The sequence below is a fragment of the Silene latifolia genome, chromosome X (assembly GCF_048544455.1).
Source record: "Silene latifolia isolate original U9 population chromosome X, ASM4854445v1, whole genome shotgun sequence".
Taxonomy (NCBI): Eukaryota; Viridiplantae; Streptophyta; class Magnoliopsida; order Caryophyllales; family Caryophyllaceae; genus Silene; species Silene latifolia.
In genome coordinates, this window is record NC_133537.1 from 328,090,988 (window position 1) to 328,379,345 (window position 288,358).

The window sequence follows — 288,358 nt, forward strand, 5'->3', positions numbered from 1 at the left end:
TGCGGTCACCCACTGGCGGCGAGGATTACCTGTTGCGATGGGTAATCTGGCAGAGCTACACACTTCGGTGTGTAGTCGGTCGATTCTTGTGTGAGATCGATGATCGGTTGGTTGTATTGTTGTTGTCTTATATTGATTGAGTAATCGACCCCGTGTTGTTGTTTTGTAAAACTGCGGTGATCCATTCGGGGATGGTGAGCGATTGTGACAGTAATGCAGATGTTTAGCTATGGGACGAGTTTATGGGGAGTCATCACGTCAATTCTAGCTTCCGTTATTATGAGTTTAGATGTCTTGGATTTCATTTGTATTGAGACCTTGTACGTTTATTTTGAGTTGGTCTGAGATAATGTAATCTTTAACTTTTATACTTTAATAAATGTTGTTTGGAATTTGTAACTTTGATATACTAACCTCGGGAAACCGAGATGGTAACAGCCTTTCATGCTAGGGTAGTCCTTGGTAAGGTACCTTGGTATGAGGGGGTGTTACAAAGTGGTATCAGAGCCGAAGATTCTGGCACCTAAAACTAATGAACCCAATGAACTTAGGGAGTCTAAATAAAATGAACCCGGGGAGAGTTGTTTGGAGCTACCGCAAAGACTTGGGAGACGTCCCGAAGTCGCACTATGACCCTCACAATCTCAAGCCGGTCACCAGGGGGAAATTGTTGTGAGTCTTTTCGATGCGTGTGTGTGATATGTGGAACTTGAATGGTTGAATCATGTGAAAGGAAGTGAGATGTGTGGAAACATGTGTAAGACATGGTGAAACTTGTTGAAACGGATTTGGTATGAAATATGTTGGCATGTTAAGTGTTTATTATGTGGCTTTCAAAAGAGTAGTGGTACATGAGTGCATAATCATGATAATGTTAATGTTTGGTTGTTGGTAGTAGCATGTGATTAAGGTCATGCGCCTATGCATATGAATGTCGTGTTTAATTTTCATGTGGGTATGATAAAAGTTCACCTCTGTACTGGTTTTTAGAAGTATTGGGTCGTTATTATTTGTTTTATGCATGTTTAAGTTGTTTTGTTAAGGAATTTTGATTTGTATACAAACCAATTTTTGGAAGGGTTGTCTTAAAACTGTCATAAGTCGAGTTCTAGAAATGATATTGCTGTGATTCCAAGTTGAGGTGATAGCTTGTCCTCTTACGATTCTAACGATAGGTTACACGCCCTGAATGACCAAGTAACGAGTGAGATATGACTGTTTTACGAAAACTGGACGGTGCTGAGAACTGCGCCGATACTCGACCGAGTAGTCCCTACTCGCCCGAGTATCTTTTATACTCGACCGAGTATTCCATATTCGGCCGAGTAATCTCTCTGTGATAATACTATTTAGCGTCTAGAGTCGTGAACTCGGCCGAGTAGTCTAATACTCGACCGAGTAAGGTCTAGTCGGCCGAGTATTCCCAATACTCGACCGAGTAAGCCTTCTGCGACAATTGAGTTTGCTTCTGGAGTCGAAAACTCGACCGAGTAATATAGTTACTCGACCGAGTACCTTTTACTCGACCTAGTATGTTATGTACTCGACCGAGTACCTCATTGGGCGGCCACTTTGAGTCGGTGGCTATGTTCTTACTTTTGTTTTGAGTCGGTGGCTATGTTCTTACTTTTGTTTTGAGCCGGTGGCTATGTTTTTACATTATTTTGAGTCGTAATGTATATACACATGTATGTTTTGAGTCTTAACGCCTTCTTTGATATGTGAGACGGTCTTGATACGTAAGTTACCGGAAGTTATGACATGGAGAATGATGGCTTATGAGGGACATGTGTTGGGTAAGGAAGACCTGTGTTAATGTGGTTGTGAAGGATAATGGAAAAAGAAAAGGGAAGAATGATGAGCTAATCGAGGTAAAGAGCATGTTTTGTGAGATATGATGAGTGATAAAGTCGTGGGTTGAGTAATATAAAAGTAAGTGCATATGGGCAAGGGTGATGTAAGTGTAAAGAAACGTGAGAATGAAAGATTGAGATAAGGGATACGAATAGTGGCATATTTGGATGTGTAAGGATTTATGGAGGAAGACAGCTAGGATAGAGTTGCTTAAGGATATATGTAATGGAAGATTGTTGTAAGAAGATAGGAAAGAGAGGTATATAGTGAATTTAAAGGAAGTTATATCGCGATGTGGATTTGTAGATAGTGGCTAAGTTTGGGAAGTTGGAATATCAGGGGGTGAGCCTAGTGTGTAATTCTTTGGACAAACGGTATGAAGTGAATTTTGGTTTCTAGAAATGCGAAAGGGAGATACGACTAATTGAAGAGTAACTGTTAGTGCGTGGACTTGATGGTGACAAGGGTGAGTGTGAAGCAAGATGAGAGATGATAAATGATAAGAAGAATGATAAGATATTGATATGAATTAATGGAATTAGAGTTGTGGAGTTATGGAAAATAAACAAATGACTAAAGAGTTAGGTAGAAAGAGAAAGGAGATGACTTACTATTTGGCATTATTGAGTAAAAGGAGGGAAAGAGGGATGGAAGTAAGTTGAGAGAACGTTGACCGGAGTTAAGGAGCATGAAGGCAGGAAATTATGAAATGTACGATATCCCCACTAGAGGGTGTGAGTTAATGGTTATATAGGAGAGCAGGACGACGTGTTAGCCGTGAGTTTCGAGGTATTAAGGGAATAAGAAGCTTGTGGAGTGTTGCAAGATCTGAGATTTTGGTGGAGAGTTAGGTAGCGATATGATAAAGGATAAACTTGGGAATGATGTTGAGGTATGTTTTGTTGATGGATTGGATGTTCGTATTTGGGATGATAACCAAAGAGAAGAAACAGATTGTTATATTAAGAAGTGATAGTAAGAGAGTAGTCACATGAAGGATGTTGGTGTCATAGTAGTATCACTAGTGGTTGAGGATGATGTTACTTTGGGGAAGTTAGTTGTTCTAATGAGGTTGATTTTGTGGAGGTGGTTAGTATGTTTGGTTGTGAGGAAGTATAAGATGTGGATATACGAGGTGTTATTTGGAAGTTTGGTGCGATGTTATGGCTACATTTGGGGTGGGGTGATAATTGTGTGTAAGAGAAGATATGTTAGGAAGGGCACCTGAGTTAAGTCCGGATAAGAGATATTCATTGTCAAGTGGTAACTTACGTGATCAGGATTGACTAGTTGGATGTGATTACAGGTCTATGATATGTGTAAATGTTTGTGTGAGGTTCTGACCTCACAAGAAGTGGTATGGTGTGATAATTATAAAGTTGTTATATGAATGTTTTGTAATTTATGTTGGGTACGGTATACTAATGGAATGAGGTTAAAAAGGTAATAATTTGATTGATCTGGCATGGATAGTTAAAATTGTATGTGTATTGATGATACATGTTTATTCCATGAAATGGTAAGGATGATGTTCATGAGATTCTTGTCAGTTTATTCCGTATAATATGTTGTGTTATAATCTAGTAAAACGGTTTTGAATGAGTTTTCTTGTTCGAAATGTCATACTGAGTCAGTGTTTATGGGAATTATATGTGATTGTGATGTTTATCGATGTGGTTGTTGTGCCTCGAGTGGTGATCCGGGCATGGTACTTCATGTTGTGATGCGGGCATTTTCGCACTACGGTGCGCATTTGTTGGTGGCGGTGTTGCGATGCCGTCACCGGTTGTGGTGGAGTAGGCGGGATGATTATGATTCGAGTTTCGACAGTACATACCAGTTATACATAGATTGTTGTTTTGTTTGATGTTGCTCCCTGCGAGTTTCATTTTGTGCAGATAGACAGTTGTCTTGTTTATTGATGTTTCTTTACCAGGTTAAGTTTGGGAATAAGGGTAGAGTATGATATGCAATAGAGTTGTATATGTTTTCGTTGTTGTCATGGTATAGTGATATTCTGTTGATGGGACACGTTTGTGAAAGGTTGTTACAGTAATTTTTATCTTGTTCTAGATGAGGCATTGGTAGACAGGGTAATGGCAAGTGATTCGTAGAACATGTGTGGTAATGATCTGATATATGCAGGTGGTTCATAATCCTTTGTTGAGACAGTGAGTGTAGGGTGTTGGGTAATTAGCGTCGTGTTAAGTTATGTATAAGTCTTGCGGTAATGAAAGAAAGGAACTTGAGGATGTAGTATGAGTGTACGTAACAAGTGTGGATCGTGAGTTATGCTTTCGGCGATAAGAGTTTTATATAGCTTATATAGAGAGGTATGTCGTGTTGCGGTAATGTTGAAGAGTTAGAGTGTTTATTATGATCAGGATTGTGTGGTATTGGTTAGATGGAGTGCAGAATGAGTTGAGGTATGAGAACTGTTTAAGTAAGAGAGCCTTGGATATAGGAATAGTAAGTGTTTAGATTATAGGCGGGTATCTTTCACATGTGGTGGTGATGAAGATAATGAGAGGTATAGCTAAGGATCTAGTATTAGTGAGTTACGGGGACGTAACATATGTCTTAAGAGGAGTAGGATGCGGCAAAGAGCGTTTGAGGGTTGTGCATGTCGTAATATTATTGGACGTAGAGTGTGGTGTAGCATAAGGAATAGATGGGTACATATAGTGTTTGATAGTGTTAAAAGGCCATGGATGTGCTTGTAGTAGTTCGATGTTTAGGAGTGTGAGAATTTTTCGATAGTGTTGATAAAAGTGGATGATGATATTTATGAGTTCGAGAGTTTTGGCAAATTTGGATGATGATGTTGATGAGTGTGAGTAAACTTCGAGGACGAAGTTCCTTTTAAGAGTGGTAGAATGTAACATTCCGTTTTGATGGTTGATCTTCTTTTGTGGATTGTCTTGGTATTGAGTGCTATTGAGTGTTATGGAAGTGAGACAAGATTGGAAACATTATTTTGTGGTTATTCGATAATGTTATGGAGTCAATATCGAGAGGATATGTTATCTAGTAAGCGTGGTTAGTGGAGCTGGTGTTAGGTGTCAATGTTTTATAGGTTGGGTTGGAACTTCGGGGACGAAGTTCTTTTTAAGGGGGGAAGATTGTAACACTACGGATTTTTATAAGCTAAGTACTCGACCGAGTAGAGCCTACTCGGTCGAGTAGTGTCAGGAGTGTAGTTTGTTTGGGTTCTGCTGAGGAATACTCGGCCAAGTATGGTGAATACTCGACCGAGTAGAGGATACTCGGCCGAGTATACACCTTACTCGACCGAGTATCCGGCCTGACGGGTATTATTTCCGCGATTTTGGTTATAATGATTAGAGGTTATATATCATCGTTCGTCAGTTTTTAAAATCATTTCTCCCCAAAAACATAAACTACGTTCATTATCCTCTAATCATCTTCATCAATTCCAAGTCAAAGGTTGTCGATTGTGGGTTCTAGCATCTCATTCCGTGTCAATCACCGTAGTAAGTGTCTTATACTTGTTCATCTATTGTCATTCTTATAAGTTAACAAACCCTAATTTGGTTAATTTGGGGATTTAGGGTTTTGTTCATCATATGTCGTTGATTGTTGATTATCGCTGTTGTAGGTGATGATGTGTTACTAGTTGTGCATTTGTATGATTGATTGCAGCGTAGCGGATTGCGAAAAGGTAGGGTTTCTCCTACTCAGTACTGTTAATTGATTGAGATTGCATATGTTTTATAATTGTTGTTATCTGCTGATCATCGGAGGTTGGGTGTTGTGGTGACGGTATTGGTGTGGTTGTCGTTGTGACGATTGTGGTGTTGTGGCAGTTTGTGATCTGTGTCTGTGATTGTGGTGGAGTCACTTGCGGGAGTGGCTTCACACCCTAGTTCGCCCTCCGTGGAACCCGTCACGGGAGGGGATGTGCACATTAAGGGACAGGGATTGTTGGTCGCTCGTTGATGAGCTGGACTAGGTGGGGATGGGCTGCGGTCACCCATCGGCGGCGAGGATTACTGTTGCGATGGGTAATGCAGCGAGCTACACACTTCGGTGTGTAGTCGATTCTTGTGTGAGATCGATGATCGGTTTGGTTGTATTGTTGTTGTCTTATATTGATTGAGTAGTCGACCCGTGTTGTTGTTTTGTAAAACCTGCGGTGATCCATTCGGGGATGGTGAGCAGATTGTGACAGGTAATGCAGATGTTTAACTATGGGACAGTCATGGGGAGTCATCACGTTAATTCTAGCTTCCGTTATTATGAGTTTAGATATCTTGGATTTCATTTGTATTGAGACCTTGTACGTTTATTTTGAGTTGGTCTGAGATAATGTAATCTTTAACTTTTATACTTTAATAAATGTTGTTTGGAATTTGTAACTTTGATATACTAACCTCGGGAAACCGAGATGGTAACAGCCTTTCATGCTAGGGTAGTCCTTGGTAAGGTACCTTGGTATGAGGGGGTGTTACATAGACTCTCATACTAATGCAATCAAGCCAGGTTTGACAGACAACAACATACTTGCTAGATTAATTTATTGTCTTGAACATTTGCATTATGATCAAGTGACTAAAAAATTTACTTTCAAAGATCAAGGTAATGTTATTCACATAGATGAGAAATGGTTTTTCATAACCAAACCTTCTCAAAGATTTTATGTAGGTAAAAATGAAAAAAGACCACATAGAACATGTCAATCAAAGAGATTCATTACCAAAGTTATGTTTATGTGTGCTGTTGCAAGATCCAAATATGGGCCTAATCAGGAAATTATTTGTGATGGGAAATTGGGTTGTTGGCCATTTGTAATGGAGGTACCAGCTCTGAGGAAATAAAAAAACAGATGTGCAGGAACATTAGAAACCAAGTGTATTGAGTCAATCACAAAGCAAGTTACTAAGGATATGTTAATCAATCAAGTGATTCCAGCAATTAAAGCTCAATGGCCTTCTACTTGCAGCAAGCACATTCTCATATAGCAGGATAATGCAAGACCACACATTACCAACAAAGATGCAGATTTTAGAAGGGCAGGAACAGAAGATGGGTGGAATATTGAGTTCACTCATCAACCACCAAATTCCCCAGATTTAAATGTACTGGACTTGGTTTTTTTTAGAGCTATTCAGTCACCCCAACAAAAGAAAAAGTCTAAAGTAATGAAAGATCTTGTTGACAATACCATGAAAGCATTTGAAGAGTTGGAAGTCCACAAACTAAACTATGTGTTCATCACATTGCAAGCATGTATGTTAGAAATTATGAAGCTTAAAGGTGGGAATGACTATCCTCTGCCTCATATGCACAAGTCTAAACTAGCAGCTGCTGGTTTACTACCCGACTATTTGAATGCTGACATAGAAATGGTGAAGGATTGTGTAAGAAATGTACAGAATGTTGGGGATGCAAGTTCTATAAGTGAGTTAGTAGAATCACTAGGTAGTCTAGGTAACAGTTCAGAAAGAGGGGAAGTAAGTTGCAGTAATGACCCAACAGGTGACATTGAGCCTGTTGGTAGCCTTACTGAGGGTTATGGTCTTACTAATGCAAACGGTCTTACTAATGCAATGCAGGTTGAAGATGATGCAGACCATGTATGAAGTACAGTAGAATCAGATGAACGTGACACATTTTGCAGCAAGAATGAAGCAGTCAATTTCACAAGTGAAAACAGCAGTCCATCAAAATCAAGTAAAAGAGCATCAGAGAAAACAGCAGACAAGACTGTATTTTGAACTTTGCACAATGTTTTTTATGTCATTTGGAACTTCCAGATCAATGAAATGTTAATGGCATTAGTGCATTTATAGTACGACTTCAACATCAATTTCGATTATTGCTCAGGCAACACAATCCATGCATAGCCTCATCACAATCACTTGTGGTGGCGTAATGCATGGATTATCTTGGCAAAGTAGTGCCCTCAAAATTGTCATTGGGCACTACAAGTGAAAATTAGGAGGAAAAAACAAAAATTACTCGCAATAATCATCACTAGTCCATATAAAAACAACAAAAAATTAAAGAACATTCAGGGAAACAGAAATAGACCTTCCTAGCATTCCCATAATCCAGATCTTCCATTATCTGGTCCTGCATGCACGTTTCAGGAACCCACTCATCAAGTTCCCCAAACGAATCAGGTACAAAATCTTGTGAATCGGGGGGACACAGGAAGAATCTTGGGGAAACCAACAGAATCTTCAGGGAAACCAACAGAATCAAGCGCAGAACAAAATATTGGAAATAATTTTGAAAGCTCAGTCAAAAACCAAAGTTGATTTTCAGGACTTTCACGCATCGCAATCATCTTCTTCAATCGCCTCTCAGAATCAAACCTTAAAAACTCCGCCATTTCTTCCCTTGCTTTTTCATCATCGTCTTCTCCCAAGATCTCCGCCTTCACATGATTTCTCTTCTCCCCATCATAATCTTCACCAACACCATGAAAGTCAACATTAGAGTTGTTGAACAAACATAGACCTTCTTCAATTTTTGAGTAGTAACAACTCAGATCTGGAGTTATATTAGCAAGGACATCAATTTTATCGCGATTCAGAAAATAAGACATCGACATGAAGCTATTTTGATTCGATGAGAAGAACAGAAAGGGGAGATCAGAAAAGAAAGGGGAGATCAGAAAAGAAAGGGGAGATCAGAAAGGGAGGAGAGAATGGGGAGATCAGAAAGAGAGGAGAGAATTTGTGAAAATGGCGGAAGAGAGATTGTGAAAATGACGGAAGAGAGAGAGGGTGAGATAGGATTAGGGTTTCTGGTGGGGTGGTTTAAAAAGGCGCGAGAGATTAGTGGGTTGGGTTAGTGGGGTAATTAGTTGGGCTGGGTTAATTGGATCTGTTAATTTTGTGGATTTGGGTTTAGTTGGTGTTGAATTGTTGGGTTAATATGGGGCATAGTGTGTAAATATAAAAACATAACGAGGGTATTGTGGTAATTTTACAACAAAAAAACTTTCCAATTATGGAAATAGGGAAGAAAACCTGAATATTCCGTTTTAGGAAAAAGGGAAAAAAAGAGTGGATAGGAGGGAGTATATTACTAAAAATTATTAAAATTTGATATTCATAATGTATTTAGTAAGACAATTTAAACAAGATCTCACATGACCATCACTTACGTTATATATTAGAAATTGTATTGAAGTTTCTCCTCGCTTATGAATAGTGACCAAAAAGCAACAAATAGAATTCATTGGAACGGACTAGGGTTTGATAGTGATTCTTACATTACAGTTTTTCTGATATTTTATGTTTATTGTAATATGGGACTATGAGATAAGGATGTATCCCTTAGCACGAGGTCCCGCTTCGCCTGTGCACACTTCGTCGCTCGAAATACGACAACACAATGAAAAACACTAAGAACATACAAAAGAAAGTGTAGATACCCACTATCTGCGGAATCCAAATAAACACCCGATGATTATCGGATTATAACATGTTTCGGAAATCGCTGCTTTAATCGACAGTTTGTATGACAGTGGGTCAGAAAACTCGTTTAACGATTTTGAAATGAAAAACACTTTAAATTTTTTTACAAATACCTAGAATGTCTTATGCACCACAACGGGGTCGCAATGACACTAATTAGATTTATAACCGACTCAAAATTCAAATCCCTACTTAGCGCAAAATCGAACCCGAGCCAAGCACAAAGTACCCACCCTAAATAACACCCAAACACAAGCTTACACGGCTAAGCAAATACAATCAACCACAAAACACATCCTAACAAAACTTAGGATAAAGCAAAGAGCAAAATTCAAATTGGCGAAAAGAACAGGACACCCCCTTGTGTCGCGAATAGGCTCACGCCTCTTTGAACTTCCCAAGTGGCCACGTCACCAAAAACCGCCTCAAGCAACCAACACCACTCATTACTCTATAAATACCCCCATTCCACCACAATTTACAACTATGCGTATAACAACCCAAACCGCCACCGTCGTAACACAATCCCAATTTGATGGGATATGCACTCTTTTGCCTATTATTTGTCCTCACTTAGCCCAAAAACACAAGGCCTTGTTACTAAGTGGTGGATGAAATCTTTTATAAACATATCACAAGCTCCATATTTTCCCGATGTGGGACAAATTTTCTCTCAATCTCTTCGAGTGTTACAAATTCCCCCACTTAAAAGACACAACGTCCTCGTTGTGTCTCAAAGTTGACCGCAACCTAGCCCCAGAATCCTCCCCCGCTAGGTGGGTGACCGTGGTACTCCTGACCACAGGCTCACCACACGGTCAAAGGGTGCTCTGATACCATTTATAATAACCCGGTCCGCCACCGTCGTAACACAACCCAATAAGATGAGATGTATACCTTTGGGCCCATTACTTGTCCTCATTTAAGCCCAAAAGTACAAGGCCTTTTATTACTAAGTGGTGGGTGAAAACCTTTATAAACATATCACAAGCTCCATATTTTCCCGATTTGGGACAAATTTCCTCTCAATCTCTTGGGGTGTTACAAACTGCCCCACTTAAAGAACACAACATCCTCACTGTGCCTCGAAGTTGACCGCAGCCAAGCCCCAAATCCCTCCCCCCGCTAGGTGGGTGACTCGGGTACTCCTGACCACATCAGGCCCACCTCACGGTCGCAGGGTTGCTCTGATGTCAATTGTAACACCCCTGATTTTCAGCTAAATAAAAACTAACTTTTACATATAAAACTTGCCGAAATATAGAGATATTATAATTAATAAACAACGTCTCTTATTACAAATGTTTTAAAAGTAAAATAATATAAATCGGAACTAAAAACTTTTACGAAGTCTTTAAATAAAATTTTCACTTGAAATAAAAATCTTTTTCAACAGTAGCGGAAGTCACCTGAAAATAAAACCAGAAGACAGAAAGGAACTACCCTCATGACGAGTAACCCAGAAGGGAGAAAACACGTCAGCCGGGGAGCTGAGTAACAGATAATACCTCAATATAAGTTGTAGACACCTCGTTTCTGCACCTCCCGCCAACCACGCAGTGATGATTGGGCCGCATGTTTAATTACGCGGAGCGATTTATGACATTTTGTAAGTCCGTCAACACGTGGTAGCTCAAACAGTCGAGTTAACCTCATGGTCGTCATCTACGCGCCGATACGGTCGTTTTGACAGTGATTAGAGTTAATTTGGAATCCGAGTCAAAAACCGCTTCCATTTTTTAAACCGTCTTAAACCCGAGTCGGAATATTCTGGAATTTTCCGGAGTAATATTCCTAAATTTTATCTTTTATCACGAAAATATCTACCTTGCGGAATAAGGAAGCCTACATCTTCCTTAATTCTTAAAATCAACCGCGAAAATCTTTCTTACTAAGGAGGAAACTGCCCAAGAGAGAACGCAAAAAGTACTGCGCCTCTTGGAAGGGTCGCAGTTCCTGGTGCGCCTCTTCCTGGGCTGCTTTTTGTCCAGTTTTCGGATTTCTTCCCTAATCCTACTTTTACCATAATTCCTCCACGTGATTATAAATAGAGGCCTCCGCTTCACATATTTCTCACGCGAGTGTCCGCCCTTCTTTTCTCCCTTTGCATTCTAAGACCGCGCTCTTGCTTTTCGACGCCTACGTGCTTGATCTACTCAACCACGTAAGCCCGGATTATTTTGAGTACCAATCACGTTTGCATGACCGACCAATTTGACCACTATACCTTAATCAACTCAATCAATTTGTTCTAAATCCTCTTAAGAGGACACTGTCATATTATATCAAGTCGAGCAATCACTAATTCGACAACTTAGTTAATCTCGCTTCGTCAAACATGTAAGTCTGAGGGTGTAAAATCCCAATTTTATTTATTGTATTTTATTTTGTATTATTAATGTACGGATTTATATCACAAGTATGCTCAAAACCGTTTTCAAAACCTTTTCTTCAAACCTATTTTTCAAAACAGCAGCGAGAGACGTGCTAGAAGAAACACATCAACAGATTCGCCTTCAAGAAGAATTGCAATATTTGCTGCGCCTCTTCCAGAGGTTGCTTTTCTGCTGCTGCCTTTCCTCTTATTCCTCGAGCACCTGCTTTCGTTGTTTTCTTTCGTTTTCTCTTCTTTCTTTCAAAGTTCTTATTTTAAATTTATAATTTGTTTTTGATAATGCTTTTCAATAATTTACGACTTAAATCCCTTATAACTAATATTTACGTGTTTTCGTCATTAAGTCAAACCCGGATTTTAAGAGGCTCGATTTGTTCATATCAAGTCCCATGAATTCGTCTTTGACATATGTTTTTCATTCTGTTTTCAATCTTTATTTTCCAATTTTTGTTCTTTCGTCCTAAATCGTAACCTCTAGTTTTATATAATCCGGTTCCGACATCGTAAATAACAGACTTGTAATCCTTCGCTTTAATTCGTTTATATTTCGTCTATGACGGTTCTTAATGCATGTAATACAATTAAATCACTTCAACTCGAGATATATATCAATAATCAACATTAATCAACCAATGAACAAAAAAGATTCAACGATTCTGACTTTCACAGTCAGAACCCAACTCAAGAACAGACACACAGTCTGATGCACCTCTTTTAAGGGACGCAACAGATGTTGCGCCTGTTCTGAGGTAGTTTCTTCCCCTGAACTTATCTCGTTCAGACGCAACTTTAGCTTTAGGGTTTTAATCAACTATTATCTTGTATTACTACTAATAATAATTCGACATATTTGCATATTTTAAGTTTCAACTTTTTTTCTATTTCTTTTCAAATCCTTTTGTTTCCGAGCGTACTTGTGACGTAAATTCAAGTTATCCATTGTAATTCAATTGTAATTTATTTCTTTTTGTAATTTATTTATTTATTTCATATTGATGAGTAAGATGTAGGTAAGGTCAAGTTTCTTATCACCAACAATAATTTTAACCCAATTTAGTGTGTAAATCGGGTCGAACCACGAGGATGGAGGGGTTTCTACTTAGCTTAATTAGGAGTCTAGTCTAGTCAAATAAGAAAGGAAGGGAGTTGATTTGAACTACTAAATGTATCTAAAGCAAACAATTGAGAGGAAATGTATATACGATTGATTAAAGGCTAGGGCTTTCAGGTTCATCTAAATGGTTTAAGGGCAAACATGATTATTTTAAGAGTCTATGATGAGAGTTTATCCTAGGATGAAAAATCAATGTCTTGATTATCCTAAAGGTGATTACTAACTTTCATTAAGTATCACGCATCTCTTAAACCACTACTACAGATACAACCTATAACAACGGGTAAAAACCGTTGTAAAATAAAAAAGCGGACGTTGTTAATGCGGCCGTTGTAGAAGGTATTTACAACGGTTTGCTTATTTAGTGAAACCGTTGTCTAAAGTATTCACCACGGTTAAAAGCCGTTGTTGTTGGGTGTTCTCCGTTGTGGAAAGTGTTTCAAAATTTTGGAGGGAATAATATAACAACGGTTGTCGTATGTATAACCGTTGTTGTAACTTTCCCTCCAAAATTATGAAGTCTTTTGACAACGGGTTTATGTTACATACCCGTTGTTGAAATTGTTAGTAACAACGGTTCTTTGTTTAATACCCGTTGTTGTAATTTTACCTCCAAAATTGTGAATACTTTTAACAACGGTTCTTTGATTAAAACCTGTTGTTGAATATTATGCGCGGGTATTTGTAAATGTCATTCACAACGGTGTTAGTTTTATTAACCGTTGTGAAAGGTATTCACAACGGTTTTTTTTAGTAACCGTTTTTATTACGTACACCTAATGTTCTGAAAAATTAAATTTGTTTCATGCCATTCAAAAACTCGCATATATCAAACACCATATACCAAAGACCAAAGATAAATCATAGATGGGTTCATCGAGAACTCAATAGATTCAATTCAACCACATACAACAATGACATCATATATATATATATACATAATTACAAGGAGTTGAATTTACATGAACTAATTAATCATTCCCTAACTTCAACAAAAAAATTACTAATAAGTGATCTAAAGCGTGAGTATAGTATCATGCATTTCTATCTATATATATTCTAAGACGTAGTTGCCCCACATGTCTCTTACCTCGTCTATATCTATACTTGAGTATTGCTCAATCTGTTGTGGATTAGTTGATTACATCTGCGGAAAAAACAAAGAGAATACATTATGGTATATATAGCAGCAAGCAAGACAACATTAGCAACATCATGGTATATATAGCAGCAATTGCAAGACAACATTATTAGCTCTAATTTAAAAAAAAGTAATAAACACATGTTTAAATTATTACTAACCCTTTCTGGAATAACGAGATATCTTCGCCTAATAATCTCCAACATGAACCGACAAGCGTAGTATCCACATTGTATGCTATCTGGCTGGCGAGGGGCCTATTATTACATAAAAAAACAGACGAGAGAAGGCTCACATCAGAATCTTGAACTTTAGGTATTGTATTAGTATTAAACACAGATTTTGCACTTAATGTTATTGTATTTGAGCACGTACCCCTGTTATCGTAAAAAAATCAGGGCCAACATCAGAATCGTTCGTGGGTTGATCCTCCTCGTTTGCTCTTTTCTTCTTAAAGGCCCTTTTTTTAAAAAATAAAAAAGGAGGCAGAAACTAATTTTTTTAGGGGCAAAAATATGAACGAGCTTTTTTCTATAAATAAAAATTGAAAATGTTATTATAAATAAATCAGTATTATAAACTTACATTTTAATCAAGTGCTTAAAAGTCTCGCTTGGTTGATGATGTAAAGAGTCCAACCAGAAAACTTTTTTCTTTGTCGGCATGATGGCTGCTAGCACCCAATGAGTCCTACATCAAGAGACATCATCATTATTAACAAGTACATATATTAGTTATGAAAATGCAATTGTAGGGGAAACGTAATATTAATTTGTTTATTACCCTTTTTCATTATAAATGCCAAAAATCACTTCTTGGTTGTTGTCGCCAATTTTTGAGCAATATAATCTACCCGTTGTTCGAACGTGAAATCCGGAATAAATAAAGATAAAACAAAGGGGCACATGAATCCGTATTGATCAGATGGAATATTCTTCTCGGGGATCACTCTGGTTTTGCAATATCCTACATTATTACGGTATTAATTCCGGTATTTAAAACACTATCTACCTAGTAGTCAGAATATTAGACTATGAAATTATTTATTAAGAAACTTACTTCATCCAAACAAATATGTGTTGGACATCAATCTGGTCTAGTCCAGCCCCATACGGCTAGCGAGATCCCATGATATGGATGCATGGCGCTCGGCCCTAGAATATCCTCCTCGAGCGGAATAATTATCGGTTGCTCGGAGGCTATGCGATGGCCAGACCTCCTCATACGGTCTCATCATCGTCCCGTTCTTACTTTTTGCATGTAATCCTTCCCTTTATATTTTGTGGAGTTTATACTCCTAACTTTCACGGCCGGGAAATAATGAGTCTTTGATGTGGTGCTACTACCAGTGACCTACACATGTAGTATAGATAATTAAAATAATAAAAAATCCAAAGGTAACATATCCTAGTTGGAGTAATAAAAATAAAAGCGTACTTAATTAAATACCTCGTCAACCTGCTCTTTCAATGATGAGGTAGTAGTAGCGAGTAAGACCGGGGACTTAGGCTTATCGGTCTTTTTGTCCCCTACACAAAATTACCATGCTTTTTATAAATACAGACAAAATATAAATAAAGGGGCGAGGTTAATTTTTAAAAAAATGGAGAAGTTAATTAAATACATACCTCATCAAGTTGTTGTGAAGTCGAGGTTGTTGGCATGTCTGTGGACTTAGGCTTATCCGCCAAAGCCGCCTTTTTTGTTCCCTACAAAAAAAATAACATATAAATTTAACATATAAAAACATTCAACAATTAAAAATGTAACACATATATATATATATAAAGGTATTTCTTCTAACCCCAATGCTTTCAGCAAAGGAGGCGGCGGAGATATCTTCGCCAAGTAGATGTGAGTATCAGGCCATTGGATGAAACTTCCAAGCGCATCTCCCAGAATGGTAATGTCGTCCTGAACGGGACAGCGGTGGAAATTTTTCATAGCCTGGATTGATGTAGTTATCTCTACTATTCTATGATTCGGCAAAAGTTTTTCGCCATGAACTACGATTTCGCTGCTGCAGTTTGTTTTCTACGAGACCCGGCCAACACGCACGGGTGGCTTTTCGATTCTATTAGGGTCGAGAAGAATAATCTGGCCTATTGTTTACGGCTTTGAAGAATATACACATACATATACATTATTATATATATCTTTGCAAAAACGCTTCAAACATTCAAAAGATTTTGCAAAAACGCTTTACATCTCAGGCCGATTTTTGCACAAACTTGACATTCATATAAATTTAACTAATTAAACACTTCATGCATACCTTATCGAAAAACAGGGAACCGACTTGAAGGGGATGTATCTTGTTTTCCATCACCGTCTTCTCATCAAGTTGCATCTCCTTTTCGGACCCATTATTTACCTAATAAAATTAACCAATTCAATGGCACCATGTCGAAGTTGGCGGTGAACACACCCCCGATCTTACCCAAAAAAAAAAAAAAAAAAAACAAAAGAAAAATAAGGAAGTATATTAGGTACCTGATCGGCTTTAGTTGTTACAACTTCAGAAGCATTATTAGGTACCTGATCTTTCTGAATCTCGTTGACCGATACTTCCTTCTCATGTATTGCCAAGGTAGTAGCGGCCTCTTCACCAATCTGTTGTACCTTATTATTACCCCCTTTAGAAATGACATCCTCCATCATCTTCACTTCTTCTTCGGAAAGCTTACCTCCAAAGATTCAGCTTTAGTAGTACGGATGCCATTAATCAAGTCGCTTGCCAAGAATGTAATGTGTCGGCAATTTTTATCCCAACAATAACATGTGAATTGAACTTAAATGAAAATAATAGAATAAATGTTACCATGTCGGCGTTCTCGGACTTAGTCTTCCTTTTCTTCTTTATCTGGGCAGTTTTCCCATAATATTTCGTTACTCAACTCGTAACGGGACGCCCCTCAAACGACCTGGATGTTCGGTCGGCCGATCGCTCTAGCAAGAACGTCATTACGACCATTGGGAGTGAATTTCCTTCTTCTACCTCTTTCACTACTTTATCCTATAATATATTAAATAAACTTCAAATTATATTTGTGACTAAAATAATAAAGTTAGTAATGAACTCGTCGAAATAAAATAATGCTTACTCTGTTGGCCAACACTTCCTGATCATATTTGTCGGCGACAGCCAAGGATCCTTTAGGCGTGTGCCCTTCTTTATAAGTTACATGCCGATCCACCTCTTTCACTCCCTTTGCCACCTACACATTAACATGGTAACATTTATACACGTAAATGTGTATCAATGCAAGTCCAAGTGTGATTAAAAAAATAAAGTCTAACAGGGCAATAATGCATGGTACTTACGAGGTCCTCTTCTATCTTTTCAGAACCGCCTCGAGAACCATAGAATTTCCCCTTCTTGCATGAAATGTTAGCACGATTTCTTCTCCTAACGGCCTTCAAATAATTATATAAAAGCGCAAGTAGATGAGATAATAAAAAGATTATATAAAGGACTCATTAATTAAAAAAATGATAGGTAAATCGTTAAAAGGAGAGGATATTTAACTGAAACTTCTCGTAGTTCTCATCTTTTGAAAAGATCCCATTCTTCCCGCTTGATGGTGGGACACTTGTTTTCCGGTGGGCTCTTACGCATCTCCCCGTTGCCTTGTCCACATACAACCAATCCCTAGCAACGCCACACTTCCACCGCCCTGTGGACATCACCGCCTTATGCATTAAATACTCATCATGACTTTCATCGGGTATAATAAAGCCTTCCTTTATACGAGCCAAGTATAACTCCGCCAATTTTGGATTCAAACTTTTAACATCCTCTAAATAGATAGGCACAAACTGTCTTGTGCAAGCACCAATCCAACTGGAGAAAAGACCCGCATTTGGACCAAAGAGGGAAACCCTTCTCACTCCATGTTATTTCGAACTACTGTTTAGCGGCTATAGCTGCAAGGACTTTCTTGCACTTCGTAGCACCCTTCTCACCAGGCTTATTATCACCAGGCTCATTATTCTTTTGACTTCTTTTACGTTTTTCACCCATGATAATCCTAAAAACCAAATATGAATGATATAGTTGGATATGAACAACTTAACAACGTACATGCAGAGTATTATCTAAAACCCTAAACCCTAATAGGAATGAAAACTTAAAACAACAGATTGAGCTTCTAAAATCCTAAACCCCGATAAGAGGAGTAAAGTAGATGATGCGGGATGATAAAGATAACAAAGAAGACGAAAAACAAACAAATGCATGAAAAAAGAAACAAGATGATCGTCTTAAAACCCTAATGACGAAACACAAAATTAAAGTGAACATACCTGTTGATGATGATGATAAAGAGAACGAGCGGGATGATAAGGGAAGGCAACGGAATCGGGTTTTGAAAGCGGGCGACGAGAATGTAAAAAGCGAGGAAGAGAGAAGGATTAACACAGGATACCAACGGTTGGAGTAATAATGTTGTGTGTGTTAGTTTGTATATGGCATCTTTGGATGGGTTTCTATATTAGTTTTTTATTAAGACTATTAACAACGGGTGCTCAAAGAAGAACCGTTGTTATATGTTAATAACAACGGGTCAATAAAAGTCAACCGTTGTCAAAAGTTTATTACAACGGGTAACATATACCCGTTGTAATATATTTTCACCAAATTTGCGCCAAAATGAAATACGTCAAAAAAATAATTGACAACGGGTAGAGGTACTACACCCGTTGTTGAAAGTATTAACAACGGGTAATTTAAATATAACCGTTGTTATTGTTGAACCTCTTTTTTTTTAAAAAATTATCAGTAATTCCTTTACGGTCCAAACTGTAACAATACATTATTCAGCAATTTCAACACCAGCATCCACATCTAATAATAAGATCAAGAAAATAAGACAACTTACACCAAAGATGCATGCATATCTCGTATGTGTCCCGATGAACTATCTCGGGATCGGGGCGTTTCTTGGATGTCATAGTTTCTTCGTTAACCCAAATACCTTCACCATGGTCATCACGCATATAGATGCTTTCGGTGTCCTCATGATCAGTGTCAACATCGTCGAAATAAGATACAGTGGTAGACTGATCCATTCCCTCAAAAACGACTTCACGATCATCATCATCATTATCGGATGGACTACTCCTTCTTTTCCTTATAGACAGTTCAACAGACCACTTCTTATCCATAGGATCGGTGACATAGAACACTTGTTTAGCTTGGGATGCCATTATGAAAGGATCATCCTTATTATTGCCAACCTTACCCAGATTGACCAACGTAAATCCCATCTTATCCTTTCGGACACAATGGATGTTGTTATCAACCCGGTTACATCGAAACAAAGGCAGTGTGAAATCAATGTAATCTAGTACCAATATTTCTTGAATAACACCATAATAAAGGCATTTTCCCCAAATAGGCTTTTTATCTTTTGAAGTAGCAAAGTGCATTGCCTCAAATTCAGAACTCACACCACTATTTTGCATTGTGCTCACCTCATCTTGCTCGAGGTGTAAAAAGTATATCCATTAATGGCAAAGCTGTTGTAAAAGGTGACCCTGGCATTTGGACCTAAACCAAGACGTAGTAACCTAGGAGAGATGTCATCACCAGTTTGATCGAAGTCTGCTTTGTAAGACAATATTCCTAAACCACTCGGAAACGTCTTCGTATGCTCGTTCGCAATCCACTTCTCGGTCTTGTTTTGGTGATCGTATTTGAGCTCATCTTTGTGTTGTTGAATATAAGGTTGCACCTCATCTTCGTTGTTTAGCACATACATGTGTGCTAAATGCAACATTTCACGTGTCACAATTTTTTCAACCCGGCCCTAATACCTTTTCCGGTCATCCAGTCACTATGACGATTCTTAGGAACGCCAATCAACTCCTCGGGGGAGAGATGAGCGTAACAATATGAAAGAGCTTCGTCTAAAATAGCGCGTTCAGCAATACAACCTTCCGGACGATACCGATTAGATGTATAGTCCTTGTAGACTTTCATCAATCTTTCGAAAGGATCCTGGTATCTCAAGTACACGGGCCCAAGGTACAAAATCTCCCTAACCAAGTGAATGGTCGGATGAATCATGATAGTGAAGAAAGAGGGTGGAAAATACATTTCCAACTGACAAAGAGAGGTTACAACGAGGTCCTGCAATGAATCCGCGTCATCGGGATCGATGACTTTTCGCATATATGGTGGAAGAAGAGACGAGAATCTAGTTATAGCATATCTTACCTTTTCGGGTAAAATGGAACGAATAGCCACAGGTAGTAATTGTTGCATCAAAGTGTGACAATCATGTGACTTTAACCCGTGAGTTTTAGGTCTTGCATCGACACTAGGCTTTTGATGTTCGACGAATAACCATGTGGCACTTTAATTCCATTCAAGCATGCACAGAACTCTTTTCTCTCATTCCGTGAAAGGGTAAAAGCTATTGGCGGTAAAAATGTACGATTACCTCTCTTTCGTGGTGCCAACTCTAGCCTAATACCCATCATTTTCATATCTTCCCTAGCTGCGGCGTTATCCTTTGTTTTACCAGGAACATTCGGAAGGGTATTGATAATATTATCACAGATATTTTTCTCAATGTGCATGAAATCGAGGCAATGCGACCTCCAGTCGGCCAATATGGAAGTTTATCAAAAAATATGGATCTTTTCTTATACCCACGAGTAGACAATTTAGAGCCGCTCTTCTTCCCATAATCTATCTCAATATGCTTTACTTTTTGATAAACTTCATGCCCACTCAAAATTCTAGGAGGTTGACGAAGTTCTTGTCTTCCATTGAATGCTTTCAGCATCTTGCGATAACAATGGTCATGAGACAAGAACCTCCTATTTCCCATATACACATACTTACGAGAAGACTTCAAGTATTCGGACTCGATATCCTCCCCACACAATGGACAAGCCTCTTTCCCATGAACTGTGTGCCCAGAAAGGTCGCCATAAGCCGGATAGTCGGTTATTGTACACAATAACATCGCTCTCAAATTGAAAGTTTCGTTCTTATATGCATCAAATACTTCTATCCCACTATCCCACAACAATCGCAAATCATCTAGAAGAGGTTCCAAATATACATCTATATCATTTCCAGGTTGTTTAGGGCCGGAAATTAACAACGACAACATCAAATACTTTCTTTTCATGCACACATATGGAGGTAAGTTATAAATAGCCAACACTACTGGCCAAGTACTATGTTGGCTACTCATGTTTCCGTGTGGGTTCATTCCATCGGTGGACAGCGCTAGACGTAAGTTTCTAGGTTCATTGCCGAACTCGGGATACTTAGCGTCGAACGATTTCCATTGCTTACCATCTGCTTAGGGTGTCTTAGCTTTCCATCATTTATTCTTCTGTTTCATGCCAAGTTAACATTTTTGCATCATCGGGATTCGCATAAATCCTTATGACTCTTGGTATCAATGGAAAATACCACAACACCTTAGCCGGGATCCCTTCCTTATCCTTATAACGCCACTCCAAACATTTAGGGCAATTGGTTAAGTTTTGATATAATTTCCGATACAATATGCAATCATTTGGACATGCATGTATTTTCTCATATTTCATACCCACTCCTCTTATTAGTTTTTTCGCCTCATATGTCTTAACGGGTAGAACATTACCATCTGGAAGCAACTCCTTTATCAAGGCTAAAAACTAGTGAAACACGTGTCACTCACCCCATTTGCCCCCTTGATATTATACAACTTCACCACAGCCGACATTTTTGTGAACTTACAACCAGGATAAAGAGGTGCTTGAGGACTCACACAACTTCTCATACATGTTGTTAAGGTCATCCCAATTACTAGTGTCATCACCTACATCTTCAAAAGCAATGGACTCATCATCATTCTCTTCATTATCTATAGACCCAACATTCAACTTCTCTACTTCCAACTCTTCCAACTAAAAAAACTCGGCAAACTCAGGATCATCAGTTAGCCTTTCGTGTACATCAACATCATCTTCTTCAGAGTTATTCTCTTCCTCTAATGATTCCCCATGAAAAATCCAAAGTGTATAGGATCGACTAAATCTCCACTTTTCTAGGTGTATTTTAACGTCCAGAAAAGCCATATAGCTAATATTACCACATCTTTCACAAGGACATGCAATACTAGAAGAACCATTCAAATTGTTCGAAACGAATTCATAAAATTCAGCTAAACCATCCTTGTAGGTGCGGTCACTCATATTTGCATCAATCATCCAAGTTCGAGTCATTATTCTACATTCGTAATAATAGGCAACTAATTCAGAAAATACAATAATAGGCAAACAAATAAACGAAATTCAGGAAAGCAATTAAGCTAAATTATCAACAAATTAGATAATAACCCAAAAAATCCTATATCTAGTTATAATAAGCGTTGCTAAGAAACATATATATACCGGATTGATAAACACGCGCGATGAGGGAGAGAAGACGTGACAACGGTGACGGAGATGAAGACGAGAGACGATCGGGAGGAATGGAGGATGATATAGTAGCGATATTAGCTTGTGTTTGTGTTTGTAGCGTATAGCGAGAATAAAGCAATATGTTGTTCTTAAGATTTTCATAATATTAATAACAACGGTTATTGAGATTACAACCGTTGTTAAAAAGTATTAAAAACGGGTTCTAATATAACCGTTGTGATTACTTTTCACTGATTTGGCGCCAAACCATTAACAACGGTTAAAATTTAACCGTTGTTATTAGTTTTTTCATTAACAACGGTTGTTTAAGTATGACCCGTTGTTAAAACAAATAACAACGGCTAACAACACATAACCGTTGTAATTAAGTTTGGTAAAATTCGCGGAATAAATTCTACAACGTGTTTTGATGATTTTCGTGAATAAGCGTTGTTAAAGGGCCGTTGTGGTTGCCTGTATTTGTAGTAGTGAACACACAACAAGACCACCACAAACTTTCATTCAATGGAGGAATTAAGCAACAATGAAAAAAAGGCATAAGCTTTCACTCACACAATTCATCAAACACCTTGTGTGCATGATTAAGAAAGATAAACAATTCACCAAAGACTCAAGTAATCATACAATCATGCCCATTAGTTCCATTTAGACTCCCCCTAAACCCTAGAAGGATTACTACTCACTTATGTTCAAGTTGTAAAAACAAACAAATGAAAAAGAACAAACAATCAAAAGAGATGACATGGTAAGGATTCCAATAATGATAAAAGACAAATTAAAATGTAAACAATTGATTAAGCAAGTAAATAAAAGAAGAGATGTACCAACAAAGAGTAAAGATGATTGTTTTGATTGAATTAATGAAGAGAATCCTTCAATATCTCCCAATACAATCCAAATACCAAATGTAAACAATTGATAATAACTACTTGTTCCGGGTGTAATTCCGGAGCAGGATTATGACCACTTGAGCTTGTTGAATGATGTCGTTGCTTGACTCTTCCTTTCGCTCTTTCCTGTTTAAGATGAACAAACTGAGGGCTCGGCTTGGGGCCGAACGTACTCACTCCGACGCTCAAGTCAGTAAACTTAAAGAGATAAGTTGTATGTTAACTTGGCCAAGAATATTGTAGAGAGATAAGGGAGTTTATACCAGATTATTAGTGAGTTTTAGGATAGTTTTCGGATCCTTTTCTCAATGAGAGAAGTGGAGTATTTATAGACTTTCACCTTTTGTCACGTAGTGGCCAAGTGGCAGAGCAGGTGGAAAGACTGTTCTACCCTCGGCCGAGGGACCCATGGCAGGCCTGGTTGACTCCATGCCGAGGGGACTGGATGTGAGTATGCGGATATGCTTCTCGGCCGACTAGTTGCCTAGCCGAGACCCAAGTGACAGGCCGACAGGCTTCGTCGGTTAGGTTGTCTAATACGTTGACTTGCTGTCTTTTGGCTTTGACCTTGCTCGATATGTTGACTCGGTCAGCGGGTGCAGAATATGCCCCATCAATTTGCCCCCAGCGTAGTCTATGCCGTGGTATGGACCTTCGATGAGTGTTGAGCGTATTCTGCGCAAGTTGAACTTCTTCCGCGGCTTCTTCTTCCTCGGCTTGGTTCTGTTCAGGCCGTACCATATCCCCCCTCTACATGGTTGTGTAATGGACATTTGATGTGGAAAAGAAAATGGCGCTGGCCGAGACCAAGGTTAAGAGTGCCGTGTGCTTTTGATTGTCCCCGGCCGGTGCTGCCAAGCTTGGTTGATCAGCTAGCCGGTGGCAAGTAGATACCAAGGAGCGTGTCGAAGAAGATTGGTAACTGTATGTCGATTGACATTCCGTGGCTGCATGCTCGACACGTGGCCTGGTGCTGATTGGTGGACGCTTCATAGGCTTTGCTCTGATTGGTCCACTGAATGGGCTTTGCTCTATAAATAGAGCAGTTAGCCCCTCATTTTGGCCATCAAACTTCATTTTCTCAAAAAATTTCCTCTCTCTAGTCTTTTTCGAAGAAACTTCTCTCTAGTTTTCGAAGCGTTACTCGGCGTAACACTTTCTTCCAAGGTAAACAAACAAATTTTTCCCCAACTTTTACTTGTTAATTAATTGTCGTCACCATGTCTGCTGCTGATGCTCTTCCCAGTACATCTACTCCGGGGGGCGAACCGTCGCATCCTGATGAACAGGAGCCACTGGTTGTCACCCCGATAGGGTTCGGTGGGCGCTTGTCGCCTTCTCCTGAAATTGATGAGAAATTTTTGGAGGGTATTGATGATGATGATGATGAGGAAAGGACCCATTCTGACGTAGAGAGGCCGCATTTCTTGTGGCACGGCGATGCCTGCTCGATCAATCCTGATCGTGTTTGAACGAATAAGTTCGCTAGTTGTTCCGGTCCTGATCTTTATGAAGACCATTACTCCTTCGGCAGGGGGTATAGAATTGTTATCCCTGAGGGTGATCAGGTGGTCTGTTGCCCTCCCGAAGGCTGTGTCAGCGTGTACATCAGACATCTGGAGTATGGGCTCCGATTTCCTCTTAATGAACACGTCGTGGCCATAATTAAAGCCATGAATGTCGCCGTGGTACAACTGTATCCGTTGGCCATTAGGACGATTATTGGCTTTGTATGGCTTTGTCTTTTTTAAAGGGGAGGCCCCAATGGTGAACCTTTTCCGCCGGCTTCACCATCTTCGGCAGACTACCCTAGGTGGCTTGGGGTGGTACAGCGTGCAGACCGAGCCGGGTTATGTCACCGTTTCCAAGCTGACATCTTGCAAGGACTGGAAGGGGCGGTGGGTATATGTTGAGGTTCCGGAGGACTATCCACTGCCCCGGTTCTTCCAGCGCCGCGTCAATTTGCGGTGTGAGAGTCAGGGGGAGCATGATAGATATGTCTCCCGGAATAAGCTTAAGATGGACGCCAAGAAGGTCTATCTTCAGGAGAACGAAGAGCGGGCAATGAGGCTGTTTGAGGTTGAGAAGGATGGCACGCCGAAGGGATGGATGCCCCCGACGCAGATCGTTCTTCAAGACGAGCTGCTTTGCCACGTCGGCCTCATACCGGCCCTCAGCCAGGGTGAGTGGGGTCGGTATGAGGCCCACCTTTGCTTTTTATGCTTCTGTATTTGAGCCTTGGTTTATTTCTTTTGCTTAACTCCTGCTTTGTTTCTTTTGCAGATCGATTTGGCCGGGATCTGTCTGTCTCCGTCCTCAAGAGGTTGGGACTTGACGAGGACGGGAGAGTTGTTGAGCTGCATCCTAAGGCCGCGCCACGTGATCGCAGACCGGCCACTCACGAACTTATGGAGCAGGCGATGAAGGCAATGGATGTGGCGGCGGCTCAAGCGCAGATTGATGGTAACTTGCCGCGCCGGAGACCAAAGACAACGTCTACGGCGGTAACGGCGTCAACTCCAGCTCAATCTTCAATCCCCGTAGTCCAAAAGGAGCAGGTGGTCGTCGATGTTGAAGAGGAGGTCACCATTGTGGAGGGTCCTCCTCCTTCAAATAAAAGAAAAGAGGCAACGCCTGCTGCTGCTGTTACCGAGGCGGGGAAAGAAAAGGGGTCAGCCGGCCCTCTGCCCAAGAAGGCTAGGACCGGTACGGATCTAACCCACGGCTCGGATTTAGCAGGTTCCTTAGGCATTCCTGATGATAGGCTTTCTGATATGTCGATGAATGTTGACATGGATGCTTTGTCTGGATTTTTTGTAGATCAGCCGTCGCCAGCTGTTGTTCTCACCGAACGACAATTGGAGAAGCAGCCTGTGCAGACGGGCGATAAAAATGTCACCGCCGACTCCTCATCCCAGAAGGTTTCCCCCGCTCAGCTTGTGGCGGAAGGCACAAGGTTGTCCAAGAGGCTGGTGAAGTGGACTGAACTAGCCGACGCTCATATTATCGAGCAGGAGAAGGTCATGGCTCAAGCAGCCCCTGCGCTTGAACGGCTTAGGCTTGAGCTTGCCGCTGCTAAGAAGGAGGCCGAGAGGTCGAAGAAAGACTTCCAGGCCGCCATGAAGGACTTCCTTGTTGAGCGAAAGCTTAAGGAGGAAGCTGATAAGGCGGTCCTAGCCGAGAGAGCCAAGGTTGAGGCTGCGTTGGCTGACGCCGCTAAGCTGCGGGAGGAGAGAGAGAAGCTTCAGGGCGGTTAATACCATGGTTGAGCAGAGGGAAAGGTGGAAGTCCCTGCATCTGTCCGAGGCGAAGGAGCATAAGAACACAAAGGCTATCCTTACTCAGAGGGAGAAGGACATTGAGACGCTAAAAACCGTCATCATCCCTGACATGTGTGCTCGGTACCGGGACCAAGCTGAAGATGCTACCAGGGATGCGATTAAAGAGCTCCTTCCTGAAGGTAACTTCCCGTGGCAAGATTTTGACCGGCTTCTTGATGAGAAAGCGGCTGCTGCGGAGGCCAAGGTTGCGGATAAGGCGAAGGCGGCAAAGGCCGCACATGAGGCTGCGGATAAGGCGGCCCGGGATGCTAAGGTGAAGGAGGCCAGAGAGGAAGCTGAGAGGGCCAAGGCAAGTGAAGCTGCCAAGCCTTCTTCTGGGCCGCCCACCGTTGGTGATTTCGCTCTGCTGCCGGTGGCGAGCAAAGAACAAGCATAGGGAGACGGGCGGTCGTCACAGATTCACCCTGTCCCGGACGGCCTTCACTGCTCGGGGGCCAACTATTGAGCCTTTCCTCCCTGCCATCCTTTTGGCGCTTCAAGTCTTATGTTTGTAACCTTTTGTTGTACCTTTTGTTTTTGTTAAACTATGGTAGGTTGTGTTTAGGCTATCCCTATGGGGACGGCCGTCGACTTTTTCTTGTCTTACTTGTAAACATTTTTAATAAAGTCTCATTTATTTGCCCTCGGCTTGGCCGGGGCTTTGATCTCAATCCTCCATTCAGTTGTCTTCTTACGTTTTTAACATATTGAGCGCTTTTTCGTTTTTACCTTCGGCCTTGCCTAGGCAGTTAGATTGCGTATCTCAACCGTACTTAAACGTTTTTAAACATGTTGGCATGTCGGTCGCTTCCTCCTCCACTCCCGGTCTTAGCCGAGGCGGTCGGATTTGCGCTTCCCAATCGCCGTTGTAAACATGTTTTTAAACATGTTGGCATGTCGATCGCTTCCTCCTCCACTCCCGGTCTTAGCCGAGGCGGTCGATTGCGCTTCCCAACCGCCGTTGTGAACATGTTAGCGTATCGGTCGTTGTTCCCCGTTACTCCCGGCTTTGGCCGAGGCAATCGAGGTTACGGCTCGACAGCGTCGATATCTGTAGACATATTGATCGCTTCCTCCGCCACTCCCGGATTGGCGAGGGCGATTTGCGTTTCTCAATCGTATTTATACGTTTCTAAGCATGTTGGTCGCTTTCGCGAGTATCAACTGCATTGGTAGTGACTGCCCGGTTGGCGTCTACTAAGCATGTTGGTCGCTTTCGCGAGTATCAACTGCCATTGTAGTGACTGTCCGACTTTGGCCGTGGCGTCTACTCGTGACTGCCCGGCTTTGGCCGCGGCGTCTACCTTGGTACGACTACGGAGGGGACGAGCATTTTGATGGAAAACTTGGATCATTCTTCATAAGATATAATCACGCGTTGGGGTGCCCACAACGGTCTCGGACACCTCCGCCGCTATACAAAATACTTCCTAAGGTTGTCTGTGTTCCAATGACTCATTAGAGGAACACCCTCCATGTCTGTCAGCCGGTATGTCCCCGACCTCATTTCTTCAACCACCTTGTAGGGTCCTTCTGAGTTGGCCGTCATCTTACCATGGATGTTTCCTTTGTTTGTTGCGGCCGACTTTCTTCGACCAGGTCTAGGGAGGCTCTCAGGCCTTCCTCATTTTCGACTGGGTCAAAAGTTTGCGTTCTGAATGTCGGCACCGCTGCTTCAATTCGCGGGACGGCCTCGAGACCCATAGACTAGGTGGAATGGACTGCACCGTTGCTTCTTTCTCCGTGGTTCGAAGGGACCACAGGACGCCGGGTAGTTCATCAGCCCATCTTCCCTTTAGATCTTCAACCTTCTTTTTCAGCCCGTTCAGTATTGTTTTATTGGCTGCTTCCGCCTGCCCGTTGCTTTGAGGGTGGCAGACGGAGGAGTATGCAAATTTGATACCGAGCTCCTCCAACCAATTCATCACCATGTCGCTCCAAAACTCTCGGTCGTGGTCAAATACAATGACTTGGGGTAGCCCAAAACGAGTTATGACGTTCTCCCAAATCACTTTTCTTACGGCCGCCGTGGTCTTGGCAGGTACCGCGACAGCCTCGACCCATTTGGTGAAGTAGTCAACGGCGACAATTAGGTACTTCCTTCCTCCGGAGGCCGTCGGAAATGGTCCCAATAAATCCATCCCCCACTGTGCAAATGGTAGGGGACTAAGTACTGGTTGCAGTTCTCGGGAAGGTGCATGTATTACCGGAGCATGCATCTGACAATTCTTGCACTTCTTGGTCTTTGTTCTGGAATCTTTCAGCATGGTCGGCCAGAAGTAGCCGGCTCGGAGAGCTTTGTGGGCTAACGTTCTCGCCCCCATGTGATGTCCACAGATGCCTTCGTGAATCTCTGTCAGTATTAGCTCCGCATCGGCTGGGCCGACACATTTCAAGAGTGGTCTTATTACGGACCTTCTATACAATTCTCCTTCGAACACCAAGTACCTTGCGGCGATCCTTCTTAACTTCGAGAGAGACCTGCGGTCCTCCGTAACTCTTTTGTCGCTTGTATTTCATTATCGGAGTCATCCACGTCGTCTCGGCCTCGATGTCGCCCACCATGCCGACGGTCTCAGTGATGCTTTTAGCATTTTCGATATCCACCAAAGCACGGTTCGACTAACATTCTTGATGCTTGAGCGGCAAGTTTTGAGAGAGCGTCGGCTCGGTTGTTCTCGGACACTGGGATGCACTTTGTATTTGGAAAGATTTCAATTTTGAGGTGTCAGCCTTTACCCTTTCCAGGTACCTCACCATCCCATCGTCTCGAGTCTCATACTCTCCTCTGATTTGGTTAGTGACTAAGAGTGAATCTGTTTTCACCACAACATGCTCCGCCCCGGCAGCTCTAGCTAACTCGACTCCAGTTATCACCGCCTCATATTCGGATTCGTTGTTTGAGGCCGAGAAGGTAAACTTCAAGGCGTACTCAAACTCGTCCCCGTTAGGGCGATGATAAGGATGCCGGCTCCGAGCCGTTCGCCGTGGAGGACCGTCTTTTGTATACACCTCCCACACGCCGGGATGTGATTCTTCTTGATATGTGCACTCAGCCAGGAAGTCTGCAAGCACTTGCCCCTTTATCGAAGGCCTCGGCTTGTACTGAATGCCAAAGCCGGAGAGCTCCACCGCCCATTTGATAAGTCGGCCGGATTTTTCAAATTTTTCTAAGGCTTTCTCCAATGGCTAGTCGGTTAAGACCGTCACGGGATGTGCGTCGAAGTAGGGTTTTAACTTCCTTGCGGCAACGACGACGACGAAGGCCGCTTTTTCAATCAGTGGGTAATTTCTTTCGGCGGCCAGCAGTGTATGGCTGATAAAGTAAATTGGGCATTGCTGCTTGTTTTCTTCCCTGACGATTACGGCACTGACCGTGGCCGAGGTAACTGCTAAGTATAGATATAGCGTTTCCCCCAGCGTCGGCCTGGACAGGGTTGGGAGTGTTAGAAGGTGGGCTTTCAGTTGCTTGAAAGCCGTGCTCTATTCCTCCCCCCAGCTAAAGTCTTTGTTCCCTTTCATCACTTTAAAGAAAGGAGTGCTCTTGTCGGCTGACCGAGAGATGAAGCGGGCAAGAGCCGCCATCCTCCCGGTCAGCATCATAACCTCTTTTCGACTTCTCGGCTCCGGCAGGTCTAGTATTGCTTGGACTTTCTCTGGATTGGCATCAATTCCCCTGGCGCTGACAAGCACGCCGAGGAACTTGCCGGCCCGGACACCGAAGTTGCATTTCTTTGGGTTAAGCTTCATTCTATATTTTCTTAGTGAACAAAATGTCTCGCTCAAGTCGGCCAAGTGCTCGCTGTCAGACTTGCTTTTTACAATAGCATCGTCGACGTAAGCCTCGATGTTTCGCCATTTTTGATCTTGAAACACTTTGTCCACCAGCCTAGTGTAAGTTGCGCCAGCGTTCTTCAAACCGAACGACATCATTTTATACATGTATGTGCCGTGTATGGTGATGAATGCGCACTTAGGCATGTCTTCCTCGGCCATGAATACCGATGGTACCCGAGAAGGCGTCTAGCGAGGCTCAAAGCATAGTGTAGCCTGCTGTGGCGTCAATTAAACTATCTATTCGAGGCAAGGGATATCAATCTTTAGGGCACGCTTTATTAAGATTGGTAAAATCAACACACATCCTCCATGCCCTTGATGACTTCCTCACCATTACAACATTTGCTAGCCACTCAGGGTAAGTACAAGGCATGATAAAGCCCGCCTCTAATAATTTGTCTACTTCGGCTTTGATGGCCTCATCCTTCTCGGCCGAGGAGTTCCTCATCTTCTGCTTGACAGGGCGAGCGGTGGAGAGTACGTTCACTTGTGAACGATCACCTCCCGCTCACGCCCGGCATCTCATTGGCCGAGTATGCGAAGGCATCTTTGTTCTTCCTCGGCAGGTCTAGGAGATCAGCTCTGAATTTTTGCTCCAGGTCGGCACCGATAGTTACGGTGCGCTCTGGGTCAATTTCCACTTCCTCGGTCTCGGCTCCTTCGACCATGCCGACGTTAGTATCCATCCGTTCGCCCTCCTGCTGCAGGGATGGGCTCTTTCCTTTCTCTGATTTCTTCGCCACTTTGAGGGATTGCATGTTGCACCCCCTGGCAGATACTTGGATATTGACAATTTCGTCTCTTTCGTCCTTTGAGACGAGCTTTTGTGCTTCCCCCCGGTCCGAGACATACATCAATGTCAGGGCCCGGATGGACATCACTGCATCGGTCTCGCTCAAAGTGACCTGGCCTATGAGGACATTGTAGGCAGACGAACCATCAATAACCACGAACTCAGATAAAACATTTTTGGCTGCATCCGCTTGGCCGAACATCACCGGCAATCTGATTGACCCCAGGGGTACCAGGCTGACCCCAGAGAAGCTGTATAGCGGGTTGGTGCAGGGGCTCAGGTCTTCAATCTTCAGACCGAGAGTGAGAAAGCACTCCCTGAACATGATGTTCATGTAGGCGCCTGTGTCAATCAGGCACCTTTTGACCAAGTGGTTGGCTATGTCTAGGTGGACTACGAGCGGGTCGCTGTGCGGGGCAACGACTCCTTTATAGTCCTTCTTTCCGATGGTTATACCGGGGACGGTGGAAGCGGGGATCGCTGTTTTGGGCACAAAGTTGATGGCTTGGTATAGCTCATTTAGGTGCCGTTTGTGCCCATTAGCTGACCCACCGTTCTCGTTTCCTCCGATGACAACCTGGATCACTCCCATCCGCTGGAATACTGATTTTCTATTCGCGCCGTCAGAGCTTGTTTCTGGGCCTCCAGTTACATACTTGCTGAGGGCCCCCTTTCGGATTAGCTCCTCGATGGCGTTCCTCAGATGCCGACAGTTGTCGGTCTTATGGCCGGTTTGGCCGTGGTAGTCGCAAAACTGGCTAGTGTCGCCCCGGCGCCCGCCGAGTGCTGTTTCTATTAAATCTTTCAGGCCGTGACCTATTCATGTCACGGCGTCCTTCATCTACGTTGTCCCGGCGGCTCTTCCTCTCTGGGTGCCCAGCTTCACTGTGGCCTACCCAGGTCTTGTGATAGTCCTTCACCTTTACGGCTCGATCGGCCATCTTTCTGGCGGAGTCTAGGTTGAGGTCTTCGCACTTGATGAGCTCGTTTTTGAACTCGCCTTTCGGGAGGCCTTTCATCAGTGCGAAGGCCGCTAGTTCGGTGTTCAGCTCACGAATCTGCTGAACCTTAGCGCCGAACCTCTTCACATAGCTTCGGAGGGACTCGTCCTCCGCCTGTCGGATAGTTAGGAGATCCGAGGTTTCCACGGCCCTTCTCTTGTTGCAGGCGTATTGGGCTATGAAGTTATCTCTCAGGTCGGCATAGCAGTATACCGAGCCATTAGGTAGCCCCTTGTACAATTCATCAAACACCTTTCATTCAATGGAGGAATTAAGCAACAATGAAAAAAAGAGATGACATGGTAAGGATTCCAATAATGATAAAAGACAAATTAAAATGTAAACAATTGATTAAGCAAGTAAATAAAAGAAGAGATGTACCAACAAAGAGTAAAGATGATTGTTTTGATTGAATTAAAGAAGAGAATCCTTCAATATCTCCCAATACAATCCAAATACCAAATGTAAACAATTGATAATAACTACTTGTTCCGGGTGTAATTCCGGAGCAGGATTATGACCACTTGAGCTTGTTGAATGATGTCGTTGCTTGACTCTTCCTTTCGCTCTTTCCTGTTTAAGATGAACAAACTGAAGGGCTCGGCTTGGGGCCGAACGTACTCACTCCGACGCTCAAGTCAGTAAACTTAAAGAGATAAGTTGTATGTTAACTTGGCCAAGAATATTGTAGAGAGATAAGGGAGTTTATACCAGATTATTAGTGAGTTTTAGGATAGTTTTCGGATCCTTTTCTCAATGAGAGAAGTGGAGTATTTATAGACTTTCACCTTTTGTCACGTAGTGGCCAAGTGGCGAGCAGGTGGAAAGATCGTTTCTACCCTCGGCCGAGGGACCCATGGCAGGCCGGCAGGCCTGGCTGACTCCATGCCGAGGGGACTGGATGTGAGTACGCGGATATGCTTCTCGGCCGGCTAGTTGCCTAGCCGAGACCCAAGTGACAGGCCGACAGGCTTCGTCGGTTAGGTTGTCTAATACGTTGACTTGCTGTCTTTTGGCTTTGACCTTGCTCGATATGTTGACTCGGTCAGCGGGTGCAGAATATGCCCCATCACTACTACTAAGCTAATTTTACTAAATTATTAATATTAATTATTGAAAGATTAGTACTTTGATTAAGGAAAGATTGCATAAATTAGGGAAAGTTTTCAGATATAAGGTTGTGTGTCGAAAATGAATAAGGGAGGGGTATTTATAGTTTACAATAATTTAGGTCAAAAATTACAAAGAAGTTCAAAATGCGGGGAAGGGAGTCTGAGCCGGTCAACCGGCCGCCGGTGGAGGACCGGCGCATAACCCGCTGGAACTTTTTGGTGTCAATTTAAATCGTCAAGTGTGGTGAGCCGGTGGATCGGCTGCCGGCTCTGGACCGGCTCTGAGGGAGGACTTCCAGCCAGTTGACCGGCTGCCGGCTAGCCGGCTTGGAGTCTTCCTTCACCTCTTCATCTTCAATACACGTATACTGGGACTCTCAGCCGGTGGACTGGCTGCCGACCGACCGGCCGGGAGTCCTGTTTCTCTTCTCTTCACTCTTCTTCCCTATGCATGCCTTGTAAGGTCTTTAGCTAGCTTCCTTAACCCTCTTCCCGATGCAAAACCTGCAAGGAGGGACATAAAGCTCATAGTACGGGACTAAAGCTACAAAATACGGGCTAAAAGTGTCAAAAACCGCGTATGATAGGGAAATATGCATAGAGAAGAAGGATGAAATTTACACAAAATGGGCACTCATCACATATTATGCATGATTTATTTACTTGGCAATCACATGTAATTAATCCAACTTCCAACTTCGACCCAATTAAGTGCTAAATTGTTTGTTCATCGACATAGTCTAAATCTCACATGTTAGGATTAATCTGTGTTTGTTGCATTGCATGCATATAATTGACAACATATCGAATATAAATAACTTCCCTGATCATTAGTAGAGGCCGCTATCGAGGCGGACAAGATTAGGTGTTCAAATAAATAGCTTCATAATACGTACCCTCACCCCATACTCAAGATCTCTGTGAATACACGTGTTCATTAGCATCATGAGAGTCATTATAGACATACAATGCTAAGGGTAGCGAAATTCTTAGTGTTCATGTCACTACTTTGTGTCTCGACATGACGCATTGAACGCTTCCAATTTTCCATAAAAATTGGTGGCGACTCCATAAATGAAGGCTTGTCAAACCTTTCATCGGTTTCAATGTCTTACAAATCGGTAACGGCCCATGACGTGCCTCGGACTCGCGTCGGAGTTCTGTGGGAGAAGTGTTGTCGCCTAGAAACCAACGCGCGGGTGGTTGTGTCCACAGTTTGGCGACTCCGTTAGGGATGATACACTTAGACTAAGTCTAGTGTTACCTAGGTGATAGGCTATCACACACCTATACAAAAATAAATACCCTGGACACAAATTAATGTAGTATGTAGGAGTCGAATCCACAAAGAGACAGTAATTGTAAATTAGTTGTTATGGAGTGAATTTTATCTTGAGTCGATGAGGCTGATTGATTGATTTGATTTAAAAACAATTATCAAGAAAGTTTAGGAAAGTCGGGTTACACATGCAAATATATGTAAATGCTTTATGTCAAACTCGGATTAGATAGTAATGATAATTGTTTAGGCTTAAAGACATCCAACTATCAATATTAATGTCAACCATAGACCGGGTCCTAGAGAAACTCTCGTTTATGACTAGGTAGTCCTACTACACATGCTTAGTCTAATTCATTTTCGTGCCTCTCGACTTATAAAACGAATTAACAAATTTAATCAAAGATTGTGATCAAGAATCAAAGATTAACAATAAAGTACAAGCATGTTATATAAACTATTATGTGATCACTAAGCATCCTAATTTATCATGTTACAAATACTTTTTATGCATGACTTCCTTTATCCCGTAAACAAGATATACTACTCTTGCATTATGTAAATTAAGCTAATGCTGAACAAAATGATAAACATAATAAGAAAAGTGCCTTACCAGACAACATTGAAATGCCGGAAGAAAGTCAACTTGGTGGGTGACAAATAATACAGTCTTTTCAGATAGAACTTCTATGACATATTCCTACCACCATTGTTAATATTAAACATTTAGAAATGTACTTTCACTTGGCAATGTAGAACTGAAGTTTTGAATAGTTACTTTGAATAGGTTAGTTGCGGTATGTGCATTTACAACACTGAAAGGATCATCCAGAAGATATATATCAGCATCTCTGTACAGTGCTCTGGCTAGTTGAATTCGTTGCTTCTGGCCTCTACTCAAATTTACCCCTCTTTCTCCTATTTCAGTCAAGTCCCCGAAAGGAAGAAGCTCAAAGTCCTTCACCAATGAACATATATGAAGCGTTTCTTGGTACCTAACTTCATCCATGGTACAGCCAAAAAGTATATTGTCACGTATTGTCCCCGACTGGATCCAAGATGTCTGAGAAACATAAGCTATTCTCCCATTAACCTCAACCTGTAAAAGAAAACAGAAAGAAAGATGAACAACATGTTTGCCGATATCTGTCTTAAACAAAATCAATCCAACCGAATTCAATACACAATAGTTCAATAAACTGGGTTGATATTGTAACTTACAGTTCCCTCTTTGTATGGCACTTCTCCAAGTATTGCTGCTAATAATGTTGACTTGACTGAGCTAACTTCTCCACATATTACTACCTTGGCACCTGGCTGAAATTTTAGAGATATATTTCTCAGTGTCGGCTTTGTTTGATTTATTTCCCAGGAAAGATTCACAGAATTAAATCGAATGGCATGGTCGACGCTATTAATATCGTTTTTATTTCCGTGCTCTACTTCTGATGCCTCAAGAAACCTGGAAATTCTAGTAGCAAAAGCAAGTGTTGCTTGAATTACTGCAATAAGGACATCTGAAATAGCGACTAAAGGTTCTTGCAATAGCCGCAGTGTTGCAAGAAAAGTGAATACATAACTGGCATTTATAGTGGGACTCCGAGGAAATAGCAAGCTGCAAATGTAGTACCAGAAATCGGTATTGGAGCCGTCCAAAAGAGGAAAATTCGGCAAACTGATCCCAAATGCACTCTTATCTTGTATGTTCTTGCTGGAAATTCTATTTTGCAGAACTAGAGTACAACTTGAATACGACTTGAATACGATGGGTTATCACATTATTTTTTAAATATTAGAACTCTTAATTTTCCTCTAAATATTTATCTTTTTATTTACACACATAATTTATTCAACAAAAGTAATGAAATTGCTTTAAAAGTTCCTCTAAGTCTATAGATGGGGCGTGCTTTTTCACCTACGGATTTTACTCTTCCACATACGTCTTTTACCGTATTACCCTTGTTATTTTCTTATCACCTACCCAATTGATTTTTTTCTCCCTTCATCTCCCTTCACCACCAAGTCATTAACACCAACCCACCGCTCCGTTCACCACCTTTTTTCACCAACTCCGGCCAATATTGACGCCGACAAATCTCATACTGGCCGACTTTCCCCGCCGTCCGACCTCCCCCTTGCCCTACACTTCCCTCCCTCTTATCACTCCCCTCGGCACTCCAACATTTCAATAAAAAAAATCAATGATTCATTATTTGAGGCATTTGAATAGCGTACATATTGCGTACAACATTGGCAATGAAGAGTCAAGACTCATTATCAAAAGTGTAGCAGTAGCCGAGCGCTGACAATCAAGACTTAGGGCTTGCTTGGATTGAGGATAAAAGGAGGAAATGAATAGGGAAGTGATATGTAAAGTGCGTTTTTCATGTTTGGTATGAGAGTAATTATTCACCTCCTGAATCTATTACCCTCATGAAGGGGTAATACATTACACACCTTCCCCCCTTGGTAATGATTAAGAGAGTAAAACATATACTCAGTCATCATTACTCATATGCCAAACGTATTTTCAAGGAACTCATTACCCAAATAAATAACTTCCCCAGTAGTTATCACCTAGTTCAAATTTACGCCTTGATTATTCTATGGATTCCAGCAAGCCATGAATGTATCCTTAGATAATGGCTAACAATGATTGCTAATAATTTAACAAAATATATTTTAATTGCTATATAAGAAAATTACTTCACTAATTGGACAATTATAATTCATTATTCAAGTTATTAGAACAATTAGATTCAATCTATTTTAGGGAAAAATGCATGTATAGTAATTAATTTGTGAAAAGGTATGATATGAAAAGTTAACGAAAAATTGTATGTGAAAGTGTATAGTCCGTATGTGAAAAAGTAATTCCGATATAGATAGAGATATATAAGATTTGTATTTGTATTCACCTCACGCTAGTACAATACAATGGAAGTATGGAACGCATTTTGTACTAGACATGCCAACCGGGTAAATTAGGTCGGGTCATTTCGACTTAGTTCAATTTCTAGTGTTATAAATAGTTCGGGATGGGTCAATTATTAAAGAGTTATTGTTACTGATAATAATCAGTGTACAACAATAAATATTTAAGTCGGGTTTTATTGGTTGGGCCAATTCTGTTCATGACTAGATCTGGCAAGTGTGACTCGACCCGAGTGACTCGAGCAAACCCGACCCGACATAACCCAAATTACAACACAAAGTCGATCCCACCCGGCCCGAGGAGGACCCGTAACCCGACATGACTTGATGATCAGTGACCCGACAACGAATCGACCCGATGATCAGTGACCCGACACTGAACCGACTCGACCCGTAACCTGACATTACCGACGATCAGTGATGAACCAAACCCGACCAACCCGACCCAATACTGACCATATTAAATTGATGAATTGATAATTATTAAGCTTAATATTGAACAAAATGAAGTTATTTGATATTCAGATTGATATGTTTTACTTAATAATGAAATAACTAGTTTTGTGGCCCGTGAATTTCACGGGATATTTTGTTTTTAGTGTGATGTTTTTAGTGTTTTTAGTAATTGAGACTTTATAAAATATCAAATCACATAGTAAGATTACCTAATGAATAATTCATGATAGATCCTGTACTAAAAATACGGGCATTGACATGTTAACATAAAGATCAAAGTCGATAAATTAAAGAGTACTATTTTTTCAAAGGTAAAATGATGAAAAAAAATCAACAAATACAAAAATAAAAAATACAGTTGAAAAAAAAAACTAAAAAAGTATTACTCATTCACGTTGATGTCGTCAATCTTACCCTTAGTTTTTAATATATAAATCTTTAAGCAATCTTAATATTTTACTTCTCCATATTGTCTTCTTTCTCCAATGAATAGTCCCTATAAAAAAGTAACTCAGTAATTAGTGCGAATTAACCAACAAAACAGTGGAGTTTGTTTTATACAATATTATCGTTATTAACTTAAACTTCCTCTTAAATAGAGAAAGAAAGAGGGAATATGAATGAAGTCTTGGAGATATAAGTATGTTAACCTTTGAATAGGTCAACACCACAAATCTTGGTAGACTCTAAATGAGAACAAAACAAATACATACGATGAAGTTGAAAATTGTGATCAAAACTTCATACCAATGGAACTTGCACTAAAAAAGAAATAAATTAGTTAATAAGCTAAAACTATAATACATTTACCTTAATTGGAATACAATCATAGGAAGATTAGTGACACATTTAGTTCTATGAACAATAGGGATGAAAAAATTTTGGTTTATAAGATTTGCCTTCCAACAAAAATATATAAACAATTGAAGATGTGTTTATGACTTTTGAGCATCATTTTTTTCATTATTATCAAATTTAATATAAGTATAAATATGAATCAAGGTTCATGACTTTTGAGTTTTGAGCATCATTTTTTTCATTATTATGAAACTTAATATAAACATAAATAAGGAGTAAGGAGAAATGGAATGCATAAGGTTTGCTTGATTACTAATAATTATAATTTTTATTTATTTTTTTTACAAAATCTACTTTATACAAGAGTGATTTAAGATATTATCGTATGTAATTAAATATGACATATAGAATATGTTAGATAGTTTGGCTTGCCTTTTAATTAGATTTATAGATTTATATATTATAGATTTTTATTTAGATTATAGAGTTATAAATTTTTCTCAGTATTATGAAGTCTAATATAGACATAAATATGGTGTAAGGAGAAATAGAATGTGAAAGATTTGCTTTATTATTATTATTATTGTTATTATTATTATTATTATTATTATTATTATTATTATTATTATTATTATTATTATTATTATTATTATTATTATTATTATTATTATTATTATTATTGTTATTATTATTATTATTATTATTGTTATTATTATTATTATTATTATTATTATTATTATTATTATTATTATTATTATTATTATTATTATTATTATTATTATTATTATTATTATTATTATTATTATTATTATTATTATTATTATTATTATTATTATTATTATTATTATTATTTTACACAATCTACTTTGCATGAGAATGGTTTAGAAATTATCTTCCGAAATTAAAATATGACATGCAGAATAATAATGGTAGATAGTATCGTTTGCTTTTTAATTATCTTATGGAATTAAAGTTAAATAAATATGTAGATTAATAACCAAATTTATGAGAGGAAAATAAAGAGTTTATGTTAGTTTTTTAGTGATTGCAACTACTATTTTTTTAAATTTTTTTTGGTACTTATAACATGTGACAATTTTGGAGATAATTAACTTTTTAATACATAGTTTTGCCTTTTTATAATATTATATAAAAATAAATAATTAAGTAATTAAATCGATGAATTAATATTAACCTCTATAAAAATGCCATGTGAATTAAAATTAAATATTTTAAGTAGCCTTTTAATTATATTGTATAGATAGATTTTACCTCAGTTTCGTGCCTCTTGTATTTCTTCCCTCTTTAGATTACCACGTGATGCTTTGTCTTATCTGCATTCACATACATTTCACGATGCCTTTGAAATTCATATAAAAAATATATTGACCAAAAGGTAAAACATCAACATGGCAAAAACTTCACAAATGAATCACTATTGTCACATGTAAATCATTGAAATTAAACCAAATGGAAAACATGAATTTAAATATAAATCAAAGGATTTATAAAACTAATAACATAAAAAATTAAAATATACTTTATTGGACATAACAACAAAAATACTCTATAACAATACTCAATATACTCTCTATAATCAAATAAATAAATTAAACCATAAAATATAATCCACAACTTAGAAACTCATGGGCAAATGAGCAATAGATTTTAAATAAATATTGTGAATAGAAACTATCATAGGTATTATAGGTTTTATAGCCATCACACAACCATAGACTCCCATATTTTAATTTTATTTTTAATTTATTTTGTTGTATTATTAAATTACATAATTGATTGCCGAGCAACTCAAGAGGTGAATTAAATAGGGGAAAATGTTAATGAAAATTATTGGTATTAAGTAGTATAAAGAAATCTAATCAATTTATTAACATATTATTTTACAAAAATTAATTAGATAAGAAGAAATTTTAATTAATTTGGTGGGTGTTAAGTATTATGAAGAATTTTAATCAATTTATTATAATGTTTAATTAAAAAAAATGAATTAAATTGGAAAAAGTGTTAATAAAAATGGTGGGTGCATGTTAAGTAATATGAAAAGTTTTAATTTATTAACATGTTTTATTACCATAATTTCAATTAAAATCTCAATTTTAATTATAAATTATGACATTTATTAACATGTTTTTATTACAAAAAGTCAATTAAAATGTACGTCAATATTGATTATAAGTTATGAAATTTTGATGTAAATTTGTAAGAATTACATAAATTAAATTAATCTATAGAAAAATGATTAAATCTATAAAATAAGACAATTACGTGGCAATGAGTTTTGATGCTCACATTTATGTGGCATTTACGTGGCATTTTGGGATCCTATGTGGCTTTGTCTACGTGGCGTTTATTATTCATTTTATAGTAGCCTTTTAATTATATTTTATAGATTAAACCAAATAATGGTTAAAAACTAAATTTAATGGTTGAAAATTGAAGTAATGAAGTAACCGAACACGATAATGACCCGACCCAAACCAAACCCGACCTACCCTGATACATCATTTGACCGAAATGACCTGACCCAATAATGACCCGACTTAAGCCCTACCCGACCAACCCGACACATCATTTGGCCCGAAATAACCTGGCCCGATATTGATATGACCGATATGACCCACCCCAAACCCCGACCCGACTGACCCGATTGCCACCTAATCATGACTTTGGGTGTCTGATTATTCGGGTCGGTCGGTTCTGGCAGGTCTACTAGTATATTATATGTAGATTGATTGAGCCAAACCTGATAGTTATCTCATGGGGACGAGTCGTTGGTCGATATTTGCGATTTAACAACATTCGGATATTCTTTGCAAAGACGTATGCATTTATCTTTTTTAATTTATTTTATTCATTTCAATCTACTGCTGCTATACTGTTCTGTTTATGTGAAACTAGTTTTTTGTGAGCCTCATTTTTTTTTTACCCAAGTCACTGTCATTATGTTTGTTATGGATGTTGATCAGGTAGAAAATTTGATAAATTTTTGTCCGACTAATGAGGAGATGATCCTTATCAAGCTGTTATTATCTAACATTTGGATCCCTATTAGCCTGTTACATTTGAAGGTATCATAGCATTAAACTGCCTTTTAAACTACAACTTTTTTAGCACGTTAAATGGAATCGTCCTAGCATCTCAATCTCGACACAACACGACTTTGACGCTTGACAATAAAAAAAAGTGTGATTCGAAATTGTTATGACACTGCCCGTCCAAACAACTAAACCTTTTCCACCTTCTACCCCTCAATTCGAGCTCTTCTTTGCCATGAGTTCCATAAGTTATCTTTTTAATGATATATCTAGGATCATTCTGTACTGCATTCTTCTTCATTGATTTGATGCAGTTGATGTTTTTGTTTTCTTGGCAGCTCTTGGAGATTCAGCTCACTCTTACCTCTTTTATGGTTCACACTTAAGAGCCATTGAGCAGCCTCAGCCTATCTCCGCTGCAAATTCAACCGGTAATTTTTTTTCCCCCAATGTTTATTTAGATAAGGGTTTTTCTACAAGGTAACCTCGTGTTTTTCTGAATTCTACAAGATAACACTAGTTTCACATAAACATAACAATATAGCAGCAGTAGATTAAAATGAATAAAATAAAGTAAAAAAGATAAATGCATACGTGTTGCAGCAATATCCGAATGTTGTTCGTCGCAAATATCGACCAACGGCTCGTCCCCGCAGATAACTATCAGGTTTGGTGCAATTGTCCCTCCTAAGATGGAAAAACAACAAAGAATACATTACACTACTGAATACAAAAACAAGATCAAAAACACAAAAACAAAATTTTACATATTCAAGTTGTTAGAGTAGAAGTGCCAAGATAAATTACGAAATTACTAAGCGTATAACTTATAAATCACTGAATTACCCAAACTCAGTCTCCTCACGTAAGGAACTCAAGAATAAAAAAGAAGCAAGCACTGAAGGATACTTACGATTAAGATTCTCGGTTTCTTCATCATTCGCCTTACGCTTACGAGTGTTCAAAGAGTCAGTTGGGGTAGCTTTGTTTGTTTCGGCTGTTTGGGAGAACATCAGCAAATTGAAATCATAAGAAAACTTATTGAAATGTAAGATATTTCAAGAAAGACAAAACATACACATGATTCTCGGTGTAATATTCTTGGAGAACAATAAGCAGCAAGCACTGAAGGATACCTACGATTCTCGGTTTCTTCATCATCCGCCTTACGCTTACGAGTGTTCAAAGAGTCAGTTGAGGTAGCTTTGTCTGTTCCGGTTGTTTGAGAGAACATTAGAAAATTGAAATCATAAGAAAACTTATTGAAATGTAAGATATTTCAAGAAAGAAAAAACATACACATGATTCTAGGTGTAATATTCTTGGAGAAATGGTGGAGATATTGCTTTTGTTTTTGTTTTAGCTTAAACAATATTAACTGTTTTTGTTTCGGTTTAATTAGTTGTAACTGTATATAAGAGTCTGTTTGTTTTTGTTTCGGTTTAATTAGTTGCAACTGTATGTAAGGGGGCCTGATTTTATTTTTCTCTTATATATATAGGAAAAGGCGGGAAGGTAAACACAATGAGTAGAGGGAAGAGAATCATAAGTATTGAAAAAAAAATACGGATTTTAATTACAGCCAAATATGTAGTGAATTATAAGGGGAACAAAGAGTTGAATTAAAGCATAGTGAATAAAAACATACTCCATTTTTGGGTGTCTCAAAATAATTGTCGTCTCAGAATTTGTGTTCGATTTTCAATAAGTCTTTTTTTTTTTATTTATTTTTTTTTGCAAGAAGGGTATTACTCATATATTCCAAAAATTAGGAGTGTTCCGGGTGTAATTTCGGAGCAGTGTTTTGTGACCACGTAAGCTTTGTTGAACGATGTCTTTGCTTGTCTCTTCCTTTCGCTCTCTCCTGTAAAGATGAACAAACTGAGGGCTCGGCTTGGTACCGAGCGTACTCACTCCGACGCTCAAGTCAGTGAACTTAAAGGGATTAAGTTGTGTGTTACTTGAGAAAGTATATAGTAGAGAGATAAGGGAGTTTATACCAATTTTTGAGATGTTTAGGTTATATTTTTGGATCCCCTTTTCTCAATGAGAGAAGTGGAGTATTTATAAACTTTCACCTTTTGTCACGTAGTGGCCAAGTGGCAGAGCAGGTGGAAAGACTGTTCTACCCTCGGCCGAGGGACCCATGGCAGACCGGCTGGCCTGGTTGACTCCATGCCGAGGGGACTGGATATGAGTACGCAGATATGCCTCCCGGCTGGCTAGTTGCCTAGACCGAGACCCAAGTGACAGGCCGACAGGCTACGTCGGTTAGGCTGTCTAATACGTTGACTTGCTGTCTTTTAGCTTTGACCTTCCTCGATATGTTGACTCGGTCAGCGGGTGCAGAATATGCCTCATCAATTTGCCCCCAGCGTAGTCTATGCCGTGGTATGGACCTTCGATGAGTGTTGAGCGTATTCTGCGCAAGTTGGACTCCTTCTCCGGCTTCTTCTTCCTCGGCTTGGTTCTGTTCAGGCCGTACCATATCCCCCCTCCACATGGATGTGTAATGGACATCAAATGTGGAAAAGAAAAAGGCGCTGGCCGTGACCAAGGTTGAGGGCCGTGTGCTTTTGATTGACCGGACGGGTCTTTGTCTTTGCTTTGTTGGTCGGTGGCCGTTGTAAGTAGATACCAGGAAGCGTGTCAAAGAAGAGTGGTTACTGTGTGTCGATTGACATTCCGTGGCTGCATGCTTGACATGTGGCTTGGCATTGACTGGTGGACGTTTCATGGGCTTTGCCCTGATTGGTCCGCTTCATGGGCTTTGCTCTATAAATAGAGCAGTGTGCCCCGTAATTTTCCGCACAACTTCCATTTTCTCAAAAAATTTCTTCTCTCTAGTTTTTTAAAGAGTTTCTTTATCTCTCTAATCTTCAAAGCGTTACTCGGCGTAACACTTTCTTCCATGTCTTCTGCTGATGCTGGACCCAGTACCTCTGCGCCGGGGGGCGAACCGTCGCATCCTTATGAAGAGGAGCCACTGGTTGTCACCCCGATAGGGCTTGGGGGTCCTAAGTCATCTTCTCCTGAGGTTGATCCAAAATTTTTGGAGGGTTTTGAGGATGATGATGATGATGAGGCGACCCCTTATGTCGTAGAGAGGCCGCATCTCTTGGATCACGGCGACGCCTGTTCGATCAGTCCTGATCGTGCTTGGACGAATAAGTTCGCTAGTTGTTCCGGTCCTGATCTTTTTGAAGATCATTACTCCTTCGGCAGGGGGTATAAAATTGTTATCCCTGAGGAAGGTCAGGCGGTCTGTTGCCCTCCTGAGGGCTGTATCGGCGTGTACATCAGACACCTGGAGTATGGGCTCCGGTTTCCTCTGAATTCATACGTTGCGGCCATCATTAAAGCCATGAACGTCGCCGTGGCACAACTGCATCCGTTGGCCATCAAGACGATTATCGGCTTCGTGTGGCTTTGTATTTTTAAGGGGGAGGCCCCAACGGTTAACCTGTTCCGCCGGCTTCATCATCTTCGGCCGTCTACCCTCGGTGGCACGGGGTGGTACAGCGTTTGACGGAGCCGGGTTATGTTACCGTTTCCAGCCGACATCTTGCAAGGACTGGAAGGGGCGGTGGGTATACGTCGAGGTTCCGGAGGATTATCCACTGCCCCGGTCCTTCCAAAGCCGCGTCAATTTGCGGTGCGAGAGTAAGGGGGAGCATGACAAATATGTCTCCCGGAGTAAGCTTAAGATGGACGCCAGCAGGGTCTATCTTAACGAGGACGAAACGCGGGCAATGAAGTTGTTTGAGGCTGAGAAGGATGGTACGCCGAAGGGATAGATGCCCCCGATGCAGATCATTCTTCAGGATGAGCTGCTCTGCCACGTCGGCCTCATACCGGCCCTCAGCCAGGGTGAGTGGGGTCGGTATGAGGCCCATCTTTGCTTTTTATGTTTCTGTATTTGAACTTGGCTGATTTCTTTTGCTTAACTCCTGCTTCATTTCTTTTGTAGACCGATTTGGCCCGGAACTGCCTGTCTCCGTTCTCCAGAGGTTGGGACTTGACGAGAACGGGAGAGTTGTTGAGCTGCATCCTAAGGCCCAGCCACGTGATCGCAGACCGGCTCCTAACGAACTCATGGAGCAGCAGTTGAAGGCACTGGATGTGACGGCGGCTCAGGCGCAGATTGCCGGTAACGTGCCGCGCCGCAAACCAAAGACAACGTCTACGGCGGCGACGACGTCAACTCCGGCTCAGTCTTCAATCCCCGTGGTCCAAAAGGAGCAGGTGGTCATCGATGTTGAAGAGGAGGTCACTGTTGCGGAGGCTCCTCCTTCTTCGAATAAGAAAAAAGAGGCCGAGTCTGCCTTTGACACCCTTAAATCTAGCCTTAATTAATTACGTAAATTCTACAAAAAAACTGGTAGGATATGTTTGTAATTGGTTCAACTAGCCAAAAACCTGTAATTTCAAAAAATTTTCTAAACCAATCACAACATTTCCAACATTCCCAGAAGCGGGTGCCAAAACCTGCAATGCTAATGAACTACTTTACATGCCATAGCTAAATAAGAAAATAGAATGATACAAACCAAAAATAGAAAAGGGAGACATATGTCCCTTCAAATAATATACAAAACCAAAAGATAAAAGGTTTACTATAAGAATAGCCAAAAACTAGGTCCAAGGTTCCTTATGCTCACTAGCTCAAATCGTGACCCCAACAAAGCATCAACAACCTGTCAATCGCATTTTATACAAACACGAAAGCCACAATTCAGTGGGGAGTAACTTTGAGTCCTTCCAGCCACGAATCGTCAAAATTAATGTAACATGTAATGTAACATGTAAACAATATGATAAACAATGTAATTATCATGTAATCTAACCTATGACCCCTAAACTGACCAAACTAAACTATCATGTGAATCATATAACAAATAGTAATCCAAACTCTATCAACCATAGTCGGCTTGCATCTCACCTTCTATGATTCATAGAATCATCAAACAAGAAAGGGCAATATATCAAAGACAGGCATAAGTTCTTAGTCCCGTCAATAGTCACTTTGTAACTCGAGTCTATACCACGAGGTAGGGAAGGTAATCGAACCGGTATCTTGGCTCAGCGGTTAATATTAATAAAACATGGCCAAGACACAACACAACCCTAGCCTAAAATCTGCGCAGACCTAGACATGCGGATACACACCACCGCACCCAAGACCCACAATTTTTCTAAAACAAAGTGAGTACCCTAAGGAGTCCACCAAAGGGTTGGCTAGTACTTAAGCTGACCACTTACTATCAAAATAAGTAACTGAGGTCATGCCCCAACTTGGATATAAATCCACTAGTCAGGAACACAAAGGCTATCAAGCAGTGAACATATACTCGTCAAAGACTATAAAGACCTATCTATGATGAAGGCCGAAATACTCACCTAGGACCTAGTCCCAGCTAGTCCCAGCTTGAATACTTTAGCCCACACCACACAAGACTCACCACACAAGTCAAGTAAGACATCCACTTAACCATAAGAGGGCAAAAAGACCAACTTACCAACTTAAATGCTAACATTCTATCATGTGAAAGGCTATATAAATGTCTATTCAGCAGATAATCCAACAGTATCCTCAATAAGTATTCAATACTAATTACCAATTCTAACAATATTAACCATATTAAAGGCTTCAGGGAATCTAGGGCCGTTTCTACAATATAAGAAGCTACTTAAATTCAACTAACTACACATGTGGAATAAAGATATAATAAATGGCCTAAAACAAGAAAAAGGCCGATTATCCAATTCATTTAAAATTTCATCCAACCGAATTTTTACCCGCAACCCCAGCCCTGCGACAGGTACGGGTCAAATTGCGGCTGACCAATCACTCAATTGACTGACATCGAATCAGTCAAAGGGATTAAGGCTCAGTTTTCGGCACAATCATCAAATCATTACAATTATTGCTATAAAATTCATTCTGAGCCTATTAATTACAATTTCAATTTATAAACTATCCTAACATTATTTATCACTGTGACAAAAGCTAAATTAGGTGCATATTCCACTTATTATCCTTTAATATATTAGTTGACACTCTCATTTACAAAAGATTCCACCATTTTTAACTTTTGTTTCATTCTTCATTTTGTGATAAACACCATAATCCAATACAACAAAGTTAAACCCCTAAACACTACTCGGAATATTTTAATCAACTGAACTAACTAATTATGAACAGAAATCATAATTAGAACGGGACAATACTCATGTCTTTATCGACTAAACTAGCTAATAGAAGGCGAGAATAAAACGAACAATGCATGGAAAACCGCGAAACAAGCAACGGGCCGACCCGGGCCAGCCATGGGCAGACCGTGGGCTGCCGGCTCTGCTGCCGGGCCATTGCCGCCACCATTACTCCTCTTTTTTTCCATTTTTATTCATTATAAGACCGTCTGAAACATAATTAATCGTTCCCAATACTAACTTGTTAACTAAAACTAACAAAAATACATGGATTAAACATGCATGCATCAAATTTAATCATGTGAAAATTATTACTCAAACAAAAATCACAAAACATACAAAAACAACAAAGCATGTGACGATCTTTCGTCGAGTAACTCGAAATATGTTACCTTAAGCTAGAAAATGAGCAATTAGCACCTTAAACCCAAACCCTAACAACAACTAGCCGCTATCCTCGACAATATACGAGTCCCCAAACTCGTCTTCCAAATCTTCACCTAATTAAACAATAAAAACACCATAATAAGTACATAAATACCGAAAATACCGAAAATTCGTCTTAAAACAACTTCAAGAAAACTGAAATTAAAATATACAAGGTTGTAGATCGCGACGAGAGGATTCCGAAAATATAAATTATGCGAGAATCCGAGTAGAAACGAAGAAATTATGTCGATTTTGGCTTGAAATGTATATGAAATGGTGTTTTGCATGTTTTTGGAAGGTAGAAGAAGAAGATAGAGGAAAAATCAGAAAAAAAAAAAAGAAAGGAAGGGGGTGTGGTCCGCGGGAAAGGGAGAAAGGAAAGGAGGGAGTCGGGTTGAGTCGGGATTTTTAAGTCGGTTTTTGACTCGTTTCGATAATAATTAAAACCGTAAGTCAAATGCAAATTCCGACAAGACCAAAGTTTTTAAACACGAGATTACAAGAAAATTGAATATTTATACTACCCATTTCCAAATTCGTTTACCCAATGTTCAAAAGAATTGTTATTTTCCCCCCGATACGCCCTTATTTTGAAATAAAAAGTTTTACACGGTTTAAACTATTTTTAAACATCTCGAAACTATCAAAATAAATACTTTTCTTCAAAATATAATAAAATTATATTTCTTTGAATTATTTTTACTTTAAATACTTAAATATCAACTTTTATTTGATTAATAAATTATTTCCGAAATATATTAACGATCCAAATTACGGGCGTTACAATCACCCTCCTTTTAAAAAATTTCGTCCTCGAAACTTAGAAGGAGAAATTATAGTTATTAGAAAATATAGGTATCTTTTCAATGAAACGGTGATACTCTTGTTGATCAGACAAGAACATCCATATTCATATCAAGATATAAAAATATTTCTACACCAATAAATGAGAAAACCCATTATTGGGACGTCTCCAACAACGAGATTTAACATTCACTAATGTTAAAACCATTGAAAATCATAAAAGCATTTTCAAACTTTTAGTTTAAAACTCTATAATAAGAATAATATCTTTACTAATTATGATTAAATAAGGCTTAGTAACTCGGGAAAAGAGTAAGAAAAGGAATACCTTACGAGAATAATTCAGGATATTTAGCTAACATAGAAGCTTCAGTCTCCCAAGTCTCTTCTTCGACATTTCCGCAACGCCAAAGAATTCGGACTAGAGGTACAACTTTGCTCCTAAGTTGCTTGTTGGCTTTTTCAAGAATCCGAATTGGCCTTTCTTCAACCACCAAGTTAGGCTCCAGTTCAAGAATTTCTTCTTGGATTATATGGCTAGGGTCACTAATGTACTTCCTCAATTGAGAAACATGGAAGACATTGTGAACCTTGCTCAGATTTGGGGGCAATTCTAAACGGTAAGCAGCTGGACCAATCTTTTCAATCATCTGAAAAGGTCCAATATATTTAGGGCTCGCTTCCTTTAACGCCAAACCGTTTCACCCCTTTCATAGGTGACACTTTAAGGAATACTTGATCATCAACCTCAAAGGAAAGTGGTCGACGACGGACATCAGCATATGATTTTTGACGGTCCTGAGCGGCTTTCATCCGCTCCCGAATGATCTTAACTTGTTCAATGGACTCGGTCACCAAATCAGGTCCTAACATTGGAACATTTTGGGTTTGATCCCAACATACAGAAGTACGGCATTTTCTACCATACAGAGCTTCATATGGTGCCATTTTAATGGAGGCTTGATAGCTGTTGTTGTAAGAGAATTCAACCAAAGGTAAACATTTCTCCCAAGAAGTTTGGAAATCTAAGGCACGGGCACGAAGAAGATCCTCTAAAGTTTGAATTGTTCTCTCGGTTTGACCATCAGTGGCGGCGTGAAAAGCAAAGTGCTCATCAACGGTTTACTACCCAAGGCCTCTGTAATGCGGTCAGAAACGAGAACAAAATCGAGGATCTCGATCTGAAACTATATCTTTAGGAACCCCATGATAGCGTACTACTTCATTCACATAGGCACCAGCTAGAACTTCTAAACCCCAGGTCTCTCTAATGGGAATAAACCGAGCACACTTAGTCAATCGGTCCACAACCACCCAAACAGCATTCTTCCCAGTGGAAGTCCTGGGTAAAGCCATTACAAAATCCATGGATATAGACTCCCATTTCCAAAGGGGAACATCCAAGGGTTGAAGCAAACCCCCGGGCTTTTGATGCTCTATTTTTACTTTCTGACAGGTGAGGCATTTACTGACATACTCCACAACTTCAATTTTCATCCTAGGCCACCAGAATTGCAATCTCAAATCTTTGTACATTTTGGTACCTCCCGGATGAATGGAGTAAGGAGAGAGGTGTGCTTCATCAAGAATTCTTTTTCTCAAATCAGCTGCACTCGGAACATAGATTCTACCATGATAACGAAGATACCCATCATTATCAATCTTACAATCCTTAGCTTGCCCAAGTTGAATTTTAGCTCGAATGGATATGAAAGTAGGATCATTAGGAAGGCAAGTACGGATCTCACGGTGGAAGTCAGGTTCAGCTGACATGGCATCAAGATGATGAGAGCCCCTTTTTACAAGGCTTACTCCTAGTTTTTGAAGTTCTAAAGCAAGTTCAGGAGGTAAGTCCCGAAAAGAATTCAAAGAATGACAGGATTTTCTGCTAAGAGCATCAGCCACCACATTAGCTTTTCCTTCATGATAAATTAGATTGGCATCATAGTCATTCACCAATTCTAACCATCTTCTTTGTCTCATGTTCAGCTCTTTTTGGGTAAAGAGATATTTCAGGCTCTTGTGGTCGGTGTAGATGTTGCAATGGACTCCAATGAGGTAGTGTCTCCAAATCTTCAAAGCATGTACTACCGCAGCTAATTCAAGATCATAAGTCGGGTAGTTAACTTCATGAACTCTAAGCTGTCGAGAGGCATAAGCAATGACTTTCCCTTTTTGCATCAAGACACAACCTATACCATGCTTAGAAGCATCACAGTATACATCAAAGTCCACTCCTTCTTCAGGTAAGGTCAACACCGGAGCGGTAGTCAACCTCTTTTTCAACTCCTGGAAGGCATTTTCACACTCTTCAGACCACACAAACTTAGACTCTTTCCTCAGCAACTGAGTCATCGGCCTAGCAATCTTTGAGAAATCCTTCACAAATCGCCGATAGTAACCCGCCAAGCCAAGGAAACTACGGATTTCAGAAACATTGGTTGGACTTTTCCAATCAACAACGGCTTCAATTTTGGCAGGATCTACCATAACACCCTCTTTTGAAATGACATGCCCAAGGAAGGTCACTTTAGGTAACCAGAATTCACATTTAGAGAATTTAGCATACCATTTTTCACGGCGCAAAATCTCTAAAATAACACGAAGGTGTTGGACATGTTCTTCTTCAGATTTAGAATAGATCAAGATGTCATCAATGAACACCACAACGCATTTGTCAAGGTGTTCTCTGAAAGTACGGTTCATCTGATCCATGAATACTGCTGGAGCATTGGTCAATCCGAATGGCATCACCGTAAACTCGAAATGACCATATCTCATACTGAAAGCGGTTTTAGGAATATCAGCTTCTCGGACTGGAATTTGATGATAGCCCGAACGAAGATCAATTTTAGAAAAAGTAGAAGCACCTCGGAGTTGGTCGAAAAGATCATCAATTCTAGGAAGAGGATATTTATTCTTGATAGTAACTCGGTTAAGTTCACGATAATCTATGCATAATCGCATAGATCCATCCTTCTTTCTTACAAAGAGAACAGGAGCACCCCAAGGTGAAAAGCTAGGTTGAATAAAACCTTTGGCAATCAAATCATCCAGCTGAGTCTTCAGCTCTTTCATTTCAGACGGTGCCAGCCTATAAGGAGCTTTAGCAATAGGGTATTTGTACCGGGAATAAGATCAATAGCAAATTCAACTTCCCTTTCGGGAGGAATTCCGGTAGCTCATCGGGAAAAACATCGGAAATTCACATACTACAGGAATGTTCTCTTTAAGAGGTAGAGAGGAAGAATCAGAAATAGTCACCATACACAAAAAGGCTTGATGACCCTTTTTCATTGCATTGACAAACTTCATAGCAGAAATTAGTTTAGTACCGGTTTGTCTTTTAACCATTTGATAAGACACACGGTGACCTGAAGGGCTTGTAAGAATTATTTTCTGATCTCGACATTCAAATCGAGCATGATAAGTATGTAACCAATCCATGCCCAAAATGACATCAAATTCTTCAAGTGGAAATTGGAAAAGATTTCTTTGGAAATATAGATCCCATAATAGAAATAGGAACTTTAGGATAGATTTTAGAACAGGAAAAGACATCCCCAGAGGGTAAAGATATAGATGTACTTTCTTCTTGTGATGATTCAAGTGATAATTTATTGGAGAGTTTTATTGAAATAAAAGATAAAGAGGCACCCGTATCAAATAGTACCAAACAAGGAAGATCAAAAATAGAAAATGTACCAGTAATGATATCGGGGTGTGCCTCAGCTTCTGCTCGGCTCATGACAAAGATACGACCCTTCGGCCTCACTGGCCTCACTGGCCTCACTGGGGCGATAGGAGCAGTAGGAGCCGTCACCTTCCTCTCCGGGCAAACATTGGCCTTGTGGCCCGGTTTATTACAAGAAAAGCATATAATAGGATCAACGAAGCATTTACCGGTGTCTTTGGTTTCTTGCGATTATAGCACGATCGGTCTCTAGTACCTTTATTATCATTAAAAGCTGAAGATTGACCACCCCGGTTAGCTTGAACATTAGAAACAAATCTTCTCTTGTTTGGGTCAGAGGGAGATGAGATGAACCTAGGTGAAGGAGTAAAGGGCCTAGAAGATGGATATAAAGGCCTCTTGCCAAGATTAGAACTAGTTGCACGAGCTTCATTTTCAATGTCTTTTAGGGAATTTTCAGCCCACAAAGCATCGTTGTAGATTGAAACAAAGCTAGTGGAATCCCGACGGACCATGCTTTTGATCTTAGGGGAGAGCTTTTCAAGATAAAAGAAAGCTTTTTCATTGTCATCCTTCACCAATCTAGTTGCATAATGAGCCAACTCGTTGAATTTATCGGTGAAGGCCTGAACTGGAAGGCTTCCTTGCTTCAACTCCATGAATCCCTTCAACTTTTGTTGTTTCAGCTCTTGAGGATAGAAACGGGCCTCCACTAACTCCTTGAAACGTACCCAATCAAATCCTGGTTCAGCTGAAACGGTAGGCCCAGTCATGGACCACCATCGGTCTGCTTCTCGTACTAGGAAATGAGAGGCTAGCTTCACCTTATGTTCCTCCTTAACATCATACTGTGGGGTAATATCCGTATACTACCCTATAAAATTAGGACTATAACGCAAATTTTACATATGATTATTGTCATAAAACGAAAAACATGATAGAACGATAAAGATCAAGGAATAACCTTCGGTCCTAGTGCAATATGGCAATGAGAGATCAAAGTAGACCTCCTCCTAAATGATGCACCCAAGATTGTCCGAGAAATGCCCTTGTGCTAGAATGAATCCTCTAATTGCCTTGCAATATTGAGAGGATTGGTTTTGTGAGTTTTGTTGGATGAGAGATCCGGATTGTTGAGAGGCACTCTTCTCAAAAACCCTAAATTTTTGTCTCAAATGAATTAGGTTTCAAGTGAGGAGAGGCTCTCCCTTTTGTCTCCTTTGGTTCGGCCGTGAGCTATGAGTGGGGAGAGTGGGCTTTCCACTTTCTCTAATTTTTAACTCATGGTACGACCCGAAATGCGCTAAATGTATATGACACGGTTTCATTATAAACTGTCATCGGTTATCGGATATTAAAGCATCAACTAATAACACGGATTAGTTGAATTATAAATACGTGTCCGACAAAGACAATATTGTATAATTAATTTATCCAATATACATTAATCAAATATAAATCGCTTATATTTAATTTTACGAATTAACCGCTTAATTCGCCTTAGCCATTTTTATTTAATCCGTATTAAATAAAATATCTCAACATCACATTTTGACTAATTATTAGTCAAGTAACTCAGACTAACTGGTTAGTCAAATTTGGCATCTACATGACTGTATTTTCATACCGTCACATCTCTCAAACGTATCCTATAGGTGTGACTTTTAGGGACCAGTTGATCACCGCCATCTGTATGACAATAACGTCAAACTTATCTAGCAAGCCAACCGTTATTGATAAACGTGGACCAACTGATTATGATACAAAAGTATACCCTTTGATCCTTTTAGAGATTTATAAGTCGTTGCACTATCTGTTAAGGACACCAACCCCAACAAGCTCCCACTTGTCCGTACAAGTGTATGTGCAATGACGTTATCCGCACTAACTGGAGGACACAGCTCCAACAAACTCCCACTTGTCCGTACAAGTGTATGTGCGATAACCGATTCTCATATTCATTTAAAATTTCTCCCACTCAATGTAAAACAATTTGCAGATCTGGATCCACAAAGGTCGTATTTTACAATCGATCTGTATCTAGAGTGGTTTCCCCGACTAGAGAGTAACTTAACTGATAAAACGAATCCGTATCCGAGCATGGCCATGCATTTCGATTCTGACTCCTCGAGTGGCCCCGAGAAATATCGAGTACCTGATAAAGGCTGAATATTTCCTTCAACTCGAACTCCTTCCGATCTAAGCACAACATGAAATGACCCAGAAACAATCTACTTGGCCCCCTGTTACGGATGACCGTGAGAAAGAAACCAAAGTCACCCAAAATCTGCCTTAGTCTCAAGAGACAGTCGATAGTCAAAAGAATCGACTCTTAGGATCACCATGGAAGTCCTATCCACGACCAGGCACCGAATGTTATAAAACATTTAGGACTCCACGTCGATGTCACAATTGTGTCCTACGAAATATCCGTATAAATCGCCTCTGTGATTGGTCAGTCAACCGGTTGACTTATGGCTCGTTGAACCCACCATCAACCAACGTCACAAAATAATTGCCAGAGTTATCAGCTCATGTGGGCAATTAAGGACTGAAAAATATAATGTTCGTTCAGTTCACTTTGTGGTGTTCAAAATTTGTCGTACAAATCCACATGAAAAACAAAATATATATATAAAATATCAAAACGATGATGTCGTATAGAGTACAAGAGAGAATGAATCTGATCCATAAAAGAGTACTACAACTTAGGAGCACGTTTAATTCCCATGGAATTAACATGCCCTTCATGCTTATCTTGTCGTAATGCTTTAGTGAGAGGATCTGCTATGTTATCATCTGTAGCAATCTTTTCTATCACTACTTCCTTTTGCTCCACGTAATCTCGGATTAGATGAGCTTTCCGTTGTACATGTCTAGATTTGTTGCTAGACTTTGGCTCCTTAGCTTGGAAGATGGCACCACTATTGTCGCAATAGATGGTGATCGGGTCATTCGAACTAGGCACTACGGAGAGCCCATGTAAGAATTGACGCATCCATATCGCTTCCTTTGTAGCTTCAGACGCGGCATAGTACTCGGACTCGGTCGTAGAATCTCTTTGTAACAGTTTGTTTGGAACTCTTCCGGTGATGCAGCGCCATTAAGAGTAAAACGAATCCAGGCCCGAGATTTCGAGTCATCTCGATCCGTTTGGAAGCGGCATCTGCAGAATCAGGTTGCGCATAGCTTTTGTTCGCCTCCATAAGTCAATGCCCAATCTTTAGTCCTCCGTAGGTACTTAAGAATGTTCTTGACAGCCAGCCAATGTGATTCACCGGATTTGTTGGAATCGACTTGTCATACTCAATGCATATGCCACGTCCGGACGTGTGCATATCATGGCATACATGATTGATCCTATAGCCGAAGCATAAGGAATCCGTGCCATGCGCTCTTTCTCTTCCGGTGTCTCTGGTGCCTGAGACTTGCTCAAATGCACCCCTGGAGCCATAGGAAGGAACCCCTTCTTGGAGTTAGTCATGCTTAATCTCTCTAGGACTTTGTCTATGTAAGACTCTGATCGAGAGATAACATCCGTCGTGATCTATCTCGATAGATACGGATGCCTAGAATTCTTTGTGCCTCTCCCAGATCTTTCATCTGGAAATGGTTTTTCAACCATACTTTCACCGAAGTTAAGAGAGGTATGTCATTTCCAATCAGGAGTATGTCATTGACATACAATATTAGGAAGACAATCTTGCTCCCACTCGACTTGATATAAAGACATGGTTCCTCGACCGATCGAGTAAATCCATTTTCTTTAATCACTTGGTCGAATCGATGATTCCAACTCCGAGATGCTTGCTTAAGTCCATAAATGGAACGCTTAAGTTTGCACACTTTCTTAGGATGTAAAGGATCGATGAGACCTTCGGGTTGTACCATGTACAACTCTTCCTCCAAAAATCCGTTTAAGAAGGCGGTTTTCACATCCATTTGCCAAATTTCATAGTCGTGAAAAGCGGCAATCGCTAAGATAATCCGAATGGAACGCAGCATGACTACGGGTGCAAAAATTTCATCGTAGTGCAAGCCTGGCACTTGGGTGAAACCTTTAGCAACTAGTCGTGCTTTATAGATATCTTGTTGACCTTCCACATAATGCTTTATCTTGTAAAGCCATTTGCATTGAAGGGGACGAACCTTAGCAGGTAAGTCAACAAGATCCCATACGTTGTTCTCATACATAGAGTCCATCTCGGATTGCATGGCCTCAAGCCATAGCTTTGAGTCAGAACTAGTCATGGCACCTTTATAGGTTGCGGGTTCACTACTCGTTAAGAGTAGAACGTCATCTATGTCATGTTCCTCGACCATACCAATGTATCATGCGGAGGAATAGAGACTCTTCCCGACCTCCTAGGTTCCTCGGGAATATTCACCGCAGCCGGGATTGAAGGAACAGGTTCCTCCAATGGTTGCTCGGTGTTTGGTTTTGGAATCTCCGACAGGTCGAAGGTTCTATCACTCTTTGCATTCTCGAGAAATTCCTTCTCTAAGAATGTGTCGACCGCCGCAACAAATACACGTTGTTCGGTTGGCGAATAGAAGTAATGACCAAGTGTTCCTTTAGGATAACCTATAAAGTATGTCTTGACCGATCGCGGGCCGAGCTTATCTTCAGGTCTCCACTTGACATAAGCCTCGCAGCCCCAAACCCGTATAAAGGACAAGTTAGGGACCGTTCCCTTCCATAGTTCATATGGAGTCTTGTCAATGACTTTAGACGGACTTTCGGTTAAATATTAGAGCGGTGACATAAGAGCATAACCCCATAACGAGTCGAGGCAACACGGTGTGACTCATCATGGATCGAACCATATCAAGTAGTGTTCGATTTCTCCGTTCGGACACACCGTTCAACCGAGGTGTTCAGGTGGAGTTAAGCGTAGGGCAATCCCACAGTCCTTTAGGTGTTGATCAAACTCGTGAGAAAGATACTCGCCACCACGATCCGAACGCAGTGTTTTAATCTTCCTACCTAATAGGTTCGCACCCTATTTCGGTATTCCTTGAATTTCTCAAAGGATTCACTTTTGTGCTTCATTAAGTAGACATATCCATATCTACTTAAATCGTCCGTGAAAGTGATGAAATACCTATAGCCTTCTCGTGCGGTGATTGACATAGGTCCACATACATCCGTGTGTATGAGTCCTAATAGGTCAGCAGCGCGCATTCCAACACCTTTGAAGGAAATTCGAGTCATCTTACCGATGAGACATGATTCACACGTGCCAAATGATTGAAAATCAAAGGCCGAGATAGCTCCATGTTTAATGAGCTGTTTTACGCGTTTCTCATTAATGTGTCCCATACGGCAGTGCCATAGATACGTCTGATCTTTGTCACCAACCTTTAACTTTTTATTCATTACGTGTAATATTTCGGTTGTCTGATCAAAAACATAAATTCCATTCATGGAGACTGCCTTGCCATAAATCATATCGTGTAATGAGAAAATGCAAGTATTATTCTCTATTACAAATGAAAAACCAAGTTTGTCAAGTGCAGAAACAGAAATAATGTTTTTGGAAAGACTGGGTACATAATAGAAATCATATAATGATAACTCAAATCCGCTAGGAAGCTGGATCACATATGTTCCCTTCGAGACGGCAGCCACTCTTGCTCCATTCCCGACACGCAGGTCAACCTCACCCTTTACGAGAGGCTCGAGATTTCGGAGGCCCTGCACATGATTACACAGATGAGAACCACAACCAGTATCAAGTACCCAAGTTCCGTAACTTGCGTGGTTAATCTCAATCATATGAATAAAAGTAGAAGAAGAAGACATACCAACAGGTTTAACGCGACCTGCTTTTATGTCCTCATAATAAACAGGACATGTACGCCTCCAATGCCCAGTCTTGTGGCAATGATGGCATTCCATGTTTTCGGTTTTGCTCTTTGTCGCGCCTGATGAGGTGCTCGACTCACCGGGTCCACTCTTACCTGAACCCGACTTCTTGAAGTTCGCCTTACCTACTGCTAGGTTTGCCTGAGCTTTGCCCTTACCCTTTCCCTTGTTTGTCACAACGAGAACATCCTGTTTCATGCTCCCACTGAACTTCATGTCCTTCTCGGTCTGTACGAGGAGGGAGTGCAGTTCATGTGGGGTTTTCTTCAAATCATTCATATAGTAATTCGCTCTAAATTGCGAAAAACCATCGTGGAGTGAATGAAGCATGCGGTCGATAACAATGTTCTCGCTGATGTTACAATTAAAGGTCTCCGACTTTTCGACATTCTCAATCATCCGAGAATGTGTGGGCTAACTGGTTGGCCCTTTCGGAGTCTCGCATCAAAGAAGCGAGTGGTATGCTCATAGGTCACGATTCTCGGTGCTTTCGAGAATTCCTTGGTGAGCGTGGTGAAAATCTTGTTTGCACCATGGGCTATGAAGCGTTTCTGCAAATTGGGTTCCATTGCAAAAATGAGTACGTTTTTAATCGCACCCGCTTCCATACAGTAATCATTAAACTTGGTGATTTCGTGACTCAAGCCGTGGGACTGGGTTTGCGGGATGGGCTCAAGAGATATTTGAGCTTCCGTCGGCCGGCGGCGGCATTCCGTAATGCCGCCTCCCGGTCCGCGAAGTTTGATCCATCATTCTTGATCGAGTAGACTGATTCATCCGATTCATGAAGATCCGAAGCCAGGACTCACGGTCCAATGTGGCACTTGGCATTGGGTTATCGTAGAACTGACCATTTGATATTAGCAGTTTAAAAGTTCGTGATCTACACTGAAAAAGAAAGGAAAACAAAAACGAAATAAGCAACTCATCGTGGTGATTTAAGTCTATTTAAAATTCATTTTAACGTGTAGACTCAATGCACTTGCATAATTGATCTCCCTCAAGAATGATACAAGTGATCCCAAGACTCAATTTCTGTAAATTGATAAGCCAACTGTTTAGCTAATTCTTCCGGAAGAACTCTTGGTTGATAGATTTCCGTAAATCCTATCTATAGTCCACCATAGTCACAGGATCGTACGAGTGACCATAGTGTTGAGATAAAATAGGTCAATCGGTTTCAACTTACCCGACGTAGAAGGGGTCATATTATGCCTACCGACGAAGAAGGGACTCATTGGAGTTTGACCTATAAAGACCGTTCTCAATTTTTGTTTATACATACGAGGAAGATCCCATCAACTGAATTATAATTCATATTAAGTGAACGAATAACTAGCGTCTGCGTGAATGAATTAATTTGGGTGATGGCTTAAAATCGTGTGACATGAGAATGTCAAAGAAAACTAACTCGTGACCTCTATATGTGTCAGTTTTCATGCAATAATTTAGGTGGTTTGGTTTTTAGGCGGAAAATGATGCATACTATCGTTACGATAAAATAAAAATTGAATGCAATACGTAAATAAAAATTCCTAGTGTGGCCTATCCTAGTAAAATAAAACATAAAACAACTTTGGAATCCACCGTTGGACCCGACAAGCTTGTCTTGATGTTCCATCTTGATCCATGTAGCGGGAGTGAGCATCCGATCTTCATCTTTGGTCTTCTCAAAAATTACAATTTAAAATTACAAATATAAACCTATTTACATTCTAATTAAAACTGTAATTACAAGTGAAAAATCCAAAACGGAGATACGAGATCTCAAAATACAACCAAGACCGTGTTCCATCATTACGGTAACACGTTCTACTAAGGCCACACTAAGTTACAAACGTTTGCAAAATAAATAAATACGTAATAAAAAGCATTCAAAAACATTCATAATTAACGATAAATAAAATGCATCAACTAAAAACAAATTCATTCGTGACATAATTCCGTAATTATGTTAAATTTTTATCCAAACCACCAAAGATAATTAAAATTACATGACAAAACCGTTTTAGTCAAGTTAATTTTAATCCGAGATAATCCGTTACAATAAATCGTTTTAAAGTAACTTAATTTTACGTGGGTGAACCGTTTCACTATCAAGCGAGAGCATAAAAACCGTTTTATGCATTAAAAAGGGCCGAAAGAAAAAAACAAAAAAATTTTTTTTTTTCTTCTGTACTGCTGTACGTGAACAGTTCCAGTACCCAAAATTTTTTTTTTTTTTTTTTTTAAATGCTGTATAAAACCGAGAGCATCAAAAATCCAAAAAAAATTTTATACGGCTCAAAATCGTGAGCAGCTAAAGATCAAAACAAAACGGTTTGATAAAACACAATTGCAATTTATTCTAATCCGGATTAAAACAAAATTACAATTGACATGTTCTTCACATATTGTTGTAATTATCGCTTAAAACAACAATTCGCAAAGAACAAAACGAAAACAAACAATAGATCGAATGATCTAACAAAATGTGTGGCACGCAAAACGAAAACAAGAAAAACAGGCCGTGAACAAGAGGCCACACGGTTTTCAAGAAAATTTTCGAGACAAAAAATTGTGCCACACTAAATTTTATGCAATCATTTTGATAGATCTTTAACATATTGCGATGAATATCGATTACAAAACAATATGCAAAGATCAAAATGAAAACAAAACAAAACCAACCATCACCGTGTATACAAGACACGGATCCCAAGGCACAAAAACAACAAAAAAACACAGCAAAAAAAAATTGCCGAGCCCAAAAAAAAAAATTGTGCCGTGAGAAAAAAATGCAGCCGTGACAAATTTTTAACCAAAAATTATCGATTCAAAAATCGTTTGATGAAAAACACATATAAAAATTTACGTGGCCTCGCTCTGATACCACTTGTGGGGTAATATCCGTATACTACCCTATAAAATTAGGACTATAACGCAAATTTTACATATGATTATTGTCATAAAACGAAAAACATGATAGAACGATAAAGATCAAGGAATAACCTTCGGTCCTAGTGCAATATGGCAATGAGAGATCAAAGTAGACCTCCTCCTAAATGATGCACCCAAGATTGTCCGAGAAATGCCCTTGTGCTAGAATGAATCCTCTAATTGCCTTGCAATATTGAGAGGATTGGTTTTGTGAGTTTTGTTGGATGAGAGATCCGGATTGTTGAGAGGCACTCTTCTCAAAAACCCTAAATTTTTGTCTCAAATGAATTAGGTTTCAAGTGAGGAGATGCTCTCCCTTTTGTCTCCTTTGGTTCGGCCGTGAGCTATGAGTGGGGAGAGTGGGCTTTCCACTTTCTCTAATTTTTAACTCATGGTACGACCCGAAATGCGCTAAATGTATATGACACGGTTTCATTATAAACTGTCATCGGTTATCGGATATTAAAGCATCAACTAATAACACGGATTAGTTGAATTATAAATACGTGTCCGACAAAGACAATATTGTATAATTAATTTATCCAATATACATTAATCAAATATAAATCGCTTATATTTAATTTTACGAATTAACCGCTTAATTCGCCTTAGCCATTTTTATTTAATCCGTATTAAATAAAATATCTCAACATCACATTTTGACTAATTATTAGTCAAGTAACTCAGACTAACTGGTTAGTCAAATTTGGCATCTACATGACTGTATTTTCATACCGTCACATCTCTCAAACGTATCCTATAGGTGTGACTTTTAGGGACCGTTGATCACCGCCATCAGAATGACAATAACGTCAAACTTATCTAGAAAGCCAACCGTTATTGATAAACGTGGACCAACTGATTATGATACAAAAGTATACCCTTTGATCCTTTTAGAGATTTATAAGTCCTTGCACTATCTGTTAAGGACACCAACCCCAACACATACAACGTGAAGCTTTTCTCCAACTCCCGAAACCACCCTGTAAGAGCAGCTGGATCAATCTCTCCACCATAAGTGGGAGTGTTGATTCGGGTCAACTGATTAGCCACCCAGGTATAGGTGCTGGAGTACCCTCACGAGGCGGAGGAGGAAGAGGAGCTTCTTTGATTCTGTTGATTTTGTTGGTTTTGGAGAATTTGAGTAAGAACTAGTAAGATAGCATCATCAATGTCTCTTCTTGCGGAGCCATCTTAAAAAGAAGAAAATTAATTAGTACCTAACAATTAGCAATCACAAACAGACTACCACATAAAATCCTAATTCTACCCATCCTACCCTTCTCTCAAGTTTATTATTTAAAGGTCAAGTGATTTTTAAGTGGGGTGCACAAACGTGCATCGGGAGCAATAGGCTCTGATACCAACTTTGACACCCTTAAATCTAGCCTTAATTAATTACGTAAATTTCTAGAAAAAGCGGTAGGATATGTTTGTAATTGGTTCAACTAGCCAAAAACCCGTCATTTCAAAAACTTTTCTAAACCAATCACAACATTTCCAACATTCCCAGAAGCGGGTGCCAAAACCTGCAATGCTAATGAACTACTTTACATGCCATAGCTAAATAAGAAAATAGAATGATACAAACCAAAAATAGAAAAGGGAGACATATGTCCCTTCAAATAATATACAAAACCAAAAGATAAAAGGTTTACTATAAGAATAGCCAAAAACTAGGTCCAAGGTTCCTTATGCTCACTAGCTGCCCGTGACCCCAACAAAGCATCAACAACCCGTCAATCGCATTTTATACAAACACGAAAGCCACAATTCAGTGGGGAGTAACTTCGAGTCCTCCCAGCCACGAATCGTCAAAATTAATGTAACATGTAATGTAACATGTAAACAATATGATAAACAATGTAATTATCATGTAATCTAACCTATGACCCCTAAACTGACCAAACTAAACTATCATGTGAATCATATAACAAATAGTAATCCAAACTTTATCAACCATAGTCGGCTTGCATCTCACCTTCTATGATTCATAGAATCATCAAACAAGAAAGGGCAATATATCAAAGACAGGCATAAGTTCTTAGTCCCGTCAATAGTCACTTTGTAACTCGAGTCTATACCACGAGGTAGGGAAGGTAATCGAACCGGTATCTTGGCTCAGCGGTTAATATTAATAAAACATGGCCAAGACACAACACAACCCTAGCCTAAAATCTGCGCAGACCTAGACATGCGGATACACACCACCGCACCCAAGACCCACAATTTTTCTAAAACAAAGTGAGTACCCTAAGGAGTCCACCAAAGGGTTGGCTAGTACTTAAGCTGACCACTTACTATCAAAATAAAATCGAGGTCATGCCCCAACTTGGATATAAATCCACTAGTCGGGAACACAAAGGCTATCAAGCAGTGAACATATACTCGTCAAAGACTATAAAGACCTATCTATGATGAAGGCCGAAATACTCACCTAGGACCTAGTCCCAGCTAGTCCCAGCTTGAATACTTTAGCCCACACCACACAAGTCAAGTAAGACATCCACTTAACCATAAGAGGGCAAAAAGACCAACTTACCAACTTAAATGCTAACATTCTATCATGTGAAAGGCTATATAAATGTCTATTCAGCAGATAATCCAACAGTATCCTCAATAAGTATTCAATACTAATTACCAATTCTAACAATATTAACCATATTAAAGGCTTCAGGGAATCTAGGGCCGTTTCTACAATATAAGAAGCTACTTAAATTCAACTAACTACACATGTGGAATAAAGATATAATAAATGGCCTAAAACAAGAAAAAGGCCGATTATCCAATTCATTTAAAATTTCATCCAACCGAATTTTTACCCGCAACCCCAGCCCTGCGACAGGTACGGGTCAAATTGCGGTTGACCAATCACTCAATTGACTGACATCGAATCAGTCAAAGGGATTAAGGCTCAGTTTTTGGCACAATCATCAAATCATTACAATTATTGCTATAAAATTCATTCTGAGCCTATTAATTACAATTTCAATTTATAAACTATCCTAACATTATTTATCACTGTGACAAAAGCTAAATTAGGTGCATATTCCACTTATTATCCTTTAATATATTAGTTGACACTCTCATTTACAAAAGATTCCACCATTTTTAACTTTTGTTTCATTCTTCATTTTGTGATAAACACCATAATCCAATACAACAAAGTTAAACCCCTAAACACTACTCGGAATATTTTAATTAATCGAACTAACTAATTATGAAGTAAATCATAATTAGAACGGGACAATACTCATGTCTTTATCGACTAAACTAGCTAATAGAAGGCGAGAATAAAACGAACAATGCATGGAAAACCGCGAAACAAGCAACGGGCCGACCCGGCCAGCCGTGGCTTTGCCGTGGGCTGCTGCCGGGCTGCTGCAGGTCCCATTGCCGCCACCATTACTCCTCTTTTTTCCATTTTTATTCATTATAAGACCGTCTGAAACATAATTAATCGTTCCCAATACTAACTTGTTAACTAAAACTAACAAAAATACATGGATTAAACATGCATGCATCAAATTTAATCATGTGAAAATTATTACTCAAACAAAAATCACAAAACATACAAAAACAACAAAGCATGTGACGATCTTTCGTCGAGTAACTCGAAATATGTTACCTTAAGCTAGAAAATGAGCAATTAGCACCTTAAACCCAAACCCTAACAACAACTAGCCGCTATCCTCGACAATATACGAGTCCCCAAACTCGTCTTTCAAATCTTCACCTAATTAAACAATAAAAACACCATAATAAGTACATAAATACCGAAAATACCGAAAATTCGTCTTAAAACAACTTCAAGAAAACTGAAATTAAAACATACAAGGTTGTAGATCGCGACGAGAGGATTCCGAAAATATAAATTATGCGAGAATCCGAGTAGAAACGAAGAAATTATGTCGATTTTGGCTTGAAATGTATATGAAATGGTGTTTTGCATGTTTTTGGAAGGTAGAAGAAGAAGATAGAGGAAAAATCAGAAAAAAAAAGAAAGGAAGGGGGGTGTGGTCCGCGGGAAAGGGAGAAAGGAAAGGAGGGAGTCGGGTTGAGTCGGGATTTTTCGAGTCGGTTTTGACTCGTTTCGATAATAATTAAAACCGTAAGTCAAATGCAAATTCCGACAAGACCAAAGTTTTTAAATACGAGATTACAAGAAAATTGAATATTTATACTACCCATTTCCAAATTCGTTTACCCAATGTTCAAAAGAATTGTTATTTTCCCCCCGATACGCCCTTATTTCGAAATAAAAAGTTTTACACGGTTTAAACTATTTTTAAACATCTCGAAACTATCAAAATAAATACTTTTCTTCAAAATATAATAAAATTATATTTCTTTGAATTATTTTTACTTTAAATACTTAAATATCAACTTTTATTTGATTAATAAACTATTTTAGAAATATATTAACGATTCAAATTACGGGGCGTTACACGCTGCCGCTTATTCTTTATTCGTGGCCCGAGAAAAGAAAAGGGGCGGTCGGCCCTCTGCCTAAGAAGGCCGGGACCGTACGGATCTAACCCGGGGCTCGGATTTAGCGGGCTCTTTAGGCATTTCGATGACGGGCTCTCGGTATGTCAATGAATGTTGACATGGATGCTTTGTCGAATTTTTGTAGTTCAACCGCCGCGGTGCGGTCCCACTAAACGGCAATTGGAGAAGAGGCCTATGCGGACGGGCAATCAAAATGTCACCGTCGACTCCTCATCTCGAAGGTTTCCGCCGCTCGACTTGTGGCGGAAGGCACAAGGTTGTGCAAGAAGTGGCGAAGTGGAATGAACTAGCCGGCGCTCATATTATTGAGCAAGAAACGGTCATGGCTCGAGCTGCCCCTGTGCTTGAACGGCTTAGGCTTGAGCTTGCTGCTTCCAAGCAAGAGGCCGAGAAGGCGAAGAAGGACTTCGACGCCACCATGGAGAACTTCCTCACTCAGCGAAAGCTTAAGGAGGAAGCTGAGAAGCGGGTCCTAGCCGAGAGAGCCAAGGTTGAGGCTGCGTTGGCTGACGCCGCTAAGCTGCGGGAGGAGATAGAGAAGCTTCAGGGCGGTTACGATGCTATGGTTGAGCAGAGGGAAAAATGGAAGTCCCTGCATCTGACCGAGGCGAAGGAGCACAGGAACACAAAGGCCATCTTTGCTCAGAGGGAGAAGGACATTGAGACGCTCCAAACTGTCATCATTTCTGACATGTGTGCCCAGTACCGGGACCAGGCTGAAGAGGCCACCAGGGATGCAATTAAAAAGCTCGTTCCTGAAGGCTCCTTCCCGTGGCAAGATTTTGACCAAGCCACGGATGAGAAGGCCGATCTTTGCGGAGAAGGCGGTTGCGGAGAAGGCGGAGGCAGCGAAGGCTGCTCAGGAAGCTGAGGCCAAGGCGGCCCATGCTGCAAAGGTGAAGGAGGCCAAGGAGGAAGTTGAGAGAGCAAAGGCAGGTGAAGCTGCCAAGTCGGCTTCTGGGTCGCCCACTGATGGTGATGCTGCTACTGCTGCCGGTGGCGAGCAGAAACAGGCATAGGGAGACGGGCGGTCGTCACGGATTCACCGGCCCTTCGGACGCCTTCACTGTTCGGGGCCAACTATTGAGCCTTTCCTCCCTGCCATCCTTTTGGCGCTTCAAGTTTTATGTCTGTAACCTTTTGTTGTACTTTTTGTTTTTGTTAAACTTTGGTAGGTTGTGTTTAGGCTATCTCTATGGGGATGGCCGTCGTCTTTGTTTCGCCTTCACCTGTAAACATTTTTTCAATAAAGTTGTTTATTTTGCCTCCATCCAGTTGTCTTCTTACGTTTCAACATATTGAGTGCTTTTTCGTTTTTACTTCCGGCTTGGCCGACGCAGTTAGAAGGCGCATCTCAATTGTACTTAAACGTTTAAACATGTTGGCATGTCGGTCGCTTCCTCCACCACCCCCGGTCTTAGCCGAGGCAGTCAGATTTACGCTTCCCAACCGCCGTTATGAACATGTTAGCGTATCGGTCGTTGTGTCCCCGTCGCCCCCGGCTTTGGCCGAGGTAAAATGAGGTTACGGCTCGATAGCGTTCGTATCTGTAGACATATTGATTGCTTCCTCTGCCGGGCCTTCGGTTGGCCGAGGCGGCTAGATTTACGTCTCAACTGTACTTATACGTTCCTATTAGCATATCGGTCGTTGTGTCCCCGTCACTCCCGGTTTTGGCCGAGGCAACCGAGGTTACGGCTCGACAGGGTTCGTATCTGTAGACATATTGATCGCTTCCTCTGCCGGGCCTTCGGTTGGCCGAGGCGGCTAGATTTGCGTCTCAACTGTACTTATACGTTCCTAAGCATGTTGGTCGCTTTCGCGAGTATCAACTGCATTTGGCGTGACTGCCCGGCTTTGGCCGTGGCGTCTGCTTTGGCATGACTATGGAGGGGACAAGTATTTTGATGGAAAACTTGGATTATTCTTCATAAGGTATAATCATGCGTTGGGGTTCCCACAACGGTCTCGGACACCTCCCCGCTATACAAAATATTTCCTTAAGTTGTCCGTGTTCCAGTGGCTCGTTAAAGGAACACCCTCCATGTCTATCAGCCGGTATGTCCCCGGCCTCATTTCTTCAACCACCTTGTAGAGTCCTTCCCAGTTGGCCGTCATTTTACCATGGACGTTTCCTTTGTTTGTGGCGGCCGACTTTCTTAGGACTAGATCTCCTACTCTTAAGTCCCTTTTGTGGACTCTGCGGTTGTATGCTCTTCTCATCCGGTTTTGATATACTTCCAAGTTGAGCCGTGCCGTGTCTCGACTTTCTTCGACCAGGTCTAGGGAGACTCTCAGGCCTTCCTCATTTTCGACTGGGTAAAAAGTTTGCGTTCTGAATGTCGACACCGCTGCTTCAATTGGCAGGACGGCCTCAGACCCATAAACTAGGTGGAAGGGACTGTACCCCGTTGCTTCTTTCTCCGTGGTTCGAAGTGACCACAGGACACCGGGTAGTTCATCAGCCCACCTTCCCTTTAGATCTTCAACCTTCTTTTTTAGCCCGTTCAGGATTGTTTTATTAGCTGCTTCCGCCTGCCCGTTGCTCTGAGGGTGGCAGACGGAGGAGTATGCAAATTTGATTCCGAGCTCCTCCAACCAATTCATCACCATGTCGCTCCAAAACTCTCGGCCGTGGTCAAACACCATGACTTGGGGTAGCCCAAAACGAGTTATGACGTTCTCCCAAATCACTTTTCTTACGGTCGCCGTGGTCTTGGCAGGTACCGCGACAGCCTCGACCCATTTGGAGAAGTAATCAACGGCGACAATTAGGTACTTTCTTCCTCCGGAGGCCGTCGGAAATGGCCCTAGTAAATCCATCCCCCACTGTGCAAATGGAAGGGGACTAAGCATCGGTTGCAGGTCTCGGGAAGGAGCATGTATCACCGGAGCATGCATCTGACAATTCTTGCACTTCTTGGTCTTTGCTCTGGAATCCTCAAGCATGGTGGGCCAGAAGTAGCCGGCTCGGAGAGCTTTGTGGGCTAGCTTTCTTGCCCCCATGTGATGTCCACAAATGCCTTCGTGAATCTCTGTCAGTATTAGCTCCGCGTCGGCTGGGCCGACACATTTCAAGAGTGGCCTTATTACAGACCTTCTGTATAACTCTCCTTCGAACACTGAGTACATTGCGGCGATCCTTATTATCTTCTGCGAGAGACTGCGGTCCTCCGGCAACTCATTTGTAAGTTTGAATTTCATTATCGGAGTCATCCACGTCGTCTCGGCTTCGATGTCGCCCACCATACCGACGGTCTCAGTGATGCTTTTAGCATTCCTGATATCCACCAGCACGGTTCGACTGACATTCTTGATGCTTGAACTGGCAAGTTTAGAGAAAGCGTCGGCTCGATTGTTCTCAAACCTGGGGACACATTGTATTTGGAAAGATTTCAATTTTGCAGTGTCGGCTTTTACCCTTTCCAGGTATCTCACCATCCCGTCGTCTCGAGCCTCATACTCTCCTCTGATTTGATCAGTGACTAAGAGTGAATCTGTCTTCAACACAACATGCTCCGCCCCGGCAGCTCTAGCTAACTCGACTCCAGTTATCACCGCCTCGTATTCGGATTCGTTATTTGAGGCCGAGAAGGTAAACTTCAAGGCGTACTCAAACTCGTCCCCGTTAGGGCTGATGATAAGGATGCCGGCTCTGCTATTTGTTTGCCGTGGAGGACCCGTCGGTGTATACTTCCCACACACCGGGATGTGATTCTTCTTGGTATGTGCACTCGGCTAGGAAGTCTGCAAGTGCTTGCCCCTTTATCGAAGGCCTTGGTTTGTACTGAATGCCGAAGCCGGATAGCTCCACTGCCCATTTGATAAGTCTGCCTGATTTTTCGAATTTTTCTAAGGCTTTCTCCAATGGCTGGTCGGTTAAGACCGTCACGGGATGTGCGTCGAAGTAAGGTTTTAACTTCCTTAGGCAACGACGGCGCCGAAGGCCGCTTTTTCGATCGAGTGGGTAGTTTCTTTCGGCGCCGTAGTGTATGGTGATAAAGTAGATTGGGTGTTCTGCTTGTTTTCTTCTCTCGACGATTATGGCACCGACCGTGGCTGAGGTAATCGCTAAGTATAGATATAGCGTCTCCCCAGTCGGCACGGACAGGGTCGAGAGAGTTATTAGGTGGGATTTCGGTTGTTTGAAAGCCGCACTGTTCCTCCCCCAACAAAAGTCTTTATTCCCTTTTAGCACCGTAAAGAACGGAGTGCTCTTTACCGACCGAGAGATGAAGCGGGCAAGAGCCGCCATCCTCCGGTCAAGATATCATAACCTCTTTTCGATTCCTCGGCTCCAGCAGTCTAATATTGCTTGGACTTTCTCTGGATTGGCATCAATTCCCCAGGCACTGACAAGCACGCCGAGGAACTTGCCGGCCCGGACACCAAAGTTGCATTTCATTGGGTTAAGCTTCATCTTATACTTCCTTAGTGAACAAAATGTCTCGCTCAAGTCGGCCAAGTGCTCGCTGTCAGACTTGCTTTTTACAATAGCATCGTCGACGTAAGCCTCGATGTTTCGCCCTTTTTGATCTTGAAACACTTTGTCCACTAGCCTAGTGTAAGTTGCGCCAGCGTTTTTCATACCGAATGGCATCATTTTATACATGTATGTGTCGTGTATGGTGATGAATGCACACTTAGGCATGTCTTCCTCGGCCATGAACACCTGATGGTATCCTGAGAAGGCGTCGAGCAGGCTCAGCATAGTGTAGCCTGCCGTTGCGTCAATTAAACTATCTATTCAAGGCAAGGGATAACAATCTTTAGGGCATGCTTTATTAAGATTGGTAAAATCAACACACATCCTCCACGCCCCTGATGACTTCTTTACCATTACAACATTTGCTAGCCACTCAGGGTAGGTACAAGACATGATAAAGCCCTCCTCTAATAGTTTATCTACCTCGGCCTTGATGGCCTCGTCTTTCTCGGCCGAGGAGTTCCTCATCTTCTGCTTGACAGGGCGAGCGGTGGAGAGTACGTTCAGCTTGTGAACGATCACCTCCCGGCTCACGCCCGGCATCTCACGCTTGAGTATGCGAAGACATCTTTGTTCTTCCTCGGCAGTCTAGGAGATCGGCTCTGAATTTTGGCTCCAGGCCGACACCGATAGTTACGGTGCGCCCTGGGTCAATTTCCACTTCCTCGGTCTCGGCTCCTTCGACCATGCCGACGTTGGTGTGCATCGGATCACCCTCCTGCTGTAAGGATGGGCTCTTCCCCTTCTCTGATTTCTTCGCCACTTTGAGGGATTGCATGTTGCACCCTCTAGAAGATACTTGGACATTGACAATTTCGTCTCTCTCATCCTTTGAGACGAGCTTTTGCGCTTCCCCCCGGTCCGAGACATACATCAATGTCAGGGCCCGGATGGACATCACTGCATCGGCCTCGCTCAAACTGACCCGGCCTATGAGGACATTGTAGGCGGACGAACCATCAATAACCACGAACTCAGACCAAACATTTTTGGCCGCATCTGTTTGGCCGAACATCACCGGCAGTCTGATTGACCCCAGGGGTACCAGGCCGGCCCCGGAGAAGCTGTACAGTGGGTTGGTGCAGGGGATGAGGTCTTCTATCTTCAGACCGAGATTGAGAAAGCACTCCCTGAACATGATGTTCGTGTAGGCGCATGTGTCAATCAGACACCTCTTCACCAGGTGGTTGGCTATGTCTAGGTGGACTACGAGCGGGTCGCTGTGCGGGGCGATGACTCCTTCGTAGTCCTTCTTTCCGATGGTTATATCGGGGACGGTGGAAGCGGGGGTCGCTGTTTTGGGCACAAAGTTGATGGCTTGGTATAGCTCATTTAGGTGCCGTTTGTGCCCATTAGCTGACCCACCGTTCTCGTTTCCTCCGATGACAACCTGGATCACTCCCATCCGCTGGAATACTGATTTTCTATTCGCGCCGTCAGAGCTTGTTTCTGGGCCTCCAGTTACATACTTGCTGAGGGCCCCCTTTCGGATTAGCTCCTCGATGGCGTTCCTCAGATGCCGACAGTTGTCGGTCTTATGGCCGGTTTGGCCGTGGTAGTCGCAAAACTGGCTAAGGTCGCCGTCCTCCCTCGCCTTGGGGGGCCTTGCCCATTTCTGCCCTTCGTTCTTGCTTAGGGCAAAGACTTCGGCCGGTGATTTAACCAGGGGGTGAGACCGCTGTACCGCTTCGGGGTGTATGGTCCCGAACTCCCCCCGGCGCCCGCCGAGTTCTGTTTCCTATTAAATCTCTCAGGCCGTGACCTATTCATGTCACGGCGTCCTTCGTCTACGTTGTCCCGGCGGCTCCTCCTTTCTGGGTGCCCAGCTTCACTGTGGCCTACCCAGGTCTTGTGATAGTCCTCCACCTTTATGGCTCGGTCGGCCATCTTTCTAGCGGAGTCGAGGTTGAGGTCCTCGCACTTGATGAGCTCGTTTTTCAACTCGCCTTTAGGGAGACCTTTCATCAGCGCGAAGGCCGCCAGTTCGGTGTTCAGCTCGCGGATTTGCTGAACTTTAGCGTCGAATCTCTTGACGTAGCTCCGGAGGGACTCGTCCTCCCCCTGTCGGATAGTTAGGAGATCTGATGTCTCCACGGCCCTTCGCTTGTTGCAAGCGTATTAGGCTATGAAATTGTCCCTTAGGTCGGCATAACAGTACACCGAGCCATTAGGTAGCCCCTTGTACCAACTCTGAGACATGCCATGGAGGGTAGTTGGGAAGACTCGGCACCATACCTCATCTGGCTGCTCCCATACCGACATGTACGACTCGAAAGCCTCGGCATGGTCGGTTGGGTCGCTATCCCCTTTGTATGATAGGGGCGGCAGCTTCAGTTTGGTTGGCACCGGGACTTCGAGGACATAGGCGTTGAGGGGTTGTCTGACCATGTGCCGAATGACACGTGGCGATCGGCTCCTCGCATTCCTAGTCCGGCTTCTCTCCCCGTGGCGGGAAGGGCTTCTTGTTGTCCGACTTTGGAGAGTCGGACTTCTTTCTTCATTTCTTCAGGGGTGGCCTCATTGTTGCCGCGACGACGCTGTCCTCCCGCGAGTGGGGGAAGGGCTTTGGTCTGCCACTAGCACCACGGGCACCGTCAGCGTCCTTGCATGCCCAGCTCCTTGTATTGCTCCGGTCAAGTTGTTCCGATTTACTTTGTGGGCCCTGGTCACCAGTGGAGGCGCTGCCGCCCCTGTCGCCGTGACAGGGGTAACCGGCGTACCACCCATCAGGTCCAGGAATAGCTTCAGTTTGGCTGCATCGACCACATGTCCCATGACAGTGACCTGGCTGGCGGGCAGCGGTGTTTCTGGCTCTCTTGGCATCCCGTACTTCACCGGCTCAATCACTCGGCCGGTGGGGGACTGCCCGATCTCAGAATTAGGGAATGTGTCATCCTGGTAGAATTCGGTTTCTACACTCACAACTTCTGGCTGTTTTGACATCTTAGCTCTTTGAATGGTTTTTTTTTTGTAAGGGAGGTGACTAGCTTTTAGTATGGTTCCCACAGACGGCGCCAATTGTTCCGGGTGTAATTTCGGAGCAGTGTTTTGTGACCACGTAAGCTTTGTTGAACGATGTCTTTGCTTGTCTCTTCCTTTCGCTCTCTCCTGTAAAGATGAACAAACTGAGGGCTCGGCTTGGTACCGAGCGTACTCACTCCGACGCTCAAGTCAGTGAACTTAAAGGGATTAAGTTATGTGTTACTTGAGAAAGTATATAGTAGAGAGATAAGGGAGTTTATACCAATTTGTGAGATGTTTAGGTTATATTTTTGGATCCCCTTTTCTCAATGAGAGAAGTGGAGTATTTATAGACTTTCACCTTTTGTCACGTAGTGGCCAAGTGGCAGAGCAGGTGGAAAGACTGTTCTACCCTCGGCCGAGGGACCCATGGCAGGCCGGCTGGCCTGGTTGACTCCATGCCGAGGGGACTGGATGTGAGTACGCAGATATGCCTCCCGGCTGGCTAGTTGCCTAGACCGAGACCCAAGTGACAGGCCGTCGGTTAGGCTGTCTAATACGTTGACTTGCTGTCTTTTAGCTTTGACCTTCCTCGATATGTTGACTCGGTCAGCGGGTGCAGAATATGCCCCATCAAGGAGTACAAGAGTTTTCTTACAAAGATATATCCCCTATACCATATACAAAACTCCTCCACTATCTATACAAGAGGAATATAAGTCTAAGAAATGAATATTGTATCTATGTCAAGTAATACATTTTCAGGACCTCTACACACTAGGAGTGCAGTGACAGTGAATTTTAGTTCACTAAAAACAGCCTGGACAGATCTTTCCTGATCCCTAAATGCTCGAGCATTCCTCTCAGCCCAAACAGCATAAACCAGACTACCAATACCGCAGCTAATCAAAGGTTGCTTACTTCCCTGACCCCTGCTATGCAAAGTAAGCAAGGAGTAGAGTGAAGTGATGGAGGAAGGTATTTGTATCCACTGTTGCAGAAGAGTAAGTAATCCTGCAGCATAAGGACAAGAAAAGAACAAGTGATCTGCACACTCAGCTGCAGCTTTGCACAAGTAGCATCTATTCACAATGGTAATCCCTCGAGTAATTAAGAGATCTTGGGTAGCTAGCTTCCTTTGAATAGCTAGCATGAGGATGATTTTATGCCTTGGAAGGATAGTAGTTCTATGAATAGCTTTATAGACAGCAAGGACAGGATGAGAACATCTCAGGCTATCATAAGCTTTCTTCACAGAGAACTTATTCCTGATAATGCAGTTGGAGAGCATAGCCTGAACTGCCTGAACATTGCCTAGCTACTTAATGCAGGCATCTCTAAGGAGAAGAACTCCTCTGAGACTTTCAGAGAAACAGTCCCTAATAGCAAGGTCCCAGATAGAGCATTGTGTTAAGAAATACTTTGTAACCCAGGAAGTCCAGATTGCTCCAGTCCCTCTATCCAAATGCCAAAGCCATTTCAGCATGGCAGCTTTGTTCCAGATGCAAACATCCTTAACCTGGAAACCCCCTTCCTCCCAGGGTGCACAAATACTCTGCCAGGCTTTAAAGATGTGCTTCTTCTTGCTGTCAAATCTTCCCCAGAAAATATCTCTGCTAAGCTTGGAAATAAGAAGACAAATCTGCTGTGGTAGTAAAAAGCCAGTGCACCAGAAGTTGTTAAGACCAAAAAATATGGAGTTCAGGACTTGAATTCTTCCAGCATAAGAAAGATGCTGAATAGAGTAGGTCCCCTTTAGAGTCTGAAGCTTTAGAATCAAAGCATTATACATGTCCATAGTAAGCCTGGAATCATTTATTGGATAGCCCAGATATCTGAAGGGAAAGGATCCCTCTTTAATCCCAACTCTTTCCAGAATAAGATCCTTAACTGTAGGATTCACACCCCCAAAATAAATGTCAGTTTTCTCCAAGTTAGCTGTCAAGCCTGACCAATGGGAGAAGGTGCTCAAAATGGCAGTAGCTTTTTGAACTGAAGGCAAATCCCCTCTAGTAAATATCATGAGATCATCAGCAAAAACCAGATGAGTGAGCTTGAGTTTTGAACATCTAGGATGATAGGAAACATCAGAAGAAAGGCACATTGTTCTAAGCTGTCTAGATAAGATCTCCATGCTTAAAACAAACAAATAAGGGGATAAAGGATCCCCTTGCCTCACACCACTTTGCCCTTTGAAGAAACCATGGTGTGTACCATTGACTTTAAGAGTAAACCAAGAGCCAGTGACACAAGCCATGACCCATTTGATGAAAGTGGGAGGGAAATTAAGACCAGCTAGCATGTTCCTGATGAAGGACCATTGTAAAGTGTCAAAAGCCTTACTAATGTCATTCAATAAGTCTTTTAGGAATGTCTTTGATCGCAATTTGATTATCCACACCCAATATATGTCAAAATCAAAGGTAAACAACAAATTAGTTGTATGGAGAGAGTATATACTAGGTAGAGGAACATCAAAATTATAGTAAGATTATAAGAGCATATAAGGAGTGAATTGAAACATAAATAATTGAAGCACAAAGATTAAAAATTAGCAGAAACGTCACATCTACAATAATAAATCAAAATACATAAGAATATACATGAGTTAATAAAAAAAAAACATACATGTTACTGTTGACGCCGATTTTGTGGAAAAACACAAGCTAGTATAATGAAATTGAGGGGCTGATGATGTTGGATAATTATATTGAGGGGTTGATGATCTTTTCTAAGGAAAATGAAGTGGTAGATGTGAGAGAGGGTTGATGACATTTTTTGAGGAAGATAAAGGTTGTAGATGTGAGAGGGGTTTGATGGAGGCGGATGGGTTTAGAGTTTTTAATCGATGGATGTGGAGAAGAGCAATCGATGGAAAGGGAGAAGCTAGAGGAATTTAATGAATTGATGGAGATTTGGGCTCAATCAATCTACATATAATATACTAGTAGACCTGCCAAAACCGACCGACCCGAATAATCAGACACCCAAAGTCATGATTAGGTGGCAATCGGGTCAGTCGGGTCGGGGTTTGGGCGGGTCATATCGGTCATATCAATATCGGGAGAGGTTATTTCGGGCCAAATGATGTGTCGGGTTGGTCGGGTAGGGTTTAAGTCGGGTCATTATTGGGTCAGGTCATTTCGGTCAAATGATGTATTAGGATGGGTCGGGTTTGGCTTGGGTCGGGTCATTATCGTGTTCGGTTACTTCATTACTTCAATTTTCGACCATTAAATTTAGTTTTTAACCATTATTTGGTTTAATCTATAAAATATAATTAAAGGCCACCCTAAAATGACTAATAAACGCCACGTAGACAAAGCCACGTAGGATCCAAAAATGCCATGTAAATGCCACATAAATGTGAGCATCAAAACTCATTGCCATGTAATTGTCTTATTTTATAGATTTAATGATTTTTCCATAGATTGATTTAAGTTATGTAATTCTTACAAATTTACATCAAAATTTCATAACTTATAATCAATATTGACATTTTAGTTGAACTTTTGTAATAAAAACATGTTAATAAATGTCATAATTTATAATTAAAATTGAGATTTTAATTGAAATTTTGGTAATAAAACATGTTAATAAATTAAAACTTTTCATATTACTTAACATGCATCCACCATTTTTATTAACACTTTTTTCCAATTTAATTCATTTTTTTTAATTAAACATTATAATAAATTGATTAAAATTCTTCATAATACTTAACACCCACCAAATTAATTAAAATTTCTTCCTATCTAATTAGTTTTTGTAAAATAATGTTAATAAATTGATTAGATTTCTTTATACTACTTAATACCCATAATTTTCATTAACATTTTCCCCTATTTAATTCACCTCTAGAGTTGCTCGGCAATCAATTATGTAATTTAATAATACCACAAAATAAATTAAAAATAAAATTAAAATATGGGAGTCTATGGTTGTGTGATGGCTATAAAACCTATAATACCTATGATAGTTTCTATTCACAATATTTATTTAAAATCAATAGCTCATTTGCCCATGAGTTTCTAAATTGTGGATTATATTTTATGGTTTAATTTATTTATTTGATTATATAGAGTATATTGAGTATTGTTATTGAGTATTTTTGTTGTTATGTCCAATAAAGTATATTTTAATTTTTTATGTTATTGGTTTTATAAATCCTTTGATTTATATTTAAATTCGTGTTTTTCATTTGGTTTAATTTCAATGATTTACATGTGACAATATTGATTCATTTGTGAAGTTTTTGCCATGTTGATGTTTTATCTTTTGGTCAATATATTTTTTATATGAATTTCAAAGGCATCGTGAAATGTATGTGAATGCAGATAAGACAAAGCATCACGTGGTAATCTGAAGAGGGAAGAAATACAAAAGGCACGAAACTGAGGTAAAATCTATCTATACAATATAATTAAACAACAATTCTCCCTTGTGACGGTCACAATTTGCGACGGGCAAATGTGACTACTTTTTGATAAAATGTAACCACTCAAGTACTGTTCAGAAAATGTTACCTATAAAAAAATGGTCACATTTTCTCATAAAATGGTCACATTTGGCCCGTCGCAAATGTGAATAGTGTTTGTGACGGAATAGTACCCGTCACAAGGGAGAATTTGCGATAATTAAAAGGCTACTTAAAACATTTAATTTTAATTCACATGGCATTTTTATAGAGGTTAATACTAATTAATCTATATTAATTACTTAATTATTTATTTTTATACAATATTATAAAAAGGCAAAACTATGTATTAAAAAGTTAATTATCTCCAAAATTGTCACATGCTTATAAGTACCAAAAAAAATATAAAAAAATAGTAGTTGCAATCTCTAAAAAACTAATATAAACTCTTTATTTTCCTCTCATAAATTTGGTTATTAATCTACCTATTTATTTAACTTTAATTCCATAAGATAATTAAAAATCAAGCGATACTATCTACCATTATTATTCTGCATGTCATATTTTAATTTCGGAAGATAATTTCTAAACAATTCTCATGCAAAGTAGATTGTGTAAAATAAAAATAATAATAATAATAATAATAATAATAATAATAATAATAATAATAATAATAATAATAATAATAATAATAATAATAATAATAATAATAATAATAATAATAATAATAATAATAATAATAATAATAATAATAATAATAATAATAATAATAATAATAATAATAATAATAATAATAATAATAATAATAATAATAATAATAATAATAATAATAATAATAATAATAATAATAATAATAATAATAATAATAATAATAATAATAATAATAATAATAATAATAATAATAATAATAATAATAATAATAATAATAATAATAAAGCAAATCTTTCACATTCCATTTCTCCTTACATCATATTTATGTCTATATTAGATTTCATAATACTGAGAAAAATCTATAATTCTATAATCTAAATAAATATCTATAATCTATAAATCTATAAATCTAATTAAAAGGCAAGCCAAACTATCTACCATAATATAGATGTCATGTTTAATTACATACGATAATATCTTAAATCACTCTTGTATAAAGTATATTTTGTAAAAAAATAAATAAAAATTATAATTATTAATAATCAAGCAAACCTTATGCATTCTTTATTTATGTTTATATTAAATTTCATAATAATGAAAAAAATGATGCTCAAAACTCAAAAGTCATGAACCTTGATTCATATTTATACTTATATTAAATTTGATAATAATGAAAAAATGATGCTCAAAAGTCATAAACACATCTTCAATTATTTATATATTTTTGTTGGAAGGCAAAATTTATAAACCAAAATTTTCTCATCCCTATTGTTCATAGAACTAAATGTGTCACTAATCTTCCTATGATTCTATTCCAATTAAGGTAAATGTATTAAGGTTTTAGCTTATTAACTAATTTATTTCTTTTTTGGTGCAAGTTCCATTGGTATGAAGTTTTGATCACATTTTTCAACTTCATCGTATGTATTTGTTTTGTTCTCATTTAGAGTCTACCAAGATTTGTGGTGTTGACCTATTCAAAGGTTAACATACTTATATCTCCAAGATTTCATTCATATTCCCTCTTTCTTTCTCTATTTAAGAGGAAGTTTAAGTTAATAACGATAATATTATATAAAACAAACTCCACTGTTTTGTTGGTTAATTCGCACTAATTACTGAGTTACTTTTTTATAGGGACTATTCATTGGAGAAAGAAGACAATATGGAGAAATAAAATATTAGGATTCCTTAAAGAACTATATATTAAAAACTAAGTGTAAGATTGACTACATCAACGTGAATGAGTAATACTTTTTTAGTTTTTTTTTCAACTGTATTTTTTATTTTGGTATTTGTTGATTTTTTATTTTTTCATCATTTTACCTTTGAAAAAATAGCACTCTTTAATTTATCGACTTTGATCTTTATGTTAACATGTCAATGCCCGTATTTTTAGTACACGGTCTATCATGAATTATTCATGAGGTAATCTTACTATGTGATTTGATCTTTTATAAAGTCTCAATTACTAGAAACACTAAAAACATCACACTAAAAACAAAATATCCCGTGAAATTCACGGACCACAAAACTAGTTATTTCATTATTAAGTAAAACATATCAATCTGAATATAAAATAACTTCATTTTGTTCAATATTAAGCTTAATAATTATCAATTCATCAATTTAATATGGTCAGTATCGGGTCGGGTTGGTCGGGTTTGGTTCATCACTGATCGTCGGTAATGTCAGGTTACGGGTCGGGTCGGTTCAGTGTCGGGTCACTGATCATCGAGTCGATTCGTTGTCGGGTCACTGATCATCGAGTCATGTCAGGTTACGGGTCCTCCTCGGGCCAGGTGGGATCGACTTTGTGTTGTAATTTGGGTTCTGTCGGGTCGGGTTTGCTCGAGTCACTCGGGTCGAGTCACACTTGCCAGATCTAGTCATGAACACGAATTGGCCCAACCAATAAAACCCGACTTAAATATTTATTGTTGTACACTGATTATTATCAGTAACAATAACTCTTTAATAATTGACTCATCCCGAACTATTTATAACACTAGAAATTGAACTATGTCGAAATGACCCGACCTACACTCGGTTGGCATGTCTAGTACAAAATGCGTTCCATACTTCCATTGTATTGTACTAGCGTGAGGTGAATACAAATACAATTCTTATATATCTCTATCTATATTGGAATTACTTTTTCACATACGGACTATACACTTTCACATACAATTTTTCATTAACTTTTCATATCATACCTTTTCACAAATTAATTACTATACATGCATTTTCCCCTAAAATAGATTGAATCTAATTGTTCTAAAAACTTGAATAATGAATTATAATTGTCCAATTAGTGAAGTAATTTTCTTATATAGCAATTAAAATATATTTTGTTAAATCATTAGCAATCATTGTTAGCCATTATCTAATTAGGGATACACTAATGGCTTGCTGAAATCCATAGAATAATCAAGGCGTAAATTTTAACTAGGTGATAACTACTGAGAAAGTTAATTACTTGGGTAATGAGTTCTTTGAAAATACGTTTTGCATATGAGTAATGATGACTGGGTATATGTTTTGCTCTCTTAATCATTACCAATGGGGGAGGGTGTGTAATTACTCTCATACCAAACATGGAAAACGCACTTTACATTTCACTTCCCTATTCATTCCCTCCTTTTACCCTCAATCCAAGCAAGCCCTAAGTCTTGATTGTCAGCGCTCGGCTACTGCTACACTTTTGATGATGAGTCTTGACTCCTCATTGCCAATGTTGTGCGCAATATGTACGCTAATCAAATGCCTCAAATAATGAATCATTGATTTTTTTTATTGAAATGTTGGAGTACCGAGGGGAGTGATAAAGAGGGAGGGAAGTGCAGGGCAAGGGGAAGGTCGGACGGCGGGCAAAGTCGGACAGTATGAGATTTGTCAGCGTCAATATTGGCCGGAGTTGGTGAAAAAAGGTGGTGAACGGAGCGGTGGGTTGGTGTTAATGACTTGGTGGTGAAGGGAGATGAACGGAGAAAAAAAATCAATTGGGTAGGTGATAAGAAAATTACAAGGGTAATACGGTAAAACACGTATGTGGAATAGTGAAAAAGCACGCCCCATCTATAGACTTAGAGGAACTTTTAAAGCAATTTCATTACTTTTGTTGAATAAATTATGTGTGTAAATAAAAAGATAAATATTAAGAGGAAAATTAAGAGTTCTAATATTTAAAAAATAATGTGATAAACCATCGTATTCAAGTTGTACTCTAGTTCTACAAAATAGAATTTCCAGCAAGAACATACAAGATAAGAGTGCATTTGGGATCAGTTTGCCAAATTTTCCTCTTTTGGACGGCTTCAATACCGATTTCTGGTGCTACATTTGCAACTTGCTATTTCCTCGGAGACCCACTATAAATGCCAGTAATGTATTCACTTTTCTTGCAACACTGCGGCTGTTGCAAGAACCTATAGTCGCTATTTCAGATGTCCTTAATGTAGTAATTCAAGCAACAGTTGCTTTTGCTACTAGAATTTCTAGGTTTCTTGAGGCATCAGAAGTAGAGCACGAAAATAAAAACGATATTAGTAGCGTCGACCATACCATTCGATTGAATTCTGTGAATCTTTCCTGGGAAATAAATCAAACAAAGCCGACACTCAGAAATATATCTCTAAAAGTTCAGCCAGGTGCCAAGGTAGCAATATGTGGAGAAGTTAGCTCAGGCAAGTCAACATTATTATCAGCAATCCTTGGAGAAGTGCCATATAAAGAGAGGGAACTGTAAGTTACAATGTCAAAAATATAGTTTTTGTAACTATTTGTGTATTGAATTCAGTTCGATTGATCTTTTTTTTCCGAAATTTAAAACTAGTCTTGTCCCGGGCACCAATACGAGTTTTACTAGAATTCAGTAATTAAATATTTGTTAATTAATATTGTATTTGTAATTCCTATTTTGGGTTAAAGTAGGAGGTTACCTTTAGGCTATAAATATGGTAGTTTTCTCAATATCTTTTAATCCAATCATAACCTAAATCTGTTAATTAATATTGTATTTTTAATTTAATATATAAGCTACGAGTGCAACACCCCCATACTCCAAGTGCCTTACCAGGACCACTCAGGTATAAAGATGTTACCATCTCGGTTCCCCGAGGCAATGATAATCATAAGACAATAACGAAACAACATTTAATTAGTAATAGTTTAGTGAATAAAATACAATCCAAACCAAATACCCAAAATACGGGTTACATGTTCTCCAAAACAACTGTCTAATCAACTAAATGGAAATGTCTGACAAACTACTCAAGCTACAGCGGAAGACTCTATCATCAGAAGGTGACACATCCCAGCTAGCCCATGTATCTCGACTCATACCTGCTCACCATCCCCGAATGGATCACCACAGTTTTTAAAACAATAAACGGAGTCAGTACTAATCACACAATTTATATAACTCAACAATACAACAACCAACACAGCTAAATCGTCACAGATATACTTCGAACTCCAACACCAACTCCACAATACTGACTACACACTAAAGTGTGTAGCCCTGCCAGAGTACCCATCGCAACAAGTTACTCCTCGCCGCCAGTGGGGGACCGCAGCCGTTCCCACCTAAGCCCCGCTCATCTCCATCGAGCGATAAACCCAAATCCATTAATGTGCACATCCCTTCTGTGGCGGGTTCCACAGAAGGCGAATAATTGGCGTGAAGCCACTCCCGCAAGTGACTCCACTCAGCCAGGGACGCACCCCGAAGAACACAAACATATACAATCAATCACAACTACTAAACAGCAATCAAACCACAACCGTCACAATACTCGTATGATAACAATCAACAATCACAAATTACCACCAACAAATTATGGGACTAATACTGAGTAGGGAAACCCTACCTGGAATGCAATACAGTCAGACGATCTCAACAGTTGTTATAAAAAAGCCTCTTCTACGAATCCTCCTCCTAACATAACATCACATATATCACTAACCACACAAAACTAACACAAATCCCCAATTCCCAAAATTAGGGTTTAATGAAACTTAATTAAATATAACAAATTCGGTACGTAGATCTTACCCTCGACGCAAGGATCACAAAGATGTAAAGAAAGATGAGATCCGACCTTCCAAGCTCCGGGATTTGTCAATAATGCGATGCATGCGAAGTATGTAGGTTGAAATCTCTTTTTCAAAGTAATTAGGTTTGTAAAACGTATTATGAAAGTGACGGAAGTGTTTATATATTAATTCGCATTATTAACAAAACCCGACAAATCATCACCCGTAAACCGGGCTACTCGATCGAGTAACTGACGTACTCGATCGAGTGTCGCCTACTCGATTGAGTACCAAGGCTACTCGATCGAGTACCCAACAGGTCAGAAACTATTTTAAAACACAAAACACACTTACTCGACAGAGTAAGACCCACTCGATAAAGTACCCAGAGACTCATAAAACCGTAGTATTACAGTCTTCCCTCCTTAAAAAGAACATCGTCCCCGAAGTTCAAACCACAACAAAACAAAGACACACTACCACACTCCCGACACAACAACCAAAACAAAACTCAACATATCAACATGTTACTAACCAAACTCAACCCGACTCAACAACAACAAACGTACCGACACCTACCGACACAACACCAAAAAGGGTATAAAAACTCTTATAAACTCTTTGCGATCATCTCCTACCCCCCCTAAAAGAAACAAGGTTACGTCCCCGTAACTATACATACCTGATCAAAAAGGAAAGGGTAACGCTCTCTCATGGCCTCCCCAGCCTCCCATGTAGCTTCCTCAGTCTCGTGATTAGACCAAAGGATTTTGAGCAAAACTGTCTCACTACTCCTAGTCTTCCTAACCTTCCGGTCAAGAATCTGCTTAGGTACCTCAAGATAGGACAAGGACTCATCTAACTCTATGCTCTCTGCATCTAACACATGTGACGGATCACTCACATACTTGCGCAACTGGGACACATGAAACACATTATGCACTCTCTCCAACGCAGCTGGTAAAGCCAAACGATAAGCAACCTCTCCAACCCGTTCTAAGATCTCATAAGGCCCTATGAACTTCTGACTCAGCTTGCCTTTCTTCCCAAATCTCATGACCCCACGCATAGGAGACACTTTCAGAAGAACCCTGTCCCCAACCTGAAACTCTATATCCCGGCGATGTAGATCTGCATAACTCTTTTGCCTATCTTGAGCCGCTCTCATCTTTTCCCTGATCATCTTAATCTGCTCAACCATCTCATGTACCATCTCTGGTCCTAGAACCACTGCTTCAGCACTATCGTCCCAACAAATCGGACTCCTACATCTCCTCTCATATAAGGCCTCAAACGGTGCCATACCAATACTAGTCTGATAGTTGTTGTTGTAAGAAAACTCTATCAAATCTAACCTCTGTTCCCAGCTACCACCAAAGTCCATCACACAAGCTCGTAACATATCCTCAAGAGTCTTGATTGTTCTCTTAGTCTGACCGTCTGTCGCAGGATGAAATGTTGTACTCATCTTCAACGTTGTTCCCAAAGATTCCTGCAACTCTTTCCAAAACTTTGAGATAAATCTCGCATCTCTGTCAGATACTATGTCCTTAGGGACTCCATGCAACTTTAGCACATTCTTCCGATAAGCCATAGCTAATTGTGCCTTAGTCCATGTTTCTTTCATTGGCACAAAATGAGCTGACTTGGTCAGTCGATCCACTATTACCCATATCATGTTGTTACCCTGTTGACTCTTCGGCAAACCCACGATAAAATCCATAGAAATGGATTCCCACTTCCACTCAGGTACCTCTAAAGACTGAATCTTACCTTGTGGTCGTCGTTGTTCCCCTTTTACTCTCTGGCATGTCAAACAACATGCCACAAACTCAGCTGTTTCTTTCTTCATCCCAGGCCACCAAAACATGTTCTTTAGATCCTTGTATAGCTTGTCACCACCTGGATGTACCGAATACGGTGTACAATGTGCCTCTGTCATGATTGTCTTTTTCAGCTCCTCATCATTAGGGACACACCACCTCTCATCAAACCTCAGACTACCATCTGTATGAATAGAGAATCTGGACATTGTCCCTTTCCCTACTCCAGCTCTTCACTCTACCATCTTAGGATCCAACACCTGTTTACCTCGAATATCATCATAAAGATCAGGCTGTACCGTCAAATCTCCCATGGCATCCCCTCTCTGCATCATATGTATCCCAAACTTCCCCACCTCATCTCTCAACCTCATCAAAGATAAAGCTGTACACAAAGAATGTACACTCTTCCTACTCAAAGCATCTGCAATAACATTGGCTTTCCCTTCATGGTAGATAATATCCATGTCATAATCGCCAATCAGCTTCATCCACCTCCTCTGTCTCATGTTCAACTCCTTTTGAGTGAAGATGTACTTGAGACTCTTGTGATCCGAAAATACCTTAAAGGTCGCCCCATAAAGGTAATGTCTCCAAATCTTGAGAGCAAATACCACTGCACCCAACTCTAGATCGTGTGTAGGATAATTCTCCTCATAAGGCTTCAATTGCCTAGAAGCATAGACAATCACTTTACCGTTCTGCATCAACACACATCCCAACCCATTCTTTGAGGCATCTGTATAAACCTCAAAGTTCTCAATCCCTTCAGGCAATGCTAAGATATGAGCTGTGGTCAAACGCTCCTTTAATGTTTGGAACGTCGTCTCACAACTCTCATCCCAACGAAACCTGTTCTCTTTCCTCATCAAAGTTGTCATAGGTCTAGCAATCTTGGAGAAATCCTTCACGAACCGTCTGTAATATCCATCTAAACCCAAGAAACTCCTGATCTCAGCAACATTCTTTGGTGCTTCCCACTTTGTCACTGCCTCAATCTTTGTCGGATCCACAGCTACCCCATCCTTAGAGATCACATGCCCCAGAAAAGCAAATCTCTCTAACCAGAACTCACACTTGGACAGCTTAGCATATAACTCATGCTCCCTCAAGGTCTACAACACAATCCTCAGATGTTCCTCATGCTCCTCCTTAGTCTTGGAATAGACTAAGATGTCATCGATAAACACCACCACAAACTTGTCCAAAAACTGTCGGAAGATTCTGTTCATCAAATCCATAAACACAGCCGGTGCATTAGATAACCCAAAAGGCATCACCACATACTCATAATGGCCACACCTTGACGTGAAAGCTGTCTTTGGTATGTCCACCTCTCTAATCTTCACCTGATGGTACCCCGACCACAAATCAATCTTGGAAAAGACTGATGCACCACTCAACTGATCAAACAGGTCATCTATCCTTGGCAAAGGATACTTGTTCTTCACCGTCACCTGGTTCAGCTCCCTGTAATCTATGCACAACCTCAAGCTCCCATCTTTCTTCTTCACAAAAAGAACTGGTGCTCCCCACGGTGATACACTAGGTCTAATGTATCCCTTCTCTATCAGATCATCCAACTGTTTCCTGAGCTCCTCCATCTCTTTAGGACCCATCTGGTACGGTGCCTTAGAGATTGGCCCCGTCCCCGGTTTCAACTCAACCGTAAAATCTATCTCCCTCTTCGGTGGTAACCCCGAAATCTCCTCTGGAAAGACATCTGCAAACTCACCCACCACTGGTATCTGATCAACTGTCGGACTCTCTATCCGGTCATCTCTCACATGACACAAGATCAAAGGGCATCCCTTCCTTAGATAGGACTTCAAGGTTACAGCTGCAATCAATTTAACTTTGGGTTTGACCACAAACCCACGATAAGACACACTAACGCCCTTAGGACCTCTCAAAGACACTTTCTTTTGATGACAGTCTATCTTAGCTTTGTACTTTCCCAACCAATCCATCCCGACTATTATCTAAAAACCGTCTAAAGGAAACTCTAGCGAGTCTACAGGTAGGTCAACATGCCCAACTATCATAGATACATCCCTATACAACCTCCCACATGATACAGACTCACCCGAAGCTATAAAAACTTTCTCACTTACAGACTCATATGCCCTCAAACCCAACCGTTTAACATGACTCGGAGATACAAACGACTGAGACGCCCCCGAATCAAACAAAACAAAGGTATGAATACCGTTAACAAGAAAGGTACCAGTGATAACATGTGCATCGTCCTCAACTGCTTTCTTGTCCATCATAAATAGCTTTCCACTGGTCTTCTGTCCACCTCCCGGACAAGATTATTGAAAGTGGTCGGCTTAGCACCCGACCCCTGATTGTTATTGTTGTTCATAGCTGGTTTCTGATAATAATTACCGCCATTGCGGTTACCTCCACCCTGGTTGCTCTGACCTCCTCGGTTAGACCATGACCCAACCGGTCTATTGCTCGCATAACTCTGTGCCAGTCCCTGAGAATAGCTCCCCTGAGCCGGTCTCTGAAAAGCCCATGGTACACTCGTGCACTCATGTCTCTTGTGGCCTACACCGCCACAGCCAAAGCAGGTCATCCCCCAACTACCATTACCGCTCCCACGGCCACGCCCAAAGGAAGCCCCAACACTGAACCCCGAACGTAGGAAGAAAATGCTCTACCGACCGTGGTCGCCTTTCTTGTAATTAGACCGGCCACCACCTTCACTCTCGGCCTTTCTTTTCTCACTATCTCTCTCAGGGCCATCTCCACCAACCTCTCGGCTCTCTCGGCCCTCTCATAAGCTTCCTTAACATCGTAAGGACTCCCACGGGTAACTTGTCCATAATCCCGGGTGTCAACCCCTCTCAAATCTCGGCTAGCTAGGTTCTCCTCACTCAAACCCATGTCCTCGGTATATCTAGACTTCTCATTAAACCGCTCGTAGTACTCGGCTACCGACATGTCGATGTCATCCTAAGCCCATCAAACTCCTCCCTCGCCTTACTCCTCACATGCTCGGGTACAAACTCTCTCCTCATAGCCCTCCGGAACTCTTCCCAAGGTATAGCAGGTAGACCCTGCTTCGTATACATCTCCCTAGCACTCACCTTCACCTTATCCCACCACTCACCAGCCGCTTCCCTCAAGTAGAACGTAGCTTGTTCTACTTTCATCTCATCAAGACAATGTACCAGATCCAGAATGTTCTCCATCTCGCGATGCCAATTGTCAAGAAGGTTTGGCTCCCCGGTCCTCTTATACTCTTTTGGGTTAAACCTCGCTATATAAAGACTAATCTTAGAGTGATCAACCTCCTTATCCTTCCCCACTCTCTTTAGGGCCTCCGTAAGAGCATCTTGATGCTCCAACATCTTAACTACATCGTCGATGTTCATGCTCTCAGCTCTCGCATACAAAGCGGTTTTCTTTGGCGGCATCTTGAAACTATGTAAGAAAGGTAGATATAAACACACGTACTATAACCCAAAACACAAAAACAAACTTCCCAGAACCCACTCGATCGAGTGCCTAAACCTACTCGATCGAGTAGAGGCTACTCGATCGAGTGCCCAACATACTCGATCGAGTACCCCGCCTTCAGACCCAAAACAGATCTTCTGATCTCTAACATACTCGACCGAGTGTCACAGCCACTCGATCGAGTGACCCCCTACTCGATCGAGTGCCCCTATGTACTCGATCGAGTACCCAAAAACATGCTTCTGGTCATAAAAACGTCAAAATACCCACTCGATCGAGTCAGACCCACTCGATCGAGTACCTCCCCTACTCAATCGAGTGCCTCCAACTCGATCGAGTCATGCTGACTCGTACATACTACCCGCATGTTATCTCTCATAACCCAACATACTATGCAACTTCATAATCTCAACATTATAATCTAACTAAGCATGCAATTCTACACAATTCCTCATTCAATCAACAAAATAAACTATTTCATGTTATCAAATGCCACATAATAAACAACCATCATGCTTCTTTATTCAAACCAACATATGTACACACCCACCAAATTTTTTAATCACAATTTCAATCTTCTACTCCCAACATCCAACAATTCACAACATACGTCGTGACGTTCACATAAGCTGACAAACACCACATATGACCCTGACACATACCCCCCATGTGACCGGTTCAAAATTGTAGGGCGAGTTCGCGACTTTAGGACGTCTCCCAAGCCTTTGCATTAGCTCCTACAACCTTTACCCCGGGTTCATTTTAATTGACTCCCTACGTTCATTGGATTCATTAGTTACAGGTTTCAGGATTGTCGCTCTGATACCATTTTGTAACACCCTCATACTCCAAGTGCCTTACCAGGACCACTCAGGTATAAAGATGTTACCATCTCGGTTCCCCGAGGCAATGATAATCATAAGACAATAACGAAACAACATTTAATTAGTAATAGTTTAGTGAATAAAATACAATCCAAACCAAATACCCAAAATACGGGTTACATGTTCTCCAAAACAACTGTCTAATCAACTAAATGGAAATGTCTGACAAACTACTCAAGCTACAGCGGAAGACTCTATCTTCAGAAGGTGACACGTCCCAGCTAGCCCATGTATCTCGACTCATACCTGCTCAATAACTGCTCACCATCCCCGAATGGATCACCACAGTTTTTAAAACAATAAACGGGGTTAGTACTAATCACACAATTTATATAACTCAACAATACAACAACCAACACAGCTAAATCGTCACAGATGTACTTCGAACTCCAACACCAACTCCACAATACTGACTACACACTAAAGTGTGTAGCCCTGCCAGAGTACCCATCGCAACAGATTACTCCTCACCGCCAGTGGGGGACCGTAGCCGTTCCCACCTAAGCCCCGCTCATCTCCATCGAGCGATAAACCCAAATCCATTAATGTGCACATCTCTTCTGTGGCGGGTTCCACAGAAGGCGAATAATGGGCGTGAAGCCACTCCCGCAAGTGACTCCACTCAGCCAGGGACGCACCCCGAAGAACACAGACATATACAATCAATCACAACTACTAAACAACAATCAAACCACAGCCGTCACAATACTCGTATGATAAAAATCAACAATCACAAATTACCACCAACACATTATGGGACTAATACTGAGTAGGGAAATCCTACCTGGAATGCAATACAGTCAGACGATCTCAACAGTTGTTATAAAAAAGCCTCTTCTACGAATCCTCCTCCTAACATAACATCACATATATCACTAACCACACAAAACTAACACAAATCCCCAAAATTAGGGTTTAACGAAACTTAATTAAATATAAAAAATTCGGTACGTAGATCTTACCCTCGACGCAAGGATCACAAAGATGTAAAGAAAGATGAGATCCGACTTTCCAAGCTCCGGGATTTGTCAATAATGCGATGAATGCGAAGTACGTAGGTTGAAATCTCTTTTTCAAAGTAATTAGGTTTGTAAAACGTATTATGAAAGTGACGGAAGTGTTTATATATTAATTCGCATTATTAACAAAACCCGACAAATCATCACCCGTAAACCGGGCTACTCGATCGAGTGTCGCCTACTCGATCGAGTACTAAGCCTACTCGATCGAGTGTCGCCTACTCGATCGAGTACCAAGGCTACTCGATCGAGTACCCAACAGGTCAGAAACTATTTTAAAACGCAAAACACACTTACTCGACAGAGTAAGGCCCACTCGATAGAGTACCTAGAGACTCATAAAACCGTAGTATTACAACGAGCTTGCTAAATCATGGAAAGCTTAGCATCGAAGAAGCGAAAAAGATGTATTAGGACATTTCATTGTGAACGTTGCAAGTGTGAAGGACGACGTCATATGCTTCCGGATGAAATGTGGCTTGAGATATTAACAAGGTTGCCCATTAAGTCTCTTCTTATAAGTCGAACCGTGTATTCGTCTTGGAACATAATAGGCACCAATATATGTAATAACATCAGCTACTTACCACAGTGTAGATTGTTCCTTGGGTTCGCCGATTATTATATTTGTCTCAGATCGTACAAAGTAATTGAAATTCCTTTGGCAAAAACGCCAGACGAATGTTTAGTGAGTAGTGGCTACGACAAAAGGTTATTTAGCTAATTTAAGCTTTGACTTTGGTGAATTGTTCAAGAATGCACCATGGAAACGAAGTTTGCGACAAGGAAAATTACAATTCTGCACTGTAAGTAGAGGGCTAATTCTGTTTGGATCAAATGATGGAGATCTTCATGTTCAGAATCCTGTCACTAGGGAAGCTTTTGTTGTACCTAAATCCCCAATGCTAAAGAAATATTGGACAGAAGAAGGATATTTCTCTTATTATTCGTGGATTTGAGAAACATGGATACAGTGGCTTCTTGATCATTAGATTTTGTCCTTCACGATTGTGGGTGGAGTACTACTCTTCTAAAACTGGTAGTTGGCATCGGTTCAAAACAAACCTAGAAAGTGATCTCCGTGATTCTGTTTGGTACATGGAAAACTATATTGCCCTATTTATCAATGGTAGAATAATGATATTCTTCTTAAATGGCAAGGACCGTGGAATAGTCATAAAACTTGGAATGCACAATAGTCCACATGCGGCTTGTAATCTTGATTTGCCAGCAATCGCCGAACAAGATGTTAATAGAAGATTAGGGGGATGTGGAGGGTGTCTTTATCTTTCTTATTTGAGTGCAGCAGGTTGTATTTCGGTTTGGAAGCATAAGAACGACAATCAAGTTGATGATGAGTGGGTTTTGTTCCATAGATTCAACATCACTCGAAGGTTTAAGGCTATTATTGTCGATGATCCTGCTTCAAATTTAGGGTTCAATGAGAATGCACTCATTCTCTACTTTATAACCAATACTAAAATCGTTTCTTATGATGTAGTTGATGACACCTTAGATGTAATTTACCCGGTGATATTTGCCAATCCCCAAACAGTACCTTCACGACATTTCGCACCTTCCGCATCTTTTACTCCTTTCTTTGGATCGCTATTCTCACCAAATATAAAACTCTTTTAGCTCACTGAATTTAACCATCAACTTGTTTTGTGTCCCTTGAATTCATGCTGTATTTTTTTTTATTTCCCTCTTGTTTTGATGTTAATAATCGTATAATTGGCACAAATCTAGTAATCACCAAATAATTATTTTAGGGTTGTGCTTTTTCATGTACATGATTTACTCAATCATGTACATATTTTCCGAAATTGCCCTTCTCACTTTTTTCTTCCTCTATCATTGATATAGTGATATTATACGAGTAATTGTGTAAGTTCTTACGCAATTTATGCATCACTTACCTATTCCTCAATACTAATTAGAGTTTTTTTTTTCCGACAACAGTAAACTGAGATAGATTAAGAAAAAGCTACATAAAGTGCATTATGGTACAAATAAAGAGGGAAGAGAGCCCCCAAAACTACTAGATACTTGAAAAACAGAAGAAACAATAAACGCAATTGATTATAAAATACGATATTTCTTAAAAGGACGGTGGTAATGAGCATCGAACACAAAAGACTGAATCCCCTTTCTCTTTATCCCCGTAATCGTGGTGTTAGAACGAGTGTACCTGCAATGAAAAAGTGAAACACGAACAGGATCGAAAGAACGTTTATTCGAACAAGTAGTGAGTCTAGCCATTCTAGCTTTCCCCTGAGAAGGACAAGCTGCTCTCGAATTATGTGAATGTTCCCTATGCTCCTTAACTGCGGTGAAGTTAAACTGGACAAAAGAGACCTTGCTAACACAGAAAGAAGCTGAAGTGAGATAAGTCTTCTTATCAACCTGGAAGGCGGCCTCCTCGTGTACCAACTTAATCTCCTCTTGAACAAAGCTCTCCGGTGTAAGAGAGGATGTGGGAACTTCTGCTGTCCCTGAAATTTCTTCATAGGGAGTTTCCGTCTGGATAGTTTTTGAGGTGAGGGTACGGACCCTCATGAAAGACATGGACCTTGGGTGATAGAAACCCAAATTTTTGCCATATAATAATTTCTCATAATCTTGAGATGAAAGTGTAAGTGTATTATGAGATCGTTTCTTGGTGAAAATGAAATGAGAAGACGTTGAGTTAATTGAGGAGGATGAAAGGTAGTCAGCTTCATCATTCAAGGTCTCGCTGGGAACACTGCTACTCTCGGAATCCATAGGCACATCAAGGGAGCGAACCGGAGCACAATCCATATTCATCACCAATCCGGATTCGGGATCTTGGAGAGAAGAAACACACTTTTTCTCTATTTGAACCTCAGTGTCATCCATCGTGTCAACTACAACTCGCTTGCCATTGTGATTAATTGCGAGAGCCTGCACAACTTCTTCCAGCTCACGAATAATGTCTTTGTTATGAGCTTCTACCACTCATGCTTCCTTCAATGTAGCACTTGCCTCTGAAAGCCGATTCAAATGTCTAAGAGCCACAGCTTTACGGAAAATGGCCTTAACATTATTTGGAAAAAAGCTTAAAACCGTATTACAGAAGAGTGGTGCTCCACTTGAATTTTATTGGAATAAGCAGCTAAATTCAAACACAAAGAAATAGCTAAGGATAGGATATAATTTAAATTGAGGTCAAAATTATCCTTAAGGGCCACACCCAACTGACGGCAGGCCTGATCATAGCAATCACCTGCCAAAGCAAACTGATGTTCTCAAAAGAGGCTATTTCCAAATTCTTTGAGGGCATGGATTTTTGAAAAAGGGGAACCATCTAACTGTGTAAGAATACTTTGTAAATCAGCATCAACACCTACCAACTTTTCACTACCAAAAACAAAAGCGAAGTACTCAAGAAATTCGACGCCAGAAACTGAAGACATGATTGGAGAAGACTAAGACTTTTAGAAAAGAAGAAACATAAAGAGATAGGAAAACAGAAGTAGAGGAGAGACTACTACAACCGACCCATCCACCATAATACCAACTCGAACAAGCAACCTCCGCTTAACAATCGAGCAAAGAACTTAAGCAGTGAAAAAGACACCACCGCAGGAGAAACTGAGCTGACAACTTCCGACCAAATTTCATACTAAAAGGCCTAACATAAAAAGGATTGCAAATCGACATTAAAGATCAGAGATATAGCACAATCAAACGACATTAAACGACATTAAACTCTTTCAAAAATAATATGCAATTCAATGCCCAATAACAAAAAGTATAGCAAAAAGTATAACCAGTATTAAACACCTAAGTGAAATCTAAGCCGACGCGACAACTTCGTTGATGAGTGTCACATAGATCATAAACCAAAGTAGTCAAAGTTTAGGTCGGCAGTCGAAATTCTTCACATCATGAATTCGTCTGCCCACGGGAAAGAAGGTTGGTCAGATTCATCAGAGCTCGAGGAGTTGGGACTATCTCCATAGTGGTCAATATGCTCGAAATCCAAATCCTCATCGCATGGGTCATAAACCTCAGGATAATCTGCAAATCCAAAATATTTCAACGTTAGTTTGCTGATTTGTATTGCATCTTACACTGACATAGCAATTGGTACATGAGTCATTATTGACTAAGCATTGACAGGAAAAATGAAATAAAAATAAATCCTAAAAACACCCTTTTTACTATGATCACTCAAAAGTCAAAACCCTTTTGCATACCCCTTGTTTCTCCAAACAACATTAGTCATGGTTTCTAAACCAAAATTCATCAATTTCATCTACCATCATTTCATCTACCATCCCTTTTGATCAATAACCTGAAACGACCATCTCTTTTGACCAATAACCTGGAATTTTCATCCTCAATTGCAGTTTAGCAGGTATTCAAAAACACATAAATCTCAACTTTGACAATATATGAAATGTGTTCAAATGCTTGTTTCATCAGTTGGTTTCTATTTCATCACTTATTTACTTGCTTTTCATTTCATTTGATAGAGATGTCCAGTTATATTAATCATCAAGGTCTATTTGAATAAAAAGGATGGAAAATAAATAAGTCCAAGTAGTGAAAAAACTGAGGTTGCAAAATAATAAGCAAACAGGAGCAAATTAAAATGAGGTTGGTATAGTGTCAGGGGTTTTAGCAAAGGAATTAGCAAAGAGGGAGGGGGGTTAAATAAATCCATGTCAGCATGAGAAGTTAGCCACATCAACAACTTAACGTCTAAATTTGACAGATTGCAAAGTAAAGGTTATACACATTAGTTTATATAGACTATGGGGTTACATTTGTGATTAAATTAAAAATAGGGTTATCTTGTAGAATTCGGAAAAACACGAGGTTACCTTGTCGAAAAACCCTTATTTAAATAAACATTGGGGGAAAAAAATTACCGGTGGAATTTGCAGCGGAGATAGGCTGAGGCTGCTCAGTGGCTGCCAAGAAAACAAAAACATCAACTGCATCAAATCAATGAAGAAGAATGCAGTACAAAATGATCCTAGATATATCATTAAAAAGATAACTTATGGAACTCATGGCAAAGAAGAGCTCGAATTGAGGGGTAGAAGGTGAAAAAGGTTTAGTTGTTTGGACGGGCAACGTCATAACAATTTCGTGTCAAACCTTTTTTTAATTGTCAAGCGTTAAAGTCGTGTTGTGTCAAGATTGAGATGCTAGGACGATTCCATTTAGCGTGCTAAAAAAGCTGTAGTTTAAAAGGCAGTTTAATGCTATGACACCTTCAAATTACTCGGTAAATTATCCACAAACATTTATAGTGATGCACTCAATCGTCATTATATATTAATAAAGGGGGGGGGGGGGAATAAATCCATGTCAGCATGAGAAGTTAGCCACATCAACAACTTAACGTCTAAATTTGACAGATTGCAAAGTAAAGGTTATACACATTAGTTTATATAGACTATGGGGTTACCATTTGGGATTAAATTAAAAATAGGATTATCTTGTAGAATTCAGAAAAACACGAGGTTACCTTGTAGAAAAACCCTTATCTAAATAAACATTGGGGAAAAAAAATTACCGGTGGAATTTGCAGCGGAGATAGGCTGAGGCTACTCAGTGGCTCTTAAGTGTGAACCATAAAAGAGGTAAGAGTGAGCTGAATCTCCAAGAGCTGCCAAGAAAACAAAAACATCAACTGCATCAAATTAATGAAGAAGAATGAATATCCTAGATATATCATTAAAAAGATAATTTATGAAACTCATGGCAAAGAAGAGCTCGAATTCAGGGGTAGACGGTGAAAAAGGTTTAGTTGTTTGGAAGGGCAGCGTCATAACAATTTTGAGTCAAACCTTTTTTTAATTGTCAAGCGTCAAAGTCGTGTTGTGTCGAGATTGAGATGCTAGGACGATTCCATTTAACGTGCTAAAAAAGTTGTAGTTTAAAAGGCAGTTTAATGCTATGACACCTTCAAATTACTCGGTAAATTATCCACGAACATTTATAGTGATGCACTCAATCGTCATTATATATTAATAAAAGGGGGGGGGGGAAGGTGTTAAATAAATCCATGTCAGCATGTGAAGTTAGCCACATCAACAACTTAACGTCTAAATTTGACATATTGCAAAGTAAAGGTTATACACATTAGTTTATATAGAGTATGGGGTTACCATTTGGGATTAAATTAAAAATAGGGTTATCTTGTAGAATTCGGAAAAATACGAGGTTACCTTGTAGAAAAACCCTTATTTAAATAAACATTGGGGGAAAAAAATACCGGTGGAATTTGCAGCGGAGATAGGCTGAGGCTGCTCAGTGGCTGCCAAGAAAACAAAAACATCAACTGCATCAAATCAATGAAGAAGAATGCAGTACAAAATGATCCTAGATATATCATTAAAAAGATAACTTATGGAACTCATGGCAAAGAAGAGCTCGAATTGAGGGGTAGAAGGTGAAAAAGGTTTAGTTGTTTGGACGGGCAGCGTCATAACAATTTCATGTCAAACCGTTTTTTAATTGTCAAGCGTCAATGTCGTGTTGTGTCGAGATTGAGATGCTAGGACGATTCCATTTAACGTGCTAAAAAAGTTGTAGTTTAAAAGGCAGTTTAATGCTATGACACTTTCAAATTACTCGGTAAATTATCCACGAACATTTATAGTGATGCACTCAATCGTCATTATATATTAATAAAAGAGGGGGGAGGGGGGTGTTAAATAAATCTATGTCAACATGAGAAGTTAGCCGCATCAACAACTTAACGTCTACATTTGACAGATTGCAAAGTAAAGGTTATATACATTAGTTTATATAGATTATGGGGTTATCATTTGGGATTAAATTAAAAATAGGGTTATCTTGTAGAATTCGGAAAAACATGAGGTTACCTTGTAGAAAAACTCTTATTTAAATAAACACTGGGGGAAAAAAATGTTTGTGGTGGAAGGTGAGAAAAAAGATTGTACATCAGATGTACTACATCACATTTAATGACTTTTTGAGTTTTTCTGTATTTTTTTCGAGTACTATAAAGTTTATAAATTACATTTTAGTGATATGATGTCAAAAATCAATTTTTTTGACTTATATGTAATTTTTTTGAGTTACATGTAATTTTTTGAGATTAAAGTTTAAGTAAATAAACTCAAAAACTTTATAATAAAACTAAAAAAATTTAGATTAAGACTCAAAAAATTTAGATTAAAACTCAAAAACTTTATCTTAATGCCCAAAAATTATACCATCTGATCTTACTGGGTGGAAAGTTGTCCAAAGTACCTGACGGATATCATTGTTCACGTTACTACTTGTTTCTATTTTTATGTTTTTGTTTTATTTTTTTTTTGTTAATGTTTTGTAATTTAGGGGTATAATTGTCATTTATGTATATAAAAGAGAAAAATCTGTTCATAAATGAGCACCACCCAATATGTAAACTTGCTGACAAAACTATGGTAAATGCTTTCGATGTAATAATGGTCCAATAGTGAGTATATGAAATTCACCCAAATTGATCATGCAACAACCATCCCTACCACTACACTACAAACACAGCCGGACAACCTTCGACTACCCAACAAGATCGAACCACTCACCAAGGCTAGACCAGTATGACTGGACCACCCATCACGACTGCCCCTCTTGCCTACCTCCGCAACCAGCCGCCGCACGACGATAATTTCATCAAACCCTAATTAAATTAGTCTAAATTAATTAGTCTAAATTTTTACTTGATCCACATGAGAACTAGTATCCATAATTGATTAGTTTGACGAATTTGTTTAATTTTGTGAGCAAAAGACTAATAGATTTTTTTTTTTGTTTTTTTTTTTTCAAAAGTGATAAGTTATGAAAACTAATGACAAAAAGTTCATTAAAAAAGTACTCCCTTTGTCCCGGTCATTTGTTGTCATTTTCCATTTTGGAGTATTTTAGTCAATTGTTGTTCTTTTTATTTTAATATTGCATTTGATGAACAATTTGGTCATTTATACTCAATTTCATTCACATGTCATTTAGTAATTAACTCTCTCCTCTTTCCTTGATCTTTGTACCAAAACCAAATGACAACAAATAATCGGAACTGGGGCTGTTCACTCAGTGATCCGGACCAAAGACCAGACCGGACCAGACCATTTGGTCCGGACCAGACCAGACCGAATTTTGTTTGGTCCGGTCCACCTATTTACTCTACTTTGGTCTTCGGTCCGGTCCTGGACCAACCCTAATAGACCGCGGACCGGACCATGGACCGAAGTTATGTAATAAAAGAATTTTTAAATTTGTAATATTATTGATTTTATTTTCTACTTTGTTTACACGTATTATAAGATGTGTATTTATGTAGTTAAATCTCGTATCTCGAGTTCTAGTTTTATATGCTAAAACATGTCAATGACAATAATATTTGGTCCACTTTGGTCCATTTGGTCCGGTCCGGTCCGGTTCACGTGTTTTTATGGTCCAGACCGGACCGGACCAATATTAATATGGTCCGGTCCTCGGTCCACCTCTTAACCCTTATTTGGTTTTCGGTCCAGAGAGTTTGGTCCGGTCCACATGTTTTTATGGTCCAGACCGGACCAATATTAATATGGTCCGATCCTCAGTCCACCTCTTAACCCTTATTTGGTTTTCGGTTCAGAGAGTTTGGTCCTGTCCAATCCCGGACCAATGAACACCCCTAATCGGAACGGAGGAGTAATAATATATCATGGAAAAGCGACTACGTACTCCCTCTGTCCTGGTGATTTGTTGTCCTTTTCAATATTTGGATGTCTCAGTCAATTGTTGTCATTTCTATTTTAAAGAATTAACTTGATGAGTAATTTGATCATTCACATTCAATCTGTTCCACTTGTCATCTAGTAATTCACCTCCTCATCTTTCATTGGTCTTTATGCCAAAACCAAAGGAGAACAATTGAGCGGTCGGAGAAGTAATTTTTAGAGTAAATTATCAATTACACCCACGCCAAATACACATTTTTACATTTACTCCCACGTCAATTTTTTTTTTTTTAAATTACAGCCAAATTAATAGCTCCGGTTATAATTTGCACCCAAGGCCATTTTCAGGTGAAAAAATTAATAAAATGACGATTTTGCCCCTGCATTTATTTTCTTCTTCATGCTTCTCTTTCATCTTCTCAATAACCATCATTTCATTACTCCCTCTACATCACCATGGTGAAACCTCCAATTAACAACTGACATGTCTCGCACACCACCTGCACTTAACCAAGCAAGCTCGGAATGAAACCCGAGTTTAATTCGGTCCAGAACAACCATCAACACTAGCAGCACCAAGCACGACCTTTCACCATTTTCTGCCACCACAAGCCCAATTCACCATTGCAACCAGAGCCCGCTTCGAACACCGTCTGACCACCACAAGAGCAGCCTCAACCGAGCTACAAATTAAACAAACAAAACCCTTTAAACTTCCCCGTCCCCTTATCAATCCCAAGTGGTCTCCTCAATCTCCCCAAATTTCATAAAGTACCCGTTAACTTCTTCGGGTCCAATTTCGCCAACACATTGCTCACATAAATCTTCCTTTGTGTATACTTCCTCTATTTCGAATTGATGAGGGATAAATTAAATTGGGGATTTGGGGACTTTCTCTATTTCGAATTGATATAAATTAAATTGGGGATTTGTGGAAGATGAGGGAGAAATTAAATTGGGGAAGATGAGGGTGAAATATTGGTGCTAGCAATTCAAAAGCCGAGTCAAGTTTGAAGATCGTAAAGGAGGAAGCCATGGATGATGTTTTAAGAAAAAAACAAACTGATAAGTAAGAAGAAGGAAGGGAGGGCAAAAATGTCCTAAAATCAATTTTCTACCCAGAAAATTTGAATTTTGACGGAAAAGTGGCCGGATTCCGATATTGGGTGCAATTTGTAAAAGGCGATTTATTAACTTGGGGGTAATTTAATAAAAAAATTTGACGTGTGAGTAAATGTAAAAATGTGTATTTGACGTGGGTGTAATTGATAATTTACTCTAATTTTTACTCGAATCAATATTTTTAGTCAATCGTATATACTTCCATCAAATGTCAGAATCCAACCCCTCTTTCCACAATTTCACACTAACAATCATCATTAAATCAATATCCAAACCTTAGAAAATGTTATCCATGGCTTCCTCTTCTTCATTCTTGTTCAACACTCTCACCAATACTCCAAAACACTCAACCTTTCTTCTATTTCCCACAACCAAACCCAATTTCCCCCAAAACCCATTTCAATTCTCAAAAAACCCATCATTTGCCCACAAAAATCTCAACTTTTCATCCCCAAAAAGATATTCTTTCATACCAAAATCAACAGATTCAGACTCAGAAGCAGAAACATCAGATGAAATCTCTTCTGCAACAACAACAACAACTACAACAGAAGATGAATGGCTTAGCAAATTACCTGATAAAAAGAAGCCTTTATATGCTCACAGTTTGCCTTGTATTGAAGCATGGTTAAAAAATTTAGGTTTTTATCAGAGTAGAGATGATAGAGCTGTTTGGTTTGTTGAAAAACCTGATTGGCATGCTCAACTTTCCCTTGATGTTACTGATCTTTATATCAGGTTTATATTATTGCTTTATTTGTTATTGTTTTAATTTATTATCGAGTAGGCGTGAGTCATTGAGGTACTGTTGTTATTATTATTAAGGGTAAGGCTGCGTACATCTGACCGTGTTCTGAATTTTGAAATTGTGTATACATTGTCTCAATTGCTATTAAATATGGCTGCTTAGGTTTGATGGTTTGATGTCAATTTCGCGTATTTGGGCGGCTTTATTGAATTTGGATGTAGAATAGGAAGATATTTCTGCTGAAATTATGTTGGCAGCACTTGCATGTGAATTTTGGGTTTGTTAATGCACAAATTTATATAGGAATTTTTGGTTGGTGTGTTTACTTGGTGGTATTCGTTTATTCGAAACTTGCAAGTAAAAGGGATGTCAGGATCAGTGTGTTAGTGGTACATTGCATTTGGATGGACAGTTGGGGAGAATTAGGTTAGCTACCCAAGGGACTTTGTTGAAAATCTGAAATGATCTGTTGTATAAAGACGAAAAATTGGAGACGAGATGAAGTTCTATGGAAGAGCTTTTGGATTGCTTTTAGTTTGGCTGTAGACAAATTGGCTTAAGGGCTGGTTGCTTGTTACATTGAGCAGGATGGACTTAATGTAAATCTGTTGTAGTCAAGAGGGTCGTGTTGTCGAGCATCTCACTCGTTTTGACTCTACTTTACAGTGTTTAGTATGCGAGGTGAAGATGTAGAAGTCCATGCCTTTTATATGTTGTTGTACTTAGAATCTTATGTGCACTTGAGTATGTTTAGTCTCTATTACTTTGGAAGTGACGTTATATTTGATCAATGCATGCAGATATTTAAAGAATGGACCTGGAAATCTGGAGAAGGATATGGAGAGGAGATTCAGTTATGCACTGAGTAGAGAAGACATTGAGAATGCTGTGCTTGGAGGACCATAAGAATATAAGGTATTTTGTCGATACATTGCTATACGCATTTCCATAGACTAGGCTGGTTCGTTTTGGTAGTTCTTGTTAATACTTCTATACGTGTGCACATTACTTGAATTTATCACATTCTTGCCTGGAAATGGCATTTTGGCATATGATATTATGACTTGCTGTTAAAGTTTATTTTGAATGATTGATTGATATTTGATATTGATGAAGGATAAGTTTTGAATTCCATGAACTATCCGCTTGCATCAATAACTTGCAAGTGATGCTGAATTGCTAAAGCGTGATAAATTGTGTAACTTTGTTGCACGAGTATGAGATCAGAATTAAAGAATATGCTTTCAAACAAATAAAATACCTTTCATTGAATGTAATAAATTGAATATGTTCATCTCAGTCCTCTTAGATATAGAGTAATTTAGACAGTAAAATTTCCCATCACGGAGCTTAAGCTACACACTATTATCTGAAGGGGATCGTCCTCTTTAGACTTGTAGTCTGTTTGGACTTTCCTTATTGTAGCTCTGCAGAATTGATGTGAGACCAATATTCCTTAACAAGTTGGCCAAATAGAGAACCTTCCTGTTTCATTAGCTTCATTGGCTCATCAAACTCCACCACTTTCCCTGCACCAAAATGGGAATGCAATATTGAACACGGTATATTTAACTAAGACAACTGATAGACTTTTACTGTAGTGTAAAAATGACAAGACATGCAGAAAATATTTCGTAACTCACCATCACTCATGGCAAGAACCTTTGTGCTATCCATGACAGTTGGAATTCTGTGGGCAACAGTGATCACAGTGCAGTCACAAAATTCTGTCCGAATCGTTTTCTGAAGGATCATGTCGGTTGCATTATCAACAGATGCAGTAGCTTCATCAAGCACCAGTACTCTGCTTTTTCGCAGCAAAGCGCGGCCTAGACAGAATAGTTGTCTTTGTCCCATGCTCCAATTAGATCCATCCTCCGAAACTAACATGAAGTTATTTTCAATATGGGCTCATTTGGGTTATGTTCTTTGTGTTATCTCTAATAAATTGGAGTTTATCATTTGCGACACCATGGTTATTGAACAAAAGTATAAAAATAGAATGAATGCAGGGAGTATTATTTTAAATTGGTACCTATCGTAAAAACTGAGTAAAATCTGGTCAAACTTGACGTTATTTGGAAAAATGGGGACAATATAAATGGGTGGAGAGAGTACAAGTCAAAATTAGAGGATTTACCTGTAGAATCTAACCCCTGAAATCTCTCTTGCACTGATTCTTTCAGCTGACATTTGCCAAGAACCTTCCAAGGGCAAAATATAAACATCAGATTTTCCCGGATTGCTTTATTTTACGAGTTTTTTTTAAATTCTAATGATTATTACTGGATAAACTGAAACTCACCTCCCAGATTTCTTCATCAGTGTGCTTACATAATGGATCCAAGTTAAATCTAACACTGCCATTGAAGAGAGTAGGATCTTGAGGGATGATACCAAGCCGTGACCTTAGGTCATGCAGGCCTATTTGGGATATATCGATCCCATCGACAAGTATCTTTCCCTGAGTGGGTTCCACTAAACGAAACAAGGCCCCTATCAAGGTAGTCTTTCCGCTACCGGTTCTACCAACAATTCCTATTCTGTCTCCACCTTCAAACGTGCAACTGATTCCTCGAAGAACCAGTGGCGCACCTTCCCTATATCTCATCTGTACCATACATCAGAAATCTTAGTATCTAACCTTCTACATCAATAAAAGTTGTGATTCAGGACGTTCAGTTGCTCGAAGTCATACCTGCAGATCACATATCTCGACTCTGCCAATAATTGGCCAGTTCTTTGGAGGCCTGCGATCTTCAACGACTTCAGGAGCTTCACTAGGCAAGTGCATGTACTGATTTAGCCTCTCAACAGAAACTATATTATTAGCGAAAATACATTGGCATTGGATTCCATAAACCATGGTGTTGTTTAATGAAAGACCATATGTGAAGGCCATCCCTACAAATCCTGCATAATTTATAGCATTAGAATTTTGGCTCGAGGAGAATTTGCAGACCAAGAAGCTAGTGCGCGTGGGATTTACCAGCGCGAATAGTCGAGGGTGGCAGCAAAACCATGCACAAGGCAACTGATGAGAGTACAATAGCATTTAGGGTCTCCACCCTCTGAATAAGCCATTCACTAGCTGCAAAATTGTGCAAGAAGGGGCTTGAATTTCGGTCTACGAGATTTAGATTTTTGGCAAAAAACCGATCTTCCTCCCCGAAAGCTCTTATTGTCATGGCCCCAGATATAGATTCCGCCAAATGGTTCGCAACTTGGGACTTTGTTGTACCCTGGATTCTCATAAGTTCCTTTGCAGTTGCTAGGTAGTATCTCTGTTCACAAGGTTACCAGATTGATTACTTAATAGAAGACATCAAAAGGAAACTTTTGACGAAAATAGTCTGTATAATAGTCAGTCACCTGCACCCATATTATCATGTAAATGACCGGTATATAGACAAACAAAACTTGCGGAGTAATGGTAGCCAATAGTCCTAGATTTGCAGATGCAATGATAGTAGGCGAAATGACACTTAGAATGTTATAACAGACATCAAGATCGACAATGTTCATGTCAGAAGTGACCTGCAGAGTTCAGGGATCATTATGATAGTTCAGAAATCAGACATCTGTTTACTGTAAATAAGAGTTGTGGAACTTATGGTAACTTATACTCACCCGACTTAGAATCCTTCCAAGAGGTGTGGAGTCATAGAAAGACATCGGAGCTCGAAAAAGAGAATTCAGTAGCTCAGAAAATAAAGATTCTGATGATTTCATCCCTATTATAACTATAGCAAGAGTTCTGAAGAGGACAAATACTACTGAGCAGATTCCTATACTGAGGTATACCACAATCAGTTTCGGTGGACTGATATGAGGATTATCTACATTTGAGGCCATCCAGTAGTTCTGTGCTATTTGACCCATGACAAAAATTAGTTGAAAGATGACAACGCATATTAGGTACAAATAACTCTTGTTATTTTTCAGGTACGTCCTGTATGACTTAAAACCAGTGTCCCCTACGTTCCTTTCTTCTTTTTTGATCAACTGGTCTCCGTTAGATGCTTCAGGAGCATGAGTCTTGGCCTTTTCATCAGGACAGGTTTCTCTTTCAAATGTGCCAACCTCAGCTAGCCTTTCAGTACCTGCAGTCTTTTTGTGTGCGTTTACAAGGTCTGAAAATTCTGATGTCGAAGCTAATAACTCTTTATAATGTCCTGCTTGCAGGATTCCGCCGTCTGACATTAGCTACACGCAAAAATAATTGATCTTGATCATTTATTTACTGGTACTGACTGAATCTAAAAAGTGTATGGTTGGGAAATATAAACAAGAAAAGTCCCTTACCAGACAACATTGAAATGCAGGAAGAAAGTCAACTTGGTGGGTGACAAGTATCACAGTCTTTTCAGATAGAGCTTCTATGACATATTCCTGCCACAATGTTAATATCAAACATTAGAAATGTACTTTCACTTGGCAATGTAGAACTGAAGTTTTGAATAGTTACTTTGAATAGGTTAGTTGCGGTATGTGCATCTACAGCGCTGAACGGATCATCCAGAAGATATATATCAGCATCTCTGTACAATGCTCGAGCTAGTTGAATTCGTTGCTTCTGGCCTCCACTCAAATTTACCCCTCTTTCTCCTATTTCAGTCAAGTCGCCGAAAGGAAGAAGCTCAAGGTCCTTCACCAATGAACACCTATGAAGCGTTTCTTGGTACCTAACTTCATCCATGGCACAGCCAAAAAGTATATTGTCACGTATTGTCCCCGACTGGATCCAAGCTGTCTGAGAAACATAAGCTATTCTCCCATTGACCTCCACCTGTAAAAGAAAACAGAGAGAAAGATGCACAAATCGTTTTCAGATGTATGCAGTAAATAAGATCAATACACAAATAGTTACAAAAGCTATTTTTGACATTGTAACTTACAGTTCCCTCTTTATATGGCACTTCTCCAAGGATTGCTGCTAATAATGTTGACTTGCCTGAGCTAACTTCTCCACATATTGCTACCTTGGCACCTGGCTGAACTTCTAGAGATATATTTCTCAGTGTCGGCTTTGTTTGATTAATTTCCCAGGAAAGATTCACAGAATTCAATCGAATGGCATGGTCGACGCTACTAATATCGTTTTTATTTCCGTGCTCTACTTCTGATGCCTCAAGAAACCTGGAAATTCTAGTAAAAGCAACTGTTGCTTGAATTACTGCATTAAGGACATCTGAAATAGCGACTATAGGTTCTTGCAACAGGCGCAGTGTTGCAAGAAAAGTGAATACATTACTGGCATATAGTGGGACTCCGAGGAAATAGCAAGCTGCAAATGTAGCACCAGAAATCGGTATTGGAGCTGTCCAAAAGAGGAAAATTTGGCAAACTAATCCCAAATGCACTCTTAGTAACCATTTATACTCCTTACTCCTCAAACCTTCAATCGTGTTCTTGAAGTGAGTCTCCCACGCATAAAACTTGAGTACTTTCATGTTTACCAGAGCTTCAGAACAAGCTTTCAGGCGCTCATCTTGCGCAACCATCTGCGTAGTCTGGAAGTTGTGCTGTAATTTTGACAGGGGAATGTTACAAAGCACTGTTAAAATAAGCACTACTAGCGATGCAATGGTTGCAAGTCCCACCAAATTTATCAGAATTGCTAATGCAATGCAAATCTGGAGGGCGGTGGTCCAAATCTGGTGAAACCAGAAAGGTAATTCACCAATTCTGTGAGCGTCAACTGTGACATTACTCATTATCTCACCACCGGAATGGGTTTTCCTAGCATCACTTGATAGTCTTAGCTGCTTCTTGTAAATCAAGGCTGTAAGTAAAGCCTTCACTTTAACGCCTATTACTCTGGTGCGGAAGTACCACTGTCTTCGTGACAAAGATTCCATGATCTTCAGAAAGAAGAGCAATATAGCCAAAACATAACCTTCGTACCTGAAAGCTTCTTTGCCCATGGAAACTTTAATGAAGGAATTAATTAGTAGAGGTCCAACAGATAGAGTGAGGATACTAATTAAGGCAAAGATCCCGGAAATCAAAATCTCTTTCTGATGGCACGCAATGATTGTCCAAAGAAGTGCAGATTGTAATGATGTTTCTTGATCTTTCTCTTTGATGAGTTGGTCAATAAATTGTATGTAACAGGATTCTGCTCCATCAAATTTATGTAATTTTGGCATGTCCTCGTCCGAAAGCGTCTTCTCCTTACCCAATGCTATCAAAGGGTTCAACCACCAGAAGGATATCTTACTGAACAAACCGGCTTTGGAATATGGAATAAATTGGACATCAGAATCATCTTTGATGATGCTGTCATCCTCACCATTTAGAGCCGTGTAAAGGGTACTACTTCCATTAGCAATCTCGTAACTTGCTTCTTCTTTGTACTCCTTGTAAGTACTCAGCAGGAGGAAACCTGCTCCTAGGAAAGACAGAATATCTAGAGTAACCTTAAGTGTTGCTCTTCTATGGTTAACTATGGAAGCGAGCGCGAAAAAGGATAAAGTTCCAGTAGACAGGAAAGTGAAGATAGACAGAATTCTTAAGGAAATTTGTGAGAGATGTGTTTTTCCAAGGCTTGATGTTAATACCATCAACAACCATACGAGTCCTTGAAACAGAAGCAGAACCCACCAATGAACTGGCGAAAAAGAATGGTCGATTTTCAACTTCTCCTCGAAAACACAAATTCCTAAGCCTATGTAAACTAATCCCAAAATACCATTATACACTGCTGAACATATTTGCAGAGCAGATATGCATGCATTAACTTTCTTAGAGAAAGTTCTGCAAATCATGCAACATAAAACCAATGCCAGAAGCAATACATCAAATGCTAATGTTACAAAATGGTTGACACATGAATCGGGATGACTGACCGATGAAAACCCGTTAGTACAGGCCTCATTTGAGCATTCCGAGTTCCCACAGAACAAACTCCACAGATCATCCATCACCATTTCACCAGTATTCAGCTCAGCGCCCACCTGCAAATCCTGCATGAACATATACATAAATTCAAAAGTAAAAGCAACGACATTGTCTATCCTACAACTATCATCTAAATTCGTAATATTATTACGAGGATAACCTTACTGGTGAATCTTGTGTGATTTGTGGAGCCAAATGCTATAGAGGGGTACTGAATGAAAGTGAAAAGTATAAAAGAAGCTTCTGAATCTTATACTACTGGTCAAAGAATATAATTATTGATCACAAATCACATTAATAGTAATTTATACTTCCTGGCACATAAAAGTCTTAAGAAATTTGAAGCAAGAATTTAATAATAGCAGCATTTTCAGAGTGTGAATCTGAGAAAAATACTACTGTACCCAGCTTTCCCACTACCCTGAAATGGTCAAACCTCGCCTTTTAGGTGCTTCGTAAAATATACTCCCTCCGCGACTCTGTTCCACAATAATCTTCATATTTTTCATAATTCTCCTCACATATTCCGAAAAGTAAGACGAATACCGTGGATAGATGTAGTAAATATTCACAAAAAAAATCAGTCAATATGATCACCCAGTATTTAAATTATTTGAGTATTAAAGAATTTGAATAGAATGTTAAATGATTGTGATAGCTGTTGTGATAGTGACACTGACTTCTGATGATAATGAAGATCCCTAGAAAATCAACCCATGTTGCTTGTGCTCCTAATTTTTAAATTTGATGATGGTTTCCTCTCATAATCTATGTTACTCAGACTCGTTTAGAAGTATCCGACACGGGTGCGTGTCCAAGTGTCGGACTCGGCTATTTTTTTTTGAACAATATGCATATTTTGGTCTAATAAATTGAGGTGTCCAAGTGTCATACCCATGTTCGAGGGTCGAGTCTTGGACACGGGTACGCGAGGAAATTAGAAGAGTCAGACTAACATAGCTTATAATACTGAGCTCCAAAACTTATGTTACTGAAAGAATTAAGATAGCTATTGCCTATTACATTAACACACTCAATCCATATTATCAGTCTGTAAGGTTAAATGCACCCATGTGAGTTAGAAACTGTGACATTAATGTCAATTATATATCATATGAGCTGCCTTTTGCATCACAAAATTTATTATTATTAGTTCATTTATCAATCACAAAATTTCCCATAGGCCATCACAGTTCTTTAGCTACAGTATTATTTGAGCCGGGATCGCGATTGTGGTCTTGAAACTGGTAGCTTGTTTGGACGTTCCTCAATTTAGCTCTGCAGAATTGATATGAGACCAATATTCATTAACAAGTTTGCCAAATAGCGAACCTTCCTTGTTCATTAGCTTCATTGGCTCATCAAACTCCACCACTTTCCCTGCACCAAAATTGGAATGCAATATTGAACACAGTATATTTAACTAAGACAACTGATAGACTTTTACTGTAGTGTAAAAATGACAAGACATGCAGAAAATATTTTGTAACTCACCATCACTCATGGCAAGAACCTTTGTGCTATCCATGACAGTAGGTATCCTGTGGGCAACAGTGATCACAGTGCTGTCACAAAATTCTGTCCGAATTGTTTTCTGAAGGATCATGTCAGTTGTATTATCAACAGATGCTGTAGCTTCATCAAGCACCAGCACTCTGCTTCTCCTCAGCAAAGCGCGGCCTAGACAGAATAGTTGTCTTTGTCCCATACTCCAATTTGATCCATCCTCCAAAACTGTCATGATTTTTTTTTTTAATATGAGCTCACTTTGGTTGGTTCTGTTATATCTCTAATAAACTGGAGTGTTATCATTTGCAGCACTATCTCCTTCCTATCGCAATTAGTTTTTCCAAATATAACATAGACAAATGTAAAATTTGTTATGTTTGATTTGTCACAATTATCTGCATATTATCATTTTTAAAAATAATGTACCAGAAAAATATTACTCCCTCCATTTCGAGACGTTTGTTCTACATAAGTGAGCTGAATTTTGGACAAATATAAGGAAATCGAATGAATGAAGGGGTATAATTTTAAAGTGGTACCTATTGTATAATGCGAGTAAAATTTGGTCAAACGTGACATTATTTGGAAAAACGGGGACAATATAAACGGGTGGAGAGGGTATAAGTCAAAATTCAAGGATTTACCTGTAGATTCTAACCCCTGAAGTTTCTCTTGGACTGATTCTTTTAGCTGACATTTGCCAAGAACCTTTCAAGGGGAAAATATAAACATCAGTTCTTCCCGAATTGCTTTGGTATATGAAGGAATGTTTATATTCTAATGATTATTACTGGATAATCTGAAACTCACCTCCCAGATTTCTTCATCAGTGTGCTGACATAATGGATCCAAGTTAAATCTAACAGTTCCATTGAAGAGAGTAGGATCCTGAGGGATGGTACCAATTCGCGACCTTAGGTCATGCAGGCCTATTTGGGATATATTGATACCATCAACAATTATTTTTCCCTGAGTGGGTTCCACTAAACGAAACAAGGCCCCTATCAAGGTAGTCTTTCCGCTACCTGTTCTACCAACAATGCCTATTCTGTCTCCACCTTCAAATGTGCAACTGATTCCTCGAAGAACCAGTGGTGCACCTTCTCTATATCTCATCTGTACCATACATCAGAAATCTTAGTAGCCAACCTTCTAAATCAATCAAAATAGTAATTCAAGTCGTTCAGGTGCTCAAATTCATACCTGCAGATCACATATCTCGACTTTGCCGATAATTGGCCAGTTCTTTGGAGGCCTGCTATCTTCAATGACTTCAGGAGCTTCACTAGGCAAATGCATGTACTGATTTAGCCTTTCGACAGAAACTATATTGTTAGCCAAATTGCATTGGTATTGGATTGCAACAACCATGGTGTTGTTCAAGGAAAGACCATATGTTAAGGCCATCCCAACAAATCCTGTATGATTGCTATTATTAGAATTATGGCTGGAGGAAAATTTGCTGACCAAGAAACTAGTGTGTGGGGGATTTACCAGAGCGAAGAGTTGAGGGAGGCAGCAAAATCATGGATAGGGCAACAGATGAGAGTACAATAGCATTTAAGGTCTCCACCCTCTGAATAAGCCATTCATTAGCTGCAAAATTGTGCAAGAAAGGGCTTGAATTTCTGTCCACAAGATTTAGATTCTTTGCAAAGAAACGATCTTCCTCCTTAAAAGCTCTAATTGTCATGGCTCCAGATATAGATTCTGCCAAATGATTTGCAACTTGAGACTTTGTTGTACCTTGGATTCTCATAAGTTCCTTTGCAGTTGCTAGGTAGTATCTCTGTTCACAAGGTTACCAAACTGATTACTTTTTTCATGAAAATAATCTGTAAAATAGTGTGTGCAATGGTCAGTTACCTGAAGCCGTATTATCATGCAAATGACCGGTATATAGACAAACAAAACTTGCGGAGTAATGGAAGCCAGTAGTCCTAGAGTTGCATATGCAGTCATAGTAGGCGAAAGGACATTTAGAATGCTGTAACCGACATCAAGATCGACAATGTTCATATCAGAAGAGACCTGCAGAGTTCAGGGAATACCATTATTAGAAATCAGACATCCGATTATTGTAAATGAGAGTGGTGAAACTTTTGATAGCTTATACTCACCCGACTTAGAATCCTTCCAAGAGGTGTGGAGTCATAGAAAGACATCGGAGCTCGAAGAAGAGAGTTCAGTATCTCAGAAAATAGAGTTTTTGATGATTTCGTCCCTATTATAACCATAGCAAGAGATCTCAAGAGGATAAATATTATAGAGCAGATTCCTATACCGAGGTAAACCACAATCAGTTTTGGTGGACGGATGTGAAGATTATCAACATTTGAGGCCACCCAGTAGTTCTGTGCTATTTGACCCATGACAAAAATTACTTGAAAGATGACAACCCATATAAAATACAGATAACTATTGTCATTTTTCAGGTACGTCCTGTATGACTTAAAACCAGTGTCCCCTACGTTCCTTTCTTCTTGTTTGATCAACTGGTTTCCGTTGGATGATTCAGGAGCATAAGTGTTAGGCTTTTCATCAGGATAGGTTTGTCTTTCAAATGTTCCAACCTCAGCTAGCCTTTCAGTACCTGCAGTCTTTTTGTGTGCGTTTACAAGGTCTGAAAATTCTGATCTTGAAGCTAGTAACTCCGTATAATGTCCTGCTTGCAGGATACCGCCGTCTGACATAAGCTACACGCAAAAATAATTGATCTTGATTATTTATTTAGGGTATTGACTGAATCTGAAAAGTTCCTTAAATGATGGCCTTACCAGACAGCATTCAAATGCAGGAAGAAAGTCAACTTGGTGAGTGACAAGTAATACAGTCTTTTCAGATAGAGCTTCCATGACATATTCCTGCCACCATCATCATTTAAATTAAACATTCAGGAATGTAATTTCACTTGAACAATTAAGAACTGAAAAACCAATACTTACTTTGAAGAGGTTAGTGGCTGTGTGTGCATCTACAGCACTGAATGGATCATCCAGAAGATAGATGTCAGCATCTCGGTACAGTGCTCGAGCTAGTTGAATTCGCTGCTTCTGGCCTCCACTCAGATTAACCCCTCTCTCCCCTATTTCAGTCAAGTCGCCATAAGGAAGAAACTCGAGGTCCTTCACCAATGAACATCTACGAAGCGTTTCTTGGTACCTAAGCTCATCCATAGCACAACCAAAAAGTATATTATCACGTATTGTCCCCGACTGGATCCAAGCTGTCTGAGAAACATAAGCTATTTCCCCATTAACCTCTACCTGTAACATAAAAGAGCTAGAAAGATGAACAAGTGTTTTGCAGAAAATCTGCAGTAAATAAAATCAATCAAACTGAACTCAATACACAATTCAAGATCTTGGTTGATATTGTAACTTACTGTTCCCTCTTTGTATGGCACTTCCCCAAGGATTGCTGCTAATAATGTTGACTTGCCTGCCCTAAACCCTAACTTCTCCGCATATTGCTATCTTTGCACCTGGTTGAACTTCTAGAGATATGTTTCTGAGTGTTGGCTTTGATTGATTCATTTCCCAGGAAAGATTCACCGATTCCAATCGAATAGCAGGGTTTATGCTACTAATATTCCTTCTACATCTAAGATCAAGCTCTGACTCTTCCAGAAACCCGACAATTCTAGTAAAAGCAACCGTTGCTTGAATCACTACATTAATGAGATCTGCTATGGCTACTATAGGTTCCTGTAACAGGCGCAATGTCACAAGAAAAGTGAAAACGTTACTGGCATTTAGAGGAACCCCAAGGAAATAACAAGCCGCAAATGTAGCACCAGAAATTGGTATTGGAGATGCCCAAAATAAAAAACCGTAACAGACTGATCCCAAACGCACTCTAAGTAACCACTTATACTCCTTTTTCCTCAATCCTTCTATTGTGTTCTTGAAGTGAGTCTCCCAGGCATAAAACTTTAGTACCTTCATATTCACTAGAGCTTCAGAATAAGTTTTCAGGCGCTCATCCTGTGCAACCATCAACTTAGTCTGGAATTTGTGCTGTAATTTTCCCAGAGGAATGTTACAAAGCACAGTTAAAATAAGGACTACTAGCGATGCAATTGTTGCAAGTCCCACAAAATGGATCAAAATTGTTATTGCAATGCAAATCTGGAGGGCGGTGGTCCAAATCTGGTGAAACCAGAAAGGAAATTCGCCAATTCTGTGAGCATCAACTGTGACATAACTCAGTATCTCACCTCCTGAATGGGTTTTCCTAGCATCACTTGATAGTCTTAGTTGCTTCTTGTAAATCAAGGCTGTAAGTAAAGACCTCACTTTAACGCCTATTACCCTGCTGCGGAAGTACCACTGTCTTCGTGACAAAGATTCCAAGATCTTCAGAAAGAAGAGTGAAATAGCCAAAGCATAACCTTCGTACCTGAAAGTTTCTTTGCCTCCGGAAACCTTAATGAAAGAATTAAGTAGTAGAGGTCCAACTGATAGAGCGAGGATACTAATTAGGGCAAAGAATCCCGAAATCAGAATCTCTCTTTGATTGCAAGCAATGATTGTCCAAAGAAGTGAAGATTGTAATGATGTTTCTTGATATTTCTCTTGAATGAGCTGGTCCATGTATTGCCTGTAACAGGAACCTGCTCCATCAGATTCGTGTAATTTGGGCATGTCCTCATCCGAAAGAGTCTTCTGCTTACCTAATTTCATCAACGGGTTCAACCACCAGAAGGATATCTTACTGAACAAACCAGCTTTGGAAAATGGAGTAATTTGGACTTCAGAATCAATTTTTATGATGCTGTCGTCCTCACCATTAAGAGCAGTGTAAAGGGTACTTCCACTGTCAGTCTCGCGACTTTCTTCTGTTTTGTACCTCATATAAGTACTCATCAAGAACAAAGTTGCTCCTAGAAAAGAAAGAATATCTAAAGCCGCCTTTTTTGTCACTGTTTGATGGTTAACTATGAAAACAAGCGCGATAAAGGATAGAATTCCAGTAGACAGGAAAGTGAAGATGGCCAAAATTCTCAAGGAGCTTATTGAGAATTGATTTGTTTTAAAGCTCGATGTTAAAACCACCAGCAACAACCATGTGATTCCGTGAAGGAGAAGTATAACCCACCAATGAATTGGCGAAAAAGAATGGCCAATCCTCAAAATTTTTTCGAAAACCCAAATTCCTAAACCTATATAAACCAATCCCAAAATACCATTATACAGAGCCGTACATATTTGCAAAGAGGACATGCATGCATTAACTTTCTTAGAGAAAGTTCTGCAAATCAGGCAGTTCAAAACCAATGGCAGAAGCAATACATCAAATGCAGCAGTTACAATATGGTTAACGCATGAATCGGGATGACTGACCGATAAAAACCCGGTACTACAGGCCTCATCTGAATTCAGAGTTCCCGCAGAACAGACTCCACAGACCGTCCATCATCAGTATTCAGCTCTCACTACTCTTCTACAAATCCTGCATCAAGATATACGTAAATTCATACATTAGAAACGACATTGTGATTGTTTCATACCGTAATAATCATCTGAACATGCAAGAGCATCAAGAGGAAAAACCTTTGTGGTGATCGGTGAATCTTTTTGTGATGTTTGGATGAATAAGAAAACTCAAAGATAAGTGTGCATTCACATACTGAAGTCTAAGAAATCTAAAATAACAATTTAATACTCCCTCCTTTCCGATCATTTACTTACCTTTAATTAAGGTACCTCTGCATCAAAAATAAAAAATAAAAAGTAAACAAATGAATGAGACGACGGGAGTAAAAAACAGTATAGCGACAATATTTTGCCTAATATATAGGCATCTTATTTTTGTCTTATCTATGGTATTTGACCCGTCTTAAGTTTTAAGATGATACTTCCGTCTTAATAAATTCTTTAAAATTTTGATGATGTTTCCTCCCATAATCCTTATACTACTGATACTGGCTCTAAAACACATGTTTCTCGGAGAAGTAAGACAGCATCCATGTGAGTTGGAAACCGTGACATTAATTCTACATTACAAAATCGATTAAATTCATGTTACAGTACAATAAACAATTGAACAAAGCTCTGAAATTAAGCAAGTAAAGTTCAATAAACATATTTCGAGATACTCGTATGAAAGCTCCTAAGGAAGACAGAATATATTTTGCAAAGAGGATTGACCGATAAGAACTCGGGATTACAGGCCTCATTTGAGCATTCAGAGCATTCTGCAAATCCTGCATGAACAAATCTAAAAGAACTACTCCATATTTAATACCAGGCATCATTTAGAGTGTCCAAAACTTTAAAGAAGTCAGCAAACTATCCTGAATTCCTGATATAAAAAACAAAGCTTCCCCACAACCCAAAACGGTCTCGTATTAAGACCGTCTTTATCAATGACCTGCCTCGACCTAGGTCACCAATTAAACCTTAACCATGGTAGTATTACACTCCAATAGTGACCGGTCACCAAACTCTTTAATAAAGATGAGCAAAGATGGTCTTATTTCTTTACAATTGTATACACATAAGTAAAGAAGTTAAATACTTCATATTCCCTCCGCCCGTTCATTTGTTTACCTATTCTATTTGTAAGCGTCTCAGTCAATTTGTATTTTACTCATACAGTACACTTTTTGAGAGTGTCAGTCATTCTCCGCAGTCGCCACTTATCCTTCTTCTCCAACTCCCCCTCCCCCGATGCCGCCACACACTCCATTTCCCTTCACCGGCGACGCCACAACCTCCCCTTCCCGTCACTGGCAGTTTGTCCCCTACAATTTCGCCGAACAACCGTTACAATTTCCGCCGCGCCACCGCTATGCCGTCCCCTACCTAAGCCGCCTGTTCACCACCACAGCACCGACAACAACCAATCTCCCTCTAACAATAGTTCAACAGAACTAACCCAGATTCAACTTTTTTTTTGTTTTAAAAGAAAAAAGGATATTCTCTCGTGTACCCCTTAACTTTTTCATATTCTATAATATACCCCTCTTTTCATGCAAAAAAAAAACTTTAATCGTCAATAACTCTTGGCTACAAGTTCAGAATATGATAAACTTTTTTGCCAAATTAACCGTCTTTAAGAGGTCTTCCGTTTGAAAAAAAATTCACTGATGTCTCAACTCGTAGTCGGAAATTATGGTCAAAGTTTATTCGTTAAAAAATGTTTGACCAACCATAACTACCGGCTAAGAGTTCAAAAAGCGGTGAATTTTTTTTATTAAATTGAAGGCTTTGACGAGATAATTGGTTAGGAAAAAAAATTACCGTTTTCTAAACTCGTAATAGAGAATTATTGTCGGTCAAATTTTTTTTGCGAAAAACGAGGGGTACACCATAGAAAACGAAAAAGTTCAGGGGTACACGAGAGAATATCCCAAGAGAAAAACATCAATTTGATTCACAAGTATGCAATTAACAAACTAAATATATGATTTTAACATTCAAATTATTGTTTACAGTGACAAAATTTGATAATTTGAGAGATTTTAACATTCAAATTATATATGATTTTACGTAATTTTATACCGTACAAAATTTACTGAAATGAGTAAAATGTGTACTACGAAAATAAATTTCATTTTGGAATGACTTTGATGGACAATTTGATCATCCGCCCTTAATTTGGTTCAATTGTCATTCGATTATTGGCCCCATCCTCGACTCCTCCTCCTTGATATTTGTGTCAAAACCAAAAGTAAACAAATGTCGGAACGGAGAAATGAATAAATATCCAATTTATTAAAATAACTAGTATAGAGCTCGTGCTAAAACACGGTATTTTAGAATATCATGTGTAGAAAACTTAACAATTAGAGCTAATAATAATAATATATAAATAAACTTTGAATTTTATTTGTAATCATCTACAATTGTTATTGTGCAAAAATATTAAGAATTAAAATAGAACGAATTTTACATTTTTACTCGGAATAAGTATGATTAAAAAAAAGATTGTTAGTTAAATTACAAAAACTTATGCTTATTTTTACGCATTTGAAGCATATAACTATTTTTGTAACTTTTGTTACAATATGCGGAGTAACAATTTAAACGGAGTAAAAAATTTAAAGAATAAAAAAGTGAAAAACACACACTGATTTTAATAATATGAGTAAAATCTGCATATGTTTTAAATATAAAATTTACGACATTTAAAATACATATATTTGACTAATGAGATAATAATGAATGAATGAAATTTGGCCCAACTATAGAAGTTGCGGTGTTTGATAAGATACTTTGACACATAAATAGCATATATTAGGTCCAATACATATCTAGATAAAGTTAGACCCAATTTCTAGTTAAAAGCATTTAGGCGGGAAAATTTTCAGTTTTCTTATTCTTTTAGTTTAAGGGGGATTAGGAGTACTGCAAAATTTAAATAGAAAGTCAAATGATACTAGTAGGGCAGAGTACAGATCGGGTATCCGATCTAAAATGCTAGTTCGGATCGGATATCTATATTAGAAATCCTGAAGTTAGATATCCAATATCCAAACCAAATGTTTCGGATATCCAATGTTCGGGTATCCAAAATAATCAGGTCGGATGCGGATATCCATACTTTTGAATTTACTTTAAAATTAAGTTTAAAATACGATTATATTCATAGTCTTACATGATGATTTTCTTTAGTATTCTTACTCCAATGTTCTTGACATAAAATTGAAGTATCGCTTAGATATTTCTCTAATATTTTAAACATTAATTAAGTTATTGTATCAAATAAAATTTTATTTTCTCGAAATTATAATAGAAACTATAGTTTCGGATCGGATCGGATATCCAAATGTTTTAATTCTACTATTCATATCTGATAAGTGCATATTTTATACATTTTAACCCTTTATATTAGTTTTATTTTACATATCATTGTGGACAGCGGGGGGCCCACGGGGGCGCTTGGGAGAGAAGAGAAACAAGCGTTTGCATTTTTGTTGGAGTCGCCACCAATTTTTATGGGAAATTGGAACCGTTCGAATACCTCGCGTCATGTCAAGACACAAAGTAAAGACATGAACACTAAGCAATCGTTACCCTTAGCATTCTATGTCTAGAATGACTCTCGTGGATGCCAATGAACACGGATGTTCACAGAGATCTGGAGTAAGGGGTGAGGGTACGTATTAGGAAGCTCTTTTGATCGAACACCTAATCCCGCCCGCCTCGATAGCGGCCTCTACTAATGATTAGGGAAGTTATTCGTACTTGATATATCGTCGATTATATGCATGCAATGCAACATCCAAGTTTTAATCCTAGCATGTGAGAATTAGACTAAGTCGGTTGACACATAACTTAGCATACAATTGGGTCGAAGTAGGATTTAATGCTCAATTACATGTGAAAACATTCAAGCAATAAGAGAAATACAATAATCATAAACTACAATAATGAAAATTACAATAATTACATCGGATTAGGCGATTTATGTCGAAAATACCTTTAAAACGGATAATTTGAAAAAAGAACTAAAAAAGAAGGAACAAATAAACGAACAAATCAGTAAGCGATAATACGATTAATAGTTAGTTAATATGTAAGCTAATGAACTAAGTCAAGGCAAAAACGGAGTTCAGGGACAGAATTCAACCCGGAACAGGCGCAGCTGAGCTGCGTCCTTTGAAATAGGCTAGGGATGGCAATGGGTAGGGTCTGGGTAGGGTCTGCCTAGACCCGAACCCGACCCGAGATTTTCCCTTTGGATCCGTACCCGACCCAGACCCGCAAGGGTCTAAAATTTGAGGACCCGTACCCGGACCCTATGGGTAAGGGTAGGGTCTGGGTCTACCCGTGGGTCCGAGTTTCAGCCACTTTAGTAACAATATTAATAGCTATGGGGTCTATAATATTAAAAAAAAATTCATAGTACTTTAACATTATGAGTTTATTAATCTGCCGTTAATGGTGGTTGTCGGTCGCCGGCTATTAGAGAGGTGGTTGCCAGTCGCGTATCAGTGTTGTGGTGTTGGTTTTCTTGTGTCGGTGGTGGAATGGTGGTATTGTCAGTGGTTGGGTTTTATCACTTTATGGGATAAGGGAAGAGAAAGATACTTTAGTTGGGTTTCTACTGATCAAAGATGAATTCGAAAAGTTGTAATTTTGATTTTTTTCTTTAATAAAGGGTCTAAGGGTCGGGTATGGGTCTCATAACTTAGACCCGGACCCGAAATATTTTCTTAAGACCCATACCCGACCCATACCCATTGGGTCTGAAAAATAAGACCCATACCCGACCCATTAGGTCCGACCCTCAGTCCGGATCGGGTCCCCGACCCACCGCCATCCCTAAAATAGGCGCAATGTGTTCCGCATCTCATTCTCGACCGATGCAGGTGAAGCCGGAATTGCATGTTGTTAATACTCGTTGGTAAATTTAAAGATGGATTACAATTATTTACTCGGATGGAAGTGATTTAATAGGTTATTTACATGCGATTAAGGTCATAAAAACAATAAACATGGATGAGACGGAATTAAGATGGATTAATTACATGGATGAACGATTAATTAGTGACATGGGTGAATGAAATAAATTAAACATGATGAATTAATAACGAACATGTGAATAAACAGATGAAAATATGATAATAGACAGATGAAAACATGTCAAAAGTCGAATTCCAGAAACTCAATATGAACAAATCGAATTTCTATAACCCGGATTGAATTTAATGATGAAAACCCGCAAATATGAGATTATAAGGGATTCAAGTCGAAATTAACGATGAATTAAACATGTGAATGAATGTCAAATAATATACATGGAATTATTAGACTATTGTATCGAAAAATTAATGAAAACAATCGAAACAAATAACAGACGAACGAATTACAGAGGACGAAGGAAGAAGAAAAGAAGCAGGAAATGCGGCAGCCTCACGAAGAGGCGCAGCAGGAACTGCGCTCCTTCGAAGAGGCGCAGCAGTTGCTGCGTCTTTTCTCGACGTTTGTCTACTGGAAATCCGTAAAAAGAGGTTTTAAAGCACGGTTTTAGAAATCGGTTTTAAGAGGTATTTTCGACATAAACCTTACAATTGTGATATAAAAAGTAAAATACAATAAATAAAAGGAGGATTTACACCCTCAGACTTACATGTTGACGAAACGAGAAGGACTAAGATATCGATTAGTGATGCTCGACGCGAATGTAAAGAAAGTGCCCTCGTAAGAGGAAAACGATTAGATTAAGATTGATTAAGTTGATTGATGTGGAGTTGGTCAAATTGGTCGGTCATGCAAACGAGGCTGGTACTCAGAAGGATCCGAGCTTACGTGGTCGAAAGATCAAGCACGTAGGCGCCAAAAAGTAAGAACAAAAGTCTAGAATGCAAAGGGAGAAGAGAAGAGCGGACACTCGCGTGAGAAATATGAGGAGCGAAGGCTCCTATTTATACTAATCACGTGAAGGAAAAGGGTTTCGGAGAGTCTTTGGAAGTGAATCTCGGAAAAAATATAAAAAAGATACGAAAACACGCAGAAAAGGGCCTGGGAAGAGGCGCAGCAGCCACTGCGTCTCTTGGAAGAGGCGCAGCACCTGCTGCGTCTGTTCCCAAGTGGTTTCCTCCTGCGGAAGAAAGATTTTCGTGTTTAAGTTATGGAAGGACGGAATAATATGGTTTTCCTTAATATTTTATATGGATATTAAGGGAAATTGTTTGCCAAAAGATAAAGATTGTGAAATATTTATTAAAATAAGGAATAGAAATATCCGGAACATTCCAGAACATTCTGACTCGGGATTTAATAGTTATCAGAAATGAAGACGGTTTTGGGTCCGGACTTCAAATGTACTCTAATTACTGTCAAAACGACCGTATCGGCACGTAGATGACAACTAAGAGGTAGACATTAGTGTTTGAGCAATCACTTGACGATAAACTTACGAACTGTCACAAATCGTTCCGCGTATCAAACATGCGGCCCAATCATCACCGGGTGGTTTGCGGGAGGTGCAAAAATGAGGTGTCTACAATCATTTAGCACTTATCAAAGTGTTTTTAAGCTAATATTGTGTTTCTAGTGCAATTGTGTGTTCAAGTGTGTTTTGTAGGAAAATGAGCTAAATGAGTTAAAGTATTATAAAATGTGCCAACACTAGAAGCAAGGCTAAGTATGAGAGCAAGATTGGATTAAGTGTTGGAAGTGCATGGATTTTGCATGAAGAAAGTGTTGGATCAAAAATGAAAATTCAAGCAAAGTCAATATGCAAGTCAAGCCCAAATTCAAAGTCCAAATTATGGTGGAAAATATTGGATGCTAAGAAGCTTTGGATGCTAATATCACATTTAACCATGTGATTAAAGAGACATTAAGAATTTGCATGTGATTCCTTTTGGCAATTACTCAAGAATTGAAGGAAAATTAAGAGTGTTCTTAGGATGCCATTTTGGGATTCTTCTACAAAAATTTACTCCCTTATTTCCTATATAAGGGGTGATAATCTCACACACTACACACCATCTTTCTACACATATTTTTCCATCTAAATTCTCTCTAAATTTTAGTAGTTAATTTAGGTTAGCTTAGTTTAGTTTAGTTTGTTTACATTTCATTTTAGCAATTACATTACAATTCCATTTCAAGTTTAATTCCAAGTTATATTTCAAGTTTGTTCTAGTTTCATTGTTCTTCGATTTCTATTTCCATTTTCATTCAAGGTAATTCTTATTCTATTTTCATTATGTTATTTATCATTTCATTTAGCATTAGTTTAGTTTACATTTCCACTATGTTAGAGTAGTTTATTTTGTCTAGGGAATGAAGGGAGTCATGTATAAAAAGTATTTGTAAAATATTAAATTAGGTTGATATAATCTTGTCTAAATTGTTTCTATCACATGTTTGCACCTTAATGTTTAATCTTTGTTTAAAGGCCTTATTCATCGATTAAGTTTGTTCATTCGTTCTATAAGTCGAGAGGCACGGAATTGAATTAGACTAAGCATGTGTAGTAGGATGACCTAGTCATGGACGAGAGTTTCTCTAGGACCCGGTCTATGGTTGACACTAATGCCGTAAGGTGGGTGTCTCTAAGCCTAAACAATTAACATTTATCAACTCCTATGTTTAATTTGAGCATTTACATAATTTGCATGAGTGACCCGACCTCCCTAGATTATTTCTTTGTCATTATTGTTTTCTTCCATAATCCAACCAACCAATCAATAAACCTTAATCTACCAAGATAAAATTCACTCCATAACAACTAATTAACAACTTCCGTCTCTTTGTGGTTTGATCCCTACGTACTACATTAATTTGTGTCTAAGGTATAAATATTATTTTTGCATAGGTGTGCGATAGCCTATCAATATCCAAACCAAAACCAATGATTTCGGATCATATATCCAAACCAAACTTAACTTTCCGATCGGATATCCAAAAATTCGAATCAGATTTGGATCGGATATCAGATCAGTTTGGATAATCGGTTTTTTTTGCTCAGCCTTATGATAGTGGTAAGCCTGGGCTATATTACTTCTGATTGAGCTGCAAGCTTCGGACACAACACAATGTCGAAGAATCTGATGCGGTTATTTTCCATGAAATTTTCAAATTTTTTGGTTATAAAATGAAGTGTAGTGTCGTGTTAGACATATCAAGTGCTGACACGAAATTAAAGTAAATTATCATAATAACATAGGTTATGATCGTGACTAAAAGAGAATTATCGGAATAACATAGGCTATGATCGACTATCTTACAATGGAGATCTCGAGGAAGTCAACATAGGTTGCTTGTACTTAGACCTGTCAAAACCTGCCTTACTGGTGGGTAAAAAATAAATCAAAAATATTATATAATAATGTATTTATATACTATATTTGGAATAATAAATCAAAAAAATAATTATTTTAAAATTTTAAATCAAAAAGTTAATCAAGAAAATAATTTACATAACTTCATACCTCTATCATTTAATAATAAAAAATTACTAAAATAATTAATTTTTATAAATGCTTTAATATAGGTACGATAAATAATAAATATATTGTATTAAATGATTTAATTTTTTATAAAATGCTTTTCCGGCTTAAGATATGTGAAATCATACCCAACAAAAACTTTTTTTTGACCTGACCTAACCAGCCCGAGACTCGTATAATCGGACACGTGCGGCCGTGCCATATGACCCGATGCACTCGACTCGTTGGACAGGCCTACTTCTTGGCTTAACTCAATCCATATTAACACCCTGTACGGTCAAATGTCCACGTGTGTCAGAATTTGTGCACATTACAAAATCAGTTACTGTCATTTTTCAAAGAATCAACATATAATAAGGTACTCCCTCTGTCCTGGTCATTTGATTACCTATTTAATTTTGGACAGTCTCAGTCAATCGTTTACCTTTCTATATTAGGAATGCCTTTGATGGGCAGTTTGATCATCAACACTCAATTTGATCCACTTGACCGGGATGGAGGGAGTACATCTTTTGATGACGAGCAACAATTCAATCCCGGTTTGTGGGCGATAGCCAGTAGGTATGAGATTTAAGATTAATGTAATGTGTAAGGAGAGATCCTAATTATTAAGGTTAAGAACCGTTGATTGAACCTTAACCATCGATATCAGTTTTTGGTTGAGATGCTCTTTTTACATGGCATTAGAGCCGGCTGACCCGAGTTTAAAACAAAATTGTATACTGGGAATAAATTAAGACAAAATGCTTGCAGCTGAGTTTTCCTGAGATTTTCCGAGTATAAACGATTAAGAGAAAATACCCGAGTTTTGAGTGCAATTAGCCAATATGCATATCATTATTCCATTTATCAATCTTATCATCCATCTCCCATGTATTTTTACACAAAATATTTATGAAAATTTCCCATCACTGTTCTTAAGCTACTCTATTATCCGAGGGAGGTCGCGATTGTCGTCTTAAAACTTGTAAATCATTGGTATTTTGTTCAATGCAGCTCTGCAGAGTTGATGTGAGACCAATATTCATTAACAAGTTTGCCAAAGAGCGAACCTTCCTTGCTCATTAGCTTCATTGGCTCATCAAACTCCACAACTTTTCCTGCAGCAAAATCGGCATTCATTATTGAACATATTATTTTTACTGTAGTGTAAAATTGATAAGACATACAGAAAATATTTAGTAACTCACCATCACTCATGGCAAGAACCTCTGTGCTATCCATGACAGTCGGAATTCTGTGGGCAACAGTGATGACAGTGCAGTCGCAAAATTCTGTCCGGATTGTTTTCTGAAGGATCATGTCTGTTGTATTATCAATAGATGCAGTAGCTTCATCAAGCACTAGTATTCTGCTTCTTCTGAGCAAAGCGCGGCCTAGACAGAATAATTGTCTTTGTCCCATGCTCCAATTTGATCCGTCCTCCAAAACTGACATCAAGGTTTTCGTATTAGCTCCCAAATTTATTGTTCAAATTAACTTTGCTTAACCATTCTAAACTTTTTACACAACATAGCATTAGTCCGAAAATGATTTGAGATCGGCCGACATGAATCATCATCTGAAACCGTCTAGGGTATCCAGTAGGAAAAATGCTGACAATATAAATGGGGTAGAGAGAGTTCAAGTCAATGTTGGATGATTTACCTGTAGAATCTAACCCCTGAGATTTCTCTCGGACCGATTCTTTTAGCTGACATTTTCCAAGAACCTCCCATATTTCATCATCAGTGTGCTGACATAATGGATCCAAGTTAAACCTAACAGTGCCGTTGAAGAGAGTAGGATCTTGAGGTATGATACCAAATCGTGACCTTAGGTCATGAAGACCTATTCGGGATATATCAATCCCATCGACAATTATCTTTCCCCGTGTAGGTTCCACTAAGCGAAACAAGGCCCCAATTAAGGTAGTCTTCCCGCTACCAGTCCTACCAACAATGCCTATTCTGTCTCCACCTTCAAATGTGCAACTGATTCCTCGAAGAACCAGTGGCGCACCTTCCCTATATCTTATCTGTAACATACATCAGAAGTCTTAGTATCAAACTTTCTACATTAATCAAAATAGTGATTCAAAATCGTACCTGCAGATCACAAATCTCCACTTTGCCGATAGTGGGCCAGTTTTTTGGAGGTCTGCTATCTTCAATGACTTCAGGAGCTTCACTTGGCAAATGCATGTACTGATTTAGCCTCTCAACTGAAACTATATTATTAGCCAAAATGCTTTGGTATTGGATTGCAAAAACCACAGCGCTGTTTAATGAAAGACCATATGATAAACCCATCCCAATAAATCCTGCAAAACAAGAAAAGCTTACAAGGTAGCAGAAGGGCTACATAATTTGGAGGCCAAGAAGCTAGTGTGCGGGGATTTACCAGAGCGAAGAGTCGAGGGAGGCAGCAAACTCATGCATAGGGCAACAGATGAGACTACAATAGCATTTAGTGTCTCCACTCTCTGAATAAGCCATTCATTAGCTGCAAAATTGTGCAAGAAAGGGACTGAATTTCTGTCCACGAGATTTAGATTCTTCGCAAAGAAACGATCTTCCTCCTTGAAAGCTCTAATTGTCATGGCCCCAGATATAGATTCTGCCAAATGATTTGCAACTTGAGACTTTGTTGTACCTTGGATTCTCATTAGTTCTTTTGCAGTTGCTAGGTAATATCTCTGTTCACAAGTTTTACAGATTACTAATTGATAAAAATGAAACTTCCAGTGAGAAAAGTCGCAGTATTTAGTCAGTCAATTACCTGCAGCCATATTATCATGAATATGACTGGCATATAGATAAAGAAAACTTGCGGAGTAATATAAGCCAATAGTCCTAGAATCGCAAATGCGTCCATAGTAGGCGCAAGGATACACAAAATGTTGTAACTGATATCAAGATCGGCAATGTTCATATCCGAAGTGACCTGCAAAATTTGAAGACTGACATTATGAATTTATGATAGTAGTTCACAATTAGATCTGTGAAATTGTGATAAGTTATACTCACCCGACTTAGTATCCTCCCAAGAGGCGTGGAGTCATAGAAAGACATGGGAGCTCGAAATAGAGAGACCAGTAGCTCAGAAAATAAAGATTTTGATGATTTCATCCCTAACATGAATAATGCAAGAGATCTCAAGGGTATAAATATTATAGAGCAGATTCCTATACCGAGGTAAACCACAATCAATTTTGGTGGACTAATAGAAGGATTATCAACATTTGCGGCCATCCAGTAGTTCTGCGCTATTTGACCCACAACAAAAATTAGTTGAAAGATGACGGCAGATAGAAAGTACAGATAGCTCTTGTCAGTTTTCAGGTACATCAGGTAAGACTTAAAACCAGTGTTGCCCATGTCTCTTTCTTCTTGTTTGATCAGCTGGTCTCCCTTAGATGCTTCAGATTGTTTCTCGACATAAGTCATATTCTTTTCATCAGGATAAGTTTCTCGTCCAAATGTGCCAAGCTCAGCTAGCCTTTCAGTACCTGCAGTCTTTTTGTGCGCGTTCACAAGGTCTGAAAATTCTGAAGTTGAATCTAGTAACTCTGTATAATTTCCTGCTTGCAGGATTTCTCCACCCGACATTACCTAGACGCAAAAAAATTGATCTGTATTATTTTTTGAAGGGATTTGTCTGGATTTTAAAATTGTCTCCGGGTTATATAAAAGACTCACCAGACAACATTGAAATGCAGGAAGAAAGTCAACTTGGTGAGTCACAAGTAATACAGTCTTTTCAGATAAAGCTTCCATGACATATTCCTGCAACCATTGTTAAATTATATTAACAGGAATGTACTTTCACTTGTCAGTGAAGAACAGAAGTGTCGAGTAGTTACTTTGAATAGATTAGTTGCAGTGTGTGCATCTACTGCGCTGAACGGATCATCCAGAAGATAAATATCAGCATCTCGGTACAGTGCTCGAGCTAGTTGAATTCGCTGCTTCTGGCCTCCACTCAGATTAACCCCTCTTTCTCCTATTTCAGTCAAGTCGCCATAAGGAAGAAGCTCGAGGTCCTTCACCAATGAACATCTCTGAAGCGTTTCTTGGTACCTAAGCTCATCCATGTCATAACCAAAAAGAATATTGTCACGTATAGTCCCCGACTGGATCCAAGCTGTCTGAGAAACATAAGCTATTGTCCCATTAACCTCAACCTGTGAAACAAAACATAAAGAAAGATGAACAAATGATTTTTTTTGAAATTCTGCAGTAAATAAGACTCTGGTTGATTCTGTAACTTACAATTCCTTCTTTATATGGCACTTCCCCAAGGATTGCGGCTAATAGAGTTGACTTGCCTGAGCTAACTTCTCCACATATTGCTATCTTTGCACCTGGTTGAACCTCTAGAGAGATATTTCTCAGTGTTGGCTTTGATTGATTCATTTCCCAGGATAGATTTACCGAGTTCATTCGAATGGCACGGGTTACGCTAGTAATGCAGCTTTTGTTTCTGTGATCAACCTCTGACTCCTCAAGAAACCTGGCAATTCTAGTAAAAGCAATTGTTGCTTGGATAACTGCATTAATAAGATCTGAAATGGCTACTATAGGCTCTTGCAACAGGCGCAATGTCACAAGAAAAGTGAAAACATTACTGGCATTAAGCGGAACTCCAAGTAAATAACAAGTCGCAAATGTAGCACTAGAAATCGGTATAGGAGAGGCCCAAAACAAAAAAATGTAGCAAACTAATCCCAAATACACTCTTAGTAACCACTTATACTCCTTGCTCCGCAATCCTTCTATCGTTTTTTTGAAGTGAGTCTCCCATGCATAAAACTTGAGTACCTTCATGTTCACCAGAGCCTCAGAAAAAGCTTTAAGGCGCTCATTTTGTGCATTCATCAGCTTAGTCTGGAACCTGTGCTGTAATTTTGCCAGAGGAATGTTACAAAGCACGGTTAAAATAAGGACTACTAATGATGCAATTGTAGCAAGTCCCACAAAATGGATCAGAATTGTCAATGCAATGCAAATCTGGAGGGTGGTAGTCCAAAGTTGGTGAAACCAGAAAGGGAATTCACCAATTCTGTGAGCATCGACAGTGACGTAACTCATTATCTCGCCTCCTGAATGGGTTTTCCTAGCATCACTCGATAATCTTAGCTGCTTTTTATAAATTAATGCTGTAAGTAAAGACCTTACTTTAACACCTATTACTCTGCTACGGAAGTACCACTGTCTTCGTGACAGAGATTCCAAGATCTTCAGAAAGAAGAGAGAAATAGCCAAAACATAACCTTCGTATCTGAAAGCTTCTTTTCCCGCTGAAACCTCAATGAAGGAATTAAGTAGTAGAGGTCCAGCGGATAGAGCGAGGATACTAATTAGGGCAAAGAACCCTGAAATTAAAGTCTCTCTTCGATTGCATGCAATTATTGTCCATAGAAGTGAAGATTTTAATGATCTTTCTCCATCTTTCTGTTTGATAAATTGGTCCATAAATTGCACGTAACAAGATTCTGCTCCATCAGATTCGTGTAATTTGGGCATGTCTTCGTCTGAAAGGGTCTTCTTCTTACCCAATATCATCAAAGGGTTCAACCACCAGAAGGATATCTTACTCAACCAACCAGCTTTGGAAAATGGAGTAATTTGGACATCAGAATCGAGTTTTATGATGCTGTCATCCTCACCATTAAGAGCAGTGTAAAGGGTACTACTTCCACTCTCAGTCTCGCGACTTTCTTCTGTTTTGTACCTCATGTAAGTACTCATCAAGAACAAAGTTGCTCCTAGTAAAGAAAGAATATCTAAAGCCGCCTTTTTTGTCACTGTTCGACTGTTAACGATGGAAGGCAGCGCGAAAAAGGATAGAATTCCAGTAGACAGGAAAGTAAAGGTAGACAGAATTAAAGAAATTTTTGAGATTTTTCTAAGGCTTGATGTTAAAACCAGCAACAACCATATGAGTCCTTGAAACAGAAGTAGAACCCACCAATGAATTGGCGAAACAGAATGGTCGGTCCTCAACTTCTCCTCGAAAACCCAAATTCCTAAACCTATGTAAACCAATCCCAGTATACCATTACACACAGCTGAACATATTTGCAAAGCAGACATGCATGTAGTAACTTTCTTTCCGCAAATCATGCAACATAAAACCAATGCCAGAAGCATTACATCAAATGCTACTGTAACAATATGGTTGACACATGAATCAGGATGACTGACCGATAAAAACCCGGAAGTACAGGCTTCATTCGAGCATTCTGAATTCCCACAGAACAAACTCCACAGATCATCCATTAACAATTCACTCGTATTCAGCTCAGCGCCCTCCTGCAAATCCTGCATGACATATACGTAAATTCACAGGTTAAAAAAACATCATTTATCCTACATACAACTATCATATAATTTGTTAAGAACATTTCGAGGAAAACCTTACTGGTGTATATTGCGCGATTTGTGGAGCGAAATGCTATCAAAGTATCAAGGAGTTGGTGAATGAAGGTGAAAAGTGTAAGAAAAGCTTCTGCATTTTATACTACTGGTCATAGAATATACGGAGTAATTATTGATCACAAATCACATTAATAGTAATTTATTCGTCGCGTCACATTGAAGTCTTAGGAAATCTGAAACAACAGTTTAATAACAACAGCATTTTCAGTGTGTGAATATGTGAAAAAAGCTACTCTCTGCTAAACTTTTTTACAGCTTAGCATACTATCCTGATACCGTATAGAGCTGGCATGCAAAAGCAAAACCCACCCGATACAATCCGAAAATTAGGTGAACCGACCCGATAACCGATAACATCCTTATTTTTTCCAACCCGAACTCGATATGAACCGATTCGACCCGAACCGTTACCCGATATTGAGTCAACCCGATAGGTGATCCGATAACGAATTATTAACTTAATAAAGGTGTAAATAAGACAAAATTGGCATTCGTCATTATTTTCACTTAAAACTTCAATTAATACACTCACACGTTAAAATTATCCATCTAAACCTTAATACATATGAGAAAATATATGCCGATAACCTAAGCCGATACTGACCCGCTAACAACCCGACACGGCTTGTCACCCGCCGATGACCCGACCCGAAGATGACCCAACATGACCAGTAATCGACCTGAACCGTCACTGACCCGACACAACCCGAACCTGAAATGACTCGATCCGCTTTGACCCGACCCGTAACCGACCGGAGTGACCCGATTGCCACCTCTAAATTACCGTATAACATTGAAACGGGACATATATCATTTCACTTGAACATATAAAACAAATCTTTTACTTTTTCTTATTTACTCTGGTTTTATCTTATTTAAATTACTTAGACCTGTCCTGAGCCTAAGAGTCTAAGACGGAGAATATGATGATCCTAGAAAGTCAACCCTAGTTTCCTCCCAAAACACGTGTTTCTGGAAGAAATTAGACAGCTATTACATTCAATCCATATACTCGTAGTCGGTAAGATTAAATGCACTGAAGTTGAAACTTGGAAATTGTGACATCAATGTTAATTCTACATTACAAAATCTATGACATTCATGTTACATTATTAAAAAAACTGAGCAAATCTCTTGAGAATTAAGCAAGTGCAGTTCAATGCGCATAATTCGAGTCACTCACGTCTCTCTTCAATATCTGTCAAAACACACGAGTAAACATCATAAAATGTTTACTTAAAACTCCGTATTAGTTTAAGACGCATCTCGAAAAACAAAAACGTCATATATTAAAAATGGAGGGAGTAGGTAACTCCGTACTAAAAATGGATTCTTTATTTTTGGTGTCGAAAGAGCCACAAGGTAAATACGGAGTATGAGCTAAAACAAAATCTTATGATTATCACCTGTAAGAGTGAAATTTGCAGTAAAACCAAAATTGTACGGTGTAAATAAATTTTGATAAAATGCATCATTCTCAATATATCATCATCTCCCATGTATTTTTAAACAAACTATTTAAGAATATACATCTTTCATGGAATAATATCGACAGTGAAATTTCCCATCACGGTTCTTAAGCTAGTCTATTATCTGAGGAAGGTCGCGATTGTCGTCTTGAAACTTGTAGATCAATTGGATTTTGTTCAATGCAGCTCTGCAGAATTGATGTGAGACCAATATTCATTAACAAGTTGGCCAAATAGAGAACCTTCCTTGTTCATTAGCTTCATTGGCTCATCATACTCCGCCAGTTTCCCTGCAGTAAAATCGCCATGCATACATTATGTTTAACTAAGACAGCTGATAAGACTTTTACTGTAGTGTAAATTGACAAGACATACGGAAAACATTCAGTAACTCACCATCACTCATGACAAGAACCTTTGTGCTATCCATGACAGTCGGAATTCTGTGGGCAACAGTGATCACAGTGCAGTCACAAAATTCTGTCCTAATCGTTTTCTGAAGGATCATGTCTGTTGTATTATCAATAGATGCAGTGGCTTCATCAAGGACTAGTACTCTGCTTCTTCTGAGCAAAGCGCGGCCTAGACAGAATAATTGTCTTTGTCCCATGCTCCAATTTGATCCGTCCTCCAAAACTGACATGAATTTTTCATATTAGCTCTCACTTTTGTTGTGTTCTTTGTGTTAGTTCTAATAAACTGGAGGGTTATCATTTGCTGAGGTCTTTGTGTTAGCTCTCTCGGCCGGAACATAAATGATTTGAACATACTACCTCCATCCCAAATTTATTGTTCACATTAACTTTGTTATTTCTAAACTTTTTATACAATAGAGCCTTAGTCCCAAAATGATTTGAACTTTTGTAGTCGACTGACATAGAATCATCATCTGACATCGTCTAGGGCATCCAATAGGAAAAATGGTGACAATATAAATGGGGTAGATAGAGTTCAAGTCAAAATTGGAGGATTTACCTGTAGAATCCAACCCTCGAGATTTCTCTTGAACCGATTCTTTCAGCTGACATTTTCCAAGAACCTTCCAAGCACAGAATATAAACATCAGTTCTTGCCTTCATTGTTTCATTATATGAACGCATGTTAAATTCTAATGATTGTTACTCCGCTTGATGAACTGAAACTTACCTCCCATATTTCTTCATCTGTGTGCTGGCATAACGGATCCAAGTTAAACCTAACAGTGCCATTGAAAAGGGTTGGATCCTGAGGAATGATTCCAAAACGTGACCGTAGGTCATGAAGACCTATCCGGCATATATCAATCCCATCGACAATTATCTTTCCCTGAGTAGGTTCAACTAAACGAAACAAGGCCCCAATTAAGGTAGTCTTTCCGCTACCCGTTCTACCTACAACGCCTATTCTGTCTCCGCCTTCAAATGTGCAACTGATTCCTCGAAGAACCAGGGGTGCATCTTCCCTATATCTTATCTGCACCATATATCAGAAGTTTAGTATCCAACCTTCTACATCAGTCAAAATAGTGATTTAAGCTATTCAACTTCTCGAACTCATACCTGTAGATCACATATCTCGACTTTGCCGACAGTTGGCCAGTTCTTTGGAGGCCTGCTATCTTCAATGACTTCAGGAGCTTCACTAGGCAAATGCATGTACTGATTTAGCCTCTCAACGGAAACTATATTATTAGCCAAAATACACTGGTATTGGATTGCAAAAACCATGGTATTGTTTAATGATAGTCCATATGTTAAGGCCATCCCAACAAATCCTGCATAATTGCATGTATTAGAATTATTACTGCTGGAAAATTTGCAGACCAAGGAAGCAATGACAGGAGGATTTACCGGAGCTAATAGTAGAGGGAGGCAGCAAAACCATGCACAGAGCTACTGAGGACAGTACAATTGCATTGAGGGTCTCCACTCTCTGAATTAGCCATTCACTAGCTGCAAAATTGTGCAAGAAAGGGCTTGCATTTTTGTCTATGAGATTTAAATTCTTGGCAAAGAAACGATCTTCCTCCTCAAAAGCTCTAATTGTCATGGCCCCAGATATAGATTCTGCCAAATGGTTGGCGATTTGAGATTTTGTTGTTCCCTGGATTCTCATTAATTCCTTTGCAGTTGCTAGGTAATATTTCTGTTCACAAGGTTTATCAGACATCAAAAAGGAAACTTCTAATGAAAAAAAGGTATGTATAATTGTCATTTACCTGTAGCCATATTATCATGTAAATAACCGGTATATAGACAAACAAAATTTGTGGAGTAATGGAAGCCAATAGTCCTAGATTTGCATATGCGACCATAGTAGGCGAGAGGATACACAGAATGTTGTAACAGATATCAAGATCGACAATGTTCAAATCCGAAGTGACCTGTAAATTTCAGGAAATTATCATTATGATAGTTAAGAATTCTTACCAACTTGTATTGTAAATGCGAGCCGTGGATTTGAAATAACGTATACTCACCCGACTTAGTATCCTTCCAAGAGGTGTGGAGTCATAGAAAGACATCGGAGCTCGAAAAAGAGAGTTCAGTAGCTCGGAAAATAAAGATTTTGATGATTTTATCCCTAATAGGTACACTGAAAGAGATCTGAAGGGTACAAATAATGTAGAGCAGATTCCTATGCTGAGGTAAACCAGAATCAATTTTGGTCGACTGACATAAGGATTATCGACGTTTGAGGCCATCCAGTAATTCTGTACTATCTGACCCATTACGAAAATCGCTTGAAGAATGACAGCACATAGTAGGTACAGGTAGCTCTTGTCCGTTTTCAGGTACATCAGGTATGACTTAAAACCAGTGTCGCCAACATTCCTTTCTTCTTGTTTGATCAACTGGTCGCCATTAGATGCTTCAGATTGTTTTATGGCACAAGTCTTAGTCTTCTCATCAGGATAGGTTTCTCTTTCAAATGTGCCAACCTCAGCTAGCCTTTCAGTACCTGCAGTCTTTTTGTGTGCGTTTACAAGGTCCGAAAATTCCATTCTTGAAGCTAGTAACTCCGTATAATGTCCTGCTTGCAGGATTTCCCCATTTGACATTAGCTACACACAAAGAGAAATGATCTTTTATCTTATTTTCGTGAAAATTGTCCGAATCTGAGAGTTTCTTTAGTTAGAAAATTTCAAGAAAAAACTTATGAATCTGAAAGTTCCTTTACCAGACAACGTTCAAATGCAGGAAGAAAGTCAACTTGGTGCGTGACCAGTAATACAGTCTTTTCAGATAGAGCATCCATGACATATTCCTGTCACCATTGTTAAATTAAACATTCAGGAATGTACTTTAATTTGGCAATGAAGAACTGAAGTTTTGAGTAGTTACTTTGAATAGATTAGTTGCTGTGTGCGCATCTACAGCGCTGAACGGATCATCCAGAAGATATATATCAGCGTCTCTGTACAGTGCTCGAGCTAGTTGAATTCGCTGCTTCTGGCCTCCACTGAGATTAACCCCTCTCTCCCCTATTTCAGTCAAGTCGCCATAAGGAAGAAGCTCGAGGTCCTTTACCAATGAACATCTCTGAAGCGTATCTTGGTACCTAAGCTCATCCAGTGCACAACCAAAAAGTATATTGTCACGTATTGTCCCCGACTGGATCCAAGCTGTCTGAGAAACATAAGCTATTCTCCCATTAACCTCAACCTGTAAAAGAAAATAGAAAGAGAGATGAACAAGACTTTTGCAGAAAATCTGCAATATATATAGTGCAAAAGAGTTCAAGAACTTGGGTTGATATTGTAACTTACAATTCCTTCTTTATATGGCACTTCTCCAAGGATTGCGGCTAATAGAGTTGACTTGCCTGAGCTAACTTCTCCACATATTGCTATCTTTGCACCTGGTTGAACTTCCAGAGATATGTTTCTCAGTGTTGGGTTTGATTGATTCATTTCCCAGGAAAGATTCAGAGAGTTCAATCGAACGGCATGGTCAACGCTACTAATATTGCTTTTCTTTCCGTCCTCTACTTCTGACGCCTCAAGAAACCTGGCAATTCTAGTGAAAGCAACTGTTGCTTGAATTAGTACATTAAGGACATCTGAAATAGCGACTATAGGTTCTTGCAACAGGCGCAATGTTGCAAGAAAAGTGAATACATTACTGGCATTTAGAGGAACTCCAAGGAAATAACAAGCTGCAAATGTAGCACCAGCAATCGGTACAGGAGCTGTCCAAAACAGAAAACTATAGAACACTGATCCCAAATGCACTCTTAGTAACCACTTATACTCCTTTTTCCTCAAATCCTCTATCACGTTTTTGAAGTGAGTCTCCCAGGCATAAAACTTGAGTACCTTCATGTTCACAAGAGCTTCTGAACAAGCTTTCAGTCGCTCATCTTGTGCAACCATCAGCTTAGTCTGGAACTTGTGTTGTAATTTTGCCAGAGGAATGTTACAAAGAGCTGTTAAAATAAGGACTACTAGCGATGCAATTGTTGCAAGTCCCACCAAATTTATCAGAATTGCTGTTGCAATGCAAATTTGGAGGGCTGTAGTCCAAATCTGATGAAACCAGAAAGGGAATTCACCGATTCTGTGAGCATCGACAGTGACATAACTCATTATCTCACCTCCTGAATGGGAGTTCCTTGCATCACTTGATAGTCTTAGTTGCTTCTTGTAAATTAAGGCTGTAAGTAAAGACCTTACCTTAACACCTACTATTCTGCTGCGGAAGTACCACTGTCTTCGTGACAAAGATTCCAAGATCTTCAGAACGAAGAGTGAAACAGCCAAAACATAACCTTCATACCTGAAAGATTCTTTACCCACGGAAACCTTAATAAAGGAATTTAGTAGTAGAGGTCCAGCGGATAGAGTGACGATACTAATTAGTGCAAAGATCCCTGAGATCAGAATCTCTCTTTTATTGCAAGCAATGATTGTCCAGAGAAATGAAGATTCTAATGATGTTTCTTGATCTTTCCGTTTGATAAATTGGTCGATAAAATTCAGGTAACAAGATTCTGCTCCATCAGATTCATGTAATTTTGGCATGTCCGCATCTGAAAGGTTCTTTTTTTTACCCAACATCATCAAATGGTTCAACCACCAGAAGGATATTTTACTGAACAAACCAGCTTTGGAATATTGAGTAAATTCAGAATCATCTTTGATGATGTTGTCATCCTCACCATTTAGAGCTGTGTAAAGGGTACTTCCGTTATCAATCTCGTAACTTGTTTGATCTTTGTAGCCCTTGTAAGTACTCAACAAGAGCAAACCTGCTCCTAGGAAAGACAGAATATCTAGAGTAACCTTAAGTGTCGCTGTTCGATTGTTTACTATGGAAGCAACCGCGAAAAAGGATAGAATTCCAGTAGACAGGAAAGGGAAGACACACAAAATTCTGAAGGAGCTTATTGAGAAATGAAATTTTCCAAAGCTAGATGGTAAAACCACCAATAACCATGTGAGGCCTTGAAAGAGTAGTACAACCCACCAATGAATTGGTGAAAAAGAATGGTCATTCCTTAACTTCTCTTCCAAAATCCAAATTCCGAAGCCTAAGTAAACCAATCCCAGAGTACCATTATACACAGCTGAACATATTTGTAAAGCGGACACGTGTGTGTTAACTTTCTTAGAGAAAGTTTTGCAAATCATGCAGCATAAAACCAATGCCAGAAGCAATGCATCAAATAACACTGTCACAATATGGTTTACACATAAATCGGGATGACTGACCGTTAAGAACCCGGGAGGACAGGCCTCATTTGAGCAGTCAGGATTCCCACAGAACAGACTCCACAGATCATCCATCACCAGTTCACCAGTATTCAGTTTTGCACCCTCCCGCAAATCCTGCACAAACATATACATTAATTCTATATACAGAAATAGCATTGTTCCTGCCATAGTTATCATCTGAACATGTAAGAAGATCAAGAGGAAAAAAACCTTTCTGGTGAAACTTGTGTGATCTGTGGAGCCAAATGCTATCAAAGAGGTGCTGAATGAAATGCGAAAAAATCAAAGAGGAGTTTGTTCAATTTATACTACTGGTCATAGAAAATAATAATTGTTCATTCTGCACTACTGGTCATGGAATATACTACTTGTGAGAGTCGGTCTTTAACTAAGTTATTCATAACCATTTTTTCGTACACCTTTATGCGTTTACTTGGTTCATGTTTTCATAATGAGCGTACTCATTTTGTCGTAAATTGTGACCCAGTACACCATTTTTTATTATATTCACCTATCTTATACCGTACTTTTAGTACCATTTTTACTTTAAATTGTAAAATGATCTCATTATAATTATTGTGAAACCGTCTCAGGAGACCTATTCTTTAATTATTGCAGCATTTTCAGAGTGCGAATCTAAGAAGAAGAAAAAAGCTGTCTCCAATTCCTGATATAAAAGAACTAATCTTTCCCACAACCTGACATGGTCAACCTCACAAACTAGGTAGTGTTTCTTAAAATATACCTGGACTTCTTCTTCTGTTCCGAAATAATCTTCTTACTTCGCAAAATTCTCGTGACATATTCTGAAAAGTACGAAGATTATGATGACAGAGCGAGTAATAAATATTCATTAAAATATGCTGGCAATCAGAATTAAGAGCATCAAGGAATTTAAACAGAATGTCACATGATAGTGATAGCTGTTGTGACAGTAACTGCTCATAGTTAACAGATCGTGAGAAAGTCTACACATGTGATGCTGTTTTCTCCCCATGTTCTTCATAATTGAGAATGTTAAGCTCAAAAACACAGAAGGATCTATATTCTAATTACATCTTCCCAGGTGAAGGCGGAGGATGCTTATCGTATTGTTAATTACTGCACTGTCGTGAACGCCTTTGTTCACTGAGACTCTGAGGAGTAAATATATGACTAATATTCTTTAACAGGTTCACAGCAGACCTTCTGTGTTCATCAGATTCATGGTTATTATACTTCAGCAATTTTCCTGCAAGAATGATCTGATTCAATCTTTCGCATTCTGCTCATTCGATCAATCCAGGGAACCTAGAGGGTAGCCCAGGAATGCGCAAATTACCCAAAAGGTTCCCAGAAAATGCTCAAGAATAACTTCAAGAAAATAGTATTGCAGGAACAAATTTTGTTGAAATGCATAGAGCTGAAGTTTTCTCGATATTTTCCGAGGTTGAACGAAAAGAAAATATTCGCATTTTGATTCCTTTGAGGCAAACTGCATCAGCATCATTATCTCATTTATCAATCATATCATCATTTTCCATTAAACACCGTTTCAAGTTAAACAAATAGGCGAGAATAAAACCGCCAAAATCTATCTAAAACCATCCCTGTTAACACAATTATCATCAGGGTCTTGATTTTCGCAGTACACATTTTACTCATTGCAGTACACTGTTGACAATTATACCCCTCTCATTTCCCCTTTCTAATTTCTCTCTAATGTATTCTCTCTCAATTCAAACACCTATTCTCCTCTAATTTCACATCCTCGCTATATATTTTCGGCTACTGCTAACGAGGTCGGAGGATGGGTTCCTCGCCGACTAGGTCGCCGATGGTGAGAAGCACCCGTTAATTTCCTTCTCGCCATTCTCTGGGTGATTTGGTGGGTCACCAAATATTCCTTCTGGGCAATCAGCCAACCATGTTATACTATTGCCAAATAGTGAGTAGTTTTAGTATTGGTTAACACATTGTTTAAATCTCTAAGAAATTAAGAATTTGTTATGCAGACAAGAATTAATTTATGTTGGCTTTCGACAAAGTTTGAGGTATTTGTTCAGTTAACCAGTTATTCACTTTCGTGTTCAATTAATCTGATATAAGTTCATGTTCCGTCAAACTAGTCACCGACGACCCTCTGTCGCCCTACTCACCGGCGACGCACGCCATGTGGTGGCATCCCGGTTACCCAATACTCCCGCCATCTCACACCAATTAACCCTTGACTAATTTTAACATAAACCCTAATTAAAAAATACAAAATTATAGCAAAGAATCAATTTAATTAGTAATATTGGATTAAATGAATTAAATACTTGCTCTATTCGATTAATCATAATTAAATAATTTTTGAGGTAGGTAAAGAGTTAACAATTGAGAGAGGCATAGAGAGAATTAAGTTTGATATTTTTTAGTTAAGGGTAGACAAATGGAAAGTCCGGTACAAAAAGTACTACAATGAGTAAAAAATGTACTGCGAAAATAAATTACGTTATCATCATCATTAACACACAAATTCCAAAAAAATGCATAAACAATTCATTGAGACAGTTAAAAAAAAACGTACAATTTGAATTGATACCAACGAGTGTAAATTTAGTTGTAGTAAATGAATTTTGCAATGAAACGATCATCTGGCTTATCTGATCACAGATGACAGATCCCATAGGCCATAATCCATATATTCGCATCACAATCCCAAATTTTGCAGCTAACAAGAATTGAACCAAACATCTCAGTCTCAATTCTCAACTCCTCTCCCAGAAAACATCAATGGCGGAATCCAAAACCTTCCAACTAACTATACCGTCATTCACTAATACGTAGAACACGAATATGCTATCTATTTCTTAAGGAACAGCTAACCTGAACATATACTGTCAGGTATTTCCATTTGATCTCAGACATCAAAGCTTTAGTCCCAAAATGAACTAATATGGAAGTGAAATTACCCATTACAGATCTAAGTAGAGATACTGAAGCTTGTTGCACACTGGAGAATGGCGATTTTCTTCAATGCAATTCTGCAGAATTGATATGAGACCAGTACTCATTTACAAGTTGGCCAAATAGAGAACCTTTCTTCTTCATTAGCTTCATTGGCTCATCATACTCCACCAGTTTTCCTGCAACAAAATTAGCAGTTCAAGATTTTTCGTTCTCAATCGAAACTCTCAATAATGTGGGAACAGACAGGCTGTATTATACTCCCTTTGTCACACATGCATCTTTTAATTTGAATTATTTAGGTCAAAATTGTCCAATAACTCACCATCACTTATGGCCAGGACCTTTGTGCAGTCCATGACAGTCGGAATCCTGTGGGCAACAGTGATCACAGTGCAGTCATAAAATTCTCTGCGAATGGTTTTCTGGAGGATCAAGTCGGTTGAATTATCGATAGATGCAGTAGCTTCATCAAGCACTAGAATTCTGCTTCTCCTGAGCAAAGCGCGACCTAGACAGAATAGTTGTCTTTGACCCATGCTCCAATTCGATCCATCTTCCATAACTGACATGAATTTATTAGTATTATCTCTCACTCTGTCTTGGTTCTAGTAGACTAGAGAGTTATTACATGGCAACACTAGTTGCTTTCTCACACCAGGATATAGAACGACAACAACATTACTCTAGTGCCTCTAATCAGGGCTCCTGCAAATAGCAGGATAGGAGGTAGATGTATGCAGCCTTATTCTCGTGTTAACAACAGGGAAAGAGATTATCAAAAGGAAAACAACTGGAAAGAGAGGTTGTTTGCCAGTTTCTTGATGACCTTTAAGAAAAATTGCATTGAGAAATATATTAAATGAACCATTTCAGAATAAGATGAGCATCCATGTTAGGGAGCGATTTTGTTTTATTCTATCATAATATTGAACCAAAGAGAAGCCAGTGTTGGCTACACTGGGAATGGAAACACAAGAAACTTAGTATGTACAAGCAAAAATTGAAGAACTTTTTACCTGAAGAATCTAACCCTTGAGTTTTTTCTTGAACTGATTCTTTCAGCTGACATTTGCAAAGAACCTTCTCAAGGGTAAAAGAAAAACATTAGTTCTTACCTGCAGTCCTTCATAAGATGAGGGATTGCTAAGGATTATTACAAGAGAAGCGGGAACTTACCTCCCATATTTCTTCATCAGTGTGTTGGCATAACGGATCCAAGTTAAATCTTACAGTGCCATTGAAGAGAGTAGGATCTTGAGGGATGATGCCAAAACGGGACCGTAGGTCATGGAGGCCAATTAAGGATATATCAATTCCATCAACTATTATCTTTCCCTGAGCGGGTTCCACTAACCGAAACAAAGCACCTATTAAAGTAGTTTTCCCGCTACCAGTCCTACCTACAATACCTATTCTGTCTCCACCTTCAAACGTGCAACTGATTCCTCGAAGAACCAGTGGGGTATCTTTCCTGTATCTTACCTGTACCATATATCAAATGTCTTAAGTATCCAACCTCTCTACATCAATCGTAATAGTGGTTAAACTGCTCAAACTTTTACCTGCAAATCACATATCTCTACTTTGCCGATAGTTGGCCAGTTTTGCGGGGGCCTGCTATCTTCAATGACGACTGGAGCTTCACTGGGTAAATGGATGTACTGATTGAGCCTCTCAACAGAAACTATATTATTGATAAATACGCATTGGTATTGGATTGCCTTGATCATGATGCTGTTTAATGAAAGACCATATGATAAGGTCATTCCAACAAATCCTGCAGCATTGGTAGGATTAAGTAACTGAATTATGTTTGGAGGAAGATCTGCAGTGTCCGAAATCAGAGAGGGGAGGCTTACCGGAGGTAATACTTCCGGGTGGCAGCAGTACCATGCACAAGGCAACTGATGCGAGAATGATGGCATTGAGGATCTCAATCCTTTGAATTAACCATTCTTTAGCTGCAAAATTGAGCAAGAAAGGGCTCGAATTCCTGTCTACAAGATCGAAATTTTTGGCAACAAAACGCTCTTGATCCTCAAAAGCTCTTATTGTCATGACCCCAGCTAATGTTTCAGCCAAATGGTTCACAACTAGAGACTTTGTTGTACCCTGGATTCTCACAAGTTCCCTTGCAGTTGCAAGATAGTATTTCTGTGCATAAGTTTGACAGGCGGATTAGACATCAAAATGGAAACCTTTTAAAGAAAATATGAGTCAATAGAATGCCTCCATTCATTTAAAGGTAAGAACTAGGAAGTAATTCTGACCTGCATCCTTATCATCATGTAAATGACAGGTATATAGACGGCCAAAACTTGCGGAGTAATGACAGCCAACAGTGCTAGGTTTGTATATACCAACACAGTAGGCGCAAGGGTACCTACAAGGCTGTTCGCAACATCAAGATCAACAATGTTCAAATCAGAAGTGATCTGCAGAGTTCAGTAAAACAGCATGTTAGTTCAGACTAACTTGTATTTGTAAATGGGAGTTGTTGAACTTGTGATAACTTCCACTCACCCGACTTACTATCCGTCCAAGAGGAGTGGAGTCATAGAAAGACATTGGTGCTCTAAAAAGAGAGTTCAATAGCTGAAAAAATATAGATTTTGATGAATTCATCCCTAATGTAACCAGGGCAATAGATCTGAGGGGTGCAAATAATGCAGAGCAGATTCCGATACTCAGGTAAACAATTATCAGTTTTGGTGAGCCTATGTAAGGGTTGTCAACATTTGAGGCCATCCAGTAGTTCTGTGCTATCTGACCAATGGCAAAAATCAGTTGAGTGATGAAAGCCAGTACAAAGTACGGATAGCCAGTTTTCAGGTACAGCATGTAAGACTTAAAGCCAATGTTTCCCACATTTCTTTCTTCTTGTTTGATCAACTGATTGCCATTAGGTGCTTCATATTTTATCTCAACAAACGTTGTGGTCTTTCCGTCAGGACAGGCTTCTCTTCCAGATGTGCCAACCTCAGCTAGCCTTTCGGTGCCTGCAGTCTTTTTATGCGCGCTCACAAGGTCTGAAAATTTTGCAGATGAAGCTAGTAACTCCGTATAATGCCCTGCTCGCAGGATTTGCCCGTCTGACATTAGCTACATATGAGAAGAATGTATAGTTCTTAGTTATTGGTGCAATCTGACTAATTCAGAAAGTTTCTCAGGTTTCATTTTTTTTTTTTTTGCAATTAACTTTGTAATTAGATCTATCAAAATTCAAAACTAACCCAACGTAAATAACCATATCGGTTACCCCGATTATACCTGCAACAGAACAACCAAAGGACAAAAACCTACTCGTTCGGCCTGGTTAACCTTCTACCCGAAAATGGCAAGACCCAAACTGACCTCACCTATACCCAAACCAAATTGCATGATATTACCATAAAAGAGTCGACCCAAAAGACCCCTTTGTTATAATGATAAACTCACCAGACACCGCTGAAATGCAGGAAGAAAATCGACTTGGTGTGTGACTAGCAGTACAGTCTTTGCAGATAGAGCTTCCATGACATATTCCTGTCACCATGTTAAAACCGAGACTTATCTTTGGCTTAAACATTATATATTCACATAGCAATTAGGACGTGAACATTGAAGAATAGCTTGGCAAAAGAGTTACTTTAAAAAGGCTAGTTGCAGTGTGCGCATCTACAGCACTGAAAGGATCATCCAGGAGATATATGTCAGCATCTCTGTACAGTGCACGAGCAAGTTGAATTCGCTGCTTCTGGCCTCCGCTCAGATTAACCCCTCTCTCTCCTATTTCAGTCATGTCACCGTAAGGAAGAGGCTCGAGGTCCTTCACCAACGAACATCTCTGAAGTGTATCTTGGTACCTCCACTCATTCATGGCAGAACCAAAAAGAATATTGTCACGTATTGTGCCTGACTGAATCCAAGCTGTCTGAGAAACATAAGCTACTCCTCCAAAAACTTCAACCTGTAAAAGAGTTAAAGTAATATAAACAATCTTTGAGAAAATCTGCGGAACAATTCAAGAAGTTCAAAGAGTCCATAGTTTAATACAACAGTAACATAATCTAAGTGCCTCAAGGGGTCGTGCAAGTGGCGTGATAAGAAGGGTTCAGACATACGCAGCGTGACCCTCGTTAGTAGACAGTTTCAGGATGACCCACAGGCCACAGGCTATAACGAAAATTGTGACTGTTGATATAAAACCTACAGTACTCTCTTTATATGAAATATCTCAAGTTATTTGGTTGACAGTAGATATAAAACTTACAGTTCCCTCTTTATATGGCACTTCTCCCAGGATTGCTGCTAGTAGTGTCGATTTGCCTGAGCTAACTTCTCCGCATATGGCTATCTTTGCCCCTGGTTGGACTTCCAATGAGATGTTTCTCAGTGTAGGCTTTGATTGATTCATTTCCCAGGAAAGATTTGCGGAGTTCATCAGAATGGCATGGTTCATGCTACTGATATTGCCTTTTTTTCTGATATCTTCAACCTGAAGCTCTGACGCCTCAAGAAACCTAACAATTCTACTAAAAGCAACTGTTGCTTGGATCACTACATTAATGAGGTCTGAAATGGCGGTAACTGGACTTTGCAAAAGACGCAATGTCGCTACAAAAGTAAAAACATTACTAGCATTTAGAGGAACTCCAAGAAAATAACAGGCTCCAAATGTAGCACCAGAAATCAGTATAGGAGACGTCCAATACAGAAAACTGGAACATAGTGTTCCCAGATGCACTCTTAATAACCATTTATACTCCACATTCCTCGATCTTTCTATAATGTTCTTGAAGTGAGTCTCCCAGGCATATAACTTCAAAACCTTCATGCTCACTAGAGCTTCAGAACAAGCTTTCAGGCGCCCATCTTGCGCAACCATCAGCTTAGTCAGGAACTTGTGCCGTAATTTTGTGATGGGAATGTTACAAAGCACACTTAATATAAGAACTACTAATGACGCAACAGTAGCAAGTCCAACCAAATGGATCAGAATTGCTATTGCGATGCAAATTTGGAGGGTTGTAGTCCAAATCTGGTGAAACCAGTAGGGAAATTCACCAATTCTGTAAGCATCTACTGTGACATAATTCATTATCTCACCTCCTGAATGATGTATCCTGGCCTCACTCGATAGTCTTAGTTGTTTCTTATAAATTAAGGAAGAAATCAAGGATCTAACTTTAAGGCCTATTATTCTGCTATGGAAGTACCATTGTCTTCGCGACACAGATTCCGCAATTCTTAAGAAGAAGAGTGAAATGGCCAAAAGATAACCTTCATACCTGAAAGCTTCATTGCCTTCAGAGACCTTAATGAAGGAACTAAGTAGTAGAGGTCCGGCAGACAAAGTGAGGGTACTAATTAGAGCAAAGAATCCCGTGACTAGAATCCCTCTCTGATTGCAAGCAATGATGGTCCAGAAAAGTGAAGATTGTAATGACATTTCTTGCACATTCTGCTTGATATGCTGGTCCATAAATTGCAAGTAACAGGATTCTGCTCCGTCAGAGTGATGTAATTTGGGCATGTCCTCATCCGTAAGAGTCTTCTTCGTACCCAATTTCATCAAAGGGTTCAACCACCAGAAGGACATCTTACTGAACAAATCAGTTTTGGAAAATTGGATAAATTGGACATCAGAATCAAGTTTGCTGATGTTGTCATCCTCACCTCTAAGAGATGCGTAAAGGGTACTTCCAGAGTCAGTCTCGCGACTTTCCTCATTTTTATACCCATTGTAAGTACTAAACAAGAGAAAACTCGCTCCTATGAAAGACAGAATATCTAATGCTACCTTAAGTGCGACTGTTTGATGTTTAACTATGGAAGCAAGTGCGAAAATGGACAGAATCCCAGCAAACAGGAAGGTAATGATGGACAAGAGTCTTAAGGAGTTTTTTGAGAGAAGATTTCCTCGAAGGCTTGATCTTAACCCCACCAACAACAACGTGAATCCATGAACGAGAAGTACTACGCACCAGTTGACGGGTAAAAACGAATGGTCAATCCTCAACTTCTCTTCAAAAAACCAAATTCCTAAGCCTATGTAAACCAATCCCAAACAACCATTAAATACAGCCGAACATACTTGCAAGGTTGACAGGCATGTATAAACTTTCTTACAGCGAGTTCTGCAAATCATGCTATATATAACCAATGCCAGCAGCAATAAATCAAAAAACACTGTCACAATATGGTTGACACATGAATTCGGATTACTGACCATCCAGAACACAGGGGTACAGGTCTCAGTACTGTCATTTGAACATTCAGAGTTCCCACAAAACAGACTCCACAAATTCTCCATCATTAGCATTCAGCTCAGCAGTCAGCACCCTTCTGCAAATCCTGCATGAACAGTAACAAAAAAATATCACAAGTTAAAACCATATCGATTCCATGCCATAGCAGCAGCATATCTACTAATGTAATAACTTGAACTAAAAGGAAAAAAATGAGGAATATTAAGACGAAAACCTTTGATCAGAGAGGTGAATCTTGTGTGACCACTGAAGGCAAATGCTACCAGAGTTGTCCTTATAATGAAAGGAACAGTTGAGGAGAAGATTATGAAATAAAGTTAGCAAATTCCTGGTCACACATTCGCAGATCACATATGTATGACGGTACGAGTAATGAATTACGAAATACTAGTTATCATGCACGCATATGCCATATAAATCTACAATACTGTATTACTGTATTATATAAAATTTAAAGTTAAAAGTTCTAATACTTTTATCAAAAAATTCAAAGTGGAAATTTGAGTGGGTACTAACTGCATATACTGTATTCAAAGCAGAAAACAATACCTTGTAATTTTTTTAATAATTAGTACATAATATGCCATGTCTTTTACAAAGTAACTTTCGACGCATTTGGCACTTTATATTTTGTTTCAATAGCCATGTAAAAGGCAGAAAATATTTCAATTAAGAATTAAACCGATAAAAAATATCGAAAAAAGATCTGACCATATATACAAGATACTCTCTCTCCTATTCACACATTTCTTCCCTTTTCTATGTTGCCCAAGAAATAAGAAAATGAATTTGGACCACAAAAAACACACAACCCCACATGCAATTGAATTTGGACCGTACAAAACACACAACCCCACATGCAAAAAAGGAAAGAGGGAAGAAAATCCGACTTACCCAAAAAGGAAAGGGGGAAGAAATGAGTAAATAGGAGGGAGTAATAGGGAGGCATTAATATAGGAGTAACCAATATTTTCGAAACGAATTACAAAATGACCCACTTTTGTTGCAAGTCCAACTCCATCTCCATGTAAACTCCAGATGAGCCAACTTACATTTCATTACATTAAAACCTTTTACATAGACTTGCATTGCAAAAATTATTTCATAGATGATTAGATTTACGAATTATAGTTCGTCGACTTTAGTTTTGGAATAGGATTAGTTAAATGCTAAACAAATATTAGTGTACTATACACAGGCGTTTTGACGCTACCGAACACGGTATATATGTTACCAGGTTCCTGGCCAGCTTAGCTTTGTTCAGTGAGACTCTGCAGAATGAAAATGTGACCAATATTCCTGAACAAGTTGACCAAATAGTGAACCTTCCTTCTTCATTAGCTTCATTGGTTCATCATACTCCACAAGTTTTCCTGCAACAATGATCAAATAGCATGAAACCCAACCTGATATAAGTCGAAAAATTGACCTGTCAAAATTTGATACCAATTTGGCTAACCCGATTTCCACCTCACTCACCTTTTATCTAAACCACTCTATGACAGGATTGACAGCTCTAAAGCCACCTGAGAAATCACAGTAGGTATCCATCACAGACCCACAGTGACAGAGTTGGAAGGACTTACCATCGCTAATGGCAAGGACCTTTGTGCAGTCCATCACAGTTGGTATCCGGTGAGCCACAGTGATGACAGTACAATCTGCAAATTCTGTTCGTATAGTTTTCTGCAGGATCATGTCAGTTGCGTTATCAATTGATGCAGTTGCTTCATCGAGCACCAACACCCTGCTTCTTCGCAGCAAAGCACGTCCTAAACAGAATAGTTGCCGCTGTCCCATGCTCCAATTTGATCCATCCTCCACCACTGGTGTAAAACATTACTTAATACAGTTAATTCTACTGTATAACCTTTCTAGAAACCGAAGAAAACACATCACGACGAACTTGTCCTCAGGAGATAGCAGCCTTACCTTGTGCTCAAAAACACACAGAAGTTTGTTCTCAGATGACCCAAAAGGCAAAAAGTTTACGAAGCACACAAAGTTTAAGGGAGTTATTTTACGTTATTCCTATTAAAAAGTAAAAATATAATGATTTTTTGGCTCCTTTGGAAATGAAAAAACTCAGAAATAAGTCATAACACATGCAAATTCAAAAGCCGGCCTCGTGCAAATGAATCCGTATTTATTCTACAGAAAGAAAATGTTTACCTTTAGACTCTAGCCCCTGCTCTTTTTCTTGAACAGCCTCTTTGAGCTGGCATTTGCCGAGAACCTATGCAAAAGAGTAAAAAAAGAAACAATATGAAATGGCATGTCTTGAGAATATATGAACAAATGATACCCTACTTAAATGAGAAACAAATACCTCCCAGATTTCGTCATCGTTGTGCTGACATAATGGATCTAAGTTAAACCTTACAGTGCCATTGAAGAGAGTAGGATCTTGAGGAATAATCCCAAAACGCGATCGCAGATCATGAAGCCCTATTGAACATATATCAATGCCATCAACTAAAATCTTCCCTCCAACAGGTTCCACCAAGCGAAATAAAGCGCCTATCAAGGTACTCTTTCCACTGCCAGTCCTCCCAACGATGCCAATTTTGTCCCCGCCCTCAAACGTGCAGCTGATTCCTCGAAGAACCAGTGGTGTATCTGGTCTATACCTTATCTGTTATTCAACAAATTTCTCAGTTAAACCACAATAACAACATTACTGCCTTGTCTCAATGGCTCCCATTTGTGGCAGGGTAAAGAGGGTTGAATGTACGCAGCGTTACCCATGTGTTGAAAACACAGGGAGGTTGCAGCTTGACAACCCAAGTTTAAGTTTCACCATAAAACGCATCAACATTCTGATACTTCACGATACAAGAAACGTAGAGGGTACAATGAGTTGTCATTTTGCTTTATTCTATCATATTCCAGAGCCGAACAATAGCAAGTAAAACTTCTTAGTAAAACCATCTAAGATAAAATTTGTCTACTATGCAATTTATACCTGTAGATTACATATGTCCACTTTCCCAACTGATGGCCAGCTCAATGGAGGTCGGCTATTTTCAATGACCTCTGGAGCTTCACTGGGTACATGCATGTAGTGATCAAGCCTCTCCACGGAAATGATATAGTTGGCTAGCGTACATTGATGTTGGATTGAGTAAACCATAATCACATTCAGTGAAAGACCATATGATAATGCCATTCCAATAAACCCTGCATCACCGATTCTATCAGACCTCTAGTATACGGTTTGACATTCACATAAGAAATAGCTTTAGCTTCGTTATTAAATACTGTAAAGTTGCAGTGATTGTTTGGTTCACCATAAAATTTATAATGGAAGTTTTTTTTATAGAAGAGTAACAAAATAACAATGATATGTTGGAAGTTCTGCTCGTAAACTTGCTCAATCAATACCAACATAATGAAGACCTTTAAGTAGGCATTACATGAAATACCTATAATTCAGCAAGAGAAATTAGCACTACATAAAAAAATAAAATAAACACTTAATCATGATTGTTAATTCCAACACAATTGCATAGGTAGTGGAGTTTTCCATGATTTCACGAGTTATAACCGAAGTCATTTGATTGATAAGCAACTTCCTCCATTTTTTAAGTAACTCGAACTCCTAAGAATATCACACAGTGTGTGAAATCAAACAAAACACTATTTAGTAACTCCAATGAATCGGAATTCATGTGTATATAGGTGTGTAACCAAAGGACCTCTTACTAACTTAATCCCTTTGGGAAACTGTGGCCTGAGAAGGATAGTCTCTTACCAGAGCTAAAAGTTCCTGTGGGAAGCAAAACCATGCATAATGCTGCTGTTGACAGAACACAAGCACTGAGGGTCTCAAGCCTCTGAATAAACCATTCATTAGCTGAAAAATTGTGGAAGAAAGGGCTAGCATTCATATCAATAAGTCTGAGAGTCTTCGCAAAAAAACGGTCTTCCTCCTTGAAAGCCCTGATTGTCATGGCTCCAGCTACAGATTCAGCTAAATGGTTCGCAACCAAAGACTTGGTGGTACCATTAAGTCTCATCAGCTCTTTTGCAGTTGCAAAGTAGTATCTCTGAAAACATGGTTAATGTAGACTGATCAGCTCCACAGAAATACGAGTAATAATAATACAGAAAGTTTTGAAAGCCTCTCTTCACCAGCCATTTTTATGACTACTGACTATTTTGACAGCAAGTCCTGGAAGAGTCTGTCTTACTGTAAGAATAACCTAAATAGTCGATGATTTTTTTATACTCCGTAGTCCATCACTCAATATATTGTACAAGTAATTAGAGTGGTCTTAAGGTGAAACAGTTTCATACAAGAATTTGTGATAGTTTGAATATGATACGGAATACTTCTCAGCTGTAAGAATGATTTCAATACGTAAAGTGTAAACTCTTCCCATAAGCCATAACATAAAATGGTGTGTTAAAGTTACAAGTTCAGAAGATTGTTCAGAACTTCAGATTGTTTACCTGCAATCTTATTGCCATGTAAATCACGGGTATGCAGACAAACAGGACCTGCCAAGTGAGGACAGCCAACACTCCTAAATTGGAATACGCATTTGACGTAGAACCAAGGACAAAGAAAAAACTGAAGGGGACATCAAGGTCTACAATGCTCAAATCTGCCGAAACCTTCACAGATGTAAAAATAACATGGTACTTATTCATGAACTTCGACCAAATTAGCAAACTCAATTAAGTTGTGATACTTAGTACTCCCCATGTTTCACATAAATCTTTCTGGTTAACTTTCCACGGTCAACAAGACGACATTGTGACCATATCTTTAGCATCTATATACGCAGAATTACTTTGTTTTTGTTGAAAACATAATTTTGTGAAATATTTTTTGATAATAAACATAAATATTTTAGTATGTGCCATACTTACTAATATTTTTAAGGTTAAAGTTATGAAGCTTTGACTTAAAAAATCAAAACAAAAAGATAAAGTGAAACAGAGGAAATAACTAACACAAGTTACAAACTTACAACTATATAGCCAAAGCACTTTTGAAGCCGATGCTTTTTTAGATATCTCGCATAATGATACAAAAATAATTTTTGATGTAAAGCATATAGACAACTACATACTTACCCGACTTAGTATCCTTCCAAGAGGGGTAGAGTCGTAGAAAGACATTGGAGCCCGAAAGAGAGAGTTCAGTAGCTGGGAAAATAAATATCTTGAGGATAACATCCCAAACTTAACAAGAACAACACATCTTATGAGCAAAAAGATTGTCGAGCTGAGTCCAATGACGAGGTAAACCAATATCATTTTTTCTGTGCTGACATTAGGATTATCAACGCTAGAGGCCATCCAAGTGTTTTGTAATATTTGGCCTGCTAGAAATGTCGAGTGAGTGAGAGCAACAACAGCAAAATACAGATAACTTTTACCCTGACTAAAGTACAGCAGATAAGGCTTCAATCCAGTATCTCCCACTTCCCTTTCTTCTTGTTTAATCAACTGACCACCTTCAGCTGCATTGAATTGTTTCTCAACATTGGTTAAATTAATCTCTTTAGCTGAATGGTTTTGTCTTCCTGTTTCATTAAGCTCGGCCATGTTTTTTGTACCGGCTGTCTCTTTATGCGCATTTACAAGGTCCATAAATTCTGGACTTGAAGCTAATAACTCATCATAAGGCCCTGCTCGAAGGATTTCCCCATCTGACATCAACTGTGAACAAGAGGTCAATTCTTTCATATATAATCATAGGTGCAATTTCGAAATCACAAGTTATAAGTGCTTGAAAGTTTCATCAACTTCAAACTACGACACTAATAATATCAGCTGTTTAGACTGCAAACTACGACACTTAAAAGATTCATACATAATGCATTTCTATCAGAAATTAGAAAAAAATAAATAAATAAAATCAGTCAGTAATGTAAACTAACCAAACAACAATGAAATCCAGGAAGAAAATCAACTTGGTGTGTCACAAGCAAGACAGTCTTGCTAGAAAGAGCTTCCATAACGTATTCCTGCAACAGTTTCAACTCCACGTGTTACTCTTGCTACAGAAAAAAAAAAAACAGAGTTATTCATGGATTCAAAATGATGGTTACATTGAAAAGGCTAGTTGCAGTTTTTGCGTCAACGGCACTGAATGGATCATCCAAAAGATATATGTCAGCATCTTGGTATAATGCCCGAGCAAGTTGAATTCGCTGCTTCTGGCCACCACTTAGATTAACTCCCCTCTCCCCTATTTGAGTCATGTCACCATGGGGAAAAAGCTCAAGGTCCTTAACCAATGAACATCTTTGTAGAGTATCTTGGTACCTCTGCTCATCCATAGCAGATCCGAAAAGAACATTCTCACGTATTGTGCCCGTTTGAATCCAGGCTATTTGTGAGACATAAGCAATGCTTCCATACACTTCAACCTACACCATAAATTAGCTTCAGGAAAGAGGAGATATATACTAAAGCTAGACATAATCAAATGCGTTTATGAGAGCTGAAATTGCCCCTTTGAACTTCAAGAAAAACCCTCCGTACTTTTGAAGATATAAATACATGATAAGTTTTGAACATAGATTGGCCGCTTCCAAATCGCCATGATGAAAAATGTGTAGAGCGCTTGCTACTTCATAAGAAAAAGTGCAGCTTGTTTATTGAGTCATTTTGCTTTAATCCATCATAATGTAATAAACCCAAAAAAAATGAGCCTTTGGTGTTGTTGGAAATGGAAACAATTTCATGCAAGCCACATCGCTAAATTTCAGCGACAAAGTTATTGTATCAAGACTATTACTTACTAGGTATACGTCTACCATACGAAACGAAAAAGCAATTCAAAAGTGAAGGGCTGAGAAAAAGGCTTACAGTTCCTTCAATATATGGCACTTCTCCAAGAATTGCTGCAAGTAATGTTGATTTTCCGGAGCCAACTTCTCCGCATATGGCGACTTTTTCACCTTGTTGAACATTTAGATTCATTTTCCTTAGAGTAGGCTTTGGTGAATTATTTTCCCATGAGAGATTTGCTGATTTCATCAAAATGTCATGAGTTCTGCTGCTGATATTGCTCTTTTTCCTGACATTTTCAAATTGGAGCTCTTGAGCATCGAGAAAATTAACAATCCGTGCAAATGCAACTTTTGCTTGAATCACTACACCAATAACATCAGGGATGACTCTAATAGGCTCTTGAACCAACCGCAAAGTCGCGACAAAAGTGAACACATTACTGGCATGTAAAGGAACTTTTAGGACATAACAAGCTCCGAAAGTGGCAGCTGAAACTAATACAGGAGAAGTCCAAAACAGAAAACCATTGTAAGCTTTTCTCAATTGCACTGCTGATAGCCATTTATACTCTACATTCCGAAGTTCCTCAATCACATTCTTAAAGTGACTCTCCCATGCATACAACTTTAGCACCTTCATGTTAATAAGGGCCTCCGAAAAAGCCTTCAGTCTCTCATCTTGTGAAGCCATCAACTTTGTCTGGAATTTATGCTGTAATTTGGCAAGAGGGGCATTGCAAATTACAGTAAGAACAATTACTACCAAAGCTGCAATTGTGGCAAATCCAACAGCATGGATTAAAATAGCTAGCGCGATGCAAAGCTGGAGGCTTGTTGTCCAAGTCTGATGAAACCAGTAAGGAAATTCACCAATTCTATAAGCATCAACAGTAACATAATTCATTATCTCGCCACCTGAGTGTGCCAACCTGGCAACATTTGATAATCTCAATTGTTTCCTATATATTGCTGCAGTAAGAAAGGACCGCACTTTAAGTCCGACTAATCTGGTTCTGAAGTACCAGTGCCTCTGTGACAAAGACTCCACAATCTTTGACACAAGCAGGGCGAAAGCCAGAAGGCAACCTTCATATCTGAAAGCTTCTTTACCTTCAGCAACCTCAATGAAGGCATTCAGAAAAAGAGGTCCAGCTGATATGGCGAGTATTTTTAGAAGTGCAAAAAACCCAGATAGCAGAATGTCACTCAAGTTGCAAGCAACAATTGCCCATAGGATAGACGATTCAGAGGACGACTGATCATCCTCTTTTTGTTTGCTTATCTTGTCCAAGAATTGCAAGTAACAGGATTCTGCCCTATCAACGTCTCGTAGTTCGGGTATGTCCTCTACCTCAAGAGTCTTTTTTTTACCTAAAGTCATCATAGAGTTCAACCACCAGAATGACATCATACTGAAAAATCCAGCACCAGCAAAGGGTGTAACTTGAGCATCTGATTCGATCTCACTCTTTTCATTACCCTCACCATGTAGAGGGGTGTAAAGGGTATTTCCAATACTAGTCTCCCTACTTTCTTCATTTCTGCACCCTTTGTAAGTACATAACAAAAACAAACTTGCTCCAATGAAAGTTAAGATATCTAAGGCCACCTTAACAGTAACTTCATGGTTTGTTACTGCAGAAATGAGAGCTAGAATACAGAAAATGCAAGCAAATAGGAAGGCAAAAACAGATAAAAGGCGAAAGGGGCCTTTTGCGAAATTCACACCTTGAAAACTTGTTGCTAGACCTACCAACATCCAAGTACCTCCTTGAACAACATATAAAATCCACCAATGTACTGGTAAAACAGAATGATCATTTCTCATCTTTTCCACTAAATTCCAAATCCCTAAGCCTACATAAATCAATCCCAAACCACCATTCACAACCACAGAACATTTTAGCAAGGTTGAGTAGGGTCTGTAAAGTGCATTCTTGGAGGAAGTTTTACAAATCATGTTCACTATGATTAATATCAGAAGCAATGCATCAAATGCTATGATCAAAGCATGGTTGGTACATGAGGCAGGATTGGTAACAGAAACGACCTGCGAATAGCATGACCCTAGACTGTTCTCTGAGCAATCAGATTGCTCACAGAACAGTCTCCACATACCCTCCATTTTTTCAGCAATCTGCAATTTTTATGTAGAATGAAATTAGTAGATTCAAAACAAAAACCATTTTGCTCAATGATCATGACTGGCCTACATAACATAAACAACAATGACAACAAAATTAACCCAAGGGCTCCAGCAAATTGCGAGGGAAGGGACATAGCATAAACAACATCAGCAAATTTGTTTAACAGAAATCATGACTAATCTACAGAACATGATCATGTAAGTTAAATTAATTATGATGTCAATAAACTACACCAAGATTACCAGATGTGCATGTGCAGTGAAAGTTGCTCTTTGTTGTGTGCTACAAAATTAGTGTTTTATAAGTGGCTATCATATTGAAAGAAATATGTTATCTGCAAAGCATGCAACTAAAAATTATAAGTGGAGAACATAAATATTAACCACTTATACTACTACATGAATACATGATAGTGATGATACTCCACAAAGTAGAAAAGGCCACCTTTGTAAGTTGGGTATGTGGGATTGTGGGGACACTTGCTCTTTTTAGTTAGCACCCCATCTTGACCTGCAATTTAAAAAGACAAAAATACAACCAATCTTACACTACTGTTAGCAATACAAAGTACTTATTTCCGAATTATCCAAAATGAAAATTTCATCGAATGACTGTTACTCAAAATAAAAAAAACGCAATCGCTTTAATAATTCATTCTGCTTCATTTCGTCATGATTTAGAACCAAACAATAACCAGTATTTGGCTCCAAATTCTTGTTTAAGACGGAGGTTTTCGTCTTAAATCTCAAAAGGGTCAAATACATACCAAATCACATGACAAGTTGAATAGGAAATGTCAAAAGTCTTGTCTTTGTTAACACCATGTGATAGTATTTGATCCGGTTTAAGATTTAAAACGGAAACTCCGTCTTAAGTATTGAATTTCGCTAAATTACATTTAGTTTTGCTTTTTAAGCCGGTAATTTGGGGTTTTCAGTAAGTTAAAACTGAAGAATAAATTAGCAGTTGCGTAATGATCTTTAAACCTAATAATATCAAATAACAATTTTTTAATCAAAAACAAAACACAAATGTATACAGTAACATGCATGTGTTATCAGTTATCATCACAAATTCTTGGAGAAAACCGTCCTAAGTTAAGACGGCACGCACAAATAATTATTATTAAGACTTCTTAACTTAAGACTGTTAAGACAGTCTGAAATACGCAATTCCGATCTCTAGTCAACGAAAACTCTTGAATTAACACTGAAAATCTCAATGATTATTAGTATTATTATTATATACGACAATCATAATTGACGCAGCCATGAAATAAAGTAATCGCAAATTAGTACCTTTCACTTTAGCAAAAATGAAGACACACTACTTATTTTGTATTCATTGATGGAGCCGAAAATGGACTTGGGTGTCTTGTCTGTTGATGATTTTGGCATTTCGCTCGCTAATTCTTAAGTTTTTGAATTTTTTATTTTTCTTGCTTCGCTTAATCTTGTAATCGAGTGTGCTCCTTTCATTCAAAGAATTGGGATTAGAGATTGGCAACGATTGTGGATCCTATCCACATTCACGGATTCGGATCCTGATGAATAGGATATGGATCCAAATTTTTCTGATCCCGTGGATATAGGTTGGATATGAATCCACTTATTTGAAAATAGATCTGGATATGGATCTGGAAAATTTGGATCCGCCGGATATGGGTCGGATATGGATCCAACATTGGTATGGCGGATATGGATCTGGATCGTATTGGACCCTACCCAGATCCTCCATTGTCATCCCCACTAGGCTACTAACACTACACAAATACATAGGGGTGTTCATTGGTCCGGGACCGGACCGGACCGGACCAAACTCTTAGGACCGAAAACCAAATAACGGCTAAAAGGTGGACCACGGACTGGACCATATTAATATTGGTCCGGTCCGGTTTGGACCAGAAAAACGTGTGGATCGGACCGGACCGGACCGAATAGACCAAAGTAGACCAAATATGATTGTCATTGACATGATTTAGCAAAGGGAGGGACGTACTTGTCATTTTGGATTGCCATCATCATTGCCATCATCATCACCATCATCATGACTCACCCCGAATTCGGACTCACGGATAAATCGTCCGTGTTCAAAGGGGCATCGGAGCCAAACTCACCCATCCCTGAGCTCATGCCGACGAACATCCCCGTGCTCCCTCCGGCACCACTAGAACCTCCCTCAGTGAAAACGGAAGGGGCACCCCCGAAACACCTCGTGTCATGACCCTCCCCTTGAGTGGAAGGCGGGGCGGGGAAGACCGGGGCGCTAAAATAGTCGGGCTGCAAATTAATGTCGCCGTAAACAATCCTCCCATCGTCCGGATGTCCGCCATCCGGGAATAAATAGTAAGAAGGGTGAAGGCCGGAGGGGTGCTTGTATTGGTGCCTCATCATGTCATCATAAACCGGGAATTGACCAAGGGAATGGTCGTAGTAAATCCGGTCAAGTCTTTGTTGAAGCCCATGCCGCTCACTTGCGGCGGTTGCCATATTAATCTTCATATCCTCCATGAAGGAAATGAGGTCGGCGTGGAGAGGGGGTGGTTGTTGTGGTTGGTGACTAGAGGACCCCTCCCCTTGTTGGAAGGACCCGGCAACGAAAGGAGTAGATGGTGTAGCATACCGCAAGGTAGACCTCGCGGGAATGATAGGTCGGCCACGAGTGTACCGAAGATTTGGGTTTTGTTGTTGGGGAATTGAGGGATCTTCAATGTTTTCAATTTCAAGCAAATAATATTCCGAGTTAGGCACCACTTTCATCTTCTCGGGGTTAGGAAGGGGGATATAATTTCTGTCAACTCCGTCCACCCGAATTTGCCAATAGTCAAGGCCATCATCCGGGTTGGTCTTCAACCAATTGAGGTTGTGGTGGATATAATTCTTGAAAAGCATCGTATCACCAATCATATATCTCATACCACTTAAGTTGACCCTCCTATTTAGCCTCTTAAGCAAATGGGTGATGAGTCCACCCACGGCAATTATCGTCGAAGAACCCGGAGAATTGCTAAGTCTTTGCAATGTTAGGGCCAAGTGGTGGGCAATGTCTATTTTGAAGGTAGTGGGGTTGGAAAAAAGGTAAGAGTCGAGAATTTCCAATTCCTCCGTTCGGAAATTGTGATTTTCCTCACGGCCAAAAACAGTCCACCCCATAAACCGATGTCAAACCCGAATAGCCGCATTGTGGACGGTGTTAGCGGTTCTCTTGACCCCCGGAACATCATCTAAACCCGTAATGGCCTTCCATAAGGCCCCATGGTCAAAGGTCTCGGGTGCCTTATGTGGAGGGCTTGTGTCAAGCCCGAAATGGGAAGCAAAGGTAGGGAGGGTCAAGGAGTAGTCCTTGTTCATCAATCGGAAATGCAAAAAGGCTACCTTTTGGGATTGGCGATGTTTGTTAAGACGGAGGGAGCTCAAAAACTCCCATGTAAGACGGGCATAGGTTTTTTCATGAATCCCGTACATCATTTTCATTCCTACCCCATCAAATAATTCAAGAGTAACTTGGTCTAGCCCTAATTCCCGCATGGATTGTCTATCAATAAATCGGGTTGGGGTAATGGGGCGTTTCTTGAATAAAACGAATTTACCTTTCATGGTGATTGAAGTGAATTGGATATCCGGGAAGTCGGGATCGGTGCTCATGTCGTTCGCCGCCGCCGCCACCATCTCCGCTTGTTGGAGGGCCAAATCTCACTTTCTCACTCTTTTCTTTGGGGCCATTTTTGAGTTTTGATGGTGGGTTAAGGGAAGGAAAGAGGTTGTGGGTGATTGTTGGTGGAAGGTAGGTGGTAGGGAGGTGGTAGGAGGGGTTTTTGGTGAGGTTGGGGGAAAGGGTTAGGGTTAGAGTGAGAGAAGAGAGAAGGAAAGTGTTGAAAGAAAATAAAGTGAAATGGATGTTTTCGTGTAAAATAGAGCATCAGAATATTCCCAGCCGGTCACCCGGCTGGGAAAACAGGCCAATTCGATTTTTTTTTTAAATTTACAGAATACTCCCAGCCGGTCAGAAGACCGGCCGCCGGTCACCCGGCTGGGAAAACAGGCCAATTCGATTTTTTTTTGAAATTTACAGAATACTCCCAGCCGGTCACCCGGCTGGGAGGTCACCCATACTCCAAATTCGTCAAATATGCATTCCCAGCCGGTGGACCGGCTGCCGGCCTGCCGGCTGGGACTTCTCTCCCTTGCCAAATTGAAGGATTTCTCCTAATAACGTGTTCCCAGCCGGTGGACCGGCTGCCGGCCTGCCGGCTGGGACAACTCATCCTTCAACGCATCATAATTTAATCGAAGTTACAGGAACTTCCCAGCCGGTCAGAAGACCGGCTGCCGGTCACCCGGCTGGGAATACGTTCCATCACACTTTCTCAAATATGCCCCTATTCCATATCCCTTCACCTATTGGCCTCGACTTCCGTGTTTTCAACTTTCAAAACCGACTCATGACGTCGGATAAAGGCCAATAGATGGTCAAACGCTTGTTCATCATGCAAAATCCCAAATTCTTCAACAATTGTAACCGACATATCAAAATGACAAGTATCATCCGTCCAAAATTCCTCATTTCCTACCTAGAATGCATGTTATATACAAATGGTGGTTCTTGAGGAACTCCACCAAACCGAGTTTCTTTCAAGAGTTTCAATTTGTCCTCTCCTCGGGGAGGGGTTCCCCGAGATAGAGCACTTCAATTGGACCCTTGTTGTCACCGTCATAGTAGCGCTTGATTCTTTGACCATTCACCCGAAAGGTACCTCTTTCCTCGCTCCAAAGCTCAAAGGCACCGTAGGGGAATATTTTCATCACTCTAAAGGGTCCCGACCACCTTGATTTGAGCTTGCCTGGGAACACCTTGATCTTGGAATTGAAAAGGAGAACGAGGTCTCCAACACCTATTTCTTTTTTCATGATCTTGCCATCATGCCATTTCTTTGTTTGGTCTTTGTAGATTTTGGAGCTCTCATAGGCCTCCAATCTCAATTCCTCAAGCTCATTCATTTGGAGAAAACGTATTTCTCCGGCGGCATCAAAGTCAAAATTCATTTCTTTAAGGGCCCACCAAACCTTGTGTTCTAGCTCGACCGGCAAGTGACAAGCTTTCCCGTACACAAGCTTATATGGGGTGGTGCCAAGGGGCGTCTTGTATGCGGTTCTCAATGCCCATAAGACATCCGGGAGCTTTTGGGACCAATCTTTCCGGCTCTTGTTTGTGACTTTCTCCAAAATGGCTTTAATTTGGCAGTTAGAAACCTCCACTTGCCCACTAGTTTGAAGGTGGTAGGCAAGGGCGGTTTTATGCCGCACTCCATGTGATTCAAGTAGAGCTTTGAAAGTAATTTTGCGAAAGTGAGATCCGCCATCACTTATGACCACTCTTGGCGTTCCGAACCTTGGGAAAATTGTGCCTTTGAAAAGCTTCATCACTACCTTGCTATCATTGGTGGGAGCGACTACCGCTTCAATCCATTTGGACACATAGTCCACCGCGACCAAGATGTATTCGTTTCCACAAGAATTGGGAAAGGGTCCCATGAAGTCTATGCCCCAACAATCAAAAAGCTCAATTTCCAATATATTAGTCAAGGGCATTTCACTCCTCTTTCCAATGTTCCCAACCCTTTGGCAAGCATCACAAGATTTAACAAAGTAGTGGATGTCTTTAAACATGGAGGGCCAATAGAATCCACCTTGGAGGATCTTGGCAATTGTTCTAGAGGTGGCCAAGTGTCCCCCATAGGCGGAATTGTGAACCCGGTTGACAATCTCCAAGCCCTCCTCTCTTGAAACACATCTCCGGAACATTTCATCCCCACACTTATGGAATAAGTGGGGGTCATTCCAAAAGTATCTCCTAGCATCATTCCTCAACTTTCGCCTTTCCCTTTGTTCCATTTCATCCGGCAAGAAACCACTTACAATGTAGTTTGCAAGATCCGCAAACCAAGGGGTTTTGACGGTAACTTCCATGAGTCCATCATCCCGCAACCACTCATTGATGGGTCCACTCTTGTCTTGTATCCCATGGTCTTCAACAGTCAATCTTGATAGGTGGTCGGCTACAACATTTTCCGACCCGGCCTTGTCCTTGATCTCTAAATCAAATTCTTGGAGAAGTAGGACCCATCTCAAGAGTCGGGGCTTTGCATCTTTCTTCACCATCAATTGTCTCAAGGCGGTGTGATCGGAGTAAACCACCACCTTAGACCCAACAAGGTATTGTCGGAATTTCTCCACGGCATGAACAATTGCCAACATTTCCTTTTCGGTTGTAGCATACCCACATTGTGTTTGGTCGAGAGTCTTGCTTGTGTAATAAATCACATGATGCTTCTTATCCACAACTTGCCCAAGTACCGCACCAACCGCGAAGTCCGAAGCATCACTCATTATCTCAAAAGGAATGTTCCAATCCGGAGACCGGATTATTGGTGTCGTGACCAATGCTCTCTTCAACCTATTAAAAGCTTCAAGACAAGAATCATCAAACACAAAGGGGGAATCCTTAAGGAGTAATGAGGTTAAGGGCTTTGCTATTTTTGAAAAATCCTTAATAAAACGCCGATAAAACCCGGCGTGGCCTAGAAAACTTCTCACTCCCTTAACATTAGAAGGGGGTGACAAGTTCTCTATGACCGCAACTTTGGCCCCATCGACCTCAATACCCCTACTTGAAACGATGTGACCGAGGACAACCCCTTCCTCCACCATGAAATGTCACTTTTCCCAATTGAGGACGAGGTTATGCTCCTCACACCATTTCAACACACTAGCCAAGTTCTCAAGACCAAGCTCAAACGAGTCTCCATGGACACTAAAGTCGTCCATGAAAACTTCCATGCTTTTTTCAAGGAAATCAGAAAATATTGCCATCATGCACCTTTGAAAGGTGTCGGGCGCATTACAAAGCCCAAATGGCATTCTACGGTAAGCATAGACTCCTATTGGGCAAGTGAAGGTCGTCTTCTCTTGGTCATCCGGGTGGATGGGAATTTGGAAAAATCCGGAATAACCATCTAAGAAGCAATAGTATGCATGGCCCGCGAGCCTTTCTAGCATTTGGTCAATGAAGGGGATTGGGAAGTGGTCTTTTAGGGTGGCGGCATTGAGCTTGCTGTAGTCAATACACATGCGCCACCCGGTCACGGGTCTAGTAGGTAGGGTGGTGCCATCCTCTTGTTCAACCATTTGTATCCCCCCCTTCTTTGGTACCATGTGGACCAGACTAACCCATTTGCTATCGGTAATTTGGTATATAATACCGGCCTCTAGGAGTTTCAACACTTCATTTTTCACCACCTCGGCCATCTTTGGGTTAATCCGCCTAAGACCGTCAACCTTGGGTTGACTCCCCTCTTCCAAAACTATTCTATGCATGCACAAACTCGGACTTAAGCCCTTGATGTCGTCAATGCTATATCCAAGTGCCCCTCTATGAGTTTTCAAAATTTCCAAAAGCTTCTTTTCTTGGGACTCACTTAGGTTAGCATTAACGATCACCGGGTAAGCCTCTCCCTCATCAAGGAAAGCATACTTGAGTGAGGGAGGCAAGGGTTTGAGTTGTACCTTTGGAGGGAGAAAGCCCTCCACTTTCTTCAATAGTTCCTCATCAACTTCATGGTCCTCCTTCATTGCCTCATCATGCAAAGAGTTTTGAAAAACCTCTTCCATCTCCGCTTTCACGGGCTACTTCATGTACCACCTCGTCTACCAACTCAATAGTGCTCAACCTTTCCATCTTTGGTCCTTTCATCAAGTTCGGTAGGTTAAATTCGACGTTGTTGCCTTCGATTTGGATGGTTAGCCGCCCATTTTTCACATCAATGAGAACCCCTCCGGTAGCCAAGAATGGATTACCAAGGATGATGGGAGTGTGGCTATCCTCCGGAATATCGAGGACAACAAAGTCGGCGGGAATCAAAAGCTTTCCAACTTTGACGGGTACGTCCTCAAGCACCCCCATAGGGTGCTTGACGAACCTATCCGCCAATTGGAGAGTCATTGAAGTGGGAGCAAGGTTTTGAATTCCGATTTTCTTGGCAACCTTCAAAGGAATAGCACTCACACTTGCTCCCAAATCACAAAGAGCTCTAGATATGGGCACACCACCTACTACACATGGGATTGAAAAGCTCCCCGGATCACCAAGCTTAGTGGGCATTTTATTAAGGATATGAGCACTACATGCCTCTTCCATAGCCACTATTTCTTGGCCACCCAAGACTCTTTTCTTTGTCAAAATATCTTTTAAAAATTTTGAGTAGGTTGGCATGTTCATTATCACCTCCGTAAAGGGTAGGGTAACCTCAAGTTTCTCAAGCATGTCACAAAACTTGGCATACTTAAGGTTTTCCCTACTCTTTATGGCTCTTGAAGGGTAAGGAATTTTAGGAACAAGTTGGGAATTTGAAGATACCTTTGGAGGAGTCGAATTCCTTTTTACCTTTTTAGATTGTTGCAAAGGTACTTCTTCAATAGCTTCCTCCTCATAAGGGAGGTCTTCAACATACCCATCAACATCCTTGTTCTCTTGAATTACCTTTCTAGACACATCTTCACAAGCCTTCTTCCCTTTCTTGTCTTCTCTAACATTACCCAATTGTTCAATGGGCGAGTTTTCCTCTTCATCATTCACTTCCAACTCATCCCTCATGGGATCTTCATCCATTTCTACCACAAGGTCCTTGTAGGGGTCCTCAAGCTCTACACCACTCCTTAGCACTACCGCATGAGCATGGTGGCTATTTGAGGCATCTTTGGAGCTTTGTCCTTGAGCCAACAAACCACCGGGCGGCCGTTGAGGGTTAGCCATAGCATGAGAAGCCATCCTAGATTCCATTTCCCTCATGTCTTTAAGGAAGGTAGCCCTCAAGTTTGCTTGTTCTTGTTGAGTAGCTTTAGCAAAATTAGCTATCTCTTGGCTATGTTGAAGTTGCATGTTCTTTATCATCTTCAAAAGCTCAACTTGAGAGAGCTCACCTTGGGGTTCTTGATGAGGTTGGTTGGCTATAAAGGGAACCCATAGTCATACCGAGCATTGGGACCTTGGTTGTTGTTTTGCCCCCCTTGGAAGTTAGCTCTAGGACCATTGTTGTTGAAGTTTGATCCTTGACCTTGTTCTTGAAACCCTTGAACATACCCTTGCCCAAATCCTTGGTTTGCTTGATTCACTTGATTCCCTTGGTAAAACCCTTGGTTGCCTTGATTTCCACCAAAATCTTGGTATCCTTGTGCTTGGTTCCCATAATTTTGGTTTTGATTGTTGTTTTGCCATTGGTTTTGATTCCCGGGATTAGGTCTTGGGTTGGGGAATATCCCCCTTTGTTGAGCAAAACCGGGTGGGTTGGTTGGGGCTTGTGGTTGAAGGTGTTGTGGGTTTTGAACATTGGTGCTTTTGTAACTAAAGTTAGGGTGGTTCCTCAAACCGGGGTGGTAGAAATTGGTATTTGGATTGTAGACGTTTGGGTTGTTGTAAGGTGGTCTTGTGGGTCTTGAATTGTTGTTAAAGGCTTGAAAAGCGTTAACCTCTTGAACATTCTCTTCATAGACCCCATTGTAATTGTTGCCACACAAGTCATAAGTATGGCCACTTCCTCCACAAAGTTCACAACTTGCGACTTGAGCCACTTCTTCCATGGGTGCCGCATATGAGGTTGCGGCTTGGTTCACTTGATTTCTTGAAAACTTCTCAAATTGTTTTGTGAGTAAGTCGAGCTTGGCATTTGTCTCGGAGTTGGAGGCGTTTTCCTTAGGAAACTTCCCATTCCTTCTCAGCATGTTTCCTCTAGAACCATAGTTTGCCTCCGAGTCTACCATTTTCTTGATCAATGCCGTGCCCTCTTCATCACTCAAGTGATCAAATCCTCCCCCCGCGGAGGCATTTACCATCTCCTTAGTCCTTGGTAGCAAAGTTTGGAAGAATGTTTGAGTGATGTACCATTCCGGTATTCCATGGTGGGGGCAACTCGCTATCAAGTCTTGATAACGGTCCCAAGCTTCACCCAAAGACTCCCCATCCTCTTATTGGAACGTATGGATCTCATTACGGAGCATCGCGGTCTTGGAGGAAGGGTAATACTTGGCCATGAATGCTTTAGCCAAAGCATCCCAAGTAGTGAAAGTATCCGGTGGGTGAATGTTCAACCATCGGTCCGCTTTGCCCGTCAATGAAAACGGAAAGAACATCATTCTCAAGGTGTCTTCAGACACCCCATTCTTCTTCATCATTGAAACTTTCCTCTTAAACTTCCGGAGATGAGCATGAGCATCCTCTTCAATATGACCCCCGAACAAGTCCTTCTCAATTAACCCGACTTGGGCGGGATGCATTTCAAAGTTGTTTGGGGCCAAGGTGCCAAAATTGATAGGGTTACATGAATCATTATGGTTAGGCCGGTTATGATCTCTAAGAGCCATTTGTGGTGGTGGATTCGGTACTTGATGTGGTGGTGGTTGAGGTGGGCTATTATAATTAGGGAAGTTATGAAAGGGGTTTTCTAGTAGAGTCTCAATTGTGAGGTTTGGTTGAAGTGTGGTTGTGGTATCAATATTTTGTGGGATGTGTGAATTTGGTTGGTCCAAGTTTGCTTGAGGGGAACTATTCCTAACTCTCTCAAGGGTCCTTGTCCTCAAGGTTCTAAAAAGCCTTTCGGGGTCGGAGTTGAAGAGAAGAGATTGGTGGTTCCTTCTAGGCATGCACTTGACAAATCGTTAGTCTCCTAGTGTTTTTACACACTAGGGGAAGGCAAGAAATCACACACTCTACAAAGAACACACAACTACTAAAACAAACTAACAATTGAGATAAGACTAAAGCAAAGACTCTAAGCAAAAACTAAGCATAACCTAACGCCATCCCCGGCAACGGCGCCATTTGATAGGTAAGGATTTGTCGTCTTTTCCCTTTATCAAAACTATTTATAAAAACCCAATTAAATGTAGTATTTAGTCGGGGTCGAACACGAAGACGGCGGGGGTTTATACTAAGTCCAACTAAGAGTCAAGTCTAGTCAACAATGAAGGAAAGGGTTTCGATTTTAACTACTAGAGCAACTAAATAAACGATTGAACGAAGATGAATGCGATTGATTAAGAGACTAGGGTCTTCGGGGTCACCTAAACAAATTAAGGGCGACGAGTCGACAAAACAATCTATGGTGAGGGTTCGTCCTAGAGGCGGTTACCAACTTTCGTTGAGCAACAACTAATTCAAAACATGCAACAAGACTACCCACAAATTTTCATTCAAAGGAAGAATTAGGCTATTAAGACAAAAAGACACAAGCTTTCACTCATACAATTCGTCAAACACCTTGTATGCACTGTTAAGAAAGACAAATTCCCATACCAAAGATTCAAAACTTATCAACTAATCATGCCCATTAATCCTATTTAGGCTCCCCCTAAACCCTAGAAGGGAAACTACTCACTCATGTTGGGGATAATCATGCTAATAAGAGAAGAAGAACAAATAACATAAAGGGAAGACATGATGATTATTATAGCAATTATAAAAGACAAGAGAAATGTAAACAAATGATTAACAAGTAAATAAGAGAGGAGATTATACCAACAAAAGTAAAGGTGATTGCTTGATTGAATAATAAGAAGGAAATCCTTCAATAATCTCCCAATACAATCTTCAAAAACCAAGTGTAAACAATTGACGATTACTTGAACTAACTAATTCTTACTAAATATTAATAATAATTATTGAAAGATTAGAACTTGATTAAGGAAAGATTACAATAAATATGGAATGTTTTTCAGATCTAGGGTTGTGTGCAAAATGGTTGGGGGGGGGGGGGGGTATATATAGTTTCCACTAGGATTAGGGTAGGATTTGAAATGGGCTTGAAAACACGAGCTGCACTCTGGCCGGTCAACCGTGCCGGTCTTCCGGCCGGGTGGGAGATCCCTGGAAGTTGAAATAAATTTGGGAAGTCATCGGTATGCATGGCGGTCAACCCATTTCTTGGTCACTTGACCGGCCGGGGACACATTTGACTTTGAATCTTGACTTCTTGGCTTGGAGGAACTCCCAGCCGGTTGGCCGGCTGCCGGTCATTTGACCGGCTGGGAGATTCCTGTAACTTCCTTCAAAAACTTGTAATTCCCAGCTTATATGTTCTCCCAGCCGGCTAGCCGGCCGCCGGGCCACCGGCTGGGAATGCCCCTTGCTTTGTTTCTTCTTCAGTTGTATACAAATGCGGTCCAAATGGGACCGACCGTCCGCCGCCTACCTACTGGGATCCTCCTCAGCATGATTTCTTTCTTCTTCCATGCAAAGCTTAGTAAACACGTCTTCCTTGCTTCGTTTCACCCATTCCCGCCTCAATTTCTGCAAGGAGGCCACAAAGTCATAGCAAAGGGAATTGGGACACGAAATTCGAGAAAGAAAGTACAAAACCGACTCAAATGGAGTCGGAAAGCATGAAATTAGAGGGGAAAAGGGTGCAAAATAATCCTATATCAATGTGATGCTTACGTCAAGGCAAAGACCGACAACAAGCTTGCCCCAAGATCCGAAAAATGCATCTTTGTAGGTTACCCCTCGACCTCTCGAGGATACTACTTCTACAAACCTCAAGAAAACAAAGTGTTTGTGTCTTGCGAGGCTGTCTTCTTAGAAAGAGAATTTATTTCTAAGAGACAGAGTGGGAGAAATTTTGAACTTGATGAAATTCAAGAGCCACAAACCGAAGTAGAGACGCAAGAAGATGTTCCTTCGTCGTCTAGCGTGGTTGTCCCTCCTCCTCTTAGAAGAACGGGCCGAGTTATTCGCCATCCCAATCGATATGTGGGACTTATCGAAGAAGATGGAACACTCGATGTGTTACTTTTGGAAAGTGACGAGCCCGCCACCTACAAGGCCGCAATCTCTAGTCCCAATTCCTCCTTATGGCTTGAAGCCATGAAGTCCGAAATGGATTCTATGCATGAAAACCAAGTTTGGGACTTGGTAGATTTGCCTAAAGGGGCAAGACCTCTTCAATGCAAATGGATTTTCAAAGTCAAGAATGGCATAGAAGGACATGATGATGTCTACAAAGCTAGGCTAGTGGCAAAAGGATTTACCCAATTCCAAGGTCTCCATTATGATGAGACCTTCGCCCCCGTAGCCATGCTAAGATCCATACGGATTTTGTTAGCGATTGCCGCATTTCATGATTATGAAATATGGCAAATGGATGTCAAAACCGCTTTTCTAAATGGGCATTTAGAAGAGGAAGTGTACATGATACAACCCTAAGGTTTTGTTGATTCTAAGAATCCTAACAAAGTGTGTAAGCTTAAGAGATCCATTTATGGTCTTAAGCAAGCATCTAGAAGTTGGAATCATCGACTCAATCATGTTATAAAAGAGAATGGTTTCACTCGAAGTGTTGAGGAACCATGTTTATACATGAAATTTAGTGGGAGCAACGTTGTGTTCCTAATCTTGTATGTCGATGACATACTACTCATTGGAAATGATTTTCCAATGTTGTCTTCTGTCAAGAAGTGGTTAGGTAACCACTTCCAAATGAAGGATTTAGGAGAGGCACAACGCATATTAGGTATCCGTGTCCATAGAGATAGATCCAAGAGGATATTGGCACTAAGTCAAGAGTCTTATGTTGATAAGATTCTTCGACGGTTCAGCATGGACAAATCCAAAAGGGGTTTGGTACCTATGGTAACTGGGACTATATTGAGCAAGTCTCAATCTCCCTCCGAACCCCATGATGTTGAACGCATGAAGTTGATCCCTTATGCTTCCGCTGTTGGATCAATCATGTATGCCATGATATGCACACGTCCTGATGTCTCGTATGCCTTGAGCATGACGAGTAGATATCAAGGAAATCCAGGAGAGAGTCACTGGATAGCCGTCAAGAACATCCTTAAGTACTTGAGAAGAACTAAGGATTCTATCTTAGTGTTTGGAGGAGACACCGAGCTACGTGTTAATGGATACACGGACTCGAGTTTTCAAACGGATAGAGATGACATGAAATCACAAGCTGGTTTCGTTTTCATGCTCAATGGTGGTGCCGTTAGCTGGAGAAGCTTCAAGAAAGTTGTGACTGCGGATTCAACAACGGAGGCCGTACAGTACATTGCAAAGATCGAAGCTGTCAAGGAAGCTGTGTGGATCAGGCAATTCACGGAAGGTCTAAGAGTAGTACCTACCGCCAATGATCCCATCACTCTCTATTGTGATAATAGTGGGACAATATTCCAAACTAAAGAGCCAAAGTCTAGTAATAGATCTAGACATGTACTTAGAAAATATCATGTAATTAGAGATTTCATTGAAAGAAAGGAAATTGCGATTTGTAAGGTTGGGACGGATGACAACATAGCCGATCCGCTCACCAAGCCTTTATCGCAGGCCAAGCATGATGGACATGTTGCGTCCATGGGACTTAAACGTGTACCAAGTTTATGTTAGATTTTGAAATGAAATAAAAGTGTTGTTTTTGTTCATGTTCATAATCGCATTTGTCTTTTATCTTTTCTTTATACATTGTTACATCCAAACGGGTTGTAGTGACAATTGAACCCCGTTAAAGTGAACACGGATTAACATAGTATTCGCCCATAGTCACTTGTATGAGGTGACGTCTTGAAGTGACTAGAGTGTGATGCGATTGATGGCAAGTTCAAGTGCCATGGAGTCATACGATAATGACTGGTCGATCACATAGGCAGACTGTTAGAAACACCTTGTCGGGCCTTATGACCGCTTATAGAGTTCTGGCAAATTTATATAGCCTGGTCGTGGCGAGAGCTACTATAGTATTCTAATGAGTCGATTCTTTTGACTAAAGACTGTTCGCCTAAGATGGCACAGTTTCAGATTAACTTTGATTTGTGTTACTACGACCTTCGTAAATGGGGTCAAATGGGCATATTTTGGGTTATGATGGCTGTGGCTAGTTGAAGGGAATGAGTGCGATAGGAATTGTCTAACCCTAGTCAGGGTTATAACAATGTCTCAGGGCCACTCGAGGAGTAATGAACTGGAAATGCGTGGCCACGCTCGGAAGATATCTGATGTGGCTAAAGTCGTATCACCAAATCAAAGTAAATCTATCTCAGGACTAACAAGAATAGCTAGCAGTAAGACAGGTATAGAATCCACAGGGAGGCTGTAAAAGCTAAGTCTGTAAATATTTAAGCTGTCTAAAAGTAACCGATTTCTGGGGGTTTGTTTGTCTTGATCTAATCAACTAATGCAAGTAATTAAAAGAAGGTTTAAACAATAATATTAAAGGTCTGGGACTTCCGGTTCACTAGGTCAATTAATTGGGGATTGTTAATCAATTGCTAAATCTATCAAGTTGTTTAAGGTCATAAGATCGGTCGACTCAATTATGCCCTTTAAATCGATTCTAACATGCGGTCGCTATAATTAGATACAATCTATTTGATTATCGCAGCCTATATCGATTCTAAATCAGTCGGCGATAGGATCAATTCACTACACTAATTAATAACTCAGGCCTCAAGTTAATTAACTAGAAGAAGTACAATAATCAAACAACAACTTAAGCGATATCGATAGCAATTAATCAATTTTCCCTTTTTAATTAGCCTAGATCCCCTTCATCCTAGTTGAGGGAATTAGCTACTCATAGTGATAATAACAACAACAAAGATTAAGAATGAAAGCATGATTGAAAGCATAAAACAATAATTAATGAACATAAAACGATGAACGATTAATTAATGAGGAAAGATTAGTACCGTCACAATGAAGAAAACTAGGGTTCTAAGAAGGTATCCAGCAGTATGAAGGTAAATTAAAGCGTAATATAACAATAAAACACGAGTTTTTAATTTATAACAAAAGATAATCGTTTTAGGAAATTCCGGAAATAAGTCTGCCAGAGAGGATCCTCGATCGAGCCAGAGGTGACTCGATTGAGGACAACTGCTCGATCGAGCCAGTGGTGACTCGATCGAGGAACTTGCTTCACAGACGGTTTCTTCTCTTCTTTCACTTCTAGTCTTCGTGCTTCCTAATTTCTCGTGCCATGCTTCGTGTATTCTGCTATGCCGTCTCCGCCATGCTAATCTTAGCTTGATCATACTCATAACGAGTCATTTCTGCATCAAAACACAAAATAGCATAAAAGATCGACAATTCATTGAAATAAAGCATATAAAAGGTATAATAAGCACGAAACGGTATGTAAAATGGTATAAAGGGAGCTATAAAAGTATATATGAAAGTGATACATCAAACTCCCCCAAACCAAACCTTTGCTTGTCCTCAAGCAAAGCAATCAAACCAAACAAAGGACAACAAACATATGGTGAATGAATAACTCAGAGCAAATGTCTAGGCACATACAAGTCTCAGCTGTCCATATCTATAACAAAGTAATGACCAAAGTTGTGCTAATAAAACAAATTCAAAAGCACGGGTAATAGACTAACGCAGCTTTTACTCAAGATGTGACATGATACCGAGACTCAGCCAAATGCTTTTCAACCTTGCAAGACAATTTTGTTGGATTCTCGCGGTTTCACTCATGCACTCATAATGGGTGAGATATATGTAAGATAGAAAGAAATAAGACTCTCACTCAACTTATGAGATATGCATGCAATCTAATGTGATAAGAGATTCTCCAACTAATACGCATTCACGAAACAGACCAAATACATGTATCAAGGACATAATGGTGGTAAAGTGGCATGGGTATAGAAGTGGCTTGTGCAAAAGCACGTATGGGTATGTGAGGCTCAGACGGTAGTCGCAGCGCTAGACCAATAGCCAAATCTAATAAGAAATAAAACAAACATCTAACTGGAGAAATAATCTCAACTTTGACAACATATGAGAGAAATGCAAAGGCTCTCCAAATGTGCATTAGACTCCAGTAATTACCACACACGACCTCCTAACAAAACCGAATGAAGCAAACATTTTTCTTCTTTTCTTTCTTTTTCTCTTTTTTCTCTCTTTTCTAAACTCTTTTTTTCGAAACTTTTTTCATTTTTTTCTTTTTCCTTTTTTTTTTCGAGACCTTTTTTTTTTCTTTGCTTCATAATACTTCTTTTTTTTTTCAACATAAGAGGTCACACAATTGCTACAAAAAGATAGCTACCACCCACATGACAATAAAAGTCCCAACCCAACCAAAGTAGCTATAACAATAAGGCTCAAACAACTGCGACTGTCCCGAAAAGGGTAGGCAAATTCTAGAATGTAGCTAAGAAATAGGATATAAAATGGCTACATGGTTCAAACGGGCTAACAAAACTGGGTAATGTAAGGCTTATTTGAACAAAAAGAACCGCCTATCCTCATGTACTTAATCAAATGAACGCGCAAAAGCTAAGAAACTAATGTCACACTTATGCAGTTTGATATTACATATTCCACAAGGAGACCACACTCATCAGCCTAAATAACAATGAGACCGGTTTATTAATGTTCCCGGCCTAGGAAGCTCTAAAGACCTCAGAAATTTAAGTGGTTTACCAACAAAATAAAGTCAAGTCTACTCGGCAAAAGGTATATTGTGATGGTCAAGACTTGAGTAAAGAGCTTTGTTCACCATAGCTAACAGGTCAAAACAATGTACATGGAAAACTAAATGAGACTCAAATGCAAAGACAAAGCAAATTATCATCATTGCTATACAATTCACCAAGACTCGACTCAAAATAAATAAAAGTAAATAAAAACATGTTTTTGTATTGTATAATTTTTCAATTTTTTTTCAATTTTTGATTTTTTTCACACAACAATAAAGAAAAGCACACAACAGAAATAAACACACCCCCCCAAACCTAAATGTCACAGTGTCCTCATTGTGACGCCTATAGCATAGCAGTCACACAGAAATCCAGCAACCTATGTTACACTACTAGCAAAGGAAAATGCGGAAAAACAAGAAAATCAATAAAACAAAACAAGAAAGATAATACCAGCTGGAAAGAGAGGGATGTAGTGACCAGCTGTCACTACTGGGCTCCATCATCATCATCATATGCATCAATCTCGGCATACAGGTTCATCAACTCAGGATCGGGGAACGGCGGCTGCGGCCCGCCACGGGTGGCTCTCTAACACGGCCCTTGCCACGGCCACCTTCTCCGGAACAGCAGTGGTGGAAGTAGAAGCATGAAACCGACCAAAGGGTCCTCTCGGGAGCAAGGGACACCGGCGTCCTCAAAAGCAGTAGCACGAGGGGGGCGGACTGGAGTGTAAAAGGGACGGCCCAAGGCACCATAGGCAGTACTAAACTATCCAAACTCCGTAGGAGTGACTCCATATAGATGGAAAACACGGCTATCATCACCAGGAGTGGTGTAATAGCTAGGTGTCGCACCCCTATACTGGCTCCCTGAAGCAAGAGACATGGCCTCCATCTGTTCCCACATCCTCCTCTCTATCAAAGCAGTGTTGATGCCCGTATGCATCCTCACTTATCGTTTAATAACTGGATCAAAATGGTAACCTGAAGCATAGCCCGAAGCAGGATAGGCCGAAGGAGGTGGAGGAGGAGCAGGCTGGAATGAGCCAGGCAGATGGGTAGTGGGTGGACGACGTCGCCGGCGCCCGCCGGTGGTGGTAGTAGTACTAGACCCTGGAAAAGTGACTAGAAGGTCCTCAGGAATCAGATAAGTAACGGGTGGGGGTCGCTCCACAGCCGTACTCTCCTCAAGGGGGTCGACAGCAGGTAAACGGGCGCAAGGTAGAAGCATGTAAGACTCGCCTCGGACCCTCCAGTAATGGTCCTTCCCATTCTTGATGTCAATATAAGAAATTTCATAACGGAGGTGGTCATCATCAACAAGGGGCTCGTGTTCATCCATGGGCTCATAGGGATCATCACCCTCAAAATCACAAACAACCCTAGCTATCTTGGTGACAAGAGCACCACAGTCAAGGTTCCCATACCTCCCAATCATCCTATCAAAAGCCGAGCACACAAGAGTAGGGGGAGAGAATTGGAATGTCTCCTCCCTATAAGGATTCAAGTAACTAGCAGGGATTAAGACCTCAATAGTGGAGGTCTTGCTCTTATCGTGCCGGCCATACAACAAATAACTCAAATACCTCAAGAACAAACGAAGACAAACGTGTTGGACATCCAACAAAGCCATAACACTGACATCCGCATCCGCATAACCGGTAAACAATGGAAAATATCGAATAGCGGACAGCCCACCAACACCATATAAATCTCCGTCTGTATGCTTATCTATTCCCATAATTTCTGACAGACGGTCAAAGGTTAAGGGCCGTTCAACATTAAGCAATCGAAACTTGATAAGATGATCACTGGGAAAGTAAGTAAATGAGCTCAGAAACTCGAGAGTCAAAGCAGGGTAAGATAATTCATGAAGTGTGAAAAGACCCTGCAACCCAATCTCATTGAACATGCCAAACATAATGTCATCTATCCTCAATGTTCGCAAAATTTTCCTATCCACGCATCGAGTGGCACTCATAGATTTAGTTAACAAATACTCAAACCTGTCCTTTTATGCTTTGTCACGGAATTCGATGAATGGGTAATCGTCCAAAGGAGACAAGTCATCCTCTGAAGACACAACTTCTTCGGGAATCACTTCGGGTTGTTGAACCGGGGCTCTCCTTTCTTGAGTCCTCTTATTTCCTTGCCTAGAATTCGACATTGCCTACATAAAAGACAAGTAGACAATCATCTTCCAACCATAGCACAAAACAGTCCCGTTTTTTGGCAAATATGGGTCAAAAAATCAATTTTTAAGACTCAAAATCACAATTTAATCATCCAAAAAGTTAGGGGAACATGAGTATGTATCAAATAATGAAGATTCCAAGCATAAGAACAAAATTTCTAACCAATTTAATGCATAATTCCTACCCGGATTTTGAAGAACCCTAATTCCCAAATTAGCAAATTAGGCATGAATTTCAACAATTAAGGGGCGAGAAAGCAAAGAAATAGCAATTGTATACTAGCAAGGGAAGATTCAATACAAAAAACTCAAGTTATAAGCAAGAAATTTCAGATTATGTCGAGACAAATTAGGCAAATTTCGGGACATACCTTTGCAAAAATAGCAATGAATCGCGAAAATAAGCACAAGAGAGTAATGCAAACAAGTAATAAAGCAAAGAAACACAAATTTTGAGTGAGATTTGAGGAAGATTTATGATGAATGAGGAGAAAAAGAGCAATAGAGGAGGAAATATGTAGCAAAGAAGGCACGAAAAGAAGAAGGGAAGTGAAAGAAGTAGAGTAATTAAAGCATAAAACCGGTTGAAGAAAAACGCGGAACCCGGTTTATTTTGGATCCTCGATCGAGTCACGCCTGGCTCGATCGAGGAACCAAAATCCTGACTAGCCCACTTTCGTTTTAAACTTTTTGAAATTCTTCACTGGTGCCTCGATCGAGTCGCAGCTGGCTCGATCGAGGAAGTAGGCTTTGGCTTATTTTTTTCGTCATTTGTTACTCATAGCTTCAAATCCCGTCAAAATTCCTGCAAATAATACTTGAAAGCATATCAAGTACCCTCTCCTCATCTCCCAAAGTTCAAGGAAACATAAAAACAAAAACAAAAACTTAATTTTGAAATCCTAATTACAAACTAACAATTTACAAAATCCGAGCTGCCTCTCGGTAGCGCTGGTTTTTGCGGTCCCGCACGACCGTAATTCTTCATCAGTGAGAAGAATCAATGGCAAAGAGGTCCAAAGCCTCTATTACCCCGACATACGCTCCTTCATGGTAGATCTTCAATCGTTGCCCATTCACTTTGAAGACTTCCCCTTTGTCAGTTTGCAGTGTAACTGACCCAAACTTGTTCACATCAGCTACCGTGAACGGTCCAGACCATCTACTCTTCAATTTACCTGGAAACAAACGCAAACGAGAGTTAAATAAGAGAACTTTCTTACCAACATGAAATTCCCTTGGCAAAATATGCTTGTCATGCCACTTCTTCGTTCGCTCCTTATACACTCGAGCACTATCATAGGCATGCAGTCGAAACTCATCAAGCTCATTCAACTGCATCAGTCGTTTCTCACCCGCCAGCGAGGGATCCATATTCAGCTCCTTTATGGCCCACATAGCCTTATACTCGAGCTCCACAGGTAAATGGCAAGACTTGCCATAGACTAGACGGTACGGTGATGCTCCAATCGGGGTCTTGACTGCAGTACGGTAAGCCCACAAAGTGTCATCGAGCTTCCGACTCCAATCCTTTCTGTTCTTGCTTACTACCTTTTCCAAGATTTGTTTCAGCTCTCTGTTGGAAATCTCTACTTGTCCACTGGTTTGAGGATGATATGCCAATCCTCTGCGGTGTGTAACGCCATATTTCTTCATGAGAGAATTAAGATGACGCTCATTGAAATGCTTGCCTCCATCACTGATCACTGCGCGAGGCACTCCAAACCGTGGAAAGATAATCTTCTGAAACATCTTAACAACAGATTTAGCATCACAAGTGGGGGTGGCAATTGCCTCCACCCATTTAGAAACATAATCTACAACTACTAAAATATACTGATTCCCATGAGAAGTAGGGAATGGCCCTTGGTAATCAATGCCCCAAACATAAAAAATCTCCACTTCGAAAATTCCAGTTTGAGGCATCTCATGCCTTTGCGAGATATTGCCCGTCCTTTGACATGCATCACAAGAACGGACAAAAGTAGTAGCATCCTTTAAGATAGTAGGCCAATAAAAACCCGATTGCATTACCTTAGCAATGTCCTAGAAGGACCATGATGACCTCCATAAGAAGAAGAGTGACAATGAGAAAGGATGACACGTACCTCACCCTCTGGAATACATCGTCTGTAGATACCGTCTGCGCACTCCCGGAACAGATATGGGTCGTCCCAGAAATATCACTTCACGTCATGCAAAAACCTCTTCTTCTGCTGATAAGAAAGATCGGGAGGAAGTATACCTCCCACCAAATAATTGGCATAATCTGCAAACCATGGAGTATTTGCGACTACTGACTAATATGATTGGTCATCCGGAAAAGAGTCATCAATGGGCAAGATCTCTTCTTCCGCAAATCTCAACCTAGATAAATGATCTCGCAACAACATTTTCGCCAGGACTTATCACGGATTTCTAAATCAAATTCCTGTAGCAACAAAATCCATCTAATAAGTCTAGGTTTAGCCTCTTGTTTGGTCAAAAGATATTTCAAAGCTGCATGGTCAGTATGAACAATAACTTTAGAACCAACAAGATAAGCTCTAAATTTGTCTAAAGAATAAACAACTGCAAGAAGCTCCTTCTCCGTAGTAGCATAGTTAATTTGTGCATCATCAAGAGTCTTGCTTGCATAGTAGATGGCATGTAACACCTTGTCCTTTCTGCCCAAAAAAACAGCTCCAATCGCATAGTCGCTGGCATCGCACATAATCTCAAAAAGAAGACTCCAATCCGGAGATCGGATAATAGGAGCTGAGATAAGAGCTTGTTTAATCCTGTCAAAGGACTTACACATTCGTCAGTAAACACAAAAGGTGTATCTTTATGGAGCAGCCGGGTTAGAGGTTGAGCAATTTTGGAAAAATCCTTAATAAAGCGGCGATAAAACCCTGCGTGACCAAGGAAACTACACACACTTTTAACATTAACCGGGTACGGGAGTTGCTCAATTACCTCAACTTTAGCTTTGTCCACCTGAATACCCTTACCTGACACCAAGTGACCAAGTACCACCTCTTCAGTAACCATGAAGTGGCACTTCTCCCAGTTGAGAACAAGATTGCTCTCCTCACAAACTAACAAAACCTTAGTCAAGTTTCTCAAGCAAATATAAAAATCAGTACCATAAACACTGAAATCATCCATAAAGACTTCCATGATAGACTCTATGTAATCAGAAAATATGGCCATCATACAACGCTGAAAGGTAGCAGGAGCATTACATAAACCAAAGGGCATCCTCCTATATGCAAATACACCATATGGACACGTGAAAGTGGTCTTTTCGATCGTCGGGATGTATGGGTATCGAAAGAAACCGGAGTAGCCATCTAGGTAACAGAAATAACTTTGACACGCTAATCTCTCTAACATTTGGTCAATGTAAGGAAGTGGGAAATGGTCCTTTTTAGTGGCCGTGTTCAACTTCCTATAGTCAATGCACATCCTCCACCCTGTAACAAGTCTAGTAGCAATCAATTCATTCTTATCATTTTTCACTACTGTAGTACCTCCCTTCTTAGGTACAACTTGGACAGGACTGACCCATTTAGAATCAGATATAGAGAAAATTATACCGGCATCAAGTAATTTATGTACCTCTTTTCTTACCACCTTCTGCATTGGAGGATTTAGTCATCTCTGACCTTGTGCACTAGGCTTGTGGCCTTCTTCCAGATGAATTTGGTGCATGCAAAAATCAGGACTAATACCTTTGAGATCATCAATGCTATACCCAATTGCCTTTTTATGAGTTCTCAAAACAGTCAACAAAGCAGATAGTTGACCTTTAGTTAGGCTAGCATTGACAATCACTGGGTTCATTTCACAGTCATCAAGAAATTCATATTTGAGATGTGAGGGAAGAGGTTTTAATTCAGGTTTCTTTACCTCAGTTACCTTAGGTGTAGTACCCAAACTGTATACCCTTTGATGGGGGCATTCCTCTCCAGTTAGAAGCCTCTCAATCCGATGAAACGGACTCCATGAACCCGCCGATCGGTGGATCGAAACCAGGGCAATCTCCAGGAGGATCCCCTGTCCAAACACATAGGAAGACACTCATCAATAGTAAAATCAACAACATCTATACTATGACAAGTCTCTTCTATCATGAGGTTTTTCAATGCTTTTTCCAAGTTAAATATAATCGTATCATCCCCCACAGCTAAGGTCAATCTCCCTTGCCTAACATCTATAACCGCCCCCGCTTGAGATGTAAGAACGGTCCGCCCAAGATGATAGGGATTTGGTTGTCTTCAGCCATGTCCATGATAACAAAATCAACGAGGATGTAAAACTTCCCAATACGAACGGGAACATCCTCCAACACCCCCAGTGGGTGCTTAACTGATCTATCGGCCATCTGCAGTGTCATATTAGTAACTGTCAACGGACCCATATTTAATTTCTTACAGACAGAATATGGCATAACGCTGACACTAGCTCCTAAATCGCAAAGAGCTTTACTAATAAAAAGATGACCAATGTGACAAGGGATAGAAAAACTTCCTGGATCCTTCAATTTGGGTGGTGTATTAATTGGCAACATGGCACTGCACTTCTGAGTGTAAGCAATAGTTTCCACCGCATCAAAGGATCTCTTCCTTGTCAAAATCTCCTTCATGAATTTTGCATAAGCCGACACTTGAGTAATTAATTCAGTAAAAGGGACACTTACCTGTAGATTTTTCACGACCTCCATAAACTTATCGAACTGCTTATCCAGCTTGGATTTTTGTTGTCGATGAGGGAAAGTTAGTGCAATGGTTATGGGCTCGGGTTGACCTTAGAAACAACTTTTGAAACACCGTCAGCTGTCAATTTTGGTTCCTCGATCGAGCCAGGGGTGACTCGATCGAGTTGGGTGGATCCTCGATCGAGTCGCCTGTGACACGATCGAGGAACCTTTGCAGGTTCAGCTCCTTCGTCTTTTTTACTTTTATCGTCATCTCGTGTTTCAACTTCGTCAGGTTCTTTCTCATCATCACTAAGCTTCAAATTACCCAATCCTTTGGGATGCATATAAGGGACTTCATCAACAGTAATGGGCACTTCATTCTCAAGACTTTGCAGGTCAGGATTCGCATAAGAAGTACCGCTCCTCAGCTGGATAACATTAGCTTGCTCATGAGCTTGTTTACCTTGAGGAGGAAGACCTACGACCTGTTTTGATGGGTTTTGAAGTGCCATCTGAGCCACTTGATAATCTAGCATCTTGTTATGGGCAATCAGCTCAGAAATTTGAGCCGTCTGCTTCTGCTGCATTGACAAAGTTTGTTGCAAAAGATTGCGCAACTCTGCCATCTCATTGTTCGGAGCTTGTTGAGGAATTTGTTGAGGAGTTTGCTGAGGAGGCTGTTGATATTGATTGTTGAACTGCTGGCCTCCTTGATTCTGCCTTTGATATCCCCCTTGTGGTTGACTACCACGATTGTTCGGAGGGATATAAGTATTCTTTTGCGGTTGTGACTGCTGCGGGTTTTGCACATTCTGACTAGACCATTGAAGGAACGGATGTTCCTTCGTTCTTTCATTGTAAAAGTTGGAGAAAGGTGTACCTTGCGCACCTTGTCTGTAAGCTTGAAAGGCGTTAACCTGCTCAAATGTGCTCATACAATCAGCTGCACCATGACCATCTAAACCGCATCTAGCACAAGATTCCTCTACTTGCTGACTCATAGCATGAACTCTCTCTTTACTACCCAATGATTGGGTAGTCTTTATCTCAGCAATCTGGGCAGAAATAGTCTCTAGCTGTGCCGCCAGGGCACTATCGACACCGGTACCTCGCGTGCTTCCCCTAGGATTTCCATACCTGGCGGTATGGGTAGCAATCTGATCAATCAACTTCCACGCGTCACCATCATTGGTGTTATCTTGAAACCTCCCATTAGTTGAAGAATCCAAAAGGGCACGATGATCGTCGAACAACCCGTTATAAAACTGGTTGCAAAGGAACCACTTCGGGAAACCATGATGGGGAACTGATCGAACTAAACGCTTGAAGCGAGTCCAAGCTTCATTCAAATCTTCAGTAGCTCTTTGCTTGAAACTAGTAATTTGATTCCTCAAAGTATTAGTCTTTTGAGGTGAGAAATACCTCTTGTAGAAAGCAAGAGCCAAGGAATTCCATTCTGTAACTCCTTCAGTATCCATATCCATATCTCTCAACCACTCAGCAGCTCCATCTTTCAGAGAGAAAGGAAAGAGCACTGCTTAACTCGATCTTGTGTCACTCCATTTGTTAATGGAATAGAACAGAAGAGGTGACAAATTTCTCCATATGCGTCGCAGGATCCTCAGAAGCTGTCCCTCCAAACATATTCCGTTCCACCAAATTGATATAAGATGGCCGAATCTCAAAAGTTCCATTGGTAGTAGTGGGCAGCTTAAATCCTTGTGGGATAGAATCTAAGGTTGGCTCAGAGTGACTGGCTAGAGTAGGCATGATGGGAGTTTTGGGAATATCGATTTAATCGGAATTTCAGGAATAGGAATTTCGTCCTCTTCCTCTTCGTAGGACCGATCATTGTCTCTGTTGAGCTCGCCGTTTCGACGTCAAGTATACTCAAGTCTTCTACTTGACCCACTTCTTGATTAAATTTCCGTCTGTAGCGAAAAGTCTTCTCTGGTTCAGGATCAAAAGGAATAATCTCGAACCTATTAGACCTGGGCATAAACGGAACTAACAAGAAAAGTGTGGGAACGGTCTCAAGGAACTAGGTTCCCTGAGACAAAAAGACAAAATAAACACAAACAGACTAAACAATTGTTGCCTTCCCCGGCAACGGCGCCAAATTTGATGTGGCTAAAGTCGTATCACCAAATCAAAGTAAATCTATCTCAGGACTAACAAGAATAGCTAGCAGTAAGACAGGTATCGAATCCACAGGGAGGCGGTAAAAGCTAAGTCTGTAAATATTTAAGCTGTCTAAAAGTAACCGATTTCTGGGGGTTTGTTTGTCTTGATCTAATCAACTAATGCAAGTAATTAAAAGAAGGTTTAAACAATAATATTAAAGATCTAGGACTTCCGGTTCACTAGGTCAATTAATTGGGGATTGTTAATCAATTGCTAAATCTATCAAGTTGTTTAAGGTCATAAGATCGGTCGACTCAATTATGCCCTTTAAATCGATTCTAACATGCGGTCGCTATAATTAGATACAATCTATTTGATTATCGCAGCCTATATCGATTCTAACCCGGTCGGCGATAGGATCAATTCGCTACACTAATTAATAACTCAGGCCTCAAGTTAATTAGCTAGAAGAAGTACAATAATCAAACAACAACTTAAGCGATATCGATAGCAATTAATCAATTTTCCCTTTTTAATTAGCCTAGATCCCCTTCATCCTAGATGAGGGAATTAGCTACTCATAGTGATAATAACAACAACAAAGATTAAGAATGAAAGCATGATTGAAAGCATAAAACAATAATTAATGAACATAAAACGATGAACGATTAATTAATGAGGAAAGATTAGTACCGTCACAAGGAAGAAAACTAGGGTTCTAAGAAGGTATCGAGCAGTATGAAGGTAAATTAAAGCGTAATCTAACAATAAAACACGAGTTTTTAATTTATAACAAAAGATAATCGTTTTAGGAAATTCCGGAAATAAGTCTGCCAGAGAGGATCCTCGATCGAGCCAGTGGTGACTCGATCGAGGGATACTGCCGATCGAGCGGTGGTGACTCGATCGAGGAACTTGCTTCACAGACGGTTTCTTCTCTTCTTTCACTTCTAGTTTTCGTGCTTCCTCGTTTCTCGTGCCATGCTTCGTGTATTCTGCTATGCCGTCTCCGCCATGCTAATCTTAGCTTGATCATACTCATAACGAGTCATTTCTGCATCAAAACACAAAAATAGCGAGATCGACAATTCATTGAAATAAAGCATATAAAAGGTATAATAAGCACGAAACGGTATGTAAAATGGTATAAAGGGAGCTATAAAAGTATATATGAAAGTGATACATCAAACTCCCCCAAACCAAACCTTTGCTTGTCCTCAAGCAAAGCAATCAGGCCAAACAAAGAACAGCAAACATATGGTGAATGAATAACTCAGAGCAAATGTCTAGGCACATACAAGTCTCAGCTGTCCATATCTATAACAAAGTAATGACCAAAGTTGTGCTAATAAAACAAATTCAAAAGCACGGGTAATAGACTAACCACTACAAAATGAATTAAAACAGGCGACTGATTTTGGCGACTGAAATCAGTCGCCAAATGTCAGTCGCGGACCTTAGTCGCCTTTTCTAGCTTTGGCGACTAAAGTCGGTCGCCAAATTTGGCGACTGAAAAATCAGTCGCCAAATGCCAAAAATGGCGACTGATAGGGTAGTCGCCAAATTGGCGACTGATTCAAGGTAGTCGCCAAATTGGCGACTGAATAGCAGTCGCCAAATGCCAATTCAGTCGCCTTTTTTGGGTGACGAGCTTGATTTATTTGAGCCAATTTGGCGACTGATTTGGGATTTGGCGACTGCAAGTCAGTCGCCATTTTGGCGACTACCTTGAATCAGTCAGTCGCCATTTTGGCGACTACCTTGAATCAGTCACCTAAGTTTTTTGTCTACCAAGTCATATTCATCTTGTTGTTTAGCAAATTCAATAAACTCGCTAACACCCTTTATAGATCTAGTGGTAGGACGTCTTTTCTTATTGGAATGGTCTAATCTTCCTTCATACATCCATGAACGTTCCAATCTCTTCATTTTAATCTAAAGAAGACCCCAAAGTAATTTAAACATTTTTAAAAAATAACAATAATATTACATACAAAATTTAAACATTATACTCCACATTATACAATAAACTTATGAAAACAATATATAAATATTGTCAATAAGTAATCCATCTTCGAATGGGGTCCTTATCACTCCAACCTAAACCCGTCAATGTACATTTCAAGTCACTAGCAAACACACTTGTAATTTATTAATGAGGAAAAAATTCGGCGTGACAATTCCTTGATTCTCCAAATACACATATACATGTATTCGGAGAACATTAAAGGGATCGCCACCAAACTCATTCCTCATTAATAAATCACAAGTACGTGTTTACTACCTAAATGACTTGAACGTACAAAGACGATCCCAAAATGGGGACTATTCAAGAATTACTCCTAATGAGTAATTCTTGAACGGGTACTAAGTCAACATCAAATCAAACAACAACACAATCAAGTACTAAATTAATTAAGTCAATCAATAGCCCAATTCAACCACATAATAAAGGCTTCTATCCTAAAGTCCGTAACATAATTTGAACTAAAATTAGTAAATTTAAAAGGTAACTGGTAAGAGGAGGTTACCTAATCAAGTAAAAGCAAAAATGAAAAGAAAACAAGAAGCAACAAGCTACACAGACGGTGGTGCCTAGCGGTAGCGGTGACAACCCCGAAAAGAGAAAAGAAAACAAAAATAACAAGGTTATTCTACCTCAATTCATCAATAACATGAATTATCAAACTAAATTTATCAAAATCAAGTCCTAAAGAAGGTTCTACTTAGCTAATAGCTAATTTCTCTTAATCCAAAAGACGGTTCCACTTAGCTAATTCCATTAATGCAAAAGACGGTTTCACTTAGCTTAATATTAATAATAATAAGACGGTTTAATTAGTAATAATAATAATAATAATAATAATAATAATAATAATAATAATAATAATAATAATAATAATAATAATAATAATAATAATAATAATAATAATAATAATAATAATAATAATAATAATAATAATAATAATAATAATAATAATACTAATACTAATACTAATACTAATACTAATACTAATACTAATAATAATAATAATGAGACGGTTTCACCAAGGCCCACCGCACCCACGGACCACCGCCACCCACGGACCACCGCCACCCACGACCCACCGCCACCCACGGCCGACCAAACCCCCACCCATAACCCTAAACCTAAACACAAACCCCCTTAATCATTCCCTTTTAATTCAAACACAAATTAAACTAAATCTAACTACAAATTAATCTAACATACTAACTACAAATAAATCTAACAAACTAACCACAAATTAATCAAACTAACTACAAATTAATCTAACAAATTAAACTAATTAAACTGAAATTAAACAAAAAAAAACTAACCTAATTAAAGAGAGTGATGGAGGCAATGAGAACGGTGGCCACGGTGGTGGAAGTGGTGGTGTGGTTGTGTGGTTGTGTGGTTGTTGTCGTCGCCTTAATCGCCTGTCGTTGCTGCTTCCTCTCTTTTTTTTTTTTTTTTGTTTCGAAAGAGTAAAGCAGGAGAGAGGAGTCTCCGTTTTTCTATAAAGAATTTTGGCGACCGAAAAGCCATTTGGCGACTGAAATTCAGTCGCCAATTTGGCGACTACTTTGAAATCAGTCGCCAAATCTGATTATCGGTCGCCAAATTAGATTCCCTTTTAAAAAAAATCGTCGCCAAATTAGCGCGATTTGATCGCTAATTTGTGAATCAGTCGCCAATTTGGCGACTACCAATATCAGTCGCCAAATTTCGGTCGCCTGTTTTAGTTTTTCTTGTAGTGTAACGCAGCTCTTACTCAAGATGTGACATGATACCGAGACTCAGCCAAATGCTTTTCAACCTTGCAAGACAATTTTGTTGGATTCTCGCGGTTTCACTCATGCACTCATAATGGGTGAGATATATGTAAGATAGAAAGAAATAAGACTCTCACTCAACTTATGAGATATGCATGCAATCTAATGTGATAAGAGCAAATGTCCAGTTGATCCCCTTAGGTCATACCTAAAGGGTAACACTCTTAATTGATTATTTAATTGATCGTATGACGATACGGGTTAATTAAATTACTTAAAATTGACGGACGATTTTGGAAGTAATATTTACGTATCTCATTATAATTTGATTAATAAGGTACGGTCTAAGTAATCGAATTGTTTTATTGCTTAGATGAAATTATTGTTTACGGAAACAATTGCATTTGAATGAATAATTTATTATAAATACAAGATGTTGTGATTTATAATTGGTAAAATATTTTGGTACAAGTAATTATGAATTACTAAGTCGATTTTGTATATGACGTATTTTTATTAATGCGTTGATTTTTAATATGTTAAAAATACATGACAAATTTACATGTCTCATAACATGTGACAAATTGTCAAAAATAAAATGGAATCCATTTTATCCCATTTGGACCGAAATATTGGGGTAATTTAGGATAAATATTGTGTTGATTTATTAAGTGGAAAACACAATTATTTTACCTAAAACCTAGCCATGCAAACCTACTTGCTCTTGTGAAGACAACCTTGCTCATGCATTGGCCCCTTTACCCTCCCCCTACCCGGTTTCCTTATAGAAAAGATCAAAGGGGTTTTCTCTATAATTAAACCTAATATACTACATGAAGTGTGTGTATTATTTTTCATTTTTCATTCAACCATCTAAAATAAGAGTTTTAGAGAGAAAAATCTTCTTCCTTGTTCTCCCTCTCTTAACCGAAATAAGAGAACAAAATAAAGATTTTTGGGTCAATTTTATTTAAATTAATATTGTTCTAGTATTAATAATATTAATTTTATTAAGTGGTTACCTTGGGTATTATTCTTTGGAAGGGATTCTATACTTGAATCCTTGTTCTTCCATTTTAGAAGTGCTCAAGAACAAGTGAGTAGGATAACTCACTTGTGCCCAAATAATCCGAAATCTTCAATGTAAGATGATGATTTCTTCCTTATTCTTATTTTGTTTGCATGCATAAGATCAACATTTAATTTTATGACTAAATTAAATCATCACATATATGAATATGTTAAGTAATGAGATATAGATTTCTAACACATTTTTGGGTCAGGGAAGTTCGGGTCAAGAAAGCTCGGGTCATGTTCGGGTCGGGTCGGGTCAATTCGGGTTTTCGGGTCAGCCTTTTCGGGTCGAGTCAATCGAGTCGGGTTGCTTTTGTCAGGTCTACTCACATGTATTCTTAATTGAAGGGGTCCGCATTCACCATATGTGAAAGGGTGGCACCTAAATTGGATGTCACTCGGTGGCGCCCTTTCATTTTTCAGGAGTTAGAACTCGTACTTAGACTTGACAAAATGGGTTAATGGATCGGGTTCGGGTCAGACCAATTCAGGTCGGGACAGCGTGGGTTTGTCACATTATCGGGTTAGTTCGAGTCGGGTCGGGTCGAGTTCTTCCGGGTTTCCGAGTTGTTTCGGGTACGTTTGTCGGGTCATTTTGGGTCAACCGGGTCGGGTTGTTCGGGCCGGGTTATTTTCGGGTTAATGATTAAGAGAAAAAAAGGCATTTTAAGTTTTTTGGGGTCAATTAAAATTATGTTTTGTCGGATCATTTTCAGGTTGGGTGGTTTCAGATCGGGTCATTCTGGGTCGGGTCTGTTACAGGTCCGTGAAAGCTCGGGTCAATTCGGGCTTTGGGCGTCATTCAGGTTTACTAGTTCGGGTCTCGAGTCAGCCTTTTTCTGATCAGGTTAATTTTGTCAGGTCTACTCATACTCATATTTGTTTGGTTCCATCTTGAGGATAGAGTAATAGTATACTCTATGTCCCAATTATTTGTTTACGTTTTTTACATATATGGTTTGATTCTAAATTCCACTTTATACCACTTTGCATATCAAGGGCTATACGTATTGTTTGGGTATTGTATCCGTGAATATTAAGGGGAGGTTTGGTTCGCTGCTTAGAAATGAAATGGATTAGAATAATAACCCATAGAAGTACGGGGTTCCAACTTCATACATTTCAAAACTTGTTTGATTCATTGGAAAAATAAACATAAAGGTGTGGAGTTTAAATCCATGGAGAGGAGGTGGATATGAGATTCCAAGGGGTTGGAATGGAGTTAGAATCCATTAGGTATCTAACTCCATTCCAAAATGCTCCAACCAAACATTGAAATGGATCAAATCCATTCTAATCCATTCCAATGATGCCAACCAAAGAACCCCTAAATATATGCGTAATTTTTGCAAATTCCATGGATCACGATTCATGTGCTTTCAGCTTCTGTTAGTTTGAGTTATAATGCTACTCATTTCGATTCATGTGCTTTGAAATGGATAACCAGATAACTATATTATGACGGATTGACATCATGGTTACAAAATATTACTCCCAAGTATAAGCGATCTTTTCATTGATTTATTTCTTGTCAGGATTAATAATAATCATTTTTTTTTCATTCTTTAAATCCAATTATTTTTTGTTAAATATTAAGATTAAGCTAAATGGCACATTGATCTCATTCAGATCATTATTGACCAAAATTGATTTTGGGATATAGGTTGTTTGGCTATCGTCGAGGAATGGGCGGGTTCGACTCGATTGGGTAAAACAAGTAGTACGGTGTTAAAACCTGCATTCAGCTCTAAACCCTTTCACAAATTCCGAAATCACAAGATAAAACCATATCGAGTCCATGCCATAACAGTGGCATCTGTACTAATCTAATAACGTAAATATTTGTGTGGAAACCAAGCACAGTACCTTAAGGTAGACCTGACAAACGGGTTAATCGGGTCCGTTCATTTCGGGTCTTTTATTGATTTTGGGTTGGGTCGGGTTCTTTCAGGTTTTGGGTCTCTTTAGGGTTTGTTGGTCAGGTCTGTTTCAGGTCAAGCGGGTCGGGTCATTTTCGGGTCAATGAATAAGAGAGAAAAAGTCATTTGAAGTCTTTTCAGTTCAATTAGAGTTATGTTTTGTCGGGTCATTTTCCGGTTAAGTGGTTTCAGATCAGATCATTTTCGAGTCGGGTTAGTTACGGGTCAAGAATGCTTGGGTCATGTTCGGCTTGGGTCAATTTGGGTTTCGGGTCACATAAGGGTGATGTCGTTCGGGTCGGGTTAATCGGATCGGGTTGCTTTTGCCAGGTCTACCTTAAGGAACCCTGGAGGTCGTAACTCGTAACTACCCTCCTACACTTTGTGATCTACCCTAAATTGCAAGGGTTCAAGTCACGGTTATACATGCGTAATCTAATAAATAACGCTAAATTACTTATTTAATTTAACGCTCAAGGATGAATACTATAATTCTCACACATAAACACATGAATCTTTAAACATACTTATATCTCATGAAAATACCAATTACACAACATTAAATGGAAGATGGATGGTCTCACTGTGCTAATCTAATACTATAAGACTAGAATCTAAGATCTAAAGATAAACTAAATTGTAGTCGTTGTTTGAGCTGTGTGTCGTTTGTCACGGTAAATGCTTTAGGCATTCTTTACCAGCTCCTTGTAAGTTGTAACTACTTCTCTAGTGGGGAGCGGTTTAATAACCGTACACACAAGCGTTTAGTGACCTCCCCTGGTCCAGCGTTCATGTCTTGGTCTCTTGTTCTTCCTTTACATGGATTACCTTTAACAGGCCCAATTATATCTTGGGCACGTGTTCTTCCTTTACATGAATTACCTTTAGCAGAGACCAATTATCTATTCTTTATATTTCATTACATCAAAATCTTTTACATAGATTTGCATTGCAAAATTTATTTCATGGATGATTAGATTTACGAATGATGATTCGTCGACTATAGTTTTGGATTAGGATTAATTCACTGCTAAATAAATATTAATGTACTATACAAAGGCGTCTTGACGGTACTGAACACGGTGTATGTGTTAATGCTCCCGGGTTTCTGGCCAGCTTAGCGTTGTTCAGTGAGATTCTGCAGAATGAAAATGTGACCAATATTCCTTAACAAGTTGACCAAATAGTGAACCTTCCTTTTTCATCAGTTTCATTGGCTCATCATACTCCACCAGTTTTCCTGCAGCCACGATCAGATATACAAATTTTAAAATTTCGCATTTACTCGTTCCAGGGAATCCAAAGGATAGCTTGAAGGGAAGACTGTGGAGCTCATCGAAGCAGGCCCGACCCAAATAATGTACAATACTGGTCTGATGAATCATGTATTAGCAACAGGCCTGTGTATTGTTCTTTCAGGTTCGGTCATTATTCAGATTTCATTTACTCTGTCTCTATGACGACTCTAAACCGGTCTGATAATCCATGTACGGAGTATTAATCACAGGCTCAAGGCTTGAAGTCATTATGAAGCCAAATTACTAGCTACACCGTACTAGTAACTCTATTAATTTATGTATGTTTAATATGGTTGGAAATGATTTACCATCGCTAATGGCGAGGACCTTTGTGCAATCCATCACAGTTGGTATTCGGTGAGCCACAGTGATGACAGTGCAATCTGCAAATTCTGTTCGTATCGTTTTCTGCAGGATCATGTCAGTCGCATTATCAATTGAAGCTGTTGCTTCATCAAGCACCAACACCCTGCTTCTTCTCAGCAAAGCACGTCCTAGACAGAACAGTTGCCGCTGTCCCATGCTCCAATTTGATCCATCTTCCACCACTGGTGTAAAACATTAATACAGTCAGTTGACCTAGTTCTACAACTTTTTCAGGAACCAGTGATATAACACATTACAATTTACAACAGACAATAATGAAATTTCATGTCCGACTTACAATAAGAGTGCAAAAATTTTAGCAAGTCATTTTACTTTATTACATCGTATAACAAAGTCAAAGAATACTAAGCTTTTGGCTCCATTGGAAATTTAAAAAAATACGGAAATAACACTAAGCTTTTGGCTCCAATTCAAAATACAAAGTCAAAGAATACTAAGCTTTTGGCCCCAATTCAAAATACAGCCTCCTGCAAATGAATCTATAGGTATTCTACAGAAATGGATAATACTGTACCTTTGGAATCTAGCCCCTGCTCTTTCTCTTGAACAGCGTCTTTAAGCTGGCATTTGCCAAGAACCTATGCAACAAATTTTTTTAAAAAATAAAACAATATGAAATGGCATGCCTTGAGAATATATGAACAAACGATACCTACAAATGGGAAAGAGTTACCTTCCAGATTTCCTCATCGTTGTGCTGACATAACGGGTCCAAGTTAAACCTTACAGTGCCATTGAAGAGAGTAGGATCTTGAGGAATAATCCCAAAACGCGATCGCAGATCATGAAGCCCTATTGAACATATATCAATGCCATCAACTAAGATCTTCCCTCCAACAGGTTCCACCAGGCGAAATAAAGCGCCTATCAAGGTACTCTTTCCACTGCCAGTCCTCCCAACGATGCCAATTTTGTCCCCACCCTCAAACGTGCAGCTGATTCCTCGAAGAACCAGCGGTGTATCTGGCCTATACCGTATCTGTTATTCACCAAACTTCTTAATTAAACCACAATAACAACATTACCCCCTTGTCTCAATGCATCAACATTCTGATACTTCACGAATCACGATAGAAGAAACACAGAGAATTCAATGACTCGTCATTTTTCTTTATTTCATCATTTTCCAAAGCCGAAGGATAGCAAGTCTTTGGCCTCGGTGGAAATACAAATTTCCTAGTTACATCATCAAAGATAAATATTTGTCTACTGTGAATTTATACCTGTAGATTACATATCTCCACTTTCCCAACTGATGGCCAGCTCAATGGAGGTCGGCTGCTTTCAATGACCTCCGGAGCTTCACTGGGTACATGCATGTACTGATCAAGCCTCTCCACGGAAATGATATAGTTGGCTAGCGTACATTGATGTTGGATTGAGTAAACCATAATCACATTCAGTGAAAGACCGTATGATAATGCCATTCCGATAAACCCTGCATCACCAATTCTATCAGACCTCTAGTATACGGTTTGACATTCACATAACAAACAGCTTTAACTTCGTTATTATATACAGTAAAGTTGCAGTGATTGTTTGGTTCAACTTTAAATATATAGCTCAATCAGTATCAACATAATGAAGACCTTTACATACGCAGTACATGAAATACCTAAATTTCAGCAATTCGTGTGTATATAAGTGGGTAACCAAAGGACCACTTACTAACTTAATCCCTTCGCAAAACTGTAGCCTGAGAAGGAGAGTCTCTTACCGGAGCTGAAAGTTCCTGTAGGAAGCAAAACCATGCATAATGCTGCCGTTGACAGAACACAAGCACTGAGGATCTCAAGCCTTTGAATCAACCATTCATTAGCTGAAAAATTGTGGAAGAAAGGGCTAGCATTTATATCAATAAGTCTGAGAGTCTTCGCAAAGAAACGGTCTTCCTCCTTGAAAGCCCTAATTGTCATCGCTCCAGCTACAGATTCAGCTAAATGGTTCGCAACCAAAGACTTGGTGGTACCATTAAGTCTCATCAGCTCCTTTGCAGTCGCGAAGTAGTATCTCTGAAAAGATGGTTAATGTCACTGATCAGCTCCACAGAAAAAAAATAAAAATAAAAATAAAAAAATAACACAACAATAATAATACAGAGTTTTGAAAGCCTCTCTTCACCAGCCATTTTTATATAAATACTCGATGATGTTTGATACTCCGTAGTCTGTACTCAATATATTGTACGAGTAATTAAAGTGGTCTTATGGTGAAACAGTCTCATACAAGAATTTGTGATAATTTGAAGTATTATACTTTTCAGCTGTAGGAATGATTCCAATACTTCACTGGTGTAACTCTCCCCGTAACATAAAATGGTTCAGAAGATTGCTCATATTGTTTACCTGCAATCTTATTGCCATGTAAATCACGGGTATGCAGACAAACAAGACCTGCCAAGTGATGACAGTTAACACTCCTAAATTGGAATACGCGTTTGACGTAGAACCAAGGACAAAGAAAAAGCTGAAAGGGACATCAAGGTCTACTATGCTCAAATCTGCCGAGACCTGCACAGATGTAAAAATAACATGTCATACTTTTCGATATTTTTACGATTAATTTTTTGGGTTTTTCTACGTGGTACCTTATAATTTTTCGAATTCTACGTGATACCCCTCGTTTTTCAAAAATATCAGTGGTACCCCTAAACTTAATGAAAACATCTTAAAATGCCCAAAATGCTATAATCCGCCTCTTTTAAATGTTTAGTTTATACATTTTGCATTGATTTTTTGGCAATAATTTGTCATGAGATTAACATAATCGTTTAATCAATCGTAAACATATTTTCTTTACAAAATTTAACTATTTAAAAATGTGATTTTTAGTAGTTTGGGTATTTTGAGAACATTTTACAAAGTTTAGGGGTATCACCGATGTTTTCAAAAACGTAAGGGTACCACGTAGAATTCGAAAAAACACCTGGGTACCACATAGAATAACCCTAATTTTTTTGAACTTTGACCTCAAAAACTCAAACAAGAAGATAAAGTGAAACAGAGGAAATAACCAACACAAGTTGCAGCTATATAGCCAAAGCACTTTTGAAGCAGATGTCTTTTTAGGTGTCTCACATAATGAGACGGTATCGTGCAAAAATAACTGTTGATGTGAAGCCTATAGACAACTAAATACTTACCCGACTTAGAATCCTTCCAAGAGGAGTAGAGTCATAGAAAGACATCGGAGCCCGAAAGAGAGAGTTCAGTAGCTGGGAAAATAAAGATCTTGAGGATAACATCCCAAACTTAACAATAACAAGAGATCTTATGAGCAAAAAGATTGTCGAGCTGAATCCAATGATGAGGTAAACCATAATCAACTTTTCTGTGCTGACATTAGGATTATCAACGCTAGAGGCCATCCAAATGTTCTGTGATATTTGGCCCGCTAGAAATGTCCAGTGAGCGAGAGCAACAACAGCAAAATACAGATAACTTTTACCCTGACTAAAGTACAGCAGATAAGGCTTCAACCCAGTATCTCCCACTTCCCTTTCTTCTTGTTTAATCAACTGACCACCTTCAGCTGCATTGAATTGTTTCTCAACTTTGGTCAACTTAATCTCTTTAGCTGAATGGTTTTGTCTTCCTGTTTCATTAAGCTCAGCCATGTTTTTTGTACCGGCTGTCTCTTTATGCGCATTTACAAGGTCCAGGAATTCTGGACTTGAAGCTAATAACTCATCATAAGGCCCTGCTCGAAGAATTTCCCCATCTGACATCAACTGTGAACAAGAGGTCAATTCTTTCATATATAATCACAAGTTATAAGTGCTTGAAAAGGATTCATACATGTCCATTTAGTTTCATCGACTGCAAACTTTTGACACTAATAATATCAGCTGTTTAGACTCTCCACAGTTTGATTTATCAAGCAAAAAGCCTTTTAGTTTAAGGACATTCTACATGTTGCATTTCTATCAGAATTTAGAAAAAACATGGGTCAGTGATGTAAACTCACCAAACAACAATGAAATCCAGGAAGAAAATCAACTTGGTGTGTCACAAGCAAGACAGTCTTGCTAGAAAGAGCTTCCATAACGTATTCCTGCAACAGTTCCAACACCACGTGTTACTCTCGCTAGAGAAAAAAGAAACAGAGTTATTCATGGAATTAAAATGGTGGTTACATGGAAAAGGCTCGTTGCAGTTTGTGCGTCAACGGCACTGAATGGATCATCCAAAAGATATATGTCAGCATCTTGGTATAATGCCCGAGCAAGTTGAATTCGCTGCTTCTGGCCACCACTTAGATTAACTCCCCTTTCTCCTATTTGAGTCATGTCACCATGGGGAAGAAGCTCAAGGTCCTTAACCAATGAACATCTTTGTAGAGTATCTTGGTACCTCTGCTTATCCATGGCAGATCCGAAAAGAATATTCTCACGTATTGTGCCCGTTTGAATCCAGGCTGTTTGTGAGACATACGCAATGCTTCCGTACACTTCAACCTACCCCAAAAATTAGTTTCATGAAAGAGGAGATACGAGTATATACTAAAGCTAGACATAATCAAATGCATTTATGAAATTTAGCCTCTCTGATCTACAAGAAAAACTTCTGTACTTTTGAGTCATCTCATGTTATGAAGCAGCCTCAAGGGCTCCAGGAAATGGTGGGATTTAGGGGGTCGGCTGCAACGACTCTTACCTGTATGGCTGAATGAACATAGATTGGCCGTTTCCGAATTACCAGAGAGAAAACTGCATAAATAGTCTGCTACTTCAAAAGAAAAAGGTGCAGCCAGTTTATTAAGTCATTTTCCTTTACTCCATCAGAATGTGAACAACAAAGATCAGTTTGCATTTGGAGTTATAGGACATGGGAGAGTTTCATACAAGACAAATTGCTAAATTTCAGCTACAAGTTATTGTATCATGGCTATTACTTACTTGATTTAACTACTAGGTCTACATGATACCAAACGCAAAAGCGATTCAAACGTAAAGGGCTGAAAAAAAAGGCTTACAGTTCCCTCTATATATGGTACTTCTCCAAGAATTGCTGCCAGTAATGTTGATTTTCCTGAGCCAACTTCTCCACATATGGCGACTTTTTCACCTTGTTGAACATTTAGATTCATTTTCCTTAGAGTGGGCTTTGATGAATTCTTTTCCCAAGAGAGATTTGCTGATTTCATCGAAATGACATGGTTTCTGCTGCTGATATTGCTCTTTTTCCTGACATTTTCAAATTGGAGCTCTTGAGCATCAAGAAAATGAACAATCCGCGCAAATGCAACTTTTGCTTGAATCACTACACCAATAACATCAGGGATGGCTCTAATGGGCTCTTGAACCAACCGCAAAGTCGCGACAAAAGTGAACACATTACTGGCACGTAGAGGAATTTTTAGGACATAACAAGCTCCAAAAGTGGCAGCTGAAACTAATACAGGAGAAGTCCAAAACAGAAAACCATTGTACGCTTTTCTCAATTGTACTGCTGATAGCCATTTATACTCCACGTCCCTGAGATCCTCAATTACCTTCTTAAAGTGGCTCTCCCATGCATACAACTTTAGCACCTTCATGTTAATAAGGGCCTCCGAAAAAGCCTTCAGTCTCTCATCTTGCGTGACCATCAACTTTGTCTGGAATTTATGCTGTAATTTGGCAAGAGGGGCATTGCAAATTACAGTAAGAACAATCACTACCAAAGCTGCAATTGTGGCAAATCCAACAGCATGGATTAAAATAGCTAGCGCGATGCAAAGCTGAAGGCTTGTTGTCCAAGTCTGATGCAACCAGTAAGGGAATTCACCAATTCTATATGCATCAACAGTAACATAATTCATTATCTCGCCACCTGAGTGTGTCAACCTGGCGACATTTGATAATCTCAGTTGCTTCCTATATATTGCTGCAGTAAGTAAGGACCGCACTTTAAGTCCGACTAATCTGCTTCTGAAGTACCATTGCCTCTGTGACAAAGACTCCATGGTCTTTGACACAAACAGGGCAAGTGCCAGAACGCAACCTTCATATCTGAAAGCTTCTTTACCTTCAGCAACCTCAATGAAGGCATTCAGAAGAAGAGGTCCAGCTGATATGGTGAGTATCTTTAGAAGTGCAAAAAACCCAGATAGCAGAATTTCACGTAAGTTGCAAGCAACAATTGTCCATAGGATAGAAGATTCCGAGAACGAATGATCATCCTCTTTTTGTTTGCTTATCTTGTCCAAGAATTGCAAGTAACAAGATTCTGCCCTATCAACATCTCGTAATTCGGGTATGTCGTCTACCTCAAGAGTCTTTTCTTTACCCAAAGTCATCATAGAGTTCAACCACCAGAATGACATCTTACTGAAAAATCCAGCATCCGCAAAAGGGGTAACTTGAGCAGTTGAATCGATCTTACTGTTTTCATTCCCCTCACCATGTAGAGGGGTGTAAAGGGTATTTCCAATACTAGTCTCCCTACTTTCTTCATTTGAGCACCCTTTGTAAGTACATAGCAAAAACAAACTTGCTCCAATGAAAGTTAAGATATCTAAGGCCACCTTAACAGTAACTTCAAAATTTGTTACAGCAGAAAAGAGAGATAAAGTGCAGGAAATGCCAGTAGAGAGGAAGGCAAACACGGATAAAACACGAAAGGGGCCTTTTGCGAAATTCATCCCTTGAACAGTTGTTGTTAGACCTACCAGCATCCAAGTACCTCCTTGAACAACATATAAAACCCACCAATGTACTGGTAAAACAGAATGATCATTTCTCATCTTTTCTACTAAACTCCAAATTCCTAGGCCTATATAAACCAATCCCAAACAGCCATTCACAACCACAGAACATTTTCGCAAGGTTGAGTAGGGTCTGTAAGGAGCATTCTTAGAGGAAGTTTTGCAAATCATGTTCACTATGATTAATACCAGAAGCAATGCATCAAATGCTATGACCAAAGCATGATTGGTACATGAGGCAGGATTAGTGACAGAAGCGAGCTGCGGATAGCATGACCCTAGACTGTTCTCTGAGCAATCAGATTGCTCACAGAACAGTCCCCACATACCCTCCATTTTTCAGCACACTTCACCTATAAAATCTGCAATTTTTACATAGATATAAAATTAGTAGATACAAAACAAAAACCAGTTTGCTCAATGATCATAACTGGTCTACATAGCACAAACAATAACCCTTACCTCAATTGGCTCCCGCAAATTGCAAGGTAGGGTTCGTAAATCGTATATATCAGCAAATTTGTTTATCAGTGACCATGACTAATCTACAGAACATGATCCTGTAACTAAAATGAAAAAACTACACCAAGATTCCCAGATGTGCATCAGTGCATGTGCAGTGAAAGTTGCTCTTTATTATGTACTACACAAAACTAGTGTTATATAAGTGGCTATCACAACAAGGACAAATATTGAAAGAAGTATGTTTTCTGCAAAGCATGCAACTAAACACAAACTATAGGTGGAGCACATAAATATTGACCACATATACTACTACATACAAAGTAGAAAAAGGAAACTTGATAACTTGGGTATGTGGGGATTGTGGGGATACTTGCTCTTTTTAGTTAGCACCCCATTTTGACCTGCAATTTAAAAAGACAAAAATACAACCAGTCTTACACTAATACAAGTATTAGCAATACAAATTACAAATACAGTAGTTGTTTCCGAATTACCCAAAATGAAAATTTCATCGAAGGACTGTTACTCAAAATAAAAAGAAACGCAATCGGGTTTAATAATTCATTCTGCTTGATTTCGTCATGATTAAGAACCAAACATATACTACATGATACAAAGTAGGAAAAGCCCCCTTTTATTATTTAGTTTGTACTTCGTATGTGGGATTGCGGGGACAGGTGTTCTTTTTTATTAGACCTGCAATTTAAAAAGACAAAAATACAAATTATGATGAATCGTGCAAGTTTACACTTTCTTAATTTAAGGAGAAAACAAGTCATGGAAAGTCATTCAATTTTAACAAGATTTTACTAACCACAGCATTACCTTAATGACTTAAGGACACCCGAAAAGTGCGATATAAGAAGGGTCAGATACACGCAGTCTTACCCCAAGTTGGATCCTCTCCGAGATGTCTAGTACTACTTACTTAACAGGGAAACGAGGGATTACATGGCTGCTGAAATGACCACCTTACCCCGTCTAGTCTTATCTTGTGTTAACAACATAAAAATTCATATTTCTGAATTACCCAAAATGAAAATTGTATCGAATGATGATACTTCATTTGCATGATTTTGTCATTATTTCCAGGATTTAAGAATAACGAGTCTTTGACTCCATTTGAAATGAAAGTAACTAGATTCAAATGTCTAGTAACATAAATTAGTAAAGTTTATCACTCAATTTCTAGCAAAATTGAAACTAAAAACTACAATCAACAACCTAAACTTAATAAATATCAAATTAACCATTTTTAAGTGAAAAACAAAACACAAATTTAATAAGTACAGTAACATGGCAATTCCAAACTCAAAGGAATCTCTTGAATTAATACTGGAAAATCTCAATTATTATTGGACAATCATAGTTGACGCAGCCATGAAATAAAGTAATCGGAAATTAGTAAGTACCTTTCACTTTAGCAAAAATGATTAGACAAATATTTGTATCCATTGATGGAGACGCAAATGGACTTGGGAATCGTTTCGTTTGATGATTTTGGCATTTTGTTACTTGTAGCTTTATCAAATTTTTTTCCTTTTTGGGTTAGCTTAATCTTGCCGAGTGCGGGTTTGGAATGACTTAAACTCATAACACGGTTATTATCTACCTCGTCTCATTATCACTTCTAAATAAGCTATAATCGTCTATTGTTTAGCCATGAATGTTGAGTAGTTATTGTGTGAGACGGTTAAGACGGTTTATTTATATAAAGATTACTAGTTGGTTGATAGCAATAAATGTATTTTTTTTAAAATAAGAATCATGTCACGTGTAAGACCGTCATTCTTAAATTATGATAAGTGTTAAACGGATTGATATTATGGTTACAAAAGATTACTCGTAACCAGCCTTTTCACTGATTTATTTCATATTACGACTAATAATTTCAAATTTTTCGCTATTAAATCTTGATTTTTTTAATTATTTTTAATTATATTTTTAGTGAGTGAGTTCATAAATTTTATGATATAGCTCGGATTAGTTAGAACAAAACTCGAAATTTTTATTATAAAACTCAGGTTCTACACAATCAGTTGTACTATACTGGTTGTATAATCTATTAATGAGATCCTATGATGAGAACTAGTATAGATCCCGCGGCCCCGCGCAAATGTTTTGCATTAATCGCTAGAAAAGGGAAAATTCGTAGTTATAATATAATAAAAGTCCATTACAGATATGATATAATAAAAGTTCAATTATAAAAGTCCAATTACAGATTTCATATAATAAAAGGAAAATTTGGAGATTTCTTATTCTTTTAGTATAAGAAAATTGGTGGAATAAAATAATAATGAGCATGATGTGCTGATTTGCACAAGACAAAAAGAAATGCCAAGATTTGTGGCGGTCGAGTGTCGACATCTACTGTCACAACTCACGACTCAAACCAAATTGAACTACTTCACTCAACTTATATTGTACTCCCTATGTCTGTCCCGGCATTTATTGTCATTTTTCATTTTAGGGTGTCTCAGTTATTTGTTATCATTTCTATTTTAAGAATAGATTTGATGAGTAATTTGATCATTTACACTCAATTTATTACACTTGTCATTTAGCAATTGATCATCTTCTCTTTCCTTGCTCTTTGTGCCAAAACCAAAGAACAACAAATGATCGGGACGGAGGGAGTATACGTACTTGGGAGGGAGTACATCTTACCAAATTGATAATAAAATCAGATTCTGTTGAAATAATTGATGCTCTCAGTATATGACATCATAAACTCGTCACTGCACACGTACGTGAAGTGAAAACCAATGATCTATGGGAAATGGATCCTCTCTATTTCCTTTCTCTCCATTTCCTCTCACAATCTATTTAAATAATAATTTTCCCTTTCACCCTCATTTTCCTTTATCTTTACGCGTACGGAATTACTTTTTTCACATACGAATTTTACTTTTTTTCACATACATTTTTTCATAAACTTTCCATATCATGCCCTTTTTATCTAAACCTAATCAAAATAATTATACATGCCCTTTTTCCTAAAATTGAATCTAATTACTCTAAAAACTTGAATAATCCAATTAGTGAATTAATTTGTTGTTTACCAATTTTTAATAGGGTTTTTCTAATGTGTGCTCTAAGGGCACACATTAATAACCTAAATATGGTAAGATTTGCAAGAGATTCTCAGTCCTTGGTCATGCCTTCTTCGCCACACTTCTCGTTAGTTTGAATAATCATTTGCTTTGTCAATGAACTCCACATAGCGGCTCCTGGATTCATTTTCTTGTTATGTATACATATGAAAGCTTACATCTATTGTTTTGGTTGTGTATCTAGGACGGCTGATTATGTGGTGCAATTGGGTGTGAGACGGCTCAGAGTGGGTGGTGCGTTTGGGAGCCGGGACGACTTGAGGCTAGATTGGGTGCGAGTGAGTGGTCAGGTTGTTGGTTGTGAAGGGCGGTGGTCAGGTGGTGGTGGTGAAGGAGATGAGGGGAGAACAAAAAAAATAAGTAGATCATGAGGGAATGAAAAAAATGATGAGGGTAAAATTGTAAAAAGTGTATGTGAAAGAGTAAAATCCGTATGTGAAAAAGCACGTCCCTATGCGTAAATTTAGAACCGTTAGATATTGTTCAAATGCAATCCGGACCATTGATAAGAACTTGCCTCTCCATTTCTTTTTAGGAAATGGAGAGAAAATGGGCTCCTATGTATGCTGCCCAATGTATGTGCCCATGCTGGTCTTAAATGGTTTACCTTTAGGCGACGTTGTGACGGAACCATTATTTATTGTTTGGGACCAAATTCTTTTGTTTACGGTTGATTAAAATACTCCTCAACAAAAAAAACCGTAAAGAATCTATTGAAGGCGAGGGAGTAATGATAAAACGACTTAATAAACAAAAAACGGAAACTAAAAACATTATTACAATTACAAATAACCAACACAATAATAGTTTTTTTGATACAAAAAATTCTGTGGTTTCATGTCCTAAAATACTATGGAGTCCCACAGAAAAGAAAAAAAAAAAAGGCAAGTTATTGAACTTTCGGTACTGATTCCTATCTACTGTACCTTGTTCTTTCTTACCTTAATAAATTTACCGGGGGAAGAACAAGAGAGTAAACGAGGGCTGCTCTTCGAATATTATTAGCTGAAATGAGCATTACGCGGTGATATAATCACTAGAAGCTAGCATTCCTATACTGGGACATATTAGTGGACTTACAAATTTGCATATCTTGGATGTTTAATTACCACATTTGGTAGAGACGGCTGTAATTCGACATTCTTCTGCCGTAATTGATGCCTGATGCTTAATGGGATTCTGCAGATTGGAAATGTGACCAATATTCCTTCACTAGTTGGCCGAACAGCGAACCTTGGTTTTCCATTAGCTTTGTTGGTTCATCAAACTCCACCAATCTCCCTGTAAAAGGTTTCAGACTCCATAATTTAGCATTCTGGTCTCTTCCAACTATCGGGATGTAGTATAAACTCCGTAAAGACATTGATCCAAGATCCGATCAAATATCTTGAATTATTTTTTTTTTTAAAAAAAGGACTGGAATACTTTACAGATCGAGTGAACGTGCTACAAGTACACGTGGCAAAACTTACCCGACCCTAGATTGACCGACCCATTTTGAAGAACAGCAAAAAACAGACGCGAATCTAAAACGATTCAGATTTGAAACACAATGATAAACATCCCAATTGACCCGACCTATAACCACTGATGACTCAAAAACAACCTTTACCGATAAGACCCATACCTGAAATCGAATGACCCGACCAGAATGAGTTGTTCAAAATGAGTAACTGTGAAGTGTGAACAAATCATATTAGGATATAACAAAAGTATAGAAGACTGACTGACCATCACTAATGGCGAGGACCTTTGTGCAGTCCATCACGGTAGGAATTCTGTGGGCAACTGTGATCACAGTGCAATCTGCAAATTCTGTCCTTATTGTTCTTTGCAGGATTGTGTCTGTTGCATTATCGATTGACGCAGTCGCTTCATCAAGCACTAGTACTCTGCTTCGTCGAAGCAAAGCACGACCTAAACAGAATAGTTGCCTCTGTCCCATGCTCCAGTTGGATCCATCCTCCACAACTAGAGTTTCAAAAGTCAGACAATTAGTAACGATGCAAAGTTGGCGTTTATTTTCCAGCAGACTCGAAGTCCTTGAATTTCATTTGGCCTATTGGAAGCCACAAGGCAGTTCTAATGGTGTCGGGTTTTGAACTAAAGCCATGAATATCAATACTTAGTGACTTATGACACTGAAAAATTAAACGCACACATAAGCGACTAAGTTTTACCGAAGGAATCTAGTCCTAGCTCTTTGTCTTCGACAGCATCTTTCAGTTGACATTTGTCGAGCACCTACACGAGTCAAAACAAGAAACAGCTTGATAACCAACAAAATTCCTTTGCTTCCGGTCATATTATAATTTATAACTAGGAAGAAAAAAAAAACAATACCTCCCAAATTTCGACATCATCGTGCTGGCCTAACGGATCTAGATTGAATCTTACAGAGCCATTGAAGAGAGTAGGATCTTGAGGAATAATACCAAAACGAGACCGTAGATCATGAAGTCCTATTGTGCTGATGTCAATGCCATCAACAACTATCTTCCCTCCAGCTGGTTCCACTAAGCGAAACAATGCTCCTATAAGGGTAGTTTTCCCGCTTCCAGTCCTACCAACAATACCAATTTTGTCTCCCCCTTCAAAAGTGCAACTGACTCCTCGAAGAACTAGCGGTGAATCAGGCCTATACCTTATCTGATTCAAAATAAAACTTGTCAAGTTGTCACCATTACATATTCTCAACCTGAATCGAGAGCGCTTATATAGTTATATTCACGAGTATTTTTTTACATTCCACTTAAATTTCTTTTTCTTTTCCTTATCTTACTTATCGGCTATCATCGGTTGTTCAAAGGATAGGTTCATGTTAGCCAACCCCAAATCACCTTGGAAAAGAGGCTTTGTATTTTTCTTTTCTTCTGTTGTTATTAAAAAGAGAGTGCTTTATATTTACGCGGTGAAGTTTTCTTGTAATTTCTGTTTATCAGTGACTCAGTGTGAATAGTTTAGACACATACAATCCTAAAATTGCGCTAAATCAGAATCTAAGTGCACAAGCAGTTACCTGTAAATCACATATCTCCACTTTACCAAGTAACGGCCAGTTCTGTGGAGGACGCCTGTCTTCGATGACTTCTGGTGCTTCACTTGGTATGTGCATGTATTGATCAAGCCTCTCCACAGAGATAATATAGTTGGCTAATGTACACTGATTTTGAATAGAGAAAACCACAGACATATTTAACGAAAGTCCATATGATAGGGCCATTCCGATAAACCCTGCATTTTTGCTTGTGTTAGACCAATAAAACAACTCGTGGAAGACTCGACATCAATTGTGTTAATTGATGCTAGAATAAAGCTTTACAGTTTTATCGTAAAAAAATATTTCAAAAGAAAAAAAAGAGAGAAACATTTCCAAAGGAGCTAAAATTCACTATTCAGATTTCTGACTGAGAAATATGATGATATAATGCAAAAGGGTTCACTGAACTGTAATCAGGTGATCCAATTTTTAATGCAATTTTGATCACGGATCCAAAACAGATAACGAGACTCACCAGGACTAAAACTCCCAGTAGGTAGCAAAACAATACACAGGGCAGAAGCTGCAAGAACAATGGCACTGAGTGTTTCAAGCCTCTGAATTAGCCATTCATTAGCTGCGAAATTGTGGAAATATGGACTGGCATTTGCATCAATAAGAGTAAGGCTCTTAGCAAAGAATCGATCTTCCTCCCCAAAAGCTCTAATTGTCATAGCTCCAGCCACAGACTCGGCTAAATAGTTTGCTACTAAAGATTTTGTTGTACCATTGAGTCTCATTAATTCTTTTGCAGTCGCAAAGTAGTATTTCTGTCAACATGTATAATAGACCTATTAGGTTTTATCCAAGAATCGATAAGAAAAATTACTGAGGCTAGGTAACACTTGTAATCAGACAATTTTATGTAGTTTCTGAATGTTATGAAACAGTACTCATATTAATACAACATCACCCGAATGTCTCAAGGACTACCACAAATGCCGGGGTTAAGGGGGACGCACATTTGCAGTCTTGCCCTGTGTTAACACCGCATAGAGGCTATTACGATGACCCATCATGAAAAATGTATAGAGAATTGCTTTGACTGATGATTACTTCACAATAAAACGACTCACAACCAGTTGTTGAGCGGCATTTTGCTATATTCTATCATAACTAGAGTCAAGTTCCTTTGCATAGTTACCTGTAGTCGGAACAACGTGTAAACTACTGGTATTGAGACAAACAAGATTTGCCAAGCAATCACAGCCAACACTCCCATATTTGTGTATGCATTCATAGTAACCCCGATCGCAAAGAGAAGGCTGAATGGGAGATCAAGGTCAACTATGCTAAAATCAACAGAAACCTGTTAAGAATTCATAACATTAATTTAGGCCAAGAAGTGAACGGAGTTCATAAGCTCGTGACAATCTAAAAAATTCACACTAACCCGACTCAGTATCCTTCCAAGAGGTGTAGAATCATAGAAAGACATCGGAGCGCGAAATAGCGAATTCAACAATTTTGAAAATAGTGACCTAGATGCTTCCATGCACATTCCAACAGAACCAATAGTTCTTGTGAGTAAGAAAACTACCGTACATGCTCCGATGATTAGGTAAACCCCAATCAGTTTCAATGTGCTAACATTAGGATTATCAACAGAAGAGGCCATCCAAGCATTCTGGAGTACCTGGCCTACTATAAAGATGAGATGAGAGAGCATAGAAATAATGAAGTATATCATACTTTTCTTATTCTGATTTAGGTACACTAAGTAAGGCTTAAATCCAGTGTCCCCCGTTTCTCGTTCTTCTCGTTTAATCAACTGGTCACCTTTCAATGCTTCGTGTTTCTCAATACCGATACTTCTAATTTCTTTGCCAGAATTTCTCTGACTTGTAGATGAGTTAACCTCAGGTAGCCTTCCAGTGCCAGCAGTCTCTTTGTGTGCATTCACAAGGGCCAAAAATTCTTGACTAGAACCTAGTAACTCGTTATATGATCCTGCTTGGATGATTTCCCCATCTGACATGAGCTACAAAAACATCATATATTTCAGCAACAATAACAGTAGACCTGGCAAACAGATAGGTCGTGTCGGACTGTCAGGCTCGTGTTTGTGTCACCATCTTAACCCTAGCCCGCTACCTTCGTATTGGGTTCATGTCGTGTTTTCAGATCGATTGCCACCTCTAAATAACAGGGAAAATTGCTTTTAGAAAAAACACAAAATGGGCAAGGAAGATCGTTCTTTTGTATGTGTGTAAAGAGAGGCATTTCTAATGTTGGTGGGTTTCAATACACAGATCCTGAATACCACCATTAAATGACTTTACCATCTAGGCTGATTCGTATATGCACGCATGGAAAAACTATGGGCACAATTAAAATTGAACAGGAAAAGAATTGTGGCTCACACACATCAGTCAAGGACTTTAATTTCCTACAACAGATAAGTTCAGTCATTGAAAAACAATGGACTCAATTTCAACAAACAATTAAGCACAGCAACAGATATCGTCGACTCACCAAACAGCAATTGAATGCAGGAAGAAAATCAACTTGGTGTGTCACAAGTAATACAGTCTTGCTCGAGAGAGCCTCCATGACATATTCCTGCCAATAATCAAAAAACAGAATTTGGGTGTGAGACTTTGATGTACAAGTAAAGGGAAAAAAATCATAGTTATGGTAAAATCCTTACATTAAAGAGACTACTTGCAGTATGTGCATCAACAGCACTGAATGGATCATCCAAGAGATAGATATCAGCATCTTGATATAACGCACGAGCAAGTTGAATACGTTGCTTCTGCCCGCCACTTAGATTTACTCCCCTTTCTCCAATTTCAGTCATGTCGCCATGAGGAAGAATCTCAAGGTCCTTAACCAATGAACACCTTCCAAGAGTTTCTTGGTACCTTAGCTCATCCATTGTAGACCCAAAAAGAATATTGTCACGTATAGTTCCTGTTTGAATCCATGCTGACTGTGTAACATAAGCGATCCTCCCATTAACATCAACCTGTATAAAAATAGATTCATGAAACAAGAGCAATTTCATCATTGAACTCCAAAATAAACAAATCTTTTGTAAATTTGGATTCGGCACATTTCTTTTTTGGAATGTTCGATCAATTCACTACCTTTCCAATATACATAAGAAGTGGGCTATAAAAACACAGACCATTTGAATGTGGGTCTCATAATTCTCTCACACATTTTCCGTCTCTTAAAACTTTGGTCCAAACGAAATGTAGTGAATTCAAGTGAATGAAGGGAGTACCCACTACTTAAAGGCAATCTAAAATAACTTCTCGGTAGCACAGTTCACAAATATAAGGGTTTTTGAGAGCTTACCGTTCCCTCGATATATGGTACTTCTCCAAGGATAGCAGCTAATAAGGTAGATTTACCGGAGCCAACTTCACCGCAAATAGCTACCTTTTCACCAACTCGAACCTCTAGATTTATATCCCTCAGTGTTGGTTTTGATGGATTTATTTCCCAAGAAAGATTTGCTGATTTCATCAGAACAGCATGGTTTACATTATCCACATTTCGCTTCTTCCTAACTTTTTCAGTCTGAAGCTCTGGAGCCTCAAGAAACTCCACAATTCTCTCAAATGCAACCCTCGCTTGGATCACCACAGCTATGACATCAGGGATAGATCTTATGGGATCTTGCACAAGCCGCAAAGTTGCAACAAAAGTGAAGACACTGCTGGCAGTAAGAGGTATATTGAGCAAATAACAAGTCCCAAATGTAGCCGCCGAGATCAGTAAAGGAGCAGTCCAAAAGAGAAAACCATTGTATGACTTTCTAAGTTGCACACCTCGTAGCCACTTATACTCCATCTCTCTTAACTTCTCTATCACATTCTTGAAGTGATTTTCCCAAGCATATAACTTGAGCACCTTCATGTTCACAAGCGCTTCCGAGAATGTCTTGAGCCTCTCATCTTGTGCAACCATAAGTTTACCTTGGAACTCATTTTGTAATTTTGCCACAGGTGTATTGCAAAGAACAGTCAAAATGATTGCTAACAATGCCGCTATAGTTGCAAGGCCAACTGATTTGATTAAAATAAGTAGCGCAATGCAAAGTTGTACACCTACTGTCCAAGTCTGATGAAACCAGAAAGGAAACTCACCAATTCTATAAGCATCCACAGTAACATAACTCATTATCTCACCAGCAGAGTGACGCATTCTGGCAGCATTAGATAGTCTTTGTTGCTTCTTGTAAATTGTTGCAGTAAGTAATGATCTCACTTTAATGCCAACCAATCGACTCCTAAAGTACCACTGTCTTTGCGCCAATGATTCCAAGATCTTTATAATGAAAAGCGATATGGCCAAAATGTAGCCTTCAAATTTGAAAAGTTCATTACCCTCAGCGACCTCAATGAAGGCGTTAAGCATGATAGGTCCTGCAGACAAGGTAACTACCTTTAAAAGCGCGAAAAACCCAGAAAGCAGAATTTCACTCCAATGGCAGGAGATAATTGTCCACATCATAGAGGACTTCAAAGTTGCTTCCTTTTTTTGCTTTCTTTTAGCCAGCCGATCCATAAATTCCAAATAACAAGATTCCGCTCTTTCTGAATCTCGCATTTTAGGAATGTCCTCTTCTTCAAGAGTCTTTTGTTTACCCAATTTCAGTAAAGAGTCCAACCACCAGAATGATGATTTACTTAACCACCCAGCTGTGGCAAATGGGGTGATGACTTGTTCGCCTAAATCGGTTTTATTTCTACCATTAGCCTCACTAGTTAGAGGAGTGTAAAGGTTTTCTTCGATTTCGTACCCCTTATAAGTACATAACAAAATCAAACTCGCTCCTACGAAAGATAGAACATCTAAGGCCACCTTAACTGTTATTTCATGGTTAACTATGGCGGCAAATAGAGCCATAGCGCAGAAAATCCCAGTAGATAGGAAAGCAAGAATGGACAAAATTCGCAATGATGATTTCTGAAAGTAGTCTCCTCTAAGGCTTGTCGTTAATCCAACCACCAACCATGTAAATCCTTGAATTACGTACAAAATCCACCAATGAATTGGTGAAACAGAATGATCATTTCTCACTTTCTCAATCAACATCCAAGCACCTAAACCAATGTAAAGCAGCCCAAGGAACCCATTAAAGACAGCAGAAATAATCTGCAAGGTTGACCGATGTCTATAACGTACTGGTAGTTCAACATTCTTGGTGAATGTTTTCATAATCATACTAAGCAGAAGAATCAACAGAAGCAGTACATCTACCCCAACTATAGCAACATGATTGATACATGATGATGGATCAGTAACAGACACAAACTGGGGATTGCAAGGCTCAGTGCTTGATCCAGAGCAATCCGAATGCGTGCAAAATACACTCCAAAGATTTGCCATCGTGATTTTCAGACCGCTTCTGCAAATTCTGCAGTAGCATATAAACACGGTATTACATGCCATATTCTTCAGAACATACAGAATTCAAAAAAAAAAAAAAAAGTTCTTAGATTCTTCGTTAACATATGTATATAAAATCAAAACCTACAAGTTACTAACATTTTGATCTTGCCATATTCTTCAGAACACAAGGAATATCAAAAACAGGAATAATACCTTTTGTGAAAAGGGAATAAAACTCAACTGTGCTCTCAGTAAAATTATGACTATTTTTACAGTCATTAAAGCAAATTACATACTAACAAATTCTAAACAATACATCAAGGGTATGAACTACGAAGTCTTAATTTCAAAATGATGTAGGATCGACTAACAGTCTAACATAAATTATCAACCAAGAATTAAAATTTTCAAATAGTAACTTCTTTAACTAAACTAGCTGTTCTTCTTTTTAATGCGAAGTGTTAGTCATTTGATGCAGTTCTCTACGCAATTGTCATTTTGGGGTCATTCGGGAACAGCACCCTCTTTGTGTTGCTAGCACAAAGGTATGGCTGCATATATCCGAACCCCCTACTCTGCAATTTGCGGAGCCCTTGAGGCATTGGAGAAATTTGTTAATTGTGGCATAGTAGAAAAATAACAAAAACAAAATCACATTAAAAAGGGAGAAATTACCAAAAACTTGGTCTATAAACGAAAATTTTAAATAATCAGTGCTTCCAAGTTAAGATGTTCCACCATTTAAGGCCTTAACTCCACAACTGCCCTGCAAAAAAACAGTGTTCATTCATTAGTTCATCAAAATAGCCCCACAATCCCTTTCATTAAACTGCTCCAAAATTAGACACTTAGACTACCTAACATCGTCAGGCACAGTAAATGCTACTCATATCAAATTAGTAAATGTGAATTCGTACCCGTCTCAAACTCTCAATCATTTGTTTACCGTTATTAAAATATTTCTGGCAGGAATAAAAAGGTAAACAATTGACGGAGACAGCGAGTAAATAACAAGTGATTTGTGTCTAAAAACATCTAAAGATGAAATTTTGTTAAATAACATGCAAATTAAGTGAATACCCAGAAAAAGATAACCAAAAGGGTAAGCAAAAATCATCAAAACATGAACAAATAGCATGAAAATTTTCCAGGTATATTGCATCAAATAAACACTCAAACAGCATGAATTAACAACCTTTTCAACAAAAAAAGATACTAATAAGTAGCAAATGTTGTATGATAATCATGATATATAGGATAAAAGATAAAACTTTGCCAACAGAAATTGAAGAAAAAATTAAACGAATAAATATTAGACGATTTTACACAAATTTATCACGGGATCTTTTATAACCACTTTTCCCACTAATAAGGTTGTGTTTGGACGGTTACACAACTATATTAATGTAAAATCGCCTTACAAAACTAACTCTCGATTAAATCACATGAAAGTCAAAAGAGTTACTTACAAAAGTGACAATGATGAAAGTTTTCACTAAAACACACCATGAAATAGTGGCGAGAAGTACATTTATAATGGTAATGGTAATGGTAAAGGTAATGATGATGTTTCTGTAAGAAAGAAGCAATGCCTCATGTTTTTGTGAATAGTATATACTCGATATTTGGTAGATTTTCTTCAAAACATAAATGCAAAGCATTGGTTTCGAGACATACGTGTTAACGTGTATGATTATGCAACATGGTCGTTTATTTTAACACAAAGTTGAGTAAGGTGGCGGGTGGCCTTCATTGACTCCTTCAGTATAGTACGTCACTAATGTGTTTTCTCTCGATTAACTACTACCTTCTCCATTTTCTTTTACGATAATTCTCGCAGTAGAGTGGATTATATATCCGATCTGATGTAGTATATGAGATAATATAGTTTCTGAGCATCAAGATAAAGATTTTGATATTTAATTTAAAAATTTTGAGTTTTATTATAAAGTTTTTTATTTCATTTACTTAAACATTAATCTCAAAAAGTTACATTATAACTCAAAAAAATTACATAAGTTCAAAAAATTTTGACTTTTGACGTCATATAAATAAAATGTAATTTATAAACTCTATAGAACTCAATAAAAATATACAAAAACTCATTAAGTGTAAGGTAGTACATCTGATGTACAATCTTTTTTCTCTAATTCTTGTGTAAGGCAATCCTACTTATTAAACGAACAACCACAGTGCTGAGTTGTCAGCCTGTGGTTGAAAGTTCATTTTTTTCATTTTATTTTTAAAAGGTGGCCCACAATGTCCCCCATGTTCTCCTACAACCTTTTATTTACAAATCAAGCAATTCTCATTTTTTAATGCAGTCCAATATCAATATGTGACCGTTTAAATTACCCATTAATTAACTTAAATAAAATAAGAATTAATAACCTATATTAATGTAAAAATAACTGATGGGGCATATTCTGCACCGCTGACCAAGTCAACATATTGAGCAAGGTCAAAGATATCCACAGCAAGTCAACGGCTTAGGGCGACCTAGCCGACGGCCCGTCGGCCATCTCGGTCACTGGTCTCGCATGGCAACTTGCCGGGTAAGGGCACATACCCGCGTACTCACATCCAAGACCCCTCGGCGGTGAGTCAACAGGCCCGCCGGCCGCCATAGGTCCCCGGCCGAGGGGTAGATCGATCTTTCCACCGCTAGCCACTTGGCCACTTGGCCACTACGTGACAAAAGGTGAAAGTCTATAAATACTCCTCAACCTTCATTGAGGAAAGGATCCACAACTTAACCTAAGAAACACTATTCATCCGGTATTATCTTCCTTATCTCTCTACAATATACATTTAGCCAAGGAACAACTTATCCCCTAAGTTCTTCGACTTGAGCGTCGGAGTGAGTACGCTTGGCACAAAGCCAAGCCCTCGGTTCGTTCATTGTTGCAGGAGAGGCCGAGAGGAACGATAAAGACAAGAAGGATTCAACCAAGGACATCATTCTTCGAGCAAACGGGTGGTAACGAATATCCGCTCCGGAATTACACCGGAACAATTGGCGCGTCTGTGGGAACACGCTACTAGAAGCTAGTCACATTCATTCCCAAAAAAAAAAAAAAAAAAAAAAAAAAAAAAAAAACCCACCCAAAAAGCTAAGAAGATGTCGAAACAACAAGACGCAATCGTGACCGACGAAACCGCATTCTACCAAGATGATACCTTCAACAATTCAGAGTCGTGCGGCCCTCCACGGCGGAGTAATCCAACCGGAGTTCGGGATGCCAATAATACGGACACGCATTGCCAACCAACAGGTCACCATCATGGGACATGTGGTTGACATAGCAAAACTGAAAATGGTCCTGGACCTAATTAGTAATACGCCTGCTCACACTGTCACGCCGACAAGAGCGGCGGAAACCGTCCAGGAGACCAGGGCCCAAAATGTGATTCCGCGAAATTTGAATGGAGCACTAGGAGAAGCTGACCCAGTCAAGTCGCCGGGGGAGCCCAAAGTGGGCGTGGTAGACCTAAGTCCTTCCCGCGCTCATGGGAGGACGGCGTCCCCGCGGCAAAGACGAACGAGGCTTACCCCAAAGGAGCGAGAGGAGTCCGACTCAGCAGAGTTGGAGAAGAAGTCCGAGTCGAAGAAGGAGTCCTTCCCGCTACGAGGAGAGGAGCCGGATTAGGAATGCGAGGAGCCGATCGCCGCGTGTCGTTCGACACGTGGTCAGACAGCCCCTCAACGCCTATGTCCTAGAAGTCCAGGTGCCAACTAAGCTCAAGTTGCCACCCCTATCATACAAAGGAGATAGTGATCCAGCCGACCACGCTGAGGCTTTCGAGTCTTACATGTCGGTATGGGAGCAGCCCGATGAGGTCTGGTGCCGAGTTTTCCCAACAACTTTGCATGGGATGGCTCAAAGTTGGTACAAAGGGCTTCCCGACGGCTCGGTATACTATTACGCCGACCTAAGAGACGCCTTTCTAGCCCAGTACTCTTGCAACAAGAGAAGGGCCGTGGAGACATCGGACCTCCTAACTATCAAACAGGAGGGGGGCGAGTCTCTACGAAGCTATGTGGACACCGATAACTTAAGGAAATACTTTGTATAGCGGCGGAGGTGTCCAACCCCTTGTGGACACCCCAACGCACGATCATAACAAGCAAATGAATCACCCAAGTTTTCCATCAGAGTGTTTGTCCCCTCCACAAAATTGCCACCAGGCGGGCACTCAAAGAGAAGAATTGCTATCGAGCCATAACCCCGATTACCTCGGCCTTAGCCGAGAGCGACATGCACAATGACCGATACGCTAGAAGAATTGCTATCGAGCCATAACCCCGATTACCTCGGCCTTAGCCGAGAGCGACGGGGACACAATGACCGATACGCTAGAAGAATTGCTATCGAGCCATAACCCCGATTACCTCGGCCTTAGCCGAGAGCGACGGGGACACAATGACCGATACGCTAGAAGAATTGCTATCGAGCCATAACCCCGATTACCTCGGCCTTAGCCGAGAGCGACGGGGACACAATGACCGATACGCTAGAAGAATTGCTATCGAGCCATAACCCCGATTACCTCGGCCTTAGCCGAGAGCGACGGGGACACAATGACCGATACGCTAGAAGAATTGCTATCGAGCCATAACCCCGATTACCTCGGCCTTAGCCGAGAGCGACGGGGACACAATGACCGATACGCTAAAAGAAATGATAAAGACGTTACGCAGTTGAGATATGCATTCTAACTGACTCGGCCATGCCGACGGTAAAAACGAAGGCACTCGATTAATGACGCAGGAAAATAAGTCAAGGTTCGTGATCAAAGTCCCGGCCAAGCCGAGGACCGAAAAGATAAAACTTTATTGAAAATGATTGCAAGGAGAGTACAGACGACGGCCGTCCCCTTAAGGATAGCCTAAACTCTACCTACCAAAGCTTTACAAAAAGCTAGGAAACAAAAAAAAAAAAAAAACAAAAGGTTACAGACTTGGGATTTGAAGCGCCAAAAGATGGCAGGGAGAGAAGGCTCAATAATTGGCCCCCGAACAGCTAAAGCTATCCGAGACGCCGGGTGAGTCTGGTGACGACCGCCCGTCTCCCTATGCCTGTTGCTGCCCTCCATCAGCAGCAGCAGCATCCTCGGTGGCCGGCACAGAAGAGGGCTCGACATTTTCAAGTGCCTTTAGCCTGTCACCCTCCTTCACCTTTGCATCATAGGCCGCCTTGGCCTCAGCAATCTGAGCCGCCTTCGCCGCCTCCGCCTTCTCCGCAGCCGCTGCCTCCGCAGCATCAGCCATCTCGTCCAAAAGCTGGTCAAATTTATCCCACGGGAAAGAGCCCTCGGGGACGAGCCTTCTTATTGCCTCCCTGGTCGCCTCCTCGGCCTGGTCCCGGAATTGGGCGCACATTTTAGGGAGAAGATCATCTTGAAGCATTGCAATATCCTTCTCCTTTTGAGCAAGGGCAGCCTGCGCGTCCCTGAGCGCCTCCGCCTGGTTGTGGAACAGATCCTTCCACTTTTCCCCCTTGGCAACCACGGCGTCATAACCATCCTTGTACATGTCCCGCTCCTCCATCATCTTGGCAGTGGCGGCATCAGCTTCCTCAACCTTGGCCCTCTCGGCCGCTAGCAACTTCTCAGTTTCTTCCACGCGTTTCTTGGCGGCGAAGAGATCCACTTAGCCTTCCGGCTTCCCCCCTTGCGGCGAGAGGTCAAGTTTAAGCTTTGCGATCGGTGGCGCACTTGGGCCATGGTTCTCTCCTGCTCCGTAATGTAGGAGCCGGCTTGTTGGGTCCACCTCGCATGACCTCTTATACAATTTCACACCCCGCCACAAGCTCGGAGGCGAGGAATTTCTTTGGCCGAGGAGTCAACGGTGACATTTCTGTCACCCGCCTTCTCAATAGCCTTCTCAGTCGCTTCCTATTTGCCGTTCGGTGAAAGCGGCGGTGCCGAAGGAGGATCTACAAAAAATTTACACAGAGCATCCATGTCACCATGCATTGACACATCGAAAGCCGGTCGCCTGGGATGTCCAACGAACCACTAAATCCGAACCACAAGTTAGATCCGTACCGTCTGGACCCTCTTCATTCGAGGGTGAGTCGATCTTCTCCCGGCAACGATGGAAGCGGGGACGGAGGCTCTTTTCTCTTCTTTGGAGGAGAAAGGACCTTAGCAACGGTCACCGCCCCATCAGCGATTTCGATGACCTCCACAGGTTCCCGAACCATGGGGTCGAAGAGGTAGCCGCCCGCACGCCGCCGCCAACGGGACGCCGCTTTCTTTGTTCTCTTTGGCACGCCCCGAGAACCCTTGCCAGGCCGCCGCCGGATCCGGTGACTTGACTCCTTATCCATGAGCTCGTTGGGAGACGGTCTACGATCACGCAAGTCACCGTATGATGTTGTCTAACGACCTTCCCGTCCTTGTCAAGCCCTAACCCTCGCAAGGTCCTCTCGGCATGATCCTGGCCAAACCGGTCTGCAAGAAATCAAACAAAGGTTACATAAAAGTAAAACAAAGCTCAAACGGGAGCATAACGGGCAAAGATGGGCCCCACACCGACCCCACTCACCCTGGGCCGAGGGCCGGTATGAGGCCGACGTGGTGAGCAGCTCATCCCGAAGAATGATCTAAGTCGGGGCGCCATCCCTTTCGGCATCAAACACAGACGCCCGCTTCTCCTCCTCGAAGAGGGACCATCGAAGCGTCCATTTTAACTTTACCGGGCGGTACACTCCTCATACTCTTCCCGGTTCTCACACCGCAAGTAAACAGTGGCTCGGAAAGACCGAGGCGGGGGTAGTCCTCCGGCACTTGAACATACACCCATCGCCGTTGCCAGTCTTTGCAAGAAGTAAGTTTGGACACGGAGACGAAGCCTGGCTCCGCCTGCACGCTATACCAACCCACTTTACCAGCGATTGACGGCCGTAGATGATGAAGGCGGCGGAATAAGTTGACTGTCGGGATCTCCTCCCTAAAAAGACAGTGCCACACAAAGCCAACTATCGTCCTCATGGCCAGCGGATGAAGTTGGGCCACAGCGACGTTCATAGCTTTGATGATGGCCATGACGTATTTATTCAGAGGAAACCGCAGCCCATACTCCAGGTGCCTGATGTACACGCCGGTGTGACCCGGTGGAGGGCAACAGACCGCCTGACCCTTCTTAGGGATAACGATCTTGTACCCCTCACCGAAGGAGAAATGGCCTCCGAAAAATGTTTCACGGAACAAGCGGCGAACTTATGGGACCAAGCACGGTCAAGACCAGTCGTGCAGGGCTCGCCATGATCCGGGATAGACAGCCTCCTACCATCAGAAGGAGTCCTCTCATCCTCATCAGCATCCTCATCCTCCCGTTCCTCCAAAATTGGTGGATCGACTACGGGAGAAGGAGACCTAGGGCCCCCAAACCTTATCGGGATGGCGTCTAGTATCCCCTCCCCATCAAGACGCGACGGGGAACCCCCGCCGCGAAGCGCTAGTCCCGGCGTCGCGAGAAGACATAATAGCAATAATTATTTAACAAAATAAAAAGTGAAGAAATTTGTTTGTTTACCTTGAAGAAAAACACTCGCCGGAGTAACAACTCTGAGAAATAGAAGACAAAGAAGCCTTTGAAAGTTTAGAGAGAAGAAAATTTTGGAGAATGAAATTGGTGACCAATTTCACGGAATAACTGCCCTATTTATAGGGAAAAGCCCATGAAGAAGGACCAATCGAGAATGACCCATGAAGCGTCAACCAATCGGCGTGCGGACACGTGTCGGACATGCAACCACGGGATGTCAATCGTTACAACAGTCGAATGTCAATCAATGCAACAGTGACCAAGCGTCTTCAACACGCCCATTCGTATCTCTCCGCCTATTCACCTTCCTCAACAAATTCCCAAGCATCTGTTCTCCGCCGGCCACATGATCAACCAAGCTAAGTAGCGCCGGCCGGGGGCAATCAAAAACAACCGGCACTCTCAACCCTGGTCTCGGCCAGCGTCACTTTCTTTTCCACATCGGATGCCCTTTACGCATCCATGCGGAGGGGGGATATGGTACGGCCTAAGAAAAGACCAGGCCGAGGTAAAAGAAGCCGCCGCAGAAGAAGCCGATCGAATTTTTTTACAAATTACTTGCGCGAATATACGCTCAAACGTACATCGGAGCCCATACCACGGCATAGACTACGCTGGGGCAAATTGATGGGGCATATTCGCACCGACCAAGTCAACATATTGAGCAAGGTCAAAGATATCCACAAGCAAGTCAACGGCTTAGGCGACTAGCCGATGCAGACCCATCTACTGTTAGCCTGGGTCTCGGCATGGCAACTTGCCAGCCGGGGCACATACCCGCGTACTCACATCCAAGACCCCTCGGCGGTGAGTCAACAGGGCCCGCCGGCCTGCCATAGGTCCCTCGGCCGAGGGGTAGATCAGTCTTTCCACCTGCTAGCCACTTGGCCACTTGGCCACTACGTGACAAAAGGTGAAAGTCTATAAATACTCCTCAACCTTCATTGAGGAAAGGATCCACAACTTAACCTAAGAAACACTATTCATCTGGTATTATCTTCCTTATCTCTCTACAATATACATTTAGCCAAGGAACAACTTATCCCCTAAGTTACTGACTTGAGCGTCGGAGTGAGTACGCTTGGCACAAAGCCAAGCCCTCAGTTCGTTCATTGTTGCAGGAGAGGCCGAGAGGAACGATAAAGACAAGAAGGATTCAACCAAGGACATCATTCTTCAGGCAACGGGTGGTAACGAATATCTGCTCTGGAATTACACCCGGAACAATAACAAAATCAACAATTGATATAATACAATCTACAAATTTATTATTTGTATCAAACAAAAATAAAAAACACATACACGATAATCTCATTAAATAATTTTATTTTACATTTGGATAACTAATTATTCAGTAAAATGCTAGACAAAATGTGTATAAGTGAAACGGTTCTCTCTCCACTAATGGGGTCAAAATTAAGCAAATTGGACAAGGAGGCGGAAGATCGACCTAAAAACGAAAATTAATAGAAAAATTTAGTAAAAATGAAGTACAAAAAAAATTAGGAGCTTGGTCATCCAAAACATGTGAGTTTATACAGATTACAGATCTATAAAATTAAAACATCATGTTAAAAATACATTTTGAAATATTTATTAAAAGATTATTGAATTCTCTTTAATAAAGAAAAGAGAAGAACGAAATAAAACTGGAAAAAAATTGCTTTAAAAGACATTTCAAGAATGAATGAATCACTTGATGTACATACACACCTGAAGACCTTGAAGATATAAACTTATAAACAAAGTATAAATTTTGAAATAAGGTTGAATACTATTTAATTTGACCAATTATTGCAGAAAACGAAAAAAGAAGAAGAGAGAGAACGATTGAAAATTTAAAAATGGCGATAAAAAAGACACATCTTTTTAAGAAAAAAAGTTTTTGAAAATAAAAATAAAAAATCAGAGTCAGGGAGCAACAAATATATTTTGGGAGTATCTTCACTATCAAATATTCAAATTAGTCAATTAAATTTTTTTAAAACAATAAACAAAAAAAAAAGGAATCACTAATCACCTTGATTTATTAATAATCTCCTTAAATATATATTTGTGGGCTATTGGGTAAAAAATTTATTTGAAACAATTATTTGTTTTTGGAATAAAGTGGAGAAGGGAGGAAGAGAGAAACTGGTGAAAATATTGAAACATTGGTATACATGGAGTATTGGAGTTGTGAATGATAATTGATAGTGAACGGCGGAAGGTGAGGAGTGAGGGAATATGAGGGTTTATGATTTTATGAGGATTTGATTACATAGATATCACAAAAATTATATTTATTTAACACAAATACTTATTTATGACAATTACTATCAGTCCAACTTAACACGGGTCAAATACCTATCAAATAATATGACAAATTGCCTAAAAATGCTAAAAGTTTTTTCTTTATTACTATTATGTGGTAGTATTTAACCCGTTTTATGCTTAAGATGGATAGTTTTAATTTTAAGGAAGACTTACTCTTTATCTATGGCGGAAATAAAGTTTCTTATGGTTGGTATTTTTAGCCAAGTGCAATTTTTTTTTTTTTGGTGAAATGTGAGTGTGTCTATATATATATTTCAAAAATAACTTATCCAATTACAAAAGGACCAAAGAGCTTTCTACAAATAGAAACAAAAAAAGACATCATTTCTATTAACAGAAACCAACCCAAGTCCTTGCATCCAACTCAGTTTGTCCACCTCTACGATCAGTAAATCTGCGAATTTGTTGTTGGACCAGCATCTTCATCCGTTCTGCCACTATCACAGGCCACATAACACTGAACTGAGTTCGTGCATGATTACGTTGAAACCAAACTGTGTACCTGTAGCAAGACAGCACCATAGCTAGAGCTTTCCATTTCATGCTGCTGCTAGAGACATTCAGCAGCTCACTATCAGTGGGGAAAAGACGTTCAATCCAATCTTCAACATATTTCTGAACTTGACAACTGAACTTACATTCAGTGAACAGATGCTCAATAGTTTCAGACTTTTCAGCACATAGGACACACAAATCATCCTGACAGCATCCATAAGTAAAGAGTTTAGCTTTAGTATTCAAGCCACCCTGCATTAACAGCCAGGAATTGAAAGAATGTTTGGGCACATTCCATTCATTCCAAACTATTTTTGTCCAATCCTGAGTAGGAGTTGTTCCCATAAGCCATTCATATCCATTGCCAATTGTATAACCTTTTTGATGAGGAGCCCAGCAATTGTCAGAGGATGTTACATATATATATATATATAATTCTTTTATTGATAACAATAAATGAATTTTTTATCACCGAAAAGGCCCGTTTTACTGTGTCAAACCGTCTTACTGGAGAATCTGTGTACTAATTTATGGCCAAATGTTTATAGAGTTCTTTGAAACCCGTTTCTCAACGTCATTTCGACCCAATTTACTAAATTTAATCGTTTGTTTAGATAGGGTGAATATTACGATTACTTATACAATTATATTTTACACATAATGATACAGATAACGCGTCTTATATTTTTATAAAAAATTTGAATTATATAACGTTATCGTTTATTTTTAACTATTATATATTTATATGATAATATTACGGGTTTTATTATTTAAAACTTCAATTAAATCATTTTAAACGTGTACGGGTGACAATTTCCGTTGTGTTCTATTTCACCAAGTAACAATTGTACTAAATTAAATGAAAACAGTTCAAAATTTTCATTTAAACGTGCACGAGTCAAAATTTTCAGTTTATTAGTGCATGGAACGTGCACGAGTTTAAGTAAATGAAAAACAGGTTTAAAAATTTGCACGGGTATACAACTATTTATCCCCGTGCAATTTTACTAATTTTGTGTTATTTTTCATCCAAATTTTTTGTTTCATATCAGTTGTATGAAATTACTCAGTAACAAAACAAAATAGAAATATGAGGTTAGCTAGCAGGACATGTTGTACTAAAACAACTATTGGACCAATTCATAATAATTCGCCATTTACGCTAAATGCAAATGAAATTTATAATCAAATATCTAAAAGATTATTTACAACTCAATTTGTAATCTATAATTGTTTCAACATAAAGTTGAAAGTAGAGAAATTTTACTTTATATTAAAAACTTTTATTTATAAAGATAATTACTTTTAAAAGGAGATAATTAATTAATGTAAATAATTATCTAAAATGTTAAAATAATATTTATGATAACAAAATCGGAAATCTCTAAAGACGTACAAATCTGAAATAGCAAACCCGTGCAATTTGCACGGGTTTAAGACTAGTTTTACCGTAAATGTAAAACCACCTTACATTTTATCTAACACGCCCTTATATAGCTTATCTTATTAACTACCCATATTTTGTGAGAGGTACATTGGTCTTTAATAGATGGTTTTACACTAATTTAGCATAAACCCGTTTTACACAAGACCAACTAGAGCACAAATAATTAATTTACTCTTTTAAGTAATCTTATCTTATATATAAAACTGGGTTGAAATATTGTGAATGTACCACGTGTTGTTTTGACCTTAGTTACATGTTATTAATTACAATTGATCATTAGATATGAACATAATAAATACTGCATAAATCACAACAAAATATTAATTATAGTTTAATAAATGTTACGGTATTTATCAAATTGCAATAAATAAGTACAGTTATTTGATTTTTTTTAAAATGTAAATCATTAGGTTATTGAGATGATTGCTTTCAATTGAGTATAATTTTCGTTATATTAATTAAAATATTTTGATGTATAGGTGTTTTAAGTGAGTATCTCACGATGTCTTAGTTAAAGCAAAAAAAAAAATTGAGAAAGTTGTCAAACTTAAACCATTAATCCATTGAGCAGCCAAGCAAAATATATTCGTAAAAGTCGTCGTATTTATAAAAAAAATTAAAGATAACTAGATAATTTTTTATCTTTAAATTTGTTTATCGTGGAAATGAGCAAATAATATTGCGTCAAATTAAATGCATATAAAATTTTATGAGAGTTTAAAAAGTGTGACAACGAGTAGGTGTGTTAACGAGCCGAGCCGAACCCAAGCTTGGCCTTGCTCGGTGTGACGATCCGCACACTTGAACCCTTAGATTTATTTATACTTATGTAATTTCATTTCCCTTGTACATTTGTAGTAAGTATTTTCTTAGTAGTTTTAGAATAGGTTTCCATAAATAGGTATATCGCTATTCTGAACTAAACTTGTAAATTCAATGTTTCCTGCTACCAGGACCAAACTATCAAATTTGCCTCTTTGAGAGGTGCTAGTCAATGAAAAACCGCTTCTCATCCAAAAGCTTGTTGTTGCTTGTTGCTTGCTTTCAATAATCGTATTGCTTACTTTTATTGCTTTCGTGTGCCGGACTTGATAATCGTGACTAGGATTCCCGACACACACCGACCCGAGACCCGAGTATCGTGCTAGTGGGCGATCCCTCACTAGTACGAAGATCCTTGTCGCTTGCATCTTGCCTTGAGACGGGCAAGGGTGCGCGCCACGGTCCGGCAAAAGTAGCGGACCGTGACATTTGGTATCAGAGCCCGGTCTTCGGACGGGTTTCTGCACGCCGCATTTGTTCATCGAGATCGAGAAAATGGGCGAAACAATCGAGGACCGAGTGGATGCCTTAGAGGACGCAATCGACGCCAAGCTTCCCAAACTCGAGGACATCGTTATGCGGATGGCGGCAAGCCTCGAGGAGTTGCAAAAGATGGTTTGTGACCTTGAGACGAAGGTGGACGGGATGGACACCCGCATCCAAGCGATCAGTGGTGCGATCCCCGACGATCGGGAGGAAGAGATCAATCATCTGCATCGAAAGGTCGAGATGTTAGAGAACACTTGCGCCACGCTCGTGAAAGCGGTGGCCAATGACGGGAAATCTGTGGGGAGCCATAAGGTGAAGGCCCCTCCACCTCGTGCCTACGATGGGGCGAGGGATTCGAAAGCGGTGGATAACTTTATCTTCGATATGGAGCAATACTTCCGAGTAAGTGGGCTCGACGAAGACGCGGAAGTTGTCACGGCAAGCATGTATCTAGTCGACGATGCCAAGATGTGGTGGAGGGCTAGATACAAGGAAATCGATGCGGGCACGATTACGGTGACATCGTGGGCCGACTTCAAGAGGATCTTGAAGGATCACTTCTACCCCGAGAACACGGAGTTTGTTGCTCGGAAGAAGTTGAAGGAAATCAAGCACACCAAATCAATCCGGGAATATGTGAGGGAATTCTCAGCGTGCATGCTCGAGATTACCGAAATGTCCGAGACGGACCGGACATTCGAATTCATTGATGGGTTGAAGAGGTGGGCACAACAGGAGGTCATGAGGCAGAATCCCAAAACTCTGTCTTCGGCCATATCAGCTGCGGAGCGCCTGCTCGACTTTCACGGGGAGCGAGAGGCACCAAGAGTGGTGGCACCAACGGGGAATACTGGTGCGTCACAGAGTGGGTACAATGGACAAAGGCCACAAAACAGCGCCATTTCAGTTGGGAACAGTCGGTTCCGCTCGCAAGGAAGTCAAGCCCAATCGGCGAGCACTACAAACTCGCCCTCAAGCTCGTCTTCGAAGGTGGGAAACTCTACTGCTTCCACAACGAAGAGACCGTTCGCGTGTTTTGTGTGCAAGGGTCCTCACAAGATGGCCGATTGTCCGAACCAAGCGGAGTTCAATGCCATGTTCAAGAAGATGCCGAAAGGGGCTCAAGAACGTCTTGATGGGGCGTTGGCCGACTATCACCAAGAGTGTAACGAAGACTCGAGTGATGGTGAAGACCAACCACGGATGGGCTCACTCCAACGGATCAGCGCGATGGGGAAATACGAAGAGTCCTCCGCCAAGAAATCCAACGGGCTCATGTACGTGGACTTGATGGTGAATAGAAAGAAAGCACGAGCCTTGATCGACTCGGGCGCCTCCCATAACTTTGTTACGAAAGAGGAAGCGGATCGGTTGGGGCTAGTTCTGCGGGATGCTAACAGCTGCCTGAAGCCGGTCAATGGGAAAATGAGACGCGTCCAAGGAGTGGCTAAGAAGGTCGCGGTCCAAGTGGGTGAGTGGGCAGGGGAGCTCGACTTCACCACCGTTCCGCTGGATGACTTCAAGTTAGTACTCGGGATGCAGTTCTTTCAGAAGGCATTGGTGGTATTGAAACCGAGTGACGGATCATTTGCTACTAATGGGGTCTATCGTAGTGAATACGGTAGACAGCGACGAAGACAAGGGGCAGCATCGAATTTCGGCTATGAGGGTGATACCGACGCCGAAACAAGGGATGCGACCTTGGAGAATGCCTAAAGGTTCGGTGGAGCCAAGGGCGAACAAGACCCAGGCTAACTACGATGCTAAGTGGCCTGGGGGACGAAAGAAGAGTCTACCCCCTCACCGAGGAGTAGACAATGAGGGCCGAGATGCCCAAAGAAGTAGGCCTCGTACCATCAGGGGGCCGCGTCGATGTGCTGAATCGACGTCCTGGTTTGCGGGTCAGTCGACCCAAGAGAGAAGGCCTCGTACCATCAGGGGGCCGCGCCGAAATGCTGATTCGGCGTCCTGGAGAACTCACTTACCCTTGAATGCAGGTACTGAAGTGGTGATGGACAAGGTGAAGGTGCGATGGAGCAAGCACCTTGAACGATCTCGTAAAATTTCCGCTCGAGCAACGAGGACTTGGACCTTCCAGAATGATCAGAGGCGAGTGATAAACTTGGAGGACATGATGTTCGGGAGTCTCGCCGTCAAGGAAATGCACTCTATTCTTGAAGGGACGATGAATCCGATCATGGTGTGGACCGAGAAGTATCTACAAGCCGGACTCAAGAGAAAGCCAAACCACAATGCAGCATGGACGGCCACAGCTCACCGAGGATGTCTCACTGAAGCGCCGTTCGAGATTTTTGTGTTGCCGAGGGCGGCAACAGATTAGGTGGGGGAGAGTGTGACGATCCGCACACTTGAACCCTTAGATTTATTTATACTTATGTAATTTCATTTCCCTTGTATATTTGTAGTAAGTATTTTCTTAGTAGTTTTAGAATAGGTTTCCATAAATAGGTATATCGCTATTCTGAACTAAACTTGTAAATTCAATGTTTCCTGGTACCAAGACCAAACTATCAAATTTGCCTCTTTGAGAGGTGCTAGTCAATGAAAAACCGCTTCTCATCCAAAAGCTTGTTGTTGCTTGTTGCTTGCTTTCAATAATTGTATTGCTTACTTTTATTGCTTTCGTGTGCCAGACTTGATAATCGTGACTAGGATTCCCGACACACACCGACCCGAGACCCGAGTATCGTGCTAGTGGGCGATCCCTCACTAGTACGAAGATCCTTGTCGCTTGCATCTTGCCTTGAGACGGGCAAGGGTGCACGCCACGGTCCGGCAAAAGTAGCGGACCGTGACACTCGGCATGTGCTCAAGAACCAAAACTCGATCTCGAGCTTACTCGAGCTTGAAAAAAATGGGCTCGTTATCAAGCTGTAACGCCCCCGGAAAGCAGACAGGCAGCTCAAAATAGCTCTTTTTATTAATAATAAACAGCAGCGGAATTACAAGGGCGTCACCGCCGTATTCCCCCTTCGGAGAATACAAGGCTTATACAAAAATAAAGATAAATACAAAATAAAAGTTAAAACTAATTATAACTCTATAACATATTCATATTCGGTCATATGAAAATCCTCACTCTTGACCTTCCCCGACACTTGTACCTGAAAAAGAATGAAAGTAACGGATCAGCCAACCACAGGCTGAGTATGACTCCGGTCACCTCCACCGGCCCTACTTACCTCCATTTAAATATTTATACTTCTTCCTGGTCGAACAGGGACTAAATAATAGGTCACATGAACACAATCGAATAATTATTAAATAAACATGCATAACTTGTCATTTTATCATAATATGCAAAATATAGATTACCGGTCTACTATTACTGAAATGAGACACATTACGGAGTAAAAACTCCCCGGGCTAAGCCCTCCTCCATGTACACAGGATCCCGGATCTAAGACCCGTGTAAACCCCCTGACATTTTTACCAGTAATAATCAGAACCGTAGTTCACATGAGGCTGTGCCCCCTTCCATGTACACAGGTCAAATTTGTAATGTTGTCCCCCTCCCGTAATCGTATCCCGAATGTAACAAATGGCCAAATGTACATTATAACAGAAGTATTAACATGACAGTCATATGTTCAGACAAAGACGGTTAATATAGCATGTGAGCACTATAATGATAATATAACATGATACGGTTGATAATACTATACAATAATCAGTACAATATTAATTATTTCTACGACGAAAGGTCTCGAAATCATACCTTATAATTATCAAGGGAACCTAGTTATTAGAAATAATAGTGAATAGTACAAAGTAATATTTCTATGCATGTAACTTGCGTGAAATTTATATGAATGAGGAATGAGGGGTGGTGGCCTTTATATAGTGCATATAGTCGGTTAATAGAGAATAAGATAAGAATTAATGATGATGATAACTATTATAATGTAATGCTTATCCTATAATAAATATCTAATATTATTACTTAGCTATTAAGTAAACTATATATATTAACATTATTATTATAATAAGACGAAAGTTAGTCGAGTTAACTCGGGTTACTACATATACAACCATACTGATAAAATCTAGTGTAGTCGGATATTTGTCTATACGGGCAATAATAATAGTCATATGATCTATATTATTTAATATTAGTTTTTTTTTCGGGATATTACATTCTATCCTCCTTAAAATAAGTTTCGTCCCGAAACTTGAAATAGAAATAGGAAAAGTTAAAACTTCGTTTTCTCAAAACGTAAGAAAGTTACTCTATATAAGAATTTACTTTAATAAAAGTTTTTCAATCACATTTATGAAATTAATAAAAAGCGTACGTCTTATATAATGGAGCACAAGAATTCCCGCCGCGAACAAGAATTCGAGTAATCCAATTCAAAGACAATTTCAAATCATGCGATAGTAAGCGTTGGACTGGTTATTAGACGTCCATAACAACAAGCCCTAGCATCCCAACAACCGCACAAATCAAAAGGAAAACAAAAATTGAAAATTTCATTTTCAAATTCAAAGTTAAGGTAAACATTTATTTTCTGAATATACAACATTAAATTATTAAAATGCACCAAAGACGAACTTGAACTAGTTTGAACTTTTGTAATATGACAAATAGAATAAGTATCAAAATTTCGAAATTATGAAAACAATATTAAGATATAATGAGTGGGAGGATAGAGTCAAAATCTTAAAGGTAAAATGTCCCGATTTTATTTTTTTAGAGTATCTCATACCAATAAATATGTATATATATAATGAGAGGGACAATTACATGCAATGCAAGCACAAGAAAGAAAAGAAAAAAAAACAAATCACCCAAATGATACATCAATAAAGCAATATACGGATTACGAGAAATAAAAAAAAAAGTCAGTTAAACAAGTAATCTAAGACACTTTATATCTACCCCACTCTCTATTAGTCGGTTTCTATGTTAGTCTTTTAGTTTCGAGTTTTATACTAGTCCCAAGAATCTATTACCCCGCTAGACGTATGGCCGAAGGCTCAACACGCGGTTGCAGAGTTGCTCTGATACCATTTTGTAACGCCTTTAAAAGACGGGCAGGCTCAAAATAGCTCTTTTTATTAATAATAAACAGCAGCGGAATTACAAGGGCGTCACCGCCGTATTCCCCCTTCGGAGAATACAAGGCTTATACAAAAATAAAGATAAATACAAAATAAAAGTTAAAACTAATTATAACTCTATAACATATTCATATTCGGTCATATGAAAATCCTCACTCTTGACCTTCCCCGACACTTGTACCTGAAAAAGAATGAAAGTAACGAAACAGCCAACCACAGGCTGAGTATGACTCCGGTCACCTCCACCGGCCCTACTTACCTCCATTTAAATATTTATACTTCTTCCTGGTCGAACAGGGACTAAATAATAGGTCACATGAACACAATCGAATAATTATTAAATAAACATGCATAACTTGTCATTTTATCATAATATGCAAAATATAGATTACCGGTCTACTATTACTGAAATGAGACACATTACGGAGTAAAAACTCCCCGGGCTAAGCCCTCCTCCATGTACACAGGATCCCGGATCTAAGACCCGTGTAAACCCCCGGCATTTTTACCGTAATAATCGAAACCGTAGTTCACATGAGGTCGTGCCCCCTTCCATGTACACAGTCAAATTTGTAATGTTGTCCCCTCCCGTAATCGTATCCCGAATGTAACAAATGGCCAAATGTACATTATAATGTAGTATTAACATGACAGTCATATGTTCAGACAAAGACGGTTAATATAGCATGTGAGCACTATAATGATAATATAACATGATACGGTTGATAATACTATACAATAATCAGTACAATATTAATTATTTCTACGACGAAAGGTCTCGAAATCATACCTTATAATTATCAAGGGAACCTAGTTATTAGAAATAATAGTGAATAGTACAAAGTAATATTTCTATGCATGTAACTTGCGTGAAATTTATATGAATGAGGAATGAGGGGTGGTGGCCTTTATATAGTGCATATAGTCGGTTAATAGAGAATAAGATAAGAATTAATGATGATGATAACTATTATAATGTAATGCTTATCCTATAATAAATATCTAATATTATTACTTAGCTATTAAGTAAACTATATATATTAACATTATTATTATAATAAGACGAAAGTTAGTCGAGTTAACTCGGGTTACTACATATACAACCATACTGATAAAATCTAGTGTAGTCGGATATTTGTCTATACGGGCAATAATAATAGTCATATGATCTATATTATTTAATATTAGTTTTTTTTTCGGGATATTACACAAGCTTGCGAGTTTTAATGCAAGCTCGAGCTCAAATCGAGCCTATATATAATTGTTAATATATATTTGATTTTTTTTTCTTTCGATATTTTCATTAACAAGGCTCAAGGGTTATATGTAAAAATATTTGGCAAATCAATGAGATATTTGATATGTTTAATACAAAGATATAATCATGATTGTTCCGGGTATTAATTCCGAAGTAGGTTTGTTTACCACGCTAGCTTTGTCGAATAATGCCTCTTCTAGCCTTGACTGCTCTCCTCGGCCTCTCCTGCAACAATGGGCAAACTGAGGGCTTGGCTTTGTGCCAAGCGTACTCACTCCGACGCTCAAGTCAGTGAACTTATTGTGATTAAGTAGTATGTAGCTTGATGACGTGTATTGTAGAGAGATGAGAGAGATAATACCAATTTAAGGGGTTCTTAGGTTAGATTCTGGATCGCCTCCTCAATGAGGATTTGAGGAGTATTTATAGACTTTCACCTTTTGTCACGTAGTGGCCAAGTGGGCCAAGTGGCGTAGCAGGTGGAAAGACTGATCTACCCTCGGCCGAGGGACCCATGACAGGCCGGCGAGCCTGGTTGACTCCATGCCGAGGGTTCTTGGATATGAGTACGCGGGTATGTGCCCCGGCTGGTAGGTTGCCATGCCGATACCCAGGCTGGCAGGCCGAAAAGATGCATCGGCTGGGATGTCTAAGTCATTGAATTGCTGTGGATATCTTTGACCTCGTTCAATATGTTGACTTGGTCAGCGGGTGCAGAATATGCCCCATCAATTTGCCCCCAGCGTAGTCTATGCCGTGGTATGGGCTCCGATGTATGTTGAGCGTATATTCTGCGCAAGTGAAAATTTTATGCCCCGGCTTCTTCTCCTCGGCTTACTTACGTACAGACAGCCGTCCCATATCCCCCTCCACATGGATGGGTATTGGACATCAAATGTGGAAGAGAAGATCTTTGTGGCCGGCGGTCCCAAGGTTGAGAGTGCGGTGTGCTTTTTAATTGCCCCACGGCCGGTGCTACCTAGCTCGGTTAGTCATATGCCGGCGGAGAACAGATACTTTAGGATTTTTTTGAGGAAGATGAATAGTCAAAGGGATATAAAGGGGCGTGTTGAAGACGCTTGGTTCTTGTTGCATTGATTGACATTCAATGTTCGTCGATTGACATTCCGTACGCATGCCCGACATGTGTCTCTTCGTTGATTGGCCGACGCTTTATGGGCTGCGTTTTGATTGGTCCTCCTTTATGGGCTTTTGCCTATAAATACCAGACTTTTGAAGTGAAATTGTTTAGCAATTTCATTCATTCTAAAAATTTTCTTCTTTCCAAAATTCCAAGTCTTTCCTCTCTTTCGATCTTCGAATTTTTACGTCGGCGTAGCACTTTTCTTCAAGGTAAACCGAAAAACCTTTTCAACTTTTTGTTTTGTTTAAGTAATTGTTGTGAACCATGTCTTCTACCGATGCCGGTCCCAAAGACTCGTGCGCCGGGGGTTCCGTTGCGTCTTGATGAGGAGGAGGTGGTAGCCGCAATTCCGTTAAGGTCGAGGGGCCCTAGGTCTCCTTCCCCGGAAGTTGACCGCAGAGTTCTGGAGGAGTGGGAGGATGATGACGATGTGGATGACGGTGATGATGATGAGGAAAGGAATCCTTCCGGGCGGAGAGGCGGATCTTGCATCATTACGATGCCTCGTACTACACGGCGCCGATCGTGGTTTTATCGATAAGTTGGTCCGCCGCTACGGCTCCGAATTTTTCAAGAGCACTTCTTTTTTGGCAAGGGGTACAACATTGTCATCCCTGGGGAGGGTCAGCCGCCCTGTTGCCCTCCCGGTCACATCGGCGTATATATGAGGCACCTGGAGTATGGTCTCCGGTTTCCTCTCAATATGTACGTCTCTTCCATAATTCAGGCGATGAACGTTGCAGCGGCGCAGCTTCACCCTTTGGCCGTTAGGACTATAGTCGGCTTCGTGTGGCTGTGTCGCTTCAGGGGGGTGATCCCAACGGTAAACTTATTCCGCCGAATTCATTTTCTTCGAATGAATGTTCAAGGTGGCCGGGGGTGGTATAGCGTCGGGGATCGAGTCGGGCTATCTCACCGTGCCTAAGCTCACCTCTTGCAAGGGCTGGAAGGAACGGTGGGTGTATGTCGAGGTCCCGGATGATTATCCGTTGCCTCGGTCTTTTGAGCACCATGTTAACTTGCGGTGCGAGAGCAAAGGGGAGCGTGAGAAGATGATCCCCAAGGGCAAGAATAAGATGGACGCCGGGAATGTCTATCTTAATGAGGACGAGAAGCAGGCACTGAAGCTTTTCGAGGTCGATGATGATGGGGCGCCGAAGGTTTGGTTGCCCCCGACGCAAGTCATCCAGATGGATGAGCCGCTTTGCCACGTCGGCCTCATACCGGCCCTAGCACAGGGTGAGTGGGGTCGGTGTGAGGCCCATTTTCGCTTTAATGTTTTTCGTTGTTTGTTTCTTGACATGTCCCTTTGTCTAAGTTTTGCTTTGTTTCTTTTACAGAGCACTTTGGTCCCGAATCGTCCGAGCAACTCCTCGAGAAGATGGGGCTGGACAAAGACGGAAACGTTAAGGAGAAGAATCCGAAGGTCGATGTGCATGACCGCCGTCCGTCGCCAGCCCTCGACCTCCTCGAAGGGCTTGGACGATACGGCGGGCCCAGGCCAAGGTAGCCGCCGCCATTCCTCTCGGGTCCGAAAAGCCAAGTCTACGGCGGCGACGGTGTCAACCTTTGTTCCGCCTCCACCAGAGGTGGAGGTCGTTGACATTGTCGATGGAGAGGATTCCGATGCTGAGGGATCTCCGCTTAGGCGTAAGAGGAAAAGATCTACCCATGCCACCGATGCTTCGGCTTCCGTCGCTCACGTTAATGCCAGCGCCGAGGAAACGGATCAACTGGCCAAGAAGAGCAAGCCCTCCGGCATGGTCTAACTTGCGGCTCAGATTTAGCTTGGCTCATTAGATATACCGATGACCGGCTCCTGGTATGTCCATGAACGTTGACGTGGACTCTTTGGTTGAATTTTTGTAGATCAACCGGCGCAGTCCGTCCCGATTCATCGAGCGGCGAGTTGAGAAGAGGCCTATGCAGACGGCGGGAAAAAATGTCGACTCCGTACTCGCGTCGATATCCAACGACCGGCTCATAGCGGAGGGTACAAAGCTGAGCAAGAAGGTTGGGATTTGGTCCGATCTGGTCGGCTCTCGTATTAGGGAGCAAGAAAAGGCCTTGGCCGATACGGGACCGTTGATAGAGCGGTGAGGCTCGATGTTGTTGCCGCAAAGGGGTGGCCGGAAAGGCTAAGCATGACCTCCTTGCCGCACAAGCGCGAGTCGAGGAAATTGAGAAGCTGCTGTCGGCCGAGAAGGCCAAGGTAGAGGCTGCTGATTCTGCCGCCGCCAAGCTGAAGGAGGAACGGGACAGGTACAAGGGCGGCTACGACGTTGTTGTCGCCCAAAGGGAGGAGTCGAAAAGGGCGTATCGGCTCCAAGCAGAGTCGCATAGGGAGACTAGTGCTATCCTTGCCCAAAGGGAGAAGGATATTGAGACACTTCAAAACAAGCTTCTCCCACGCATGTGTGCTCGGTATAGGGACCCGACCAGAAGAAGCTTTCGGGGAGGTGGTAGATGAGGTCTATCCGGATGGCTCCTTTCTATGGACAAAATTTGACGAGCTGTTCGATGATAGGCTCGAAGCTAAAGAGAAGGCTGCGGCAGATAAGGAACCTAAGAACCCCTTAAATTGGTATTATCTCTCTCATCTCTCTACAATACACGTCATCAAGCTACATACTACTTAATCACAATAAGTTCACTGACTTGAGCGTCGGAGTGAGTACGCTTGGCACAAAGCCAAGCCCTCAGTTTGCCCATTGTTGCAGGAGAGGCCGAGGAGAGCAGTCAAGGCTAGAAGAGGCATTATTCGACAAAGCTAGCGTGGTAAACAAACCTACTTCGGAATTAATACCCGGAACAATGATAAAATAGTTTTATAAAACATGAGCAATATCTTATCTAATCACACAAGTTCGAGCCGCTCGTGAGCTTTTCAAGTCAAGCCAGCGTTTGCTCGGCTTGACTCATTACGCTCTCGAGCCGAGCCCGAGCTCACACGAGCCGATCTTAAGTTTCTCGCGAACTGTCTCGTCTCATTAACACCCCTAACAATGAGTATGAATGTACGGAGTAATAACGAGTATATTTTAATTAAATATTTTATATATTGTATTTTAAAATACTTTGATATTACCTAGTTGATGATAAAATAGAGAGGAAGGAAAACAAGAAGATATGGACTCATAAGTCATAAATTCATAATGATTTTTTGTTAAAACTAAAATTAAAAATGATTTGTATTGGATTAGAGATGAATTGTCCTATGAAATATTTACGGTGTGTTTAGAATAAGGGATTTGGAGGAAAAGTAAGGGGAAGTCATTGGAAGGATGGAAAATTTATTGTTTGATAACAAAATTAAGGTAGAAGGATTTGGAGAGGAAGAAAAATGAAAACCTTCATTTCCCTCATATAAGCCAAATTATTTCCCCAACAAAATCACCTTCTCCATTCTCCCTTCCCCTTCCCTTCCTTTTATTTCCCTTCCATCCTCCTCTCTCCCCTCCCTTTCCCTCCACTTTTACTATTCAAAAACACACCCTAGAAAAATCAATGTTTACATAAAACATTTGATAACTCGTTTCTTAGGAGAAACATTAAAAGTAGAATCAGGGATAAGGGAGACATATCACAAATTATCATTTAATTCGGCACTATTCGAATCAAGCAAAAAACATAATGCTTAATGATGGGGCATATTCTGCACCCGCTGACCGAGTCAACACATTGAGCAAGGTCAAGGATATCCACAACAAGTCAACGACCTAGACAGCCTAACCGACGCAGCGACTGTCCAGGTCATTTGAGACAACTAGCAGTAGGGGCACACATCCGCGAACTCATATCCAAGACCCCGGCGGTGAGCCACAGGACCGTCGGCTGCCATGGGTCCCTCGGCCGAGGGTAGATCAGTCTTTCCACCTGCTAGCCACTTGGCCACTTGGCCACTACGTGACAAAAGGTGAGAGTCTATAAATACTACTCTACTCTCATTGAGTAGAGGATCCACAATTTAGCCTAAGAATCACTATTCATCTGGTAACATCTTCCTTATCTCTCTACAACACATATTTAGCCAAGTAACATACAACTTAGTCCATTCGAGTTTACTGACTTGAGCGTCGGAGTGAGTACGCTTGGCACAAAGCCAAGCCCTCGCCCGCTCATTATTCTGAGGAGAGGCCGAGGAGAACAACCAAGGCGAGGAAGATTCAACCAAAGACGTCATCTCACAAGCGCGGGTGGTAAACAAACTTGCTCTGGAATTACACCCGGAACAATTGGCGCCGTCTGTGGGGATGAGATACTAGAAGCTAGTCACATTCATTCCCAAACAAAAAACCCACCCAAAAGGCTAAGAAGATGTCGAAACAACAAGAGGTATTCGTAACTGACGAAACCGAACTCTGTCAAGATGATACCGTCCACAATTCTGGTGTTGCGCAGCCCTCCACCGGCCTAGTAATTCAGCCGGAATACGGGATGCCAATAATGCCAGATACGCCGCTACCCGCCGACCAGATCACCATCATGGGACATGTGGTCGGCAAAGAAACCGAGGTCGCTTCGGAACTAATAAGTAGTGCGCCGGCTCACACTGTCACACCGACAAGAGCGGCGGAACCCGCCCAGAGACCGGGGCCCATAATGTGACTCAAGAGACTTGAACGAAGCACTTCGGAAGAAGCGGCTCTGTCAAGACGCCGGGAGCCCGGAGCGCTAGTGGCGGACCTAAGCCCTTCCCGCACTCACGGGAGGACGGCGTCATTGCAGCCGCCGACGAGGCATTCCCAGGAGAAGTGAAAGAAGTCCGACTTATCTAAGTCGGAGAAGAAGCCCGACTTGCAGTCGGGAAGAAGCCCGACTCACCGGAGTCGGGGGAAGGAGTCCGACTCACCGAGTCGGAGAAAAGTCCTCCCGCCACGGGGAGGAGCCGGACTAGGGGTGCGAGGAGTCGATCGCCGCGTATCGTTCGACACACGGTCGACGACCTCTCGGCGCCACGTCCCTGGATACCCCGGTGCCGACTAAGTGAAGTTGCCACCCATAGCATACAAAGGGGAAGACGACCCAACCGACCACGTTGAGGCTTACGAGTCTCACATGTCGGTATGGGAGCAACCCGACGAGGTTTGGTGCCGAGTCTTCCCAACAACACTGCATGGGATGGCGCAAAGTTGGTACAAGGGGCTACCCGACGGGTCGGCATCGTTACGCCGACCTAAAGGACACTTTCTGGCCCAAGACTCTTGCAACAAGAGGAGAGAGCGTCGAGACATCGGACCTCCCGACTATCAAACGGGAGGGAGGCGAATCTCTCCGGAGTTACGTGAAGAGGTTCGACGCCAAGGTTCAGCAGATCCGTGAGTGAAGCAATGAGGCGGCCTTGGCGATGAAAGGCCTCCCAAGAGGGGACCTAAAAAATGAGCTCATCAGTGTCTTTGCGGCCTGAACTCGGAGTCCGCCAGAGAATGGCCGATCAGGCCATAAAAGTAGAGGACTACCACAAAACCCGGGTAGGCTCGCGAGGCCGGACACTCGGAAAGAAAGAGCGGGAGGACAACACAGACGAAGGACGCCGTGACTACAATAGGTCACGGCCGACAAATCTGTCGGGAAGCGAGAACTCGCGGGCGCCGGGGGAGGTCGGGAACATACTACCCGGCAAAGACAACGAGCACACCCCCTAGTCGTGTCCGCGCCGAGGTCTTCGCCCGAGCAAGAGCGAGGGCGGAAGTGGGATAGGCCCCCAAACCAAAGGGAGACGGTGACACGAGTCGATCTTGTGAATACCACGGCCACACCGGTCACCATATCGATGATCGCCGGCATCGAAGAATGCCATTGAAGAGCTTATCCAGGAAGGGGAGCCTCGGCAAGTATGTTGCCAAAGATCAAAAGACCGATGCGGCGGCTCGAATAAGAAATCCGTCTTTGAATGGATAGGTGTAATCCATGTTGTCATCGGGGGCAACGAGAACGGTGGGTCCGCTCATGGGCACAAACGGGCCACCACTTCCAACATCCCCGATATAACCATTGGGAAGAAGGACTACGGGGGAGTCATCGCCCCGCACAGTGACCCGCTAGTAGTCCACTTGGACATATCCAATCACCTGATCAAGAGGTTCCTAATTGACACAGCGCCTACACGAACATTATGTTCGGGGAATGCTTCCTAGGACTCGGCCAAGATCAAGACTTGAGCCCCGCACCAATCCATTTGTATAGCTTCTCGGAGCCGGCCTGGTACCCCAGGATCGATCAGGTTGCGGTCATGTTCGGCGAGGGGAATGCGGCCAAGAATGTCCTATCGGAGTTCGTGGTCATTGACGGCTCATCCGCCTACAACGTCCTCATAGGCCGAGTCACTCTGAGCGAGGCAGACGCAGTGATGTTAATCCGGGCCCTGACACTAATGTATGTCTCGGACCGGGGGGAAGCGCATAAGCTCGTCTCCAAGAACGAGAAGGACGAGGTGGTCAACACCCGGATATCCGCCGAGGGTGCAACATGCAATCCTCAAAGTGGCAAAACAATCGAGAGAAGGGGAAGAGCCCATCCTTGCAGCGCAGGAGGAAGACCCGATGAATACCAACGTCGGCATGGTTGGAGGAACCACGACCGACCGAGAAGAACCACATCCCGGCATATGGGAAATAACTGCGACGGGCCCCTACACGAACGGCTCGGGGAGCCTGAGCATCCCTATCACCGGCCCAAGCGGGAACGTGTCTAAGCACCCCTTGAAACTTATCTCCTCGGCCTCAAACAACGGGTCCGATTACGAGACGGTGGTAAAGGGAGTCGTGGTAAAAACATGCTCACTATTGGTGGCCAACCAAGTCGGGGAAGAGTATAAGGCCCGAGACGATGGGATGGGAAGATACCTGGAAAGGATAAAAGCCGACACCGCCGCTTGATTAGAGTCTTTCCGGATACAAAGTACACTCCCGTGTCCGACGCTCTCTCAAGACACACCGGCCGGCGGACATGGAGGGTGCGCCTTTAATACACCATTGGGACGGGCAATCTCGGAAAAATCTTGTATAGCGGCGGAGGTGCCCAAAACAACTGTGGGCACCCCGACGCATGTTATTTCTAATGAAGAATGGTCCCAAGTTTTCCATCAAAGTGATTCATTTCCCCCATAGTCACTATCAAGAAGCAGGCACCGTCGCAGTCACCCCAAGAAGTAGACGCTACGGCAGTCACCCTAAGAGGTAGACGCCGCAGATCAGCTCACCCAAGTGGTAGACGCCACGGCGATCACTATCAAGAAGCAAAGCGCGTCGTTAGTCACCCCAAGAAGTAGACGTTACGGCAAAAGTCACCCTAAGAGGTAGACGCCGCAGCGATCACTCCAAGTGGTAGACGCCACGGCAGCCCACGCCAAGAAGAGATAGGCAAAAACCTCGATTACCCGGCTTTAAGCGGAGCAATGGGGAAACGAGCCCACATCTCCACATATGTACACGGCGGATAGAGCAAAACCTTGATCACCTCGGCTAATTAAGACCGAGAGTGACGGGGGAACGAGCCAATATGCTAACATGTGTGCAACAAAGATCAAAACGTAAACTCCGTTGCCCCGGCAAATTAAGACCGGGAAGAGACGAGTAAAACGCGACTTGCCCTCGGCAAATTAAGACCGAGCTTAAGACGTTAAACACAATTGAGATACGCATTCTAAACCACCTCGGCCCGGCCGAAGGTAAAAAGAAGCGCTCAATTAAATAACGCAAGAAGATATCCTCCGACAGGTCCGGGCCAAAATGGTCTGCAAACGAAGCAAAGCAACAGTTAAGTGGAAGGAATGAAATCAAAGTTCAAGAAACATGAACATTTAAAAATGACAGAAAGGGGCCTCACACCGACCCCACTCACCCTGTGCTAGGGCTGGTATGAGGCCGACGTGTGAGCGGCGCATCCGGGAGAATGATCCGCGTCGGAGGAATCCATCCTTCGACAACCCATCATCTCCCACCTCAAACACTTCATCGCCCGCTCCTCATCGGCGTTAAGAGGGACCTGGCGGCATCCATCTTAAGCTTATTTGGGGTGACCCATCCGTCACGCTCCGCCTTAGTCTCACCCCGCAAATTGACTTGGTCTTTGGAAGGACCGGGCAAGGGATATTCCTCGGAACCTCAACAAACACCCACCGATCCTTCCAGCCCTTGCAGGAAGAAAGCTTTTCAACGGAGACGTAACCCGGCTCCGTCTGCACGCTGTACCATCCGACGCGACCAGGAAACGACGGTCGAAGGTGGTGAAGCCGACGAAATAAATTAACCGTCGGAACCTCCCCCCTAAAGAGACAGAGCCAGACAAAGCCGACTATGGTCCTAACAGCCAACGGGTGCAGTTGGGCCACGGCAACGTTCATGGCTCTAATAATGGCCATAACGTATTCATTCAGAGGAAACCGGAGCCCATACTCCAGGTGTCTAATGTACACGCCGATGTAGCCCTTGGGAGGGCAACAGACCGCCTGGTCGACCCCGGGAATGACGATACTATACCCCCTGCCAAAGTAGAAGTGACGCGCGAAAGCGTCGGGACCAGAACAGCTGGCAAATTTATGGGTCCAAGCGCGGTTAGGGCAGGCCTTACAGGCATCGCCGTGATCCTCGATATACGGCCTCCCCTCATTAGGATGAGCCCCTTCGGCATCATCATCTTCCTCATCCTCCCAACCCTCCAGAACTTCTGGATTAACTTCAGGAGAAAGAGGCCTAGGACCCCTAGACCTTATCGGGATAGCCTCTAGTATCTCCTCTTCATTAAGACGCGACGGAAACCCCGGCGCACGATTACTAGGCCCGGCGTCAAGCAGAAGACATGGCAAAGCAACAATTATTTAACAAAGAAAAGATCGAGAATTTGATTGTTTACCTTGGAAAAAGGGTTACGCCGAGTAGAAGTTTGAAGGCTAGAGAGAAGTTCCACAACGAGAGTTTAAGCAAGAAGGAAATTTTAGAGAAAATGAAATTGAGGGCCAATTTCAGGGGCTAACTAACCTATTTATAGGAAAAAGCCCATGAAGAAAGACCAATCAGGCATGACCCCATGAAACGTCACCAATCGGCGAACGGACACGTGTCGGACATGCGACCACGGAATGTCAATCGTTGCAAAGTTGAACGTCAATCAATGCAAATGGTGACCAAGCTTCTTCAACACGCCCTTCATATATCTCGCCTATTCATCTCCTCAAGAAATTCCTAAGTATCCGTTTCTCCGCCGCCACATGATCAACCGAGCTTGGCAAAGACGGCCGGGCAATCAAAGCACACCTAAGCACTCTCAACCTCGGGTCCACCGCCACCGCATCTTCTCTTCCACATTTGATGTCCATTACACATCCATGTGGAGGGGGATATGGTACGGCCTGCACGAAAGTAAGCCGAGGGAGAAGAAGCCGGGGATTTAAATTCGTTTCTTACGCAGAATATACGCTCAACATACATCGGAGTCCATACCACGGCATAGACTACACTGGGGGCAAATTGATGGGGCATATTCTCGCACCACCGACCGAGTCAACACATTGAGCAAGGTCAAGGATATCCACAACAAGTCAACGACCAGACAAACCCTAACCGACGCAGACTGTCAGGTCCTTACCGAGACAACTAGCCACCGGGACACACATCCGCGAACTCATATCCAAGACCCTCGGCGGTGAGCCAACAGGCCCGTCGGCCGCCATGGGTCCCCGGCCGAGGGTAGATCGGTCTTTCCACCGCTAGCCACTTGGCCACTTGGCCACCACGTGACAAAAGGTGAAAGTCTATAAATACTACTCTACTCTCATTGAGTAGAGGATCCACAATTTAGCCTAAGAATCACTATTCATCCAGAACATCTTCCTTATCTCTCTACAACACATATTTAGCCAAGTAACATACAACTTAGTCCATTCGAGCCATCGACTTGAGCGTCGGAGTGAGTACGCTTGGCACAAAGCCAAGCCCTCAGTTCGCTCATTGTTGCAGGAGAGGCCGAGGAGAACAACCAAGGCGAGGAAGATTCAACCAAAGACGTCATCTCACAAGCGCGGGTGGTAAACAAACTTGCTCTGGAATTACACCCGGAACACTTAAGAACACCGCTAAATTTGTCTTATATATAAATGAGAATACTTAACCCGTTTTATTATTAAAACGAACCACTATATCCGTTTGTGAGCTAAACGGATATGTGCTGTCACAAACAAGAATTTGCGTTAGTTAGAATATCACTATTCCAAATCCTACTTACTCCGTACATGTCATTATTACCAAAACAAGCAAACATAAAATACTGAAAATGAGACGGCAGTACAGTAACATATTTGTATTATTATCAGTTGTGTACTCGTGTCTTCTGTAAGTTGTACACCTTCTGCAGAAATTTCATAAAATAGGTTTAAAATTTTAGTTAAACACCCACCAAAAACTCTACTTATTTAGGAAGTACACATTATACAAACTATGCCGGACTCATTAATTTAATTCACAAATTCTTATTTGTGACGGGTATATCCGTTTGCAAGCTTGTGACGAGTTAAGTATTATCTATGTGTAGTAGATAAGACAAAAGCAAATTAAATGCCTAATAAATAACAATTTATTTTGTCTTATCTTCCCGCATGAGTAATACAGAGTACTCAACATCGTGACACAAGGACAGATCACAGATATGCCCGTAGGGAGACTTGCAAATTCAGTGGCCCGGACACTGATACTCGTATCTCTACAGTCAACAGTAGTGTACCCTCACGTGACTTGCAGATGACCTCTTAACTTTAGTCAACTTGACCTTTTATCGAAATTTACCAACACACGTTGCATGTGCAGGGTCACAATCTAAATCATGCAATCATGCATTCATGCACATGTCACCTGCTTATTCATCATCAATTACGCTACCGCTTCATATATTCCCTTCTAGCCGCTCATTTCTTCTCTCCTTCCTTTTTTATGGTAATCAGATTTTCTTCCCTCTTTCCTTTTTTGGAAAGGTTTGTGTGGTCCAAATTCATTGCATGTGGGATAGAGTGTTTTGTGTGGTTCAAAATCATTTTCTTATTTCTTGTGCAAAATGGAAGGAAAAGAAACGAGCGACTGGGAGAGAGTATTATACAAAATTCACTTAAAATAAAAATTATCCGCAAATTATAAAATAAGGCCATTTTTATATTAGACATTTATTTTATTTACCAACCAAGGTCACATAAATCTGAACTAACCTTTGAATCGGATATCCAAGGACTAACAAAAATCATTATTTAAGATGAACAAATCCGTCCGAAACAATAAATGGATGAGACAAAAGATTGAATGTCTTACCCACAAACTCTTCTTCATCTATCTATATAAAATACTCCCTCCAAGTCACTATAATGTTCCCTCTTTTCCGAAACGGATTATTCAACTAATGTTCCCCTTTCTATTTTTAGAAACTTTTACTCTTATTTTATTCATTCTTGTCTCCTATCACCAAAACTCACACAACTCTTTTACTCGTATTTTATTACTTTCTTTTATGTTTTGGCCACAGAATTCTTTATTTAACTACTAATAATTTATCCCTCTTTCCTATCACCAACCTCACACAACTCTTTTACTCTTATTTTAATATTTTTCCCTAAATATTGTGCCCATATCAAATGGGAATAATATAGTGACCGAGAGGGAGTAGTATTTAAATCGTTTTCTTATTAAGACGGATATAATCCGCTTAGAAAGACTCACTTTAGTGAGTTGATATGATAGAGCTCCAATTAAATGACAGTATGTGGGTTCAGTTGACAATATCATCACAATTGGTCTCCCTTGTGACGGGTTACCATTTGTGGCGGATATTTTGTGAGATAAAATGGTAACAAAATGGGTTAGTGGAGAAAGGGGACCACATGAATAGTATTGCAGAGAGAGAAAAAGTGGGTATTTTGTGAGGTAAAATGGTATCCGTCACTCAAGAGTGACGGATATGTGCCGTCACAAACAAGATTTTGTGATATCATAAAGGGAAAGCTAGATGGCTACATTGGCTAGGCAGGCACGTGGTCAAATTCAGAAGAATGGTGAGTGAGTGCCTGAGCTAGTGGTGTGACAATGTGACATTTAAATGATGAGAAAATTGAAGGGTTGGTGAAGATAAGAAACAGTGACATTAAAATGGTGGCTTGCAATAATATTTTGTCGTGGTCTCTTTTGTATCTCAAAGATTCCAGACAATGATACTTCTACATGATTTGTTCATGCATGATTATGATTAACTTGTCAAATTTTTAAATTAACCCTTTCTGTTTGTTATAGAGTGTGCAATTCTGATTCAAGAAGTGTGACTGTGTAAGTTTATAAGCATCAACTTACATTAGGAGATGGTTTATTGATGCAAGGTTTGGAAGGTTAAAATCCGTCTTCAATCGTCTAATTACATTATGTTTCTGCATGTTAATATCAGATCAACCATTTGAGAGTGATAGACTCCAAGTCTATAAAGGCATAGTTTCATGCGAATAACCTTCAAAAGATTGCACTTTAAGAGACTTGAACCTGAGTCCCTACAAAATTTTACCCAAGTTTTAACCATCAAATTTCACCCTTGTGATCAGGCTCGATGATAATGTTGTTCACTCAATTTGCATAGATTTAGGTAATAGTATTCCGTATATGTAAAGAGTATATCAATAATTTTTTTTTGGTATTAACCGGGAGTATCCCCTATCGACATCTGGGACAATCTCCAAGATAGGAGCCCTTATCACTCACACCAGCCAACTTTGTTAAGAGTATATCAATAATTATTGATGATAGCAATAGCGAATACAGAAAAATTTCTTTCCGGGGTCCGGATTAATATTTAAAATCTATATACACATAAAAAAGTTAAAATTTTTCTTTTTAGCCTGAAAATTAGACAAAATACGCAAAAAAAAATTATGTTTCCGGTGTCCGCGCACCCCGGAAGGGCCTTAGTAGATCCGCCACTGGATGATAGTAGCTCAACAATACTCGACCACCAACCAGTCAACCACAAACGACTCCGCCACCATAGTCAGTTTAGTCACACAACCACCGGGCAACCTCTCCTACCCCCACAATACTACTACTCCCTCCATTCAACTCCACTTTATATGTTTGCTTTATCACGTTTGCCAACGCAACTTTTACACAATAAATATCTTTAGTTACGTATTTGCAAAAATTATAAAAGTTAGATATTTTTAATGTACTCTTAAAGACGAATCAAATAAGATCACACATGAATATATTTTAACTTATGTATCGAGAGAAAATTGAAGTTGAATGTCCGCTTGTGAATAGTGTGTAAAATAGAAACATGCAGAGTGGAGTTGAATGGAGGGAGTATCATAGTACAAAAAATCATCTATCAAGTACACCTCAGTAGGGGCAATAGTGAAATTCGAACCACATGTTCATTTGTGCTCACTGGTGCGGGCTTAAATTGAATGACCCCATTCCCATACAACACTATGGGCCTCGACACATAAAGTCATAGTGTCACATTCAAAATTGAATAATCTCAACATCTTAGTCACTGTTTTTTTTTTTTTTAAGAATTCAATTTACCAAACCGAGCAGTCAAATTTTCGGTTAAATGGAGCAAAAAATTCAATATTGGGTATTTTGATCAATTCACCGAACCAAATAGTTAAAATTTCAATAAGAGGCCCATTACACAAAATCGAGACCAAAATTAAGAGAAATTCTAAAACCCCATTCTCTGACACATAGCCAGTACATCACCACTAGTTGTCTCTCTTCCACCTGTCATTCACTAGTCACCTCTGATGTGTCGCTCGCCGGCCAAACAACCAAATTGGTAAAAAAAGTGAAGGGTATTCGCCGGATCAGTAAAAAAACTATGGTTTATGACGAATTGGTAAAAACAATGTGGAATTGTGACAAATTGGCCAAAAAAGTAATAACCATGTTTTGTTTACTATTCATAACTAAATTTGACCAAACTACTCTTGCTCAAATTAATGACCCAATTAAAAACACTAATCGAAATCTTGGCAAATATGGCAATTTGACACATCTCAGTTCCGATATAATCCAAACTACCCTTGCCAAATTAATGACCCAACTAAGGACGAGTCACTTCGAGTCGGGTCGATTTCGGGTTTGCAAGAATTCGGGTCTTGTCATTTGAATTCGGGGCATTTTCGGGTCAGTCATTATCAAGTTATTTATGAATAATAATCAGTTTATAACAATAAGCATCTGGGTTGATTATATTGGGTCGGACAACTCGGATTTTGGATCATTTTTACCGGGTCTAAGTACGAGTCATTTCTGTCAAAATCAATTATTTGGCTATGCCTCAATTGAATAAAGGCCATTTTGAATTTCATCATTTTTGTGGTCAATTTATAACTTAAAAGGATGGAAGAATGGAAAAGTATCTTATTTCGATCGAGTTTAAATAAGGTTGGATTATTTCAAATTTGGGATCATAATTGAGTTGTTAAGGACGAGTCTCGGATCAATTTTTTTTTAATCGGACTACTTGTGTAAGGGTAGTTTTGTCAAATCTATTTGGAATAATGAAAAATTAAGCAAAATGTAACTTTTTTGGCCAATTCGTCACAATTCTTCATTTTTTTTACCAATTCGTCACAAGTCATAGTTTTTTTACCAATTTGGCGAATACCCTTCACTTTTTTTACCAATTTGGTTGTTTGGCCGTCGCTCGCCTCATCATGTGTAATTTATATAAACGGTTTCACTCTTTTAAACGATAATCAGATTAAATTATTACAAATATTGATTTTTTTTAATAAATGAATTCTTTTAAAAAAATAAAAACAGTTACTCCAACGTGATCCGGAGACCGCACATGAACGAGGTAAGAATCGAACCCCAATCACACTTTTTTTTTTTTGAAGGTAAGACCACGAGGTCTCGCTATATTAAATTCGAATCAAAGTTAACAGCATCGATCGCCTTTTCAGGCAAAGTATCCGACCAAAGTACTCTACCACGCACTCTAGGATGACAATGCGCTAAAGAATGCGCTACACTATTGTTCACACGACTCGTAAACGACCAAACAACTGAACTAAAACACGAACTAAACTCTAAAATATCATCCACGACTAGCGAAAAATCACTTCGTCCACTCGCCTTCCTCTTCAAAGCTTCCACGACCATGAGACAATCGCTCTCCACAATCACGTATCGATGACTCCTTTGTGACGCCTCCTGGAGACCTTTAAAGACCGCCAAAGCCTCCGCCATATGAGGCTCCAGAACTTGATCTTGCGCTTCCGCCAAACCCCACTCCACCTGACCCCTTGCATTACGACACACCACCCCAAAGCTCGAGCCAACCCCCTCCTTAACCCCGGCATCAACATTGATCTTCACAAAGCCTTCCGGCGGCACCTCCCAGCCCTGCACACCCACTTCTCTCCCCACTCCCGTCCTCCTTCTCTCACGCATAGCTGCCACAGCCCCACTCCCTTCAGTTTCCTCTAGCACATCCCGCGCCCTTCGAATCACATTTAATGGGTTCACTTCAATGTTGTCAAAAATAACCTTGTTGCGGTGCTCCCATATAGCCCAACATCCAATCATAAAAAGCGCATGTTCCCGACCCCCGAACTCCTTCCATGCCGCCTCCACCCAGTCCCGGATATCTCCCTCATTCCCACCCGTAGTCTCAACCCAGTCGCGATATTTGCTCTTGTTGCTAAGGCCTCGTTGCACAGCTGCCAAAAGAAGAGCTTCACTCGGGGCCATACCAGGACGTTCCATAGCCGCTTCCAAAGCCATTTGACTCGCTCCCATTCCGACATACTCCCCACTTCCATATCCTGGGCATCCCCCGCGAGGCACTTATACGCTGACCGAACTGTAAAGATACCATCCTTTTCCCCCCACCAATACCAGACATCCTCAGGCCTTGTCAAACTGATGCGGATGTCTCTAATTCTCTCACACTCGAACGGCAAAAACAACGAGTTCAGCAAGTTCTCCTTCCACCCACCCCCTTCGTCCTCCATCAAATCCGCTACCAGCAAGTCCTCATGCCCCGCAACCTGTGGAGATAACACTCTACCCGTCTGAGTCTTGGGTAGCCACGGGTCAAGCCACACCCGTGTAGTTAACCCACTCCCAACTCGCCTTCTCCAACCATTCCTTAAGGCGTTCCTAGCCTCAATAATTCCTCTCCTGTGTAGCTAGGATTGTAACCGAGTCCCGCAGCCAAGACATCTCCCCCTGGGTAGTATTTAGCCCTCATGATTCTCGCCCACAAACTATCTGGTTCAGTTATAAGGCGCCATACTTGCTTGCCTAATAACGCCAAATTGAACATATGGAAATCACGAAAGCCCATACCCCCAAGGCTCTTCGACCGACACAACCGTTTCCACGACATCCAACTGATCCCTTTCTTCCCTTCCTCGTGCCCCCACCAAAACTGAGATATCAGGGTTCTAAGCTCATCACAAAAGTGCACGGGAATTTTAAAAATGCTCATCACATAGGTAGGGAGTGAATTGGCCACAGCCTTTATGAGAACCTCCCTACCAGCCCTAGACAGAATTTTCCCCCGCCAACCATTCAGTCTTTTGCTCAGCTTATCACGCAAAATATCAGTCAGTCCCTTCTTCGACCGACCCACTACCGTGGGTAGGCCTAAATACCGAGATTGTTCAGGAACAACCGTGACACCCAACCGCGTTGCAAGGTTATTACGCTTCTGTATCGGTACCCCCTTGCTAAAAGAGACAGTCGTCTTATCTAGACTCACCAGCTGTCCCGAAGCATCCTCATACCGACGTAAAATCTCGGTTATCTTGTCAGCTTCAGCATCATTGGCTCTTGTGAAAAAAATACTATCATCGGCAAAGAGTAAATGAGACACAGTTGGGGCAGCATGCGTAATTCGCACACCGTGCAAGCAGCCCGTTTCCACAGCTCGACGCAACTGGCTAGAAAGGACCTCCGCGCATAGGATAAATAGATATGGTGACAGAGGGTCACCTTGCCTTAGACCCCGAGATGGTCTGAACTCAGCCGAGGGGTAGCCATTTATAAGAACTGAGAAAGAGACCGTCGTCACACACTCCATCACCCGAGAAACCCATCACGAGAAGCACCCTCTCAAGAAAAGCCCATTCTACTCTATCGTAAGCTTTCGCCATATCGAGCTTCAGCGCCATATATCCCTCCTTACTCTGTGAGTTCTTCATATGGTGGAAAATTTCGAACGCAATCATGACATTGTCTGAAATAGCACGCCCAGGGGTGAAAGCACTCTGATTTTCTGACACAATATCGCCAAGGAAGCATTTCAGTCTATTAGCCAACACTTTTGAAACCAGCTTATAAGCGACGTTGCACAAGCTGATCGGTCTAAAATCGCGAATTTTGTCCGGGGCTTTCTTCTTTGGAATCAACACAATATTAGTTTTGTTTAAGGACCGTGGTGACAATTGTCCCCTCAAGATGGCTAAAACTGTCCGCACTACTTCCGTACCCACATGTCCCCAGTAAGTCTGATAAAATAACCCATTCATACCGTCGGGACCAGGTGCTTTCAACGGATGCATTTGATTAAGCGCTTGTGGTGAGTTTCTAAAACCTTAAACCCCAAATAATCCAACACATACAGATCGACATAGAAACATTTCTGGGACGAGGATCTCTTAATCTCAATCATTCATTCCATTTCCAGTAACAAATTCTCAAGGTATTTAATTTATATACTTATTGCTTTCATCAATTTCCTATTTATTTCTATTTTGTTGAGAATTTGTGTTTAATTCCCCAATAGAGATTGTGTAGTAATGAATCGGTAACTACTCCTTCCGCCTCGGTTATTTATATACTTCCGTCACAAAGAATAATAAAGGTAAATAAATGATTAAGACGGGTTAATGCCTATCGCCGTCGCCGACTCCTACCTGCGTGACAATGTCGATGTATTGTTCGCTTTGTAGTTGATAGGTTGGGGATGATGCTGAATTTGATCAATGATGGCAAAACCCTAATTTTTGAATAGGTTATCTCAGGTTCGGGTTGGTTCGAGTGGCGAAAACGGCTTGTGGTTGAATGGTTAATGGAGGGAGTTTGTATTTGATGGTTCATAGGGAGGTAAAAACCGTTGAAAGAGTACATGGGATGAGGTTTCGGAATTTGATAGTAATACGGTTTTGTTTATGGCGCGGGCTTCACTCTTTTGTTTGCCTTTTTTATTCTTTCTGAGAGGTATTTTAATCAAAGGTAAATAAATGATTGGAAATTGGAATAGAGGGAGTATTTTTTTTTTTCGGAAGGGAGTAGGAACTGCATTGTGTTTTCTGAGGCTGCATTTCAGCAGTATGGGAAGATATGGGGAGGATTGTTGGGAGTTTACTGAGAGTGGTAGACAACTCGGTATGGTTCACCAGTGTGAGGATTATGTTGCGGTTTTTAGGTTAAGTAATGGGAGTTTTGCTCAGGAGGGGGAGAATTCGGGTTTTCCTAAGATCAATTGGTTTTCCATGCTTCGTAGGTTCGTGCTGATGAATTTAAGGGTAATTCCGAATTGGAGTCTTCTAGTCAGTCAGAAGCGTAATCGAAATGGTGCATAACATTTTATAGCACGGCCATGATGTTTATTTTGATCAAAGTGTTAGATGCTTGGATGTTGTAGGTACTATTAGGTATGATTGTATGAATCATGGGCTTACGGTTAGTGATGAAGGGACATGACATTGCTTTTGGGAACTAGAATGTCTTCTTCCCTTGTGAATTGTGATGCATGCCTATGAGGGGCTAAGCTATATATTTAAATCTATGGGGAGGGCGAGTGATCACTCGTTATGAAGAACTAGCAAAAGTCATTTTCCAAAGTTGTGCGAGTAATCATGTCCTCCGTCTCAAAATTTTGTTTAAAGTATACTCCCAAGTCCCAAAAGCCAATAAAGTAAACAAGTGATCGGGGCGGAGGGAATATCAATTTACTCAAGCTTAATTTGACATACCCATTTAATTGTTATTAACTGAGGGAATGAATCATCAAAATCTAAGATTACACGGTTACCTTTTTTTGGGGGGACACATGGTTACCTGATTCATGGTACGTTCTGATCCAAATACACGGTATGCATACACGATATGCATACACACCTTTTTACATGGTAGTACGGATAACTTCAACCACCAAAAATCAGGATACGTTGTAATATGGATACACTATAAGTTTGAATGAGTTTGTGATTTGCTGGGATTTGAGGGAGTTTGGTAACTCGGATTATATTTTTGTTGACAGGAAGTAAAATGGCAAGGGGGACTATACCTGATAAATGGTCAATGAGGGTTCTTTGGGCTTGTGCTATTGGAAGTGCTGTTGGTATGTGTTATTTGTATTTATTGATAAAAATGTCCGATCTTGTTTCATAATTTGATCTTTTGACGTGAGATTACGAAAACACTGGATACTGTGTTATAAATTTTGAATTATGTAGGTCTATACATGGTTGCGGTGGACAGACAAATGAAAAATAGGGAAAAAATGATTGCTGAAGGGTTGGCCTCAGTCGACTCGGGTGGACATTCCAGTGAGAATGTGTAATTTTTTTTGGAACTAGGATTGCATTTTGAGTATTGCTTTGTATGTTTCCTTGGTGTAGACTATCAGGTCGAAATGAACGAGAATTGGGATCGTTGAAATTGTTTCGTTTGGAGAATAAGCTTAACTGTTCATACTTTGTATACATCAGCGCGTTTTGATTCATTGATTGAAGATGTGTGCGCTTCTGAGGATGTTGGGACCTTCAGTGCTGATGCTTTAGACTTTGTTTTTGTGACGAATAATCATTTGAATTGCTGATTTTGGTTGTGTCTCAGTGCTGCCACATAAAGTTTGTTGAGAAATATTTCACTAATTATGGTAAATATGTGTTTGTACATCTATTCTATTTTTCATGATATATTCTCAACAAACTTTCCCTAATTATTAAAATGTGCCCTTGAAAGCCGCACGTTGCGAGAACAATGAAAACAACATTATTCGATCGATATCAATCCACACCCAATTCATATCCAAAACTCCGCAATTCAAAATCGGTTTTGATATTTTATGTAATCCAATTCCTAGGCCGATCTGAGTTATGATCCATAACCTGATCTATAAATCTATAATTGACAAGATATAAATTTGAACAAATTTGGTTCGTAAATTGTACATGAATTGATCAATAATAATTCTGATTCGAATTTTGTTAATAAGGGATTTAAATTTAGATTATTAATGGAATTGAGTATGCGTCTACAAAATTTTGATTTGGATCAAATTTTTTTCTGTTGGTGAAGTAGGTTACGGCCTCAATACTAAGTCACAAATTCTCATTTAAGATATCCGTTTTAATTTTAAGACAGTTAAATACCATACATAAGATAAAAACAGAATGCATTGAAATTAGCAAAAAAATTTGTCTCATCTATGCATGATGTGAGTATATGACTAGTTTTATTCTTAAAACGATATCCGTCTCAAGGATGATCTACTGTACCGTGGAGTACTCGCGACAAGCTAACATGTAAAACGCTGAAATGAAAGAAAAGGGGAATAAAACGGGAGAAAAATAGAAAATGAGGAACCCACTGCTAAAAAGACGTTAAAATATCGCGATAATCAGATCAAATCCCCAAATTATCGGTTAAACTCATCCCACCTCATTCCCGTGAATTTCTCACCTGTAAGTGTTCTTCATACCTCTCCTTTAACTTATCGTAAATTTCTCGTCAAATATTTTCCCCAAATTTAATTAATTAATCACTCAAATCTCAAGTTTATGTTTAATTCTTATTTTCTGATGACATGATTAAGTTAGTATTATCAAATTGCGTTGTTTACACTTGATATAGAGTGGAATCAATTGCGCTTTCATTAGTGTAAAACCGCCTTACATTTTACAATCGCGCCATTAAAAAATGTTCCTCAATTGTAGTATCAGACTTGGAATTGGCTTATACGGAGTATCATAGAAAGGGACAGGAATGAACAGTTAGAATAACAATATGAAATTTTTAATCATGTTACTGTGCTTTGCTTGATTCCCCTTGTGCACAATCGGTTGGTCTTGCTTAAGACCGTCTTAGCTTAAACCTTAACCTCCTTTTATTTTCACCTCTATTTTTAATCATGTGTGAGAGATCTTAACTTAAGACGGTCTTAAAATAAGTAACTAAGGCGTACATCAATTCATGTGTTGTACGGTGTAGAATCTGAGCTTTGTGATAAAGTATCCGAACTTTATGTTAAAAAATATGAGCTTTATTAGAAAGTATTGAGCTCATCCATTTACACATTAAAAACATGAACTTTAAATTAGCTCAGAAAGAATACATATATGCTCGGATTCTTATACCTTGGTTGTACAATGCTTATGGTACAACTGAATGTATAATCCTATTTGTGGGCGTACAGGGATGTGTGAGCTTAACAAGTCGCGTTTTTTGTAAACTCAACTAACAGTTAGGGGATTGGCTCGAAGACTATTTGAATGCTATGAATAATTTTGTTGTTGAAACTGCAGTTTTATAACTCGAGTATTTTCTTCAAATTAGATGTAAAATGCTGCAAGTTGTTTAGTAGCAATTTCTGATCTTGTTTACTGGTTAGTGCAGCCGTGCAGGAAGTAAATCAACCTTTCGGATGGTTAAGCATTGCACAGTTCGTAATAAGAAGTAAGTTCATGTTTGCTGCTAAAATGCTGAGCTGATATCTCTTGTTAATACTCGTCATTGTCGTGTGCATATAATTTCTACAACAGCGACATTACCCGAGTATTTTTTATATTCCCAGAAAGAACTGTTATGAGCAATTTAGTTTTATTAACTTGGAAATTTGAGTATTGTTGTTCGATTTCTTATAGTGGTTCGGGAGAAGGATATTTGTTGGGAGTACGCAGATAAGTTGGATGGAAACAAGGTGAGATGCAAGTTCTGTACAAGAGTTCTAAATGGAGGAATAAGCAGATTGAAGCATCATTTATCTCGGCTTCCTAGTAAAGGTGTAAACCCGTGTAGCAAAGTACGAGATGATGTGACTGACAGGGTTAGGGCTATAATCGCGTCCAAGGAGGAATTCCGAGAAACCCCTTGTCCTAAAATTCCTAAATTCACTGAAACCATCTCATCAGGAGGAAGTATACCTCTCAATAAACCTCTGACATTTGTCGACACACCAAAATTGCTTCCGTCATTAAATCAAATGAATCATGATGCCTTAAATGAACAAGATAATGCTGAAAGGAGCATAGCCTTGTTCTTCTTTGAGAATAAGTTGGACTTTTGTGTGGCTCGGTCACCTTCCTACCAGCTAATGATTGATGCTGTAGTGAACTGTGGTTCTGGATTCTGTGGCCCGTCAGCAGAGACACTGAAGGGAACTTGGATGGACCGGGTTAAGTCTGACGTGAATCTTGGATTTAAGGAAGTCGAGAAAGAATGGTCTCGAACGGGGTGTACTATAATTGCAGATACTTGGACAGACAACAAATCGAAAGCCATGATCAACTTTCTGGTTTCATCGCCTTCTAGAACCTTCTTTCACAAGTCTATTGATGCATCATCTTATTACAAGAACGTAAAATCCTTGGCCGATCTATTTGATTCCGTGATTCAGGAAATTGGCCCGGAAAATGTGGTTCAGATTATTGTTGATGGTGGTCTTAGTTATTCTGGGATAGCTAACCATATTTTACAAAACTATGGGACGGTCTTTGTTTCTCCATGTGTTTCTCATGGTGTTAATATGATACTGGAAGATTTCTGCAAGATTGATTGGATTAATCAGTGTATCATACAAGCACAAACCATAACAAGGTTTGTCTACAACAACACGGTTTTGCTGGAGTTAATGAAGAAATTCACTTCAGGCCAGGATGTAATAAGAACAGGCATCACTAAACCTGTTTCCAACTTCCTGTCATTACAAGCGTTATTCAGACAAAGACCGAAATTGAAGCAAATGTTCAACAGTCCCGAGTATTCTGTCTACTCAGGCGGTGGAACCAAATCACAAGCTGTTTTGGAGGATAATGAATTTTGGAGAGCAGTAGAAGAATGTGTGGCTATTTCTGAGCCATTTTTAAGGATTCTTAGGGAAGTTGCTGATGGTAAACCGGCCGTGTGTTTAATTTATGAGTTGATGATGAAAGCCAAGGAATCGATCAGAACGTATTATATAATGGACGAAGGAAAATGTAAGACATTTTTGGATATAGTCGATACAAAATGGCATAACCAGCTCCATACACCATTGCATTCAGCTGCTGCTTTTTTGAACCCTTGCATTCAGTATAACCCTGAAATTAAATTCCTGTCTGCTCTGAAAGAGGATTTCTATAATGTGGTGGAAAAACTACTTCCGACACCTGAGTCGAGGCGCGACATTACTGCACAAATGCTTTTGTTTACAAGGGCAAGCGGAATGTTTGGTTGTACCCTAGCTAAGGAAGCACGAGATGCAGTGACACCTGGTAAGTATTAGCATCCTTGAAATATCAGCTTTTACTGCAGCTGACTTTGGGTGAATTAACCCTATAAAAATGGGGTGATAGTATATCAATGGGGGTAAAAATTGGCCCGAATCAAACCTGAGTATTATCCAAACAGTACAGTAGAAGACCTGTGATCTGAACGGACCGTTCAGAAACTCTTAGATTGTAGCGAATTTCTGAATTTGTATCCAAATACATGTACAGGGGAATTTTAAAACCTACTGTATAAGTTTACCCGAAATTTCTCAATTTTTCTTTTCTTTTTTTCGCTTTTTGAGGCGTGCGTTCACCCATGGACGGTTATAAAGGATGATTCATGCCAGCCGACCCCAAATCATTTTGGAATTAAGGCTCTGATGTTGTTGTTGTATACATGTACAGGGGAATGGTGGGAGCAGTATGGGGATTCAGCACCGATGTTACAAAGAGTAGCTATCAGAATCTTGAGTCAAGTCTGCAGCACTTCAACATTTGACAAGCAATGGAGCACATTCCAACAACTTCATTTCGAAAAAAAGAACAAAATTGATAAAGAAGATTTGAATGATCTCATCTACGTAAATTACAACCTCAAGCTCGCAAGGCCCAAGACCAAGTGTTTTGATCCAGATCCTATACAACTCGATGACATTGACATGACCTCCGAGTGGGTTGAGGAGATCGAGAGCCCAGTCCAAACGACCCAGTGGCTTGATCGGTTTGGTCCTGCTTTTGATGTGAGTGACTTGAATACTAGGCACTTTAGCAGTGGAATATTTGGTCCGAACGACTTTGGCTTGTGACTATAAGACTGGCATTCCATGATCACATTTCATCAGGTAGATATCAGGTACGTCTTGTTGTATACGAGAGTTGTAAGTTTTAGATGGATTTTAGTGTACTCAACATATTATTGAATATGAAGCAACACGTCCAGTTCTTCTGATATGTCAATAGCACCAGACACTGCTTAAAGTTACATGAAAAATACACTGAAACAAATAAGATAAGGAGTAAAGTAGATGATACCAAAGATGGTGTAAGAAGAGCTAGTGTGTTAATCTCGAAAGACTTGCCAACTAACTAGAAGATCTCCGAAAACCTCTGGCTATATACACAACAACCATCACATGAACCCAATCTTGTATATCATCATAGAATCGAAAAAAGGCACGTCTCCACGATCTTTTCAAAACTAATGTGCCACACACTCCCCAAAATCCTGTAATGAATCCAAGCGTCACACTTATACACAATCCTAGGAAAAAACCATCGCTTTTGTGATCCTTTTGCCGAGTGATACGATCTCCGTTTTGGGGAATAGGGGCTGCTTGATCACCTGGACATTTAGAGAGTGGTGCTCCACAAAGTCTAGGGTTCCCCATGTATGCTGAATTATCAAACCCTTGTAACTGAGTTCCTAGAGGAATTTTCCTTGATAAGTTATTCTTCGACAAGTCCAAGATCTCCAAAGCATCAATCGATGCTAAACTTGTGGGAATTTCACCGGAAAGATGGTTGTGTGATAAATCAAGAAATTCAAGAGAGGTCAGTTGTCCTATTCTTGACGGCATAGCTCCACTCAAATTGTTCTTTGATAGGTTTAAGAACACCAAACCAGCTAGGCTTGAAATTTCATCAGGATTCAGGAATTTCACCTTGTAAATTGTTGTCGGAAATATCAATGCCTTTAAGAAGTCCTAACAAAACATCAAAGCTCTGCTCTTTTCTTTTCCACATAAACCATGCAATATCAAAAAAAGGAAAATTATCGTATAGTTCAATTAGGTTCTGGGATTTTTTGTGTGTTAGCCATCATGGTCAGGTTGTATAAGCATTTTGGAAGGGTTCCGAAGACGTGATTGCTTGATAGGTCCAAGATCTGTAGAGAAGAAAGCTGGCAAAGGCTGGAAGGTATGTCCATTGTAAAATGATTGTTGCTCAGGCTTAGAACTGTAAGATATTGTGGACCCTGCCCAAGGTTAGGAGGTATGGACCCTGTCAGTGAATTATATGCTAGATCTAAAACAGCCAAAGACGTAGAATTTATCTACGACATGGGTAGTTCACCATAGAGCCTATTGTTGCGCAGATGAAGCGCTTGGAGATTGGGTAATGCTGCCATGAAAGATGGCAAATTTCCGGTAATGTTGTTCTTTTGTAGCTTCAAAACATACAAGTTAGGGAATGAACTCCAGCAATCCGGAAGCGTCTCAGAAATTAAATTCTCTGAAAGGTCAAGGGTCATCAGATTCATTTTAGCTTCTGGGCATACGAAACTGAATAACCCATGAGAAAACTGGTTCTTGTGTAGTAATAGTTGTTTGAGCTCATGTCTAAATCAGTGAGCGATTGTAAGGTGATGGATAGATCCGGTAGTACCCCATAGATCATATTATTGGACATGTTCAAGGATTGTATAGTAGATGGTGGTGATGCACTCCAAAAAGATTTCGGAACAATGTCACTGATACCAGTTTTGGATATGTCAAGAACTGTGATGTTTTGTTGAGTTGTAAGCCATTTCGTAGTTGATTTCCAGCGAGTGAGAGATACGAGAGTTTATCAACATTCTTGATTTCAGTTGGAATTTGACCACTCAAATTATTCCAGCCCAAATCGAGGGACGTAAGATTGTGCATCTTCCCAATTTCAGTCGGAATTTGACCACTCATGCCTCTAAATAAGGTAGATTGTTGACAACAGAGACCCAATTGGAGACACGACTGAGATCGATATCACCCAAATTTATTTCCCTTAACAACCTCAGATTCGAAAGCCAGGACAAGCTTTCAGCACTATCGACACTGAAACTGAGATCAAGAGACGATAATCTTGAAAGATTTCCGATTTCATGAAGAACCACTCCACCAAACCCGGTATTGGAAAGGTTAAGGTACTGTAGATTACCAAGTGAACCAATAAACTTGGGTGTGAACTTCCATTGGAAATGATTAAAACTAAGGTCCAAATATTCTAAATGCTGCAACTCGGCTAGAGAAACGCCAATTGTACCTTCTAGACAAAACTCGCAGTAGTAATCAGGTCTAGGGATGGCAATACGGGTCGGGCTAAGGCGGGCGGCACGGGCACGACACGAGTCCGGCACGAGCACGACACGGCACGGATGAATAATACTGTAATGGCACGAGCACGGCACGAACGGGTTTGAGGCGGGCCGCGGCTGCATTTTTTGGAAATTCCCGTGCCTAGGCACGGCACGGCCCAAGCACGGAGGGTCCGGCACGAACCAGGCACGGCACGGCCCGAGATTTGGCCCGTTTCTTAATTATTTAATTAAATTCCATTTTTTAATATCGTTTTTTAATTATTTAATTAAATCTAGTACATTAAAAATACAAGTAATCAACTAATCAACACATCAAATACATTAATATTTAATAAAATATATATTTAAATCGTTAATATTCATTATTTATATAAATAAAAGAGTATTTAGAAAAAAATACTAAGGTTATTGGGTCGGCCCATGTGCTAAGGCATGATTAGCCCATTGGCCAGTTACGGCCCAAGCACGAAACTAGGCGTGCCAGGAGCGGGCCGTGGCGGAGATTTGGGTGAGTGGGCCAGGCACGACACGGCACGGCCAGCCCAATATTCATGCCTGGGCCGGGCCATTTTTTGGGAAAGGCACGATGCGTGCCGGCCCAGCACGGCCCAATGCCAACTCTAATCAGGTCCATTTCCACGAAGATGGAGCATGGTAACATGGCCAGTGTAATTTTTGCAGCTAATGCCGTGCCACTGGCAGCAGTCAAGACCGCCTCCCTAAGAATCAAGGAGGCCGCAGTGGTCAACGAGAATGTCGTGTTTTAGTGTTGAGGAAAGTATATTGCAGACTTTGTTGAAAAATGAACGTTGTGGATGTTGGTAAGTCTTCGTCTTGGTGGTCTTCCTAGACTGTAAAATATGATTTGATCCCACTGCTTTCTATATGGGCTCCCTCATACCGACTTTTAATTAACCCGATTAGGCGATTATTGCTAAGTTATCATGTCAACAGATCCTTGATTATTTTGAGATTAACTCATTTAGTTTTCTACTTCTTCCGTCACAGTCAATAGTTTACGTTTGCTTTATTTTCCCCTCACAAGATAAAGCAAACGTAAACTATTCACTGGGCCACAGAGATATTAACTGTAGAACAATTAAAGGATATACTGGATAGAAATTGTATTTTCGACACTGCCTCAAGGTAGGAAGATCCGAGTCCCAAGAACAAGTGTCTTGACCCGGATCCAATCTAGCTTGATAGCATGGATATGACTTCCGAGTGGGTCGAGGAGATTGAGAACCCAATCCAAACGATCCAGTAGCTCAATCAGTTTCGGTCTGCTTTCAATTTGAGAGATTTCTATGTATACATGACACTTTTTAGGCCTGCTATATTTGATATTTCGATCCGAACGACTTTGGTTTGTGAATTGTGAGTTGTGTCTAAAACTCTGAACTAGTTTTAAGTAAATACTTATATTCTGAATGTGTAGCTAATAGTTACTCATACGTCTTAAATCGTACAATTTCGGATTTCTAGAATGTATTTCTAGGATAATCGAATCCTTCGATAGCGAAAAACATAATAGTATTAGTAGAGTGAGAGCGAGAGGGTGGGGAACAAAGTTGGACAATAAATGGCAAAATATAGAGTAGAAAAAAAGTGATTTGAAACATATATAATAGAGTTTACTTATAAAATGTCGATACAGAAATCGCAAAAACACGGTGCAAGGCCGGCATAGCATAGCACATCAACATCATGTGTGACCATGCCTACGCGTTACCACTGCCTTCTCAATTTTGGCACGCTCATTATCCCTACACACAAATTCTCAGTTCAAACGGGCCTATTTCGTCTGAAGGTTTCAGACGAGTCTTATGTGACCATTTTTATGGTTAGAACTTAGAAGTGACCAATTTTAAAAGCTCATCTAAAACGTTCAGACGAAATAGGCCGTTGAAATGAGACTTGCTGATCCTTATAAACAACTTGGAACAAATCTAAAGTAGATGTTGTCTAAAAAAAAAAATCTAAAGTAGAAAAACTACCAAGTTGGCTGAAGATACACGCCAATTTTTGTGTAAAAAAATCAATGTTAAAGATTTGTTCTTATCCTGTACTCCTAGTAGTCTTACTTGGTAATCATGAAATACAATCAACTACTAGTAGAATATATTCTTATCAAGTAGCGCAAGGAAATCTACCTCTAAGCCGAAAGGAGAGATCTTACTGGCTAGATTTTTTTTTTTTTTTTTTTTTTTTTGACAGCGGTAAAGAAAAGTTTTACATTCGTATGGCCTGCCGAGCCAGACCATGAGCAACGCTATTAAGTTGTTTCGGAATAAAATTAAAACATAAGCAATGAAATAAACTTGCAAGACCACGCATTTCCTCCAAGATGCCAGCAATCAAATGATCTTCCTTCTCAACGCCTGCGAGTTCGTTTAGAAGTTGTAGACAATCCGATGAGATATCCAGGTGAAGAAAGCCCCCGGAACGTGCCCATACAAGAACATCACGAATACCCAGTGCCTCCGCCTGTAATGCTGATTCCGCTCTAGTTCTCACCTGCCGCCGCATACGCTCTCGCCCCATCTCATCATAAGCCACCCATCCAACTGCCGCCTTAAAAGATCGTTCCCAACTAGCATCCACCTTAACCCGGATAACATTACAATGATCCGGCTTACCAATCATTTGAAAGAGGTGCCCGTCTCTTATATCCGCTGCATTGTGCTCAAGCAGCTCCCCAACACTCCTTCTTGACCCTTTCGTCAATCCCTTACCATCCACCTGATCATTTAAAGTACGAACCTTTTCATTGATTAAATCAAACAAAATTCCAGACAGTACATGTGGGTTCATAGTCAGTCCTTCAAACTTAACCTTGTTTCGAATAATCCATAAACCCCAGAAAATTGCTATGAAAAGAATTACCTTTTTCACCCCTCCTTCCCGCCTCACCAATACCGAATCCAATCAATAATCCAATCAGTCATATTTAAGGACTTTGCACCTTCAACCTTAATACCTAAATCAGATCCCGCCCAGATCCTAGCAGAGACCTCACAGTCCCTAAACAAGTGTTCTACGATCTCCAACTGGTTATGGTAATCTCCACACAGTCCACAGAACACGTCCATCGCCATATTTCGTTGTTGGAATTCTTTCCCTACGGAGAGCGTGTTCCTAATGATTCTCCAAATAAGAATTTTCCATGTATTAGACTATTAGGGACCGGAAGAGTTCATAGCTGCTTTCGACCTAAGGCCTCGATTACCAATTCTAGTTCTATCCTTCAAAGTACCCTTCCTAATCATATACTCCTCAAAGATCAGACCATAGCCACTCTTAACCGTAAAGACCCCATCCTTAGTGAATGGCCAATAAACCTCATCAACCAGTTTCCTAGACCTCGCCCGAGTTGCCAGAATCCTCTCCGCATGTTCCTCTCGAAACAACGCTCGGACGAATTGTTCATTCCAATTCCCACTAGGTAGCAAAAAAAATGCCTCACCTGTAAGTTAGCCATTTGTACGTCCTCGTGACCCAGCCAATTATCCTTTGGCTCCGGGTACACTCCCCCACCCATCTTGTAGTCTAGACATTTAAACTCGAATTGCACTTGGCTTCCAACCAAAAAAATCTTTGATTTTTTGAAACCCATGAAGAATGCTACGAATTCCCCATGAACAACTGGTTCCTTTACACGGCATTATCCCAGGAGCAATGACATGAGTTCCAAACAATTTTTGCCGAAAAACCCTGCAGAATAGAGACGTATTTCCCGAAACTAATCGCCGCCCATGTTTCGCCAATAAAGCCTGATTCAAACATTCAATGTGGCGGATCCCTAGATTTTGAGTAGTTGTTTAATCTTTTATTTGTTGTGACGAGTATTTGTGTTGAATTAAGCGTGAAGAATTTACTAAAATTAACGAAGTATTATCTTACTATTTTTATGTGAGCAAAATCAGGTACTTGATTCGGATTTTAAATTCATCGGGAGGTCTTAAAATCACTGTATTGCCAGTAAATTTTCAGACATCGAATAGCCTGATGCAAAATGACGTCTCTCAAATCTATTTCCGACCACATTTTCAACCCATAATTTCATTATAATATATTATTTTTACCAATATTAAATACAACCAAACTTATCCTACTTTTTTGGACAATTATGTTATTTTTAAAATCAGACTTCAAATATTTTGAAATGGCTTGAACTTAATACACATCCGAATAATAAAATCGCAATACCAAATAGAAACAATCAAATATTCGAATTTAAAATTCGAACTTCAACTCAGGTCCATAGTTACGAGTTACGACTTACAAAATCAAATCAATTAGATTAGTTCACCCCTTTATCTTTGTAAGTTTTAACTTTTAATACATTGAACATTAGACCTGGCCCGCTGGCCACATACCGAGTAAGGGCCGTGCCAAGTCAGGCTAATCAACCTAGGCCCTGAACCAGCCATTTGGTGCGACCATAACTCAGGTCGTGGCCAAGTCTAGTGTCCACTAAACACATGCTAATAATTCATAAAAAAAAAAGTCATGCAAGGAAAGATGGAGAGATGACTATTTTATACTCCGACTCCTCAAAATAATTCAAAAAAGTCACCCTAACTCGACTCATGCTTAACCTGAATTAGTCCGTTATCCCTATCTTAAACGGAGTATGTTTTTTTTTTAACGGGCTTGGGTGCGTTGGACCCATCTTTTACGCCCTAAATCAACTTCCTACCTTGATAAGGTCTAGAACACACGTTAGAAAAAGCGTTTATGAAAGACGAGAATATCCGAAATAAAGCCATCCACTCAGGCATTCGTTTCTGACCCACAAGAAACCGCTCTTCATAGGGTGGAAAATTCGTGGAACACAGCAAAAGCGGTGGAACTCCACTCTTCCTCTTTCCTTCTTAGGTATTTGTTCTTCCCCATTTCCTCATCCACCTCTTTTCCCCCCTCTATAAAGATCTATTCTTTCTGGGTTTTTCTTATACTATAATTTATATTGATTTTGTTCACAAATTTGTTGTTTATTGGTTGATTAATTATTGTTATTAGAAAATGGCATCAAGGAGGATTATCAAGGAGCTCAAGGATCTCCAAAAGGACCCTCCTACCTCATGTAGCGCTGGTATATCACCTCTTTTTGTTGTAAAAAATTGTACCTTTTTGTGTTTTTGGAGTTTTATTGTTGCGATGATTCATGTTAACCGACCCCAGATTAGTTTCGGACTAAGGATTTGTTGTTGTTGTTGGGTTGTTCTGATGATTCATGTTAAGCGACCCCAAATTAGTTTCGGACTAAGGATTTGTTGTTGTTGGGTTGTTCTGATGATTCATGTTAACCGACCCCAAATTAGTTTGGGACTTGGGATTTGTTGTTGTCGGGTTGTTCCGATGGTTCATATAAACCGATTCCAAATTAGTTTGGGACATGGGATTTGTTGTTGTTGTTGGGTTGTTCTGATGATTCATGTTAGCCGACTCTACATTATTTTCGGACTACGGCTTTGCCGCTGTTGGGTGGTTATATCCTTTTTGTTGTAGTCTCTCCAGCCTGATTATTTGTTTACTTATTTTATTCTTTGTGAGGGATATTTTGGTCAAAAGTACACGAATGATTGAGACGGAGGGAGTAGTATGATTTTATGGTTAGTTGTGGGATTACGATTCGAGTTTTTAGCTGTTATGAGTTGGTGGGTTGCGGTTGATAATGAAAAAATGTATGGAAATGCAATCGCTTTGTCATAGAACTTTAAGGGGTGTTTGGTTCACCCAATATAGGTATGAGGTATGGGTTTGGAATGAACCAAACCCATACCATGTGTTTGTTTGACGGAAATGAAGGTTTCATACCCATACCTCAAACCCATGAGGTATGGGTTTCTCATACCCATGGAGGGGGGTGGGTATGAGATTGATACCTATGGTATCAAATTAGAGATATTAAAAAGTGATAAAAAAAATATTTTTATATTTTTATTTGATTAAATTTTATCTACATGATTTAATAGTATAAAAATTATTATTAAAAAAAATTGTATTTTGAAGATTTTTTTAGCTTTGATTGATTTCTAACCCCATGCCCCCAAAATTGAACCAAACACAAGGTATGAGGTATCAAGTTCCAACCCGATACCACCCAGGTATGATTCCCGATTCCAAACCCATACCCACGCGTGAACCAAACACCCCCTAAAAGGAATAAAATTAATGGCTTTGGTGCAGTTTTGTTACAGTTTTGGACTTCCCTAGAGGCCTAGACCACCGTTCTTTCGGTTTTTTGTGAGTAGGTGGTTGTTGTAGCTCGTAGATTTGTAGGATGTTGGGAAGCCTTCAGGACAGAAATGGCTTTTGGTGGTTCAGCTATCTATTTTATTGAGGAAGATGAGAGGTGTTAGATAAGGAGGCTGTCATAGGAGAGATGTAGAGGTGAGGATGGATTGTGAGACATGTTGCTGGATGAATTATGATGTGCTAGATGTATGAAAATATGGTAGATTAGCATGATAATATCGTCATGGCATTATCAAATCATAACGCTGATTGGTTAAGCGCTTTCTTGGTGAATGGAGAATTTGATAAGTTTTTGTGGAAGATGTTCCAACAATTTGCTATTGTCGAGTAGGTTAGACCTTAAGTCATTTGAGTAGAGTTGGAAGTTGCAGTCTTGTAGATTGAATAGTTTGCGTGAATTCGTGTTTGAAATTGTGTTGATGATTTACTCAACAACAACAACATTACCCCAGTGTCTCAATGGCTCCCGCAAATTGCGGGGTAAGAGGGGGTCGGATGTACGCAGCCTTACCCTTGTGTTAGCAACACAAAGAAGTTGTTTCCGAATGACCCAAGATGAAAATTGCGTCGAAAACTGCATCGAAGGACCACTACTTCACAAGAGAAAGAAGCGCAACCACTTTAGTGAGCCATTTTGCTTTATTCCATCATAATCCAGAACCGAAGAGTAATGAATCTTTGACTCCATTGGAAATATGGAAAGTTGATGATTTACTCAGTTTTCATTTTTTTTTTCTTTTCCACACTTTTTCACTTGCTGTCTTTTGTACGTAGCCCCTATCATCGGGGTTCAAAGACTGAACTCTTTGCCTTGTCAATTTGTCATAGACAATCTTTCATTTACCAAATTATCAGCTTTTCATGTCCATGTGTGATTTCATCTCTTTATAACAACAATCAAAGTGGCGCTTTAAAAGCTAATCCAAAATATTTTGTTGTCGGCTAATCATAAGCCAAATTTACTTGTAACTTCTGATAGGTAATTGCCAGTGAAGTTCCGTACAATATCATTAAAGCTAGCAAATCAAGCCAAAATTGAACTGTACCCTAGGATATATATGTTCCCTCTGCATTCTTCATTGTCAAAATTTGGGTACACAATATTCTGAAATTGTAACAAGGTCTACACTTGAACAAAAATATCTATTGTTGGATGTATAATACGTTTATCATTGTTTTATCTCGTGCTTGTATCATTTGAATTGTTCAACATCGTCCCTGATTTCTTATATCTTTTTCAGGCCCTGTAGCTGAAGACATGTTCCATTGGCAAGCAACGATTATGGGGCCTTCTGACAGCCCCTATGCAGGAGGAGTTTTCCTAGTTACCATTCACTTTCCTCCAGATTACCCCTTTAAACCACCGAAGGTTAACATTCTGTTTCTGTTAGTAATATTGTTCAAAGTATGACTTCGCAATTGTTTGTTGATTGTATGAGCTAACACAATTACAGACTACTCAATGTTATGTTTCTATACTCAAGAACCTGTGAGTTGTGTAAGAACTAGGCCACTAGAGTTGTCGTAAGTTCATGAGTTATTTCTACCCTTTGTTAAAGGATTATTCAGGCCTTGTTTGAATTAGGTCACTTTGGCGTGGGTCATATTCTTCTTGAGCCACACTCTTGACACTAGTGTGGGTTGTACAAACTTATTTCTTTCAGAGCGTTTTGAGCTCGTAATAATGGTTAGAAATTGTTGCATCATTACAAATTGTTATTTTTGCTTGGTTAATGTCGGCTTGTTGAGTGAAGGCCGGCCGGCCTCCATGAAACCTGTCTGGGCTGTCTCCTATGTTACTTTAGCTCTTCTTATTGTCTGACATACCTATGTCCCACACTCGCACTCAGACACTCAGACATTGTAAAATACATGGATGCTCATTTTAAGCCAAAATATGTTGATTTTTCAGAAAAATAGCCGGTTGCAATTGTTTAACATGCACCCATGTTAGGGACTTCTAAGTTCTAAACAAGTCTATCCAATATAGGCCGTTTCTCTTTCCTGATTTCTGTACTATATGTCTGTATCTACAGGTAGCGTTTAGAACAAAGGTTTTCCACCCGAATATCAATAGTAATGGAAGCATTTGCTTGGACATCTTGAAAGAGCAATGGAGTCCCGCTCTTACAATTTCTAAGGTTCGTCCATTACTCCGGTTGCCTTACTATTTTCACTATATACTCCGTGTAAAATAAAGGTAAACTATCCCTGTAAATATCCTAAAGTAACCCTACTCACTAATTTGCAACTTCCACGTCGAGCAGGTACTGCTTTCCATTTGTTCACTGCTGACGGATCCCAATCCCGATGACCCCCTTGTGCCTGAGATAGCTCACATGTACAAGACTGATAAGAGCAAGTACGAGAGCACTGCAAGGAGCTGGACTCAAAAGTATGCCATGGGCTAGTCTTATATGTCAATTGGGCCGGTCCATTGCCAAAAAAAGTCGTTTGGCAGAGTGTAAGACGAGGTTTCAGGTCTCGTCTTTCTCTTCTAACCATTCTGTATTAAACCAAGATTCATTTGTATTTCATGCTGTTCGACAATGGACAAAAAAAAGGGTCCAAATTCCTTGCGTGTTGAAAGAATCAGTTGTTAAATCTTGTATGCTGATTGCTTTGGTTAGATTTGTTAACTTTTGATTTGAAGTTTTTGTTCTTTGCTCATGCATCCTCATAGTTGCAAGGATTTGAATCAGATCCCAATTTGATGTCACCTTATCCGAGTGCAAACATACGTTAAATGACATGTACTCCGTTAGTCGCATCCTTACTTGATCAGAATAAGCCGTTCTCAGTTCTAAGTTGGTTTCGGTGCTTCACCCCCATCTCCTGAAACAATCAGAATAAGCCGTTCTCAGTTCCATGTTACTTGATCCAGAACGTGTTGGTTTCAAATAAGCAATTAGCCCGTCTAAAGTGAGATTTTTTTTGTTTTTTTTTTTGTTCAACGAAGCGCGCACTTAGTCGCATTACAATAGGGGAGGGAGAATTGAACCTGAGACCTATTGTCCAGGATACCTTCGTCTTAACCACTAGAACATCTAGGGTGTGAGCAGATCATATTTAGATTTGGCGAAATCTGGATTTTTGTGATTTGGAATTGAATTCAAATGTGGCATTTGAAATCTTTTAGATTCCTATTGGGCCTGAATATTTTGGGCCTAACGAAATGGGTCAAGTATATCTTTAAATCTAAATTCATACAATCAATCAAATATTAATGTAATCCGATCTAATAATCAGATGTCCCTGAAGGGATTAATCCGATCTAATAATAGTATATCGTGGATTGGGGCTTTCTATCATACTGTTGTCGATATTTGACATTCTATTTGTTTGTCTCTTGAAGTATATATAGATAAAGTTTAGAAAATCAAACCTTATTGAAAAAGTTATTTGAAAAATTATCCACCCCAGTGACGTCCCTAGTCGGGCTTGTGCCTCGGATGTACATCTCGTGTTACTTTGCATTATTAGCCTTTTTTTTTTCTTTTGTTATAAATAATCCAGATATAGAATTAAGCCAACAATGAATGATATGTATTCCGTACTGTATAAGTTTATAAGTTATAACTGCGTAGTAATAAAGATATTTAATTTGTGATTTATGAAAATGAATATATAAATATTCAATTTTAATTATGTAGCATCAAGAATATAAATTGGCACGTTGTTGCATGCCCATAGTGGTCCATTCTAAGGAATCTACCAAGTTTTTGTAATCCGAGATATTCATACCTTACTTATTGCTGTGAGGAAAATACTTGTGTCATCTGGGAGAACGCCCCCTTACATTTAAAGGAGGAGGATCATCCTCCTCATTCACATTTTGGTCCGTCTCCTTTGGGTGTAAGGAGGACGTCCTCCCGAAGGACAATTATCCTCCTCCTTTAGGCGTAAGGAGAATATCCTCCCGGAAGACACAGATATTTTTCATTGCTGCGAGTATTAGGAAACTCATTTAACAAGCTCATGTTAATTTCCATGTAATCATTCACAATTTGACATGATGCAATAACCTACAACAATCTGATACATCGTACATAATACTCCCTCCATCCCTAGTCAATAGTTAACAAATAAAATAAAGCAAATGTAATTTATTCACTAGGACGGAGGAACCCGAGGAAGTACTCTACACACTTTTACTACGAAGTACGTAGACAATACCAGTATATATATATACACACATAAAGCACATAAATGATTATAAGGTGGTTATACAATATGTAACAGTTTTACTTGAAAGTTTATATACGGCATTACATAACAGGAATAGCATTTTAGCTAAAGCTATTGAACTATGTTACAAACTTGAGAGAAATATGAATTCATCTTCCACTTGCAACTTAAGTTAGTGTTTTACTACTATATACATCCTCCTATTCACTATATTCATCCCCTTTCCTTTTTGTACAAGAAATAAGAACGTTAATTTGGACCACACAAAGCACACTACCCCACTTACAATTGAATTTGAACCACACAAATCAACCCAAAAAAGAAAATAGGGAAGAAAACCCGAATAATCCGAAAAGGGAAATATGGAAGAATATAGTGAATAGGAGGGAGTATATGTGCTGCATACTAGCCTACTAACATTGATAGATGAATATATGTTGCGGGGCCAGGCGATGGTTAACAGGGCAGTCATCCCTGCTGAACAATGAAAACTGAAATATTTAGTTGAAATAATGTTCGACTTTTTTCTAATTATTTACTTTATTATATTAATAGTTTATCCCGCTAGAATTTCTCACCTAGCTCCCTAACAAAAAATCCCGACTTTCTACCGTTGATTATACCAAGTTATAAAACACAGTAAATACCTAACTTAAAAATTAAAAGACATGAATTATACACGTTAAGTATCTTAATCAACAAAATTCGCCGGCAAGAGGTCGTGCACACGAGTGGAGAAAGCCAGGGTATGGACCGTATGCATGTATGTATGGTCCCAAATTCCATAGATTCATAGAATCTCTTAATTAATCTCATTTTATTAGGTACTAATGTTTAACATAATTTTAATTATTTCACTTACTTTGACTAATTGCTTAATTATTTTTATTATAATTTTGTCATTTTCTGACGACAATGAATATTATTTAACGTAAAAAAGGTCATTTAACTAACTTAAAAGCTGAAACCCACTAAATATTTGTGGCGAATTGTTGACGTTTTGTGTTTCATACTAATTAATATTCCATTGATATTTTTGGTAATCATAATTATGATGAGTTAATCATACACTAATAATTGTCTAATCATAGTTGAGTGGCTTACATATTAAGCAAGCTTTGGATACTTAAAGCACATAAGCTGACTAGTTGTTAAGGAGTACTTGTTAGCTTAAATTAAACATTGGAAACTTTAAGATTAGATGGAATGAACTATTTTTAAGAATCATGTACCCAACCCATTTTTCCTTGTTTTATGAAAGATTGTTGATTGTTTTTTTACCATTTCATAATACAATAGAGTAGAATAATACAAAACAGCCTAATATTAGGGTTTTGTTATTTTGAATTTAAAGTCACTCCATCAAGTTATGTTCAGAACATATGAGTTTAATTTCAAATTAAATAAGTTTAATTCAATTTATACTCATTTTCCTACAAGTTTAGATTCTACAATCTAGTTTAAAAAGTTTCACATAACTTAGTCCAAAACAATTAACAAAAATAAAGTTCAAAAGAACAAAGTCTAAAACTTCTTAAATCATATCATTACTAATTAAGTTAGCTAATATAATTGTTCCGGGTGTAATTCCGGAGCAGGATTATGACCACGTAAGCTTGTTGAATGATGTCTTTGCTTGACTCTTCCTTTCGCTCTTTCCTGTTTAAGATGAACAAACTGAGGGCTCGGCTTGGTACCGAGCGTACTCACTCCGACGCTCAAATCAGTAAACTTAAAGAGATTAAGTTGTGTGTTACTTGGCAAAGTATATTGTAGAGAGATAAGGGAGTTTATACCAGATTAATAGTGAGTTTTGGGATAGTTTTCGGATCCTTTTCTCAATGAGAGAAGTGGAGTATTTATAGACTTTCACCTTTTGTCACGTAGTGGTCAAGTGGCCAAGTGGCTAGCGGTGGAAAGATCTGTTCTACCCTACATTTGAGGACCCATGGCGGCGGCGGGCCTGGTTGACTCCATGCCGAGGGGACTTGGATGTGAGTACGCGGATATGCCTCTCGGCCGGCTAGTTGCCGAGACCGAGACCCAAGTGACAGCCGACAAAGGCTTCGCTTGAGTTAGGGTTAATACGTTGACTTGTTGTCTTTTGGCTTTGACCTTGCTCAATATGTTGACTCGGTCGGCGGGTGCAGAATATGCCCCATCAATTTGCCCCAGCCGTAGTCTATGCCGTGGTATGGACCTTCGATGAGTGTTGAGCGTATTCTGCGCATGTTGAACTTCTTCCCCAGCTTCTTCTTCCTCGGCTTGGTTTATTCGGCCGTACCATATCCCCCTCCACATGGATGTGTAATAGACATCCGATGTGGGAAAGAAAATGGCGCTGGCCGAGACCAAGGTTGAGAGTGCCGTTTGTACTTTTGATTGTCCCCGGCCGGTGCTGCCAAGCTTGGTTGATCGGTGGCGGTGGCAAGTAGATACAAGGAGCGTGTCGAAGAAGATTGGTAATCGTATGTCGATTGACATTCCGCGGGTCGCATGTCCGACACGTGGCTTGGCATTGATTGGTGGACGTTTCACGGGCTTTGCCCGATTGGTCCGCTTCATGGGCTTTGCTCTATAAATAGAGCAAAGTGTGCCCCTTTTTGGCCATCAAACTTCATTTTCTCAAAAATTTCTCTCTCCGAGTTTTTCAAGAAATTTCTCTCTAGTCTTCAAAGCGTTACTCGGCGTAACACTTTTTCAAGGTAAACAAACAACTTTTTTCCAACTTTTTACTTGTTGATTAATTGTTGTCACCATGTCTTCTGCTGATGCTCAACCCAGTACCTCTGCGCCGGGGGGCGAACTGTCGCGTCCTGATGAACAGGAGCCACAGGTTGTCACCCCGATAGGGTTTGGGGGCGCTTGTCGCCTTCTCCTGAAATTGATGAGAAATTTATTGAGGGTATTGATGATGATGACGATGATGAGGAAAGGACCCATTCTGGCGTAGAGAGGTCGCGCTTCTCGTGGCACGGCGATGCCTGCTCGATCAATCCTGATCGTGCTTGGTCGAATAAGTTCGCTAGTTGCTCCGGTCCTGATCTTTTTGAAGACCATTACTCCTTCGGCGGGGGTATAGAATTGTTATCCCCGAGGATGGTCGGGCGGTCTGTTGCCCTCCCGAGGGTCAGATCGGCGTGTACACGGACATCCGGAGTATGGGCTCCGATTTCCTCTTAATGAATACGTCGTGGCCATAATTAAAGCCATGAATGTCGTCGTGGCTCAACTGCATCCGTTGGCCATCAGGACGATTGTTGGCTTTGTATGGTTATGTCTTTTTAAAGGGGAGGCCGCAACGGTGAACCTCTTCCGTCGGCTCCACCATCTTCGGCAGACTACCCTAGGTGGCACGGGGTGGTACAACATACAGACCGAGGCGGGTTATGTTACCGTTTCCAAGTTGACATCTTGCAAGGACTGGAAGGGGCGGTGGGTATACGTCGAGGTTCCGGAGGACTATCCGCCGCCCGGTCCTTTCGTGAGCCGCGCGTCATTTGCGGTGTGAGAATCAAGGGGATCAAGACATATATGTCTCCCGGAATAAGCTTAAGATGGACGCCTTGAAGGTCTATCCTAATGAGGACGAAACGCGGGCAATGAGGCTGTTTGAGGCTGAGAAGGATGGCACGCCGAAAGGATGGATGCCCCCGACGCAGATCGTTCTTCAGGATGAGCTGCTTTGCCACGTCGGCCTCATACCGGCCCTCAGCCAGGGTGAGTGGGGTCGGTATGAGGCCCATCTATGTTTTTTATGTTTCTGTATTTGAGCCTTGGTTTATTTCTTTTGCTTAACTCCTGCTTCGTTTCTTTTGCAGACCGATTTGGCCGGGAACTGCCTGTCTCCGTCCTCGAGAGGTTGGGACTTGACGAGAACGGGAGAGTTGTTGAGCTGCATCCTAAGGCCGCGCCACGTGTGTGGGAAATAATCTGTATACTTCCCTTTAACATGAAGGATTATAACGATATAATAAAGATGATCTATGGTCATAAAATAAAATACATAAGCATAAGTAAAAAGATTTAGAATTAACCTCGGGTCCTTGCAAGATTTAGAATAGTCCCATTATCGACGAGTTTCTTTACGCGTTTCTCATTTATGTGTCCCATTCGACAATGCCATAGATTGGTTTGATCTTTGTCACCAACCTTTAATTTCTTATTATTCATGTGTAATACTTCCGTGGTTTGATCTAAGATATAAATTCCATTCATGGAAACTGCTTTGCCATAAATCATTTCATTAAAAGAGAGAATACAACTATTATCCTTTATTGAAAATGTAAAATCGTCTTTAGCAAGTACGGAAACAGAAATAATGTTCTTAGATAAACTGGGTACATAGTAACAGTTATTTAATGATAACTCAAAACCACTAGGGAGTTGGATTACATATGTTCCCTTCGAGGCAAAGACTACTCGTGCTCCATTCCGCTCGCAGTCCACATCACCTTTTTCGAGAGGTATGATGTTCTTTAGGCCCTGCAAATGATTACACAGATGAGAACCACAACCAGTATCTAGTACCCAAGTTCCGAAACTTGCATGGTTAATCTCAATCATATGAATATAAGATGACATACCAACAGGAACGACGCGGCCTGCCTTGATGTCCTCACGGTAGGCGGGACAATTCATCCTCCAATGTCCAGTCTTGTGACAATGTGGCACTCTATGTCACCGTCCTTGCTCTTTGTCTTGCCCTGTGAGCCACTAGTCTCACCGGGCACACTCTTACCGTTTCCTGGCTTTTTAAACTTTGGCTTAGCTACAATTAGGTCGCCATGAGCCTTGCCCTTACCTTTACTCTTGTTGTGAATCGTGAGAACATCCTGCTTCATGCTCCCACTCAATTTCATATTCTTCTCGGTCTGTACGAGAAGGGAGTGTAGCTCATGAGGACTCTTTTTCAAGTCATTCATGTAGTAGTTCGCCCTGAAAAGGGCAAAACCATCGTGAAGAGAATGAAGCATTCGGTCAATGACAATGCTCTCACTGATTCTACAATTCAGTGACTCCAGTTTCTCGACATTCTCAATCATGTGAAGAATGTGTGGGCTAACCGGTTGGCCCTTCTGGAGTTTCGCATCAAAGAAGCGACAGGTATGCTCATATGTGATGATTCTCGGTGCCTTTGAGAACTCATTAGTGAGCGTGGTGAAAATCTTGTTTGCACCTTGGGCAATGAAGCGTCTCTGCAAATTGGTTTCCATTGCAAAGATGAGTACGTTCTTTATCGCACCTGCTTCCATAACGAAATCACTATAAGTGAGTGACTCGTTGGCTCCGCATTTGGGCCTGGGTTGACCGGTATTGGCTCGATTAAATACCCGAGCTTACCGTCGCAATGGCAACATTCCGTAGTGCCGCCTCCCGATCCGCAAAGTTGGACCCATCATTCTTCGATCGCGTGGGACCGATTCATTTGGTCCATGAATACTTTTAGCCAGGATGAACGATCTAGTGTGGCACTAGGCATTGAGATTGCGTTATTTCCAGCCATTTGTTGTAACAGTATTATAGATAATTAGCGTGTTCTACACTGCGAAAGAAGAATAAAATAATAAGCATGCATCGTTTTTATTTTAAGTCTAATGAACTAATGTCATAACGCGAAGACTCAAAAACATTTATACAATTGACCTCCCTCAAGAATTATATAAATGACCCCAAGACTCAATTCTCTGTAAATTGATAAGCTAACCTGTTAGCTAATTCTACCGTTAGAATTCCTGGTCGATAAATTTCTATAAATTCTATCTTTAGTCCATCATAATCACGAGAAACTCTTCGGACTATGATGTTGAGGTAAACTAAGTCAACACAACTACTTACCCAACGTAGAAGGGGTCATATTAGGCCTACCGACGAAGAAGGGACTCATAGATGTTTGCCCTTATAAAGACTCATCTCAATTTCCGATTTTTAGAGGAAGATCCCATCAACTTTTTAATTCATTTTAAGTGAACTATAATCTAGCATGCGAGAATGATTTAAACTAAGGTGATGGCTTAAAGACTGTGACATCTGCATGTCCATGAAAACTAACATACAACCTATATGAGTCAATTTTCATGCATTTTAGTAGTAGGTTGTTTGGTTTTAGGCGGAATATGATGCAATTACTAGCATGTGAATGAAAAGCAATAAAATGAAAAACGTAAAAAAAACAGTAAAAGTCCTAGTGTGGCCTATCCTATCAAAATGAACGATAAATACAAGTTTGGAATCCATCCTTGGACCCGAGAAGCTTGTCTTGATGTTCCATCTTGATCCATGTAGCGGGAGTGAGCTTGAATCTTCATCTTTTGTCTTCTTTGAAATTACAATAAATAAAATTACATAATTGACCTATTAATTACATTCTAATTTCAAAAACCCAAAACTAAAATAAAGGAGATTCGAGATCTCATAATTACATAAAAATTATGTTTCCTTCATTACGAAAACATAATTGACTAAGGCCACACTAAGCATTACAAATTACAACCGATTGCAAAATTAAATACGTAAATAAAATTCATTCATTCGATTCATTCAACATAATTAAAAGCATCAACTAAAACTAAATTAAACATACATAATACAATAAATAAATTATGTTGATTAATTTATCCAAACCACCTATTTAAATTGAATTAAGTGACAATTCCGCAATTTAATCACATTAATTTCATTCTTAATCCATATTATACTTGTAATATGAATTCTATCCGTCAAAAATTTTAAACTGCTTTAAAATAACTCGGTATCATTAAATTGTGAACCGATTCACAATAACTAATTGGCCAAAAAAAAAAAAAAAAAAACCAATTAAAATTGGTTCGGCTGAAAAAATAAACAAAAATTTTTTTATTATTTTTAACAGCTACTACACGGCTGATCATAAAAAAAACAGCCCCTTCCCCTTTTTTTATTCGGCAATTAAGAAAAAAAACTTCCATAATTTTTCTCGGAAAAAAAACTTTCCTTCTTTTCTTTTTTTCTGATTCGGTAAAAGAGAAAAAAAATAACCTAAAAACGTTTTTTTTTTTCACGGCATACCTAAAAACAAATGAGCCGTCAAAATTATTTTCCTTTTGCGGCAAAAAGCCCTAATACAAAAATTGATGAAGAACAAAATTTATAGTTGCTAATAGAACATGGTTTAGCAAATGAATTAACAATCATGATTAATCTTATATGCTAAAACTATATAGCAAAAACAAGTTCTTGTATCAATGACATGATGATACTATATTTATTTTAACTTAATCTACATTAAATCAAAATCTACCAATTCTCATATGATAATTTTAACCGATTAAAACAACGATATGATCTAAAAAAATTGGATATAAATCATCAAACAAAAGGAAAAACGAAAGAAGAAAAAAAAAACAGGCCGAAAGATAAAAAAACTCGACCAAAACTTTTTTTTTTTTAGCCGAAAAAAAAAACGAAACCCTAATTTTTTTCTCGAAAATTAGGTTATAGTTTACATACAAATTTTATGAAAATCATCAAAATTAAAATCGTAGCCTATTGTTCTGATACCACTTGTGGGAAATAATCTGTATACTTCCCTTTAACATGAAGGATTATAACGATATAATAAAGATGATCTATGGTCATAAAATAAAATAAATAAGCATAAGTAAAAAGATTTAGAATTAACCTCGGGTCCTTGCAAAATTGGCCTAAGAAAAATATCAAAATTGATATTCGCCTATTAGTTGCACCCAAGACGATCTAAGATATACCCTTTGATTATGCTAGAAATCAATCTAAAATTTTCTGTAAAATTTTATTGTCTTTGTGTTTTTTTGTGATGAGAAAGAGGAGGCTAGGTCAGAAAAGAATTAGGTTAGAAATAATTCTCCACCTTTCTTTTTATATAGACCGAAATCCGAAATCAATTAGGAAAGATTTATATCTCCTAATTTCGGCCAATGTGATCCGAAATAAGGAATTAAATTTCCTTATTTTTGGTCTTTCTAAAAATATATAAAGTGTGTTAAATTGTCATCTAGTGAGGATTGGACCCATGACCTCTTGGCTTGTGTACCCTCACTATTACCACTATGACACATTCAACTTGTTGATATTAAATACAACTGATTATATTTAATTACGAATTAACAGATTAATTCTTTCAAACTAACCTTATATATATTTAATTAAATATAACTTATTATATTTAATTTACGAATTGACAGTTAATTCGTCCCAACTTAATATTATTTACTTTTCATTAAATAATTATCTCATCAACACATTGACTAACTTTTTAGTCATTTTGGGCATCAATGTAATTATATTTCTATAACCACATTTCTCAAATACGTCCTATAGGTGTGACCTTTAGGGACCAGTTGATCACCGCCATCTGTATGATAATAACGTCAAACTTTCTAGCAAGTCAACCGTTATTAGGTAAACGTTAATCAACTGATTAAATATACGAAGTATACCCTTGTGAACCTCTAAGAGATTTACAAATGTTATCACACTAATTTGTGGAGGACACAAGTTCCAACAAACTCCCACTTGTCCTCACAAGTGTATGTGCGATAACCGATTCTCATATCTTATAAAATTTCTCCCACTCAATGTAAAACAATTTGCAAATCCGAATTCACAAAGGTCGTATTTTACAAGCGATCAATATCAAGAGTGGTTTCCCCGACTAGAGAGTAACTTAACTGATAAACGAATCAACATTCGAGCATGGCCATGCATTTCAGTTACAACTCCTCGAGTGGCCCTGAGAAATAAATATACATGATAAGGGTTGGATATTTTCCTCAACTCGAATCCTGCAGATATAAGCACAGTATGAAATGACCCAGAAAAATTCTACTTAGCCCCAGTTACGGTAGAGACCGTGAGAAAGAAACCAAAGTCACCCAAAAGCGCCTTAATCTCAAGAGACGGTCGATAGTCAAAAGAATCGACTCTAGGAACACAATGGATGTCCTATCCACGACCTGGCACCGAATGTTATAAAACATTTAGGACTCCATTACGTTGTCACAAAAAGTTGTCCTACGAGGTATCGTCATAATCTCGCATCTGTGATCGATCAGTCAACCGTCTAGTGGTGCCGGAGGGCACCCGGAGATGTTTGTGGGTATGAGCTCGGCCATGGAGAATGTTAGCTCGGATGTCCACTTGAACACGGACGATTTCATCCGTGAGTCCGAGTTCGGGGCAATTCAAGGTGATGGTGATGGTAATGATGATGATGGAGATGATGATGGAGACGGTGATGGTGATTATGATTTTGAGTAGAGCCTAGTAATGAGGGCTCCACTTCTTCTTCCCTTTTCAATCCAAAGCCGTCGGTATGCTCCCCTTATTCAATCCAAATGACAAGTATGTCCCTCCCTTTTATCCAAATTTCTCATTCATGTTTCAATTTTTCGCATGCATTTAGTTGATAATTCATTTAGTTGCATCATATAGGATTGCATTAGATTTCAATTTTGTAATATATTGTCACATTTAGTAATTGCATTCACTTAGCATAATTTGCATTGTCATTTCAATTTTGCATGTAGAATAGAGCATGCATTGCATTTTCAAAATAAAAACCAACTAAAAATTGAAAAATGACAAAAAACCACCAAAAACATGTTAATTTATTTTACTAATATGCCCTCCCATGTCTATAAATAAGTGTGGGGAGGGCCTAAAAAAAAAAAAACAAAAACATGCTTTTAATTTGAATTCCCTCCACACATTTATTTCCATTTGGAAGTAATGTAAATAAATAAGTGTGGGGAGGGAGTTCTCATATCAAAAACCCAAAAATATGTCTTTTTAATTTTTCAAAGCAAAAAATCACAAAAATATGTTATTTTCCCTTTGAAAAATCAAAAATCAAAAAAATGTTCATTTCTTTTTCTTATTCACTCCCTATGCTTTTGTCCATTGAGGACAATGTACATCTCAAGTGTGGGAAGGGAAATATCCACTCTTGTGAATATTTGTTTATAATTGTAAATGTTTATAAATTAGATAAAATGCCTAAAAATTGAAAAATTTCTGAAAATTCAAAAAAAATTTTGCATTGTATATATATGTTTTGTCTAACCTTTTGGCTTGGCGCATTGACCACTTGAGGCAAAAGGGAGCTTGAAGACCGCTTGGTATAATCCTTCCTATCTCTTGCTCCTTTTACTATTCTTTCTTTTTGGTATCTTGCATACTTTGAAGGAGAATGGGAATTTTGTTGCTTTGGGTGTCTCCTTGGGAGACCGTTTGGAATTTTGGTGTTGATGTTGCTAGGTTTAGCCAATTTGTTGCACGTTTCATTTCATGTTTGTTTAAATTTCCGCATGCATTTGTTCACATGTAAATACTTGTTGCATTTCTTTCTTTTTCCATTAAGTTTGTAAATAAGTTTTTAAGAAAGAGCATGGTCAAAGGAAGGGAACCAAGTACCCCCATGATGAACTAATGTGCCCAATTGTGCCTTTCCTCTCCTCGTGACTCGCACCCGTGGCCTCTTAGTTAGCCGAGGAAGGAGGGCTTGACCAATGAGTTTAGACCGATCTTGTGAGACCTAGGGCCGTAGACTAGACCTTTGGCTCGACTTAGCTACTCAAAAGTAAGGGTAGAGCCTCCTAGGGCGGGTACATACATACCCCGCCCTCATCTAGGTTCGAGAGTAGGTCTCCTCGCGAGACGTGTCGCATCATTACGCATAAGTGTGTCGCATCGTCCTTAGACCATGAAATTGCATTACATTTTTGTGCATATGATATGAAGCAAAAATCAGTTTTTATGAGCCTCACATAGCCAAATAGCCTTGTTTTCTCCCCTACATTGTTTCCCTTTTTTATTCACCCCCTTTGAGCTTAGCCTTTTCATTTGGCAAACCCACCTAAATAGCTACATTCCCATAACCACCCTTCCTTAATCAAGAATTGGTCGGTTTTGTAGTTGTGTTGTAGGAGGTGATTTGGGTCGTGACGGTGGATGGCTTGCACATCCACTTGGGTCGGATTTCGAGGTGAATTTGGTTTGTAAATAAATAAGAGGTTGTAAAATTGTAGTGAAAAGCAAAATAGAAAAGTGAAAAAGTCATGAAAAAATTCAAAAAAAATGAGTTGTGTGTTGTATATATTTGTTTGCTGTCAAGAAAAAGAAAAAGGCAAGCAACACCCCTACTCATCATTTAAAGGGGTAGAAAAAGCCGTTGCTAAATAAAAAGGGGCAAATTGATGTTTTTCCAAAGATGAGTCGGGTTTGCACATTTTTTGCATGGCTTGGGAAGCCGAGTCGTTGTTGCGGTGTAGACGTTACCATTTGTTGAAATAAAAGGAGTTTTATAAAATTTTTCCTACTTGAGTTGGGTTTATGCAATTTTTGCATAATTTTGGTCATCATTGCTATGTTAGGGCATAGACGTGTCTCATGTGTTGCAATAAGAGATGGGATGTGATGTGTCGACGATTCTTGATTTGAGCCCCACATGTCCAAACGGTGCTTGCACCAATCCCGTTTCGACCTTCTCCTTAGCCCCGTCGTAACCCTTGCTTCATGTTTTGTGCATTTTTCCCCTTGTTTGCATTTCATTGGACATAGGACGATTTTACACATTAGATTGCGGGCACGTTTTCGCTAGTCGAGTTAGTTGAGTGATTTTGGTTACTTTTTGTCACAAAAATCACCTTGTTCTTTCATTGAGTGACGAGTGAAAGCCGTGAGGATGTCGTTGCCTTGGTCTCTTTAGTCATGGGTCCTTTGGTTGAATCTCGTGTCGGTTTTGTAATTCTCGGCGGACTTGCCCTTTCTTCCCTTTCCCCGCTCTTGAATTTGTTTCTTGAGCATTGGTCACACAAGGGTTGTTTTTGTCACAATTAGGGGGTTGGAACTTAAATTGGCACTTCGAGACGGTACTCATCGAGACCATGTTTTGTTGTTTGAAAAATCCGACCACTTAGATGAGGAAAGTGGATCATTTTGTTAGATGCATTCTATTTGTTGATTACGTGCTTTCATGATGAATGTGTCAAAAGTTTTGTAGCAAGACCCAACTTGCCTTGCAATAGGGCATTCTCCCCTCATGGGTGTCAAATTGTGAGTTGAAGGGGCGTTGAGTGCGCTAATACTCGATCGGCTTAAGTAGTAGTTTAGTTGAGTGATGCTTATATTGTGCATCCACTCTCCATATCTATCATAATAATGCTTTGTGCAATTGGTTGAGGACTTACTCGGGGACGAGCAAGGTTCAAGTGTGGGGAGGTTTGATATAGGACCATTTTGCACCCTTTTTCCCTCTATTTTCATGCATATTCGACCCCCTTTAAGGCGGTTTTGGACCCCCTTTACTCTCGTTTCTAGTCCCGATTCCCTTTACTATGACACTTTGGCCCCCTTGCAGAAATTGAGGCGGGGGAACGGGGCGAAACGAAGCTAGAAAGACGGGATTTCTAAGCTATGCATGAAAGATGAAGTGAATTATGTTGAGGAGTACCCTCAGCCGGTAGGCCGGCAGCCGGCTAGCCGGCTGGGAGTACATTTACAAGGAAATGAAGGAAGAAGTATGAAGAAGCATCCCAGTACCGGTGGCGGCGGCAGCTAGCCATTTGGGAAGGCATGTGAGCTTAACAAATACAAAGAAATGAAGAAGGTTACAGGAATCTCCCAGTAGGTCAAATGCCGGGCCGGCTAGCAAATTTGGGAGTCCCTCCAAAACCAAAAGTCAAGATTGAAGTCAAGGGTGCCCCACCGGTCAGGGGGCCGTGGCCGGTTGACCGGCCGTGCACGCCGATGACTTCAAAACTTCAATTCAAAATCCAGGAAACTCCCAGCCGGTCAAATGACCGTGGCCATTGACCGGCCGGAGTGCGAGTACGTGTTTCAAAGCCCATTCCAAATTCTATCCTAATCCTGGTGGAACCTATAAATACCCTCTCTTAAACCCCTTTGTACACACAACCCTAGATCTGAGAAACATTCCATATTTATTGTAATACCTCCTTAATCAAGTTCTAATCTTTCAATAATTATTATTAATATTTAGCAAGAATTAGTTAGTTCTAGTAATAGTCAATTGTTTACACTTGTTTGTTGAAGTTTGTATTGGGGATTTTGAAGGGTTTTCCTTCTTATTAATCAATCAAGCATTCATCTTTCCTTTTGTTGGTATAATTCCTCTCCTTTCTTTTAATTGTTTATCATTTGTTTACATTTTCCTTGTCTTTTGATATTGCTATAACATTCATCATGTCTCCTCCTTGTGTTGTTTGCTTTTCTTCTCTATTTAGCATAATTTCCCTTAACATGAGTGAGTAGATCCCTTCTAGGGTTTAGGGTGATTCTTTATGGAATTTATGGGCATGATTCTTTGAATATTTTGGTCTTTGGTGAAATTGTTTAACTTTCCTATTCATTGCACTCAAGGTGTTTGTTGATTTGCTCAAGTGAAAGCTTTTGCCTTTCTTCCATTATTGCTTAATTCTCCTTGGAATGAAAGTTTTGGGGGTCTTGATGTGTGTCTAGGAGGAGGGTGTGATACTTAATGAAAATTAGTAGCCACCTTTAAGATAGCCAAGACATTGGTTCTTCATCTTAGGTTAATCTCTCACCATTGACCCTTTTTTATCTTCATGTTTGCCCCTAAACCATATTGATGACCCCGAAGGCCCTAGCTTTTAATTAACCGTATTCATTATCATCAACTTGTTTGTCTTTTGCTCTAGTGATTATAACCAAAACCCTTTCTTTTAATTTTGATTAAACTTGACTCCTAATCGAACTTTGTAGCAACCCCCGCCATCCTTGAGTTCGACCCCGACTAAATACTACGCTTTTTCGGGTTTTACAAATAGTTTTGGTATAGGAAGTAGACGACAAATTTCCTAATTATCAAATGGCGCCGTTGCCGGGGATGGCGTTAGGTTATGCTTAGTTTTATTTAGAGTCTTTGCTTTAATCTTGTCTCGATTGTTAGGTTGCTTTAGTAGTTGATTGTTGTTTGTAGAGTGTGTGTGATTTTTGCCTTTCCCTAGTGTGTAAAAACACTAGGAGACTTACGATTCGTTAAGTGTATGCCTAGAAGGAATCACCAAGCTCTTCTATTCAACTCCGACCCGAGAGGATTTTTAGGACCTTGAGGACTAGGACTCTTGAAAGAGTAAGGAATAATTCCACCCAAGCAAACATTGATCAACCAAACTCACACATCCCACAAAATTTTGATACAACAACTACGATTCAACCAAATACCACAATTGAGACTTTAGTAGAGAACCCCTTTCATAACTTCCTTAATTACAATAGTCCACCTCAAACACCACCACATCAAGAACCAAACCACCCACCACAAATGGCTCTTAGAGATCACAACCGGCCTAACCATAATGATTCATGTAATCCCATCAATTTTGGCACCTTGGCCCCAAACAACTTTGAAATGCATCCCGCCCAAGTCGGGTTAGTTGAGAAGGACTTGTTTGGAGGTCATATTGAGGAGGATGCCCATGCTCATCTCCGGAAGTTTAAGAGGAAAGTTTCGATGATGAAGAAGAATGGGGTGTCCGAAGACACCTTGAGAATGATGTTGTTTCCGTTTTCGTTGACGGGCAAAGCGGACCGGTGGTTGAACATTCACCCACCGGATACTTTCACTACTTGGGATGACTTAGCCCAAGCATTTATGGCCAAGTACTACCCTTCCTCAAAGACCGCGATGCTCCGCAACGAGATCCATACGTTCCAACAAGAGGATGGGGAGTCCTTAGGTGAGGCTTGGGACCGTTATCAAGATTTGATAGCAAGTTGCCCCCACCATGGAATACCGGAATGGTACATTACTCAAACATTCTTCCAAACTCTACTACCAAGAACTAAGGAGATGGTAAATGCCTCCGCGGGGGGAGGTTTTGACCACTTGAATGATGAAGAGGGCACGGCATTGATCAAAAAAATGGTAGACTCGGAGGCAAACTATGGTTCTAGAGGGAACATGCTACGAAGGAACGGGAAATTTCCTAAGCAAAATGCCTCCAACTCCGAGACAAATGCCAAGCTCGACTTGCTCACAAAGCAATTTGAGAAGTTTTCAAAGAATCAAGTGAACCAAGCCGCGACCTCATATGGGCCGCCCATGGAAGAAGTTGCTCAAGTCGCGAGTTGTGAACTTTGTGGAGGAAGTGGTCATACATATGACTTGTGTGGCAACAATTACAATGGTGCCTATGAAGAGAATGCTCAAGAGGTGAACGCTTTTCAAAGTTACAACAACAATCCTAGACCACCAAGGCCTCCTTACAACAACCCAAACACCTACAATCCAAATACCAATTTCTACCACCCCGGGTTAAGGAACCACCCCAACTTTAGTTACAAAAGCACCAATGTTCAAAACCCCCAACATCTCCAACCACAAACCCAAACCAATCCACCCGGTTTTGCTCAACCAAGAGGAATTCTCCAAAACCCAAGAAATAATTTTGGAAATCAAAACCAATGGTCAAGCAACAATCCACCCCAAAACTATGGCAACCAACAACAAGGGCACCAAGAGTTTGGTGGAAACCAAAGCAACCAAGGGTTTTACCAAGGGAATCAAGTAAATCAAGCAAATCAAGGATTTGGGCAAGGGTATGTTCAAGGGTCTCAAGAACAAGGTCAAGGATCAAACTTCAACAACTATGGTCCGAGAGGTAACTTTCAAGTGGGGCAAAACAACAACCAAGGTCCCAATGCTAGATATGACTATGGGTTCCCTTTACCCATAGCCAACCAACCTCATCAAGAACCCCAAGGTGAGCTCTCTCAAGTGGAGCTTTTGAAGATGATTAAGAACATGCAACTTCAACATAGCCAAGAGATAGCTAATTTTGCAAAAGCTACTCAACAAGAACAAGCAAACTTGAGAGCTACATTTCTTAAGGACATGAGGGAAATAGAATCTAGGATGGCTTCTCATGCTATGGCTAACCCTCAAAGGCCGCCCGGTGGTTTGTTGGCTCAAGGACAAAGCTCCAAAGATGCCTCAAATAGCCACCATGCTCATGCGGTAGTGCTAAGGAGTGGTATAGAGCTTGAGGACCCTTACAAAGATCTTGAGTTGGAAGTTGATGAAGATCCCAAGGGGAATGAGGTAGAAATGGATGATGAAGAAGAAAGCTCACCCATTGAGGCTTCGGGTAAAGCTAATGAAGACAAGAAAAGAAAGAAAGCTTGTGAAGATTTGACTAGAAGAGGAATTCAAGTGGACAAGGGTGTTGATGGATATGTGGAAGACCTCCCTTATGAGGAGGAAGCTATTGAAGAAATACCCTTGCAACATTCTAAAAAGGTAACAAAAAGTTCGGCTCCTCCAAAGGTATCTTCCAATTCCCAACTTGTTTCTAAAATTCCTTACCCTTCAAGAGCCATAAAGAGTAGGGAAAACCTCAAGTATGCAAAATTTTGTGATATGCTTGAGAAACTTGAGGTTACCCTACCCTTTACGGAGGTGATAATGAACATGCCAACCTACTCAAAATTTTTAAAAGACATTTTGACAAAGAAAAGAGTCTTGGGTGACCAAGAAATAGTGGCCATGGAAGAAGCTTGTAGTGCTCATATCCTTAACAAATTGCCCACTAAACTTGGTGACCCGGGAAGCTTTTCCATTCCTTGTGTAGTTGGCGGTGTTCCTATCTCAAGAGCTCTTTGTGACTTGGGAGCAAGTGTTAGTGTTATTCCTTTGAAGGTTGCAAAAAGGATTGGCATTCAAAACTTGGCTCCCACTACCATGACTCTCCAATTGGCGGATAGGTCCGTCAAACGCCCTATGGGGGTGCTTGAGGACGTGCCCGTCAAGGTTGGAAAGTTTTTGATTCCCACCGATTTTGTTGTCCTTGATATTTGGGAGGATAGCCACACTCCCATCATCCTAGGTAGGCCATTTTTGGCCACCGGAGGAGTACTCATTGATGTGAAGAATGGGCGGCTAACCTTCCAAATTGAGGGCAACAAAATCGAATTTAACTTGCCAAATTTGATGAAAGGTCCAAGTGTAGAAAGATTGAGCACAATCGAGGTAATTGATGAAGTAGTGCACGAAGTAGCCCGTGAAGAGGCGGAGATGGAAGAGGTTTTTCAAATCTCTTTGCATGATGAGGCAATGAAAGAGGATCACGATGTTGATGAGGAACTATTAAAGAAAGTGGAGGGCTTTCTCCCTCCAAAGGTACAACTCAAACCCTTGCCTCCCTCCCTCAAATATGCTTTCCTTGATGAGGGAGAGGCCTATCCGGTGATCGTTAATGCTAACTTAAGTGAGTCCCAAGAAAAGAAGCTTTTGGAAATCTTGAAAACTCATATAGGAGCACTTGGGTATAGCATTGATGACATCAAAGGCTTAAGTCCGAGTTTGTGCATGCATAGAATAGTTTTGGAAGAGGGGAGTCAACCCAAGGTTGACGGTCTTAGGAGGATTAACCCAAAGATGGCCGAGGTGGTGAAAAATGAAGTGTTGAAACTCCTAGAGGCCGGTATTATATACCAAATTACCGATAGCAAATGGGTTAGTCCGGTCCACGTGGTACCCAAAAAGGGGGGGATACAAATGGTTGAACAAGAGGATGGCACCACTCTACCCACTAGACCCGTGACCGGGTGGCGAATGTGTATTGACTACCGCAAGCTCAATGCCGCCACCCTCAAAGACCACTTCCCAATTCCCTTCATTGACCAAATGCTAGAAAGGCTCGCGGGCCATGCATATTATTGCTTCTTAGACGGTTATTCCGGGTTTTTCCAAATTCCCATCCACCCGGATGACCAAGAGAAGACGACCTTCACTTGCCCAATAGGAGTCTATGCTTACCGTAGGATGCCATTCGGGCTTTGTAATGCGCCCGACACCTTCCAAAGGTGCATGATGGCAATATTTTCAGATTTCCTTGAAAAAAGCATGGAAGTCTTCATGGACGACTTTAGTGTCCATGGGGACTCGTTTGAGCTTGGTCTTGAGAACTTGGCTAGTGTGTTGAGACGGTGTGAGGAGCATAACCTCGTCCTTAATTGGGAAAAGTGCCATTTTATGGTGGAGGAGGGGGTTGTACTCGGTCACATCGTTTCAAGGAGGGGTATTGAGGTCGATGGGGCCAAAGTTGCGGTCATAGAGAACTTGTCACCCCCTTCCAATGTCAAGGGAGTGAGAAGTTTTCTAGGCCATGCCGGGTTTTATCGGCGTTTTATCAAGGATTTTTCAAAAATAGCAAAGCCCCTAACCTCATTACTCCTTAAGGATTCCCCCTTTGTGTTTGATGATTCTTGTCTTGAAGCTTTTAATAGGTTGAAGAGAGCATTGGTCACGGCACCGATAATCCGATCTCCGGATTGGAATCTTCCCTTTGAGATAATGTGTGATGCTTCGGACTTCGCGGTTGGTGCGGTACTTGGGCAAGTTGTGGATAAGAAGCATCATGTGATATATTACACTAGCAAGACTCTTGATCAAACTCAATGTGGATATGCTACTACCGAAAAGGAAATGTTGGCAATTGTTCATGCCGTGGAGAAATTTCGGCAATACCTTGTTGGGTCTAAGGTGGTGGTTTACTCCGATCACACCGCCTTGAGACAATTGATGGTGAAGAAAGATGCGAAGCCCCGGCTCTTGAGATGGGTCCTTCTTCTTCAAGAATTTGATTTAGAGATTAAGGATAAGGCCGGTTCGGAAAACGTTGTAGCCGATCACTTATCTAGATTGACCGTTGAAGATCATGGGATACAAGACAATAGTGGACCCATCAATGAGTGGTTGCGGGATGATGGACTCATGGAAGTTACCGCCAAAACCCCTTGGTTTGCGGATCTTGCTAACTACATTGTGGGTGGTTTCCTCTAGGATGAAATGGAACCAAGAGAAAGGCGAAAGTTGAGAAATGATGCTAGGAGATACTTTTGGAATGATCCTCACTTGTTCCGCAAGTGTGGAGATGGAATGTTCCGGAGATGTGTTTCAAGAGAGGAGGGTTTGGAGATTGTCGACCGAGTTCACAATTCCGCCTATGGAGGACACTTGGCCACCTCTAGAACAATTGCCAAGATCTTCCAAGGTGGGTTTTATTGGCCCTCCATGTTCAAAGACATTCACTACTTGGTTAAATCTTGTGATGCTTGCCAAAGGGTTGGGAACATTGGGAAGAGAAGTGAGATGCCCTTGACTAACATATTGGAGATTGAGCTTTTTGATTGTTGGGGCATAGACTTCATGGGACCCTTTCCCAACTCTTGTGGAAATGAATACATCTTGGTGGCGGTGGACTATGTATCCAAATGGATTGAAGCGGTTGCCTCCCCCACCAATGATAGCAAGGTTGTGATGAAGCTTTTCAAAGGCACGATTTTCCCAAGGTTCGGAACACCGAGAGTAGTGATAAGCGATGGCGGATCTCATTTCCGCAAGAGTACCTTCAAAGCTTTACTTGAATCACATGGAGTGCGGCACAAAACCGCACTTGCCTACCACCCTCAAACTAGTGGGCAAGTGGAGGTTTCTAACCGCCAAATTAAAGCCATTTTGGAGAAAGTCACCAACAAGAGCCGAAAAGATTGGTCCCAAAGCTCCGGATGTCTTATGGGCATTGAGAACCGCCTTTAAGACACCCCTTGGCACCACCCCGTATAAGCTTGTGTACGGGAAAGCTTGCCATCTGCCGGTGGAGTTGGAGCACAAAGCTTGGTGGGCCCTTAAAGAGATGAATTTTGACTTTGATGCCGCCGGAGAAGTGCGCTTTCTCCAAATGAATGAGCTTGAGGAATTGAGATTGGAGGCTTATGAGAGCTCCAAAATCTACAAGGATCAAACGAAGAAATGGCATGATGCCAAGATCATGAAGAAAGAGGTAAGTGTTGGAGACCTTGTTCTCCTTTTTAACTCCAAAATCAAGGTTTTTCCGGGCAAGCTCAAATCACGATGGTCCGGACCCTTTAAAGTGATGAAGGTATTTCCTTATGGTGCTTTCGAACTTTGGAGTGAAGAAGGGGGAACTTTTAGGGTCAATGGTCAAAGAGTCAAGCGATACTATGACGGTGATAACAAGGGTCCTATTGAAGTGCTCTACCTCGGGGAACCCCTCCCCGAGGAGAGCGAAAGTTGAAATTCTTGGAAGCAATTTGGTTTGGTGGAGTTCCTCAAGAACCACCACTTGTATATATCATGCATTTTAGGTAGAATTTGAGGAATTTTGGATGGTTACTACTTGTCAATTTGATTGTTGTCGGTCTTGATTGTTGAAGATTTGGGGTTTTTGTTTGATGAACTAGCGTTTGACCATTTATTGGCCTTTATCCGACGTCCCAAGTCGGGTTTGAAAGTCGAAAACACGGAAATCGAGGCCAATAGATGATGGGAATTGGAATAAGGGTATATTGGAGAAAGTGTGAAGAAGTGTATTCCCAGCCGGGTGACCGGCGGCCGGTCTCCTGACCGGCTGGGAAGTTTCTGTAAAATCATACGAATTTTTGGAGAATCTATAAGGAAGAGTAGTCCCAGCCGGCAGGCCGGCAGCCGGTCCACCGGCTGGGAGTGCGTATATTAGGAGAAGTGTGTCAAGATGGATTGAAAGGAAGTCCCAGCCGGCAGGCCGGCAGCCGGCCCACCGGCTGGGAGTACGTGTATTTGGGTTTTGCTGAACTTCACCCTTGAGAGAAGTCCCAGCCGGCAGGCCGGCAGCCGGTCCACCGGCTGGGAATGCATATATGAAGAAAATGGGAAATGGGTGACCTCCCAGCCGGGTGACCGGCGGCCGGTCTTATGACCGGCTGGGAGACTTCTGATACCTTTTTGAATTTTTTGAAAATTTACCCGAACTCCCAGCCGGGTGACCGGCGGCCGGTCTCCTGACCGGACTGGGAGTACTCTGATCGTGTTTTTAACACATATGTCACCCAAAAATCCCTCATTATTTTCGACTCTTTCTTCTCTCATCTCTCACTCTTAACCCTACCTCCCCTACCCTCACCTCACCTCAACCCACCAACGACCACCCTACCACCACCCTTCCACCACCAACAACCACCTCAACCTCCTTCCTAACCTTTCACCCACCATCAAAATCACAAACATGGCCCCAAAGAAAAGAGTGAGGAGAGGAGACTTGGCACTTCAATAGGCGGAGGCGTTAGCGGCGGCGGCGACCGACATGAGCTCCGATCCCGACTTCCCGGATATCCAATTCACTTCAATCACAATGAAAGGTAAGTTTGTCTTATTCAAGAAACGCCCTATCGCCCCTACCCGATTTATTGATCGACAATCCATGCGGGAATTAGGATTAGATCAAGTTACTCTTGAATTATTTGATGGGGTGGGAATGAAAATGATGTATGCAATTCATGAGCGGACCTATGCCCGTCTTACATGGGAGTTTTTGAGCTCCCTTCGTCTTGACAAGCATCGCCAAACCCAAAAGGTTGCCTTTTTGCATTTCCGGTGGATGAACAAGGACTACTCCTTGACCCTTGCGACCTTTGCTTCCCATTTCGGGCTTGACACTAGCCCTCCTCACAAGGCACCCGAGACATTTGACCATGGGGCCTTATGGAAGGCTA

General features: G+C 40.2%; 12 protein-coding genes, 3 non-coding genes and 1 pseudogene across 41 annotated transcripts; 6 read left to right on the plus strand and 10 right to left on the minus strand.

Moving 5' to 3' along the window:
- Positions 1-74,469: 74,469 nt before the first annotated feature.
- On the minus strand, positions 74,470-75,039 carry LOC141620796 (uncharacterized). Its single transcript, XM_074437573.1, has one exon. The coding sequence runs from the start codon at positions 75,037-75,039 to the stop codon at positions 74,470-74,472; it is 570 nt and encodes a 189-aa protein (XP_074293674.1).
- A 26,057-nt stretch (positions 75,040-101,096) lies between these two features.
- Positions 101,097-127,560, plus strand: LOC141618429 (uncharacterized). Of its 14 annotated transcripts, XR_012531388.1 has the most exons (4): positions 101,110-101,621; positions 102,432-102,546; positions 105,817-105,877; positions 105,957-106,587. XR_012531388.1 is itself a non-coding variant. In XM_074435532.1 (3 exons), exons 1-2 carry the CDS (start codon positions 101,167-101,169, stop codon positions 102,535-102,537), a joined length of 561 nt encoding a protein of 186 aa, XP_074291633.1. In that variant the 5' UTR covers positions 101,097-101,166; the 3' UTR covers positions 102,538-102,546; positions 127,531-127,560. The 14 variants fall into 14 exon arrangements, 13 of the variants coding, with proteins under 13 accessions (XP_074291633.1, XP_074291628.1, XP_074291631.1 ...); XM_074435532.1 differs by lacking the exons at positions 105,817-105,877; positions 105,957-106,587 and adding an exon at positions 127,531-127,560 and having other exon boundaries at positions 101,097-101,621; XM_074435527.1 differs by lacking the exons at positions 105,817-105,877; positions 105,957-106,587 and adding an exon at positions 112,841-112,859 and having other exon boundaries at positions 101,097-101,621.
- Positions 102,893-108,616, minus strand: LOC141618423 (ABC transporter C family member 10-like). The gene is made up of 11 exons (XM_074435516.1): positions 106,530-108,616; positions 106,100-106,420; positions 105,937-106,023; positions 105,262-105,837; positions 105,004-105,168; positions 104,621-104,915; positions 104,330-104,544; positions 103,937-104,242; positions 103,772-103,835; positions 103,275-103,514; positions 102,893-103,160 (listed from the first exon to the last, which is right to left on the minus strand). Exons 1-11 carry the CDS (start codon positions 108,609-108,611, stop codon positions 103,048-103,050), a joined length of 4,464 nt encoding a protein of 1,487 aa, XP_074291617.1. The 5' UTR covers positions 108,612-108,616; the 3' UTR covers positions 102,893-103,047.
- LOC141618428 (ABC transporter C family member 10-like) lies at positions 109,767-115,493 on the minus strand (annotated as a pseudogene).
- LOC141620797 (uncharacterized) lies at positions 124,765-138,844 on the minus strand. The gene is made up of 25 exons (XM_074437574.1): positions 138,730-138,844; positions 138,290-138,350; positions 137,755-137,806; positions 135,598-137,658; positions 135,173-135,493; positions 135,009-135,095; positions 134,308-134,892; positions 134,047-134,211; positions 133,679-133,973; positions 133,388-133,602; positions 132,996-133,301; positions 132,825-132,888; positions 132,246-132,485; positions 132,034-132,139; positions 131,461-131,470; positions 128,212-130,263; positions 127,803-128,123; positions 127,639-127,725; positions 126,967-127,551; positions 126,719-126,883; positions 126,341-126,635; positions 126,046-126,260; positions 125,606-125,975; positions 125,149-125,388; positions 124,765-125,058 (listed from the first exon to the last, which is right to left on the minus strand). Exons 1-25 carry the CDS (start codon positions 138,749-138,751, stop codon positions 124,946-124,948), a joined length of 9,033 nt encoding a protein of 3,010 aa, XP_074293675.1. The 5' UTR covers positions 138,752-138,844; the 3' UTR covers positions 124,765-124,945.
- A 1,251-nt stretch (positions 138,845-140,095) lies between these two features.
- On the minus strand, positions 140,096-146,782 carry LOC141618427 (ABC transporter C family member 10-like). Its single transcript, XM_074435523.1, has 11 exons — positions 144,731-146,782; positions 144,107-144,427; positions 143,917-144,003; positions 143,002-143,580; positions 142,749-142,913; positions 142,338-142,632; positions 142,041-142,255; positions 141,655-141,960; positions 141,495-141,558; positions 140,801-141,040; positions 140,096-140,654 (listed from the first exon to the last, which is right to left on the minus strand). Exons 1-11 carry the CDS (start codon positions 146,780-146,782, stop codon positions 140,542-140,544), a joined length of 4,437 nt encoding a protein of 1,478 aa, XP_074291624.1. The 3' UTR covers positions 140,096-140,541.
- Positions 146,783-147,757: 975 nt separating this feature from the next.
- LOC141618426 (ABC transporter C family member 10-like) lies at positions 147,758-199,144 on the minus strand. 4 transcript variants are annotated; one of them, XM_074435519.1, is made up of 14 exons: positions 156,927-157,108; positions 156,073-156,138; positions 155,871-155,962; positions 153,558-155,618; positions 152,795-153,115; positions 152,624-152,710; positions 151,815-152,402; positions 151,185-151,349; positions 150,484-150,778; positions 149,695-149,909; positions 149,059-149,364; positions 148,902-148,965; positions 148,316-148,555; positions 147,758-148,102 (listed from the first exon to the last, which is right to left on the minus strand). In XM_074435519.1, the coding sequence occupies exons 4-14, from the start codon at positions 155,604-155,606 to the stop codon at positions 147,990-147,992; spliced, it is 4,443 nt and encodes a 1,480-aa protein (XP_074291620.1). In that variant the 5' UTR covers positions 155,607-155,618; positions 155,871-155,962; positions 156,073-156,138; positions 156,927-157,108; the 3' UTR covers positions 147,758-147,989. The 4 variants fall into 4 exon arrangements, with proteins under 4 accessions (XP_074291620.1, XP_074291623.1, XP_074291621.1 ...); XM_074435522.1 differs by lacking the exons at positions 155,871-155,962; positions 156,927-157,108 and adding an exon at positions 199,126-199,144; XM_074435520.1 differs by lacking the exon at positions 155,871-155,962 and having other exon boundaries at positions 156,927-157,228.
- Positions 165,571-165,677, plus strand: LOC141625191 (small nucleolar RNA R71). Its single transcript, XR_012534984.1, has one exon. It is a non-coding gene; the product is annotated as a small nucleolar RNA R71 (small nucleolar RNA).
- LOC141625683 (small nucleolar RNA R71) lies at positions 181,273-181,381 on the plus strand. Its single transcript, XR_012535451.1, has one exon. It is a non-coding gene; the product is annotated as a small nucleolar RNA R71 (small nucleolar RNA).
- LOC141618424 (ABC transporter C family member 10-like) lies at positions 189,767-199,241 on the minus strand. 2 transcript variants are annotated; one of them, XM_074435517.1, is made up of 13 exons: positions 199,126-199,218; positions 197,711-198,114; positions 195,536-197,610; positions 194,697-195,017; positions 194,528-194,614; positions 193,704-194,291; positions 192,907-193,071; positions 192,279-192,573; positions 191,785-191,999; positions 191,235-191,540; positions 191,076-191,139; positions 190,483-190,722; positions 189,767-190,116 (listed from the first exon to the last, which is right to left on the minus strand). In XM_074435517.1, the coding sequence occupies exons 3-13, from the start codon at positions 197,582-197,584 to the stop codon at positions 190,004-190,006; spliced, it is 4,443 nt and encodes a 1,480-aa protein (XP_074291618.1). In that variant the 5' UTR covers positions 197,585-197,610; positions 197,711-198,114; positions 199,126-199,218; the 3' UTR covers positions 189,767-190,003. The 2 variants fall into 2 exon arrangements, with proteins under 2 accessions (XP_074291618.1, XP_074291619.1); XM_074435518.1 differs by lacking the exon at positions 197,711-198,114 and having other exon boundaries at positions 199,126-199,241.
- A 2,348-nt stretch (positions 199,242-201,589) lies between these two features.
- On the minus strand, positions 201,590-210,899 carry LOC141618432 (ABC transporter C family member 10-like). Of its 9 annotated transcripts, none has more exons than XR_012531390.1 (13): positions 210,414-210,585; positions 209,894-209,984; positions 207,176-209,243; positions 206,520-206,840; positions 206,345-206,431; positions 205,263-205,850; positions 205,014-205,178; positions 204,345-204,639; positions 203,776-204,063; positions 203,173-203,521; positions 203,010-203,073; positions 202,561-202,800; positions 201,590-202,110 (listed from the first exon to the last, which is right to left on the minus strand). XR_012531390.1 is itself a non-coding variant. In XM_074435538.1 (13 exons), the coding sequence occupies exons 3-13, from the start codon at positions 209,213-209,215 to the stop codon at positions 201,998-202,000; spliced, it is 4,434 nt and encodes a 1,477-aa protein (XP_074291639.1). In that variant the 5' UTR covers positions 209,216-209,243; positions 209,894-209,984; positions 210,688-210,899; the 3' UTR covers positions 201,590-201,997. The 9 variants fall into 9 exon arrangements, 8 of the variants coding, with proteins under 8 accessions (XP_074291639.1, XP_074291644.1, XP_074291645.1 ...); XM_074435538.1 differs by lacking the exon at positions 210,414-210,585 and adding an exon at positions 210,688-210,899 and having other exon boundaries at positions 203,173-203,478; positions 203,849-204,063; XM_074435543.1 differs by lacking the exon at positions 210,414-210,585 and adding an exon at positions 210,725-210,897 and having other exon boundaries at positions 203,173-203,478; positions 203,849-204,063.
- Positions 210,900-219,419: 8,520 nt separating this feature from the next.
- Positions 219,420-219,929, minus strand: LOC141620798 (uncharacterized). The gene has a single exon (XM_074437575.1). The coding sequence runs from the start codon at positions 219,927-219,929 to the stop codon at positions 219,420-219,422; it is 510 nt and encodes a 169-aa protein (XP_074293676.1).
- A 27,419-nt stretch (positions 219,930-247,348) lies between these two features.
- LOC141622080 (uncharacterized) lies at positions 247,349-249,562 on the plus strand. The gene is made up of 3 exons (XM_074438134.1): positions 247,349-247,505; positions 249,069-249,149; positions 249,265-249,562. The coding sequence occupies exons 2-3, from the start codon at positions 249,077-249,079 to the stop codon at positions 249,369-249,371; spliced, it is 180 nt and encodes a 59-aa protein (XP_074294235.1). The 5' UTR covers positions 247,349-247,505; positions 249,069-249,076; the 3' UTR covers positions 249,372-249,562.
- A 752-nt stretch (positions 249,563-250,314) lies between these two features.
- LOC141618438 (uncharacterized) lies at positions 250,315-257,521 on the plus strand. 2 transcript variants are annotated; one of them, XM_074435548.1, is made up of 5 exons: positions 250,315-250,497; positions 251,429-251,488; positions 251,677-253,284; positions 253,687-254,134; positions 257,036-257,521. In XM_074435548.1, coding segments are annotated over exons 2-4 (2,010 nt in total). In that variant the 5' UTR covers positions 250,315-250,497; positions 251,429-251,487; the 3' UTR covers positions 254,088-254,134; positions 257,036-257,521. The 2 variants fall into 2 exon arrangements, with proteins under 2 accessions (XP_074291649.1, XP_074291648.1); XM_074435547.1 differs by lacking the exon at positions 257,036-257,521 and having other exon boundaries at positions 253,687-254,232.
- Positions 257,522-261,065: 3,544 nt separating this feature from the next.
- Positions 261,066-265,270, plus strand: LOC141618439 (ubiquitin-conjugating enzyme E2 10). The gene is made up of 5 exons (XM_074435549.1): positions 261,066-261,235; positions 261,380-261,452; positions 263,860-263,987; positions 264,655-264,759; positions 264,886-265,270. The coding sequence occupies exons 2-5, from the start codon at positions 261,383-261,385 to the stop codon at positions 265,027-265,029; spliced, it is 447 nt and encodes a 148-aa protein (XP_074291650.1). The 5' UTR covers positions 261,066-261,235; positions 261,380-261,382; the 3' UTR covers positions 265,030-265,270.
- Positions 265,271-281,492: 16,222 nt separating this feature from the next.
- Positions 281,493-281,599, minus strand: LOC141624946 (small nucleolar RNA R71). The gene has a single exon (XR_012534749.1). It is a non-coding gene; the product is annotated as a small nucleolar RNA R71 (small nucleolar RNA).
- Between the last annotated feature and the right edge of the window lie 6,759 nt (positions 281,600-288,358).

What these genes read in the sequence shown, in the direction of transcription:
- LOC141620796 (XM_074437573.1), bottom strand. Translation starts at nt 75,039, where the DNA reads ATGCTCTCCAACTGCATTATCAGGAATAAGTTCTCTGTGAAGAAAGCT.
- LOC141618429 (XM_074435532.1), top strand. Translation starts at nt 101,167, where the DNA reads ATGTTATCCATGGCTTCCTCTTCTTCATTCTTGTTCAACACTCTCACC. An exon ending in GTTACTGATCTTTATATCAG is followed by an intron (nt 101,622 to 102,431) that starts GTTTATATTATT and finishes CAATGCATGCAG; the next exon opens with ATATTTAAAGAATGGACCTG.
- LOC141618423 (XM_074435516.1), bottom strand. Translation starts at nt 108,611, where the DNA reads ATGTTCATGCAGGATTTGCAGGTGGGCGCTGAGCTGAATACTGGTGAA. An exon ending in TGCCATATAAAGAGGGAACT is followed by an intron (nt 106,421 to 106,529) that starts GTAAGTTACAAT and finishes TTTCTTTTACAG; the next exon opens with GTGGAGGTCAATGGGAGAAT. An exon ending in CTGATGAAGAAATCTGGGAG is followed by an intron (nt 103,836 to 103,936) that starts GTGAGTTTCAGT and finishes TGCCCTTGGAAG; the next exon opens with GTTCTTGGCAAATGTCAGCT.
- LOC141620797 (XM_074437574.1), bottom strand. Translation starts at nt 138,751, where the DNA reads ATGAATCTGATGAACACAGAAG. An exon ending in CAGCAACTAATCTATTCAAA is followed by an intron (nt 135,096 to 135,172) that starts GTAACTACTCAA and finishes CAATGGTGACAG; the next exon opens with GAATATGTCATGGATGCTCT. An exon ending in TCAGGGGTTAGATTCTACAG is followed by an intron (nt 125,389 to 125,605) that starts GTAAATCATCCA and finishes CCTTGATGTCAG; the next exon opens with TTTTGGAGGACGGATCAAAT.
- LOC141618427 (XM_074435523.1), bottom strand. Translation starts at nt 146,782, where the DNA reads ATGCTAATGATGGAGAATTTGTGGAGTCTGTTTTGTGGGAACTCTGAA. An exon ending in ACATGATGATAAGGATGCAG is followed by an intron (nt 142,633 to 142,748) that starts GTCAGAATTACT and finishes ACTTATGCACAG; the next exon opens with AAATACTATCTTGCAACTGC. An exon ending in GGTCCTGGCCATAAGTGATG is followed by an intron (nt 140,655 to 140,800) that starts GTGAGTTATTGG and finishes ATTTTGTTGCAG; the next exon opens with GAAAACTGGTGGAGTATGAT.
- LOC141618426 (XM_074435522.1), bottom strand. Translation starts at nt 155,606, where the DNA reads ATGGAGGGTATGTGGAGACTGTTCTGTGAGCAATCTGATTGCTCAGAG. An exon ending in CTGCAACTAGCCTTTTCAAT is followed by an intron (nt 152,711 to 152,794) that starts GTAACCATCATT and finishes AAACTGTTGCAG; the next exon opens with GAATACGTTATGGAAGCTCT. An exon ending in CTGGATTTCATTGTTGTTTG is followed by an intron (nt 152,403 to 152,623) that starts GTTAGTTTACAT and finishes TCTTGTTCACAG; the next exon opens with TTGATGTCAGATGGGGAAAT.
- LOC141618424 (XM_074435518.1), bottom strand. Translation starts at nt 197,584, where the DNA reads ATGGAGGGTATGTGGGGACTGTTCTGTGAGCAATCTGATTGCTCAGAG. An exon ending in CTGGATTTCATTGTTGTTTG is followed by an intron (nt 194,292 to 194,527) that starts GTGAGTTTACAT and finishes TCTTGTTCACAG; the next exon opens with TTGATGTCAGATGGGGAAAT. An exon ending in GGTCCTCGCCATTAGCGATG is followed by an intron (nt 190,117 to 190,482) that starts GTAAATCATTTC and finishes TCGTGGCTGCAG; the next exon opens with GAAAACTGGTGGAGTATGAT.
- LOC141618432 (XM_074435538.1), bottom strand. Translation starts at nt 209,215, where the DNA reads ATGGCAAATCTTTGGAGTGTATTTTGCACGCATTCGGATTGCTCTGGA. An exon ending in TACCATATATCGAGGGAACG is followed by an intron (nt 206,841 to 207,175) that starts GTAAGCTCTCAA and finishes ATTTTTATACAG; the next exon opens with GTTGATGTTAATGGGAGGAT. An exon ending in TACTGGGAGTTTTAGTCCTG is followed by an intron (nt 204,064 to 204,344) that starts GTGAGTCTCGTT and finishes GCAAAAATGCAG; the next exon opens with GGTTTATCGGAATGGCCCTA.
- LOC141620798 (XM_074437575.1), bottom strand. Translation starts at nt 219,929, where the DNA reads ATGGGAACAACTCCTACTCAGGATTGGACAAAAATAGTTTGGAATGAA.
- LOC141622080 (XM_074438134.1), top strand. Translation starts at nt 249,077, where the DNA reads ATGGCAAGGGGGACTATACCTGATAAATGGTCAATGAGGGTTCTTTGG. An exon ending in TGCTATTGGAAGTGCTGTTG is followed by an intron (nt 249,150 to 249,264) that starts GTATGTGTTATT and finishes TGAATTATGTAG; the next exon opens with GTCTATACATGGTTGCGGTG.
- LOC141618438 (XM_074435548.1), top strand. An exon ending in ACGAGATGCAGTGACACCTG is followed by an intron (nt 253,285 to 253,686) that starts GTAAGTATTAGC and finishes ATACATGTACAG; the next exon opens with GGGAATGGTGGGAGCAGTAT.
- LOC141618439 (XM_074435549.1), top strand. Translation starts at nt 261,383, where the DNA reads ATGGCATCAAGGAGGATTATCAAGGAGCTCAAGGATCTCCAAAAGGAC. An exon ending in TCCTACCTCATGTAGCGCTG is followed by an intron (nt 261,453 to 263,859) that starts GTATATCACCTC and finishes TATCTTTTTCAG; the next exon opens with GCCCTGTAGCTGAAGACATG. An exon ending in CCGCTCTTACAATTTCTAAG is followed by an intron (nt 264,760 to 264,885) that starts GTTCGTCCATTA and finishes CACGTCGAGCAG; the next exon opens with GTACTGCTTTCCATTTGTTC.